Source organism: Sciurus vulgaris (assembly GCF_902686455.1).
Source record: "Sciurus vulgaris genome assembly, chromosome: 10".
Lineage (NCBI taxonomy): Eukaryota > Metazoa > Chordata > Mammalia > Rodentia > Sciuridae > Sciurus > Sciurus vulgaris.
The window spans coordinates 120,148,366-120,436,723 of NC_136470.1; the positions used below are offsets into that span (position 1 = coordinate 120,148,366).

Genomic DNA, 288,358 nt, shown 5'->3' on the forward strand with positions numbered 1-288,358 from the left:
CCTAGGATTGCAGGTTTCCTCAGACTGTGGTCTAAAGTTAACCTCATGCTCTTTTGATTCATGGTAGAGTGCTTGCCTTGCAAGCACAAGGCCCTGGGTTCAATCCCCAGCAAGGCAAAAAAAAAAAAAAAAAAAAAAGAGAGAGAGAAAAATGAAATAAGAAATTCATTTGTCATGATATCACCAGCAAAGATACCACTGAACACAGGAAGGAAATGTCTTCATCTCCTCGGCCTTCCAGCTTCACATCTGGCAAAAATGTTAAAGCCTTGGTGAATACTGTTTCTTCTCTTCTAGAAGTTGTCTCAAACTTAGATAAAGAGAACAAAGAAAATAATTGCCTTACCAAATAGAAGAAAAAGTAGGCTCGAATCTCCACCACGTTGGCTTAGGACCAGACTTTCTTAACAAGATGCCCAGAGCACAAGAAATAAAAGCAAGAATCAATAAATGGAATAGATTCAAACTAAAAAGTTTTTTTCTCAGCACAGGAAACGATCAATAATGTGAAAAGAGAGTATACAGAGTGGGAGAAAATCTTTTCCACACACACTTCAGACAGAGCACTCATCTCCAAAGTTTATAAAGAACTTAAAAAACTTTACACCCAAAATACAAAGAACCCAATCAATAAATGGGCTAAGGAACTGGGCAGACACTTCACAGAAGAAGATATACAGGTGATCAACAAATATATGAAAAAGTGCTCATCATACCTAGTAATTAGAGAAATGCAAATTAAAACCACACTAAGATTTCACCTAACTCCAATTAGAATGGCTATAATCAAGAACACAAGCAATAATAGATGTTGGCGTGGATGTGGGGAAAAAGGTACACTCATCTATTGCTGGAGGAGTTCCAAATTGGTGCAGCCACTCTGGAAAGCAGTATGGAGATTCCTCAGAAAACTTGGAATGGACGCACCATTTGACCTAGCTATCCCACTCCTTGGTTTATACCCAAAGGACTTAAAATCAGCAGACTACAGTGATGCAGCTACATTAATGTTTACAGCAGCTCAATTCACAATAGCCAGATTGTGGAACCAACTTAGATGCCCTTCAATTGATGAATGGATAAAGAAACTGTGATATATATATATATATATACGATGGAATATTACTCAACCATAAAGAAGAATAAAATTATGGTATTTCCTGGTAAATGGATGAAGCTGGAAAATATCATGCTAAGTGAAATAGGCCAAGCCCAAAAAAACCAAAGGCTGAATATTTTCTCTGATAAATGCATGACAATATATAGTGAGGGGGAGTGGCTGGGGCGGGGAAGAGAAGAATGAAGGAACTTTGGCTGGTGTAGAGGAAAAAGGGGTGGGAGGGGGTGGGGGACAGAAAGATGGTAGAATGAAACAGACAGTATTACCCTATGTATATGTATGATTACATGAATGGTGTGAATCTACATTGTGTACAACCATAGAAATGAAAAGTTGTACCCCATTTGTGTACAATGAATCAAAATGTAGTCTGTAAAAATAAAAAAGATTTTAATAAAAAAATAATTGCCCTAGTACACGAAGATCACAATATATCATGGACTCACCTGTCAAGTTACCTACTCCTTTGGAATTAGATTTCTTGTTGAAAAGTTTCAACTGTGTTACTGTCAGTCAAACTGGGGAAACAACCTGGATCCCCACCGGCTGTATTCAGTCACCTGCCCACACAAGAAATAAGCAAATGGTAAAATGAGGAAAAATGAACTTAATGTGGTTTGATCAAACTGGGGAGAAACAGGTAGACTGATTTTCCACAAGTCCAATAGTGGCTAAAATTTATAGAAAGAAAATTCAGGAAACAAACACATGGAGATTTAGCTAAGGTGTGCTAACCAGAGAATGTATCAGACAGTTTCAGGTTCCTTGGGCCAGCAGATAGGTTTTCAGTTTTCTTTCTCAGCATGAAGAAGTTTGGGAACTTTTAATTTCAAAGGGGCTCCGTTTCAACTGAATTTAGAATTTAAAATCTAACCTCCACCAAAGGAAGGTAAGATCACCAAGGAGGACAGAGCCATGTTGATCCGGCCTGAGAACAGGAAGCCATGCCAAGCATGAAGTTCTTGGTACTGGTTCGCACCCGGGTACAGGGAGCTTGCTCTTCTGCACAGGGACTGCCTACATGTGCGGGCGGGTCATCCCTCCAGTCTTATTTCATGGCTTAGTCCCCTTAATACCAGAAGGTTCGTTTAGCATCTTGGAGACCAAGATAGGAGTTGTAGTGATCCAGACTGAATGAAATGCAGCAAGAAAGCCTTTTGAGGATCATCTCCTCTGAAGCCAAAAACCTCATTAAAGGCAATTTTCCAGAAGGTGGATTCGGAAAGAATAATGATTACAGTTTTGACTTTTATAAATATGTTTTCTCCATTTCCATGACAAGATCATTATTAATTCCCACTGAGCCCGGAGGACTGTGGCTCCTAAGTCCAGTGGAATCTGAAGAGACTGAGTTCACATACTTCAGTTTCTAAGTGTTAGAGCCAACCTCTCGTTCTCTCCAGAAATTTTAATCACCACAAATGAATACTAGTTTTCCCTCAAATGATCTTGAGGGATGTCTGTACCACAGGATCTCTGGTAAACGAGATATGCTTAGTGATTCCTGTCCAGCTGAGTTTTGTTTTGTTTTCTTAAATGTAGGAGATGGACTGGAGTTTTATATATATATATATTTTTTTTTTTTTTTTTCCTCACCAGACAATAGCATAAAAGATAAAATTCATTCTTTTCCCTTAGTTACACTAGTGGACAATTTTTGCTACATTCACTAGATAATTTAATATTATTTTCTAACTGTAGTACTTACTTATTTCTGCTCAAATGTTTGTTATTTTTTTTCCTCCCACTAGTTTTGGATTTGACTTATTTTTGTTTCTTGAAGTCCTAGAGACGTATCTTTGGGATGTATATTTGAAAGATTTCTATTTTTCTAATGTAGGTACTCTTGGTATACACTTGCCTCTTGATCCTGTTTGCTGCATCCTATAGGTTTGGGTATGTTGTGTGCACATTTTCATCTGCTTCAAGACATTTTTAACTTTCCTTCTGATTGATTTCCTCAGTGACCCATTGTTCATTCAGAAGTGAGCTGTTCAAACTTTTTGTATTATTTGTATTATTTATTTATTTATCATTTATTATTATTTGTATTATTCCTAAAATTTCTTTTGCTGTTGACTTCCAGTTGTATTTCATCATAATCAGAAAATATACAAGGGATGATTTCAATTTTTAAAAATATATCCACCTAATAGATCTTTAAATTGTGCAGCTTATTATATGGTCCATTCTGGGGAAATGGTCCATGTTTTGATGAAAACATATTCAGCATCTTTGTTGGATGGAATACTCTCTAAACATATGCTAAGTCCATCTGGGCTATACAATAATTTAACTCTGATCTTTATCTATTGATTTTTTTGTCTGTATGATCTGTTCCCTGATGAAAGTAGGATGCTAGGGTCTACTGAAGCATTAAGAGTTCATCTCTCCCTTTAGGTCTAATATTGTGTGTTTAATAAAACATTAGCTGCTTATCAATTTTATAATTGTTATATCTTTTTGTTGAATTGATCCCTTGGACATTATATAGTTACCTTCTTTGTCTCTTCTTACAGTTTTTATCTTAAAGTTATTTTTTTCAGATATAAATCCTACTCACTCTAGGTTTTCCTTTGCTTAGAACATCATTTTCCATCCTTTTATTTTGAGTTTGTGTATGTATTTACTGGTGAAGTGAATTCATATAGGCAGCATGTCGTTGGGTATTTTTTTTTAATCCATTCGGTCAGTCAGGTGGAGAATTTAGTCTCTTTATGTCCAGGTTCTCATGGTAGGTGAAGACTCATTCTTATCATTTTGTTGAATTTCTCCTAGTTATTTTGAATATTCTTTGTTCTTCCTCTCTTGTTCATCTTTGTGGTTGGATGGTTTACCACAGTGATATTGGGTTGTTTTTATCTTTCTCTTTTGCAGATCTACTCCTCTAGTGGGATTTATACCCTCACAATGGTTGTTACCTTTTTTATAACTTCTGCATGTATAACTTCCTTCAATATCTTTGGTAAGGTTCCTGTATTTCTTCAGTTATGGCTTGTCTTGGAAAGCCTTTAATTTTTCTTCACTTCTGAAGGACAACCTTGCTGGGTGTAGAAACCTTGGTTGGTGATTATTCTCTTTCAGGATGTGGAATGTCATTCCTTTTCTCTCTGGCCCATGAGGTTGCTACTGAGAAGTCTGCATAGTCTAATGGGGATACCCTTAAATGTGACTTGGTAATTTTCTCTTGCAGATTTTTAAATTCTTTCTTTGTCTTACATTTTGAGAATTTGATTATAATATGCTGTGGTGAAGATGTTTTTGGGTATGTCTATTTGTGGTCCTATGAGATTCCTGTACATGATAGCCCTATCTTTCTCAAGGTTATAGAACTTTTCTGCTATTATTTATTCATATGGGTTTTCTATATTCTTAACTTTTTCCCCCTTAGCTTTTGGAATTCTGAAAGTATGGATGTTTGTTTAATTGATGGTGTCCCAAATGTCTTGAATGTTCTCTTCATTCTTTCTTCTTTTTCTCTGACTGATATTTAAAAAGGTCAGTCTTTAAGTTCAGATTGTTGTCAAAGCCTTCAAATATATTTTTTATTTTACTTATTGAGCTTGTTATTTCCCATATCTCTATTTGGTTCTTTTTCAGATCTCTCTGTTGAATTTCTCACTCATATGCTGCAATGTCTTCTGGTTTTATTTAACTGTTTATGTATTCTCTTGGATCTCATTGAATTTTGAAAATAATCATTCTTTTTGATTCTTTATCATGTATTTCACCCATTTCGATTTCATGGGTATCTGTTGCTAGAGAGTCATTGTTTTCCTCTGGAGATGTCATTTTACCTTGTCATTTTCATATTTCTTGCACTCCCACATTGAGATTTATACATCTGATAGATCAAGTATCTCTATCACTCTTACGGGGTGGCCTGCACAGTAGGCAGTTTCACCTGGAAGTGTCCTTGAGTTTTAGTTTGTTGTGCAACGTTGGCTTCCACTCTAGCTGGGCACCATAGTAGTTTCCCTGTAGCTTCTTTGGCTTGGATTCTTGACTTTGCACACAGCACGTACCGTGAAGTCAGAGAGCCCCCCTGTGTGGTCCAAGCCACAGTGGGCACACGATAGCAGTTCAGGCAGGTGGGGACATTAGCAGTGGGTATGAGGCGCTCACTGTGTGGCTACTCCTGCCATGGGACTGGTGGTCCCTGGGGTAGTGAGGGTGTCCGCAGGTGCTGGCTAGCCCAGTGGTGGCTGATTCTGGACCACTGGTCCTTGGACTAGCCAGTGATGTTGGCTCAGATGCTGCACAGAAGAGGCTGTGGCAGCACCTGTGTGGCACTCCCACCTAGTGCGGATGGCGGTGTGTGGTTAGACTAGGTGTGGGGGCAGGACTGTGGCAGAAACAGGGTAGGTGGGCAGCAGCAGGAGCCTCGGTGTTCATTTCTCTCCTGTTCCAGTGGCAGTGCCCACCTGAGAGTAAGACTTGGGCCAAAGCGGGGCAAAGATCCTCCTGGGGCCCTCTTTGGCTGGGCACCCAGAGGCAGGAAGATGGCTGGGCCCCCTTCACGATGCCCCCTTGAGGGGGCAGCCTTGGGACCCACCTTGTACCCTCCCTGCCCTGTCAGCAGCAGACCCCTAAGGTGGCACAGGAGGGAGGGTCATCAGCGACTGTGTGAGCACCTGTCTCCAGGCTTTGCAGTGGTGTGAGTACCAGCAGCTGGCTCAGCCTTGGTCTCAGAGCAAGTGCCTCCATCCTCCAGTTCTGAAGGAACTGAAGTTCTCCACCCTCCACTCTCTCCATCTGTCCCTGCAGTGCAGGGCACCCAGTGGGCTTCATCACTGTCACTCTGCTGTGCCAAGCTGGGGGGTAATGAAGCAGCTACCTTCTGAGCCTGTGCAGTGGATCATCTGTGGAGTCCCAGAGATTGGAATGTGTAGGGGTTTCTGAACCCTGGGCTTCTGGTCACAACCGTGTGGGTTCAGCAGGAGGCGAGGTGAAATCCTTCTGTGCAGATTTCAGGTAACCTATCTGGGTGGGCTTCTAGCCTGGTAGGCGATGAGCCTTTCTAGTAGCTAGGATTGCAGCCTCCTCACTGACAGTGTGCTGGGATTCTCTTTTTCACCCTGATCTTTGTGAACAGGAGAATCCTGTAGAGCCAGGGTAGTAGATACTGGGTATTTTGTTTCTCTTATTATGCTGCTGTCCAGGTCTCCAAATCTGCCAAGTTTCCATTTTTTGCCTCTTGCCAATTTCCAATGTTCTCCTATGACATTCACTGTGGGGGTTTCAGCCAAGTCCAGTGTGGATGAGGGAAGGGTTTACTGCCAGAAGACAGAGGTACTGGCAATAAATCAATTAATTACTCATAAACTTTTCTAATCAATAAACACACAAGAGCCAATACTCTTTTCGATTGAAAGGGGGTGCGGCAGATCGGGCCATACCAGATCTGGCCTCCAACAAGATGAAGAATCCCACCTTCACCTTTATCTATAGTCACATAGGTAAAGGGGCCCAGACCAGGAGGACCTTCTTCTCTAAGAAACAGGAAGGGGTGGAGTTAGGGAAGCCATTTGCTTAGGGAACTAGCATATCCCCAGACGCTAAGCCACTCCCATACAGAGCCACCTACTCCCCGGTGGTCTGGAACAGTCGCTCATGGCTGTCAGCTCCTTGGAGTCAAGCCTCTGTTCCCATGGCTCAGCCAAGTCTGATTCTGCTAGGCATGGATGGCTCCCCACAACTCACCTCAAAAGGCATCTATTAGCCTGTTGCTTTGGTTCTTTGTGGAGAAGCCAGTGAGTACTGGCCACCTCTATTCAGCCATCTTCGAGTCCCTTGTTTTCTCTGACCGCCATGGATCTTGTTCTCTCCTACTCTTAAATTACACTTGTGACTTGCATTATATTTCTATTCATAGTACTGGAAGAACTTTTGTCTTCTTGGACAACATGGGACAGGCCTGTAAACCCAGTTTGGCTAACCACACATTCCTCAGAGTTGAGCAAGTCAGGCAAGGAAGGAGAGAACTGGTGGGCAAGGTCAGACGGAGGTCACCGCTGCAGGATGGCTCTCCCATCAGCCTGCTCTGGCTGCTCCGGCCCAGCTGCAAAGACCTGTGTTCCTGTCTGATCTTGGTGAGATCCTTCAACTTCCTCCGTCTTCCCCTCTCCCAGTTTCACCCAGGAGATTAATTTTGCTCACATTAGCTAGGCTTTTTCTGGTGATTGCAGCCAAGCCCCTGAACTGATGATCAAGATTTGTCAGGCAGCAAGTCTCTATCCTTGGCCCCATTTCACTTTGAAACTTGTGATCCCTGAAGTCACCATTACTAAAGCTGGGCTGGAGCAGCTGAGGCTATATTGATTACGGTGCTGAGCCAGAACAAAAAGCTCTGCTTTAGGACCTAAGCATGTATGGCCAGCGAGTCAGCCGGAGGCTGTGGGGCCACACTTTGAATGCAGAGATTAATCAGACATCCTGGGATCCCTGTCCTCCTGCGCCTGGTGTGCATTCCTGTGTTCAAGAAATATGGAAGAACTATTGTTATGTTGCAGGCTTTGCTCCAGCTACTAGTGTTGTGACCAAAACAGGCAAAATCCCCTCTCTGCTAAAGTATAGCAGAGAAGGGAATAATAAGCAAAAGAAAAATACATAGTATATCACATGATGGAAAAATTTGAGGCGACAACCGAAGTAGAGAAGGAGGATTAAAAGTGCGTGGGGGTGCCCATGGGGGAAGGGTGTTGGGAAGGTTTTGAAACTTCCATGGGGGATGGTCACAGCAGGAATCCTTAGAGAGTTACATTGGCAGGAAAGGAGTAAGCCTTGAAGATATGAAGGTGTGTGTGTTGCGGGGGTCGGGTGGGGGGATTTCTAGGTGTACAAACACCTCTATAAAGACCCCCAGGTGAAAAATAGAAAGCGTGATGGTCCATTTGCAGAATACAGTTTTCAGCCTTAATTGGACTTAATTGAGCCCTTCCCCTTTGCCCGCCCTAATCCTAGAATTAGCCAATTGCATAGATCGCGACCCCAAGATCCTCCAATCAGAGGGAAGGGCGGCGGGAGGGGTTAGGGATGCAAGCCGTGCAGTGCGGCCTGGGAGCTTGCTAGCCAGGTTCTGGGGGCAGCCCCTCTGCAGGAAGTAAAGGTTCGCCCTTCACGTGCCCACCCACTTTCTTTCTGACCTTATTTGTTCATGGGGTGCTGAGGATCGTCCCCAGTGCCTGACACGTGCTGGACGAGCGCTCTACCCCTGAGCCGCGACCCCAGCCTTTGCCCACCCTCTTTCGAGCACGCGATCGATTTCTTGTGGCTCCCCCTGATTTCTAACCCGATAAACACCTGGGGCAATCGGAGGACGAGCCGGCAGGGCAGCTGGTGTGGAGGGAGGAAAAATCAGTAGAGACGAGTCGGAGGAAAAAGGCTGGCGGAGCGAGGGGTGTCTGCCATCTCCGCTTTCACCTTTAAAAACCGTGCAACTGAAAAGTCACCGTCCGGCGTGAGTCACCAACCCGGGGTGGAGGAGGCCAGCAGAGCTGCCCGCCTGAGTAGCGGTTTGGCCCCTGCTTACGTAGGGCGTCCCCGGAGTGAGGCACTTTCTCCGGGGTAAATCATCACCCTTTACTCGTGCTGGTATTTGTGGGGTAAAGGTAAAGCAGAGAAAAGCCCTTGTTTCACCAAGCTTAGCCCAGCCACGCACACAAACTAGGTTGTGTGTTTTCTTCAGGAGGAACACGGTGAGAAAGAGGTGCTGAAACAGAGGAACAACTACAAATATTATGGTAGGATCATAAATCCTAAATGTGTTTTGTCCACCCTGAATTAAGGGAGGACACTTCCCAGAATTCTGCTTATTTGGAAAGTTGGAAAATTCTAACAATCACCAGAAGTGGTTTTGTTTCTCTTAGGTGTCCTGACTTCCCTCTGTGCCTAGAGCTGATCACAGCCCTCTGGCTGATTAGTTCGATCAGGGGAAAATATTTAAATGCATATTCTCCTGGATTGTTAAATACTCATTAAACGTCTGTTTCAAACTTCTGGGCACTCCTACTGCTGGGCACGGATGCTCCTTCTCAGGCCTAGTTTTCTTTCCGTGGTGGTGATCATTCCAGGTCTGCTGGTCTGATCTGTGTTCATGGATCAAGCTTGAGCTCTTTGAGGATTTGTGAATGGATGCTTTACCTTCTCCCCATTGCTGTGCTGCAAACCAGGGAGCAGCAGAGCATGTGCAATCATTCATCCATGCCTTCCTTCATTCTCATTGGTAAATGCCTCAGCCAGTTCTGTGGAACAGACTTTGCTCTGCAGAATCTTCACCCACAAACAGGAGCAGGATTAAAGGGTGAAGATGTCAGACATGGTTCCAGGGATCAAGGAGACACATTTAAAAAAAGTGATATAAGTGAATCTGGAAGGAAAACATGAGCCTTACCGTCTGGTGAGAAGAGAGACCATGAATACATAGATATTCATACAAGGCAACACGTGCCGTGACAATAGAGAGGCAGTCAAAGGGCACTCTGAGGTGGCCTTCGAGCAGGCGTCTGGAAAACCTCAGGAAAGGAAAGAATCAGAACAAGGCTCCAGGCCTGGAAATGCTTGTGTGCTAGAACAACAGCCAGGAGACCATAATGGAGTGGGCCAGACTGGGGAGATCAGAGAGCGATCTCAGACAAACTCAGATGGAACCTCGTCAGCCAAAGCAGGAATTTTAATTTATCGTGAGACAAAAGCTGCTGAAACATGAGAGGCTTGTTACAGCTGGTAGTTCCACTGTGAAAACAGACTAGAAGTCCATCTGGGACTACTGCTGTACTCCAGGCACTCTGCCCCCCCAAAAAGGGGAGAAATATATGCCTCAGATGAACACCAGCTAGAATCGCTAATAGGAGACACAAGATTCATTGGCCTCCCCTGCCTCCCCTCTACTCTGCTCCTTGGCCAGGGGAGAGCGGTAGTGTTGGGGGCTGTGCCATGTTGGCGGCGCCGGGATGGTGCCTGATCACTTGGGCAGTGGGGAGGTTAATTGACATAAGCACACTCAGGTGATTTTCTCGTCCACGCACACAATGTATGCGCATGTGTTCTCGAGCACTAATTGCCTGCTTGGAGCGTCTCGCCTAATCTTTGCGTAAGAGGCGTGGCCCTGCTCTCCGCCTCCTGGAGGTGATATAAGCGTAGGTGGAGCGAGACATACATACAGCAGCCATTAGCAGAAAAGCAGTAGAAGAAGACACACGCACAGCAGCAGCCAGAGGGAAAAAACACGTGGCAGCAGCTAGTAGGGAAAAGCGGCACAGCAGCGAGTAGGGGCAGCGGCAGAAGGCAGATCGCGGAATGGAGAACTGAGACACATCACTAAAACACCTTGGGTGGACGTACCCTTAGTTCACAGGATGCAGGACTTTAAGGTGTAGCAAGTCTCTTCCTCTAAGCTCTAAGCAAAGCCTGTCTTTCTCTCAAAGTTTCTCTCTTAAGCAAAGTCTCTTTCTCTCTGATAAGCGGGGTCTCTCTCTCCTCTCAGAGCAAGTAAACCTCATTTCCTCTATCCTCTATGAACAAGCGAGAAAGCAGTGCACTAAGGAGAAAGATAGAAGTGCCTCAGTTTCCATTCCACCACCCATTAGACCCGTGCAAGTTGTTGCTGCAGGCGGTGACAAATATCCACGGATTTTGTACCACAAAGAGCCAGCGACAGGGTAGGAACATCTCATTCTTAATTTGAAATAGAGAAACCAGGTGAGGCTGCCAGTTGAAATAGGCTATTTTTTTTTCATAGTAGACATTTTCATGAATACATTTCATTTGATAATATTCTTTAAGAATTCCTTAGAAAGTCTGGGTAAAAAGTGCCTGCCCTCTGAACTTTCCAGAGACTGTGAAATCTTGATTCAAGAACAAGGAGAAAAGTGGGTTTGGGCGAGCCTTGTGCCACTTAGTGGGTTCCATCTGTGTGGAACATCATCTTCCGCTTTTTCCCTTTTAGTCTGCATGTGTCATTGCTGGTGAGGTGAATTTACGACTTCTCTGTTAAAAGACCTACCTGCCACATTGGACTTGGCCGCTTGTCACCTACCTTAGTTCTCTTCAACAAAATATGAGCATCCTTGTCGCATGTAAGGGGACCACGGTTGTGTGGAACAGCGGGGGTGATGGGGACCCCCTCCAGGAGGCCTTTATAAATAACATAGGTTGATGGGGACACCGGCTCCTCCATAGTTGTGTCTTCTCAAAGTTAAAAACTTCAAGTATCGGAGATCCCTTGCTGGCTGCTCCCCTGGACAAGCACACTCACCCTTTATGCATCCTAGTGTTTTGCTGAAGCAAAGACCATGACCTTCTTGTGTGGGACCTTGTGTGTCTTCCCTGTCTGGTTGCCTTCAGCTCCTCCTCTTCTGCTACTGGCCACCCAGGAAATCTTGGAGGGGTCTTGATGGGTGAAGCCCTGACTGGGGAGCTCACCCTCCTTCCTCCCTTCCTGCTGTGTTGTTTTATAAAGGGCAACTTCTCATTTTAAAACCATGTGGTTCCTAACACATGGCAAGGCCAGCACTGTCTCAGGTGGACTGTTGCTCAGTGACTCCTGGCAAGAGCCTGGGGAGACAGAGCCCCAGAAAGGACCTGAAGCTCACAAGCTTTTAGTCAGTGCACTCACCCACCATGCCTAGAGCCAAGGGACCCTGGTTCTCTTCATTTTTATAATTTTAAGACATTTTTTCTCTTTCAAAAAAATTCCTCTGTTCTTTTACCATAATTTTATCTAAATAACTAAAGGTAGGGAAAGAGGTAAGTATTGATGAACATGGAGTGATCTGCCTTACAGTTTGGTATGTACAGGACCGTAGATAACTGAAACAAATAACCAATTTAGCCAGCTTTCTTCAAAGATAAAAAAAAAATGACAAGATTTATCAGTATTGAGCATAACTCTTAATGTCAACAGTTAAAAAAAAAATCCTGATTTCTTCTAAAGTACAACTTTGAAAATAAGTAATAAGGTTACAGGATTTGACCCACATCAAATAAGGAGATCTGATAAAGTATGATGTTTCACAAGTCTCAAGGTGTTCTATATGGTTCAGTGATTCTCACAGCAGATCCTCGGTAGGTGAGGGTCCTCTGGGATTAAAAATTTGATCTCAACGTATAGAAAGAAAATGAGTTACGGAGGTTAAGGTGGCCAGTGTCATAGAGGACCTCACAACATGTAGGGGACCACAGCCTGGGGCTGGCCAAGTTCCTGCTCACCTCCATATTCACCCAGGGAGAAATTTAAATCATGACCAAAAGCATCTAAGGACATTGTTAAATTCATGGGATGTGTATGCATTGTGATAAAACAAGCCTAAAAGGTTTTAGGGGAAAAAAATCCTTCTATTTGAAAATTAAAAATTTTATCAGTTATTATTCCAATAACATTCACACTAAAAAGATAACAAGAAAGAGGTGAAATGATTTTTTAATAATATACTTTATTAACTCAATATTTCCAAGTTGTAATTTTGATATGTAATCAATATAAAAAGGTTCTGAGAATTTTTCATGCTAAGTTTTCAAAATCTGGTGTATATTTTACACTTACTTTGTTTTCTTATTTGAGTGCCAAATTTTGATTCAAAATACTTTCTCTCTATTAAGATTTCATAAAATTTACAGTTGAAAAGTATATTCACATAATCAAGTCATCCTAAGCATAAAGTGTTCCCCATAAGTTAATTTAAATTTTTTTAAATAAAAAATTCCGTTCCTCAGTTTCACTAGCCACATTGAGAATGCTCAGGAGTCACACGTAGCCAACAGCTATCCTGTGTGGGACAGCTGACATAACTGCCACAAGGATAGGCTGCTGTTTGTTGTCAGCCACTCAGAGCAGACTCTCTTTAACTTCTTAACAAAATGGAAGAACTTTCTTGCAGCTCAAACTGTCCACTGTTCTCATTAACATTTTATAAACAAGCAAAATGGTTCTTAGTTATGTTTTCTCAAAGTATGCCATGTTTTCTTATAAGTGTCAGCTGCATTCAGATTGAGGACGTAAGTGTTCCCCGCTGCATCACGAAGAGGTTAGAACTGCATGAATTCTGAACAACACACTCCACTCAGCCATGTGTTTTTCTGCAGTGCAAACATTACGACATGATGTCAAACTAACCCCCAAAAAAATAGTGTGAAAGAGATTCAACTATATATTTTTAAAAACAGGATGAAATATTACTGAAGTTATTTGAGTAATTCCTAAAATTCAAAACATCAAACCATTTCTAAGCCTATGTTTTAGAAATGGTTCTCCAATTTTCTTCATGATCTCATTACAAGTTACATTTAGAAAGCACATTCTAAACCACTTAGTTACTAGACTTAATTACAGCTGCAGTTTCTAACTTACATCTGTGTGACCCTTGACATTATAAAACCCACTGATCAAAACAGAAGCTAAAATCTTCCCCACAATCGAACACTAACCCTGTTCTCAACTGTTCAAGTGTGAGACTCGGAATGCCGGAGCTGACTGAGGAAGGTCTCTCCCCAGGGAGTGGGCGGTGCCACCCTCCTCACATCCTGGCTCTCATTGCCTTGGCCTGGTCCTGTAGCTCCATTTTGGCGATTGCTGAGAGGTGCACTTCATCGGGCCCATCTGCTAGGCGCAGAACTCGTGTTATTGCATACCTGATAAAACCAAAAGAGCAGGTATCAAAGAGGAACATGGTAAGTTAATGGAATGATAATTCTAAACCAAGATTAAGTCCAATGCAGTAGGAATAAGAAAAAGAATACAACTAAAATGAAGGGAGTACGCCCAGAGGACTTCCAAAATTTGGAGACCTGGGTCAACAGCAAAATATCCCAGTGTCTACCATCCTGGCTCTCCAGGGTCAGGGTGAAAGAGAATCCCAGCACTCTATCAGTGAGGAGGCTGCAATCCTGGCTACTAGAAAGGCTCATCACCTACCAGGCTAGAAACCCACCCAGATAGGTTACCTGAAATCTGCACAGTAGCCTTGCTGTGGAAAGGATTGCACCTCGTCTCCTGGTGAACCCACATGGCTATGGCCTGGAGCATCTTGAGATGGGAGCTATGGTCTGGATTTGGACTGACCTAGGGTTCAGAAACCCCTACACATTCCAGGTGGAGAGGTGGAGAGAATGGAGGGTGGTGCCCTTCAGAACTGGAGGATGGAGGCACTTGCTCTGAGACCAAGGCTGAGCCAGCTGCTGGTACTCACACCACTGCAAAGCCTGGAGACAAGTGCCTACGCAGTTGCTATGCATTTCACCTGAGCCACCTGCTACTGACAGAGCCAGGAGGGAAAACCACAGTTCCCGCTGTTGCCCTGACCACAGGGATGAGCTGAGGGGCCTTGAGCAACTGGCTCCAGCCATCGACTCACCCCCATGTGTGTGCTATAAAGAGTTTGGAAACCCAGGTGTGCATGGCCAAAGGGCACCAAGAGGAACTTTGCCTGACTTCAGTCTCCACTGCACCCCTGGGTGTGCACTGCCACTGGCATGGCAAAGAGGAACATCATGGCTCCTGTTGCCATGGTGCCATGCGACTACGCACTGCTGTCAGAACTGGATGTGAGGACCACAGAGAGGGTGCTGTGGCTCCTGCCACCTCCTCTCCCCATGCAGATTCTGGGCTTGAACCAGTGGGTTAATCTCATTCTTGGTTTGCTACATGTTACTGGAAGCTGAGAGAGCTAAGAGCTATCTTAAGTAAGGCTCAGATTGCAAATGGCATGACAGCATGTGTTTTTCTTTCTTTCTTAAGGCTAAAAATCCATGGGCTGTGAGACCCTCTCTCCAGTGCAATAGAGAAGGTAGCACTGTGGCCATGTGTGACGACAGGTGGTAAATGGAGAATGTTCCTTCTCGCCTCCCAGTAATGAGAATCTGGCTATCTCATGGTCACTGGCATTCACTGCTGCAAGTCCAGCTGCTGGTTCCCTCTGTGGGTGGTGACCTGTGCAGGACACACAGCGGGCTCTTGGCTGTGTTTGGCTCTCTGTGGCCCTCCCCTTCTTTGTATTTCTGGGTAGATCTCCATGCTACGTCTTTATGCCAGGAACTCTTTGTGGGTCCCCTCGGTGTGAAATTGAACATGTCAGCCTGAGCTGATGATTGTAATCATAAGAGTCATAAATTTCTTGGTGCTGAGCTGTATATTAATGTCTCAGATCACCTCATTAAGCCTTCAATTATACTTTAAAGTAAGTTAGTATTTTTATTTTCTTCTTGAACAATTAGTGTCAAGGCATCTGTATATTTCTAAATAGATATTCTACATTCACTCACATGTTAGCCAGAGGGAAATCCTGGGAAACACCTGCACCTCCACACACCTGGATGGCTCGGTCAATGATTTTGCAGACGGTCCGTGGGGCAGCCACTTTGATCATTGCAATCTATAGTAGCAAGATACGCAAGAATCCTTTTTAGACCATATACACTATGCCAGAATTTGATGTAATTCATGTTTTCCTCTGTGAATTGAAATAAGGAAACTTTCCCACACCAAATCACCCCTAAAACAGGATCTCTGGTGAAAGCCAACAATGAAATTTTCTATAATGCAGTTAACAGCCATATTTCAGTCAATGCAGACCTTCTGTAAAGACCTATCTCTTCCAAGTCATGTTTTATTCATTTATTTATAACTTGCCTTGTTTCCAAAAGGATTTCAGGCAGTGCATAAATTACACTTATCATGTTTGGGATCATAAAAAGAGTTCAAGGGTCATCGCTCCACTACTCAGTTTTCTCTTAGCAATTTTATGAGCTTTTAGAAATAGTATGTCCTTATTCCATATAAGCCAGAAGGAAGGCAGGGCACAAGAGGTGCCTTTTGTGAAGCACTTACTATGTGGCAGAATCATCCTATGCATTCTATATGTATCATCACAGTTACTCTCCTCAAGAACCCTAGACCAAAGCAGAAAAGTTACATACTTTGCCCATGGTTTAAGGCTACAAGAAAGTGGCCTAATATAGTAATTAGTACTATTAATTCCAGGCCTATATAAAGCCTGGAATTTCCCCATTCTTTGTCACTGTGTGTCAAGAAAGCTGATGATATTCTGCATCCCCCAAAGTCATTCCTTAAAGCAGCCCTATAAAAACTGCAAATAATAGATATTTATAATCTTTAAACCATAATTATTTGAGGGCTTCCAATATTCTGAGAGCCACTGAAGTGTCATGAAACCTGAAATGCACATGGAGGGGAGAAACTGGCAAAGACTCTGCAGTTAGTGGTCCAGGGGCCTCACCTCCTTTCTGGCACTAGCACTGCCCAGAGTATCTATGTTGTGGGCGGCTTTCAAGGTCAACAAGCGGATCTCCTCAATGGCAATGCGGCTCTCAGCAATCCAGTGAGCCACAACTTCCTGTAGGGGAGCAAAAGGAAGGAGAAGATAAGCTGGTGTCTGATAATCACATGTAACACACCCTTGTAGTTTGGCAAAAACAATTTCTAGGCCAATGGTCATTCTTTATCATTCTAAATGAAAGAGTTCACTTGGTCCATCTACACCACCTGGCCACATACCTGTGAAATACTAGTTAAAATCAAAAACTTAAAAATAAACTTTATTTGTTCAAAAAAATTCTTTATTTTGGATATCTCTATGCCTAAGGTCAAGATGGCTGAACTGGCAATTTATTGCCAAACTACTCCTGAATGTTCTTCCTGAATACAAACTGCATGTTCTTATTGAAACTTGACTAGATGTTTGGTGGTGGAGTTGGTTATGGTCAAAATACACAATTCCCAGCATGGGGATGATTCAACAGCATCCCTTTATTTTTTAATTTTTAATTTTTTTTTGCTTTTATAATATTATTATTGTTGTTGTTTGTACTATGGATTAAATCCAGGGGTACATAGCCACTGAGTCGCATCACCAGACCTTTTTTATTTTTATTTTTATTTTTATTGTAAGACAGAGTCTCACTAAGTTGATCAGGCCTCACTAAATTGCTGAGGCTGGCTTTAAACTTGAGAAGCATCCGTATATTGCACTGTTATTGTTATTTATTTATTTAAATGATCCTTTCCCTTGGTGGATAAGTATATGAATTTATCACATGTATAGACTGGTATAACCACAATCAGGATACAGACCAGCTCTGCCTGCCCTCAAAACTCTCAAGCAATCCACAAAAAATTTCTGGAACTTAAAAGTGAGTTTAACAAGATCATAGGATACAAGATAGACACACATAAATCAACTGTGTATATATAAATATGTATATGTAAAGAACACAGACACTGAAATTAAAAATACACCACCACTTGTAATTGCTCAAAACCCAAAATACTTATGTGTAAATAGAGTTATGCACAGCTCTGTATGTGAATTAAGTATAATTGTGGGATACATTCTGAGACTTGTGTACTTAGGTGATTTTGTTGTTGCATAAATGTCATAGAGTGTACCTACGAAAACTAAAACAGCTATGACATCACTAGGTGACATCATCTTATGAAACCACCATTGCATATGCAACTCATCATTGACTAAAACATTGTTATGTGCTGTAGGACTGTAAAAAGACATGTAGAGGACTCGTTTGCTGAAAGCTACACATAAATGATAGAAGAGACCAAAGCAAAGCTAAATAGACATGTTATGGAATAAAAATGTAACACAGTAAAGATATCAATTCTTCCTAAACTGATGTATAGATTTAACGTAATTCTCATCAAAATCGAAGCAAGATTCTTCATGCAGATAAGAACAAGATTATTCTAAAAATTGCGTGGAAAGGCAAATGAACCAGAATAGCTGAAACACTTTTGAAAGAGAAATCAGTCACTAACTTACTTTTGAGAGGAGTCAGTCTAGTTTATTTCAAGACAAGTTTTATAACTACAGTAAGCAAGACTGTGTGGTGTTGGCAGAGAGACAGACATAGATAATTAGGACATAAAAGAGGATCCAGAATAGGCCCACATAAATATATCTGATAGAATTTTGAAAAAGGCACAAAAGTAATTCAGTAGAGGAAAGATACCCTTTACCACAAATGTTGCTGGAGCAATTGGATATCCATGGGGAGGGGGGACCAACCAAACAAAAATAAAAATTAAATTTTATATGTTATACAAAAATTAACTCAAAATGTATTGCATATTCAAATGTAAAAGTTTAAGGAAAAAAATCATAAGGGAAAATCTTCAGGACATAGGGCAAAACAAAATGTTCTTAGACTTGACACCAAAAGCATGACTCACAAAAGCAAAAAATGACGTTAGAATTCATGAAAATTAAATACTTTTGCTCTGTGAAAGACCTTGTTAAGACGATGAAAATAGGAAGAAATATTTGCCAATTATACATCTGACAAAGGAGGTTTTCTAGAATATATACAGAACAGTAAAAAAAAGTAAACAATTAGAATATGGGTCATAATACATGAACCTAAGAGGATATAAATGGCAAATAAGCACGCAAAAGGCTCATTTACAATTAGCTATTGGGGTAATGTAATTAAAGCCACTTGAGATATCACTACAAATCTATCAGAATGACTAAAATAAAAAAAAAAAGTTTGACACCATCATATGCTGTTGGGGATGTGGACAAACTGGATCATTTATACACAGTGAGAATGAAAAACAGAAAACAGACTGACAGTTTCTTCAAAAATTAAACAAGCTAGGCTAGGGATGTAGCTCAGCAATAGAATGCTTGTCTAGCATGCATTAGGCCCTAGGTTTCATCCCCAGGACCCCAGAAAACAATAAAAAATTAAACATGCAACTGCCAGATGATCTGCTGTCAATAGTTAACTGTCGTACAACCATAGTAGGAAATGCTACAACAAGAAAAATGAACCAACTACTGATACCCACAACCTAGATGAATCTCTAAAGGATAAAGCACCAGTCCCCAAAGTTTACATCCTGTACAATTCCATTCCTGGAGTAACAAAAGTATAAAAATGAACACGTAGGTGGTTGCTAGGAGATAATGAGGAGGTGGGAGTGAGAGCAAAGTGGGTGTAGGCCATGAGAGGACCTTGTAGGGATGGAAATGTTCTGTAGCCTAACTGTATCGATATCAACATTGTGGTTCCGATACAAGAGGCAGTCACTGGGGGGAACTGGGTAAAAAGGTATAGGGGAATCTCTGTATTATTTCTTATATGTCTATTTATAATTATCTTACAACAAAAAGTTTAACAAAAATTAGTAGTTTCTTCTCACTTATCTTGGTGAACATTCTGAGAATTTTCCTTTTTGTCAAGCCTCACCATAATCCCAGGAGTAAATGGACATTTAGAATTCAGCACGGAAGCCCAGGCAACATACTGAATGCTTCCTGTTAGCTGAAATCAGCTTCTGTTTCCCAGTTTTAAACACAGCATTGTTTTTTCATTGGAGAACAATGTTTAAGGAAGTTAGCCCGGCAGACAATTACAGTGCTTTCTTGCAAGCCACCTTCACCTGCCACAGACATTTTTAGGCATAGTTATGTTTGCTCTGGGAAGTTTCTTCAGCCATAGGATGTCTGGTTAGAGCATCTCTGGAGCACTTATGTTCAGTATGACAGTCATTAATCAAATGTGGCTACTGAGCATTTAAAATATGCTCAGTCTGAATTGAAATGTTGTGAAAGTGTAATATACATGCCCACTTTAATTTATTTTTTAATTTACTTATTTATTTATACCAGAGATTGAACTCAGGGGCACTTAACTATTGAGCCACATCCCCAGCCATTTTTTGTATTTTATTTAGAGAAAGGGTCTCACTGAGTTGCTTAGGACCTTGCCAAGTTGCCGAGGCTGGCTTTGAACTCACGATCCTCCTGCCTCAGCCTTGTAAGCTGCTGGGATTCCAGGCATGTACCACCATGCCCGGCTATATGCCCAATTTTAAAGAATCAGTATTTTTAAAAAGAATTTAAAATATCTCATTAATAATATTTTTATACTGATTTCAAGTTGAAATGATCACTTATTGGTATCTTGGGCTAAATAAAATAAATTTTAATATTAATTTCATTTATTTGCTTTTACTGTTTAAAATGTTGCTACAGTATTAGGAGATTTAAAATTACATTTGTGCTGGGAATGGTGGCACACATCTGTAATGCTAGCTACTCAGGAGCCTGAGGCAGAAGGATCACAATTTCAAGGCCAGCCAGGGCAACTTAGTGAGACCCCGTCTCTAAATAAAAAAATAAAACATTAAAAGAACTGGGGGAATAGCTCAGTGATAGAGTGCTCTGGGTTTACTCTCCAGTACCATAAAAAATAAAATAAAATTTGGAACTCAGTATATTTCTATTGGATGGTATTGTCTTAGAGGTTGAAATATGGTTCTGAATTCATGATTTCAAACAAGCTGCTGGCAGTCAACAGAATTTTTTTTTTTTTTTTTTATGGTTGCAAAACCAAGTAATTGTAACTTCACAAACTGACTCAAAATGCATTTACATTTTTAGCTTCATAATAAAAGAATGTGTTCTCAATTGGGTCACTACAGACCCTAGATTTGCTAAAAAGCACTAGATGGATAGAACTGAGTGTTCTAGGAAACTGCCAAATTTTTTTTTACTAAGACTGACTTTTGCATTAGAGTCTGGCATTATTTGAAGAGAGCTGGAAGGAGTCTCAAAATTCAGGGAAATGGAATGTTACTTTCACAAATTGGGGGTGGTGGGTAAGCTGGCCTGAATTTTTGTTTATGACATACTCACACATTTCTCTTCCTGCTTCAGCTAGATCATCTTATTTATACCAGATGTGAGAAGTGTCAAATGAAGAGGCATATTTTTAAAAAGCAGAAATTTCTGTCCAGGGCAGTATTATAAAATCACTCAGTCAGGCATAGTGACACATGCCTGTGATCCTAACAACTCTGCAGCCTGAGGTAGGAAGACCTTAAGTTCAAGACCAGCCTTGGCAATTTAGCAAGACCCTGTCTCAGAATAAAAAATGCAAAGGGCTGGGATGTAGCATAGGGGTAAAGTGCCCAAGTCACATTTGAGCAAAGTGCTTTTGTGTGTTCAAGATGTCTGTCAATTTTACTATGTCCTCCCTTCACCCTGCTCAATGGCTTGTAGCAAAACCTGAAAAGAAAAAAGGGGAAGAGGCCATGGTTGGTGTCAGGAGCAACTCTTTAGTCCCTAAATAGCAGCAGCAGGGCTGTATTTGTGACCCCCAAAAGGTCATACACCTCACTCCTCCAGCAGCGCCCACCAATGGCTGAACATTTCCCCTGCTGGGTAGTAACGGGGTTCCCACAAACTGTTCCCGGTGGTTATGGTATCATAAAGCAAGCTGTATTTTCTTCATGGGAACAGTGTTGCAACTAAACCATGTATATGCTGAATGAGTATAAAGACTTTATAAAATATTGACCTTAGTAGCCATTGCTATTTTTTTTTTTTTGGTGTGGCTCCTTCCTTCGCACCCCTCCCCCTCACAGTACTAATGTTATTAATATTACCATTAGTAACTACTGCCATTATTACCAACATTGAGCGTGTTATACTTCATGGAAAGCAAACACAGTCTAAAAGAATTTGGGTAAAAAATATACTGCAAAAATTTAAAAGAGGGTCATAAATGTACTTTATAAGGGGATCAATGTACTTTAGTTAAAATATACTTGTCCAGTAAACACAAATACAATTCTACTAATACAAGTTTAACCTAATATTAGCTTGCTAGTAAGAGTACATATTAAATATTTAATAATACTTTTTCTTGATTTCTTAAAAATTAGAAGGGTTTTTTGGGGGATGATTTCACTCTCCCACTTTCTGTAGAGAGCTTTTCAAGGAAATCTGCCATGAGGTTTTCTATTCCCTCTCAATACCTATTTGCTAATTTTTATTATAATATTGTTCTCATGTAACTATGTTTATAGTGCTTTGTAAACAAAGGACTCAACAGACTCTGATTTGTAGATGAAAATTCAAAATATCATGAACATTCCACCAATTCTTGGTCCCATTTCTACCCCCTTTCTCTAAGTGACAGGGAACTCACTTCCTCCTGAGGCAGACCATTCTATGGTTCAATCTCTCTATCAGAATGTTCCTCCTTTCACTGAGTGTTGGGCTGTTTCCTATATCTTTACACTAATCTGTCCTGATTTCTTTCACAAAACCAAAGGACAAGGCAGGTCCTCTTCCTGTGACAGCCTCCTGATGTCCACAGCAAGCTCTGATGACCAGGTTCTCTAGAGAAGGAGTCTGAGAAAGCGGAAGCAGTTGTCCACACTGTGTGCCCAGGTGATGAAGCACTGTAGGAGCTAAACTTTCAAAAGGTAAGCATTTCTCATCAGACTATATTTAAATACAGACATAAATATGCTTTATAGGAAAGAATCACCTCATTCATACAGAGGAAATTTCGCTAGCCAAGTAATGTTGGTTTTGTTAATGATAAGTGTAGTGTCCTGGGGTGCCATAAATTCAGGAATGTAATCATCCTTACGTGTTCATATAGTTTCTTCTTAAAGGTTTTCCTTTGTGCTGCTCGTTCACACATGATTTGCAAAGCACGTTCTGCCAAACCTACTGTTCTCATACAGTGGTGGATTCTGCCAGGTCCAAGGCGGCCTTGAGAAATTTCAAATCCCCTACCTTCACCTACAAGTAAAAAAGGAAAATATGAAAATGGCCCAGCCTGTTCCTTTTGTTATTTATACAAATTCTGGAAAACTGATGAGCTGCCCTCAATAAAAATGACCTTTTGGTGAGGAAAAAGAAAAAGTAAAGGTTCATTATGCATTTATGGGAATTTTGAGTTCTGTTTTTTTTTTTTTTTTAACCACCGTCCTTAAACATTCAATCAGACTTAAGTTCTGTCTCTTGAGCACTTGCTATGCATAAGATACTTTAATAGTGTTGCAGTAGTTATAAAGGTGGATAAAACACAGTCCCTACCCTAGGAATTTAGAATCCAGAAGAACAGGCAAGGATAAGAGCTACAGAGAGGGCCAAAGAAAGGCAAAGGAGGGCTGGATTGTTACAGTAGTAACTTTAGGGCCTGGCAGGGATTTGTTGAGTAGATGGGGTGAGAAATACAAAAATACTCCAGAAAGAAGTAGCATTTGAGGTATCATTTGAAGGCTAAGTAGGATTCCAATAAGCAAGTGTCTTTCCAGGCATGCAGTGTATAAAATTGTTTATTCGTCTGGCTTGTGTGTAAGACTTGAATTCAGAAAATACTGAGGTCTTCTTAAAACAAGGAGACCTACAGATCATGTCTTAGGAAAAAGGGTGTTGCTCTAAATTGGATATTGGATGATTTTTGTATTAAGCTATGTTTTCAATTGATTTGATATACAAAAACACTTCTAACATTTTTAAAAAACTGTATCATTCCATGTAAGAAAATTCACAAAATGGAAAATTTATCCTTGATAAATGGAGTAAATAAAATGGAAAAGTACCTAGATTAAGGCTGACAACACTGGAGAATAATCCTTCCAAACTTATCTTACCTAGTAGTAAATTGGTGGCAGGAACTCGCACTTGGTTGAAATGGATCTCAAGATGCCCTCCATGCAAGTTATCTATAAAATGGAAAATACAATTTAAAGAGAAAAATGAAAAGCGAAAAAGAGAAAAATCAGTTGACTAAAATAAAGTTATATATAATGAATCTACTGAAGTACAATTACTCAAAAAAAAAGTAAAAGGGTTTAAAAGATGCATGTGTCACAGACATTCCTAGGTGGATCTCAGCCCTGAACCCCCAGCACCCAGCAGTTCAGACAACTCGTCACCTGTTCAAGTTAGAAGAGACTTTAGAAATCATTTGATCCAGAGATTTCTCTGAAATTGCAGAGCTATGGAAAAAGAAGATTGGGCTCCATAGCACTAGCAAGACTACCTTATTATTATTTTATTACTGATTTTTTTCTTTGACTTTCTGTAGATATAGAATCCCGAAGAAAATTTTGCCTGAGGAGAAAAAAAAAAGATTTGATGTTTGAAAAATCGAAAGTAAGTAATGTAACTCAAGTTGCTATTTTATCACTATGAAAATCAGTGCCTGAAAGATGTAAAGAGCCTGCTTGAGGGGACAGAGCAGGCTCAGCATTAGTGACAAAGCAGAGACCAGACCTTCGTTCAGGTAGGTCACTCCCAGTCTGCAATTGTTCCAGTATGTGTTTGCCTCCTGAAAATGCTGGCATTTGAGTCACTGAGACAGGCCACATAATCACTCCTCCTCCTCACCAAATTCTAGAACTAACCTCTAGCTAACTCCACACCCTTTCCTGTCAGAATGGACATTAAAAATCAACTTTCTCCTCATTGTGTCTTTTGGCCTTGGACAAAGGGAATTGGAGAAATGCTGGCGAATATTTCACAGTGAAAATCAAAAGCACAGCCCTGCAAAGGAGGGTCTTTGCACCTAACCTGTACTTAAAATTCATTTTTGGTGTCTCCATGCTATTGCTTTGCAGCCCAATAACTCCCTATGTGCAATTTGCTCCAGTGAACTTGTTTGCCCCATCTTGTCCCTATACTTAACTTGTGGGTACATCCGACAGAAGGTTCTGATGTCAAACATTCCGTAAAACCAAGCCTTGCATCTGCTACTCAAACATATTCATCTTCAATAATAGAAAGCCAGATTCCCAGAGAGCCTTCAATAAATACTTGCTCAGTGGTTGACCTGAGCAGCAAGGACACAATGAAGATGTGCCCAGGATGGGTGGCAGGAAACAAAAGCAGTCTTGCTTCTTAGAAATTCAGCCCAAGACACAAGGAAATAATTGGCCTTTGGTTAAGTCAAAACAGAACTCATTGCTTATTAGCAGCTGTTGTAGGTTGATTGCCTAAGAAAACTAAACTTGGAGACAAAAAAATTACTTTTATGCAGATTATCTCAACTTGTTTATCTACATCTACTTCATTAATCCATTCTCATGAATGACAGAGAGAAGACTGGTGGTTTAGAGTTGCTTTTCCTTGAAAACCATCTGCCTTTTCCTAAGCAGTAAATGAAATGCAGCCAAATCCTGCACTACCTCATATGCTGTACCCTGAATTCCACCAGGATCTTAACACGTTGCCAGGGCCAAAGGTATTTCTAAGAATACCTCTCATACATTAAGATGCTCTCTATTCCCACCAGCATCACTGCAGATTCAAATCTTCCTGCTTCCTAATGCTTGTCATTTAGGAATCAGTGACATGTTTGCTGAGTACTTACCCATGTACCCAAAAACTGACAAAGGCCTTATTATTTTTATTCCAGGTGTGTTGATAGGAACAAGAATCATGCTGTGCTGTTTGTACCTAGTCAAAAGAAAAACAGTGTTAGGAAAAGTTTAAGAGGAGAAATGAGACGGACATTATGCAGAGTTGAAATTGCCTTGTTATAATCACATAAGCAGTAATGATTGGAATGGGGACTGTGTAAAAGACACCCTGAGCACAGTCTAATGCAGGCTGTGATCTGGAACAAAAACAATGATTTGAAAATAGTGAAAGTTATTTGATTGAGGCTTGTTATGGTTTGGATCCTAAATATTCCTCAAAAGTTCATGAGCTGAAGGCTTGACGGGGCTATGGGAGCTGATAGAAAATTTCAGAAGCAGGGCCTAGTTGGAGGAAATAGGGGGGCATGTCCTTGAAAGGTATATTGGGACTCTGTACCTTCCTCTCTTTTTCTGCTTCCTGACTACTATAAGATGAACAGCTGTGCTCTACCATGCATACTCCCCACCATGATGTTCTGCCTCAGTGCAGGCCCAAAGTGTTGGGGCCAAGTGACCTTAGACTGAAGCCTCTGAAACTGAGCTAAAATAAGCCTTTCCTCCTTGAAATTGATTTATCTCAGGTATTTTGTTATAGCAGTGGTAATCCAACTAACACAAGGTTTCTTGTTGTTGTTCAACAATTGTAACTGGGAAACTGATATGAAAAATTAAACATTTCAAGACTCTGCCTTTGATTAAAACATCTAATCACTTCAATAATACAGACAGCTCTGAAAAATTCTGTTAATCATCTAATCATAACAGCTTTGATGACTAAGTAACATTTTCTAATGCCAGAAATTCCACAGTGAAGAATGTACAGCAACACTCCCGAAATGTTTTTCAAATGTATCTTTCAGTGAAATACTTGTGAAATGCAAACAATGAAATTTAATCTCAAAATATATTTTAAACTATTATGATTTGTAAGCCCAAGTGGTATATTTTAAGTAAATTAAATGAACAGCAAAATTTACTTTTATTCCTACATATATTTTTCAATCAGTATTATTTTATTACCTGGACTCAGAAGTAGTTTTAGTTCTTCCCAAAAGAATTAAAATTTTACACCTGGGATTCCCAGCTCCTAAAATCAAGGAGGAAATGATTAGAATGCTTTATAAAAGGAAATTTCTTATTTGACATTTTATCCTGAAGGTTCTAATCCTTCCAAAGTTTATCTCTGGAAAAAAAAAAAAAAATCTTTGATTCATTAAAATAGCAATGCTGGAAGGGAAAAAAATAACATAATGAATCAAACAACATTACCCTATGTAAATTTATGACTACACAAATGGTATGCCTTTACTCCATGTCAAACAGAGAAGCAACATGTATCCCATTTGTTTACAATAATAATAAAAAAAAGAAGGAAAAAAAATAGCAATGCTTTACACAACCCTGTATGTTACCCATGAAAAATGATTAAGCAAGTACAAGATTGGACTCCATCAATGAAAACTTTGCACAAAAATAACAAGAAGTCAAAAAAGCATGTGACAGCTGCAACCTTTAAGGCAGCTCTCCATTCACGTCATATGTCTGATATAATTATATGTCATATATAATACAAATTTTATATGCCTAATATAATATTTTATATGTCCTTATGTAAGAGATTCTGATCCCACTTTCAGAAAGCCTGGGTTCTCATTTATTGATTTATTAAGGGTCAAAATTTGGCAATTTAAAATTATTCCTATTTTTTAAAAATATTTTTTAGATGTTGCTATACCTTTATTTTATTTATTTATTTATATGTGGTGCCGAGAATCAAAGCCAGTGCCCTACACATGCTATGTAAGCACTCTATCACTGAGCCACAACCCAGCCCCAAATTATTCCTAATTTAATGTTAAATATAATTTTATCGCATATTTCAGGGTCTGAGCATTCCCCATTGGTCTTGCAAAAAGCACATTTCATGTTTACCAGTAAATCTAAGTACCTGGTCCCTCAGGGAAACTACTGAACTGGCCTTCCAGCTACACAGCTGCAAATAATTGTATCAGACTAAGTTAAACATGTGTATACGAAGTCTCAAACAAAGTAACAGATTCTCTTTTCCAATTTTTATAAAAAGAGGTTTCATGACATTTGAAATCATATAATGATTTGGTGAGAAATGTAAGGAATTATATCAAATAATTGAATAATACCATCAAATTCCAGAAGACATGGAGAGATAAAGGCATTATCAACCATATGCAATTTTTAGACTTTATGTGGATACTAATTCAATCAAACAAAATAAAAAGTATTAATGGCACTTATGAAACAATTAAAAATTTGAACACTAATGTAATGATAGCAAGAAATTTAGGTTGCTAACAGTATTGTTATAAAGGAGCTCTTATTGAGATACATACTAAAGTATTTGTGAAAGAAATGATGTGATAGGTGAGATTTATTTCAAAATAATATGGGGAGAGGACAGAATGTGAGTAGGAATAAAGCAAGATTGGCCATGAGTTGAAAATTATTGAATCTCAAAACTATTCAGAGACTTCCTAGGGAACTTCAGTGTGCAGCAGGGACATGAAGGAGAAACATGAGTGGTGTACCAAAATGTCTGGAAACAGCTCATGTATGAGCAGGAGCAGTAAGGAAGGCAGTGCCCAGAGGAAGATGCTGCTTTGCCTCTAAAGATCAAGCAGGGGTTGGGAGGAGGACACAGTGGAGCAAAGCAGTACTAGGAGAAAGGTAACGAGGCGAGAAACAGACACCAAGGCAAGCAGAGGGAAAGGAGGAGTATAAACTGAGGAGTAAAGTTAGAAGTAGTCCACTGTAGATTCTAGCACTTACAATTGACATTTTGAAACACCTGCAGTTCAGTCTGTGTATCTGTAGAAGACACAAATGAATCTAACTGAGGGATACTAAGTAAACAGAAAATGGGTAGAAAAGGAAGTAGAAGAGCCTGTAAAATCATACAATTGGGGGTGCTCTTGGCCACCAACAGATAAGGGATTTCAATGAATGTCTCAGAAATAGATAAAGGCAAGTTGAACAATGAAATGTGCAGAGAAGTTAGTGTCTAGAAAATAATATATGGAGCTGAAAATGGAGAGGGTTCTGGCCTCAGAGTCAGAAAGTGTGACTCAGAAGTGAGGCTACAAAAGAGGGATTAATGAGGGATTTATAAGTAGAGAAACACAGCAGCTGGTACCCTCATAGCTATCTGACACTTAGACTGAAGGGGAGAAGTATGTATCATGTTACAAGGAAGCTGAATGGAAAAATTCTAATACTGGGGGTTGCAACCCCAAAGCTGGCTTCCAATAGCTAACCCTAATGGGAATCATGGCTCTACTCCAACAGTGTCTTACAGAATTCTTACTCAGGAAAGACATATGGCTGGAAAAGAGTTCTCTGTTAGTAACAGAGGAAACTTTAACCAGTTACTTTTCCTTTCCTCTTGAGTATTAATGGAAAACCAAAAGCATTCAAGAAACCTGCAGCATTCAAGAGAATGACTGGCCAAAATAATCTGAAAAACTGACCACAAAGGAATGAAATAAAACAAGAATCAGAACCTAAGTAACAAACAAGAAACAACAAAACTGAACTAAACCAAATGACAAAATTTCTGATTACTGTAACAGGAGAGATTCAAATGTCTTATAGCCATAAAACCAGAAAAAAATGCTTCCTGAGAACAATAATACAAAAACTTTTAGAGATTAGTATATTATTGCTAAATGTAAAGTTTCACAGAAGCACTAAAAATAAATCAAGAAAATTTGCCAGAAGTAGAAGAAAAAGCAAGAGACTGAAAATAAGAGAACAAAGAGATAACCAAAACATGAAGTACAGCATCAGGGTAAAAATCGGAGGAAAGAGAAAACAAAAAAATTAAAAGAAAGAACTTTCTGGATGAAATTTTCTAAAACTAAAAAACAAAAGTGAAGAATCTTCAAACTGAAAGAGTCATTGATGGGTAAGAACAGTCTATCAGATATGTGCTTACGACATTTCAAAACATAAATGAACTAAAAGATTTCAAAGAGACTAAAACATGTCACCTGGTATCAGACTTCTCATCAGGCTCAGAGGATACTAGACAAAAGCAAACAATTCAACTTAGACTTCTATACCTAACCAAACTATCAATTTCTGTGAAGGCAGAAGAAATACACATTTAGTCATGTGAGATCTGAGAATTATTTTTCCCAAAGAGTTAAGAATGAACTCAAGCTAAATAAGGGAGTAAATCAAGAAAAAAGAAGCCCTTATTATCCTAATAGCCCAGGAAAGTAATTCATGGAAACCCCAAAATAATTGCTCTAAAGTATTAATAGTCAATCTAGGAAGGAAAAGACTAACCTCTACAAAAGTCTCCCAGAAAACAAAGTTTAAAGAATTAATGTGGTCCAAATATAAAAGAAACTGTACCATTCTTGCTCACATCTCATGCAGGCAAGGGAAAGGGTTCTGGTGGGAGGGATGGGCTGGCTGTGAAATAAAAGTTTTAAGAAATATATATATCCGAAATAAAGGCAAAGAATATTTTTGAAGCAGGGGTGTGACCGGTTGAGCCATCCAGAAGGGTCTGGCTTTAACAAAGAAGTAGCCTGTGCTTGCTTTATTTATAGCAATACGGATCAAAGGGGACCTGTTGGAGCTTCTTCTGGAAAAATAGGACAGGGAGTGGAGGTAAGCAGGCCATTTGGCGCTAGCGAGTCACTCCTGTGCTTGTATTTAAACCTGAACAGTGAGCTAATGCCTCATACCTCATGACTCAGGCATTACTGAACAGTGCATATCCGACTGTGAGCTCCTGAGGCTAGGTATTCCTGGTTAATGGCTCCAGCTACGCTCCGTTCTCATAGGGGTCATGGATGGCTCTCCGTGTAACATGTCAGGAATTTAAGTAATACCCAGAGTGTAAGAAAAGCTGTTTTAATTGACCTTGATGATAAAACCACTCCTTAGACTGGCCAGTGATTTACAATGTATCAGTTATGGAAGGACACAAAAATCTAACACAGTACTTAGACCAACAGTAAACAATACTTGCATAGCCTTATAAGTTAAGTGTTATATATTGGTTTTCAAAGTTTAGACTCATCCTGTGGTCAACTATGATTTCGGTTACAAGACAATATAAATATTAGTCATCTTAACAATGTAAAAGTGGAAACCGTAGCTAACATAACTTATAAGAAGAAAGGAAGGAATAATATGTAGAGAAAGGGGTGAAAGATTTCTTATAAGGTAGAGCTTTAAGAGATACTGTCAAATGCAGAAAGGGATTTAAAGATTAAAGTTAAAAAAAATTTAATGGAATAAATAGCTACATTAGGAAATGGCAGTTTCAATACAAATGACCTAAATTGTAACTATTCAAATTTGAGTGTCAATAATAATGTTTAAAATGAATGTATTAGGAGTGAGAAAAAAGCATTTTATCTAGAATTATAGTGTTAATGTTCTCCAGGGCATAATGTTGGTTTGTGGAATGATAGGAAACAGTATAGTCTTAGTCTCATTTGTTACCATTTCTAATTGAATAATAATAATGACTTAAAGTCATTATATTAAACAAAAAACTAGCCTTCTGTCTTGTAAACAAATCAGTAAATCCCAATTAGGAGAAGGAGAGGCTTGCTGAGTGAACTACAATGTTTTCTTTATTTTTCTTTCCTAATTTCCTTTTAATCTGAGCATTTCACCTACAGGCTAAGGAGGAGTAATTTTCTGCAAACAGTGGGCATTTCCCCACTTCTCTGTGATGAAACACAATTTCAGAAATCCTACATGCATATTGTGCTTGATAAAACATTTAAATTGATTAAAAAAAAAACCACTTAAAATAGATTTCACTTGGGAAAGAGGGAAGGGCAAAAAGGCAGTATACTTTAAATGGGTGACTCTTCTCACCCCCAGGCTGATGGTAGAATGAGACACCTAAACTGACTTTGAGTTTGAATGACAAGACTGCTTTCCTTACAGTTATAGTCATCAGAATTGTATGAACATGAAATCATATATACATATATGTGATTTTTATCTATGTCTAGAAAGGGAGAGGCCTTTTAATTTACTGAAACTGGAAATGCAAAAAATAGAATAAAATTAGTCAACAGATGTCACACTGTAATCAGATAACAAATACATTAGGCAAAATTGTCTTTTTTTTCCATAAATACTTATTATTCATAGTATATGTGAGAGAGAAAAATTTCTATCCTTGTGTGCATTGGCAATATTATTTTATTATTAAATCCAATGATTAGTAAATTAAGTGAAGTAAAATACAAAATTATCATAGTGAAAGGAATACTTTTCATTAAAAGAAACTTCCAAGCATTTTCATAAATATAAGTAAGAATATTATAATGGTCAAGTAGAAGACTTTGCCTCAAAAAGTCTGCAAGTAGGTGCGCTGACATTAGACAACAAAGGCCCTCAGGTTAAACATACTTTTTTATATTAACCTTTGCTGTAATTTGCATGTTGAATGTCCCTGGAAGGCCCATGTGTTACAGACTTTGTCCCTACTCAATAGTGATAGACCCTTTTGGAGATGAGACCTAGAAGGAGGTTCTTATCTCATTGGTAGTGTGTTCTCAAAGTGGACTGTGGGACCAAAGTCCCATTTTCTTCTTCTTTTGATCTCTGGCCCTGAGGTGAGCATTTGCTCCTTCACATACTTCCCACCATCACCATCCTGCACCTGGACTTAAAAGCAATAGGTCAACCCAGTCATGAACTAGAACTTCTAAAATCATGAGCAAAAATAAATCTTTCCTCTTTGTAAGTTAATCATCTCAGGTATTTTGTTATAGTGACAGAAAACTAACCTATGAGACAATAGGAAATAATAGTTTTAGAATTTCTAGAATTTGTTCTTCTTTTAAGTGGCAATCTGCCCCTCTCTTTCTTTGTAGATTTTAACTAAGACTCATTATCTGAAAATGCTCAACTGGGGGAAATTTATTTTACCCATGATTGGCTCTAGCTGCAAATGTAATAATGTATAATGATGCTTCAATTCTTTAATGAAAGAGGAAGAATCTTTTATAGAGTGTCTTACTTTTAATTCTGTAATGATTTTTTTTTTTTTTAACTTAGGGCTGCTTTTGAGGTTTTACTTGTAGGAACTCATGGCCAGTAGCTGAAGGGTTGAGTTCCATGCACTGCACTGTCTCTTTGCTGGACATACTTCTGAAAATCAGATTAGGACATGATGGTATGATTTGGAGTTAATTTTCATTTGAGATCTTTTCTTTTTCTATTTTCTATTCTGGCAATCAAGAACATTTTGGATAAATCTTTTAAGGTTTCATTAATTCTAGATAACCAGAAGCTGAAAACTTCAGAAGTAAAATCTCTATAATGCTTTCAAACTCTTGTCCAAAGCTGCCTTTTTCTAATACTCAGAATATATAATTTTCTCCAATACTTCCTAACGTTATTATTGCCTTGTTCTTTCTATTTTGAAAAAATTTGTTGGCACATCTTTGCATAAGCCAAATAGATTTCAAATAGTAGGTAAATTTTGAAGAAGCTAAAAAAAAAAACCAAGGCAAATAATTCTTTGATTTTTGACTTGCTCAAACATGGAAAATGATTCAGATTCTAAAAAACTGAACATCCAACCTGGTTCTTTTTACAAACATTAAGTAGAGGAAGTAAAGGTGAATGCATTGTTTGTAAAATTAAAAATATTTTTATTTAACCTTGATGTCTCAGAACATAAATATATCATCTCCTCTTAGCTACAAGCAGAATTTGGCAGGTGCAGCAATTGAAACATCCTTCTGTTGAAGATAATGATTGCTCTTTTATGCTACTTTAGTTAACAAGCAGGATTCAAAAAGTCAGAAACAAAATGTATTAGGGAAAATATGAATAATCCTGAGAACATTTCCACATATCTGCTGTTACAGGCCTTCATGAATGAAAACAGATGGCATAGATAAAATAATTTTGTTTTTAATCCAGACTTTCTGGTATTTTAAGACTGTTCAAGTGCCAGGATTAAGTCAGAATGAAAATTATATCTCCCTGATATTTACTGATTATTTTTTAATTTCTTAGGCTTTAAAGCCATCAAACAAAATCATTTTCTAACAAAAGGAAAGATGGAAAGTTTAGGAAAAAAACCCATGAGTGTCAGTATGATGTGGTCTGAAACAATTAATAAGTAATATAAAAATTATAAAGTAGAGTTAATCATTCACAGTCTCAGGGGTACTTCTTCTACCAACATTGAATTTTTGAGGTTAAAAAAATTGATTTGGTTTTAGCTCTAATTTTAACAATTCACAGTGGAATAAATAAAAATCATTTTTACAATAAAATCCCACTTGCAAAAAAATATATTTATCATACAATCCCAAGGTTAAGGGAAAAATAATCTAATTTGTTGGGGAAACACCCTTTGAAATTCATTGACTCCATCTAAATTTTAAGTATTCAATAAATGTTACATGCTGCTGCTCTTACTGCTACATAACAGAATATGGTTAGAGGAAAAAAATTCCTAATAGAGTTGAAATTTTTAAAAATTTTAAATAATTAAGCCATAAGAAATGGCATCAAAAATCTAATACTTCTTATATCTCTAGATGGGAAAGAATTTTAAGCTTTAAAAACTATGAATGAAAACAAAAGGAAAAGATCAATTGGTTTGCCTATATAAAATTGTTGTACATTAAAAAACAAAAGCAAGGAGATTCAAGATGATGAACCAGAGGAAGGCGACATTCCTAGTTGCTCTGTGGCTCAGGTTTCAAACAGCAGGAGTACTACTTCTCTGTAAGGTGGGTGGAAGAGATTCACTAAAAATCAATATTGGACAGTTGGAGTGTCTTAGAGACTCAGACATTTGAGTATGTTGAAGACTACATTGGAGGCAAGCTGGTTGTGGCAGTGTGGTAGAGGTGCTGGTTTGGTACAGAGGGAGAGGGAAAACAGAAAGAAACATAACAGACAGATTCATTATGGAAAACCTGAGATCACAAAAGCAGGCCGTCCTTAGCTGATCTGGAGGCTGCACTGTGCGCTGGTGCTTGGTAAGTGCCCTGTGTTTCCCAACCGGCTGTGGAGAGCTGGGGCAGGAGGGACCACACTGCAACTGCTGCTGTGGGAGCCTGGACAGATGAGCAAACACAGTTGCACTGTCTAGCAAGCGTCTGCTGCTTAGCCTAGGGTGAACCTACCAGAACAGGAGTGAAACAGGCACAGAGTATTTTACCCAGGGGCATTCAAGTCAGAAAAGCAAAGGGGAGCTGGTATGCTTTGGATGTGAGGTGTGAACCCAGGGCCTTGTGCTTACAAGGCAAACACTCTACCGACTGAGCTATTTCCCTAGCCCTGCTCTTGATCTAAGTACATAGCCCAAGAAGAAATGGAAAGACAGGTATAGACAGTGTCTACATATTCTCGTTGACTATTTTGACTACCTCAGTGGAAATGATTCCTTAATTATTGATTAAGAATCTTTTTCTTGGGCTGGGGAGATAGCTCAGTTGGTAGACCCTTGGTTTGATCCCCAGCACCACAAAAAAAAAAAAAAAAAAAAAAAAAAAAAGAATCTTTTTCTTGTGTTTTTTGATGTGCTGATTGGTTCATGGATATATATACATATTTGTTGCTTTTTTTCTCATTTTTAGCATTTTTTAAAAGTAGTTATTTTTTCCTTGCCTTGTCTCTTGAGGGCTAGGGTTTTTGGTTACTACTTTTAGATTTTGTTTTTTATTATTTTTCATTTGTCTGTTTCTCTTTCTCTTTTGCTAACAGCCAAATTCTATTGTTCTCTCTTTTACTCTCCCTATTATTTCTACATTATTTACTCTGTTATTTTCATTTTTTTCTCCTTTTTTGTAACTATCATAGGCTACATCTCTTTGTTCCATTTTGAAATTATGAATTCTTTTCTACCTTCCTATCACATTTTCTTTTTCATTAACTGAAGTCTTACCATCTTTTAGCACTAATTAGTTATGAAATAACTCCTGCCCCTACCATTAATACTGTTGCAATCATTACTGCTATTGATGACATAGTTGATACCCGTTGTTTGCTTTAAGGTCAGATATAGTTCAGTTACTTACTGTTTCTGCTGTTGGCAATTGCTGACTCTACCATTTCTGATTGTATGTGTGTATGGGTAATCAACATTGTAGATGTCATATTAGGAACCAAATATTTAGTTTAAAGCTCTATGTTCTTTGCACTGATTGTTATTGTTCGTTTCCCCCTATTCTGTGAGGTGCTGAGAATGTACAAGGACACTACAAGTTCACAGGGTAGAAACTCTGCTGAACTCAACCAAAAGACAGCTTACTCCATATACCTTACTCCATATACAAATTAATGACACTCAATCTTCAGCTACACTTCAATGCAAAGAATAGAAGGTACAAAAGCCCAAACTAATTACCAGACCCCACTAAGAAACAGGGATAGACCCCATGTCCCACAAATGGACATCTAGTACCACAGCAAAAATAGAGAATTAACACAAAGGCTGAAGCTACCACATCTATGGGGGAGGGTCTCAATCTAATCACTCTAGGACATTTTTGAAAGTGAAGATTGTGCCCTAAAAAGGCCTACACATAAGGGCATAAGAGAAATACCACCAAAGAGATGCATAAAACCCAACATACAAATACAAGAAATATGAACAAACAAGGTAATGTGACACTTCCTAAAGTTCATAATTCGCCAGCAACCCTACTACTGAAATGGATGACACATTTTATAAAGAATTCAAAAGAATCATAATAAAAGTGACCAAAAAATAAATTCCAAGAGAAAACAGGAAAAAAAAAAAAAAAAGACTGAATGAATTAAGGAAGTCAGTACAGGATATGAATGAGAAATTCAATAAAGAGATAGAAATGTTGAAAAAGAACCAGATAAATCTTGGAAATGAAAGACATAATAAATCAAATAAAATGTTCTACTGAAAGTCTGAGTAGACCATGCTAAAGACAAAGTGGCCAGCCTTGAACATTTAGACAGCATTACAGAAAAATAAATAACCATGATCAGAATATGCAAGAATTCTGCAACCAATTTAACATTAAGAGACCAAATTTAAGAATCACTGGAATTGAGGATGGCTGTGAGATGCAGGCCAAGAGAACTGATAACATTTTCAAGGAAAAAATAGCAGAATATTTTCCAAACTTGAGAATGACAAGGACATCCAGATACAAAATGCATTGAGAACCCTGTATAGACAAGATTTAAAATGAACCTCTCCATGATGCATTATAATTAAAATGCCTAACATACAGAACAAGGATAGAAATTTAAAAGCCTCAAGAGAAAAATAACAGGTCACATTTAGAGGTAAGTCTATCAGAATCACTGTTGATTTCTCAGCATAAACTCTACAAGCTAGGAGGGCGTAGAATGATGTGCTCCAAGTGCTGAAAGAACTTGGTTAACCAAGACCACTATATCTAGAAAAGCTATCATTCAAAATCAAAGAAGAGATAAAAACTTTCCAAGATAAAAATAAACTAAAATAATTCATGATAACTAATCTGGCACCATCGAACTTACTTAACAAACAACTCCACACAGAAGAAATAAAAAATAAACCCCAGAGTTTACAAATGAAGAAATCTCATTTGAAGAATAGTTAAGCAAATGAGAAACAGGACCAAATTAAACATTATAAATAAATAAAAATGGCAGGAATAAACAGCTCTCTGTAATAACATTGAATGTAAATTATTACAAACCTCAAATTAAAAGACATAGACTGACAGAATTAATTAAAAAACAAGACCCAACTATATGTTGTATACAGGAGATGCACCTTACAGGTAAAGACAGTCATTGGCTGGAAGTAAAAGGACAGAAATTTAATAAACAATGCAATTGGAACCCAAAACAAGCAGGAGTAGTTACTCCTATAACTGACAAAACAGTCTTCATATCAAAATCAGTCAGAAGATGGGCTGGGATTATAGCTCAGTGGTAGAGCACTGGCCTCGCATGTGTGAGACACTGGGTTCAATACTCAGCACCACATATATAAATAAAATAAAGATACTGAGTTCATCTATAACTGAAAACAAAATTTTTTTAAAAATAAAAATAAATTTTAAAAAATCAATCAGAAGAGACAAAGTGGTCACTTCATACTAAAGGGAAAATCCAACAAGAAGATATAAATATTTATGCCCCAAAGGTGGGTACAACTAATTACATGAAAAAGATACTATTCAAATAGAAGACTTAGATAGACCCAGTATAATAATACAGGGTGAACTGAACACCCCTCTCTCACCATTAGAAACATCATCCAAATATAAACTCTAAATACTCTTTGGATCTGAAAAATATTATAAATAAAATGGACTTAACAGACATCTATAGAATATTTAATTCAACAACAGCTGGACACATTTTCTTCTCATGGAACTTTCTCCAAAATAGACCATATTTAGGCCACAAAGCAACCTTTAGTAAATAAAAAAATTGATATAATTCCTTGCATCTTATCAGATTATAATGGTATGATAGTAGAAATCAATATAACCAAACCCTATAGAAACTATATAAGCACATGGAGATTGAATAATACTCTTTTGAATGATGGATGGTGATAGAAAAAGTCAAGGAAGAAATTAAAAAATTCTTAAACTCAAGTAAGAATAGTGATACAAGTTTATAGCTATGAGTGCCTACATAACAAAATCAGAAAGATCCCATATAAACAACCCAATTATGTATCTCAAGGTCCTTGAAAAAAAAAAAAATTCCAAAGCCAGTGGAAGAAAGGAAATAATTAAGATCAGAGCTGAAATCAATGAATTTGAGAATGAAAAACAAAACAATACAATATAAAGGATTGTTGAAACAGAGTTGTCTTTTGAAAAGATAAACAACATTGATAAGCCCTTAGCCAAACTAACCAAAAGAAAAAGGGAGAAAAACCAAGTTAATAAAATTATAGGTGAAAAAGAAGAAATCACTGCAGACATCTCAGAAATCAAGCACATCAACAGGAACTATTTTGAAAACTTACACTCCAATTAATTGGAAAACCTAGAAGAAATGGATACATTTCTAGACAAATACAATCTGCCAAAACGGAATCAGACCAATGACTTGTAATGCAATATAGTAATAAAAGCCTTCCAACAAAGCAAATCCCAGGACCAGATGGATTCTCAACTGAATTCTACCAAACTTTTAAAAAAGAACTAGTGCAAATTCTCCTCAAATTATTCCATGAAGTAAAAAAGGATGGAACACTTCCAAATTCATTCTGTGAAGCCCGTATCACACTCATACCAAAGCCAGATAAGTATGCACCAAGGAGAGAAACCACAGACCAATATCCTTGATGAATTTAGATGTAAAAATATTAGTAAATCATATTCAACAACAAACTAAGAAGATTGGTTTTATTTCAGAGATGAAATGATGATTTATTATATAAAAATCAATCAATATAACTTATCACATTCACAAAATTATGGGCAAAAATCACTTAATAATCTCAATAGATGTATAGGAGGCCTTTGACAAAATTTAGCACCCATTCATGATAAAAATACTGAAGAAACTAGGGATAGAAGGAACCTCTCTCAACATCATTGTAAAGGCTATATATGAAAAATCTAAAGCCAACGTCATAGTAAAGGGGGAAAAACTGAAAGCACTTCCTTTAAACTCTGGAACAAGTTAAGGATGTCCACTTTAACCACTCCTACTTTATACAGTGCTAGAAATTCTAGCCAGAGCTACTAGGCAAGAGAAGGAAATAAAAGGGGTGAAAATGGAAAGGAAGAAATAAATTATCACTGTTTGCAGATGATACAGTCCTATCTCTAGAATATCCAAAAAACTCCACCAAAAGACTGCTAGAGCTAATAAACAAATTTGGCAAAGTAGCAGATTACAAAAATCAACATATAAAAGTCCGTAGCTTTTTTATATACCAACAATGAATTTGCTGAGAATCAGAAAAGAAAAATTCCATTCCCAATAGTCTCAAAAAAAAAAAAAAAAAAAAAAAAAAAAAAAAAAAAAAAAAGAAAAGAAAAGAAAAAAAGAACAAACAAACAAAAAACCAACCTAGGAATAAATTTAATCAAGGAGGTAAAAGGGTTCTAAAATGAAAACTATTTGATCATTGAAGAAAAAAATTGAAGAAGACTGCAGAAGATGGAATGACCCCCTGTGTTCCTGGATAGGCAGAATTAATATTGTTAAAGTGGCCATACTATCAAAAGCAATATACAGAGTCATTGCAATCCCCATCCAAATACAAATGACATTCTTCACAGAACTAGAAAAAACAGTATTAAAATTCATTTGGAAGTATAAAAGACCAAGAATAATCAAAATTTTAAGCCAAAAAAGCAATGCTGAAGGCATTAACAATACCTGACTTCAAATTACACTACAGAGCTACAGTAACTAAAACTGCAGGGTACTAGCATAAAAACAGATACATAGACCAATGGTACAGAATAGAAGACACAGAGACAAACCCACATAGATTCAGTCACCTGATCCTTAACTAAGGTGCCAAAAACATACACTGGAGAAAAGACAGACTTTTTGACAAATGATGCTGGGACAACTAGTTATCCATATGTAGAAGAATTAAAGTAGACTATTATCTCTCACCTTGCACAAAAATCAACTCAAAATGGATCGAAGACCTCAGAATTAGAATATAAACTATACAACTTCTAGAAGAAAACATAGGGCCAACACTTCACCTTTTTGGCACAGGTAACAATGTTCTCAATAGGACCCTTAAAGCTCAGGAAATAATGCCAAGAGTTAATAAATGGGAGCATCCAGTCCAAAAACTTTTGCACAGCAAAGGAAACAATTAGGAATGTGAAGAAAGAATCCACAGAATAGGAGAAAATCTTTGCCCAGCTACTCTTTTGACAGGGGACTATCATCTAGAATACATAAAGAACTCAAAAAGCTTTCCACCAAACAAATAAAATAACCCAATTAATAAATGGGAAAATTAATTAAACAGACACTTCTCAAAAGAAGAAATACAAATGGCCAAAAAATACAAGAAAAAAATGTTCAACATCATTAGCAATTAGGGAAATGAAAATCAAAACAGTCAGAATGGCAGTCATCAAGAATACAAATAATAATAAATGCTGGAGAGGATGTGAGGAAAAAGGAATACTTTCCCATGTTGGTGGGACTAAATTAGTACAACCACTATGGAAATCAGAATGACTGCTCCTCAAAAGACTAGGCATGGAGCCATCACATGACTCAATTATATCACTTCTCAGTATTTACCCCGAAGAATTAGAGTAATCTTACTATAGTGAACATGCATACCCATGTTTATAGCAGCACAATTCACAATAGTCGAACTATGGAACCAACCTAAGTGTCCATGAACGGATAAATGGATAAAGAAAACATGATATGTATACACAATGGAGTTTTATTCAGTCATAAATAAAAATGAAATTATGTCATTTGGAGGAAAATGGATGGAACTAGAGACTGTCATGTTAAGTGAAATAAGTCAAACTCAGAAGATTAAGGGTCATATGTTTTCTCTCACATGTAGAAGCTAGAGAAGAAAAAGGAAAACAAAGGTAGGGTGAATCTCTTAAAAATCAAAGAGAGATCAGTAAAGGAAAGGGACCAAGGGATGGAAGATGGGAGGGAGGGGGAAGTGCTAGGGAGTGATATTAGTCTGAATATGTAACAACAAGTCCATCAATATGTAAAATTACAATGCACCAATAAAAATGTGGAAAATAAATAAACAAATAAATAAAATTACCTTTGGTTATAAAAAAAAGCAAAAAAGGAAAAATATTTCACATTTATGATAAAATATTTATAATGCTTAATACTATGATATCTTTGGAATATAAAGAACACCTGAAAAATCAGTGTAAAGATGAACAAAGAACAAATCTGCAAAAGGAAGAAATAAAATTTAAAGAGTTTTTTTTTTTTTTGTTTTTTTTTGGTGGTGGTGCTGGGGATTGAACCCAGGGCCTCATGTACGTTAGGCAAGCTACTCTACTAACTGAGCTATATCCCCAGCCCTTAAAGAGATTTTTGAAGTGACTAATTTTACTACTAATCAAATAAATGTAGAATAATGCACTAATGGAATACTACTTTACCTATTAACTGGTATAGATAATATTCAACAGTAGTCCAATACTACTGTCCAGTATTTCACACATGACTGGTAAGGAATGGTAAAGTGTACTGAATATGTTATAAGTTATTTAGAAAGCAGAGGGCAAAGTATCTTCTGTTGGCAACATTTTAGGGAAATCACTGCTAGGAGAAAAAAGTAATACATTCCTATGGAGTACAATTTGGGAATGTTCATCAAAATTTCAGACTAAATCAGACTTTGGCCTGACATTCCAACTTATAGGATTTACCCTAAAAGCATTGGAAATGGCAGATGCAGATTATCTATTGCAGTAGTATTGTTTATATTTGCACAGAAGTAGGCATTAGCCAATGTCTGCTAGTACGAGACTATTGAAATACACTGTGGTATGTCCACATAATGGAACTCTTCTAGGAATAATAAAGAAACTTTCTTTAACACAAATATGAAAGAATTTCAGGATTATTATTCAGCATGAATAGTATGAACACTACCTTTGGTATAAGGGGAAAAAAAAGAGGATAATCATATGTACTTATCACATTCTTTAAAATTCCAGAGTAAGATTAGATTTAATTTCTTTCCACATGATATCCACAAAGATGCTTTCCATAACATTATTTATAGTAATAAAACACTGGAAATAATCTAGAAGTCTTATATAGGAGAATGATAAAGCAAATTATGATAATCTACACAATAAATTATTAAGCTACTGAAATGTCATCTGTAGTGAATTTGCAATAACATACATTTTGCTCAAGCAAAAATATGTTGTAAGAAACTCATATAAATGAGTTCAATACATAATAGGATACTACAGAGAAATCATAAGGTTATGCTTAACATAGCTCTCAGTATCAGTGACATTCTCAGTGATAATGTAGTATATAGTTTAGCCAAATGTCTATCACTGAGCAAAATAACACCACAAAAGGAGAGAGAGGAAATAGATGTGGGGAGAGATTCTTCAGGGACAAGGGACATTGCTGTGTTAAGGCAGGAGATTATTTTGATATTCCATTCATAGAAAATTGAAATCATAATGATTCAGTGCTTAGAAATATGATAAGAAATGGAAGAAAGCTACAGAAAAAAAAAAAAACAATAAAGAAACTTAAGTAGATACTTTGAAAACGTGTCTAAGGTGAATGATGCCTTTCCTTATCTTCAAAGCTACAAGATTACCCTTTACATTCTGTCAAATCTCTCCTCACCAACACTCCTAATTCTCTCTTGAGAAGAGGAAAATACAAGAAGTCAGTGAGTTGATTTTACCACAATTCACGAGGAGATGGAACTCACTGTATGATAACAGAAGCAGCAGCTCAGTCCTGACATCCTTTATGCTCTTAGGACTGTGTTTGCAAATTCAATAAATGTAAAGATAATAACATTATAACTAACTTAAAAGATGGGAGTCTAATTTATAAGAAAACATGGTTGTCTGGGGTGGGGAAAACAAGAAGGGAGAGACACTTTCAAATATCTATAAAATAGTATTGAGAGTTTATAGTAGCATAATGGAATATATAGCATGATACAGGGGATAAAACTGAAGATGTGAAATCAAATTTTCAGCTCAAGAGTTAAACTTATATGTATGTGCAGGATGTTACTTAAACATTGTTTGATTGATATATATATATATATTTATTATTCAGTTAGCACATGACGTAAGTAAGACACCAAGATAAATGTTGAGAATGCAGCAGGGCACAGAACAACTATAAAAGACAGGACATTTTAATAAGTACTAACAACAGAGTGGGACGGTACTACAGGCATAAGAGTAGCTGTATCCAACCTAATCTGGAAGGGTTATGGAAGGTTTCTTGGACTGCCTAATGTGGACAGACCGGAATCTGAATTCTAAGTATGAGTTTGGGATCTAAAATGGAGTGGGAGGGGTATTCTAGCAGGAGCAAAGGCCCACAATTCATGATTGCAAACTTTATAGATGGATTGAAGAGATTATATAATTGATACTCAGGGAGGCTGCGGTTATCCATTAGTGATTACAGAAGTACAGCATCAAGGACAAGTAAAATGGGAAAATAATCAAAAGGAACAGTAGGACTGCCATTAATCCAAAATATTTTTTGAATACCTATTATGTGTCTAGAAGACCTCAGTGAACAAAACAAACACTTCACTTCAACACCAACACTTATTATTGCTTGTGTTGTTAATATTAGCCATTCTAATTGGAGTTAGACGAACCCTTAGGGTGGTTTTAATTTGCATTTCTCTAATTACTAGGGATGATGAGCACTTTTTTATGTATTTGTTGATCACCTGTATATCTTCTTTCTGTTCTGATGAAACCTATAATCTAACACAAGGTGAGAGATAACAGGAAGCAAACAATACAAATGAAATGGTTCACTAGTACATGATAAATGCTACAGGGAAGCAGACTGGAGAAGTGGAGGGGGAAGGGTGTTTTAAATAGAGCAGTCAGGGACTGCTTCAGTGAGTGGGTGGTGAGTGGGCAAAGACTTGCAAGGAATGGGGGAGTGAGCCTGTAAATATTAAGATAAAGTGCATTCCAAACTGAGGGCAGAGCCAGCACAAAAGCCCTGAGGAGGATGCACCTAGAATATTCTAATCAGCGGGGAAATTGATGTGGCAGGCAGAGGGGCCAGTGGCATGAAATGAGGTCAAAGAGGCAATGAGGAGTGGGAAAGGCAGACATTGGGGATCTTGTAGGCCGCTGTAAGAATTTAGTGGAAGGTTGTTTGTTCACTTCCTCCAACCCAGGTAAGAAAGGGCAAAGACCAGATAGTCTAGCCAAGGCAGGGGTAACACTAGGAGCAATGTCCTTTAGAAGGAAGCGAGAATTAGAAGAATGATCAACATGGGAAGAAGTGATGCTGCTTTTAGAAAAACTGCTAGAGTCTGCTCATTATGCCCATCCCTTAATGACTTGGCATTTAGTGACTTTGTAGCTTGAAATTGGCCAAGGAGGGAATATGGACAGCAGGGAAAGTGGCAAATGCCACAAATTCAGGTAGTGAGCTGGTTTGGCTGCATGCAGATACTTCTTCAGGGTGGTGTGAAATAGGAGAAGCTGGCTATACCCTTTTATGTGTACTATGGGAAGATAGGGGAGATGAAGGCAGGCCCTGGTGAGCTGCTTTTGTGTGAATCAACAAGAAGGCTAGACTGATGTCTTGAAGAAAAAAAAAATGGCTGTGGTCTAAAATAACTTCAGTAGGTGGGGACTGAGGCTGGCCTTGCATGAGAAAATAAATAAGGCAACTGCCATGCAAATGTGAGGAGAGTCAAGTTGAAATAGACCAGAGAGGGCCAAGTCTGCATATATTTCTCTTCTTTCTCTAATTTTCATTTGTTTGAAAGTATGGGAAAAAATAGACAGTCTCCCCAGACAGAAGGATTTTGAAGGTTTGTATTGTGGTCTTAGGAAAATGTTATAAGCAGGCAGGAGAGTATAAAGTCCATGGGAAGGTATACTTTGGGGCATGGAGAAAGAGTATGGGGAAGCCAGGAGTCTTACAGATTAAATAAAATACTCAATGATATGGCAAAAAAGTATTAAATTCTATAATAAGTATGTAATGATTACTCATTATTTAAAAGTTCTTGATAATTTAGTCTTTTTTTAATGTGTACATATACACAATGGAATATTAGATAATTTACTCTTCAAAAAGATAATTTTCTGGGGTAAAGTCATTTTTTTTTTTTTGGTTTTCTTTCCTAAGCAAAATAACTTCACAGAGTATTTCTCCAGATGCCTCCAACCAGAGAAGGTTGCTGCCTGTGGTGAATCTCCTGCTTTAGCTGTTATTTGCTAAGCTGCAGGCACTTTCTTGTTCCCTTCAGCTAAGTGGAAACTTTGAGAGGTCTGTAGTTTTGCAAACAAGATGGAATTCTTCCAAATTTGCATCCTGGGACACTTAAGAACTTGGATTTGACTTTATAGAATGGTTTTACATAAAAGAAAAGATCAAGTCCACATGAGGTTAAAACTTCAGGAAAGCTTTCTTAGATCCAAGATAAAGGCGGGGTATAAAAACGAAAACAAAAGTAGCCCGAGTTAGAGAAGCCCTGTGATTTCATCCTCTGCACTCAAGACTGCTCCTCTCTGCCGGGTGAAACAGGTTGGTTCATTCTTTCTTTTTTCATTCTAACTTGGATTTATTTTTTTTTAAGCCCAAAGATTCTGTATTTTTACCTATTTAGAGGGAGGCTATATGCATAAAAGTGTAAATTTTTAAATTAAAAAACTACTTAAAACCAACTGTATACTTCAACCTTAGAGTGAGAATCTTAATATAGCAAGAAGAAAATATTTTCAGTACCATTACTTGTGTGTAAAACCTTATTAATGAGAAAATAGGTTTTGCTGTGCTATCTTCTTCTGCTTTCTTTTACAAGCACTATTTTGTGTTCTTATAATAGTCATAAAAACATTTAAAGTCTTTCTATATGTCTGCCAGAAGGCTCATTTCTATAAATAATTTCCATTCCTATTGCTCACCTTTTTAATAAGATAAATCATTACTTTAAAATAACCTTTCTTAATATCTTATATTATTTGGCCATATTATTCTTTATCGTCAGGCTCAAGATCTTTGGGATAAAAGAGAACAAAGTTCACATTGTTAATAATTAATTCATAAATAAAGAAGAGTACAGTAGTCTGCCAGATTGAAGCTTCTCAAATAATAATAATAAAAATAATAATTTTAAATTTTGGTACTTTTTAAAAAAAAATTCTTTTTAGTGGTCAATGGACCTTTTTTTTTTTTTTTTAATGCGGTACTTAGAATCGAACCCAGTGCCTCACACGTGCTAGGCAAGGGCTCCACCACTGAGCCATAACCCCAGCCCAGTACTTGGTTTTTGCATAATGAAAGCAATTCTTCCATGTGGTATCTTTCCTCAGGGGACCAGCTTCACTTCACTTTACTCATTCAAAAAGGGTTAGCCAGTTTCAGACTGTTCTTTTGAAAATGTACCATAGTTGGCACACTGCTTTGAAAATATGATCTTCATTACTGTTTCTATGCAATTACTTGAGATTCTTCAAAGGATAAAAATAACCAAAGGAAGATAGAAAGGCTAAAGACAAAACAAAAGAATGCTTAGCATCATAATAAAAACATTCAAAGTCATAAAATGCATTTTAAAATTTGTGAATACTGTGTGAGATTATCTTAGTACTATCAATAGAGTACAACAGCTTCATGTTGAAACAGGAGATTCCTGGCACATCCTCTAACCATTCTAGAGTAACGGCTTTCTTACCTGCTTGCAAAGAAAGCTTCAGTTTGACAAATATTTACTGAGTAGCTAGTGTGTGCCAGGCACACTAATAAGGCTTCAATTACGATCACAAACCAAACAGGTCACTCTTAGAGCCTAGAGGGGCAAGGCAGTCCAGGAAACATGTTTTCCATGGGATGGGATCGATTCCTTGGGAGGTATGTATTGGATCAGGAAAGTCTCCTGGGGAAGTGACATGTGGTTTAATTGAGTAGGAACTGGCAGGGAAGGGCAGGAAATAATGTTGGATAAAGGATTAGAATGAGCAATGATGCTGTAGCGTGTTGTGTGCCAACCAAATGCTGGCAAAACAGCATATTCCTATCCAAGTGTGAGGCATGGAGCTGGGAGTGGCACCACATTATGGAGGGAGCTTATCACGCTAGGAAGTTTGGACTGTATCTTTCAAGGGAAGCAATGTGCCTTCCAGGTGAGAAGCTAGACAGGTGGGTGGCAGACTGGCAATTGAGAAACAGTACTCAGACAACAATATGAAAAATGTTTTTGACAAGGTGATGAGGAGGAATCCAGCAGGATCCCAGCTAGGATGATACTGTAGTAGACCAGGTGAGAGTCATGATGCTCAGATTATGTAGATGTGTGGAAGAGTATGAACTAGAAGGAAGAGACAGATTCAAGACCTATTGGGAAGGTAAAACCAGAACATATGGACTGCCTGGAAATCAGGGATGAAGAGAGAAATCAAGGATGGTTGAGGCTTAGAGTCTAAAGCCTAGGGGATATAGGGATGCTACCAAATAATAGTACACCCTGAGCAAGTAGTGACTGGTTTGGGAGGGAACAGATTCTTGTTTTATAAAAGCCAACTATGAATCTTCAGTACGGATGCTGAAGTTATTTATTTAGCTTCAATTTATAAATGATATAAAAATAAGAAATGAATTAATTTATTTTTAAAAATTCATCATATACTCCACAAGACTAAGTCATACATGTAAAAATCATAACTTTCTTATTCTCTTAAGTTGAAATCTGACTAAATTTTCATGTTTTAAAAATTGTATTTACATAAAAGTCTTCCATTTTAAGATTTAATGATTAAGAAAATTTCCCAGGGTATTATTTATCATCCCGGTGTGTCAATCCCAGTTCCTGCACATAGACTTGTAAAGTGAAAGGATGGGTAACTAATTTGGGGAATATACTCCAATGTGGCTCCCTTTAGAGCTTTTCAAAGGGTGGCAGATTCAGGCTCACTCATTATAGCAGCAATCTACTCTGTAGGAAAGAACAGAACTCATGCTGGGCAAAAGCTGTTTCCTTTTAAACAATATTAAAATTAGTATCTTGTGTTCTTTTTGCCATCTAGATGCAGTCATGGCTTTGGAGCAGAACCAGTCAACAGATTACTACTATGAGGAAAATGAGATGAATGGCACTCATGACTACAGTCAGTATGAAGTGATCTGTATAAAAGAAGAGGTCAGAAATTTTGCAAAAATTTTCCTCCCTGCCTTTTTTGCAATAGCTTTCATCATTGGACTTGCAGGCAATTCCATAGTTGTGGCAATTTATGCCTATTACAAGAAACAGAGAACCAAAACAGATGTGTACATCCTGAATTTGGCTGTAGCAGATCTACTCCTCCTATTCACTCTGCCTTTTTGGGCAGTTAATGCAGTTCATGGGTGGGTTTTAGGGAAAACGATGTGCAAAGCAACGTCAGCCTTATACACAGTAAACTTTGTCTCAGGAATGCAGTTTCTGGCTTGTATCAGCATAGATAGATACTGGGCAGTAACTAAGGCTCCCAGCCAATCAGGAGTGAGGAAACCTTGCTGGATCATTTGTTTCTGTGTCTGGATGGCTGCCATCTTGCTGAGTATACCCCACCTGGTTTTTTATACAGTAAATGACAACATGAGGTGCATTCCCATCTTTCCCCACCATCTAGGAACATCTATGAAAGCATCGATTCAAATGCTGGAAATCTGCATTGGATTTGTAATTCCCTTTCTTATTATGGGAGTATGCTACTCTCTGACAGCAAGGACTCTCATCAAGATGCCAAACATTAAAAAAGCTCGACCCCTCAAAGTTCTGCTCACAGTTGTCATAGTTTTCATTGTAACTCAGCTGCCCTATAACATTGTCAAGTTCTGCCAAGCCATAGACACCATCTACTTTCTGATCACTGACTGTGACATGAGCAAACGCATGGATGTTGCCATCCAAATCACAGAGAGCATCGCACTCTTCCACAGCTGCCTCAACCCAATCCTGTATGTTTTTATGGGAGCCTCTTTTAAAAACTATATAATGAAAGTGGCCAAGAAATATGGATCCTGGAGAAGACAGAGACAAAATGTAGAGGAGATTCCTTTTGATTCTGAGGCTCCTACGGAGCCAACCAGCTCTTTTACCATTTAAATGAAAAACTATTCTACCTTTTGCTTTGATACATAAGAATGATGCTTCTCCCTCTGATAAAAAATTTGCAGGGAATCTGAAACTCATATCTCAAATACTGTTGTTACAACTTATAACAAAGAAGGAGTTGGGGTGTTGGTGAAGGTAAAAGCCAAAAAGAAGAGGAAATAATAAAAAAAAACATGAAGATTAAAATTAGTGATATAGGAAAAAAAGTAATGACAGGCATACATCAAAGCATTAAGATGATCCTTATGAGATGGAATGGTTTTTATATCTTGATTACTCTATTGGTTACACAAATCTACAATGTTATATAATGACACAGACTTCTATACACATTGTAACAATTTCAACTTCCTGATTTTGATTTTATACTATAATTATGAAAAATAAACTATTGGGTTCATCTATGGGTGAAGGGTACCCAAGATCACTCTGTACTATCTTTGTAACTGCTTGTGGATTTCTAATAATTTCAAAATACATGAGGTTTAAAAAGAAAAACACTATATTAGAAGTTAGGATCTCTAAAACTGATTGATAAAGAGGTTTATGTTAAAGAGGCATTTATAATGATTTTTAAGTATCTAAATTTTAATGTAAGAACAATTTGCTTGCAAAACTTTAGTACCTGAATAACTATGCAGCAAAACTATCTTTTTTGTTGTTGTTTTTTAACTTAAAAGTAATTTTATAAAATTCTAGAAAGTAGAATAACTGAAACAACCAAAACAACTAAAAAAAAAACCTCATAAGCTTGTCTAACTCTTTTATATATTCCTGCTAAGTTTTTTTTTTTTTTTTTTTTTTTTTTTTATGGTGCTGGGCCTTGTGCTTGCAAGGCAAGCACTTTACCAACTGAGCTATATATCCAGCCCTCCTGGTAAGTTCTTAAACACATATTTTGCTTCCATAATGTCTACTTTCTTTAGTAATACCTGGTTATTCTGATAAATGTTGGTTTATCACGTATGTTTTAGAAGCAATTCTCAAATTATAGTTTTCCATTTTCCAATTTTTATAACTTCCTAAAGAACTCATTTCTTTATGTAAGTCTGAGAGCTGAGTAACTCTATGTAAAAAAGATTCTTTATAATGTATAGTTTTCATTTTTAATTTAAACACTTGTAATTTTAAGCAATAAAAATATGTACCATAATAAATTATTATTAGTATTATTATTTTTGGTGCTGGGGATTGAGCCCAGGGCCTTGTGTAATACCACACATGAATTCTACTGCTGAGTTATACCTTATAATAAATTATTTTTTAATAACATGCACGACTTACCTTCTTTAAATTATTTTTTCTCTTATCTACTATTTCTAAATTTGAAAATGCTTTCAAAGGCAGAATTTAAAGAACTGTGAGCACTATCTGTGAATCACAGCATTATTGTAACACGAAGGATCAATCTTTTGAGTAAAAAAATTATGCTGAACACTCACCACTGCTCCACCATTTCTTGCCATTAATTATATAGCTGTCTCCATCTCGCTCGATGCTACAAGCAATATTTGTGGCATCGCTTGAAGCTACATCAGGCTCTATAAACAAACAAAACTTGAATTTACAGGTAGGCAGATATCAGTTTGCAAAAGAGGCTTAAATAAGGGAATATAAACTGTGGGCATCCTTGTCTCTATCATTTTCCATCCTTCCCCCATTCCACCCTGGTCCTTCCCTCACCTACACATTGTAGGTACTCAATAAATATGCATTGGAAAACTGAATGAATTAAGTATATGGAACACAGGGGATCAGTATTCTGAACTGTGTTCTTGGTTTCTTCACTGATATATATTACTTAGGATATAACTCGTTTAGTCCTTTCGGCAATCACCAAAAGTAGATAAAAATGTTGTTTTTTACTTCCCTTGGTAGAAATCTACTAAATTCTGGCAAGCCAGTTTTCCCCACCATATTACTTACTTTCTTACTTTCTAACTGTGCCTTGCAAGTTCCATTGGAAATACTTTCACCAACTTACATATCTTGCATTTTATTATTGAGACCTTGCTGAATATAGCCAACAGAAATTCAGTTTAACTCAATCATGAAATAATGATTTTGTCCTTTAAAGTGATCTTAATTATTGTTTCCTATATACAAACAGTATAAAAAGCATTTTTATTAACATTTTTCTAGTTTTATTTTCTCATATGCTTATAATTTGAGCCATATGTTCAGGACTGGTTAAAGTTCCATTTTTCCAGATTTATGGGAGAGTTGAGTACTTTGTATCAATATAAAATTATCAAAAAGATAAATATTTCACACATAAGGATAAAACAATCTTAAATATCCACAGATAGCAATTTTAGAAATGCAAGTTAAAAGATTATGAGACTAGATTTACTCTTCTGCTAATGCTAAAGCAGGTTGCTGAAAAATATCATCTGGTGTCCTCCCAAAGGTTAGGATAATTTTATTCTGCATATAAAAAACTGCAAAATTTAAAACCAAGCCCCAAACATACATATTCACATTTCTGACCATTGGTAACCACATCCCATGCTTCTTCAGCTCATCCATAACAACTCCAGGATGACTGAGGACTGGGGGAGAGTGGAGATTTGCCTTTACCTGTCATACAGAAGGCAGAGGTAATGTCCCCTTGAAGAAGAGGCTCCAGCCACTGCTGCTTCTGTTCCTCACTTCCATAGAGGTACAGCACCTCCATGTTCCCTGTGTCTACAAATAGGAATAAAAAGCATTTGTTTTACATTTAAAATTTTACCAATATGAATTCATAACTTTATGTAGACAATATAGGCATGCATCTTTTAAAAGCAAATATTTGCTAACAAAAACATTCTGAAACACACAGTAAGTACAATTTGCAATGATGGCATGCACAGTTGTAAGTATGTGGCATTTAGTACATATTATTTGACTTGTTCTGAATCAGACTCTTCCCCAGTTCATCCCAGCAATGCATAGCTCTAATAGTCTAAATCAATTAAGACTGAAGAACATGCCCTGTGCTTTCTAACTTCCACCATTTGCTTGGACCAGCTCTTTTCTCTGAAAGTCTATGAATCATCTGTAAATAAATTCTTGTTTATGATCTCCCTTCTCTGCAAGAACCTCCAATTACCCATTTGAAATATCTCCTTCCTCTGAACTCACATAGCAATTATTGTCTTTATCTCTAACATAACTCTTACTTTCGTGTATTCCATACTACATAGAAAAGTACTAAGTCCTCTCTCAAGCATGTGAAAGACAGAATCCCTGCCCTGGTTAGAAAGCAGCAGTAGATAACTTTCCCAATCCTTGGATGGTAGTATTTGGTACATGCTACACTGTGGTATCTCCTCAGCCAAAAAAGCAATGCTTCCTGTTTTCCATGAGCAGAATGCTCTAAGATACCTTTGTGAATATCCACTTCCATCAGATTTCTAAACGTACTACCTAAAACATCTCCTTGTGTGCAGATTCTTCTTCAAGATTTTGAAGAATTTTTCAGCATCAACTCTTACAACAAGTTTAAGGATAGTTACTCAAATGCCTATGAAAACTAAGTTAAATCTAAGTTCTTCCAGATATGTTTGTATTCTGTTCAGATATTCCTCACAGAGCCAAGATGCACAAAATTCCTAGTGATTAGTTGACATTCTTTCTAAATGAGAGAGAAAAGAAGTCCTGAGTTAAATTAGATGAAACTCATTGTTTGCATTCTTTGCTTGTTTTAAATTCAGTGTTACTTGTTACAATTAGACTAAGATAAATACTGAATTAAAAATTCCAAAATTATCAGTTATTCTAAGAATCTGGCAAAATTATCATGTATAGATTGGGAAAGTAAGCCCAGTTATTTCTATGAAAATTTTTTTCCCGTTTAAAAAATCATCCCAACAGTTCCCCACTGTTCCAGTAGATTTGGGATTAAAATTGCTGTGAAAACAACATCCCAGTATAAAATATTGTATGACTTATTGAAGGGTAAATATACAAATTGGAAGAACACGTTTCCCATAAACTTTCATAGTTTTGGTATCTGGGAAATGATTTAGGTAACATGGGTAGAAATTGATCTTATTAAGAACACTTACATTTCCTTCTTTATCTGCTTTGGAAATGCTCTAAAACACAATGTTCAAGGCCTTCATGAAGACATCTCCACCACAAAAAGAAAACACCTTGTTTTCTACTTCTAATTTCTATATTTTACTTGCTTAGTAGAGTTGCTAATTATTTCTTGATCAAAGCACATGTATTTCCCTGCCCAATTAGAAAATTTCAACATCATTTAAATAATACAAGTGATAGACTTATGAAATTCTAATATTAGGAAAAAAATCCATGACCATCTAGTAACAAGTGAGTTCATAGGCTAAATTGAAAATAGTAGAAGACAGTTGAATCTGCAAGAACGTCTTTCAGAGTCGTATTTGTCGTATTATGGCCATTACTGTATCAGAGAATTAATCTGATAAAATGTGGCTATCATTCCTTTAGAAATAAAATAGAAAACATTAGATTAGACTTACTGGGAAATATCTGAATGTATTACATGAAGTAAGCAAAAGTACTGTTTCATGAAACTTTTGTTCCTGTACCATGTAGGAATATTTATCCATCCATCCATGAACCCACATGTACACTCATATGTTATATATTGCATCACAATATAATATATATTTCTTACCATGAATAGCAATAAAATCATTTTAAATTAGAAGATTACCAGTTAATTTCCCTTTCTACGAAATCATGCTACCTATGTAGTATGTTGTAATAGCTTTACCCAATTAGGATAACTCTTTACAAACTTTGTGGAAAGATTTCTTTTCATTTATAATAGTGTCATTATTGGAATACATGCAGTAGAGTGATTTTTGGATCAGTGTTTAGAAAAGAGAAATCATGTCAGGGCCAAGCTCTGTTATCATCAGAAGTCTATGAACTGTCTTAATAGTGCCAAAAAAAAAAAAAAAAAAGAGAGACAAAGACTAGAATGAAGCCACTTTGCTAAATTCAGAATATGTTTTCTCACAGAAGTCCAAGATAGCTGCATATACCTCTTTTTTGGCAGCTTAACACTGCTTTAACTCTTGGGGAAAATCTTAGCTTCAAGGCCATACAATGAGTACAAAAGGCAATACTGCCACCTAACTTGTGTGGGGACACTGTCAACCTATTACAAACCAAGTGCTAGTCCTGGACTGATAGCATCAGAATAACCAGAGTAACTTGGGGCAGGCAGGGGGAGACATTCCATTCCTACTCTAGATATACTGAATCTGAATCTGTAGGGATAGAGCTTGGGAATATGAATTTTCCCAGAGCTTCTTAAGCAGTTTTATAAATTCAGGTCTGAAAATACCTTCTACAGACTACATTTACCTCTCCTTCCTTCATCTGATTTTTCACAAATATCCTTGGAGGAATCATTGACTCCTCCATTGATAATCCAAAGCTAATCAGTAAATCCTCCTGGTTCTTCTTTCAAAATACACTTAGAGGGCTGGGATATAGCTCAGTTGATAGAGTGTGTGCCTTACATGCACAAGGCCCTGGGTTCAATCCCCAGCATCACACACACACACACACACACACACACACACACACACACACAAAATATATATTATGTGTATATATATTTATTTAGAATATATTCACATATACATTTAGAATCTTTCCACTTACCACTCCCTCTACTACTACCCCAATCTAAACCATCATCCTCTTTCATCAGGATTACTGAAACAGACTTCCTGTTTCCCATCTTTCCTTCTTTTGTCGATTCTCAACATAGCAACCAAAGTGATTCTTTTTGATTTGAAATTACATCTTGTCAATGCTCTGCTCCAAATCCCCAAAGGTTCCTCTTCTTCCTGAAGGTACAACCCCTTACCTGCCCAATAAAGCCCAACAAATGAGGCCCTTTCCTCTTGGATCCCTTCTCCTGTTATTCTTCCTCTAGCCACACTGGCCTCCTTAGTTATTCCTGGAATATCCTAATCACACTTTTGCCTTAGGGTCTTTGAATTTTTTGTTTCTTCTGCTATGAAAACTTTCCCCCCGATATCAGGATAGCTAAGTCATCAATCACCTTCTACTTGTCTTTATCAAATGTCATTTTCTCAATGAGGTCTATCCTGCTGTAACCTCCCTGTCCTTCAGCATTTCAAAATTCCCTTATCCTGCCATTTGCTTTTGTTTTAAAGTACTTTTCATCCTCAGATTTTCTGCTTAATTTATTTATTATCATTATTATTTATTTTTATCTCTATTAGAATTAGACCCTTAAAGACAAGGTTCATTGTATATTTTATTCCCTATCATAAGGGCTTAGAACAGTGCTTGGCACATAGTAGGTAATCAATAATTGGTGAATGAGTGAAGAGATAGTGAGGTTAATCAAAAGATTTGGAACTTTATTCAGTCTAAAGAGCCACAGAAATACCAAATCTCCAGTCAGGAAATTAGGATCCTCAAATAATCAGTCCCCTTTTGTAGCTACCTTTCTTCACCAATACCCTTACTGTAAAGATGTTTAACATAAAAATAGTCCGATGAGAACCTCAAATCCATTTTTTATATTTAAATCAAAGCATATGAAAAATAAAAGTTATAGTGAAATTTATAAATCAATGACTCTAGAAAAACTTTATCATGAAAGTTAGAAATTTTAAATAATGCTCAGAGTATCAGAGAAAATTCTGTTTTGAATTAATTAGTAACCTGGTGCTTGGCAGTTAAAGACATCTGGAGCAAAAAAGCATTTTCCTGTTTCTTCAGCAACTAAGGCATAGTCCACCTGGCTCAGACCGCTCACAGCTGGCAAAAACAAGTTCCAGAGGCCCTGTGCTTTGGCCATTTCCTGTCAAGGTGAAGAACATGCCAAAGTGAACAGAATCCACCAGGACATAAATGATCTTATTTTAAAAAGATAATGGTATTTATGCTTTCTGAGATTTAAAACACTTAACAGAGTTTTTCATTGTATTCTATAGTATATAAAACCAAGCAGTTAGTAATTCATTATAAATCAAGAGTTTCTTAACAATTAATGAAATGTCTTCTCCTCCAGTCTTCCTTAGACTTCACAAAACAAAAACAAAAACACTAAATTTGTTTAGAGCTTATTAAATCAAAACTATTATAAAATCTCCCATATTTGAGCATAATTATGCCAAAATTTTGTGTGTTTGGATTTCTTACATGTGTTGTTGATAAGACTTTAAAATGAGAAAGGTGAATTAAGCCCATGTGAGAAAACGCCCTACTTTAAAAAAAAAAAAAAATTCAGTTCTGGGGATTGAACTCACAGTTTTATTCATGCTGGGCAAGCTCTCTACCACCACACTACACCCTATACCCTGAGCCCCCAAGTGCCCTGTTCTGACTTTGACCTTAGTTTAGTGATAGCTGATAATAGTTTTAATCTCATTTTTATTTGAATAGCTAAAAAAGTGACCTTCATCATATACCATATAAGATATACAGCCCAATTTATTGTATCAGAGATTCTACTTTCTAGCTTTCTTTTAAAAACTACGGATATGATTATCTTCTAAGGACATAACAACAAAAACTAACATCTCCAAAAACACTTGCATTTTCTAATATTAAAGATTCTCTTATTTATCTTACCTTGAGTTTCTCAATCACTAAGGGTTGTTTCCACTTCTCTACTGAATTTTCATTTTGAGCATAGTATTCGAATACCTCCTTAAGATAATAAAAGAAAAAAATTATAGGCTTAAGTTAACCAAATTAAATAATGTCACAAATGAAGAATATCAAAAGTAAACATTTTTGGGTGAAGAAACTTTTGCAGCTGCTATTAAATCAGTCATCTTTTTAAAACCAGATACAGAATAACAAAAATTCTAAAGGTTTGCTGCTCACAAAATTATGCTGCCCCAATATTAGATAGTAAAAATCTTATAACCAAGATTTGAGTGTTTAATTTCCAGAAATATGGTACACTAGATGGGTATAGAACCCAACTAAAAAGGTTAGGTAAAATATTAAAAGTAATTTTGAAATATATTTAGTAATGCATGGCTGGGCTGGAAGGAAAATAAGAAATCCCTCAAGGCCAGGAAAAAACAGGTCTGACTCTTCAGATGTGAGAGAGGACTGGAGCATGTTTGTCTGGGCCATGGAGGCTGATCTATGCTAGCCTAGGCCCTGGGTGTTAAGGGGTCACATAGGCAGGTATCCAGAGAAAAAGTCAAGTGCCTGCACACAGCAAGAGGGAGTATCAGAGATTCCCTCTTTCCTCCACTGAAGCCAGGGTGCTTGAGTGAGTGAAACTTAAAAAAATATATATTTAAAAATACATCTAAAAAACCATACACACAAAAATCCCCATCCCTAGACTGGTGTGGTAGTATACCTGTAATCTCAGCAACTCTGGAGGTGGAGGCAGGAGTATTGCAAGTTTGAAGTCAACCTCAGCAACTTAGCAAGATCCTATCTCAAGATAAAAAATAAATAAATAAAAAGGGGTAGGGGTATAGCTCAGTTGTAGAGCACCCCTGGGTTTAATCCTCAGTACTAAAAAAAATATCCCACCCCCCTGAGGTAGTCCATAGAAATAGAGACCCACATAAAGGTCTTAGTTCTGAGTGGAATAGAAAGAAGAGATTCTTCTAACTTAGTCTGCCTTCACCCAAGTTTGGAATCTGAATTCAAGTCCTGTGTGGTTTTAGGAAAAACCTCAAACCAAAAAGTAAGTTTACAACATTCCTGGTGATAGTGTCCATGAGCACTTGGCAAAAACAAAAGTAAATCTTTTCTGAAGGAAAGTGTTTTAAAACAAAAGCTTTAATAATTCCTTCATATAAAATTACATTCCAAGGAACATGAGTACACTATGAAAAATTACTAATCACTCAAGCACACAAGCCACCACAAACAAGAACTAGCAAAAACAATAATTCAACAAAACAAGCTCATACTTCTCATAGACTACAGATAGAGTAATGATGAGACACAGGATATGAAATATTTGTATTCAAAAGCAAAAGCATTAAAAGTATGACAAATGATTATCAGAATCAACGAGGCAAATTTGAAAAAAATGAAAGCAACTTGAGAAAAACAAAACCTCAGTGATTAAGCTTAAAAACTCTGTGGCAGGGTTGGGTACAGTGGTGCACGCCTGTAATCCCTCAGGAGGATTCCAAGGTCAAAGCCAGACTTAGTAAGGCCCTCCTCAACTTGGTGAGACCCTGTCTCAAAATAAAAAAATTAAAAATGCTGGGGATGTGGCTCAGTGGTTAAGTGTACCAATCCCTGGTACAAAAAAAAAAAAAGAAAGAAAGAAAGAAAACAAAAAACCTCTGTGTCAGGGATTCTCAAACTTTGGTGGTGTCAGTATCACTTGGTGAAAAAACAGGGGCATAAGATAGGCCTTACCATACTTCAAGAAGCCTGGGCTTCTGTGTTCTTTAGAGCTCCCTGAGCAGTTCTGACACTCCAAAATTAGAGAACAGTTATTATATGGATGGTTAAAAAATAGGCTACATACAACTTAAAAAAAAAAAAAAAAAAATGGAAGAGAGACCTGAAGAAATTACTCAGGATGAAGAACAGAAATTCAAGAGAAGGAAAATATGAGTGGTTAAGGGATATAATGAATTTAGAGAGAAGTTCTAACATAAGTCTTCCTGAAGCCTCAGATGAAAAGAATGAGAGAGGCAACATTTGGGAAAAATTATTCTAAGAAGTTTTTAGAACTGATAAATCAATTCAGAAAATAAGACAAAGATAAAGCACAATACAACTACAGAACATCAAAGAAAAAGAAAAATCTCTTAAAAGGAAAAAGAGGAAGGGGAAAAGAGATTACTGATATTAAAAAAAAATCAAGATTGAAAGCTGACTTCCACAGTGACACAATGAAACAAAAAATCAGTGGAAAAATATCTTTAATTGCTGACAGAAAATAACTATCAACCTATAATTCTATATAAAATAAAACTATCTTTCAACAATTAGGGCAAAATAAATGTATTACCGATAAAAAAAAAAAAAAAAAAAAATCATTACCCACTCACTCCAAAAAAAGATTAGAGAAAGATAAACAAAAGTTTAGCAAGCAGATTTTCCCTAAGGAACTTGATTCTAGAAGAAACACTTGAGTTGCAGAAAGAATAATAAATCAATAAGGTAACAAATATGTGAGTAACCTATAAAAAACTAGTGAAATAAAACATTAAAACCTCTAGTGTGTGCAACTGAAAGAAGTTAAAACAATGAAAATATTGGACTATACAGGCATTCTGCAATGTACTGCTATTAATGTATCTCTGTACCTATTATTTTTATCTACGCTTAGGCTAGTAGGGTACTGGGTTAAAGTCTATAAGCATTGTCAAAACTCTTTATCCTTATTATCAAATTATTTTCCAAAGTTGTTCAGACAAAAGATATTCATATAAGCTATGTACTGAAATGTTCTTTGCATTGAAGAATGGCTACTCTAGAGCCCTGCTTTATTTGGTGATAACCTCAACAAGGCAAAGGTCTGTCCTCTCAAAGGCACCAGGATGAATAGCTATTGTCATTTCTGTCAGGAAGTCAGTTAAATTGGAAGATTTCCTGTTTAGGGTTGTTTAGTATTTCCAATCCTTATATAGCTATAGAAATAATCAGTGCTATTGTGTTTGGTAATAAATATATTATAATTTCCTTATCTCTGACTACCTCTCTATGATGTAAAATTCTAAGAAATTAAATTACACCAATATTAAAGTTCTAAAAAATTGAATTATCCAGTGTTTATGTAATTATTTAATAACTTACATTATTTAATACTTCATATTCTAAAATCTATCCATTTAGGGAACTCAAAATCTATTTGTGACTCAGAATTAAATAAAATACCTCATTACAAAAAAAGAGTCCTCAGTTTTTAAAGTGTGAAAAATAATTTAATAAGCCAGGAGCTGTAATGTACCTCTGTAGCCCCAGCTACTTGGGACTGATGCAGGAGAATCTCTTGACCTCAAGAGTTTGAGGGTTGTGGCTCAGTGGTAGAGCACTTGCCTGGCACGTGTGAGGCCCTGGGTTTGATTCTCAGCACCACATATAAATAAATAAATAAAAATAAAGGTCTATCGACAACTAGAAAAACATTTAAAAAAAAAAAAAAAAAAAGAGTTTTGAGACCAGCATCTCACTAAAGCAAGACCCCAACTCAAAAAAAAAAAAAAAAAAAAAAAAAAATGTTGGTGAAAGACAACAGCAGAAAATATGCTTGGTGTGCAATCTTCCCAACTTTAATTTGGTACTTCTTCATCTACTAACTGAGGAGTATGTTAGTTCAGAATCTTAAATCTTAGCCTACAAATAATTTCATAATATACGATTTTTACTTTAAACTTAAGTCTACTAGAAAGAATTGACAGTTTCATGGTTTCTGTTTTACATGCTATTTTTAGGATTCCTTATTAATTTTAAATGGGAAGAGCTGATTTTTACTCTTTTCATAGATGATAAGTTATGTTTTCAGTTTATGCTATTCAAGGAATTTCAAAAGGTCATTAGCATAGTTGTGAAACTTATTTTTTCTTATTATAAAAAACTTGAAAACTAGGTAAGAAGATAAAGTCGAGGGTCTTAGTAGCTAAAGATACTGCTAAAATGTTGGTGTTTTATGATACAAACTTATTTTATAAACATGATTGTTTGGAATTTTGTAAAACTCAGTTATAATAATATTGGATAGAATTTTACATAGGATTTCCCCCCTTTCGTTTTGAAAAAACTATCTACTTTTCTCCAACATCATTTCAAATGCATATGCCCCATACTCAGGGATTAGTAGCATTTAGAATAATTCTACCAACTAAAATATTTTTACAGAACCTGTGTGGGGTTGGGGGGGAATCGGATTTAATTACACAAGTCCAAATCACCAGAGAATAACTAGATTAAAATTAAAATAGTAATAGGATTACAAGTTGTGTCCCCCCCCCCACCTCGCGCGGTACTAGGGATTGAACTCAGGGCCTTGCAAGGCAAGCACTCTACCTATAGTTGTTGATGGACTTTATTTTACTCATTTATTTATATACGATGCTGAGAATCAAACCCAGTGCCTCATACATGCTAGGCAAACGCTCTAGTCACTGAGCAACAACCCCAGCCCAATAATACATTTTATTTTCTTGTAAATTCTTTGCATATATTTTAATTGCTTCATGATAATAATGTCAGTGGAGTATCACTGCATGACTACCTGAACTGCAGCTCTTTAGTGCTGCAGTTTCAGGTGAATGCCTAGATGCATTTATGAATGAAAGAGCCAACTCACAGACTGCATTTTAGAGTGAGCAGATAGGAATTAGGGAGGCTGAAAGGCACACTGGAGCCTCCACCCAATCCCCCAACCCCCCACCAAAAACAAAAACAAAAGTAAAATAGAAAAATCAATACATGGAGAGCCCTGCTTAAGCCCACTAATCCTCAAGTTAAAAACCTGACTTCTTCTTTTTTAAAGAATACTGTTGCAGTCTGCTGTTTGGGGCAAATACCATAACTATGTAGGGTTATGAGAGTTCAATCAACCCAAGCAACCCATCTGCTAATTTCTTCAATCAACCATTGGGATTTCTCTTCCTCTTGGCATTCTTACTCTCCTTCTCAGCCAATCACAGAGGACTCCCTTTTGGATAAATGGTAACCACCTGTGCTATAGCCATCTCTTATTTCAAAATTCTTTTGAGATGTGGCTTCCACTGTAATGGTTTATTCTTGACTGTGATCTACTCTGCTTTCCAAATCTAATGTTCACTCTCTTTTCAAAACCTTTAGTTGTCTGGTGTGTCTCCTTCCTGCATTCATGCTTTTATCGATTTATTCCATTTTCTAGAAAAAATTTTTTTTGTTACTGGGAATTGAATCCAGAGGTGTTTACCACTGAGCTACATCCCCAGCCCTTTTTTATTTTAGTTTGAGAGGGTCTCACTTAGTTGTTTAAAGTCTAAGGCTGGTTTCAAACTTGCCAACTTCCTGCCTCAGCCTCCCAAATTGTTGGGATTACAGGTGTGCACCACCATGTATGGCTTCCAAAAACTTCTTATTATTGTTAATTCAACAGTCTTCCATTTGTGGGAAGGGAAGAAAATGTTAAATTCAGACCACCATCTGAAAGAAAAGTGTTGCATTCTCTTTTTAAAACCAAAAGTTCAGAGTTTTAAAACTCAAAATTGAACAAATACTAACTAAAGCAGAATATATTCAGGGATAACCTTAATCGCTGGACATGAGTAGTGATTATTTTAGAAAGAAATTTCCTCATATTAAGTATTATTAAAGAAACTATATCCCACTCTATGAGAAATGTTCATCTCAAGCCAGATATTTACTTTAAAATATGATATTCATATAATTAAAACACCATCATGACTGCCCTACAAGCACATATCAGTTCTGAACATTTTTGTTGAAAGAATGTTGGTCTTTTTGTCCCTATCTGATTTGTCAGTCTAGCTCTAGACCTCTCAGAATCACAGGCAAGTAGAATAGGAATTGACTGTATGTCTGGTCAGATGGATTCACATAGTAGATGAGGAGACTGAGGCCACACAAGGCCAATTAACACAACCCCACCTAACTGGTGGAAGGGAGGGCCTAGAATGGAGCCCTTACATTCCTCTACCAGGGTTCTACCCACACACGTCCCCACTCCCTTCCATTGTTTCATAAGAGGTTTTATCTTTTCTTCACAGTTTTTGTCAACTTATTTAATGTCTTTATTTGTTGCAAAAGTATTTAAGTGCATAGGAGCATAAATCCTGTCTATCTTGTTCTTTCTGACTTATCGTTATGTACCCAACAATTATTTGTTAACTGAATGAGTGACTATATTGTGTTGCCTCCCTATTTACTCTCCATGAACTTACTGTAACTTAACACCTTAAAATAGTAGCTTTTGGGGGAGAGAATGGGTAATATCTGTGAGCAGCTTGAAATGATAAGTGAAATTTTCTGAGTATAACCCTCTTGTGAAGTTCTCATTAAATTCTTAAAGGGATCCATAATAATAATTTTTTAAAAAGCTGAATGTTACTGCTATAGGAAAAGGTGTGCAAAGGAGTGTTTTACTTCAATATATTAAGGCTCCCAACTGCTAATTCTGTTATCACTTTCTATTGTGCAGAGTTACCTACCTGTACATTCCTCTCTAGCATGCGCGCGCACGTGTGTGTGTGTGTGTGTGTGTGTGTGTGTGTGTTTGTGTAGGTGGGGGAGACAGTGAGTGTGAGAGATACTGGGAACTGAACCTAGAGAATCTCTATGACTGAGTCACACTCCTGGTCCTTTTTATTTTATTTTGAACAGGGTCTGCTAAATTGCCCAGGCTGGCCTTGAACTTGCCATCCTCCTGCCTCAAACAACAGAGTCCCTGGGATTACAGACATGCATTGCCACACCCTGCTTCTCCCCCAGTCATATTTAAGGAGCTTGGAATTTCTCAGATGAGGAGGGGAATCTGGGTAAGAATTGATGGCAAAGAAAACGACACCATGGAACCCTATAAGCAAAGATAACAGAAGTATTCAGTAGTCCTTTAGCACATGACTTTGTTTATAAAATACCTTTTCAGCTGGAAGAATATGGTGCTTCATGAAATGTTTCACCTTCGTAAGAACTTCCTGGCCTTTTCGAGTTTGTACAAACAACTGTCTGGTAGTATCAACCTGTGGCAATGAGGTACTGAATGTTCTTGACCAAAGAAGAGAAAAAGAAAAAAAAAATGTTACCAAGATGTTCAAAATCAAAGTTATATATTTCTGAAGAAGATAATGTGAAGTCTGCCTTCCAGTTCCCCCAAAATATCCCTCAGAAAGAGCTGCCATACTTTGGCTTTTTGTCTTTCATATTATGGGGTAAATATAGAATCACCTTATTTTGAGCATTAAACTTTAATGCTTAAAGCACTATTTGGGAAAAAATATAGGCCTAGTATGACCTCAATCAATGCTAGTTTTGAATCTTTATTGAAGTCATCTGTCAGTCCCTAAAAAGAAGGAAACTGAATGCAAATTTAATCCTTATTCTTTACAAAAACACAAATACGACTGCAAGGTATTATAAAGAAGACCTTTAAAGGTTAACATAAAACACAACAGAGTTGGTTATCACGGTGTACAGATCACAAGTACCTCTCCATAAGATGAATTGTGAAAAACCAACTATTCTAATGCTATTCTGCAGGTATTTGTGGCTTAGGCAAAAACTTCCAGGGACAGCATTATACATGTATTCAGTAACAGGAGTGTAACTGGCAAAGTGTGTGAGATGCTTCAAAAAGTGCTTTACTGATGGAGATATGGGTTTCAAAGACACTTATGAAGTGTATGAATAAAAATTCATGATATCTGACTGTGGGAGAAGTTCATGACCTCACATAACTAATTATTCGTTAATGAATGAATACTCCATGTTGCCTCCCTACTCTCTACAAACTAACTGAAACGGACTTAATTAAGTCTCTAATTTGAGTTAATGAAGGAATCTGTTTTCCTTACCTTTTTGAGAGTTGTAATCCAGTTTCTGCCAGAGGTTGCACAATATTGGCAAACAGAAAGCTATCCTCAGATGAATTATTTCCCAAAAGGTATCTACTATATACTCCCTATAAATAAATTAACACAGGGCAATTAAGATTCATTGAAAACTGTCCTTCAACTATCCAATCAGTCTTTCCAAAGTTTCTCAGATATGTGGGAAATTAAATTCAGAGTAAGAAGATGTAAATTAGTCTATCAATGCCATAAATTTTACAAGTAGGAGTAGTAATCATACTCCACTAAGTTAAAAGGTCATACTGGTATCATGCAGTTAAAATTCACTCTCATCCAGGGGAAATTGTAGCTGATAATCAAACCAAACTTGAAAATGATCCCAGCAGTTACCAAAGACATCAAACCAGCAATTAACATCTCTAATGATCACTGCTTTCTCTTTATAGTGAGGATAAATCTAAAGAAATCAAAATCAGTAAAAGCAAAGAGAAGGCAATGAGATGACCTCTAATATTTAATCTCATTTGTGGACCCCTAATTTAGGAAAAACTGCTTCCTTTGAACTGTGATAGTTGAATGTTAATTACTTTTTAAAAATAATTCTCCATTTCTGTATCTCCTTAATAAACACCCCCTCCCTCCAAACACAAGTGATTAGATTTCATTACTATTTTCTTTATGTAATTCTTTGTACAATAAAACAATCATTACATTGTTAATGATTTTTCTATCTTTCCAGTTTCATATTTCCAGTTAGAATGGAATGTCTGTGACCACTTCTAAGGCTATGACTATGCGGTTTACATTGGACATTTTAAATTCAATTATAACCCATGTCGACTTTTTATTTGAAATGAAAATTATTTTAAATTTAAAGTCTGTTTGATATCTGATTTATAGAAACTGACAGATACTGACCACATTTTGAGAAATCCATTCATTCAATATGATCAACTGTTAGACTATAAGATGAGATGTAATGTGCTATTTCTTGGAAGAGATTTCATGGATAGCATGAACTCTGAGGAAAAGGAAAATTAACTATAATTTTTTCTTGTTCCTTAATTTCTCATTTAAAAAGTTTCTAGGGCCTGGGGAGATAGCTCAGTTGGTAGAGTGCTTGTCTTGCAAGCACAAGGCCCTGGGTTCGATCCCCAGCACCACAAAAAAAAAAAAAAAAGTTTCTGAAATCTCTTATTTACTCTAAATCCTACTTTGATGAAGCATTTCAATTTCTTAAAACCCTTAAGGTTCCAGGTAGCTGGAAACTGAATAAGTATAAAGAAGGCATTTGTTTAGACTAAAATTGCAGAAAACCTGAATTTATGCTTAATTTACTCTCAAATATGACCGTTGTTAGAAAATGCAAAATTTTACTCATTTATTCACTCAAAAACACAGTAAGTGGCTACCATATGCAAGGTACTGGGATTCTTCCCTTGTCATCAGTCCTGGTTAGTTAATGCCTTTTTAGTCTAAAGCAAAGAACCTCAAAAGGGGTTAGCTTGTTTTCACTTTGGATATTCAGGAAATGGCCAGTTTCTACCTACTTTTCTGTGACATTACGTCTCTCTCTCTCTCTCTCTCTCACCCTCCTTCGTTTAAGTTTATTATACAAAAAAGTGACAAAACATTATTCTACTCAAAATTTTCCCTCACTAAAGCGCTATTCTGTAAGTTCTACATCTACATTTTATCCATAACTGATAGCTGGTCATTGTGAAAAGCAAAATAGTCTAAGGATAAAAAAATCAAATCCTGAAGACCATAAAATACTGTTAACAGTACATTAGTAAATAATGATGAAACATACTTAAAATAATTAATTACCTGTGCTATTCCAGCCAATTTAAAATATGAAAGTGCAAGGAAGAAATTCCAATTAGGAAGAACAGAATTAATTCCCCTGCAGCGGCAATATATTGAAATTAGTTCTTCCATTGATGGTATTCCTATACAAATAGCACACAATATAAACTTTAATAAAAAAATAATGGTGAATATTTCAAAATGTTACAATATGACATATACATGTAAGACAATACAATAACCATTAATACACACATCAAAACATGCTCTAAATATTGATTTCCAAAAGAACATACATAAAGGATTATATTTTATCATAAACTACTAAAAATGAAATACTAAATTAATAAAAAATTAATAAAATGAATTAGAAACATTTAGAAGAAAAAAACCCCTAAAATTACAAGATAATTTAGTTATGATGACAATAAAGATAATTTTATATTAACAGCAAGTTAGACAACATTATGTTTTGTACCTATGCTTTCGTGAATATGAGAACCTCGATTTACCATTGGAACTGTCCTTGGCCAAAAGTAGAACAGGGAAAGATAAGCTAAATCTGACAAAGGATGACCAGTGGTTGAAAGTTCCCAATCCAGAACTGCTAAAACTCGAGACTGTAATTTGTAAAAAAAAAAAAAAAAAAAAAAAAAAAAAGGAAATAGATGAAATAGAATATACTTAAAATCATATTTTCCATCAAAAGCCAATATGAAGCTATAGTTTACAGTTTTTACCCCCAGTGGCACATCTATCTCATTTATGAAGTAATGAAATGAATTAGCCTTGATCAGGTAGAGCCAAGTCCTCTGGTTGCACCCTGGCCAGCAGTCCTGCATTATACTTTACACAGCCTTGATATCTACTGATAAGAAAAGACAGATGAAACTTCTCAACCAGGAAGAGTTGTGGTAAAGAAGAAATTCTAATAATTAACTGTATTCAAGAATTCATGTATAATTAGGCATTTGCTCTGGTGATAAATCTAACTATGAAACTAATCTTACACCACTACGGCAATAATACTTTTTAAAGAGAATCATTTTATGCTGTAGATATAAAACCATAATATCTACAAAAGACACTTTTTATGAATACAAAATCTACTATTATACAACAACATAATAAAAAGATTATTATGTAATTGGAACCTATAAAACAAAGCTTTTCATTCTATTATATAACAGCATGTATGAAGGGAAAATGTCTTTAAGAACAAGAACAATATAAACACAAGGCAATAAAGCAATTTACACATTAATATGTATAGTATGATTCTACTTTTATTGAAAGAAAAAAGTTACAATGAATACTCAAAGTTCGAAATGATATGCATCAACTGACAGCAAGGGACTTAGGGAAAGGAAGAGGTACAGGGAGGGACAGCAATGTCTAGACAGTGTGAATTACTGGGCTTCATGCCTTTATATAATTTAGTGTGTGCCTGCACCCCCATGCTTCTCAGGCAAACTTAAACATATCATTGTGGCTCTGGGGAAAACTGCGGGCTTTGCATCAGATCTATTTTCAAATTCTAGTTCCACCATTTACTAGCTGAACAAGTTAACATCTCAGATCCTCAATTGTCCCTCAGCTATAAAATACACCTCTTAGGGCTGGGGAGATAGCTCAGTTGATAGAGTGCTTGCCTTGCAAGCACAAGGCCCTGGGTTCAATCCCCAGCACCACACATACACACACAAAAAATATACCTCTTACATGAGGTTAGTATAAAAAGATGCACTAGATGAGGGCAGGTAGCATGTCTGTTCTGTTTCCCAGTTCCTAACAAAGTACATTTGTACATGGCACTTAGTAGGTGGCCAACATGTATTTATTCAATGAATAAGTAGAGTTTGACATAAAGCAGGCAATCAAAAATTTGTAGTTACTACTACAGGAAACATTAATTATTCCCTCTGCGTGACTTGACTTTATAATACCTTTTTATTGTTGTGATTATATTGTATTATAAATTACTGTGCTAGCTAGTAATTTATAAGCAACTATAACTGTACTGCAATGATGTATTTTTCTCTTACAGAAGTCTATTTGTCATGATCTTAACATCCAGAGAAAAGATGAGACACTTCCTTATGCTACAAATGTTTATTTTTTTTCAAATGAAAATTGGGAGACTTCTCTGGAGTTAACTTTCAAAATATCTGAAAGATTTTTTGAGTAATTACACAAAGCTATAAAACAAGTCAGAAAAGTTGATGGCTCAGCAAATTGTATCAGTGTAAATCAATTAGCAGTAGTTTATTAGAATCCTGTCTACACTTGTTTGTGTTCAGATGTAGACAGCTTGGCATAATTCACAGCAGGTGAGAAAAACATTCTCTAGTCCTTCTTGCTGCTGAAGAAGAACTAATTATTTCTGACAGTTTTCTGAAACTTTAGCACAATGGGAAGCTTTTACTTTTGTTGATTAACTACTATAGAGAGATTTACTTCTCTATGTATGTTTCTTATAGTATAGAATTTTATTACCTTTCAAAGCAAAAGAAACACATGCAATTCTACAGTACAAATGGTAGGTTAAAAAGGTAAGGCAGAAAATAATAGAATTTTTAATAAAAATTGACACTAGAGAAATAAGGTGATTACATAAAATTGAATGTCATAAATCAGATATAGTTAATGCAGGCAGTAAAATTTGTTCTGAGTTTTCCCTTTGACAAAATAAAATGGTTGATCTACAGATTATGTAGATTATAAGTAAACCAGTTCCTTAAGAGGACAACTTTTCTTGACAATGAGGCTTAAGAAAAGTGTTACCCATCAGTCTGCATGAAGGGGATACTGTGTAGTAGGCTGAAAGTCTTCAACAATATCAAGAGCATGTCAAGGGACAAGTGTCCCTAGAAAGAAAACTGTGCTGAAAACAGACTGGAGGGACAACAATAAGTACAGTAGAAGGCCAAACCACATACTGAGAGTGGGAGACTAGGTGGGATTAGCAAGGTGAGGACTGCAAAAGATTGGAAAAGTCATAGTTTAGAAAGTCACATATTTTTTTGAGAGATCAAGTTACAGCCTAGATGAAAATTAAGCAGTAAAAATATGATGACCAAGCTCAGAGTTAGAGGTTGTGGAGAGTCAAGATTCTGGAATAATAAGTAACTTAAGGTCAGGAAACTTTGTAATTCTTATATTTCCTGCATACATCCATAGTTCAAAAATTATTAATTAAATTAATAATAAAGAAAATTGGTTTTTAAATAATTGCACAGTGCTCATGCAGGATAAGAAGTCAAATAAATCTACTTGTGAGGCTGAAGCAAGAGGACCACAAGTTCAAGGCCAGCCTCAGCAACTGAGCAAGACCCTGTCTCAAAATTAAAAACATAAAGGGCTGGGACTGTGGTTCAGTGTAGAGTGTCCCTGGGTTCAACCTTCATCCAGTACCACAAAAAGGAAAGAAAAGGAAAAAAAAAAAAAAAGTCTGGTGAAGTCATGGAAGGCCTGCTTATAAATTCTAAAGTAAGAGCAATCAAATTTGCAGCTTCTCAAAGGAGGTGTAAAGAAATAAGAGTAGAAGGAAAGAGAACATAATCAAAGACAAGGGTTTTAAGTTTTAGATCACTGAAGCTGGCCAGTTCCAGTGGATGAGAAATGGGACAGTGCAGAGGGAATTACGCAGCACTGGAAGTCTGTGGGTTTGAGTTTAAAACCTTGCCTTTCTAGTGTTATGGACTGCATGTTTTTGAACTCCCAAAATTCATATGCTGAAACTCTAATCCCCAGAGGATGGCATTAGGAGGTGGGGCCACTGGGAGGTAATTAGGGTGGAACATTCATAATGGGATTAGTGACCTTATTAGAAAGGGACAGAACTTGCTTCCTCTCTCTGTCTCTCTTTGTCTTTCCCATGTGGGGACTTAAGACCAAGGTTACTGGCGAACCTGGAGGAGTGCCCTCACCAGCTACTGGATCCATCAGCACCTTGATCTTAGACTCCCCAGCCTACAGAACTACGAGAAATACATGTTTGTGATTTAAGCCATCCAGTCTACAGTACTTACTGAACAACTACTAAGACAACTACTAAAGAACACTTCCTAAGCAGCATTTGAAATATACCTGTAAAGTGAAAAGGTTAAAAAACAAATCCCAATATCTTTTCTAGCTAGAAAATTAAGCTTTATAGCTATGCTTTTCTCCAACTAACACTAACATTTTAGAGACAATGAGGAAGTTAAAAAATTCATTAAAAGTTTTGTTTTGCATATTAAATCATTTTTCTTTATAAGTTAATATATAAGTCTGCAAGGCATATGATTTCAGAAGAACTAGGTTCAAAAGAACCATCTGTTATCTTGAATATATTTGAGCACTAATTAATGAATGCAGGTGAAATAGCTTTCAATTTATCTGTTTTTATTTAAATATATTTGTTTTTCAAGTTGAAATGACAACATTTAGATTTTATATTAAACTCCAAACTAAACATTTATCTATCAGTTCTTATCTAAAAAAGTAAAAAAAAATTGTTTTTCAAACATTATGGTGCTACCACAACATTGTTGTACTACTAAATACTTGCTTGAACATGCTCCCAATATTTTACAAATAATTAACTGGAAGTTACTGGTGATTGAAAAACTGAGTAACACACTTTTGTTTTGTTGTGCCCTTTAGCAACTCTTTACTGGCTTACATCAGACATTTCTGGAAGATTTGTCATCTGAACTTGTTTTTATTTCTTTTTGTATTTTCTAATGATAAAAATAAAATGAGCTGATGCTTTAAAAAACAAAAAATCTTAAATCTTATAAAAATGTACAATTTTAAGTTTCCTACAGTTCTATCCCCTACAACTACTTTTTTTGGTATGTACTATGAAAGATTTACATATACTTAATATTTTTCCAAAGAATAGAAGTTGACAGGCTTCTTAGAAAAGTAGGATAGGAAAACAAAGGGGGAAAATGGGAAAGAGAGGATAATTGAAATAAATTGAGCATTAGCTATGTGCCAGGTGTCAGCTAATTGCTCCATATTTATTACTTCATTTTAGCTGCTTAGCAGCCCTGGATTTCTTTCCAACTGAGAAGGCATGCAGTGCCAATTTCCTGGCTTTGATAATACACTACACTTATGTAAGATCCATTCTGGGAACTCAACTAGCTTTACAATTTCTTGTGAGTTTATAATTATTTCAAAATGGAAAGTTAAAATAACAGCTGCAGTAAAGAGTTTACATAATTTGCTTTAAGGTCACACTGCCAGGGAATGAAAATTAAGTGTAAATATATGAGATAGGAATAGTTAACTAGTGACTAACGAAAACTGATTTTTTTTTGTAATAAATATGTAATATGTTTCATTATATCTGTACAATTTCACTATGAACCAAACCAACTCTTTCAATATAGATTCATTCAGAATCTCGTGTAAGTACCTACTCTATAAATATAAAACACAGTCACTGCTTTAAGAGAGCTCATAGACCAGTGGGTGTTCTCTCTTGTTCTCGCTTACAAGCATGCACTCTGGCTGGTGCTCTCTCTCTCTCTCTCATCTATTATGTAGATTCCAGAGAAAAAAGACAAAATCCTTAACCTGAGTAGAAAAAAAGTTTTTGATCATATCCCTGTACATATATACATATATACATATATATATTTGACCTGCCATGTAATCCAAAGGCTGATCTAGCAATTTGTGTAGTGGCCTCATGGAAAAAGTCTAATTCCCTACTGTGAAAATTTTAAAAAGGAGAAAGACAAATTACTAACTGAAATTGCATTTTAAAGTTTAGAAGCTCTTAGTGTTAGTCCACAGTGATTATCTTTCCTTCTTCAATTACTCTTACAGTTCACTTTGTGTGATAGCACATGGGTAACACTGTTCTCTTGCTAATTCCTGGGTATCTTTTCTCTTCATCTCTAGTTTGAGCTCATTAAGAGCTGCATTTCCTCTTCATCCCACATTTCAGAGCACATAGTAATGAATAAATGCAAGTTGTCTTGGATTTTGCCAACCAAAGATTATATCTATGAAGAGTTAGCTACAATAGTTATGGAGGCAGAAGTTGGTTAAATTTGATTTAACTAATAATCATGAGATTGCTGAGTATAAAGTAGAAGACATTTTTCTGACTACTAAAAAATTAAAAGATGATGATATATATTAACAAATTAGTACTGCAGCTAAATAACAAATATCAGTTGTTTCCTTTTAAAAACAAATGTCTCTCCCAAATAATTGAATTCCTTGCTTATCTGAAGATAGATGATACCTATTCAGCCTATAAGAGATGGGTTTAAAATGTGAGGTTAAATATAAAAGGGGAAAACAATTTAATATTTATAATGGTTTACCATTAGTTCAGCATATTAAGATCAATCTTTAAACATCTTAGTAAATAATATATAATCTTTTGGGAGACCTAGATTTGGATTTTTCCTTACTTGCTTAAGAATAGAAAACAACTATTGTTACAGATCATATTAAGGGTTCTAAGTAGTCAAAGATAGGCTCTAAAACATTAATGAATCAAATAATATTGGTCAAAGACAGGCAGCTCCTGATGTTTAAAGGTATAAGCTTTTGTAAGTTTCCAGGTACTAAACTGGCACTATTTAATTTTCCTAATCTTAGGGTAGACAGCTAACAAAATAAGAATCTCAAATTCATCTGCCATTAACAAAAGGTTATGCGCACACACACACACATACACACGCACACACTGAAATGGTCCCCTACTTATGATTGTTAGACTTAGAATTTTCTGACTTTATGAAATGGTTCAATGACTACATAAATTTTGATCTTTTCCTGGGTTAATGACATGAAGTATAGTACCCTCTTATGGTCCTATACAGTGGCAGTGGACCACAGCTCTCCATCAGCCATGCCATCATGAAGGTAAACAACCAATACGCCACAGCATACTGTGTTGCTAAGTTATGATGTTCAGTAGAGTAGGTGTAGTAATGAATTTTCAATTTATGATATTTCCAAATTACAATGGGTTTATCAGAATCTAATCCCATTACAAGTTGAGGAGCATCTGCATATAATTATATATACATAATTCTAATATCCAAACTAAGTTTCCTATGAAAAATTTACCATCTTGCTGGTAAATGTGCTCACATATCCTTATAAGATCATTTTTAAAAGGATACTTTGAATTATGAAAACGATGCAGTGCAACTTATAATGCTATTTTTTCCCTGTACTCTTCCTGCAAGGAAGGAATATGAAACCCAGAAGCATAGCATATAAGTTTACAGTAGCTCTTACTGTTCCAAAAACAATTTAGCATTGTGAGAAAATTAATGGACCCAGAAAATCCTCCTCTAAGAAGCAGGATTCGGGGAACTATAAATCTTTGATTTGTTAGTACTCTTTCTAAAGAGTACACTGTGTACATTTACACAGGGCAAGGTTACATTAATCTCATGCAATTCCTCTAAGGCCTTGAAAGACTCTTCTGGAATTCTGTCTTCTCTGAGCTTATAATAAACAACTAAAAATTCTTAATGCCATAAGACAAAAAGAATCCAAAGAGGGGTGGGGAGATAGCTCAGTTGGTAGAGTGCTCGCCTCTTCATGTAAATGAAACAGAAGAAAGAGCAAGAACATGGATAAATCAAATATTTTAAATTGTAAATGAAAAATATCTTTGAAAACAGTGACATACATAAAAAATTCCAAGTCCTTTTTAAGTAGTAAATCAGATACCATTTAAGATTAGAACTCATCTTAAAAGTAGGTATCTATCTGTGCTAGAAATAGTTTTTTAAAGTTTTGAGTGTGCATACATCCTGAGCTGTTGGGAAGAGGGGGAGGGCTGGGTTCCATGAGGATGCCCTAGGAGGCAGCTATTTAGTACTTGTGTTTCAACTGAGACTACTCAACTTATTGTAAACATAGCTTACAGTACCTCCTTGGGGTGGAAAATGATGTTATCTAGCTTGAAATCTCCATGAATCAAATTGTTCTCATTGTCATTATCTGGCAAGTTTTTCATTAGCCACTCAGACAGCTGCTTCATAGCAGGGATGTCCTGATGAGCTGCAGCTTGATACTGCTTCGACCAGATGGATACCTAAAGATATAAATAAAAATGATAGGGCTGAAAGATGAATGGAAGATTGAGTAATTCTAAAATTAAAACAAATTCATTTATCTCAAATTTCATTACTCTGAAATGCTTGAGATAAATGCCTATAAGTGAAAAATCAAGTCAGTTAAAATATTCATATAAGCCCCAAACCTTAAACACTCAAGTCTTTCTTATCTCTCTTCATTTTACTTACCTAGCTTTATGTCAGACAATGACAAACAACAACAACAACAACAACAACAACAACAACAAAACTGGCCTAGGAATCAAGAGATGTGGCATAGTCTTTAACCTGTGTGTGTGGGTGGGGGAAGAATGTACACAAATACACACATACAAATAAATAGTCATAGACCATTTCTGGAAAGGGCACAAGAAACAAATAGCCCCTGAAAAAGGAAATACAGAGGCTAGAAGAAGAAAGGAGATTTTGACTTTCAATTTTAATAACCTTTCTTAAACTCAGAGTCATCTAAATATACCACAGGTATGAGTAGTGCAAATACTTCCTATTTTTAGGATTGAAAACAAACAAATCCATTATTTGTCCTCCAACAAGTGGGACTATATTATGTATCTGCTTTTATCTATTTCCCAGTGTATCTCTGTACAATTTAATACAATAGAGCAAAGATCTTCATCTTTAGAGTCTTACTAATCTAGGTTTAAATTATGTCCATGGCACTTACTTGGGTATTATCTGGTTAGTGTAAGCCTCCATTTCCTCCTTTGCAAAATGGGAGTAATAACACTTCTGTCTTACAGTTATTGCAAAGATTAAAAAAAGAGGTCAACAGCACATCTGGCACAGGACCGGGCATAGAGTAAGTACTAACACTTAGTTCCCCTTCTCCTCAGCTTTCCCACACCCAAATTGGTATACAAAGGGAAACAGCCTCCTACACACCTGTCTTGCTTTCCCTTGGTTGAAAGTTTCACCTGTCACTCCAAATTTTGTCTTTCCTTAAATACCGCAAGATATGTCTTTCCCAAAGACATATCAGAAAGTTTTTCCCACCTAACCAATCTCCAGGCTCTGAATTGGCACGGCTCTTGTGGTAAGCACCAAACAATTTACTACTAGATTATATACTCTTTTATATCATTTTCTAGTTTCATGTGTATGAGATGCACAGGTTCATGTATAGGTCTCTCAAAAATGACAGGTTTTTTTAGAAGAAACTATTCCTCTTGTTTTACACAATACTCAGCAAGAATTAAACACACAGTAAAGCTTAATAAATGTCTGCTGGCACAACTTAGAAAGGGAAAACTGATAGCTGGGTGTGGTGGTGCACACCTGTATTCCTGGAATGGGTAACTAACCCAAGCCTGGATGCAAAATAAACTAACAACACTGTCCTGAGAATTAGTGCCTGGGAAAGGGAGAGTTCTCCTCCCCTTTCTAATCAGCTCTTCTTCAGGGAACTTGATTAGCACTGTCCCCTCCTTTTGGATTGTAAATGACTTCCCCTGGAATCTAACTACTTTCCTTTGAAGTGTAAACACCCCTGTGTAGGCTCTGGCCCAAGGTCTTGTAAAAGAGCCAGTTCTTCCCCTTACTGAACTCTGCTTCTGAAAACATGCTTCCCACTTGAAATCCTGTGCACAACTATGTATGGTATGAACTAGAAAATTTATTAACACTATATAGCATATGAATGTTGTGAAAAGCTAGTGAGGCGCACTGAGAATTAGAAGTCTGATCTCCTCCGGCCTGCTGGCATAAAATAAAGTGAGTTCTCCCACTCTGCCTTCAGTTGCTTCTTGCCTGATTCCCACAACAATCCCACTGATTCAGGAGACAGACAGGATTGCAAGTTCAAGGTCTGCCTGAGAAACTAAGCGAGACTCTGTCTCAAAATTTAAAAAATGTTGAAAAGTGGGCTGGAAATTAGCTCAGTGGTAGAGTGCCTGCATAGCATGAGTTTGCACATGGGTACAATCCCCAGCACGAAAAGTTGTGGGGGCGGGGGTGCAGAGAGGGAGACAGGGAGAGTGGGGGAGAGAAGGAAAGAAAACAAACTGGGCAGAAAATATACTGGCAAATTAAGTGAAGAGTCTGAAAACAGTAGCCTAAAAAAAGTCGATCCGAAGAATGATATAAAAATAGCAAACAAAAAAGTTTCAGAAAACTATATAATGATAGGTTTTTATTTTAACAAATAATGAACACTCTATTATTTCCAGGAAGTTTAAAAAGTAGTCTACTACTTTCTGCTGATACAGTACCTGTCTTTTGCAGTACCCAGCACCTGGACCATACCCCTCCAGCTGCAAGGACTGTAAATTCAAAGAATGCAATCGAGCCAATGTTTCTATCATAGCCACATATATGGCTGAGCGTTCTGCTGGGCTAACTCCAGGAAGTGTAAAGTCACGAAAGATTCGGCCCTGTGGAAGTAATTACAATGGGTAATTTAAATGCTTGAAACCAAAACTAATACTTTGTAGAATATGTCAGAAATACATTCATTTCTGAATCATATTTAATATAAGAGTATACATTCAGAGGGAAATATAAGGATGTGCCAAGATGAATGTAAAGGTCAAAACTACTCTTCACTTTAATTTTACAAAAAACAAAATAAAAAATAATTTGAATTTATTGTTCTTATTGGTTTGATCTTTTCTATGGGGAATCACACTCCTCCATTCCAGGACAATTTGCTATTTATATATAGGTCTTTACTGACACCTAGAGGAAGATCTAAGAATAAGTCAATATTCCCTAATTATTAAATTTGTTCTTGGTCTAATCCAACCCTCCCTCATTATGTGTGCTCAAATTAAAACAAAAATTTAAGCCTTTACAAAGCAAACTGATTAACCAATTAACAGTTGAATAGGCTGTCATTTATGAATACTATAATAAAATTTCATCTAATAAATCATAATTGGCTTCATAATTAAAAATAAAAACAATGAAATAAGATTGTTAATTTACCTGTACATGTTCCATCACGTAAAATTCTGTTCCAATGACAGAAGCTTCATTGCAGTAAAGTAAAGGCTTGGGAACAGGGAAGCCAATGGAAAACAAGGCTTTCTGGACTTTAAATTCTCTATCAATCTAAACAGCATGATGAATTGTTAAAAATCAGAAACACAGAAATTTAAAAACTACTTGTAAGCTAACCTTCAGGTAAGAAATCAATTAATTATAAAACATGTCAACAAATAACACAGAGGGTAACAGTAATAATTTCCTTAACAGTAGTCTGTATATATATGTGTGTATGTGTATATATATATATATACACCTATATATAATTTAGTTGTAGATGGACACCATACCTTTATTTTATTTATTTATTTTTTTGTGGTGTTGAGGACTGAACCCAGGGTTTCACATATGCTAGGAAAGTGCTCAACCACTGGGTTACAGCCCCAGCCCCTTAACAGTAGTCTTAATGCTATCAGTACAATTATAAACTAAATCAGATCTAAAAAATTATAATTTAATTAGGAAAAAAAGGATGGGCACATGGTTTGATCCTGGGTCTGGTACTGTGACAGAAATAGTTTTTCACAGGTCTTATCATCAAATATTCTTTTGTTCTCAGCAGTTCCCTGATCACTGCTATCTTATTCTTTCATATCTCCCAAGGGAGCTCAGGCAAATGTCCCTTCTAGTGTTCAACCACAGTCTTCTAGTATGATGAGACCAAGAAAGTTAGAATCTGCAGTTTTTCATTACTGTGATATTAAGCCCAGTCCACAGTGGTCCTTTCCCATTGAGCTAAGCCTGGGAAGCACCTGTTAGACAAGATCACAGTAACACCCTAAATATGCATAGTGTTTTTATCGTTCTTCAGTACTGTGATTTCTGTTCTTATTCTCTAAATATCCATAGACAATATCTCTTAATACAAACAGGAAAACTTAGTTTCTTAAAAAAATTATTGATTGAATATAATATCTATATGTTTCCAAGATATAATGAGATGCCTTGATTCACATATACATTGAAGTGCTCAACTAAGGGTAAGTAGAAAAACTTAGTTTTTAATAAAAATCTTTTATAATTCTTGCTTCTAAGTCTAACATTTAGAGAATACATTAAGATGCTTATTCAAGTCTTATCACCAAAAGATTAAGATTAAAGCCTTGCAGCAAGTGTGCTAAAGTAATTCAGCAAATAGATACTATTCTTAGATATAGCATTTATGTAACAAAAACATCTAGAAATGAGCAACACTGATAATATTAATGGGCTCATTGTATTCCTTGCCAAGTACACATGGAGGAATCAAATCCCACAAGATGATTGCTTATCAAGATGAATGGCCTAAGATAGCCTTTGATTTCAACCCCAGATTCTCTTCTAAAATAAAAAGGGATACAACTCAAGTGAAATTTTAATTAGAAATAAAGTGCATTTCCTATTATTCAGTAGCCAGAAGATGACTTTAAAAAAGCAATTTAGATTATTGTTGTGTATATAAAAGGCATTTACTTGTCACCAAAAAATATACCATTACATTTATGTGTCATACCTTATGTGCTTTAGGAAGGAGTGAACCTGGTGGTTTTTTCCTGAGTACATATGCTTGAAAACCCTTCTGGAGATGAAAAGTTGGATTGGACTTCCCTGACCTAGATAAAAGCAAAGAAAAGGTGAGTTATAAGGATATGTTTTCTTTTCCTGCAGAAATGTCAGAAAAGATAGGAAATGAAAAGAAATCCACCTGAATGTTAGAAACCCAACAGGGATGCTATTAGCACCCCCAGCATGCAATATACTAGTAGCTGAGAATCTATGACCCATACAGGTAGAAGAGAGGGCCTCATCTCCAGTTGCAAATCATGTTTTATTAGAAGTAACCCATGACAATGCATAGATCTAAGTAAATAAAAGCTGGGAGATAAATTGCAGGTAATCAGTCAGAAAAGCATTAAAGGATCCTGGAATATCTGGGTTAGTACCCTCTTACCTGCTCTTGGAGAGAGAACCCCCCCTATGTCACCAAGGCTAGCAACTAAATGCAGCTTTCTACAAAAGGAGAGATAAGTGAGATTCCTGAGTGAGCATCTGGGTCAGGAAAGTGTAAAAGTGCCCCTGGTAACTCATGGGCAATAATGCACTGGTTTTCTTCTCCAGGTGTACAGAAATTCTCACATGGACTAAGGATATGCACTACAATTAACAAAACTATTCAATCCACACCTTCATTGATAACATGGGCAGTTACGCATCATCCAACTTTTGAAGAATTCAATAGTATGAAAGAGAAACCCTAACTAAACAAGCAAAGGAATCAATCCCAGAAGCATTAGGTAATAGGGGAAAGTCGGAGGGGAAATCTCTGAAGTTCTCCCTAGGACTCCACCCCCTATCAGGAAAGGACAAGAGTGAGGCCAGACTGAATGCAGTAGCAGTGTCCTCTTTCTCCCATACTCCAGAAACATCGTTCCCAGGATTCATATCAAAGAACAATGATCTTAGCACCACCTAATCCTATGATTAGCATAGTGGCTGCTAATGGCAGGGGGAGGAGGGAATTGGGAAGCATGAGGTTTCTTCTTGGGGTGACACAAAATGCTCTCGATTAGATAATGGTGATGGTTATACAACATTGTGAATATACTGAAAACAACTGAATTATACACTTCAAAATCATTAAAATTGTGAATTTTATATTATATGGATTTTATCTCCCAAACAGCAATTAAAAAACTAAAAGTTTTTCTTCTGAGGAAATATCTACCACGGTTTGAACAAAGACAAAAAAAGAAAAATGCAGATGCTCATCTGCATTGAAGGTTTATCACTGACTGTCAACATAGCATTGGTTAAGTTTAACCACTCAACTCATCAGGCCTCCAGATAATTTGGACCAGTGGTGGACTCAACATCAGGATGATACTCATTAAGCCAACTCGTAACTATTGTTTAGGACTTGGATGAGACATTTGGTGCTAAAAGAAATATGTTGATCTACAATCTGAAAGGGAGAACTTTTGGCTTGTCCAGTTTCTTTTAACAAAAATGCAATCATTACATTTAGGTGTGCATCTAGAGACCTCACATGGTTGGAGAAGACTTCGACTAGATATCAATCTCACCAGATCCTAAAAGAATACCTTTAGCATCAGTTCACTTAGAGGCTAATCAAGACAAGAAATATTGTATGCCAACAGGACAACATCAGAGTTTCTTCACTGGAATCCTCATGGTAACCCACATGACAGTCTGGGGGCTCTTCTACATCCCTGTGTCCCCTTAGTGATAGCTCAAGTGTAAGGAAATGAGAGCAGGCAATGGGTAAGTGTGGGTGCTACCCTGCTTGAGAAGTTTGTCTTGATCCATTAAAGGCTGCATAAAATATCACAGATCAGGCATCTTCTCAAAGTTCTGAAGTCTGTGAAGTCCAAGATCAAGGCACCAGTAGATGTGGTGTCTGGTGAGGACCTGCTTTCTTTTAAATGGTTCCTTCTCACCATTTCCTCACATAGCAGAAGGAACAAGAAAGGTCTCTGGGCCTCTTTTATAACACTAATCCCTTCATGAGGGCTCTGGTCTCCTCCAATCATCTCCCAAAGGCCCTCTTAATACCATAACATTAGGGGGAAGAATTTCAACATACAAATTTGAAGATGACACATGTGTTCAGACCACAGCAAAGCCTCATGCTCCATAGGAACCATCATCTCCAGTAGTAGTCCTTTGTACACAGCTTTAGGGCCTAACAAGGGACAAGACCAGCAAACACTTGCTATAAGCAGGGAGGTCCAAAGCTATGACTTCCTAACAGATAAAGTTTATTTACAGACCTTCCAGTTCAGATAGTTCCTCAATTAGATTTTATTTTTACCATAAATAATGCCTAGAAACACAGTAGATAAGCCACCTTTATCAAGTCTCCAGAGTAATACAGCTAGAAAATTAACTTAATTTGTCCATAAAGAAAGAGAAATGTTTTGTTTTTTTTTACTCATGTCATGGTGGACAAGTCTCAGAACCATGGATTTACCTTGGTGGTGGCTCTACCTGCATCTCCAAACTTCAAAAACTCAGAAATTACTGTAGGACTTCTTCAACAGAAGAACTGGAAAAAATGAGAAGGGGGGAGGGGGGAGGGGTAGGAAAGATGGTGGAATGAGACAGACATCATTACCCTATGTACATGTATGGTTACACTAATGGTGTGAATCTACATTATGTACACCCATAGAAATGAAAAGTTGTACCCCATTTGTGACAGTGAATCAAAATGCAGTCCATAAAAATAAAATAAATAAAAAAATTCAAAACAAAACAAAACAAAACAAAACCAAGAACTGGGAAAAAAAAAAAAAAGCATCAACCCTATAAGGGCCACTTATGTTTGTGGCTACCTAGTCAGCATCTTGTTCCATTAAATCTTATCCCTTGTCCAGAGAAAATTTGAAAATATTCAGGATTTGCAGTTCCTCCATGTCTCACCATGTCTCAGTGAACAGAGAGCAGGCACCATGCTGGGTGCTTTACTAGCAATTTCCCTGGGAGTGGTTGCTTATCATTCCAGAGGTGCTTCTTTCGGAATCATGATTGCAGATATAAATTAAGCCAACGAAATCACAACATGAAGTTTGAACACATTCATGAAATTTGAAGGACACCAATTTGTAAGTAGTTATTTTGATGGCATTTAAAAAATCATATTTCAGGTACTATGTAACATTTTCTTAGACATTTTGAATACCTGAATATATACAATGAAAGAGTTTATGGTTGCATTTTATCCTTGTGGTAAATAAATGGAAAGTGCAATTCATGTCTGAGAACAAAATATTTTTTAAATTGGCATCATAAAAACAAAAAAGTAAACTCAGAGCACTTAGCTTTCGACTGCCATTCCCCAGTTCCAACTACCTACTGAGATAGTCGGGGACCTCTGTGAAAAACAGGATGTCTTAGTGTTCAGGGATAAACATCTCTTGAGGGAAATAAGAGCCAAGCTAGCGCTCTATCTTATGGGGTTAACAGTCATACCAAAAAATTAGGAGTTTAAAAGTGCACCAGTCTTCAAGGCTATGGGAGTGAGATAACACTGATAGGAGATGGGAGGCTGAGAAGTTAGCTCAGCCTTCTGAGATTATGTGGTCAGCAGAAATGCCAAGAAACTGGAGTCAAAGCAAAATAACTGGAAACGGGACAATAGTTGACCTCATTCTGAAAATGCTATCGGACTTTCCCAGATGATAAGGGAAAAACCAAAATGCATGCATATGCAGGTAACAGTCACTAAAGTAACCCACGGTAGTAAACCTTCAATTCGCTAGCATAGTGAAACACCCCACCTCAGGTGGTGACCTAAGATGGTAAGGAGACACGTGATGTATGAAGAAGAATGCAGGTGTAGCGAAAATCCCAACACTACATGTGGTGATGTCAAGAGATCAGGTTCCTGCCTACCCTGTAGATGCCATAAATACTGTACGTACACCTTTGTCCTTTGCTGGAGCTAGCTTGACACTCTTGATCAGTGCTCTCTCCCTTCTGTCTTGAGCAGAAACCCCCAATAAAACCTTGCTTGTGCTTAAATACTTCTGGGTCCAGTTTTCATTTCAATCAACTCTGAATAAAAGAACCTGAGTTTAGTAATACTACACCATCCCAGTTCTTAACACTACTCATAGCACCACTGCATTGAGACCACCATGGTGGTCTTCATCCCTGTTGATGTCATCAACAAAGATTCCCACATCCCCACCACTTGTCTACTGCATTATAATTACCATAAGGCTCTTCGCATTCCTTATTGTGTGTTCTCCTACCCCTCATCCATATCTCAAGCTTCTGATGCCTTTTCACTGTGCCCCAGGACTCACAGTCCTTCACAATCCCATACATCTTCAGTTTATTCTCTTAATAAGCTTTTCATCTTCTTGTTCTAAAACAGGAATATCCCAGAAAGACCCTATTTATCTTGCAGGCTTCCCAAGGGGTAGATTTTCCCCCACATGGGTCTGGAGATGTAGTTTGTGTCCTTCATTCTCATTCCAGACTCTTTGCTCTGTATAACCCCACCCTCCAGTCTCACATCATGAGACTCTGCCCCCACATTGGGTGCCAGGGTCTCCATGTTCTCTTCCAGGGTCTGAGATGAGGAAGGATCTCCCTATTTCACCCCCTCAGCAGGAAACAGCCAGACTTGATGTCTATGCCCCAATTCATTGTCCCTTTTCAGAGTCTGGAATGAAGGATACAGAAAATAACAACTCCCAGGGGAAAAGGGGAACAAAAACCCCCAGGAAGAACGGAGGACAACGAATCCCAGGGAGAGAAGACAAACAGTGGGCTCTGGGCTCTGGACTTTCACCCTTTCCCAGCAACGATGGGTTTTGAACTTTTGCAACTATTTCCTTGATTTAGGCTTTGAACTTACCAACTGCTCTCCCGGATTGCCCAACTGATGCACTTGGCAAATGATTCAAATCTCACTTGTTAGATCCAAATCTCACTGCAACCCTATCAGAATCAGACCCCTCCTGTATTCAATTGCCATTTACTCTCCTGAAAATGTGCCATTCCACTGCTTAATAAAGAAACCTTGCTGATCCATTGAGGTTCTGTTCCATTTCGGTTATTTTGCTTTCACCATCTAGCCTTATTTTACTGTAGCCACTTACTGACTCCCAAATCATTCCCCTTCATTTCTGGAGAATTTTAGCTTGATTGACAATTACTCTCATAAATAATACTTGATTAATGATTTCAAAATCCACACAGATATCCTATCTAATACTCAAAATCTATCAGTCCCTTGAATTTTTCTCTTCCATTGATATTTTCTTTGACACTATATCAGTCACATGTTATTAGATCCTACAACTAATAAACACCAACCATTGAAGCACAGCATAGTCCTACTTTGTAAGCATTTCTCTGATCTCCTATTTTTTCACTCACTTTGGCTAGTACCTCAACTTCCACAATCCTTTAGTTCTAAGATCTTACCATTCATTGATCATACTTCCTTCCACTCACATCTCCCCACCACACCCTTCCTTAACTAGCTTAAATTTAATGGTAAATTACATAACCTTTACCTTGAATGTACCTTCAATGCACTTGCACTTCTCTCACTTTATGGTATTTGCTTATAAAAATCCCCATCCTGGTTAAATCCAATTCTCTGCTTATACTTACATAACTGAATGTAGCCAGAGAAAGAAATGTATGGTCATAATTATTGATTTAGGTTAAGTTTTTGAGAAGCAGACCCTGAGGGGAAAAAAAAATGTTTGAACAAGCAACTTAAAGAAGTGCTTGAGAAACTAATAAAGCATTGGTGGTCAGGGAAAGGAAAAAAGACAAGCAAGGGTATGCTCTAAGACAAAGCTCCTAAAAGGGTAACTTCAGCCTTAACTCATGGGAGTGTAGGCAGGGATTTGGGGCATGGGGACAACTCTGCAGTTTCTATTACCCTAAGAGCTGCCTTATCTTTGAAGCAAAGATGATGGAGATTTCAAGACTCTTGAATCACTTGAGGTTAAGGGCATCTCAGGCATTACAACATTCAGGACAAAGGGGGCTCCAATAGCAGAAGGGCAGTTCTCCAAAAAAACCCAAAAAAACAAAACCCCCAAAAAAGAGCCACAGATGCTGGCTATTAAAAATTCAACAAAGCTGGATGTATACAGAAACAATAAAAAGAGTACCTGGGCAAAAAAAAATCTACTAAAATAACTACTCATCCTTCAAATTCATCACCATGAACCTCAAAGTGACCCCACTTGGCAATCATTTTTCCTTAGCCCATTTATTCTTCCAAGCTCTTGAATGACTACTTCATAATTTCATTCTCCTCAAACATCTAGCTCCTTCTCCTCCATCTTAATTCTCAGCTAATTATCTAGGTTCCCAATTCAGTGGGAAACAATTGGATCAGAATCTCCACAAATTTATGCTAGAATACCCACTGCACACAATTATCCATATCCATATATTATTGTCTTCTCTCCAGAGTCTACAGAAGAATGTTCACATCCATGTCTAAGGACAACCTCCATCTCTTGTGAACTGAACCATTCTGGCCTTCAAGGTCTTTGTTATAGATATCCCTCTTGCACAAATTACAGATCTCTGCCATCAGCACCCAGCATGCCATATATGCCATATATATTCTTTTTTTTTTTTTGAGCTTTTTCTTAAACCCCACTTCTCCTTCCACTTAAAACATTTCTATTCCCCTTTGTGGAAATGCTCCCTGCTCCAATTTTCCTCTCTGTTCTTTCTTAAACCCATTTCAATCAAACTTTCATTCCCATATTTCCACTAAAACTACTTTTTCAAGGTCACTGATACAAACCATGGTTCTCACCTCTGCTCTGGTCACTCCTTCTCAGACTCCTTTGTAGGTTACTTTTAATTCTCCAACTTCTTCATATTGGGGTGCTGTGGACTCAATTTTTAAACCTCAGCTTTATGACTCATTTTCTCTGTAATTCTTTGATCTCATGGCTCTAAATACCTTCTCTATGTTAATAACTCCCAAAATTATGTCTATTCGGACCCATGATCTGACCTCTAGGCTCACATCCAGCTGCTGTACATACATATTCACTTGAATGTGTAAAAGCCATCTTGAAACTTAACATTCCTAAACTGAGTTCCTGATAGTCTTTCTCTGCTTTTTTTTTTTTTTTTTTTTTTTTTTTTTTTTACAGTCACCTCTATTTCAGTTCATGATAATCCCATACTTCCAGGTACCCTGGCAAAAATGGAGTAATTCCTGTCTCTTTCTTTTCTTTCCCATGCTATATCTCATCAGTAAATTCTTCAAGATAAACCTTCACCATGACCACTTTCGCACATTCTACACTACCATGCTAGTCCACGTCCACTAATTTCTCTCTACTGGAACGTTGTGATTCACTTGTCTTGTGTTTACCCTTGACCTCATCAGTCAACGATGCTATGTGGAAAACTGAGGAGCACTGCATATTGTGCAGTTTGAAGCCATGGAGGACAACTGAAAAAGAACACTGATGAAAATGACAAAGGATGGGTCAACTGGAAGGATAGCCACATCAAACCAGAGCCCTATAATGAACTCATAAAAAAAAAAAAAAAAAAAAGAAGACCTGTCTATCTTACATCAGATTCACCTAATACCAAAGGAAATAGATGAATCAAAGGCATATGTTGGGGCTGGGGAGATAGCTCAGTTGGTAGAGTGCTTGCCTTGTAAGCACAAGGCCCTGGGTTCGATTCCCAGCACCCAAAAAAAAAAAAAAAGGCATATGTGATCAGAAGCTTAGTGGATCACAATCATCGTAAGGGATTCATATATAAACAAGCATCAGACTTTGGAATTGATTATGCACAGGTCCCCCTCGGAAATTTTGTGAAGATGAATAGTCGAAAAGTTTTGGCATTTAATCACGAATTTGAGATATTCTGGGATACCTGGAAACAAGGAGTTGGCAAGAAGTATTTTTCACTATCTTACCCCAAAAGACAGGAGCAGTTCCCACAAAGCCTGTGAAAGTTCTTCCAAGACAAGCAGTCTTCAGTGGTTGAAGGTGGATCAGACAGTGATTCCAGTGAAGGGGGATATAGCAAAATTAAACCAGAGTCACCACATAAAGAACAATAGCAGGATAAGGAAAATAGTGCTGAATCTGCACCACACTAGCATTACCTGTTTTTCTTTTAGTATGGAATAATTAGGAGAAAGTGGGGTGCTTCATCGAATATTCAAATTGGAAAAAAAATTTACCTTATTTCTTTCATAAATTTAAAGAACTCTGTAGAGCTAAATGATAATGAAAAGTCTCTTACAGAATTTTTTGTTTATGCAGAAGACAACTATGTATTGCTTTTTAAGCCTCAAATAAGAGTTTCTGAGAATTTTACTTTATTAGTATACCCTATTTCTCTTTCATTTGCTGGAATGTATTCTTCAGAATGTGCCTTTCGACCTTTCTGTTCATATCAGTGATCTTTATGTTTAAAAAAAAATACTTTCCTCCTTTGCTCAAAAATCTCTAATCTTTCCCCATCTCAACATGTCAAAGCCCAGTGCTAACAACTGACAGGGCTCCTGTTGCCTTTACATACACTCTTCAGCCACACCAGCCTGTCCTCCTCCACATAGTAGGCATATGCCCTCTTCAGGGCGTTTGCATTAGTGGTCCCCTATGTCTTGAACATTTTTTTCCCCAGATATTTACATGGCTCACATTCTTATCTCCTTCAAGTCCCTGGGGAGTGCCACCTTCTAAATGAAGTCTTCCTGCCTTGCCCTTAAACATTTCCTTTTCTCTCCCACCCGTGTATAACAACTTCTAGTACATTATCGTATTTAGAAATTGTGTTTATTTAGAAATTGTCTTCTTTAAATAGAATGGAAGTTCCAAATGGCAAGATTGCTATATCCCAGAGGACGGGAGAGTGTCAGATATATATTAGGCACTCAGCTGCAAGTCACAAGTTTTGTTGTATCATGCTATATAATGCTTTCATTACTGTGTAGTTCTAAATTATTTATATTTCCAGTGACTTAATTTCTGCAAATTAAAAAATTCAGAAACAAAACTGAAAAAGCATAAAGAATAACACCACAAACACCAATGTTCTCACTACCTTGAGAAAATTATCACATCTTTGAAGCCCTCTGTATGTCCTTCTTCTTCAGAGTGACTACAGCCCTAAGTTTTACATTTACCCTTCTTTTGAAGTTTAATTAAACAATATGCTAAATGTGCTTTTTATTTGTCCATGCTTTTTATTCTGTGCTGTGTACAGCTGCAGGGGACCCACATTCACTGCTGGATGGCATTCCTTTACATCATTACAGTACATGTATCCATCTATTTTACTACCAATAAACTTGTTGGGTCCTGGATTTTTGTACTACAAAGTGAATGCTTTTGTACATTACCTCCTGATACCCTAGCATAAAAATTTCTCCAGTACACTTAGGAAACAGTATTTCTGGATTATGAGGATCTTTATAAGATCAAGCCAAGTTGTTTTCCATTGGCTGCTATACTAACTCACCGCTATGAATTCTTGTTGCCTTGTATCCTAACCAATGCTGTATACTGTCAGATTTTAAAGTCAATCTGGTGGTAAAATGGTATCTCATTTTCAAAAACATTGACATTTCTCTTATTACTACAGCATAATTAAGTTGAGCATTTTCAAGTCTTTTGCCCATTTTCTCTGTGGGGCCACTATGTTTCTTTATATTCTAGGTAGGAATCTATTACACATGATATGTGCTGAAAATGTTTTATCTTTTCATGTTCCTTAAGGACTTTTTAAAAAAAATTTTTTTTAGTTGTTGATGGACCTTTATTTTATTTATTTATATGTGGTGCTGAGAACTGAACCCAGTGCCTCACATGTGCCAGGAAATGGCTCTACCACTGAGCCACAATCCCAGCTGAAGGACTTAAAAAAAAAAAAAAAAAAGAAATGTATAAATTATTCTCTTATGGTCAAATTTCAACTTTTTCATATGGATAATAATTGTCCTAGTATAATTTATTTAAGAAGTCTGCCTCCACACTGATTCTTAATGCCAGCCCTGTCATATATCAAAGTTCTATGAATATTGAATCTTTTTGTGAAATCTCAAATTCATTGGTCTACTTATCCATTTCTATGCTAATACCATGCTATCTTATTCAAATTTCCATTTTGTTGTTCCTTAGAAGTGTTTCTGCTGCTCTTAACCTTATGCTCCTGCACACAAAATCTAGGATCAATCTTAAAGAAAAAAAAATAGAATTTTAAAAAAGAAAAATTTACAATATTGTATTTTTCTACTCATGTACATGGAATTTCTTAATTTTAAAATTTTCTTTTTAAAGTCCTAATAAAGTTTTGCCATTTTCTCTACAGAGAATAAAGTTTTGTCACTTTCTCTATATTTTTATAAAATGAATATTAATATACTTAATATATAAACCAATATTAAATTCATACATTAACACACATACTCAAGATTGAATCCAGGTGTGCTTTGCCACTTAGTTATATCCCCAGTCTTTTTAAAATTTTTATTCTTGAGACAGGGCCTAAATTGTTGAGGCTAGCCTTGAACTTATGATCCTCCTGCCTCAGCCTCCCAAATAGCTGGGATTACAGGCATGTGCCATAGTGCCTTGTTGGTAATTTTTATTTTTGATGCTCTTATTAATTATAGTTTTTTGAAAATTCCTTTTTAACTGTTGGTAAAGTATAGAAACACAGTGCATCTGTTTATTGAACTTTTATAAACTATTATCTGTGTAGATTGCCTCTTTAATACATGAATTTTCTAAATGTGTATTTGTTAGCTGTTTCTTCTGCTCAAGTTTTGGCACTTATAATCTGAAAATGTGGGTTTTTCAAAAAAGATACTTTGAGGGCTGGGGAGATAGCTCAGTTGGTAGAGTGCTTGCCTTGCAAGCACAAGGCCCTGGGTTCAATCCCCAGCACTGCCAAAAAAAAAAAAAAAAAAAAAAAAAAAAAAAAAACAAGATACTTCGGAATTATTGAGGCTTCCATTGTGGTTTAATGTGTCTTCTGCTGTCATAAATTTTTTCATTTGTTCATTCATTGTAGGATCCAGTTCCATTTGTATGTATTACATCAAGTTCTGGAACATTTCTCCAAGTAATTTCTATAGCACAACTAATTTCATTTATTAAGCATTATTATAGTTTAAAATTCAATTTAATTCAGAATTAAGTATCTTTCAATTATTGACTCCACAGCAATTCTAGAATGTGAATATTATTCCTTTTTGCCAAAGCAGGACTTGATGTTCAAAGGGCAATGATTCAAATTCCAGCGTGACAACTGACCATTGAACTTTGATCTATTTTAGTTTGTATACATTATAAGTCTTCTAGGCCAGAAATTTCAGCTATTCTTTATTCCACTTCTCCTGTATTCTAAAATATCTCCTGGGACATGGGGCTTTTTAATTTTTATACCCCCAGACTCTCTTATTCATCTCCTTTATTTCCATTTTCACTGAAATCAACAGTCAAAGAATATAAACACCAATGATAAAATGCCAGTGTTATTTCAAAGTTTATACCCTTTTACCCATATTACTTTATTTCATTATGAAGACTAATCAGAACACGCAAATATCACAAAAGGAAACTTGTTCTCAAAGTTTATGTATATATTTAAAATTCCCACGTAGTAAGTGGAAGATCAAGTTAGGAGTCTTTCTATAGTTCTGTGTTTATAAAAATACAATCTTAAAATAAAGTTTTAAAACTTTAAAAAGGGGATTCTCCGGATCATCTCATCCAGTTTCATTTCCTGCTTTCAAAAACTGAGGCCCAAAGTGGTGCTGTAACTTGCCAAGTGAAGGGATTAGGATCTATTTCATCCTCCAGGTGGTACTACTAACTCTTGTCTCCAAAAAATATGGTCAATCAAACGTGATTACACGGGCTTCTCAGAAAAAGGTCTTAAGCGTGTGGCACAAAAGGTCAGAGAAACTATTTCTCACTGTACTTTCAGCCTCAACTACTCAGTGAATCCTTGCGTCACATAATATAAATCTTTAACAAAATTTTCAGTGTGTAGTGTCATGGCAAATGTTATTGTGTTTCCAGTACTGCCCTCGAACTGGGACCAGCCGGAAATGGAGTTCTGGTACAGACAACAGCAGTCCCTGCCCACAGGATGAGTCGCTGCAGAAAAAGAAATCGGAATGGGGAAAATAGGAACCCACCCAGGGCCAAAGGAAAGAGAGCATAATGCACAGATCTGTTTCTGCTGCATCGATACCTGTACTGAGTAATGGTCAGCGTAGCCTCGGGCTCCGCCCCAAAGCCAGGCAAATGACGGTTTAGGTAAGCCTCCAGGGACTTGTAGTCTAACTTGTGCTGGGGCAGCACTTCCGCGGTCTCGGGCTCGCGGGCAGCATCCGCTTCCATGACTGTCGCTGGGCTGCAAGCCACGGACTGGAACCCGGCAGGTTCCGAGCACCAAGGTTCCCCACAGGTTGCGGCAACTACGCACCAGAACTTGGGGGCGAGGCCGGGGTGGGGACTGGCTCTAGCCAATCACGCACCCTAGGGCTCCATTACCGAGTGACTCCGGCCAGCTGAATCTGGTGACTTAGGAAATACGGAAAGCCCCCAGTGTGTGCTCGAATTTGGAAATTTCTGTCAGTGTCAGCATCGGAGGGCTGTAGTGGTAACTGCGGGCGAATAAGGATGCAGGGGGCGCTTCCCCCTGATTTAATGCACCACGGTGCGGAAGACCTAGCCGGTCCGCTTCGGAAAAGAGACCGTCAGGTCTTCGAGCTCAGGCATGAAAGATCCGGGTGTTTCTCCTGGCCTCGTAGTTATAAGGCAACATCGCCGTCCGCGTGCTCTGGGTCCTTATAACCCCAGTCGTACGGCGGCTTCTTCTAGCAGATGCAGCGAAGCAAGAAGTCAGAAGAGGCAAATTTTTGCTGAGGGGAGCGATGACAGCGACGCACCGGAAACGGTACCTTGGAAGGTCTCGGGGAGTAGCAGCGACGTGTCTGTCTTGGAAGCGCCGGGGGCCCTTCGCTAGGTCCCTGGGCGTGGAAGACGACGGCTAGGTGCCCAGTCCAGCAGCGTGGGGCGGCGGCGGCGGCGAAGGCCCGGGCTGGGAGCGTTGGCCGCGGGGGTCCCAGCCATGGCCGAGTCGGTGGAGCGGCTGCAGCAGCGGGTGCAGGAGCTGGAGAGGGAACTTGCCCAGGAGAGAAGTCGGCGGGCCCTCGGTGGCGGCGACGGAGCGGGCGGTCGGACCCGCATCGAGAAGATGAGCCCGGAGGTGGTGGATTCCAATCCGTACAGGTACCCAGTGTCGCCAGTCGCAGGCCAGCGAGGGGGCGAGGTTCCCGTCTCGGTGTGGTCAGGCGGGAGGCGCTGCCCCCATCCGGCTAGCTCGGCCTCCCGCCACCCTGTTCCTGGTCCGGGGGTCCCGTTCCCTGACTCGCAAGGCCACTTCTTAGTGCTGGTCGGAAGACGTTCTTTCTCTGATTTTAAAAACCCAAGTGAGCCTTCCATATGGTGCTGCTCCTGCGCCGGCGGCCGACGTGTGTTCAGCTTCCTGTGGCTCTTGCCTCTAATTAGTCCTCACGCTGCCTAAGATTAAGAACTTTCAGAAGACTTCAGACGTAAAGCCCGCTAACCTAAACTTGGAGATTCATAAAGGCTTTTCAGTGTAATTGAGATGGAGCAGGGCGAAGGAGCACCCTAATACCTGATCTGAGGTATCTCAGACCTTTCTACTTTACAAGACCTGCCTCTCCTCTCCTTTCCTAGGGAGGCTTGTCAGATTCAGTGCGGTGATTAAAATAAGAACTATACAGCCGGGCTAATGGGTTTTACCCCCATTTTATAGGTGAGGCTTAGAGAGATGCCTCAGTTTTTATATATAAAGTCTGAACTGGGGCTGGGGATGTGCCTTGGTGGTATAGCACATTCTTGAGGCCCTGCGTTCAATCCCCAGAAAAAAAAATAATAATAATGCCAAAAGCCTGAACTGGCATTAGGTTTGACTTAATCAAAAATTCACATGACACTGTCTCCTCTGTGAAAGTAAATAAGCCATTAAGTAGTGTGGCTAAAAACTGGGTCATCTTAACGTGTGAAATAGGGAAGAGCTGTTGTTTTTTCCCTTTAAAGAACATGAGGATTTTTGATGTTTTTAAAAAAGGTTTTAGTTGTTTGTGACATACAAAGCCTCAGTGGCATTGTTAAGGGAGAATGTTTTAACTGGATTGCCAAATATTAAGGGTTAATGATCAAAAAATCTTTAGAGACTGAATAAGCATAAAGTATTATCTCTAATCAGAATGAGTGCAAACTATTCCATTTGTCATATTTCAGTATGTTTGAATTTTGCAAATGAGACTTGGAAATTTTCCATCCAAGATAAAATGCAAAGGAATCTGGGTTATACATTTAAAGTCATCTTTCAGACATTATTTTTATGAAAGATGATCCCTTGACATTGTAATAATCACAAACAAAACTTTCAGAACTCAGGTCTAAACATTTAGTATTCTCTATCTCATATATACCATTTGACTTTATTAAAATTGCTACAGAGGAGATATCTTTTGATACCCAGGTTGTTTATTGAAATGAAATTGTACATGAAAGTTTGGTCAGTCTTAACATTTTGAATTGTTTATTCAGCTCAAACACTGAGCCCCCCCCCCCCCTTTTTTTAATCTCTAGCCATCTTTGGTACCTTTTTATGAGTAGCTCTTATGCACAGACACTATGGATGTAAAGTAGATATGGTTTTTTTCCGTCCAGAATTTGCTACATCAGTGTGAGATAGAAAAGTAAACATGCAGATGTAGTACAAGTTAAAAAATTATGAAAGTATAGAGAAATCGGAAAATAGAGGAAATGACTTTGTATGTGTTCAACACCATTTTAATTATATCAAATTATACAAAAGAAATACAAAGTCCTTTTGCTTTAGTTTGGGAGACTAAATGGATGTGGAATAATGGTCATACAACACAAGTAACTGAAATATGTGGTAAAGAGTATGATTAAAGCACTTGGAGAAACGGGAGACGCAAGCAAGATTAGAACACCCAGGCTCAGAAACCCAGCTCTAAAATTGCCAGTTAGCTGATTGTGGGCAGTAAGTTACTCTGATTTTTTTTTGTCTTAATTATCCTGATTTTTTCCCCCACATCTGTAAAGGGAGGTTGCAATACAATCTTCTCAGTGGTTATTTATAAAATTAAAGAGAGCATGAAGATAAAGATGGCAGACCACAGGAGCTTACTCTCACTTCTATGCATCCCCACTAACAGTAAAGAAATTTTTGAAAAAGGGTAGTCCTGCATTGAGAAAATAGAGGGTTTTCATTAACATATTGGGGGAGAGGAGTGGGTTCCTGTACTTGAAGATTATAGTGACACTATTTTGGAAACTTGGATGGATGAAGCATGACTGATTTAAGATTCTAAGTTGAATTTTAAGCCTGCATCCAAACTTATACCACAGAATCCCCCCAAGAGGCTCAGGAATAGGTAGGTACAGGTACTTCTAGAAAGTCTTTTGACAAAAACAACCCAAAGACACTCTACTGTGGGTAGCTGAGCAAATGACCCTTCCCCACCAGGAGAGAAGATTGGAGATTTATTTATTGAAGAGAGCAAAAGAGAGGATTTCTGTTAATGACCGGGCAGGTTTTGATCTCCGCTACACCTTAGAACATACAAGGAGCTTTTAAATAATGTATGTATTATTTCACAGTTTATACCAGGAAGGATACACAAGCATCTGTGTGTTTAAAGCTGCTGAGTAATTTAGTTCCATCTGGAAAAAGTCAACTGAAAGATTCCTCTTATTTTAAAAGAGGAGTAATGATTAAGTTTTGGTGTTTATGTATGATGTATGCTTGTTTATATCATTATTAACTAACAATTGTAGGCTTTAAAATATTTTTTCTTTGTTTTAAGCCGCCTGATGGCCTTGAAGCGAATGGGAATTGTAAGCGACTATGAGGTATGATAACCCTTTCCAAGTTTTTGAAAACAAGTTCAATAAGTGGAAATAATTTCTGGTGACAAATTAAATGAAGAATTAACCAGCACACACGTAATTTTGCATTTCACAGAAAATCCGTACCTTTGCTGTAGCAATAGTAGGTGTTGGTGGAGTTGGTAGTGTGACGGCTGAAATGCTGACAAGATGTGGCATTGGTAAGGTAAAAATATTTCTCTTTGCCTGTCATATAGGGAACTACTCACTCCTGGAACAAATCAGGTACAGGTTAGGACTTCTTTCTTTACTACTAATGGTCTGTTGATTTGTTGTGAATTTATTCAGATTGTTCTTTCCACCCAAAAGTTTGAGACATATCCCTATCCAAACAAAAGCTGATATATAATTAAACAAGGACTGTGTCCAGGAACTTTTTTATTTGAACTTACGTATTTTAGGTTATAGAAATTAAGAAAGAAGACTGTTAAATTGATAAAGTATGAGTGAAACACTGAACCATATGTAAATTATTTTATTAAACATAGAATTAAATGACAAATAGGCTAGGGACCATGTGTCTTTCTTACTCTTGAATTTGTACTAGAAAATGTTCCAGATTTTTTAAATCCATAGTTTTTAAAATTAAAAAAAAAAAAAAAAAAAAAAAACGATTTGAATTGTGGGTAGGAGGGAAAAGTAAATTTATAACAGAATTCAGTCCATCAGTTTTACTTATAACAGAATTCAGTCCATCAGTTTTACTTATAACAGAATTCAGTCCATCAGTTTTAGAGTTATAAAGCCAAGTTCTATGATGTTAGATACATAGTAGCTGAATAGATAAGCTTTCCAAAATTATATTCCTTTTGGTTTTCATTTTGATAAGGCAAACATTTTCCCATATAGTTTATCAATACTTCGTAATATGTTGGCCCACCTCAAATTCTTAAAGTGGTTTCAGAATTGGTATGCATTCATTCATACGAAAACACCATGAAAATATTAGAAATATTCATTAAAATTTTGATGTCTTTCAAGAGGTTTACAAAGGCAGGCCAAAAATTGCTTATAGCTGACTTAGGTACATGTTTGGTGAAGATATTAGAGATCATTAGGGAAGATTAGTGGTTCACAAGTTTGAGTATATTATCAAAAGCACTTGGAGAGCTTATGAAAACATAGACTGCCAGACCCTACATCAGTGGTTCTGATTCTGTAGGTGTCAGGTAGACCTAACAATTGTCATTTTAGCAAGTTCCCAGGTGATCCTGATGATGTTCAAGGGACTAATTAAACTTCGAGAACTGCAGGAGTCTTGCTACTCTAAGTCTGGTCCTAAGTAGTATCCTTGGCAGCACCTGGGAGCTTGTTAGAAATGAAGATCTTCAGCCTTTGGGCAAGTGCCCTAGTTTCCTCATCTTTAAGATGAGGTAAGAGTAACTGTGTTTTTAGCTCACATAATATGGCACCTAGTGTCTTAGTTAGCTAATATATCATCAAACTCTTAAACCCATCAAATGTAAGGTCCACTAGTTTGCTGTTAATTTTAGTTTTGTGGAATGTTTTTCATTGCAATATATTTTCATTTTAGTTGCTCCTCTTTGACTATGACAAAGTAGAACTGGCCAATATGAACAGACTTTTCTTCCAGCCTCATCAAGCAGGACTGAGTAAAGTTCAAGCAGCGGAACATACTTTGAGGTAAATGGAATTACATTTAAGGACTACATTCAGTGAAATCTTATTTTGTATATTTGGTGTGAGTTAAAACCTAATATATAGTCTTAAATTTTTCCCTATAAAAATGCAGATTGCACTTACACAAAGAAATCCTTTACTTCTTGGCAAACTTTTTCTGTATAGGGCTAGATGGTACATAATTTAGTCTTTGAGGCTCCTATGGTCTCTGCAACCGCTCAACTAGGAGATATAGTGTGATGATACCTGTAGACAACATAAAAGTGAATAAGCTTGTCTATGCTCCAAAAAAACTATTTTTGGACTCTGAAATTTGAATTTCATAATTTTCATGCCATTAGATATTATTCTTTTGACTTTTTTCTCAGATGTTTAAAAAATTGTTCTTAGTTTGAAGGTTGTATCTGATGGCGGGCCAGATTTGGCCAATGGGCCATAGTTTGTCACCCGCTATACTGAACTGAATATGGGACAAAGAAGCTGTTTTGTTAGGCTACCAGAAGTAATAAAAGATGAAACTCCCAGCACATAGATTGATCCAGGTCTTGCAATCCTTATGACAATCTACGCATTTACTTAAACATAGTTCTTGAAGTGGGGAAAAAAGAGGTAGAAGAGGACTTTGAATTTTCTTTGAATAGCCTTAATTCCACTTTTCTAACTTACATTAAATGCTCTTTAGCTCTTTCTGCTTTTTCTTACTATACCTACTAGTAGTCTTTTTAATCATTCCCTTTTTTCCTCTTAGGAACATTAATCCTGATGTTCTTTTTGAAGTACATAACTATAATATAACCACAATGGAAAACTTTCAACATTTCATGGATAGAATAAGGTAAAATTTTTAGTTATGGATATTTTGTAAAATGCCTAGCTCAATTAAGCAAGTATTAGACAAATCCACTGATTAATTTAGTAAATTGGTAGATTAATATATGTTTTTGTGTTTATTAAAATAGCAATTTTTATGTATTAGAGAGCAGGAGGATTGCAAGTTTGAGGCCAGCCTCAGCAAGGTAGTGAGACCCTTAGTAACTTAGTGATACCCTGTCTTAAAATAAAAAGTGCTGGAGATGTGACTCCATGATTAAGTGCCCCTGGGTTCAATCCCTGGTACTAAAAAAAAAAAAAAGGAAATAAATAAATAAACAAAAAAGCCCCTGATATTTATAATAGTTTTTAACAAGGGGCCCTCATTTTAAATTCTGTGTTCTAGATTATACTACTCTCTGAAGATAGTTTTCTTCAGAGACTGTCAGACCTCCAAAATCATGAATTATATTAAATTAGCTTTTGTTACACTTGTATTTGTAGTAAAGCATGAATAGGGTAGAAATGATAGTGGAGTGAAACAGACATTACCTCATTGTATATATATGACTACATGACCAGTGTGATCCTACAGTGTGTATAATCAGAAAAAAGAGAGATTACACTCCATTTATGTATGATCTATCAAAATGTATAAATGCATTCTACTGTCATGTACAACAAATTAGGACAAAAAAAAAATTTTAAAAGCTAATAGGGCAAGTGTTGTGAATAGACTTCATATTTCCTTCACCCTTTTACCATGATGGTATAATTGATTTTATATTCAAATAGTTACTTAATATTTGATATATACAAGATATTTAATGTTAAATACTTATGCTCAAAAATTTAATGAAAGAATAAAGCTGACTGAACAATAAAGTCTAATTAGAACGTATTTTCTATCCTGATACTTTTTCAAATAAAATTTGTTTTCTTTGACTAGTCATGGTGGGTTAGAAGAAGGAAATTCTGTTGATCTAGTTCTTAGCTGTGTGGACAATTTTGAAGCTCGGATGGCAATAAATACAGTGAGTTTTTCTGTTATATAAGCTGTAATACTCATGGATTAATCTAGATTCTTGTATGACCCCCAGTATACAATCAATATACAATCCCCATCCTAAAAATAGTTGTGAATTTGAGCCCTTTTTTGTGCTTATTTATAATGTTCTCTTAGCCTACTTTTAAAATTTATAATAGTTGTGGGACCTGTCTAGCTTTGTTGGCATGACAGACATTTCAATTGTCCCACTCTCTGATGCTTATCAGAAGCAAGGACTTGTGACTTTATTGGTTTGTTTCTTGAGATGCTGGGATCTCACATACATCAGGCAAACACCTTAGTACTAAGATACTATCCCAGTCCTGATGTGCGATTTTTAAAATAAATGAATATTTTGTATTTATTCTGTCACCGTTGATTTTAACATTTTTGACCTATTATGTAAATTGTTAAGCATGTATAAATCGACTAAAATCATTTCTCCAAAAATAATTCTTTTGAATTGTTTTTAACTTTTCAATTACTATTTTAGATTCATTTTTGAAATTTTAGAAAAATAAATTTTATATTAATCTAGTAATAAATCTAATAAACTATGGTTTCAGTTAATAAATATGGATTTACCAGTTTTTAAATACTGATAGTTTATTCTTTAAGTAGAGTATGATAATTGCCAAGAAATTCAATTATTTGTAACTTTACTCCTTTTTTTCCTGAAAATTAATTTTTAGAAACCCATGGTGATTCATTTTGAGTAAGCCCTAACATTTCACAGCAAGAATTTATAGTAAATTACTTTGTGCTTTTGTTTTCTTCCTTGTGTTTTCACTTATTTCTATTAAGGCCTGTAACGAACTTGGACAAACATGGATGGAATCTGGGGTCAGTGAAAATGCAGTCTCAGGGCACATACAGCTTATAATTCCTGGAGAATCTGCTTGTTTTGCGGTATGCATTATTTATCTTAGATCATTTTTCATTGTTAGGCACTAGAATTCTTGGGGGAATTGAAATTGTATTACAATTCAAAGAAAAAACAATCTTGAATGTGATGGAATGCTATTTGAAACAACTCATGTTTTTCCTTCTTTCTTTTAAAATTGTTTCCCTTTATTCTTTTTCACCATACCTAGTGTGCACCACCACTTGTAGTTGCTGCAAATATTGATGAAAAGACTCTTAAACGAGAAGGTGTTTGTGCAGCCAGTCTTCCTACCACTATGGGAGTGGTGGCAGGGATCTTGGTACAAAATGTGTTAAAGTAAGTGAGGGCTAATTATGTTGAATAGTTTTATATGCTTTTGATAAAACTATTTTGTGAACTAAGAATTTAATTTTTTAAAATTTAGTTTTAAATATATTTTTATTTTATATATGTATGTGTACTTTCAATCCTTATGTTTACATTAATTTGAATACATTAAAAACACATACTCATGTGTGTGTATGAATGTCCATTACTCTGATAAGCAAAACATCCATATTTCATTTTAATTTTCATTTCTTTAAAAAAGGTTTAGAGTACATATATTTCTGTGAATTGTCTTTAATATCCTTTCCTTTCTTTTTTCTTTTCTTGTATGTTAAGAACATGCATTTGCAAGTATTTTTCCTTTTGTCACTTAAGTTTACACATGATTTTTCTTCTATACAGAAGCTTTTAAAGGGAATCACATTTGTTGGGGAAAGAAACACAAAAGAACTTTATGGGATCTTGGAATGCTCTGTATCTTGATCTGGTAGTATTTACATGGAAGACTTATGTAATATTTTATTGTACTATACATTCGTAATTGTGTACTTCATAGTAAACAATAAAATTTTAATTAGATTTAATATCTCAGTATTTTAAAAACTTCTTTCACATTTTGATCTCTGAAATCAGTATGCTTCTTGAAGTTTAAAAACTTTATAAAATGCCAGCATTTTATATTTATTAGAGATTCAAAACTGAATAGTGCATTCTATAGTTGATGAAATGGAGTAATCTTTTCTTTCATTAATTCGGCAAATAGTCAAGCATGTACTTATGAAACGGGCTCTGTCAATAAGATAGAAAATTTCTCTTTCTGAGTTGCATGTTAGAAAAATCATTACATATTCCAAAGTCATTTGTAAAAAAATCACTTTCTTTTAGTACTTTTTATGGTTTTTTTTTTTTTTTTTTTTTTGTCTTTTGTTTTTCTAGGTTTCTATTAAATTTTGGTACTGTTAGTTTTTACCTTGGATACAATGCAATGCAAGATTTTTTTCCTACTATGTCCATGAAGCCAAATCCTCAATGTGATGACAGAAATTGTAGGAAGCAGCAGGAAGAATACAAGGTATATGTCAAATCTGTCAGAATGTTTGAGGGATTTTATTGACTAGGATAGTAACTTAAATAATCAAACAAAAGAAACAGATTTGGATTATAAGATAAATGGATTCTGGAGTTTTATAGTTTTAATTGTACAATTTTAATTTATCCATCATACTTTAAAAATAAAAATCCTTTCTTGTTTGTGATAACATAAAAAACCCTGTCTGAATTCTTTATTAATGCTTCAGAGAACTGATAATGATTGAAAACACTGGTATTATTTGATTTCTACAGAAAAAGGTAGCATTACTGCCCAAACCAGAGGCTGTTCAAGAAGAGGAAGAGATAATACATGAGGATAATGAGTGGGGTAGGAATTCTTTTATAAATTGAAGACATTACATCCAACAAAATTTTCTGTGGGAGAGAATATAAGATTACACAAATTTTGAATAATTATTACTTATGAAGTTTCTTCAGAACTGTTATAGAATCTGTTTTAATTCAACAGGTATTGAGCTGGTATCTGAGGTTTCAGAAGAGGAATTGAAAAATTCTTCAGGTCCAATTCCTGACTTACCAGAAGGAATTACAGTGGCATACACAATTCCAAAAAAGGTACTTTTAAAATCTGATTTATCCAAAGAGAATATCAGATAAAATGTGTACTTAATTCTTTTATCTTTACCCTATTTGGTAATGCCAATACAATAATTGCTGTTTCAGGTATTTTACACCATAGGCATTAAGATGTGAGAAAGAAGTGTTTGGTGTTAACATGGAGTTGCATACAGCTCATGTTAAACTTTGAAAATACCAACTTGAAGTAGTTTTGTTTACTCATTGATAGGTCATATATAATAGATTTTGATTAAATGAAAATATGAGATTTATATATTTATAACTTTAACCACAATACCATTTAAAAATACTACAGTAGACAACCTATAGTACCTTTCTCTAAAGAAGACATACAAATGGCCAACAGAAATATGAAAAATTGCTCAACATCATTAATCATCAGGGTAATGCAAATCAAAACCATGAGGTTATCCCCTCACTCCAGTTAGAATGGCTGTTATCAAAAAGATAACAACTGACAAGGATATGCAGAAAATGGAACCCTTACAGCGGGGATATAAATTAGTAGATGCATTATGGAAAATGGCATGAAGTTCCTCAAAAATTAAAAATAGAACTGTTCTAAAAATAGAATGTATGTGGAAATAGCAGTTCAACTACTGGGTATATATCTAAAAAAATGAAATGTTGAACAGACATCCACACTTCCAAGTTTATTGTAGCACTATTCACAATAGCCAAGAAATGAACTCCAGTTAAGTGTCTATTGACTGATAAACGGATAAGGAAAATATGGTGTATATATATACTGTGGAACACTGGTTCAGCCATATAAAAAGGATATCCTGTTATTTGTGACAACATGGATGGAACTAGGGGTCATTGTGTTAAGTGAAATAAACCAAGCACAGAATGACAGATATTTCACTCATGATCTCGTAGATATTGAGGTGCTGAATAATGTTTACCAGAGGCTGGGGGAGAAATAGGGAAAGTTGGTCAATAGCTACTGAGTTACTGTTAAGAGAGTAGAAATAAGTTCTGGTATCCCATTTCACAGTAGCATCACTTAGATAATGTGCTGTACTTCATATTTCAGAAAGCTAAAATAAATGATTTTTAAATGTTTTTACCACAAAGAAATGATAAATGTTTGAAGAGATAGATATGCTAATACTAATCAAAACATCACATAGTACCCCATAAATACATATGATTTTTAGGTCAATTAAAATATTAAGTAGAGATGTCAAGAATATGAAAATTACTGCCTTGTAAATCAAATGCTTGTGGGGAAAGTAATGGACTTTGTCTCTCCTAAAAAGTTACAAGGCATGGACTGGGGCTGTAGCTCAATGGCAGAGCACTTGCCTAGCATGTGAGAGGCACAGGGTTCTATCCTTAGGACCACATAAAAATAAACAAAGGCATTCTGTCCATCTACAACTACAAAAAAAAAAAAAAAAATTACTAGGTGTATTTATTGGAGGAAATTAATAAACTTGTAGAGCGTGGTTAAAGCTTACTGATTCCTAAGCATAAAGAATTCTGTAAGGATATTTTTTTCACTGTATTTTCCTCATTTGTTGACAGCAAGAAGACTGTGTACCTGAAGTAACTGTAGAAGACTCTGGAGAAAGCTTGGAAGACCTCATGGCCAAGATGAAGAATATATAGATTATGGACTGACATATATTTTACTTTTTCTGTGTTTAAGCCTATTCCCTTGAAATTTAAAAAAAATTCAAAACTGATAAAACTTAGGGCAACATTAATGTATGTATCTTCACTAAATTGTTATACTTTATGAAAATACTGTAGTTCTTCCTTTTTGCTCTCCTTTGCAACTAAATCAATAGCTGTCCTAAAAGGTTTGCCTCCAGAGGACTATTGTAGGCAGTTATTAATCTTAATGAAGACATAGCCACCAAGATGTCTTGGCCTTTTGAAGGTTGGGGAAGGACCAATCTTACTCTGTATTCTTTTTCTTTCTAGTAATCCCTGTGGTCTGTGGGTAAGACCACAATGGACAATAAAGTAGTACAAACAAGGAGGACAGGGGGAGCCTATTGATGAGAGCTGGCAAGTGTCTATCACTGTTTGGAATTGTTTCCTAGAAAAAAAATTGCCCACTACTAGTAACTTGACCAACAGTGATTTAAGATAGTTAACCCATAAAATGAAATCATCCTCTCCAGTGTTTCCAGATGAAATACAAACTGAAATGTAATCATTTTAGAAGTTTGAATTATATACTTAAGACAAAGGCAAATAAGTGGAACCTGTCTTCATGGGTAAAGAGATGAAGGCACTTTAAGGAAAGTCAAATTTTATTTTATTCTGCACTGACCATGGAAAAGAAGTCTTTACTCTCTGTGGCATATACATTTGGAGTTTCTCCACTTTATTGGAAAACAATGCATAAATTTAGACTAACATTCACATTATCTACCATATAGATTTCTTCCAAATATTGGACAGTGCACATGAAAGAAGAGTTTTAAGTTACCTCTGCAATGACTGATGTATAGTCATTCCCTGGAAGTCTCATTTCCTGATTGACTAAATTGTAAATTGATATAAACTGGTTTTCTCTGGAGTTGCTTACAAATAGCAAAGGTTTAGCCTTGGTTGGAGTAAATTCTTACTGATTTGGAGACCAGTAAACAACATGCATGTGTTACCATTGCCAGGAGGCTGTTTCTATGTAAATCTTATTTTGATGATTTTTCCTTTGAATATATAAATGTCCAGATTGTATCTTCAGGGGGAAAATGTTAGTAAAGTTAAAAGTACATTCCCTACTTGTAAAATAAAGTTGTAAAAACTGATTTCAGAAATATATTCAGTTTATTACTTTTGAGATTCTAGAATTATACTGTGATTTTTATGTTTATAGTAAAATGAGGAAATAGGATGGTTTTTCTAGCTTTAAAACTTTCTCTTGCCTTGAGTCTTTTACCATTAAAAAAAAAAGTGCATTGAGTTATAGAATAGCTCTTTTAGTTACTAAAGATGTTTTGGATTTTAAAAATGAAATGCAGTCTTTCTACAATAATTCTGCTTTGGAAACAGGTACACAAATTTGGCAAGGCTTTACTTATAAATTACTAAATTTGATAAAATATAATATATAGAATTCACCATCTGAAGACCTTTTATCTGCTCCTATATTGGCAAGCACCCTGCTGATGTCTTAACTACACCAAATTTTATTTATCTCATTTTAATTTGGGGGGTTCTAATATCTTTCATAAACTATTGGATTATTTTATCAGAAAAATATATGGAAACCTATCTGTTGCAACTTGGAATGAATGTTCTCTTGACAGTCTGTGGGCCATGAAAACGTGTAAGTAGGCAGCCAATTATGAGGAATTGATCATGACAGACTTTGCATTACTAAATAAACCCATAGTGTTTGGCTAGACTTGTAGACATTAGGGATTCTAATGTGAAGGATGGAAAAGCTGTCCTAATATTGCCTTGGCAGACTATAAGTAACAAATCACTCCACTTTAATTTCTTTTTTGTCATCATTAATGGAAAATTAATTTATGGTCTGCTCAGATTTTTTATGTATACAGAAGGTATGTATTATGGTTTTCTTTTCATAAAAATACTCAACTCACAATAGCTAAACTATGGAACCAACCTAGGTGTCTTTCAACAGATTAATGGATAAAGAAAATGCAGTGTGTGTGTGTGATGGAGTATTACTCACCTTTAAAGAATGAAATTATGACATTTGCTGGTAAATGGATGGAGTTGGAGAATCTCATGCTAAGTGAAATAGGCCACACCCCTAAAACCAAAGGCAGGATGTTTTCTCTCATATGCGGATGCTAATTCACAATGGGGGTGGGGGGCCGGCACCAGGGAAGAATAGAGTTGTTTTATATTAGGTAGAGGAGAGTGAAGGGAGAGGAAAGGGTATGGGGGTAGGAAGAATAGTAGAGTGAAACAGATATTATCACCTCATGTACAACATGACTGATGTGAACCTACAACATGTACAATTGTAAAAATGAGAAATTATACTCCATTTATGTATGATTTATCAAAATGCATAAGTACACTCTAAATGTGTAACTAATTAGAACAAATAAAAAAATTAAAAATAATTAAAAAATACTCCCTGGATATTTAGCCCATTCAACACAGAAAGGTTAGAACCATTTAAGAATATTTATTAAGCTTTGACTCCCTCAGATTACTTTTTTTTGTTTTTCATATTTCATTTTCATTGATGAATGAAAATTATGAACAAAATTTGGTTCCTACCAATTCAGATTTATGATTGTTTGAAAGCTATCTTTTCTATTATGAAAGTATATATTATTGTGAACATAATATTCCTATTGGAGAACCTCAAATACACATATACCACACAAGAGATGTCTGTTATAGTTAACATTTATCTTTAGGAAGACATTTTCATGAAAATATATACTTGTTGGTAATACAATAAATAGCAAGATCAAAATATAGTTTTTGCATTTAATTATTTTGAAATACATAATTAAAGTGGATATTCCCAGCTATAATTAATTTTTTACCATCAAGTCACTTTGAACTCAGGGGCACCTGACCACTGAGCCACATCCCCAATCCTATTTTTGTTTTTATTTAGAAACAGGGTCTCACTGAGTTGCTTAGTGCCTCACTTTTGCGAAGGCTAGCTTTGTACTCTCCATCCTCCTGCCTCAGCCTCCAGAGCCACTGGGATTATAGGCATGTGACACTGTCCAGCATCATCAAGTCACTTTAAATAATAGTAGACATTTCTAATATTTTTTGTAAGTTTTTCAAGCTCAAATTTTAGAGAAGCAAAGAATAAATATATATTATTTTTAAGGTTTTTCAAGGTTTTTCCAGAGTAGTGGTCTTATTATTTCCGAAAGTAATTTTTTTAGACTGGTAATATAATACTTATAATGCATTACTTATATTACTAAATCAGATTTTAAGCTCCAGTAGCTTAATTCTAAAATTAATGTCTAACATATTTGTGAATTCAATTATTTGTGCCTTTCACAGCAAGGTGAAAGGTATGTTATAGTCATATTTTATCTTTTTTTCCCTCAGAACCTCTCCCAAAAGGGGAAAGAAGGTTGCTCATTTATAAGATTCTACTTAATTTATTTTAAATGACTACTATAGGGCATTGGAGTTTTACCAATGCTTCTCACACTTATGTGCATATAAATTACCTGGAGATCAGGCTGAAATGCAGATTAGGACTTGGTAGGGGTCTGGGAAGAGGCTGCAGAGTCTGAATATTTAATAGGCTTCCAGGTAGTGATACTCTTTCTTGTACCATCCTGTGAGCAGCAAGGACTTACAGAACATTAACCAAGTCCCTGTAGAGTCACTGACGTTCTTCAAGTTGAGCAAACTACTAAATATCGACAACATTCAAGTCTTTTTATTAATAAATGTTCAATACATTTCTTAAACAATTACCCCAAATGTAGCCATCTTCTATTAACTTGAGTGGGAAAAACACTTGAAATTGCACTTTTATTTTAAACAGTAAAGTATGGTTTTTACACTTCACCTTACAACTACTACATCTCACAAATGTTAACGTTGATGAAGATTTTACTAAATATAAATACATAAATGGTATAAATAATACCCAAATGTGGCAATATTCATAAAATCTATAAAAATATTTAATTTTTGATATAAAAATAGACTAATTTTAATGTGAGGTAACTGAGGAGACAGATTTAGCCCACTCAAGAAAGATGATAGAAAGCTATGTCCACTTTAGGGCAAGGTCAAAGAATGCTAAAGATTTGGCTTGTTTCCGCACAGAGGACTTCAGACACTATAGGTACATACAGCACAGTCATAAAAAATACACGATGTGGCAAACACAGAAAGCAGGGTGCTTGGCCCAATCTGTCAAGGGAAAAGGCAGACTAAAAAAGAAAAAACAAAAAAACAAAAAAACACAGCAATCAGGAATTCCTATGATTAATTTGAAGAGAATTCGAACCTTTCATAAACATCATCCCTTTAATCCTTGAAACTTTTGAGGTAGAGAAGGGGTCAGACCACTGCTGAACACAAGACAAGGAAGGAACGGGAGGTTAAAGGGGCTCTCGAGAGATGAAAAGAATCACGGAGTTGCTGGCTGCTCTGCCACCTCTCGGTGAACAGAGACGAGCCAACTCACATCCACTCCTCATGTCGTCACAGAATGGTCATGTGCCTATGCCCTTGGATCCCATACATGAGGAAAATTATTTATTATTTTATTTTATTTTTTTACAGTGCTGGGGATTGAACCCAGGGCCTTGTGCTTGCGAGGCAGGCACTCTACCAACTGAGCTATCTCCCCAGCCCGAAAATTAATTATTTTAATCAACTTCAACAGATATAATCACAACTCAAATGTAGTTCAATATAATTCCAGACAAATACCAGTTAAATCACAGAATAGTAAAATTTTCTTACAAACATCACTTTAAAAAAGTTTTGAATTTTAATGTTCCGAATGGTTATTATTTTATCAATGGGTACACCTGCAAAGAACTGTGATTGCCACTGTTACCTTTGTCCTTGAGGAAGGAAAACATTAGGAGAGTGCGTGGTTTTTAAGCTGATAGTGTCCCCACTTGATGAATGTCTTGAAGGAGCTTTTCCCCCCAAGAGTGATGTTTCTGCTTCTTTTATCTCCATGGCCCTTTTGTATAGTTCAGCAGCTTTTTCAAAATCCCCTTCTTCATAGCTTTGAGAGAAAAATGGAGAACATAAGCTCCGAACAATTCTGAATGACCTTATGGGACAGAGAAGAACCAGCTGTGAATGCTTGCTCATTTTCCCCCCTTTTGCAGTGTTCCTGCAGGTAAACCAGTATTCTCTCTGTTCTGTAGGCCATTTGCTTCCGCGTCTCATGCACACCATTAAGACTATGTTACAGTGCGTGCCTTGAAAGTGCTCGAGGAAGTTACTGGCTGCATCTGAGACAACACAAATGAGCAAGCGATACTCAGTGTGCTTAATGGTGAATGAGCTCTGAGCACAGCAAATTGCTTGCCTTCTCCCCAGAGTCAGTCAGTAGCAAAGGTAAACCATCCTTCACTATTTGCCATGATACACTCCTCTGCAAAATAAATCATGCAGCCTTCATTTCATTTCTGGATATGACTTTAGTTATCTCTGAAAGTACGTCAGCAAAAATCAACCCCTCTTGTTTCCAAGAAAGAGCATTCAGCAATTAGTATTTTGTGCTGTTCTGTGATGGGTCAAAGCTATTCCAAAAGAATCAGGATACCTAAGGAAAGTGAAGAAGATTCTTACCTAAGCACAGCTAAGTTTTTTAACGTTTCTCCAACTCGAGGATGCATCCGACCCAGGCTATCTTCATAGATCTTTAATGCTCTTTCATATAATGGCAAGGCTTCAATGTGCTTTTTCTTATTAAAAAAAAGTAATAATGTGCACGTGAACTCTGGGTTTCTGAAGGTACTATTAATGCTGTTTACACTAAGTTGACCTGCTTTGGTAAGCACTTTAAAAATGTTAATATCCTTCAAAATGATGTGAGTAAAAAGATTTAATTTATTAATAATCATATGGGAGAAGCATTATAATAGTCAAAAAAGTTTTTGACCTGGTCTGGTAACCATTTGACCTTAACCTAACAATAGAAACAAAAATCTGTTTCTTTATTACCTAATGGGTAGATGATAAAAGCTTAAAGAAAATATTCTACAGACAGATGTAGGAGTCTCCAGAATTTAAAAAATAAGCCTCTACTCTGAACTTAACATTCAGTGTTCTAACTCAGAAAGGGACGATCTTACAACTCCAACTTCAATAATTTCTCAAATATTAAAAATGGAAGCATTAGGTAGAAAAATATTATCTTACATTTACTTTATTTTACTGTGCCATAAGCTCATGCTTATCTATATTCTATACCTTAGGGGCATTCATTATAAAGAGTTAAAATGAGGGAACTTACCATTTGGCTATAAAGAACTGCTAAGTTCACCAAAGCTGTTGCCACACTAGGGTGCTTTGGGCCAAAGGATTTCTGCCGAATTTCAACAGCCAACTCGTATAAAGGCACAGCTTTGTCAAGTTTCCCCTAAAAAACAAAAGTGTAATCTAACAAAAATATTAAGGCAATATTACTATCGGATCAGAACTTTCCCCACAAATACAACTGTGTTTTAAATAATAATGTTGAGGAAAAAAGTCCCAGAAGCATTTTACTTGAGTTTAAAGGTTAGGTTCATAGATAAGTGAAAATATAATAGGATATATAAGTAAAACTATACTAAATCTAAAACCACTGATAATTTTGAAAGCCCTTTAAGCTCATTCATTATTACTGACTGTTTACAGTCAAAGAATATATTCTAAAGTAGATCTTCTTACTATACTTAGAGATGGTATCAGAATAAAAACTCACTTCTTACTAAAATCCCTTCCAGATTTTTCTAATTATTTCCTTCTACTGGCAAGTTGGGCAGATACAGCACAATGGACCCTTCTTACTAAAACGTCAATTCAGTGCCAGGAGCACCACAGTCTAAAGACAGTGTAGGCAACTCTACCTGCTCTTATCAGGAGCAGATTTCTCTGATGGTGTTTGGAGAACAGATATAAAAATTTCAAACTTTGCTCCTATGGCAAAAAATGGCTAAGACTTTAGGCAAAGTCAAAAGAGAATGAAATAAAAATGTTTATATATGCAACTAGCAAGATACTTCCTGCATCCTGATAGCTGGGTGATTTGCTATGTTTATGGCTGTTTTATACAACCAAGATAATAATGGTGGGTTTTCAGAACTTCCAAAATGTAATCTAAGTTTCATTTAGAATGACGACGGATCTATATTCGTAATGTTCTCACAAAATCAAATCAGTCCCTTAATTAAGTATGAAATAATATTTTTAAATGTTCTATATAGCTATTATAGTTTAAAAATTGTGATTTTTTTTTCAAAGCTCATATAAAATAGCCTTCCACCAGAAGACAAATTGATTTGCTAATAGTAATTGTGGCTTCATCGGTGGATTATAAAACATGTAAGTATGGCAAGGATTACTTACCATTTTCTTATACAAGATTGCAAGGTGCTTCACCGTATATGCCAAAGAAGGGTGATCAGGAGCTAAAGCGCGTCTCCGAATATCTAAAGCTCTTTCGTAAAGCTCTTCTGCTTTCTCATACTGTTTCTTTTCATTGCACAAAGCCGCCAGATTATTCAGAGACTGGGCACAGTCCGGGTGATCTGGTCCTAGAACACGCTCCCTCATTTCTAAGGAACGCTTCAGAAACTGGTCGGCTGTTCTGTGAACAAAATCCCAAAATGGTTTAAAGCACCTTATTCTCTAGAAGTCAGTCCTGAGCCCTAGTGAGGTGGAGAACTGAATCATTTTTAAAAAATTAGACCCAAATAAGGTGAAGGATTCAGCTCAAAATCCTTCCTCCCCACTTTTGCTCCCCATCCTCTCCAATCCTTTGCTTCCTGATAGTTTTAAGTGCATAAAATATCTGAATGTTGGTTGCCACTTTGCATCTTATAAAAGAAAAACTCACAAATATTTTCCAAAACAAACTTCTTACATCTTTACAGTTATTAGACCTACATCAAATTAAATATTTTGGCATTTATTCTTTCTCTTTGGAGTTAGTCCTAAATAACTGTTAATAAAAGAACCGCCTATGAGATGAGCTAAGTATTTGTTGCATTTTTCTGACATCCAAAGTTTTAAGTTTGTTAGATGTTTCTAACATTTAAAGAAAAAAATCCTTTAAATAAAAGCATACATATAAATGCCATTTGGGACTTTTATGTCCAAATAAGCTAGCAGCTATATATATTCATTGCTATGTTCTCCATTAACTAATGAACCAAGTTTCTTCTGTAAGTTCTCATGAACAATAACTATATAAACTTGCTTTTCATAAATGTATAAAACACACTAGGGAAGCTACAGAATCTTTCTTTAGTTTGGAAGCAATGTGACATAGTAAAGAAAATCCAACTTTAAGTGTGGGTATTTTCATAACCTAACATCATAAATGAAATCTGGCAAAATTTTACCAATTTTGCCTAGCTTTGGATTTGACAGACATACAAAATGGCTTTGAATAGAAGAGACAAATAGACACTTATTTTTAATATTAACAGCATGGTACTTACTCCAGGTTATTTTGAAGATAGTAAAGAACACCCAGTTCGTTGAGGGTACGGGCATTATCAGGTGTGTCCTTACCTAAGGTAAGCTCTTCTAATTGTAAGGCCCGTCTGCGTAGAAGGGCAAATCCATACTGGAGCAAACACAAAAAATCACACAATCATGAAGTGCCATCCTTGACCCTGAAACCACACATTGGGGTCCTAGAAAGTCCTTTCTCCTTTTCTCTTTAATCTATATGGCAATTATTTTAAATAGCACTCAGAAGTAGTCTAGTGGTTATGAAGAATACATATATTTCCACATGGATCACGGTCTCAAATTCATTAAAAACTACTTTGTGAAAATGATGATGAGATATTTTGGTAAAGTGTATCTCAAAATGCTCCAGAAAAGATCAGGAAACAGAGCTGATATGCAGATTTCACCAACCCCACTGCTAAACACTTGAATATCAGGTTCTTAAAAAGGCACATAGCATTTTAAAACAAATATGCCATATTTAGATTTTATCAGCAACTCAAAAAATAAAAACTGTGTGTGCTCAAGGAGAATTCCTTTGCATCTGAATTTAACACAAGATGCTAATTAAATTTCTTTTACTCCCTTTTCTAACCTACCATGCAAAAGAATCAAAGTAGCTTAAAATTTCATCTTCCAAAGTCTAGCCTTCAATTGAAGCTTCCACTTTAAAATTCCACTAAGTCATAATATGTGAACATATTATAAATAAAAAATAAAATGTTAAGAGCTTTTCTGGAAGTCACTTTAAAATCTAAAGCTCTTAAAATGTGAGGAGAATGTACTTAGGATATTCACAGATCTTTCCCTCTGGTTCAAGATACAACGCAAAAGAAATCTCTCATTACCAAGTTGCCTTTTCTCCTTGTAGCTTTCTGACGAATCTTAAAGGATTTTTTCCTAAAATGTTCAGCTTGTTCATATCTTAAAATAGAAAAAAGTACAGTAAGTCCAAAGAAGCATACACTCAAAGTATTCCATTTCAATGAAATGCAAGCACTCTTTAGATAGTGTGAGACCTTTTTGGGAGATTAAATACCACAATATTCTAGAGATAGTCACATGTAGTTCAAAATCTTTAACAACACCTTCATAAAAAGAGCAAGGTAAATCTAATCCTCAGAGTAGTTGATATTTAATTGTTTTTAACTGATTTAACTCATTCTGAATGTTCAAAGGGCAACCTAACTAAATAAAGAGTAAAAATAGCATCTTTCTCTGCACAGGCTAATTTTTGGTTAAATAGAAATGTGAAATTCACATGGATTTATGTGACCAATACTTGTGGAAGTTAAAAGAAAAACTTCCAGTACATCTCATGTAAAGATTTCTGACAGCGGAAGAGATGTCACTCTGGGTGCCTAATAGATATGAAAGCTTTTTTTTCTTTTTGTCAGTGCTGGGGATTGCACCCTGTTGTGCCCTACCACTGAACTACATCCCAGCCCTTTTTATTTATTATTTAAATTTTGAGACAGGGTCTTGCTAAGTTGCTGAGGCAGGCCTTGAACTTGTCATCTTCCTGCCTCCAACCTCTGGAGTTGCTGAAATAATAAGCTTATACCACTGCATCTGGCTGAAAGCTTTTTAAAATATATCTTTGCTTTGTTTTCCCAGTGCTGGGGAGTGAATGATGGTGTTCGCTAGCCTAGGCAAGTTCTACCACTGAGCTACAGCCCAGCCCCCGAAACCTTTTTATTATACCAGGGATTGTCAAACTTTTTCTATAAAGAACTTGGTAGTGTTTTAGGCTTTGTGGACCCCATGGGCTCTGTTGCAACTAAGGAACTCTGCCATTGAGGCATGAAAAAAAAACAGGGATAATCTGAAAATGAAAAATGTGGCTGCATTGCAACAAACCTTATTCACAAAAATGGACTTGGGCTGTGGGCAACAGTTTTTGCCTCTGAGTTAGTAATGCACTCGATATGACAAAGCTAGCCTGAGAAAGAGCCAGGATTTGAACCCAAGATCACGTGACTCCAAAGTCCACACTCTATCCTTCAAACATCTTCAATTAGAGATAAACCAGTAGTTCTAAGCTTCTCTGTCTACCCCATGAAGACCCAGACCAAAAAATATTATTTGACATGATGCACAGGGTAAGGAAATGCACACAGCTGCAAAGTGAGCCCCAACACGTAAGTACATTAAAACACTGTAGTTCCCTTTATGAAATCAGAGTGGTACTCATCTAAATATTACTTGTTTTGCTTCTGGTACAAAGTTGCAAGTGCCTCCAGTTCGCGAGCAGTGTGAGGATGGTCCGCACCATAAGCATTTTCTGAGATTTCCAAAGCCTGTTTATACAGTTGCTCTGCGTTGCCGAACTTCTTCCATTGCACATACACACTTGCCAGCTGGTGGAGGGACTGGGCTACTCTTGGGTGATCTGGATCTAAGGCTGTCTCTCGAATTTCCAGAGACCTCTGCAAAGGCACCACAGCCTGGGGAGAAAGGCGAGAGCTCAGCACAGTGAAAACCGCTCCACCTCCTGGGAAGAAGGAGAAGAGTGAACATGAAAACCACCCACGTCCAACTTCCTGTGGAGGTTACCTGACTGAGGAGGCCAAGATCCTTGAGAAATCGTCCCAGGGTTTCATAGAGATCAGCTAAGCAAATCATGTTCTCCTCTCCTTCGCAGTTTTTCTCATACTGCTTCAAAGAGTCAAAATATTCGGTCGCCATTGCGCTTTTGTCTTTGCCAACAAACTGCCAGTAACTCAGCAACTCAGCGAAGTGTCCTCTGTTCCAACAAATAACAGGGATTTAGTGGAAAGCGACCTTAAAATCCCCTCTAGAGTGAAAATACCAGAACTCATGCCACACTTTTGACAGTTCATGAGCACGGTGTAGCGAGGTCAGAGCTGTCCCAGTTGTGTGCTCTTGGGCTGGCTGGCTGGCCTCTCACACCTCATTTCCTCACTACCTGCCCTGGGTGTGGCTCTGAGGAGGTGACTGGCACTCCATGGTGTTGGCTGTTGTCATTAATGTCGTCATGGTTACTCACCAATGGAAATTTATCTGAATCTCTTTTAGACATTTCATGTTATGCAGCCAACTGAGTCCAAAAATTACTTTAAATGATGGAAATCAAGGAGAAGAAACTAATAAAAAAATCAGGTAAACTGCCATAGAGTATCCATTTTGTATCTTTGTCAAGAAACGGAGTGATAAACGTCATCTTATTCATTTGCAGATATTCACAGAAGGATGGGAGAGCTGGTGAGCTAAGGAATGAATCTGATTTCAAGGCAATTGTCAAAAGTAGGAATGCAGATCAGAAATCACTTAAGAGGTTCAACAAAGCAATTTAAGAGAGTTCACTCAGGAGCAAAACAAATTATTTTATGAAAAATGTTTACATTTCCAAGTGAAGTAGGGGAACCTTCCTGAGGCTTATAAGTCAGAGGTTTGGTTCATAAAAAGGAAGTTATACCCCTGACCAACTCAAACGTATCAAAAGGGACAAGCAAGATACATTTATGAATAAGGGTAATTCTTTCTTTAAAGTCAATATAAGTCAGATGCCACCTGGGGCTGGGTCTGGTTTGAAGGCCACAGTTTTGAGATACCTGAAGGACCTGAGAAGCATACACCTTGAATGACTTCTCTGGGTGGTTCAGATTTAGATCTGCTTCAAGATAAGAGTAAGATACAAAGTTGTCCCATGGTCATTCCAGATCTGATTTTCCAAAGCAGCAATACTTAGTGTTTCCCTCCTGAAGAAAACAGATCTCACCTGCAAACTTCTTAAAATTTTTCTCATATTATTTGTTTTTCAGCTACTACTGAAACTGGACTGATTTTTATTGACTGATTTATTGATTAATTTGTAGTGCTAGGAATGAACCCAGAACTTTGTGCGTGCCAGGCAAGCACTCTACTGCTGAACCCCCTCCCCAGCCCATGGACTGATTTTTTAATTAAAAATGCCACTTTTTTCACTGTTAAATGGAAGGACTATTCAAATTTATCCTTCTGGGGAGAGATGTTCCAGAAGCTTCTCACCTTTTGTAAAGGTTCTGAGACACGAAGAGGTTGAGGAGGCAATCGTGCAGCTTCTGTTTACTTCCCTGCTGCTGCAAAAGCCAAGGGAGCTCATCTGCGCTCCTCCAGGTCACTCTGTCCTGGCTGTCGGGAGAGAGGAGACAAGGCTGGACAATAGCTTCCTACATGGACAGTGCTTCAAAAGGCTTCAGGCAAATGTTGAAGGAAGAAAAACATATTTAACATATATCTCTAAGTACAGTCTAATCCCGAGACCGGTCAAACTCAGAAACTTCACCAATCTATGCAAACAAACACGAAGGTATTCTGGACCATCAATCAAACTCCTTCTCAGACCTCTAGGGGAAGAAGATAAAACATTGAAAGGCATTAGGAGAAGTCAAAACCCCAGGTCTTTAAAACCCTATATTCTAAAGGTATTTTTCCTAAAATTTGAACTATTTTTAAAAACCTTCAATAGACCCAAATATACATACAGAGACAAATACACATGTAATTTAAACAACTGAAGGAGAACGAAATTAAATAAAATGACCCTGCACTGATTTTACTTAAGTTGAAACCTTTAGCATAATATTAAAAGATCTCCTTACAAGATCATCTTTTATTCTTTTTTGTAATAACTACATTTTTATACTTGAAGTTATATGCTAAGAAAGAGAAATAAGGACAGAAGGAAAGAGGGTGTCACCAAAGTTACCAAAGAATGATGTGGACACTCATAGTACCTTAGTTGCAAGGTGAAATAGCCAATTAGCTTTTGCCTGTATGAAGAAATGGTGGCAGGACCTTCCATGTACTCCAGTCTCACTGTCTCCCAGGCCTAGGCAGAAAATGCTGCATTTTATTTTAAATTCAGTCATTATATATCTGATCATTAATTTGTAAATGGGAATATACTTTTATCATGGTACAAAAGAAATGGCATTAGAATATTTTAAAATTCAGGATACATCTATGTGATAAATATAGAGTAAAAATTCCTGTACTAATATTTAAGAACTCAAAACAATTTAGTTCAAACTTTTAGTTGATATATTAAAAATTCCAGAAAAGCGGACTGAAAAAGTACTAAAAAAAGTTAAATTATGTTCAAGGGATACATGATAAAGAATAAGAGCTCTGAAATGACAAACATTTCATATCTAGAAATATAATATAGTGCACTCAGAAGAAAGACTTCATTTGCATTTGCACACATATACCAATGAGCATGGCACTGCACATTGATGGGACTATGAGTCAATAGTTCCTAAATATTTACTATTATGTGTAGACATCAAATCCACTACCTCTCAAGGACCAAGGACCATCTAACTTCTCTCAAAACCCTGTAGTAAGCTGGAAAAGCCCCCTAGGGCTTCGGACTTGCCCAAAGTCAGACAGCTACTAAGCCTTGAAGAGTTGGGTTAGGAAAGGCGGCTGGCTCAGAGTCTCACTCATGACACACATATATATAATCATACCAGCAATTCAATAAAACACAAAATTGAAAAAACCTTTTTCCAGAAAGAAACCTCTCTTTTTTTTTTTTTTGTTTTGATTTTTGATCTTTTATGACTCACTCATTCACTCACTCCTTCCTTCCTTCCTTCCTGCTTTTTTAATTCAAAAATTTTTATTTTTATCATGGAAAAACACTTAACATGAGATCAATCCTCTTAATAAATTTTTAAGTGTACAATACAGCATCATTAACTTTATGGACAATGTTGTACAGCAAATTAAAGCAGCTTGAGATATAACCTTTCAAAATAAGAGTCACCTCATAATGGGACTACATAAACATAATATTAGACAATTTTTAGCCTAAAGTCAGTGCAAAAAAATTGTAATGCCAAATTTCAGATAATTTTATTTTTTAACTGAAACATCAAACTAACCTAGTATAATATAAAATAGTGAAATATTGACATTTATGAGTAAAAAATTCTTATTAAAAGATGTTGAAATAACACTTACTTGGAGATGTTGAAACCTGAGCAAGCCACAACCATATGTCAACAAACACATTTTATGTAAACTGTGAATGAGGGAGGTCAAGACAGCCCAGGACATCTCAGGATAGAGTTCCATCAATTCTGATTCACTCACACCATTGTGACTAACATTGACAAGGCAGAGAATCTGGGCAGAAAAATAAACAATAATCACAAAGCACCTTTCTAAGTAACTAACAGTCATTACATTTTCTAGAATTCATGTAAGCTTATTAACATTTTATCCATACTTACAAATGATTTAATAAATCAAGAAGCAGAGTTCTTACAATAAAACATGCTGCCAAAAAGGCATTAATTAAGGACAAGGTAGTATATGTATAAAAACTAGCATCCAAAGATCACACACATAGAGAAAAAAGTCAGTGAAAATTGGAAGTGCATGAAATATATTATAAAAACTAATGACAGGATTCCAATTTGAGAAGACAACAGGAAAAACAGAACTCCTACTACAAATGCCTATGAATATCAGACAACATGTAATAGGAAACCAAATCAGAGGGACAGGTGCTGAGCTACTGTCCCTGGAGAAAGTGGAAACAGAGGCAGCAGTCCCACTGACTTAAAGCTTTGAGGTCACACCACACTGGAGTGTGACAAGAAGTGGGAACTAGAATCCCTGTCAATACCAGGATCTACTTTCTGAGTGAAAGGGTTCAAAAGGAAAATGTCAGACATGGAAAGAATCCAAGGAAGCCTGGTAGTAAGATGAGAAGTCAAAACACCAGGAACCACCAGGTTGAGAAATTCACATAAAAATGGATCCAGCAGGCTGGGGATATAGCTCAGTTCATAGAGTGCTTGCCTGTTAAGCACAAGGCCCTGAGTTCAGACCCCAGTGCACAAAAAAAAAAAAAAAAAAAAAAGGATCTAGTTTTGAATTATAAGGAGCAAGGTGGCTAGATATAAGATAAATGTCCAAAAATCAAAAACTGAATGTATTAACAAACAATAAAATACTATTTTAATTATAAAATACTTATAAACAAATCTTTATAGATGTGTAGGATCTTTATGGGGAAGAAGATAAAACATTGAAAGGCATTTAAGAAGATGACTAAATAATGGAGAGTCATCTTTCCATGCAGGGGAAGACTTTTATGATCATTCTCCCCAGGTTAGTCTTTACATTCAATTCTATTCTAGTTAACATCCCTATGAGCTTCCATGGCACTCATGGAGTCAACTCCAAAATTTATATAGCAAATTAGCTAAGACCATTGTAAAGAAGAATAACAAAAGAGGATTTACCCAACTAAATATCAGAGTTTAAAGTTCTAATAACTAAGACAGTGTGGTACTGGCAAAGAATAGGCAAATTTGGCATAGAAGAGCCTGGAAACAGACTGACATTCATACATGAGCTTGATTTTTGTTAGTATTCCAAATCAGCAGAAGAGATGTACTATTTAGCAAAAAGAACAATGTCTATCCATATGACTAAAGATTAAATAATAACTTCCCTCCTCACACAATAAATAAAAATACATCCACATGAGATAAGGACTTGTACAGGAAGAACTGTAATACCTTTTGAAGGAAATTACACACACACACACACACACACACCCACACCTACACACACATACAATTTAATGGCAATAAAAGACTTTTTTAAAAGATACAATAGGCCTAGACCATAAAGGAAACCGTTGATAAATTTGATTTTATCAAAATAAAACTTTCAATGAATGACATCCTAAAGCTGAAAGATAAGCCACAAACAGGAAAAAGGCATTTATTTAGAACTCCTACACCAATAAGAGAACAACAACAACAACAACAAAACCCAACTAAAATATGGGTAAAGCATGTGAACCACAATACATATAAGAAGAAAGAAGGATAATCAATAAATGTGAAAAGATAAGAAGCCCCAAAGATAATCAGGAAAATGCAAATTCTGGCAAGCATGCATGGCTGCCAGCATTCCTGTATAAGCTTGAAACATATTTAAGCACAAATTAAAAAAAGAAGTATTTACTTCAATTCACATGGGTACAAACAAGGCCAGGTAGCCTTCCTTTTATAAGCTGACCACACTTTACCTGTCTCATTAGCTCTTTGTCCACGTCGTTTGCCATGGACTCCTGGATGGAGCGCAGAACAAGCCTGTACAGTGAGACAGTGTCTTGGCACTGGAGACACTCCTGAAGGACCTTATCTACACCGCCTGCTCTTCCAGCACTGCTGGAACGGAGAACAGATTTTATTCCCTTATAGACAGCCAACATCTGTGAAACATCTGGGGTAAAGACAAAGTAATCTCTATTTTTTTGTACTGCAGCTAATAATAGGAACTGAATAACATATGACACAGGAAACATGTAATTTTGTGAAGCTACTAGAATCATCAAGTTTATTTTAGTAAACTACTTAATTCAGTCCAGTGGGCCTATGCTGAGACTCCTTACCTTTCAAGAAATTTCTATGCACTGTGGAACTTAAAACTGAGTAAGACACTGAGAAGCCACCTACACACAGGACGCGGGGAAGGAATGGTAAGTACTGTTAGTAAGTTAGCCATGCAAATGAAATTTGTGTAGAACCAGAACTTTTCAAACGTTAGGCTAATAAACTGAGGGCAATCAATAGAGGGGTTTGTTTTAAAATACCAATAGTTATTTTTTTGAATATAAAAATGTATGAAGAAGAGAAAAATAACCACAAATGGTCCCTAGTTCCTGTTAAAATAGATACTCTGATAAATATTATGAGGTCTGTGTGAGAAGCCTTCCACTCTGAACCGCACTCACTGTACTGCTGACATTCATGGAAGCAGATTTCCTGCTGCAACTTAACTGTGAGAAGGATGGTGGAAATGTCATGCACCCTTTAAGGTTTTAGGAGATTTTTTTTTCATTCAAATTTTGTACTCAAGATGAGAATTGGAATTAACAGACAAGAGTACTAGATTTAGTGTTTGGAAATAAGAGTTGTGCTAGAACTATTATACATTGTGATGAATGCCAAAAAAGTTATTTTAAAAAATGAACCTCTGGCTGAGGACAAAGTAGAAGCTATCCTGAAGAAGAAATGAAAGTAGTAAAAAGTTCTAATGCTTACCTAAAGGCAGATTCCTAATGGATACTAAAACAGAAGAACTGCTGTATGACAAAATGTTTATCAGGATTTGAGAACACAGACAGTTGGAGATTCCTGCCTGCACACTGACCTGATATTCAAGGACACTTGAAGCAATATTCTGAGCATACCTCAGATGTCTGCTCCACTTTCCAAAGCTAGGGGCCTCTGCAGGTTTGGCACCGAGCACTGACGGGTGGCCCTAAATGAGGGTGAAGGCGGCCTTCCTTTTGAAACCCAGTGGGGAAAGGGTTAGGGTGATGAAAATGAGATAAATCTATCACTGAGTTCTGATAATTCACAGGCTAGTCAGCCTTCAGCAGTCAGCCACTGTCATGGAGTGTTAGTGTCATCATTAGAATAAGCAGGAGTCTGAGCGGCCCAGGCAACTGTTGTAAGGAGCAGCCATCGGTGCACAGGGCGAGGAAGTGCTCTGTAGCAGACACAAAACACGCAGACTGGGGACACGGCCACCACTCACCGTGCCATCATTTTGCCGAAAAGGGTGACATAAAGGGCATTGCAGGTTGTAGCAGAACGACAGTGTCGTTCTAGTTTCTTCTCCTGCATGGGTTTCCCCCAAAACAAAACAAAAATACAATAACCACTCTGGAATTCAGCGGTCATCACTACCGAGCCATCCACAAACATCCCAGCAGAAACAGTGCTTTCTGCCATCTCATGGGGACATCATTCCGAGCGGCAGAGGATCACTGGCTGTGTCAGAATGCAGCCAATGTGAAAACGTGCTTTTGCTTTTCAAATACCTGCTTAATATTATACAGCATTCCTTAAGCCCATAATCTTTTCATCACTTCTCTGTTGTTAAAGAGGCAACACATTTACCAAAGTAATTACTAGATTCCAGTTCTCTTTATAACCATGAGCCCCAATATTGAATTTTTAAGTCTCACATAAGATATTTTATAAGGAAGGTTGACACAGAGTGAAAACAGTATCAAAATTAAAAATACTTACCTGCTCTTTATTCAATTTAATGTCTACAAAATGGCATTCTGCAATTATAATAGATTTTGCATCTTTTGGATTTAAAGGATCGAGATGAAGTGTAGGCCACAACCTTTGGTTTAAAGAAAGTAAAACTCAAATCATTCAACAAGAACAGTAATCTATCCACAGCAAAAGTTAAAAACTATTATGGAAATTAGTTTTTTATTCTGCTTTTATAAAGTAAGTGAAGTTAATCTCTGTAAATCACATGAAGTAAAACAATTACTCTGATTTATTCCAACATGTATATCATTACAGCAATTAATCACGACAGTGTTATAAATAGCATATGCATTAGACAACTAAGTGGTAAAACATTTCTAGTTCTGTGTTCTGTACCTTTGGTAAAACTAAACAGAGGTATCAATACTTACAGGAGTAGTACAAGACCCAGTCTTTGCTCACGAGGACTTATAAAGCAATTGAATTTAACTACTACAATATTCACTTTCAATATGATAGCAAAAAATATTTTTTGGGGGATGGGGAAAATCTTACTTTTTTATATAAAGCACAAATACATGTACGTATCTGCTTATATATGAAAACAGATAGTGTACGTGTAGCACACTATAGTATTTTCTTAGGGAGCAGAAATTAGAAAAAAAATTCTATCAGGCTTCTTGGGGGGAAAATAGGCTAAGAAACACTACTCTACAAAATTCAACCTCTGTGTCACTTTTTTGAGTGCTACTAAAGTAAGCTTTAGTATTTCAAGATAACAGGAATCTAGACTATTATTTCTGGTCTGCTGTCCAGTGTTCCTTGCCCATAAATTAAACCACCTATTAGGCATCGTTACTTGGATCTACAGTTGGCAACTCAAGCCAGCAGTGTCTAATAACTGAATTCAACACCTTTCCCCCACAAACTTGCCTGTAACTTGTGTTTCCTGTTTCAGTTCATAAAATCACCATCAGTTTCATTTCTTTGTGCATGGGAGTGTGTGTGTATGTGAGTATGTGCTGTATTGGGGATTAAACCCACGTGCACTGTACAACTGAGCTACATCCTCAGCCTTTTTTAATTTGTGAGACAGGGTCTCTAAATTGCTGACGTTGGCCTTGAACATGTCATTCTCCTGCCTCAGCCGCCTGAGTCACTGGGATGACAGTTGTGAGGTACCAGGCCCAGCTGTTTGATTTCTTGAATTTAGAGTTATCTGAGCTTTCTCCTTTCCCCTTATATCCCAGATCTAACCTCTCACCAAAATCTATAGATTGGATCTTTTTCTTTTTCCTGCATTTATATGAAAATCATGAAAAACACAAATACATATCAAAAACCATTCCTTGTTTGTTTGCCCTTAAAACATTCCATGTCATCTAAAAGAACTATAGGTAGCGTCGTACCTCCATGCTGCAGGGCAAGTTTCCACGTTCACAGAAACTATTACTCTTACGTTCACTGGCAGTGGGTCTATTAGCCATTTCATGTGCTTCTCAACTTGCTTAAAAATATAAAAGCGAAATTCAGTCTATTAATCAAGATATTGAAAACAATCCAATAGTAACTCCCTCAATATAGTTAAATTCTCATTAAATTTCTCTTGTTATTAAGGATAAAAATCGGGGCTGGGGAGATAGCTCAGTCAGTAGAGTGCTTGCCTTATAAGCACAAGACCCTGGGTTCGATCCCCAGCACCCAAAAAAAAAAAAAAAAAAAAAAAAAAGGTTAAAAATCCTATTCTGGGATGATTTAGGAATTCAAAAGAACAAGTGGCAGAACACTATTATCACTGATCTGAATTTTGGACACTTGGGGAAATGTCCAGACTCTGAATATATGTGAAAATGGTTTTTGCTAATTATGTAAATTCAGTTGGTCCTTCCCAATAAGATACTGGCACACGACACTTTTTTTTTTTTTTTTTAAATCCAAGTGCTTTCTTCCTAGAAATTAAGAAGGAAGAAAAGAAATAGCACTGACATTTTCTTATCACAAACATGGAATTTAAACACCTGCTCTGGTCATCACTGATATTTTTGCCTTTCAGAGTATAGCAAAGGTAACAAAGTGCAAAGAGTACCTGAACTTGATCTATAGAATCGATAATGATGATGATGCTGCCTTGGTGACGTGCAGAGAGTTTCTCTAGCCAACGTGGAAATTCTTCCAGGAGCTTAGCAGGATCCAGAGTCAGTGCTGACACAGACCAAGAGTGCTGCATCAACTACAGGATGAGGACAGGCACAAATGAAGGGGCGCCCCCATCACAGCTGCTGGAAATGCTCCCGAGCCTACTTTTTACTTCACAACTGAGTTACCAAGAGGACCTGATTACATGCTATTTTTAACCTTATACAAAACCAAAACTGCCTCCAGGCTGACTGTCCTTTATCTGAAATGCTTGGCATCAGAAGTGCGTCAGATTTCAGGTTGTTTTTTTTTTTTTTTTCAGATTTTGGAACATTTGCATATGCACAGTGACATTTACTTATCTTGGAAATGGGACCCAAATCTAAAGATGAATTTGCTCTGTTTCATATACATCTTCTACACACAGCCTGAAGAGGGGGTGTGTGCAGTATTTTTAGTGTGCCTGCATTGTGATTGTGACCCTGGGCACATGAGGTCGGGTCTGGAATTTTCCACTGGTGGTGTCATGTTAGTGCTCAAAAAGTCTCTAATTCTGTTGTTTCAGATTAACCTGTAATGCTACAAATTTATTTATTACCATCTCCTTAGTCCTGACAATTTCTGAATCTAAACAAAATTCTGAGAGTTCCAAAGATGGCATGCTATACCTTTAAGGTCAGCCGTTTAATAATCAAGGAGGACTCTGAACTGGTTGACATTGGCCTCCCCACAAAATGAGAAAGGATCAGCGTGTTCGGGGAATTCTTCTGTTGCAACTGAATCCTGAAAGACAAACAGGACTGTTACAAAACTGACCAGCGCCTGCACTTCAACAAAAGAAGAATTCACAGCAAACTAGACATTAAATGCTGCCTGTCAGCATGGTTAGTCACTTGTAAATAAATATGGAGCGTTCTGATTTTCCCCATTTTTACAAACTTTTAAATATACTTTAAAAAAATTATAGATTCACTTTAGTCACAAATTGATACTTACATTAGAGGTTGTTAGTAAAGTAAGCATTAAAATAGTTTACATTGGAGGCTAGTAAAGTAACAATTAACTTTTCATTAAAAAATGCTATTTGAGGAAAATTTATTAGGTACAAAAAACACTGTTTTTCAAACATAACTTTAAATAATAGAGCAATAAACAATAATCAATAATATAACTCTTCAATATAAATAATAATTATGAATAAAATACTCTTAATACTTGCTTTAAAATAATACAATGAAATTTATAAGTTTATTAGTTTATATGAGCCTTAGGCTATAAATTGAAGACTAAACTACATTCACAGTAAAGGTTATCCTTAGTTTTGATGCCTTTTAGAATTTATCTTGCTTTAAACAGTCTGTCTTGAAAAGACTAGATTTAACCCAGGAGCACTTTACCACTAAGCTACATTTCCAGTCCTATTTATTTATTTATTTATTTATTTATTTATTTTATTTTGAGACAGGGTCTCACTATTTAGGGCCTTGCTAAGTTGCTGAGGCTGGTCTTGAACTTGAGATCCTCCTGAGCCACTAGAATTATAGGTATGCATCACTGCACCTGGCTATAGTCTTTGTCATTTTTAAAATATTTTAAAATTCTATGGAACTTTTAAGATGGAGTCAATAACTGAAAATAAACAGGCATCCCTCTTTAATTTACCTAGTTTCTACCACACTGACATGGCTTACACCTGTGTTCCTTTATCTCTTACCAATGTAATTTATGTACACAAGCATGAATGCTCACATTCCCTGCTTCTTTTTTATTCTGTATTTTATCTCTGACATCCAAATTCTAGACACTCCATGAAGCTGTCATTTTACTTCTCTTTGTTAGTGGTTAGTAAGGGCTGTGTGGCAGGGCAGACATGCAGTGCGTTCTGTTGAAGGACCTCAGTAATTCAAATGATGAGGATAAGAATGATTTAATTGCACTTTATCATACCACTTTGATAAAAGAAGGGACTTTCCAGAACCTGGTCCTCCAGACACCAGAAGGGGTGGAATCGGCGCTGGTGCTGCCACCAGGTCATTGAGGCGTTGGTAATACTAGAAACAATAATGAATTTAAATTGTGAGGAAGTGTGTGCCTCTGAGAATACCAGTCAACTTCTGATTATCAATGAAAATACTGGAAAAAGCTACATCGGAAAACTCTACTGTTAGGGGACAGCAACTTCATGATGGCTTATCATTGTGCCTGAAATACACCCGAAATAATAAACTAAGAATGGGCCCCACTTTCTTCTCCCACAGTGGTGCTGCCAATTGATGAGTGAAGGACACCACTTCAGATCCAAGCAGGTTTTGCAATTCAGATGTTTTGTAGAACGCTGCAGTTCAGTCACTCTGTCACACTGGAGCCCTGAACCAAAGTGCCACAGAAGGCCTTGAGGGCCCTGGCAGGCATGGTGGATCTCTTCATCACAAAACCAACACCTGCTTTATCGGTTGACTATCCCTTATCTGAAATACTTGGCACCAGAAGTGTCCCGGAGACCTTCCCATTTTCCAGGGACTGGTGAGAATCGTTCCAAACAACAGCAGGTTTCTTCTGGGGCCTGTGAGTCTGCCAATCTGCCCCAGGAAATCAGGTTAGCACAGGATGTTGGAGATCTTTCTGAAATTGAGTTCTATGCAAAATCCAAGAACCTACATTTCCCACGCTCTTTCTCAGACACTCAAAACTGGTTCAGAGCTTAAAGGACACACTCAGCAAACCAAAATATCACAGTACTTGTCACAGTTCTTAGGGAATTTCCAAAGCTATCTTGGGGTTCAGATGTTCATTAAGTAGCCTAAATGACAGCTGATGAAAATTTTTTAAAAAATCTGTAATAAGTAGTTTATGGCTTTAGGTTAGAAAATTTCTCTAGGGACTATAAGAAAGGATTACTTGGTATAGTTTTACAATTAATTTTTCTGCTTGTCTACCTAGATATAGAATCCCTAAGAACCAAATAATTCTGCTAGTAATGATGCATCTGAGGGAAGAAAAGAAGGACTTCATAGATTAACTACCTTAGACGTTCTAACCACTTAGCATATGGTTCTGTAGAAAGTTCATTTATAGATCCATCGTTTTCAAGTTAAGATCCCTTGTTATTGAAGAAAAAACAAAGGATATGGAGCTAGAAGATGCAGGTTCAAATTCCAGATCTGCAATCTACTCCCTGTGTTGTGCTCTTGGTTAAACCATAATCAGAACTTCAGTTTCTTTGTGTATAAATAACAACAGTAGTACCTCTCTTATAAAATACTAATTTAACATTTTTCTTACAAGTGATACTGCGCGAAGTGCTTTATGTACATCATCTGGCTTGAGTACCTACCTATAAGGTAGGTACTAGTAGTTATTATTATTGTACAGACAAGGAAACCAAGTCTAGATTTGGTCAAAATCAAGTGATCTGACCAAATTCCAGTTAGGAAATGATGGAACAGGACATAAATACATAACACAAATTATAAAGGTTCTATAAAAAATACAAATGTTAATGTTAGTTTTCATAATATTCTTTAACATATTATCCTTACATTAATTTTTTAATATTAAGTATTTTTTGAACTTAGACACCTTTGTTTGTACACATCAAGTTACTTTAATTTGTTTAGATATTTAGGATGCTGAATAGACCACTAAAGGATTGATCTGCCTGTTGCATGAACGGTTGCACTCTGCTTTCTAAGTGTTTGATATGCTGATTCTTTTAAATTGGAAAAAGAGCTTTACTATTCTAATCAAGTTTCCTAGCTATGCTACACCCAGCCCAGGTGAGCCGTATGGTGGTATTACGAATTGATAAGTTCTAATATATAACCAGAATTGCTTGGTGCTCGTAAGTTTATCTGAATCTCACGTGTCTTTCATATCTCAATATAGATAACCAAGCTATGATGGCAGACAGCTAACCAGTCATAAACCCTGATTATAACACAGCCTTTTAGTGATGACTGCTCTTTGATGTAAGAATACTCCAAATGCTTACCTTCTCGAATCCTAACTCATGAGCTGAATTAGAAGCCTGCTGAAAGGTTTCCATTTGCTCTTGTTCATCATGTATGTCCCACAGAACATCCCCAAAATCATCTTCTTCTGGAGGGGAATCATCACTTCCCAAATCCTTAGACTCCAGGTCTGTGTTCTCAAAGCCCAGTATGTCCTGAACACAAAGAACAAGCACACAGAAAGGAAGGAGAAAATGAATGAGAAGCAAAGACCTTGCATCAGGGGTGAGCAAATAGTCCAAACTGGGCTTGGGCCCAAGTGTACTCTGTAGGTACAGAGGAGGGCATGTCCAAATACATGGCCTTAATATAATACCTGTGAGAATAAAGTTATAACCATAAATGCTGATTTAAAAATAAGGAAGACAGAAATACTAAAGTAACAAAAACAAAGACCTCTTCTTACTAAAATAAAGCTAGAGGGATATTGGACTCTGATGAGATGTGCTTTCTGAAAAATCCTTCGTAGGATCTGTGATTATATCTGCTAGTGAACGATTTTAAAGGCTGTGGTTATATCTGCTAGTGAACAATTTTAAAGAAAGTGGGGCCCTAAGAAATATGCCATAAAAATGCAATTACTAAGATGGAGTTTCTTGATATCAAATATCTGTGCTGTCATATCTCATCTTTATACTAGATCACTGAAAATATGTTATCCTTCAAGCATTAAAGATGGTCAATACAGCCAGTTTCATTTTGCTGAATTCATTTTTTTATCTTATCCTAAAATTTGCAAGATTGCTGAAAATATAAAAATTTATAATGACAATCTTTATATTAGATAACATCATACAAAATTGTTTTGGGCTCACTTTTTTTCTCTGATAATAAATTTCCATATCTATAATGCTAATTAATAAGAAAAGGTATTCTAACCCCTAACTTCTCAAGTAGGGTCTCTGGTTCTCTACAGGTGTCTGGAGGGATGGGCAATTACACACTAAAAATGGTACATCTTCCTCTTGTGCTCATTTTACTTGAAGATGGTGGGGTCTTTGATTATAGTTATTGGTATCTTATTGATAAATAATTTTGACGATAATTTTAATATTAAAAATAAGCAGGGCTGGGGTTGTAGCTCAGTGGTAGTGCTCAGCCAGCACATGTGAGGTGCTAGGTTCAATCCTCAGCACCACATAAAAATAAATAAATAAAATAAAGGTATTGTGTCCATCTGCAACTGAAGAAAATATTTAAAAAATTAAAAAGGTATACTCTCAGACTAAATAAGGCAAATATATAAGATAATACATGAAATTTAATAAGAACCTTAAGCTCCAGACACCTTGCTGGTTCATGTTCTCATCCCCCTTGTGGTATACTTGAACATCTCTCTGCTGTTAGGGATAACCATGGTGGGAAAATCTGAAGACTTTTCTAATCTATAAAAATCTAAAGTGCACACAGAATCTAAGGAACTCTTTATTGAGTAAAATGCACATTATACATCAAACATCTATTTTTTCTGGGGGGGTACTAGGGATCTAACTGAGGGATGCTTTACCACTAAGCTGCATCTCTAGCCCTTTTATTTATTTATTTTTTTTATTTTGAGACAGGGTCTCACTAAGTTGCTGAAGCTGACATCGAACTTGCAATCCTCTTGTTTCAGCCTCCCAAATTACTGGGATTACAGGTGTGTGCCACTGTGCCTGTCTCAAATATCTGCTGGTTAACTTGCACTTTTGTAATACATTTTACACTTATTAGGTATGAACTGTCATTCATCTCTGTGAGACAAATGAGTGGTAAAGGCACATGGTCCTAAGTAATACCATGACCACACCACAGGATGGACTCCCAACAAAATTAGAGTGCTTTCCTCGGGTACTGTTCTCAGAAGAACAAACAGGTGTTTTTTCCTGAGAAACTCTACAGAAAATAGTCTTAAAACATTTTAGATGAACTCTTATAGGAAATTCATATTTACCTGTTTAATAATCTTTTCCACACAAATATAAGTTTTATATACTCCTTCTGCAGGATCTCCTGAGTGATCAATGAACTGCGGAAAATAAAAATGTTAAAGGTAACAACAAAGTAACAGCAGGAAGAGGTGCCTACCTAGGGTGATTGTGTGTCAGGAAATATTCAAGGCTTAAAGTATCTGCTCTCGTTTATCCTCAATAACATTATAAGGGAGAAACTATTGTTACCCTCATTTTACAGAAGAGGAAACTAAGGCATTTAAAACAGAAAAAAAACTCATCTAAAGTAACACAAGGAGTTTAGTGTGAACAGTGGTGCAATAAAACCAAAAGTACACAGGTTTTTGACCCTTATCACCTCTCCTACCACCAGCCTGGTCTGAGCCACTAGTATCTCTCACCTGGATAGTGCCACAGCTCTCAGACTCTGCCCACTATCCTCCAAACTACTCTCTTCTCCACAAAGTGGCCAGAGATTACTCTAGCCAAGTTGGCTTCCTCTCCCTCCTCAAACACTCCAGGCTCACACCCACCTCAAATCGCTTCTCTGCCAAGCATTTTCTTAAAGACGAATCCTGTGAATTTTACCTTGGCTTTGTTGGCCTTGTTGAGGTTAGAAACTTGATCAATCAATTGCTGGACAGAGTCGGAACTAACTTTCCCGTCCTCCAGACGATGATAAATTAACCGTGGTTTTCCTTCAGGGTTTTTCAGAAAGGCTTCTTCACAGTCTTCCAATAAAAGGCTAGATTGGAAATGGGCATTTCTGGTGCTGCACTGCACTGTGGCAGCAAATGGTTAGTAAAACAACCTATGCAGTGACAAGTGGCCAGAGAAGGACCAGCTGCAGCCCAGCAAAGGCTTCTGAAAGCGGCTTCAAGTCCTTAATTCTATAATGAAACTCTGTTCTAGCTTCGTCTTAAAATACAATGTGTTCCTTAGCCAAAAATTAGAGTCAGTATGATAAATTAAGCATTAAATTCTAAAGTTTATACAACTATATTTTTTAAACCTCACAAAATTCTCAAAAATTCTGTTAAACATGGTTCAAAACAGTGGAACCAGAATTATGAGACTTTGCAAATACATGGAAAACAAAATTCCATTGACAAATATACATTTTCTAAGTTTAAACACAAATACTATCAGCCCCAAAGGCTCAAGATTCTCTTCTTCTCCAGTCTTTTAGCCTTTTGTCATCTAATAATTGGCCTGAAGATGTCCAATATCTACTATGAGAAAACCTAGGGGTAGATGGGTGAGGTCAAATGACTAGCAAAAACCTTAACTGTGGTAAAGTTTTGTTTTGTTTGTGTTTTTTTTTTTTTTTTAAATAAACTTTGCTGCAGGGAACTGTAATTATATTGTTTACAAAAGTTACTGAAAAATTCCAGTACTAAAAAACAACTAGTGTTTTCTACACCACGGGAACATTGCAGCCAATTCCCCTTCCTAGGAAATGTTAAAGTTGTCTAGAGAGGCAATGGTGTGTAGGTGTGCGTGCATGTGTGTGTAAGGTAGGGGAGCTAGTAAAAGATTCAGAATTTGCAAATGCAGAAACTAGACCCAAATATAAAACAGAAGAAAATAATATTCTACTAGATATTTCTATGCCAACCAATCTTCCAATCCACAGAAATTTTCAATGTTGAAATCATTCTGGACATGTTCTATAGAAGTTTGGAATTTAAATTCCCATTTCTTTTTGCTGTAGTTAAAAAAAAAAAAAAAATCTGTGGCTCAAATGAATGCCAAAGAGTGGGCCCTCTGTTCAGATGCATGTTTGTATTTGAAAACCAGGCCCTGCAAAACTGACACAGGGGCTTAGGTAAAATGCTATGGTCTCTGTGATTTGGTGGCATCTAGTGGAAGAAAGGAGATGGTACAGATGAATGAAGTAAACAGGTCAAGAATTAATAACTGCTGAAGTCAGAGAGTAAGGCAGGCCAGCTGACATGATGATAATCTGCACTGCAGAATCCAGTCAGAAGGTGGGTTGAGTGGACAAATGCAGAGGGCAGGAGCTGACAGAGGAGATGCCATCATGTGAGGCCACAGGAGTTGAAAGTGAGGAAGATGAGGAATGAAGAAAGCTCAACTGCAGGAGTGGAACTTCCACATAACTAAATTCTGTAAGGAAACTCTACAGGCAAGTTGTTACTAAGAACTGAATGAAACCAAGAGCAGGGCCTAAGAAGTCTTGAGAGGTGATGTAATTACCCTTTGGTCCCTGAAGGCTGCCCAAAAGGGAGCTCTTCTCCTTTGAGAAAGATGAACAATTCACTGAAGAAAACCAGTCCCTGTCGTCCCTCTGTGCCAGGAGGACCAGAGGCTGCCTCCAAAGGGAAAAGCAGCCTTCCCTTCTACTTAAGATCAAGAATTCTTCATTAGCCTGGCTGCCCAACAAGGGTCTTGCTACAATGAAGGAGAGCAAAGAGTCAAGAGCAAATCATCAAGAGCAAAGATTTCAGACCTTCATCTGAAATATTCCTATGTGGCCACTCTCTTGGAGTCTCCATATTTCAGTTCCATCCTTCACTTGAAGAGATTCCACCTCTGATTCTGCCAGGAAGGGAAGCAGGTCAAATTAAGTACAATGAAGGCAGAAACACATGGACAAGCAGTGTCAGAAGTCTGGCCATTTCCCTTCTCTGGTGAGTGACAATGAAGAGGTATGGCTTCTGGGTTCCTCACCAGATAGAACCTTTTTTTTTTTTTTTTTTTTAATGAAGACTGAATGTTGTGAGAAGCTACTGAATAGTATCTTTAAGTAACTCTGTGGGTACAAGTATAATCATTGGTCAGAAAAGCACTTCCCCATCAAGCTTTCAGGAGTGGTATTTCTAGACTCATCTTTCAGGAAGGATGAAGGAGCCATTAGGAGAGGTGAATGGGCAATCTGAAAGAAATGAAGGCCCCAAGAGCCCCTGCTTATGGTGTGAATCTCGTCCCTACTGCCACACTCCTTGACAGCCAGGAAAGAAACAAATAATTAAATAAAATAATAAATGAAGTAAGAAAATTTTAAGTAAAACAAAGGCAAAGAAGAAGCTGAGAAAAGACAAGTTTAAAAAAATTAAAATTCTGGGCTGGGGTTGTAGCTCAGTGGTAGAGCGCTTGCCTGGCGTGTGTGAGGCACTGGGTTTGATCCTCAGCACCACATATAAATAAATAAATAAAAGAAAGGCATTAAAAATTAAAATTAAAATTCTTATTCTTCAATAAGAATAACCTTTTAAAACCTAAAATAAGTGTAATTTTAGTTAAAGGAGATAAATGAATCTGCCAAGCAGAAGTAATAAAATATAAAAGGAATGGGGGGGTGGTGACATTAAGAAGAGTTTAAGATTAGAAAGATAAAGTTAAAAGTATCAAAATAATGTAGAATATTCTATAACAAGTTTCTTTAGGAAAGAAAAAACAAGATGGCTTCAAGGATTAGAGAGAGGAATTAAAGAAAAATAATATAAAACAAATGATAACAAGTAAGATAAAATGTTACCAATATTAAGTAAGAGCCTTAGCAAATATAAAAACAAGGAAGAAAAGGGAAAGGGGTAGATAGTAATAAAACTCACTGAAGGCAATCAAATGGAAGGACTCCTTAAACACACTCCAGGTGAAGGCTCATTGATCAGCTAGTTCCCACCTGCCTGGCCACTAGGCAGTCTTCTTGGTTTTGGTACCAGGGATTCAATCCAGAGGTGCTCAGCCACTGAGCCACATCCCCTGCCTTTTTTTTTTTTTTTTTTTTTTTTTTAACTTTTTATTTTGAGACAGGGTCTTACTAAGTTGCTTAGGGCCTCACTAAAATGCTGAGTCTGGTCTTGAACTTGTGATACTCCTGCTTCAGTCTCCCAAGTTACTGAGATTGTGCCACCACACCTGGCCCATTAGGCAGAGTCTTTAGGACCAATGATGAGTTATACAGCAGGGAAACTCTTGTCAAACTTTAGGTCTCACATTCTTCTATACACAGTAAAAGTCAGTTTGTCCTCAATCAAAAAAGAAAAATACTTTGGAAGGGTTAACTCTAATCAGATAACAAATGTAGAAAAAAAAATTATTAACCTCTCCGTAAGCCTGTTTGTCTTTTATTTATGTATCTAATTGATTTTAAAAATCTGTATTTGCAGACAAGATTTATTAGCATGCTTATATTGAGATTATTAAAAAACTGTCTGCTGGGTTTATTCAAATAGTAAAGCTCCTCAACACACTTCAGTTATGATTCAACACATATACAGTGTTTAAGTGTGTATGTATCATATAAAATTGATAAGCCTCTGAAATTGTATCCAAAGAAATAAAATAATGAAGGTTAATGATTACTGAAATCAGGGTCACCAACTTTTTCTGTAACAGGTCAGAAAGTCAACATTTCATACTTTGCAGGACTTACATTTTCTATTCCAACTACTGAACTTTTCCGTTACAGTAGGAAAACAGCTATGGAAAGTACATAAATGAAAGAACATAGTTGTGTTCTGATAAAACTTTATTTACAAAGGCAGGCACCTGTCTGGATTTGGTCCCTAGGATATAGCTTGCCAAGTCCTGATTAAAATAATCTTTGTATTAATGATGTTGTTCATACAACCTATTAGACAAGTCTAATAGTCTAAAACTTTAAATTCTTTATTTTAGGTAAGTGTGTAACAATTATAGAACTTATTAAATTTCATATATTGTTTTTGATTTTAAGTATGCACTTACAACCTATCTTTCAAGTTCATTTGCAATTTCAATTCAATTTATAGCTAATGCCTATAGTAAAATTTTCCATCTTACCTTGGTAAAGTTGAGTGAACAAATAAAATAACTAAAGAACTCTTCTCAATTTCCCATTTTCTTATAGTGAGGTACTGATTTTCAACATCTATTGGAAAATAAACAGCATGGAAAAAACATCCCATTGTCTCGCACATTCTTTTAAGTTTAGGTGAATAATCCTAAAAACAAATTATGATATATAAAAGAAAAATATGTTTAACTTAAGATGTAATAAGAGTCATATGACTTTAAAAAAAATCAAGCTTTAGAACAGGTTATGGTAGGTATTTTCTAATACAAAAGTTTAGAAGTAATAATGAATCACATTTTTAAAGAAATCCTAAAGAAAAAAAGCAAATTTCTCTCTAAAACATAATTATAGCTTAACCACCAAGCTATTTTCTAGCTCAGAAAATGATTTATTTTACTATCAAAACAGGAGAAAGCATTAGGATATTTTGTTTTGGTGTTTGTTTCTTTTTGTTATTATTATCTTGAACAATTTTGGTTTTATTATTCTAAAGAATATAAAATATTGATCTACAGATCTATATAATACAAAGACTCCAGTTTGATATATTAGACATCAAAGCAAATATGCTAGAAACATGTCGGCCTTTAATAAATTAGGTTACTAACTTAAGTTACTAAGTAAAGATGATTATTATGGAAAAATCAGTAATGATCTCAAAATAGCCTTGGGAATAACCCATAGGCAATTACTGAATGAAAACTTTGAGTTTTAAAATATTTTATTTTTTTTACCAAAATTGAGTAATACCATAAAGGAAAGCTAAATGTATTTATTAGTCAACAATCTGGAGGATATTAATACAGGAGGTTTGGTTCATGGGTTTACTTAAAATTCATTGGAAGAGTGGCAGGCAAACTTTTTCTATAAAGAGTTAGGATGGCAAACAGTTTTACAAGAATAATAAAAGCTTAACAACTTGGCCTTTTAGCAGGGATCTTTAAAGTCTATTTGGCTCCTGTCACAATTTGCTCTGCCATTGAAATGTCCTTGTAATGCAGTTAGAGTTGATATATATCTATATACGAATGAGTCTGGTAATGTACAATAAAACTTTATTTATAGACACTAAAATTGGGATTTCATATAACTTTCACATGTCATGAAATATTATTCTTCCTGTGATTTTTTTTTTTTTAGCAATTAAAAAATGTGAAAACCAGTCTCAGCTCTGGGCTATGTAAAAACAGGCAGAAGGCCAGATTTGACCTACAGGATACAGTTTGATGATCCCTATCTTAGAAAAACTTCAAAGGTTGCTTTGAAGAATGAAAAACTATAACAAGGATTACATTTGTTACTACCTGCAACAGATTCAAAGGATAGAGCTGGCAGATGTCACTGAAATAGGTGTGATCAATTAAGCAAATAAAATGTAAAACAACATAAAGCTCCAACATCCTAACATGGTATTCAATACTAACTACAATTAGTTAGAATTCTGTCTGTCTCACTTCTGAGAGTGAGAAAGTCACTCTCAGAAAGCTAAAAATCAAAACCCTTAATTCAACAGTTATTTTTCTTTGCATCTAATACTGAACAAGGTTTTCTCTGAAGAAAAGTTCACGATGCATCCTGTTCCTTAAGACATATAATCTAGTAGCCAGCAAGCCATGTGGTTTAGAGACAACAGTATCCTGAATAGGGAATAAGGTCAACTTGTGTTTTAAAGCAGGGAATACAGAATTTATAGATCTCCTCACCTTCAGGAAAAGATCCATTTCAGGCTGGGTTTCCTCTGTGTAAATGAGGTAACATCTGACAGTGTTACTCCATAGAGAATGTGACAACAAGGGAGTAACCTGTAATAAACTAGCTACAGCCATATCCCAATCATCTGAAAAGAGAATTTCCAGAAGTTCATGGAAAAATTACCAGAAGGCATAACAGGCACATTAGAATGGAATCTTATCTCACAAGTTAAGACTGAGATGTCTTGTAGAATGGCATAAAAGGCACTTAGTTCTTGAACCTCAAATTCCTTCCTGGGACTTGAAGCAATAAAGGTCTCTAGTGGTCTTCCGGAGTGTACTGTGATTCTAGTCAAACGTCCCAGAACTATTTTACATGAGCTGTTCAATTACTCTGCTATTTGAACTGTTCAATTACTCCTGTATCCCAGGATGACCTATCATTTTACTTTCTTATTCTCATTGTATTAAGTCATAAAGAACATTTAAGAAAAATGTAAAATGAAAAGTAGTCTTTATGCTACTTAGAATGAAAACTGAAATATATTTGGCTAATTTGAAAAGTACAATTTAAAAAAATTTTTCATTTTGCAAATAGAGAAAAAACTTTACAGTTTTAAGGAAAAAAGAATAGAGCTATTTACAAACCTTCTTAGGTCTGCACTGATATGAAATTGTAAACAGACCTTATAGACTTTTTGGACATTAGATTATATGAAAACAATTCTTTTGACTAAGAATACTATATGACCTAATAGGCTTTGTGTACTTTGTTTCATAATATGCTCTAACCTCCTACATCATCAAAGAAACAATAGAGGGCAAGACTAAACCCTATTGTTTCTCAGATAATAAGCATCAGACTCTTGCTGCTTAAACAAATCACCTGAGCATTCGGACCAGAAGCATAGTAACTAGAAGCTGGTTGGCCCAGCTGGCTGCAGCATCATCTGATTTCAATATGAATTATGTAACCTCATCAACTATGTATACCTAGTCAGGTACTGAGTCAATGGAAGGTATTCAGAACAAATTTCATGCTCTGCTGGTAGCAGATGTCTTAGCACGAGATATATGAAATCAAAGACACTAGGCAAGTAATTGGCAAGCAGCGTGTGTTACCTCTGTTGACGTTTGCAAAGGGTCCCTCCACATCTATAGAACTGTGGGCAAACTCTGGACCTCTGAAGGACTGCTGAAGCTGGATCAAACTCCCTATGGAGGGCTCACTTCCCAAGGCTCCACCACTCCAATATTCACACTGGGTTCCAGCAGCTGTTTTAGCAAGAGAGTTTTATGTTGTGCAGACCAAGTTACCAAATGTTCAAAAACTCAGCTCATATATTGAACAGGATTTATAACTTTAAAAACACTACGAAGTTACATATATAATAAATATTTACATGATTTTGAAAGTACTTTGCCACCAACTTTTGGCACATTTCTAAGGTTCTGGTTATCATCTCAAATTCAAGGAGGAGATTAAAAAGGAAGGAAGAAAAGAAATAGGAATACAATAAACAAAAGAATTTTAATAAAAGGACAGTTTACCCCATGCAAAATTTTATTGTTTTTAATTATACCTTGTAGATATCAACTAAAATCTAAAAGAAAGAACTTCAAAGGCAGGCTGCTATTCATGCACTAATAACTAATCTCTGTAATTTGTTAGGATATGAATTCTAACCTCCAAGAACAACACAATTTATGTCTGAATCAACAGTTACTTGTGAACGTGTGGATGATTTCCTAACAAACCACATGGCCCAGAATACCTAGATGTCATCCTTGACTAACTGTAAGTAAACTGATGTTTGGATTAAATCTCTGGCAAAACTGGAGTTTACTATTTACAAATGGTAAGAGTAATTTACAATTGGTAATTTTTGAATATCAAATGGGTAACATTCCCTCAAGGATTCCTTCTTCAAGTTTAAATCAAAACATGAAAAAACACCTAGTTGGGTGTGGTGGCACACACCATAATCACAGTAACTGCTGAGGTTGAGGCCAGCCTCAGCAATTTAGCAGGACTCTTGTCTAAAAATAAAAAGGGCTGGGGATGTAGCTCAGTGGTAGAGTGCCCCTGGGTTCAATCCTCAGTATCTACTCCCCCCACCAAAAAAAGACCTAAAAATAAATATTACATTGTTTTTGTTAACGTCCCAAGACAATTACAACAGATTTGAAGCACTGTATATTTGAACACGCCAGTACTGAAACAACCACTCAGGCTAACGCGACAGCTAATAGGTATTTTCTTAGTTGTTCTTGGCCAGTCAGAATCACTCCAATTTTTTTTCAAAAGTTAGTAATAAAAGTCCCAGGATGCTGCTCAGATTCCATGGGACCGTAACAAAAATTAAAAAGGAACTGTCAGTTACTATATTTTACTCCAAAGTGCACCAGTTTGTAAGAATATAATTTTATAGTTCCTTATAAGTGGGAGAGTGACTGTATTTTCCCTCTGCATTTAAAACAATCTTTCCTTTTTTCAATATTAGTCACAATTTGTTCATATTTTGTTATAACATGGTGAACTCTTTCATTCTGTGATTTCAGGCCTTTTTGCTAGAAATATATATTTTATATGTTTCATCATGAAACAAAAACTTTTTAATAGCTTGCAAAACTACACTGGGAACATCTAGGGAAATATAATGCAGGTATTTCTAAAGGATAATTGCAAAGAATACATCATTATATGGGAAAATAATGTTTTAGAGAATACTAGTTCCAATAGCTCTCACACTTGAGTGAGGTTGTCTGCCTGGCTATCAATTATACTTTCCAATCCTCCTAGGTGAAGTTCTGGCCAATGAGATTTGAGCAGAAGTGATCTGAGCATCTTTCAGGTTGTGTCTTCAGAGACAGCAATGTGTTCATCTCCTTGGCTAAAACACAGGTGTGATGGAGGACCTGCAGCAGCTATCTCAGGCCAGAGAGAAAACAGCTATGGGGTAGAGTTGGTAAAGCGGCATGGCAGAAGGAACTTCAGCCCCTGATTTCATGTATTTCACGAAGAGGAGAGACACACTGACACAGGAAAAAGTGAAACCTATCTGTAACAGCAATCTAAGTAGTCACCTAGCTAATATAGACAAATAAAAGGAATACGGCAGGATTCAAAGTTGGCTCTATAATATCACTATAGCTATGTTGAAAGCTCAACATATTATAAATAGGAATTGAATTTACCAGTAACATCTGTACAGTTGTCATCTGAATCAGATTCCCCAGGATCAAATACTTGGATCCCCTGAGCCTGTAGCCTCTGAAGTTTGCTCTCCAGTTCTCGCTTGGCCCTCAATAAGTCCTGAATTTCATTTTCTTTGGTCTCCCTAAAAATCTTTAAAAAGGAGAATTTAATTTTGAAATCTTTTTCATAATCAAAAGGTTGTACCATCAACTTTTAAGGGGAAAAAAGTTTTCATTCATAAAATTAGTATTCACTTGGTTCCCCATCTCCTCTTTTTTAGGATAAAGTCCCAGGAGTTTTTCCTTACTGTTTCACACCTGGAACCCACTGGAATTGGCAGGATGGATGTGTGTGGCGTGGGACTTTCATGGTCGCTGCATGATGTTCAGTAAATCTGTCTTTTTCTCACTAAAATCTCAAAATTTAATCCCCCCAAATTTCTCTTCTCCAAGTAGAAACATTTTCCTTTTTTAAAAATCTCTATTAAAATTTTCACTTTTATATCTTCTAATTGTTATATCATGTTCAACTCAAAAATGAAAAAGTGCTCTACACTAGTTCTTATTAAAATTCTACATAATTTATTTCTATTTATTCACTGCAGTATTCCAGGAACTTTTAAAATATATTGATTTTATTCTGTGTCATTCTGAGGAAAAAATGTAAGGAATTTACCTTGAATTGCCTTTTAACTTTATCTCTGTCATGTTCAAATGTAGCTGCTCTCTCCATTGCTTGGTATTTTGCTTCTAAAGCACTTTCTTTTTCCCGAAGTATCTTCTGATAAGTTTTCTGAAGTGCCTGGAATAATTTACCTTGTTATCTCTTATCAAAAATAATCTTTCTACCAAATTTTATATTTATACCTTTATATTACATAGTTCAGGATTTTAATAATCCACTATTTTGTCAGTTATCAAGAATTCCAAGGGGCTGGGGAGATAGCTCAGTCAGTAGAGTGCTTGCCTTGTAAGCACAAGGCCCTGGATTGGATCCCCAGCAACCAAAAAAAAAAAAAAAAAAAAAAAGAATTCCAGGGGGCTAGGATTGTGGCTCAGTGGTAGAGTGCTTGTCTAGCATGTGTGAGGCACTGCATTCGAGCCTCATCACCACATATAAATAAATAAAAATAAAGGTATTATGTCCATCTACAACTAAAAATATTAAAAAAAAAAGAATTCCATGTTGCCATTTTATTCAAATACATAATGAAAAAATGCAGACATGCTGGGCGTGTTGGCGCACACCTGTAATCCCAGTGGCTTGGGAGGCTGAAATAGGAGGATTGCCAAGTTCAAAGCCAGCCTCAGCAAAAGCAAGGTGCTAAACAACTTGGTGAGACCCTGTCTCTAAATAAAATACAAAATAGGACTGGGGATGTGGCTCAGTGGTCGAGTGCCCCTGAGTTCAATCCCAGTACCCAAAACCAAAACAAAAAAGTGCAGACATGCCCGAACTAAAGAGACACTTCAACATTAAGCCTTCCATGGAAATTAATACTTTTTTTTTTTTAAATACTTTATTGGCTCATTGGCTCTTAACTTCCCTACATCTCAGTTTTTCTGATTTGAAGATAATAAAAAAGACAACTTAACCTGAAGGACAATTAATTCTGGGAGACTGCTCCCTAGCATCATGTCTTAGTCACATTATTATCCCCTAAGCCCTTCACAGTGCCTGATATACTGCAGGGCCCAGTAAATGTCTAACTGACTGACTGCAATAAATATAGAAGAGTTTTTCAAGCCTACATAGGTGAGAAAGGAACCAAATGCATTACACAAGGAATTGGGATTCGTAACAAGTAATCTGGAACTGTGATATTTGTCCAACCCTCCTTACACTCTGCCCTATTTGGTTTGGCCTTCTTTTCTACCTGTCAACGCACAGTGATTTTTCAACAAGCAGCATCCACTGGGAGTGGCTTGGACACATGAAATCAGATATCTGAAAAGGGGGAGAACACAAGTCCACTTTATGTACCCAAGTGCATTAAGTCCACCCAGTAAGAAATGGATAACGGACTAATGCCAAGTATGTCTTTGCAGATAAGGTGCAAATTATATAACATAACAGCTAATGAAGGGGTGAAATAAGAAAACCTGACTGAAGAATGCCTAGATTAGAAGGAAAGGGGCTTCCTTCTTTTACATAAATGAATCTTAGGTATTTATTTAACTTCTACTGTGGTAAGCCCAGGAAGTCTTGAGCTGCCTACAAGCCTCAACCACAGTAGAGAGTAAATAACCATCAGAGAAATTCGAAACCAATGGCATAAAGTCTCAGAATTTTGCTCACTGAAAACGTCGTTTGCTTTTTATACTATCAATGAATTAAAATATATCTATTCCAAAGAAGGCTGCGAAAACTGCTCTGAGCAAATTAATCATATGGACTAAAGGGCTCTGACTGCATTCAGGTAAGATTTTCAACCACAGCAGTTAGAGGGTGAAAACCAGGTTTCCAGAAAAATTCATGTCAAGATCATTAGAACCCAACAGCTGTGGAACTTCACAACTGAGCCATGAGTCCACCTTGGCAGTGTGTAAAACTGGCGGTGGGGTAGCACTCCTTGGAGGAATCTGTGGAGTTGCTTCAACAGACGCCTCCAGTCTTGGTGTGCGCGCTTCAGAGCCTATTTTCCTGGGGGCTGGCATTTGAGACACCCCCTAGCTAATTACTTTAAGTTGTCTAAATGAATGAACCACAAATCGAAAAGGGGGAGAACAGCTGAAAAGGAATCAGTTTGGACTCAACAAAAATTATGGCCCCTCAAAATGAGGGGAAGTTTCTGTTCAACTTTTTAAATTATTTGATTTGGAGAAGGGACACGGTGGGACGGGTCAGGCGTCCAGGGTGCAGCCCAGCAGTGCCACCAAGCGGCTGCGCAGCGTGAGCAGGCCGCCCTGGGCCTCAGTTTCCCCAGCGTCACGACTGCCCGGGTGCGCGCCCGCGTTACCTGCAGCTCGGCCCGCAGCCGCTTGTTCTCAGTGTCCAGCTTGGCCTCGCGGCGGCCCATGGACAACAACTCTTGGTTCTTGCTGACCCGGAAGATCTCGTACTCCTTCTTGAGCCGCTCGTACTCGGCCGCTGCGTACTCCAGCTCCGGCACCGACGACCCGGTGGACTTGAAGCTGGCGCCCAGGAGCCCGCCGCTGCCCGCAGCGCGGGGCAGCGACCCGGGCCCGGCCGCCGCCGCCACCCCCGCGCCCCGGCGGAACGAGTTGCGCAGCAGGCGGGCCTTGGGCTTCACCTCCACCGGGATCTCGCAGGCCTCGCCGCCGCCCGCCCCGTAAGTGTCCTCGATCACCTCCCCGCCGGCGGGGCTCACGAGCGACGAGGCTGTCCCCATGGCGCCGGGGTCCACCGCAGCGCGTCCGCTGGGTACCAAGAGGGGGCGGGACAGGAGGAGCGGCACGGGGCGGGGCGGCCGAAGGGGCGGGGCGGGGCTGGACAGCAGGACGGGGCGGGGCTGGACAGCAGGACGGGGCGGGGCGACCGAAAGGGCGGGACAGGCACTAAAGAGTGGGACGGGGCGGGGCGGGGCGGGGCTGGACAGCAGGGCGGGGCGGGGCAGCCGGAAACCAAGCGGTTCCGCAAGAGACCAGGCGGTTCCGCAAGAGACCAGCGGGGCTAACGCAGCCTGGCAGCGCAGCCGGATCGCGAGGACAAGAGCTAGCGGGACTGGGAGGGATCGCAAGAAGTGAAGGGTGTTTGGAGAGGGGCAGCAGGATACGGCGGCACGGCAAGAAGGGCTAGCTTCTTGGCCAAATCAGACCAGTACAGTAGTTACAAGGCCCAGCTGGACCGGCCATAGGCATGTAGGGGCTGCTCTCCGCGTCCTCTGCCCAAATTGAGGTTCCTGGAAGGCGGACCGCACAGCGAGCACCGACGTGGATCTAGCTGCTTACCTCCGATGTTACTATTTCTGTCGCTGCCATTGTCCCTGACCGGGACATTGACATTTGGGAAATCTGAGAAATGTATTGAGTACCTATTATGTGCCCCTCGTGATGCCCCCTTCTCCCCTCCCCCCACTTTTTTGTTTTTTGGTACTAGGGATTGAACCAAGAAGTGCTTTACCCCTGAGCCACATCACCATGTGTCTGTCAGTATGCATGTAGATAGAATGCCCGGGAAGACAGTACCAGTCAAGAAAAGAACTTTCAGGTTTTAGAACAGGAGACCATCAGGGACAAGCCTTAGAGAAGACCAGGTTTTATAACTTGTGGCAATAAGAGACATTGGGGACCGTACACCAGAGGAACTGTGAGGCAACTCACCAAATAAAGGGATAAGAAGTATTATAGTATTTGTAGGAAGGGTGGGATTTAAGTAATACAAAAAAGTGAAGAGAAACTGGGTAGGACTGCTCAGGGAGAGAGTAGTTGCTATCTTCTTCGTTATTCTCTTTTGTGCTCTTGCCTCTTGCCCCTAGCCCCTCGGCCAGCTAAACTCTGCAGATTGGAACCTAAGGTAGAAGGGAAAGGACGAGATGTGGGTCAGGAAAGGTGGTATTTGTCACTTGTGGGCTGGATGTTGGTGCTTTTTGAACTGGGTAAAAAAAAGCTGGCTCTTTCCTTCTTAGGCAATTTTGTGAATCCTTTAAAATACCGCCCACCCTGCCACCTCTCTCCCGTTGCTTGAAGTTTTTAATCTTCAAATCTGTTGACCAGGGCTGATGCAGTTTCATTCCAGCTATAAGGAATAAGTTCTCTGGCACTTTAGATTTTCTTCAGGCCATTGGTCCTCCAATATCCAAGGAAAACATGTGTTATGGTTTGGATGTGAGGTGTCCTCCAAAACTCACATGTAAGAAGGTTTGGAGGAGAAATGATTGTGTTATCGCCTTAACCTGGTCAGTTAATTAATCCTGATGGGATTAACTGGTGACTGGAGGAGGTGGGATGTGGCTGGAGGAAGTGGTTCATTGGGGATGTGGCTATGGGGTATGTGTTTTGTATCGGGAGAGTGGAATCTCTCTCTTTGCTTCCGGATCACCGTGTGAGCTGCTTCTCTCTGCCACACTCTTCCGCCATGAGGTTCTGCCTCACCTGGAGCCCCAAGGAATGGAGCCATCCTTCTATAGACTAAGACCTCTGAAACTGTAAGCTCTCAAATTAACTTTTCCTCTACAGTTGTTCTGGTCGAGTCTGTTTAGTCACAGCAATGAAAAAGCTGACTATAACAACATAGTAAATTCTTCGGGTAGTCTCCTGAGAGAAAGGGAAATTTTCCACCATCATAGAACCTTAAGAATCTCCTGTCTTTTCAAATTCTCTCTGATCTCTAACTTCCAATTTCGGTACCTCACTGTGAATCAGGGGTTTAAGGATCATTCTGTAGGTTTCTGATCAATTCTTTAAAATTTCCTGCATCTTATTACCACAACTCCTTTGGAATGGGCCTCAGCTGAAGATTTCTATAATTACTCTTGCATAATAGAAGCTTCACCTGTTTCCCCTAACAAATAAAAGATAAAACTACACTAACTACTCACAGTTTGTGGAGTAAATTCAGATTCTGCATTGTGGGACTGAGTGCCCTGAAGCAATGCATCTCTTCTTTCCTCACCTCTTATAAATCTAATAACATCTCTCTACACGTTTCTCCACCTCTGCCAGGCTAATTTTCTAATTTCTCATACCAATGTGATTTCTATTTCCTTTCAGTACTCTCTGCTAACCCTCAATTCTTTCTCTTAGGAAATTTCCTTGATAATCATACTGTTTGAAAATTTATCATCACATCAGCAATTGGAATTCAATAATCATTGCATACTATATACATAGCACTGTGCTTACTGGTTTCCTGACTCTGTTTTCCATTAATTGCATCTACATTCTATTGATTTGGGGTTTGGGGTAGCTGCTGTTATTGTTATTATGCCATTTGTTGCTTTTGAATATTTCCTGAGTACAAATTGTAGTTCAAATGACTGATGTATCTAAAGAGAGTAGTTTGGTTCCAGCTCTCAAAAAGCATATGGACTGGTTGTCACAGATGTCCTTAACTTTTAAGTGGCTTGGCAGATGCCCTCAAACACAAATCTAGGTTTACTGAGAGCCTAGATAGTGTTCCCCTATATAGTGATCACTGGTTGTCTTTCTGATCAGGTACACTATGTATGATCCTGAATAACCATTGGTCAATGCTGAAGTGACCAAACCAGTGACTGAGCTCAAAAGTGATTAGCAGAGGATACTAGCTGAAATTGCTAGCTAGTAAACTGTTCAATAGCGTGGTTGGTTTTCAACGTATTTTTCTAATCCTAAAACATGACAGAGTTTAGTCTAATTTCCAATCTCATTATCTGTTTTCCTTCTTTATGCTGAATTTAACCTACCTACCTCACTTAGCATTTTGAAAAGGTAACTTTAAACACAGAGATACAGTGAGGAATAAAATCTCTGGCAGGTGGTTTGTGACTGATTAAAAGTGGCCACACATATTTTTTAACATTCCTCCCATTGAAAGGTGACGCTTATGTCTAGGACAGGCTACAATTTGTGGTGAATGGTGCCAAATGAAAATGTGATGTCCCTGTCAAAAATTACAAAGAATTTCAAGATGCTATAGCAGATCGTTAAACCAAGTGTAGGACCCTGTGAGGTGGCATGTGGGGTTCTTCCTAGGGTTGCATGCCCACAAAACCAGCCTGTTTATGACTCCTCCTTGAATCTGAGCTTGTAGAGCCTTTGACCCAATAAACTATAGCAGAAGTGACACTGTGACAGTTTCTGAGGCCAGATCATGAGACAACGGCAACTTCACTTCTAGCCTCTTGGAACACTGGGAGCTTTGAGCCACTGTGTAAAGAAACCTACAATCCTCAGCCTGCCAGACTGGAGGGGTTATGTATAGGCATCCCCAGCGACAGTCTCAGCTGAGCTCAACCTTCAGCCACACTTACCAAGACACATGAAAGAAAGTCATCTTGGGTTCTTTAGGCTGGTCCATTCACTAGCTGGATGATGAGTGACTTCAATATACACCACAGGGAGCAGAACCATTTAGCCAACCTCTGCCTGAACACCTGATCCACAACATCTTGAGATATTATAAAACTGCCATTAGTTTAAGCCACTGAATTTTGGAGTAATATTTTCTTGTACCTGGAATAAGAAAAAATTTCCCTGCATTTAACCTGTGTAAATTGATGAATGAACAGTGCTGCTACCTTTTTTTTTTAAAATGTAACTTGTAGAATAAGTATCACTGTGTGTTTCGTCCTCAGGCTATGAATATCAGAATTATTTGGGATACTCATTAAAAATTGAAATACTGTGAATTTTAATTTCTGAGACTGGAGCTTTCAAATTTGCTCTCAAGCGATACTTATGTACTTTAAGATCTCAGAACCATTGGGCTTGCATCAAAATTGTGGTCAGAAATGATCTAATTCTTTGCTACTCAAAGTGTGGTCCACAAACTGCACCATCAACATCACCTTGATGCTTGTTAGGAATCAGTTTCTCAGATGCCATCACAGACCTACTGAATTACAACTGGCAGAGTAAAATGGTGCCTCCCCATCCCAGTGATCTGAAGAGATTGGAGAATGATTCTTAACCTTGGTTGCACATGACAATCACCTGGAGAACTTAAGAAAATGATCCTCACCCCAGATCATTTACATCAGAATCTCCAGGGGCTGGGGTCTGGTCATTATTATTTTTTAAATCAGTAATCAAGGTTGCAAGCCAAAGGTCTCATCTCTGCCATTTGTCTCCTTACCAAACATGTGTGCAGTCCCCTTGGTAAGCATCTTGGAGGTGTTTTTGTGCATCCAGATTTCTGTTTAACTGTCTTTTCATTTTATTATGGTTCACCTTAGGAAAGGTACCATGTGATTTTGACCTTATCAATAGCATTACATTTCAACTTTAGAGACAGACATGGCATCACAAATGGTCATAATGTCCCCTAGAAAATCTAACACCTTGAAATGACCTAATTGGAAATGCTATGTTGAGTTATAGTCTTCAAAGATCTAGGAGCTCTCCAGAGGATGGGCCCCTAGACCCCATTAAAATTGCCGACCTTCTCACAGGTCATTTAGTCCTTCTTGTACAAAGTGAATTCTCACTTCTTGAGTCCTTACTACAAAACCCATAAGCATGACTCTAATTTCAACAACAGAGGACAGCAGATTAGTTGTTTAGGACAAATGATTAGTTTAAGCACCTGTGATTTAATACTTCTACCAATAGGTGTCAGTATAACTCAGGAAAAATTAATGTGACTGGTAATTTGTATAAAATGAGGGCAGTAAAGAGTTCAGCACAGGTGTTATTTTCATTAATGATTACATATGTTGTCTTAGTTCCCATCACAAATAGTAACATGACTCTAAAACAGTCAGGAAACAGGCAAGAGCAGGGTTCTGCAAGTTTTCAATAAGAAACAGATAATAAATATTTCAGTCTTTGTGAGCCATATGGTCTCTGTCACAATTATTCAACTCTGCCATTAGAGTACCAAGTCAGCCCTACACGGTACACAATTACATGTCTGCATTCCAGTAAAACTTTATTTACAAAAATAGGTGGTGGGCCAGATTTGGCTTGGGGGCATAGTTTCTTGACGCCTGAACTAGAGGGGTAGTCCTTAAACCTGGACCTTTTTCGGAATTACCTGTGAAGCCTATTAAAAATTCGGAGTTTTATAACCCGCATCAAATCTACTAAATCGAAATATTTGTGAGTGAGTTTCATGCATCTGGATCTTTAAAAAATCCCCATCTGATTCTGAAGTGATTGCTAATTTAAGAATCATTAGGTCAAAATAATATTTACTGTCCCCTTCAGGGAACCATTAAAAAAGGTCCACCTTGGCATATTACAGTATTTTTAGTATTTGAATAACTATTCATGGCGTAAAAAATATAAATGTAAGGCACAGGCTCAGATTATCTCTATAGATAATCTCAAAGTTTGTCAACAAAGGGTTTATTCCTCTATAAATATTTGGGTTAAGTCGTGTTGTTGGGACTGTTTTGTATTGCAGCATAGCCTACCCCATCCTGACTGACAGAGGGGCGTATTGAATTAGTTTGATTAGAGAAGGGGAAGACATCAAAGAAAGCAGTAAAGGAGAAGGAAAAGGTACTGCTTTACAGTACCTCCCCCAAAGCTCCAATAAATTTACAAACATCCAAAAGCTTGCTGTGATTGGATATATGTTTGTGTAAAATGGAGGAGAGCAGTTTAGTTTCCAGGTGGGTTTGAGGATAAAACAAAGATGCAGTCAGCAGGGAAATGGAGTGAGAATGTTTTTTTAAAATTGTTTCTTTTTACTCATACATAACAATAGGATTCATTTTGACATACTTATACAAGCATTGAATATAATTTGCTCTAATTCAGTACCCAGTGCTTCCTCTTCCTCTCCCTCCTCTTTCTCCCTGTTCCCTTCCCTCTACTCTACTGATCTTTCCACTATTTACTTGTGTTTCTTTTTTTAATTTAGTGTCTTTTTTTAATTTAGTGGATTTACATGATGGTGAGATTCACTGTATATTTAGATATGTACATAGGAAAGTTGGGTCAGATTCATTTCACTGTCTTCCTTATCCCGTACCTCTTCCCTTCCCTGCATCCCCCTTTGATCACTCACTGATCTTTCTTCTATTCTTTATCCTCTCTCACTTATTTTGGATTAGCTTCCATATATTAGGGAAACATTCAACCTTGGACTTTTTGGGTCTGGCTCATTTCACTTAGCCTGACTGTCCAGATCCATCCATTTACAGACAAATGCCATAAAGTCATTTGTCTTTATGACTAATACTCCATTGTGTATATATACCATATTTCTTTATCCATTCATCTGTTGAAGGGCACCTAGGTTGGCTCCACAGCTTTGTCAATTGAGCTGCTTATAAATGTTGATGTGACTGTATCACCTGTAGCATGCTGATTTTAAATCTTTTGGATATATACTGAGAAGTGGGGTAGTTGGGCCTAATGGTGTTTCTATTCCTAGTTTTTTCATGAATCTCCACACTGCTTTCCAGAGTGGTTGCACCAGTTTGCATTCCCACCAGCAATGTATGAATGTACATTTTCCCCCACATCCTCGCCAACACTTATTGTTTTCTGTATTCTTGATAATTGTCATTCTGACTGGAATGAGATAGAATCTCAGTGTAGTTTTAATTTGCATTTCTCTAATTGCTAGAGATGTTGAACATTTTTTTCATATATTTGTTCACCTTTCGTATTTCTTCTGTGAAGTGTCTGTTTAGTTCCTTTGCCCATTTACTGTTTGGGTTTGCTTTTGGTGTTAAATTTTTTCAGTTCTTTATATATCCTGGAGATTAATGCGCTATCTGAGGTGCAGGTGGTAAAGATTTTCTCCCATTCTGTAGGCTTTCTCTTCGCAATCTTAATTGTTTTCTTTGCTGTGAAGAAGCTTTTAAATTTGATGCCATCCCATTTATTGATTTTTAAATTGTACTTCTTGTGCTTTAATAGTCTTGTTAAAGAAGTCAGTTCCTGAGCCAACATGTTGGAGCGTTGGACCTACATTTTCTTCTAGCTCTTGCAGGAGTTCTGGTCTAATTCCTAGGTATTTAATCCATTCTGAGTTGACTTTCTGCAGGGTTAGAGATAGAGGTTAAATTTCCTTCTACATATGAATTTCTAGTGTTCTCACCACCATTAGTCAAAAAGGCTATCTTTTCTCTAACATATTTTTGGCACCTTTGTCTAATATCAGATAACTCTATGTGGGTCTGTCTCCGTGACTTCAAAGGAATATTTTAATTATGGAGTGTCTGTGCCTCTTGAAGCATGTTCTCTAAACCTAGGGTTGTCCTGGGGTGTTCCACCTTAGGTTAACTAAATGTGTAGATTTACGGAAGACTAAGCTTTAAAAAGAGCTGCAATGGGTTTTGTTAAGAATATGACAGCAATATTGTGTGGTCCCACACAAAGCATATTGCATAGATAGGATATTTGACAAATGCAGCAATTCTGTCTTTCTGGAGCAGAAGCAGCCCTGAGCTGCAAGAAACTATTTATTTCTTACGTGTTGAGGAGTATTCCTTTGTTTTTTAAATTCAGAACTTTTATCTTGCCTCCCTCCACCTTTACCCCATGTTTGGTGTAAAGTTGAATATAAGTTTAATTTCTACTGTAGAGTCACCCATCCTAAATCTGGTAATTAGCGCCCTCTTCAGGATGCCATGACTGACTGTCATTCTTCTTATCCACACTGAATGCCCAGGAAGCAGGTGAGGAGCTGGACTTAGTTCCTACACAGGATAATGAAGTTCTCTTTGCTACTGTATAAATCTAAGGAAGAATGAGCCTTTTCCTGATTAAATCAGTCAGAGAAGAGAGTCAGTTGACATCTACAGTTGGAAAAAAAAAGCATACTTCCTCACAAGTCATGCATAGGCTAATGTGGCCAGATTTAACTTTAAAAACAGGACAGTTTCTCTTTTAGATTAGATTTATTCAGAGTTACAAAATTTAATGATTCTTTTAACATTGATAGGACTTTTTAAAAGACGAGTTTTAGCCCTAATTTATGAATGAGTTATGTTCCAGCAGTCAATTTAAGAAACTTTAATTTAGTATTTGAAGCATATTTTCCCAAGGAACAGGTTCAACCAACTTTGGCTATTGATCCAAATCAGCACACAGCTGAGTACTATTTACCATAAGTGTTGAATAAAAACAATGAAAACACCATTTTATCGTGTATTCTAGGGGGACACACTTTCAGCATATTAATTCAGATCATCCAGCAACACATCCATCCTTGGGTTATGGGAGCTAAGCTGACACTCCTGCCCAGGTATGTGTGTGCTAGGTAGGTCAAAGTGGGTGCATCTCATTGGTCTGGTACGGCAGAGTGGGGATATAGAGGAAGGAACAGGGATCAAATTGTCATATACTTTCAGTTGCTTGGATTCTAGCAAGATCTTTGTAAGTTCTTTGACTTCTTGAATGTGAGTTTCCTTATCTGAAAAGGGAGATAATAGTAGTTCATTTCATAGCAGTTGTGGACAACAAAATCAGTAAACTGGAATTGATTATGGTTTATTCCTTGGGGATTCAAAAAACACACTATTTCAGTTAGCTAAAATCTCTTCTTTAAGTAACCTGACAGGGTGACTTCAAAGAAAATTTGTCAAACCTCAGAAGTCTGAAAGGTGGTTTGAGTGACAATCCAGCAAGACTGACCCTTCTCACCCTCTCTGTGACACAGAAATCACTGGGATATCTGCATCCTTAAGGACCACCATTGTCCTAAAAATAGTGTCTCTTCACTGGTTTTTTTGGCTATTCCATTTTAAACCAGAGCCAAGTCACTTCACAATGATGGTAGATGATTTGTTAGATTCTAAGGTAAGAAGGCAGGAAACGCCAAACTTTTTTTTATATAAAAAATTATTTAGTTGACCAACATTGTGTATCTTTGTGTGCAACATGATGGTTTGATAAATGTATGCATTGTAGAACAGCTAAGTCAATATAATTAACATATATATATTACTTTGTATACTTATTTGTGTGTGTGTGTGTGTGTGTGTGTGTGTGTGTGTGTGGTGTGAACACTTGAACACTTAAAAACCCTTAGCAATTTTCTAGAATGTAATACATTGTTATTAACTACAGGTACCATGTTGTGCAATGGATCTCTTGGATTTATTCCTCCTGTTTAACTGAAACGTTGTGTTCTTTGACCAGCATCTCTCCAATTCTCCCATCCTTGCCTCTAGCCCTATAACCACGATTCTACTCTCTGCTTCTGTGACTTCTTTTTTAGATCCCACATTTAAGTGAGATGACGTATTTATCTTTCTGCACTTGCCTTATTTCACTTAGCATTATGTCCTCTAGCTCCATTTTGTCACAAATGACAGAAGTTCCCTCTTTTTAAAAGTTGAGCAGCATTCTGTGGTGTGTGTGTGTGTGTGTGTGTGTGTGTGTATACACACACACACTTGGTATCCATTCATCCTTGATGGACATTCAGATTGATTCTGTTTCTTAGCTTTGGCGAATAATGCTGAAGATGTCTTGAGATACTGGTTTTCATTTCCTTTGGATATATATACCCTGTAGTGGGATTGCTGGGTCATAGGGTAGTTCTGTTTTTAACTTTCTGGGGAGGCTCCACACTGTTTCTATAACGGCTGTACTAATTTACATCCCCATCAATAGTATGCGAGGATACCCTTTTCTCCACATCCTCGCCAACCCCTACCTTTCCTCTCTTTGATAATAGCAGTCTAACAAATATGGTATCTCATTGTGATTTTGACTTGCATTTTCCTGATGAACGGTGACATTGAACCTTTTTTTCATATACACGTTGGCCATTTGTGTGTCTTCTTTTGAGTAATATCTATCCGGGTGGCCTGCCCATTTTGCAGATGAGGTTCTTCATTATCTTGCTATTGGGATGTTTGAGTTTCTTATATATTTTGGACATTAACTCCTTTCAGATACACATTTGCAAATGTCTTCTCTGTTGAGTGTTTCCTTCTCTATGCAGAAGCTTTATAATCTAATGTAATCCCATTTGTCTATTTCTGCTTTTATTGCTTGCGCTTCCCACCCCCAGCCCCCCAAACCATTGCCCAGACCAATGTTCTGGAGCTCTCCCCCTGTGTTTCCTTCCAGTGGTTTTATATTTGAGTTGATTTTTGTATATGGGGTGAGATCAGATCCCATTTCAATCTTTCCACATGTGAATATTTAGTTTTCCCAGCACCATTTATTCCTTATCTGTTCTTGGCATCTCTGTGAAAAGCCAGTTGGCTGTAAACTTGTGGGTTTATTTCTGGCCTCTCCATTCTTTTCAATTGGTCTATGCTCCTGTTTTTACACCAGTGCCATTCTGTCTTGATTACTATAGCTTTGTAACAGATTTTAAAATGGGTCAGTGTGATGCCTCCAGTTTTGTCCTTTTTAAGCTGGTCCTAGCTATTCAGGGTCTTTGGGTTTCTGTACACATCTTAAGGTTATCTTCTATTTCTGTGAGAAATGTCATTGGAATTTTGATAGGGGTTGCATCGTTTGTATGGCTATTTTGACAATATCAATTCTCTCAAACACAGTCTTCTTCAGTTTATTTTTAGCAGCATCTGATTGTTTCCTACACATCAGTTTATTAGATGATAACAGACTCACAGACCAAATTAAGTCAAAACAAAACTCACAACCCTGAAAGTGAAAGGAAGGGTTATTTTTCATGGAGGAGGAAACATAACCACAATAGGATACTATTGTGGTCTTGACAAACATTAACTGGTAGCACACAGTAACAGGGTGTAGCACAAATCACTTTTTATTCCCTATAATTAATGTTTTCTCTACTCCCGTGGGACTCAGGAGTTGCCCCCAAACTATGTCCTCTGCTTTTCTTCCAGTGTGTCCAGGTTTTGAGTGACTATCCTTAGCCCTGAGGACTGTGCACAAGTGATATTTGAATCCATCCTTGCACCCTTGGACTACACCCCCTGCCCATTTTGACGTTGTTCCTTGTCAAGTGCACTTCTGCCACTGGACATTCTTTACAGCTCAAATGATACCTGGTGCAAATCCTTCTTCTAATCTTTCCCAGAGAAGGTTAACTGCGTCTTTTCCCTTATACCTTTTTGTTCTCCAAGTCAGTTAATTAAGTCACACTGTGACTTACCAATAGGGTCATACCAGCGCCACCAAGTCAGCTTGTGCAAATTACCCGATTCCCAGTCAGTAGAAAGTTTCCAGAGACTGAAGTCCACGGCCTTTGCCTCACGCTGTTTCACACAGGCTAATTTTGATCCTTGACAGTTACCCACCTTTTCCCTCCAGGGCAGTTTAAAAATATCACCTAGGTAGAAACTTGAGATCCATCTGAAAATATATTATGGCTCTTTCTCCTATATATGCAATTCATCACTTAGGATCGTTCACTTTTCCTTTAGAGGATTTTAAGTTACGATGCCCCTGTTTCTCTCTGGGCAGTTTAACAGCCCCGGCAGTTTTACTGGAATGTTGGAGCTGCCTCCACCCTAGTACGTTCCCCAGCACTGGTCCTTTCCAGTCAATTCCCGGGACTTTCCAAAGCTTTGACACAGAGGGAGGAAATAAGGAGACACCCCAGGGCTTGCCTGCTATTTTTCTAGTGTGACTTTTGACAAGTTTCTTTGCTTCTCTGCTTTCTCTGCTTTCTTCTGTCACTCTTTTCCTCCTTCGCTGCAAAATGGAGCGGACATTGCGCCACACGGACCAGTTGTGAGGGTTAAGTGAGGCGACACAGTCTCAGCTCTATCCAGCAGGACCCCCGCAGTGGCTCAGCCAGCGGTCGCTCCTTTCTGCCTCGATCCCCACCCATCCCGATTGCATCTGAGAACAAAATCAGACTGATTTCCTGATGGAGCAAAAGAGTCAGTTCAGACAGAGGTCGGTTCTGACATCACCTGCATCGTGACTAAAAAACCAACAGACAAGGTTCCATTTCCACGTAGTTCACGTAGGGAAACCCCAGCTGGGTTAAGTGCCACCCGAAACCTGTGGGCGGACAAGGAGAAAGGTGATTTCATTAATAGTCCAAGCGCTTTGAGTGGCTGACATTCACCGAAGGGTCTAAGGTCCCCCTGAAGGTCCCAGGCACTGTGTGTTGCATGTCGGCTTCTGAATTCACACAAATGAGAAAAACCTGGACCAGGTGGAGAGCTGGCAGTAGTGACAGCAGCCGCGGTGGCCTGCACCCGAGGTAGTGAAACTATAAAAATTAGGAGAATTTTAAAATAATAATAATAATAATAATTAATAATAAAAGGAATAGTCCAGCCCCTTCTGTGGACCTGTTGTCCCAGAGAACAATGCAGGATAGTGGAACAATCCATGCTCACAATAATGATTCCTTAGTTGTCAGTAAATGTAGAAATCATTTTGTTCGTACTTGGTTTAAATATATGGAGAGGTATAATGGTTTTTAAAAATTTCCATCCAAAGTGTTAATATGTTTTCTTAAAAAATATCAGTGGCTCTTCATCAGAGACATTTCAGTTACCTTGAAATTTCAATAGGTGAAGCATCTGATTAATTAGTTACTCCCACTCATGTCAGTGAGAGAGAGAGTGTGTGTATGTGCGCGCGCGTGTGTGTCCATACAGACAGAAAAACCTCTTTAAGACATTTTGCTGCAGTTATATTCAAGTACAAACCTCCTCTTTGAACTTCACGTGGGCAATTTGGTTAATACAGGTATCAAAATTCTTAATTCCAGTATGGTTTTACAGAACATTGCTTTGGTGAGGTCTCAGAGGATAAAAACCACATCTATCAAATACAATTTCCCTGGAGTAGGAACAAACATCTTTTGAGTACATTAGCTCCTTCTTCACCTGAAGACATAAAACTTCAGGCTTCCCATCATCTCCTAAAAAGTAATTTTGTCATTCTCCCTCTGCTTTAAATTATCCTAAATGTTTCAGCTTCTTAAAGCCAATTGGCTTCCCCAGCACTGGCTATGTTTTCGAAATTACTTTTCTTTCCTTAGAAAGAATTCCTATATATTATTTTTCCTCTGTGACTTCATGAATTTAAATACAATAGTTATATAAACCATATATATGTTTTGTTACGCACACATATATACAATTGTATATATGTACAACATATTACATATTATCAATACTTTTTGACTTACGGCAAAAGTAGACCTCTAACCAACAGATGTTGGGGTTCTGCTTCCATTTAAAAGGAAGAAAGAAAAAAAATATGAATCTTACCTTCATTTAGATTAATCAAGAATTTAAAAATAGTATTTCACCTCTCCATGTTAGCTTGTTACACATTAATGTTTTAATCCTTTACTGGTTACTCTAAGTAGTTCCACCTGTATCCTTGGGTTTATTAGTTTGTCATGAATTAAAACTTTTAGCATTTCTCAGATAATGTAAGAATTTAAAAACTTAAACTTTGTTTACCTTCAACTTTTGTTAGACATTTTAATAGTATACTTGTTTCTAACCCTTTCAGATAAGATTATTTTAATATAGTCAATAGTCACTCATATTTATGCCCATTTCACCCTTTCTGTAGCTGTTCCTGCCTTGCTGCATTTCCCTGGTCCCACTGGGGTCATTCTTATTTACTTGAAAATTTCCTATAGCATTTTCTTTCAGTAAAAGTCCACTTGCCCTGGGCTGGGGATATAGCTCAGTTGATATAGTGCTTGCCTTGGAAGCACAAAGGCCCTAGGTTCAATTCCTAACACCTCAAAAAAAAAAAAGTCACCTATTTAAAAAAAATATTGTCCTAACCTCTTTATTTCTTCATATATATAATTTTTTTCCTGGAGGGTATTTTTGCTGACTGTGGGATTCTGGGCTGCAGTTTCTTCTTTTAACATTTTAAACATGAAAGAATTCCATCCTTTCATTGCTTCTGTTTAATAGTTAACTATCAGTCCCACTGTCCAGTGCTTGAAGATAATGTTGCACTTTTTCTTCCGGCTGTTGTTTGATTTCCTCTTTATCTTTCACTTTAAGCAGTTTGACTAGACTATTTTACATCCTGCTTGAGATTTTAGAGTTTCTTTAGCCTAAGGCTTGATGTCTTAGGTGAATCATTTTTGCAAATTCTTAGCCATTCCCTCTGCAAATATTGCTTTTGCCCGATTTTTAAAATATCTTCCTGACCTGGTTCTTTGATTAAAAGTATGTTTGCCATTTTCACTTTATTATTATGTCTCATCTGTTTTCTGCATTTTCTGTTCTCACTGTACTTTGGCATGCATATTTTATTATGAAATATCTTCACTTTCACTAATACGTATTTGAGTTTGTCTTTAGAATCGTCCATTGACTTCTCATATTGAATTTGTTCATTTGGTAATATTTGCTTATTTATACTGGAATTTTAATTTAGCTCCTTGAAATAGAACCCTTTCCTTTCATAAAATTTTCCATATTGTCATCTATTTTCTTAAACATGTTAATCTTTCAGAAATCTTAGTAGTCAAAAGACTTTAGTAGAAAATAAACCTGCCAAAAGATGACATTGCCGTGGCCCCATTGAACCTTTTCTCTACAAGTAGGGACAGTAAGCCCCAAATATAAAGGTAAGAAGTCATGACCATTATATATAGGAAAAGAGAGGGTGACCTGTGTTTAATGACCTAGAACTGATTGCAGAGTTTACAGGTGAAATAGGACTTTGGTGATCATGTAGACTAAACCCACTATGGTGCCTAGCATCTTGTACCTGAAGAGCACTTAATATGTATGTCTACATAAAGAACACATTCCCTAGATGAGTCTGTCAGCTTTCCATCACTATGACCAAATACCTGAGAAAAACAACTTAAAGAAGGAAAGATCTACTTTGGCTTATGATTTCAGAGGTTTCAGTGCATAACTGAAATGGCTCCATCACTGTAGGTTTGTGGTGAGGCAGAGTATCATGGTGGGCAGCATATGGTTGAGCAAAACTTCTCACCTCATGGTGACCTGGAAGCAGAAAGAGGAAAGGGGAGAGGGAGAGGGCATGACCTTAGTGATCTATTTCCTTCCACTAGGCTTTACCTCCTACAGTTTTTACCAGTTCTTAGTAGTACCACAGGTTGGTGACCAGATCTTTAGCACAATGCCTTTAAGGGACATTTCAGATCCAGATCATAACAATGAATAAATTAAGCCCAGAAAGTGACCCACCTAAGACACACAATACAAATAGTGCTGAGATAGAGTTCAATTCTGGAGAATGTCACATGGACTTATTATATCTGCAAAGTATTGTTCACTGATGCATGCCATTTTTATTTTTATTTTTGCTTATCAGACATTTCACTATAAAATTTTTCAACATATACAAAGTAAATGGAATGACTTACAAAGTAGTTAGAAAAATGGATCTGCATGTACATATCAGCCAAGTTCAAAATCATTCACTACTCTAAGGATTATTTCAACTAATTACTATTTATTCCTCTACCATTTTCTAATCCTCAACTCATTATCTTTTAACAGAAATTTCAAGGTAAAATTTACAAGCTTTGAAAAGACAAATCTTAACTACGCAATGTCAGCAAATGGATTTATTTATATAACCATGCTATTATGGACTAAATTGTGTCACCTCCCAAATTCACATACTGAAGCCTTAGCTCCCAGCATGTCTTTGGAGACAGAGCCTACAGGGAGGTAATTAAGTCTAAGTGAGGTCATAAGGACAGAGCCTTAATCTGATATTAAGTAAGAATAGTTAGTAAAATGGTCAGGCAGTCAGGGTAATGGACCCCAATTAAGGTTTTTTTTCCCCCCTGAATGTAAAGACTGCTCAATTAGGTTAACCTGTAGAAACATTCCAACATTTCAGTCAACTCCTTTGTCCCAGAGCATTGAGAAAAATGGGAGTTGACCAGCAATGTATGAGTGTACCTTTCTCCCCACATCCTTGCCAACACCTGTTGTTGCTTGTATTCTTGATAATCGCCATTCTTATTGGGGTGAGATGGAATCTTAGGGTGGTTTTGATTTGCATTTCTCTTATTACTAGAGATGTTGAATATGTTTTCATATATCTGTTGATTGCTTGTAGATCTTCTTCTGTGAAGTGTCTGTTCTTTTCCTTAGCCCATTTGTTGATTGGATTATTTGTATTCTTGGTGTAGAGTTTTTTGAGTTCTTTATATATTCTGGAAATTAGTGCTCTATCTGAAGTATAAGTGGCAAAGATTTTCTCCCACTCTGTAGGTTCTCTTTTCACAATGCTGATAGTTTCCTTTGCTAAGAGAAAGCTTTTTAGTTTGAATCTATCCCAGTTATTGATTCTTGCTTTTATTTCTATTGCTATGGGAGTCCTGTTAAGGAAGTCTGGTCCTAAGCCGACATGTTGAAGATCTGGACCTACTTTTTCTTCTATAATCTGCAGGGTCTCTGGTCTGATTCCGAGGTCCTTAATCCATTTGAGTTTAGTTTCGTGCATGGTGAGAGATATGAGTTTAGTTTCATTCTGTTGCATATGGATTTCCAATTCTCCCAGCACCATTTGTTGAAGAGGCTATCTTTTCTCCATTGCATATTTTTGGCACCTTTGTCTAGTATGAGAAAATTGTACTTATTTGGGTTTGTGTCCGTGTCCTCTATTCTGTACCATTGATCTACCTTTCTATTTTGGTACCAATACCATGCCGTTTTTGTTACTATTGCTTTGTAGTAGAGTTGAAGATCTGGTATTGCAATACCCCCTGTTTCACTCTTCCTGCTAAGGATTGCTTTAGCTATTCTGGGTTTCTTATTCTTCCAGATGAATTTCATAATTGCTTGCTCTATTTCTGTAAGGTACATCATTGGGATTTTAATTGGAATTGCATTGAATTTGTATAGCACTTTAGGTAGTATGGCCATTTTGACAATATTAATTCTTCCTATCCAAGAACATGGGAGATCTTTCCATCTTCTAAGGTTTTCTTCAATTTCTTTCTTTAGTGTTGTATAGTTCTCATTGTAGAGGTCTTTCACCTCTTTTGTGAGATTGATGCCCAAGTATTTTTTTTTTTTTCAAGGCTATTGTGAATGGGGTAGTTTTCCTAATTTCTCTTTCTGAAGATTCATCACTTATGTATAAAAATGCGTTGGATTTATGAGCATTGATCTTGTAACCTGCTACTTTACTGAATTCACTTATGAGTCCTAAGAGTTTTCTGGTGGAATTTCTTGTTCATTCTTATGTTGATGGACATTTGAATTTATTCCAGTTTTTAGCTATTGTGACTTGTAGTGCTGTGAACATTCTTAAACAATGTTTTTGGTAGACATAGTCTGATTTCTCTTGGGCAAATGCCTAGGAGTAAAGTTACTGGGTCAAAGGGTATATTTAGCCATTCTGTGACTGTGTCATATCTCATTGGAATTTTAGCTGACATTTCTCTGACTAATGATATGGAACATTTTAAAAATGTACTTATTGGTCATTTATATATTTTCCTCTGTGAATTGTCTGCTGTGTCTTTTCCTATTTTCAGTTTATTATTATTGTTGTTAGGTGGTAGCAATTCATTATGTGTTCTGGATATAAGTTCTTTGTCAGACTTATGGTTTATGACATTTTCCATATGTCTATGGCTTGCCTAGTTTTTTCATAATGCTATCTCTTGATGAGCACAAGTTTTAAATCTGACAATGTCTAATTTATCAAAATTTTCTTCTATGATAATCATTTTCTGTGTTCTGCCTATGCAATCTTTGACCATGCCACTTTGTGAATACAGTCTCCTGTATCTTCTTTGAGAAGATCTATGGTTTTAGCTTTTATGTTTAGGTCTGTGATCTCTCTTAATACTGAAGATCGGATTGTGTAGAAGGCTTTGCAATAACTTGCTCCCATCTCTAGTGCTATTGCATTGAACTTTTCATGTGTCTTTGAAAACACTTCTTAAATCATATGGGAGACTGCGTGACTTTCTGTATATTTAATGATTCTTTTGTTCTCAGACATTTAAACTCCCCCCCTCTGCTATTATAAATAATATTTGTAATGAAAACTTCTGCATATATATGTGCATTTTGGATGCATTCTTAGAAAGGGAATTACTGGGCCAAAGTATATGAAACATCTTTAAGACACTTCATACACATCATATCCCCAAATGCTTTCCAGAAAAGAATTTAATCACTTTAATTTCCTCCAGCTTGGTCTGGGGGTGCAGCCCAGTGTAAGAGTGTGTGCTTAGCATATATAAGGCACTGGGTTCAATCCCTGGTAACAGGAAGAAAGAAAGAAAGTTAGTTCCCTCCAGCAGAATATGATAATGACTATCTCATCATGTCCTCTCATTGAGTACTATCCTTCTTTAAAGTCTTTTCTTCTTTGACATGTTAAAGAAGGTGTCTCTTCCAGTGTCAGTTTGTATTTCTTTTATTATTCATGGTTCTGAGCTATTAAAATGGATTTATGAGACTTGTTTTCCTCATCTTTGAACAGCCTGTTAATAAGCTATGATTACTTATCCTTTACTTATCTGTAGGGGTCCTCCCTGTATTTCCTTTGAATTTGTTCCAGAAATGTTATATGAAGGACATTATAATATGCCACTTGTCTTATTTTATACCCATGTTATTCTCAGGTTTTGCTTGCAATTTTGCTTATTTTTTTTTATGTTAGTGGTTCTAGTCAAGATTTTTGTTACTATTATTAAGGTAGGGTAGAAAGAACAACAAATGGAAAGGAGACGTATGGGAAGGATAGGGAAAAAAGGATTTTCATTTAAAAAAAAATCTGCATTGTTTTCCGGATCTCTTACTCCCTAATCCTGTTTCCTTCCAAGGCCTATTAGTCCCAAATCTCTGAGAAATCTGGAAATCTACCTGTGCACTGTTATTCCCCCCAAAAATATAGATTAAGAGAGATGCGTATCTTGAGGAACCTATGATTTAGGGGTCTTTCCTGTACTAGCTACTGATCAGATAATGAAGATGTCAGCCTGAGGATCCTAAGTTTGATGAGACCACCGGAAACCATCTTGAGAGCACAGGACTGATATTCCTACACAGCTTTCCATTCGCCCATAACCAAATTTCCTTTAAAAGAAAAGCTGGGAGCTGCCAAAATGGCATCTCTCACACCCACGTTCTCCCCTGAAGGGCTGTTCCTCGCTTTACCTGCAAAGGTGTCTTTGTCTTGAGTTCGCCCCTATTCTCCCTTGATACACCTCTTGTGTATGCCTGTCTGGCATGTGCCAGAATTCTGTCACACAAGCCAAGAACCCCACTGGTCCTGAGTTAAGTTCCCCCTTCTCTCTGGGAACTCCTTGGACTCTTCTTCTGAGACATCTCTTCTCCTGTGACACTCTAAAGGTGTTTAGAAATATATCATAGTAAAATGTCAAGAGATAGGGAAGGTAGTAGTGGTGCGCTCTCCCTGGAAAGGTAGTAAGGAATTCCATCTCTGATCTGCTCAGCCATGACTGTGTACTTATAAGTTGATCCTATCATTATCCTAGGCCTGTTTCCCTATGTATAGATACATATAAATATTAAAATTTTTGAGACTACTCGATGATAGTGTAACTGAACACAAAGTATTATGCCTATAAGTAATTTTAGCATACATATTGTGTGGTAGGTAGATACCCACATTTTTTTCTCTTCATAAAATTTTTAGGAGATAAAAATATAATACAAATGTAAGTATCATTTCACTTTTTTTTTTTTTAGTAAAATTAACCTTATCATATTTAAGAAAAAACAATTCCCAAAGAGAAAGGATATATCATTGAAAATAAATTCAATTGCCATTGTATGTAATACCCTGGGGAAATTAAGGAAGAAAGATAAGTATTAATTAATGAATATGTATTCTAAAGATGCCCTTTACTATCAGGTACAGCTATGCTTTCTGAGACCTTACCATGAGCCGTTATTCCTCCTGGTAGTTAATAGTAATTCATGAGTGTTTCTTCTGAATTGAAACCATCTCAGCATATTGGGTTACTTCCTTTGAATTATGAGATCATAGATTTGTTGTAGACTTAGAAGATTTGAAGGCTGTCTTATCTAGTTTTATAGCTGTGAGAATTGGGGGCAAAAGAGTTTAAATATTTTCTATATTTTCTCAAAAACTAGTTATTTCCTTAAAAATTAATGATAGAGTCTAGACCAGAAACTAGAGTCTTTTGCTGTTACAGGGCTGGGGTCTTCCAGAAAACTGAGGCAGCATGAAGGACCCCGCTACACACACACCAAAAAAAAAAAAAAAAAAAAAAAAAAAAAAAAAAATCCCCTGATCCTTGTGATCAAATCAGATAGATTTCAGACATGTTGCTCAGAGTAACAGGCATGAGTTTTTAGAAGGGATAGGACAGGGGAAAGGGGACACTCTCAGAGGAGAGAGGGGGTCCTCTCAGAGAGGAAAGGGACTACGTAATTTTCCTGCCCTCTAGTTTTATTAGGGGTCCCAGGGAAGTTTCCAGAGAGTCCCATCCAGGTCCACCTCTTGATTTTTGATTGACAGTAGGATGACATCACTTTTGAATCCCCACTGCTATGGCAACTCTAGGTCACCTTGGCCCATGCTGATGGGTTCTAAGGGAAACTTGTTCTTACAGATTTTGAATGGAGAATTATCCTTATCTCCTGAGTTTTGGGATCTGGTCTGTGTAGGGTCACAAAAGTTGTCTCCCAGGGTAACTTGTGTTCTTATCAGCATTTCGAGGCCTGCATTTCTCCTTCAGATAACAGGTAGTTTGCAGAGAAATGGAACATGTCCTGTGAACTTAAGCCAGGCAGGGCTGCAGGTAAATTGCTCTTCAAAAGAAAAGTCTTTGGGCGTCAGCACAGTGGACCCAGTTTAGAATTATTCCCTTAACCTTGTGTTCCCACCACTCATGTCTGTCTGTCCCTTATCACTGCCATCTATCCTGTAGCCCTTCCATAGTTGGTAAGTAAATTCCAAACAGTTAACTCAAAATTAAAAGTAGGCTACTTGAAAGGGCTGGGGATATAGCTCAGTTGGTAGAGTGCCTTCCTCGCAAGCACAAGGCCCTGGGTTCAATCCCCAGCACCGCAAAAAAAAAAAAAAAAAAAAGAAAGTAGGTCACTTCAAAATTAGTACTTTTAAGCATAAAATTCATTAGTTCAAAAGCTAACATACTTTCTAGTTCTAAAACAATGACTTGTGTTCTTTCAATGTGATAGGAAAGAAGTCCCCAAAATCTAACATCTGAAAAATTATACATTCAGAAAAGGATACAAATTATGACTTTCAGGAGTTGTCATTTGCTTATGGAATGGATCTGATCTTTCTACTAGATGTCAGAAGGCAAAACTTTGGGGGATATTTTCCTTTTGCTACTTAAGAAATATCCCACCAGTTGTAGAGGCTGAGGCGGGAGGATTGCAAGTTCAAAGCCAGTGTCAGCAACTTAGTGAGGCTCTAAGCAAATTAACAAGACCTTGTTTCAAAAATAAAAAAAATGGGAAAGGACTGGGGATGTGGCTCAGTGGTTAAGTGCCCCTGGGTGCAATCCCTGGTACCCCCAAAAACTTATAAATACATCTCAAAACATCTTTTAAATTTATTTCAAAGAAAAAAATATTTGCTGCAAAGTCTCCTCTGCCTATTTATGAAAAATGAATTGTTGTTTCATTTTAGAACAAGGTAAACAAAGCCATAAAAAGTATTGCTCAAAACTGTCAGAAATGCATACAGCTTTTAAATCAGAAGGGAAACTCGGTGCTACATTTTAAGCCAGTGCTTTGTTATGCCAAACTAAGCAAGCAGTTGAAATGATGAATGAAAAAAGCAACATTCTAGCATTTACAGTGATAAACATGCTCTTGTTAACTACCACAAGGCATGACTGATGGAACCGATCCACTGACCTTTGTGGAATAAAGTACGTTCTGTAAACTGCGTTAAAAACTTGTTATTATCTAGATTTATTTTAAGTTAGATGAACTGTTATTTGGGTAACATAGTTCTAGTAGCTATTCGTAAAAAAAGGACACAACTAAATGCTATTAATTTAATGACAACTTGTTTCTTCTACATGGAAGTACTTGTATAGACATATCAGAAGATGAGGGAGTCTAAAGACTTTTGAGAGTCTTTCTGAAAATGAACCAGGAAGTAAGATATTGAATGAAAGATTTAAAAAGTACAGTCATTATATTTAACTCAGAGAACCCAGTTTTGCAAAGTTGCCCATTTTTTTCTGCTATGTCCTCTTATTGAACGTTAAAGTATTCCAACTAGATTCTCATAGAATGAACTATAGTGCCAGCACTAGAAGCTGCTTTTTCCATTTTATTAAATTAAGTGTATATTTGTTTTTAAACTTGGACCAGTGACTATTTGTGCAGATGATATAAATGAGTTGGTGTAGGCTTTCTACTCTCAGCCCATTTGAAAGGTAAATAAGCTCAGAATGAGCTCCATCTACAGAAGCACTAGGCAAGGTAAAAGTTGGCATTTTCATTTTAACATATTTTTCTCAATGAAAATAGTAATACAGATGTTGTTAAATAATTATATTTACCAAACAGTTCTTTTTGGGGGAAGTTAATTTGTCAGGAAATCTATTATAGTTTCCTCTTTCTAGGTCAAGAGGAAAATATGCCAATAGCACTCAGGGGATTTTGAAGTACTCCCAGAGAGAATTATAAAAGCAGGAATGTGAATGCTTAAGTGATGATTAAAGAACTGCAGACTGCAATCTAACTTCTAGCACATTGCCAGTCTAACCTTGACTTCAGCTTGTTTTCAGTTGAAGTTGATCCTGTTGCTCAGTATACTGCCTGTGTGCCAAGCTGAATTTCTACTGGGCCCTAATCCTTGTCCTGCTTATCCTTAAGGACAGGATGCTGGAAGGCCAGAAGATCCTCTCCAGGTTAATTAACCCAAACTGGCTGGATCTAGGATGGCTGCAGCCAGAGTGACCTCCAGACTACCTCTAACCACATAGTAACCTAAATTCCAGACTAATTGACACACCTACCAGCCACCATGATGGAAAGCACCAAAATGATTATATCTGAGTTGGGGAGGCATCTCCAACTATTCCAGAAAAAGATATGAATATTCCTCACCTTTGTTAGCCTATCCCTCCCCCTCATTTTCTTTACCCTATGTCTACAACCTCCCAACCCGCAACAGGATGAGAAGCTAACTAGAAACCTGGGCTTCCACTTCTCCATTCTCTGACTATTGAATAAACTTGGGCCATTGGCACTCAGAGTTTGGTCCAGGTTTTTGACTGTTGCAACACCAAATAGAAAAAAGTCCCACTTTAGCGGGGGGGGGGTGTCTCCCCTTTTTTGGAGGAACCAAGAAATTGTTGGTAACAATCCCACCAGAATTACTTTTTGGCAATATGCTTTGTGATGCTTAGAGGAAAGAGTCGGCGTCAAGAACAGTGTCACAGGTCTTGCTGGCACAGAACAGTAGAGTGGAGTGAGGACACATAGGGATCCAGATGGTCCCTGAAAAAAATGAAACCATGCAACCACTCTATGGTAATTACCTTGCAAACTCTGACCCCAAATGGAGAGGCTTGTTAAATTAGGAAAGATAGAAATACCTAAACGTGAGACCCTTTAAGAGTTTAACTAAAACTCCAGCAGTGAATAGAAATAACATAGGGGATAACTGGTCATCCAGAGTGGAGACTAACACCCAGTGGTCTGATGATTCCATCTATTGGCGTTGAACTTGGAATTTGCATACTTTGAAATTCAGCATCTGGGAAAAACCACTCCACTGGAATTAATTCTAGTGTTTCCATAATATTAATCAGGGACCAAGTCAGAATTTATTCATAGAAAATTATTAATTACTATTTTCTCTTTTGAGATTTCAAATTATATGAGTGATATAAATCATTATGGTTTAGATCTGGAGTGTCCCCGAAAGCTCATGTGTTGAAAGTATGGTACCCAATACAGCATGGTTCAGAGGCGAGGTTTTTAGGCAATGATTAGATCTTGAGGGCCTCTGACCCCATCCATTCATTAATCCAAATCCATGTGGATTAATCCATTGATAGCTGAATGGGCTACTGGGAGGTGGGACCCAGCTGAAAGAGGGACAGCACTGAGGAAAATGCCCTTGAAGGGGTCATCTTCACCCTGGCCCCTTCCCTCTCTCTGCTTCTCACCCGCCATGAGTTGGGCAGCTTTCTCACCCATGTCCTTCCACCATGATGTTCTTCTCATGGAGCTAAGCTGACCACAGACTAAATCCTCTGAAACCATGAGCCAAAATAGATCTTTCCTTCTTTAAGTTGTTCTTGTCAGGTATTTTGGTCACAGCGACAAAAAGCTGACTAACACATAAATGGAAATCTTTATTTGGGATGGAAAGGATGATGTGTTAATCAGCATCTTGTTTGTTCTGTGGTTATTTCCTTCTCTCAGTCCTTGGTATTTTAGGTCACCATACATTTGTGTGGATGGTAAAGCCAAGCCCTTAGCAACTTGCTAAAATCAATTGACAATCAACGATTTAGTTTGTTCACATATTAATTGTTCCATTTCAGGCTATGTTTTATTTAACCAAGGCTATTACCCTTACTGGATATGACCTTGAATAATTTAACACTTTTAAGCCTTAGTATTTTGTTAGAATTACAAAAAGGATGATAAAATGGGAACGGAAATAGGCTCTGCTTCACAAATTTGTAGTTGGTAGTAGAATATTCATGAAGTAAGTGCCCAACACAGGATGGCACATAGTAAGCACTCAATAAATGAGTTCTCTTAGGGTGATTAACGACATATTAGAGCTGTGAGGATGAATGTTTGTGTGTTTTCTCTATAAAAGCTTGTCTTTTTGTGCTTTTTTGGAATTTCTAAAAACACCTAGCAAGAGCAGATTGCATTATAGCAAACATTGACTTTAGAAGCAAAGTCGTGTGAATGGATATTATAGATATGTTTTGTGGATTATTTGAAAATTATGCATTAGATCTAAAAAGTTTGATAGAAAAGAGGGTTTCAGTCTGAAACATTGGAAGAGAGGTGAGTTAAAGCAACCAGACAAGATTCCTCACTTTATTTTTTATGAGTTGTTAATATGGAAACTTTAAAAAGAGAGTTTCTACTCCAGCAGAAGATTTAAAAATTTCTTTTTCTAACAGTGATTCTTCTAGATTATCTCATTAAGGTCTTTATATTTATTAAATATTTAAAAAAAATTTTTTGGTAGTTGTGTATAGACAGCATGCCTTTATTTTGTTTATTTTCATGTGGTGCTAAGGATCAAACCCAGTGCCTCACACATGCTAAGTAAGCCCTCTGCCACTGAGCTGCAGCCCCAGCCCATCATTAAGGTCTTTAAAATAACTTTAAAATTTCCATTTCTAGCCTAAAATGAAAAAAAAAAAAATCACAAGACATTTTCTCCATTATTTTAGATTTCCAAATGTTTGTGTTTGCTCGATCTCAAAATGATCTTTCATTAAAATTGCACTTGTATTACAAAGAGGAAAAAAAATCCTCATTTCATTTATGAGACCTAAAGTTCCTGGACATCCAGTACCCAAATCCTTATCTACTGATTGGCTGGTAACCAGGAACCTCACCCATATCTTAGGTTGTTCACTAAGCAGCTCAAAGGCTAGGTAAACAGTTTATGACAAAATAAGCCATGCTTTTTTGAGTCCTATAGAAGAGGGACCAGAAGCAGGAAGAAGGGGTCTCCCTAACTGTCTTCTTGGCTTCCATCTCATTCAGTTAGTTTCTAACAGCGCCTGATCTGTTTTCTATCTGCTAAGAACTGGGGGTTCAGTGATGGTGGAGATGGACTCTCACTCTATATTCATGGAATTTAGAGAATCTAAAAGGAATACCATTAATAATAGAGGCAAATGATGAGTACCATTGTAAAATTGCAATTGTGAGGTTTCTAGTACCCAATCAGGGGCTCCAGGAAAGGTTCTCCTGGGGAGAAACTGTCTGCGCTAAAGTCTGAAAGGAGGAGACAAAATTCCTTAATGAAATTTAGGCAAATTGGAATTTGGTTGAGTGCAAAAGACTTAGAAGACCATAATGCACAGAACAGATTGCTGAAGGGCAGAGTGGAACTAGCAGAGTCTGGAGAAGTGGGCAGGAACCAGGGCAGCCTGGACTTGGCATGCTATGTTAAGGAGTTTCTTTTCTTCCTGAAGGAAGTGGGAGACCATTAAAGGGTTTTAGCCAGTGGTATGACATGGCCGGACCTACATTTTGGGAAGATGCCCTCTCTGGCTGCAAGGTAGAAAACAGATCGTAGCTTTTGAGAGTGGCTAGGGAGAGATTAGTTAGGAGGCTACTTCTGAATCCACACAAAAAAGGAGAATGGCATGAAGTAGCATGTGGCAGAGATATCAAGAAATGATTGGATTTAAAAGAAAAATTTTATTTGGAGGGTTGGGGAGAGGGCAACAGGGATTATGAGACTGAAGAATTGGGGATTTGCTGACTTAGGGAGTAATGACAGGGGGAGGATCTGTTCTTGGGAAAGAATAATGAGTTTTTGTTTCAAACATGGTGAATTTGGAGTTCCTATGAGGCCCCTGAGAGGAGCTGTTATATCATCGGATATTGGTGGTACATCTAGTGCTGTTTTCCACTCTGGGCCACCAATGTGTCTGGTCTTCTGGAGGACATTTTAATTCCCTTCACAAACTTGTAGTAGGAACCCTTTCTGAGTTTAGATCTTAGAGCTGAATTCTTTGACCTCAACCTATGCCAAACTTCCTCCTGGTAATTCCACTGACCCTGACGAGTCCTGTTGGAAGAAAACGTTTTACCCCTCTCCACACATAGCTACCTTGAGTCTCAGCCTAGTGGTGTAGTGTCTCCTTTACTCTTCTTGGAGTTCCAGGTAGAGACAACTCCTGGAAGCCCTGACCTCACCTTCTGGTGTCTATGTTTTCCCATGCTATCCAGCATCTCTGAACCATGTTCACCCATAGGCTGTTATGTCTTATTCTACATCTCACCTGTGGTCTGTGCCCAGCTGTTTGATGAGGAGCCCTTACTGGCGACCCCTTCCTTCTTCCAATGGGCCTGTCAGTTCTCTGCCACTCCTCAGGAGCTTCTAGCCCAGACTTCTCATCTCATCCTATTTTAGCTGGAGTTACTTAATAGACTTCGTAGTAAATTCCAGCTACTTGTTAGAAATTTTTGTAGCTCTTAGGCTTATGGCTAAAACTGAGAATATAGACAACATCTTAAGCTCACTTACATTCCCAAGTTCAGGTTGATGGCTTGTGATTCAGGTCACTACCTCAAAGAGAATATCTAGAATCCTGGACCTTGAATTTTATAACAGAAAAATAGTTGATAACTATAATAACAATTATAAGTCATTCACTCCCCAAAATAGAGGATCATTTTCATTATATGGATACCTATTTTTTCTTTTTTCTGGGTACCAGGGATTGAACTCAGGAGCACTCAACCACTGAGCCACATCCCCAGCCCTACTTCATATTTTATTTAGAGCCAGGGTCTTACTGAGTTGCTTAGCACCTTGATTTTTCCAAGGCTGGCTTTGAACTTGTGATACTCCTGCCTTAGCCTCCTGAGATGCTGGGATTACCATGCCCAGCTAGAGGTCTATTTTTAACCACTCATTGATTGATTCTTTTACTTACTTTTTCATTTATTTGGCATTTTCTAGACCCTTTCTTCCTGGTTGACTTAGATGGAAGGATTCCTTCTGTCTTTCACTTAAGAATCAAATAGTCTCCACTATCAAATTACTATAGGAAAAAATAGGTTGTTCAGATGATCTTGGGAGCAATAGGGTTAATTAGTTTTTATCCAGCATTTCAAACACTTAATTCTTAGGAAAAAGAGGAGGAGGAGGAGGAGGAGGAGGTAGTAGAGGAAGAGGAGAAGAAGAAAAGGCAAGCCCTTATTTGATTGCTGGAAACACTTGACTGATTTATTTCTCAACATCCCACATGGTACATTCAAAATGCTGCCTGAAATGTTTAAAAACCTGTAAGCTTCACTGGCAATTCTGTGTGAATCTACCTTGTCATAAGATTTTTATTTTGGTCTGCCTTAAGTTTAGGCTGCAGAGATAAGTTGGTTTACTATGCTATCTCTTAGGATGTCAGTGTCTATGATGGATAACTTAATGCAAAAATCCTCAAATCGATCTGCAAAAATGAGATATTTCTCACTGGTTTCCAGCTATCACCCCATGAATTACATAAGAAATAAGTTGTTTTATTTCCCACTAGATATATGAGGAAACTGAGTCATGGAGCAGTGAAATGTATATCAAAGATCATCCTAGTGGCAATAGCTATGGAGACTAATTCTTAGGGAGGAATTAAATTAGGAATTTAGGAATTCCTAAATTCTTAGCAAGGGAATAAAAGATTGCAAATGAATGCATCTGCCTCCAATAAAGGCAATTCTATCATTCTTTTTTGTCCTTTTGAGTTTCCTATACACAAAAGCATAGTCATTCTCATATTGCTTATTTTTTTTTTTTTTTTTTTTTTTTTTGCAGTACTGGGGATTGAACCTAGGGATGTTCTACCATGGAGTTACCTCCCCAGCCCTCGCCTTTTTTTTTTTTTTTTTTTTAATTTTGATACAGGGTCTTGCTAAATTGCTGAGGCTGGCCTTGAATTTGTGATCCTCCTGCCTCAGCCTCCTAAGTAGCTAAGATTACAGGCTTGAATCACTACAACTGGCATATTGTATGATTTATGTAAATCCTAAAAAATGCAAATTAATAGTGATAGGAAGCACTGTGAGTGGGTGCCTGGGGTCCAGGGTGAAGGGAGTGATAGAGATGTTCTGTACCTTGTGTGTGTCAGTGGCTTCTCAGGTGTATACATATGTCAGAATGCATCAGACTGTACCCTTTGGAGGGATTTGGTTTGTTTTCAATAAATTATATCTTTGTAAAGTTGATGAGAATTTATATCAAATTAAGAATACTCAAGGTCTTGGACTTGACCAAAAAAGCCTAGAGAGCTCTAGTTAGATAAACTTCCAGTTCTTTCCTAGGACTCCACACCTGGTCTTGGAGGACATGCAGGGGGTCAAATGGGTGGTAGAGGGAGGGTATATGAGACAAGGTCTGAGGACAGACACTATACCATGTTATTTGTTATTTTTAGTCATATATGACAGTAGAGTGTATTTGACATATTATACATACATGGAATATTTATTCTAATTAGGATCCCCTTCTTGTGGTTGTACATGATGCGGAGTTTCACTTCACTGGTTATGTATTCATATATGAACATAAGGAAGTTACATCCAATTCATTCTACTGTCTTCTATTCCTGTCTCCCTTCCCTTCCCTTCATTCCCCTTTGTCTATATTTCCCTGTGCATCCCCTTCCTTATTGTGTGTTAGCGTCCACATATCGGAGAGAACTTTCGGCCTTTGTACGCCAGTTAATTGAACTGAGGGAATTCAGTGTGAAAAATTGTTAACTGTGTTCTTGAAAAAACTGAAAAGAGAACACTGAGTATCAGGGAGGTAGCAATTGCTGATGCAGCTATCATCCTCAGAGTAGCGGGGACAGGTGGAAGAGGTTAGAAGGATTAAAATTTAATCACTTGAGTCTGATCCTGGGGGCTGGGACCTAGAGCTGGGGAGAGGAGGCCCAGGTTGGTTGGAGCTGGATCTCTGAGGGTGCATGAGGCTAGTTTTATAAATGTTGGAGAAACGGCATGCTAATTCCCCAGTGCTGGGATGAAGAGGCTTGCTCTTAAGCTTACAGAAAGAGGAAGCAAACAGGAAAAAGCACATCCTGTCTCCCTCCATCAGCCCCATGGTCTTCCTCTAATGGCCCTGATGGAGCCCAACAGCTTGAAGAAACAAGGTATTTTGTAGAGTCTCACTGCAGCATCATAAAGCATAATATTGAAAGATGGGAGGGGCAGTATGAAGTCAAGATTGGCCTCAAGTTGTTTTTGTGTTTAAATCTGGACTTGGCTTCATACTGATTGTAAGATCTCAGGTAAACTTCTTAACCTCCCTGAGCCTCAGATCCACCACAGAAAAATGAAGGTTATAGTCCCTTTTCAGCGTGTGTTCATGAGCCTTCAATAAAAGGACTCTAATATTCATTGCTTTGCCTAGGTAGCACTTCTTTTCCTCTCACTTGTTTCTCTAAATCTCTCCCAGCATCAGGGACCTGGGGACGGCTCTGCTTGGAGGTGCTTTTCAGTCCCCTCATGAAAAGCCCCCTGTGGCTGGATATTCAGAGAAGTGGCCCACAGTGTGTCCTTGGGTTTCAGTCCTGGGGAGGCGAGGATAAGCAGCAGAAGAGTGATCCATTTCTCCCCTTTCACTGGGAGGACACTCCTGGGGAAAAAAAAGAAAATAAATGATTTACCGTAATTTCCTTATAAACTTGTGATAATGAATCTCCTGGTAAACAAACTAATGAGATTTCCTAGAGGAGAATCCTCACCTACGGAAAGCTTTTAGCAGGAATGACCCTGAATTAGGATTGCTTTTGCAAAATTAACTGCCAGAATCTATGGAATTGTGAGGCAGAGTTCCCTAGAGAATGCTTTTTTCCCCTAGAGAATTTTAAGTCATATAATGATCTGGATAGAACATGGAGATGAATCATGATGTAAAATCAGAATTCTCTAACTGATCCTAATACTACAATTCCCCAATTCATTCCTTTTTAAAATACACTTTTATTAAAAAATCCACTCTATTTTATAAAGCCATAGTGTAAACTCTTTTGACATATGCATGCACCTGTATAACCCACAGGTGTGTCAGTATTATCTAGATGAGGAACACCTCCATCACCCCAGAAGGATCCCATGTGCCACCCTCTAGTCCATCATACCCTTCAGAAGTAACCATGTCTTCTGATTAGTTTGGCTGCATATTAGTTTGGCCTGTTCTAGAACTTCATACTCTTGTGTGTTTGGCTTCATTCATTTACTAAAACATTTTTGAAATTTAACCCTATTGCTGTGGATGTAAGTAGCAACTTTTTAAACATTTGTTTAAAATGTTTTGATGCGTTATAATTTTACATAACTGTAGGGCTCTGTAATAGCACTTTTAGCATTTTTCCTCTAGAATTTCATCATGTGAATGCACCACCATACTTGTATGTATACACATACATGTATACTTCTGACAGTGACCATTTGGCTTTCTTTGAGTTTTTAGCTGTCAAGAAAATGGCTAAGGTAATCTTCTATAAGTCTTTGTATAAACATAGTTTTTATTCTTTTGCATAAATGCCTAGGAGTGAAATTAGTGGGTCATAGTATAGATGATATATGTTTAACTTTTTAAGAAACTAAGCAGCTTCTTAGAGTATATAAAAGTGCCAGTTTCTTCATATCCTTGCCAGCATTTGGTATTGTCAGATTTTCTTCATTTTAGCCATGGTGTGTCCTGATATATCTGGCCCTTTAAAAAAGTTTTCTTGAATTCTTAACCTGGTATCTATACAACCCCACTGGGATACGATCATGAAGTTGTATGCAAGAACTATTTTCTACTTACATTTTTATGAGGATAGAGTCTATAAATTTTAGCTTCTTGAAGCAGTCCCTCATCCACTCAGATATTAAAATTATGCAAATAACAGTCTCTAAAGATGTGATTTTCTGGTCAGTCTCATAGGGTAGGCCATAACAAACTAGCAGGAATCAGCTATTTATGTTCTCACTTCTTAAAGATTTTATTTTACTGTAACATGCAGTTAAATATAATACAAATTCTTACTAGCTCTTGATGTCTTAAAATACTATTTGGCCTAGATTTATGGAATGTTCTCATGCATCCAGACTTTTTCTATAATGAAAATCATATCCTCTGGCCTTATGCTATTAGGAAAGGAAATTTGCATTTCTGATTTGATTAAGGAGAAATTAGTCATGGAACCTTTCACAATAAATGTCTTTGGTCTACCTGAAGCTGGATCAAATAAAACAGGTAGGAATAATTATTGCAGACATCCGACATGCTCTTTAAGGCCCAATTTATAATTGCAATTAGCCTCATCATTGTAGTCTTTTAGAAATTTGCTTCTAGATTATTGTTTATTTTCATGTGCATCGTTTAGCAAAAAATTTGAAAGTATTGTGTGTGTGTGTGTCTGAAAGAGAGAGAGAGAGAGAGAGAGAGAGAGAGAGAGAGAGAGAGAGAGAGAGAGAGATTTAAAGAAACCAAAGCTTCAGAAGGGACAATGGTTTTTTTGGTTTTTCTTTCTTTTTTTTTGTAAACCTTCACATTCACTTTTAGAATTCACACTGAATGAATTCAAGGATTAAAGAAAGAATTGAAAAATATTTGCTTATTCTGTGGATGTACTATTTATGCTTAATTCATAGTGGGCTATTAAATGGAAATGGTCATTTTTAGCTACTAAATGGAAATGGTCATTTTTAGCATAAGTTTTTTTTTTTTTTTTAAAACCGGGGATTGAACTCAGGGGTACTTGACCACTGAGCCACATCCCCAGCCCTATTTTGTATTTTATTTAGAGACAGGGTCTCACTGAGCTGCTTAGCGCCTTGCCAAGTTGCCGAGGCTGGCTTTGAACTTGCAATCCTCCTGCCTCAGTCTCCTGAGCCACTGCAACCCGCTTAACATAAGCTTTTTTAAAAAAAGCCAACTTCTGAAGTCCATCTTAGTAATTGTTCTTTGCTAGGAGTTTGGGTTTGAATTTAAAAAATCATAGAATTTTGTGTGTTGGCCCATCTACACAGCATCCAAATTGCTTGAGTAATATAATAAGCGAATGAGATGCCGGAGGATAACAGTATCATCCTAGACCAGCATTGTCACAATGCAGTAGTTCAGAATTTCACTGATGGTCCTTGAATATAGCTGGGGAAGAAGTAGAATAGGAGAACAAAATCTGATACACTCTTTTTCCCCCTGTGAGACCTTTATTGAGATATAATACATATACCATACAGTTCATCCATTTCAAGTATATGATTCAATGGATGTCAGTATATTCACAGAATTGCAACTAACATCATAACCAATTTCAAAACATTTCATCATCCCAAAAGAAACCTCATACCCTAAACCTCCCCGCATTGTGCAGCTTTGCCACCCTAGGTAACCATGAATCTATTTTCTGTCTCTATGAATTTTTTATGGATTTACATATTCTGAACATTTTGTATACATGGAATCATGTACTACACAGTCTTTTCAGATGTATAAGACTACATATTAAAGTTAGAATAATAGTTTGGAAGTTCATTCATATATCATGTATCTGTATTTCATTCTTTTATATTGTTCATGCCTTTTTATTCTTCAATATTCCAATTTTCAAAATATTCCATATACCACATTTTGATTATCAAATTATTGATGAATATTTGAATTGTTTCACTTTTTGGCTATTGTGAGTAATGCTGCTATGAACATTTATATAGAACCTTTTGTGACATGTTTTCAATTTCCTTGGGTAAATTCTAGGAGAATTGTTCAAATGGAAGGTCTATGTTTAATTGTTCAAGTATCTGCCAAACTGTTTTCCAAGGAACTGAACCATTTCACATTTCTACCAGTTACATATCAGTGTTCTAATTTCTGTACATCCTTGTCAGCCCTTATTATTGTCCAGATTTTTATTTTAGTCATTCAAATGGGTATGAAGTAGTATTGTAGTTTTGGCTGTTGAATATGTTTTATAGGCTTACTGGTCACTAGTTAAAAATTAAAAATAAAATTTGTTCTAATTAGTTGTACATGAAAGTAGAATGCATTTATACATTAGAGTGTAATCTCATTTTTCTGATTTTACATATTGTAGGATCACATTGGTCATGCAGTCATGTATATACATGCAGTGATAATATCTGTTCCTCTCTACTATCATTCCTTCCCCTATTCCCCTTCCTTCCCTTCACTCCCCTCTACCTAATATAAAGTAACTCTATTCTTCCCTATTCCCCCCTTATTGTGAATTAGCATCTGTATATCAGAGAAAACATTCAGCCTTTGGTTTTTGGGTTGGCTTATTTTGCTTAGGATTATATTCTCTAACTCCATTCATTTAGCAGCAAATGCCATAATTCTTTTTTAAAACTGAGTAATATTCCATCTTGTTTCATTTTCTTTATCCATTCATCTGTTGAAGGGCACCTAGGTTGGTTCCAAAATTTATCTATGATGAATCGAGCTGCATAAACACTGATGTGGCTGCATCACTGTAGTATGCTGATTTTTAAGTCCTTTGGGTATAAACCAAGGAGTGGGATAGCTGGGTCAAATGGTGGTTCCATTCCAAGTTTTCAAGGAATCTCCATATTGCTTTCCAGAATGGTCCTAACTCATCAATCAAAAGACATAGACTTGCAGATTGGATTAAAAAACAAGACCTAACAATATGCTGTCTCCAAGAGACTCCCCTCATAGGCAAAGACATCCACAGACTGAAGGTGAAAGGCTGGGAAAAAACATATCACTCATATGGATTATGTAAACAAGCAGGGGTTTCCATCCTCATATCAGATAAGGTGGACTTCAAGCTAGAATAAATCAGAAGGGATAAAGAAGGTCATTTCATCCTACTGAAGGGAATTATACATCAGCAAAACTTAATGATTGTAAATATTTATGCCCCAAACAATGGAGCATCTATGTATGTCAAATAAACCCTTCTCAATTTCAAGAATCAGATAGACCACAACACAATACTACTGGGTGACTTTAACACACCTCTCTCACTACTGGATAGATCTTCTAAACAAAAACTAAATAAAGAAACTCTAGAACTAAAGAACACAATCAATAATTTAGACTTAACAGACATATATAGAATACTTCATCCATCAATGAGCAAATACACCTTTTTCTTCACAGCACATGGATCCTTCTCTAAAATAGACCATATCTTATACCACAAATTAGCTTTAGGTAAATACCAAAAAATGGAGATAAAATCCTGCATTCTATCAGATCATAATGGACTGAAATTAGAAATCAATGCTAAAATAAAAAATAGAAACTATTCTAACACATGGAGACTAAATAATACACTATTGAATGATGAATGAATAGTAGAAGAAATCAAGGATGAAATGAAAAAATACTTAGAGGTAAATGAGAATACCAATACAACATGCCAAAATCTCTGGGACACTATGAAGGCAGTACTAAGAGGAAAGTTCATTACATTGAACTCATTAATTAAAAGAATAAAATGTCAATAAATGACCTAAAATGTCTACTCAGATCCTTTGCTCAATTTTTAATTACATTGTCTTATTGAGTTAAAAGAGATTCTTATTATGCTTTTGAATAATAGGGCAGAATAAAAAAGAAATGTTGTCATGAGCACCTCAAAATGATAATACATGTTAATTGACATGCTTGGAGTCATAGAACTTAAGAGCTAGAAGTCATCATAGAAATCCCCAAGGCAAAGCCCTCCTTTCACAGGAAACAAATGCTCATGAAGATTAAGTGACTGTAAGAAGCTGCAGCTGCAAGGTCAAAGAGCAGGACTCAAAGCCGTATGTTCTTTATGCAGAATTTGCTACTCTGGTTGCGGTGCTTTATTGCCTGAAAATGCAGCAAGATACTCTATGTTGCCAAGAATTCTTAGATTTTTGACTCTTGTTTTTAAAGGTAAGTATGATATTTCTATTTATTGCTCTGAATTAGACCAGATTTCTGTTTTGAAGTAGGACTAATGCAAAATGAGTTAGAGCGATGCTTCTGAAACCTGAGAGTGCTTCAAAATCACCTAATGAGCTTGTGAAAACACAATTTCGCCCATCATACATATTATGTTATATCATGCAAGTATATTCTTTTAAATGATTATATACGATGCACAAATGCCATTGACAAAGTTTGAATAATATGTAGCAGTTTTATCACATGACTCCAAGTAAATATTGACTGAATGGAAATTGAAAAACATAGTTTAGTATGTAATCATGGTGCTGAAACTTGATCATGCATCAGAATTACCTGAAGGGCTTGTTAACACATATCTTGCTGTGCCCCAACCCCTGGTTTTCTTAGTAAATCTAGAAAGAGATCCAATAATTTGCATTTGTACAAGTTCCCAGATGATGTTGATGCCTGCTAGTCTGGGGACCACACCATGAGAACCACAGAACTAGTAAAAAGAAAACATTTTAGTGCCTGGGGTAAGAATAATGTAGTGGAGGGCAGACAGGAATAATATATTGCCATAAACAGTGATAAAATTTTCCAGATGTCCTTAAATAATTTCATTGCTTTTTAGCATATACTTTGGAATCAATGACTTGCCTTTGCTTATGATAACTTGGAAAAGGTAACAAAAAATAGGAGTATTTTTGATTTCTCTAAACATAACTGCAGAATATTATATCATCACAAACTTAGATATTAATTTTATATATGCATAAAAGTATTTGACTAGAATACTTGGCAGAAGTATTGCAGAATAGTTGCTTGCTCTAAAATAAGGCAGCCGAAGGATGCCATTATGATGCAACTGGAAAGTCCACCCAATTTCTCTGCAAGAGCTAAGTCGTGGCTGAAGTGGAATTTCCAATACTTAACACTGGGCCTTGCATCCCTCAGGTCCTCTGTAAATATTTGATGACTAGATAAATAGTTTGTCTGCCATAGGTCTTACTTTGGCTTATGTCACAACAACTTTCTAGTTGAATTACATGGCTGATAGATTTTAGCTCCACTTTTCGGACTTCCATGTTAAGATGAGGGGCATATATATTTCACTAAGGCTTTCTGGTTCAGTTCCTTCACTTCTTTTTCTCCTGGGAACTCCACAACAATGTCTATCCTTAACCAGTAGTCTCCAGGTGATCAGCAATATTTAAACATGAATACATGACAAAAGTTATGTTACGCAGTTATTCCTGACTTCTAAAATGAAGCGTCTGGAAGCTAGCTAATGAAGCCTAAATAGAATATGTTTTAAGTCTTAGGATACTAATTTTTCTGGTTGAGTCTAGTTTAAGAAATAAGAATACTTTTGTGGGCAACCTGATAAAAAGTGTACATTATGTTTTAAAAAATGGATAAGAAATTCAAAGTTGAATTAGTTACATGAAATTAGAAAAGTCTCATGATGTCAAGATGCCAGGTTATAGTTCCAGAACCAGTATGCAAACTATTTTTCCTTTTTACCACTGCCTAAAATTGTAAAATGTATAGTCACCCAATTTCCTGATTACTCCAGGAGCAAGTGAGTAGAAGAGTGCCTGGGTTTTAGTGTCAGGACTGTGTTCATAATTCAGCTTCGCTATTCCCAAGTTGGTGACTGTGTCTAAGTCACAGTGCATTGCTCTGATCTCTGTTCAGGACTGAGCAGCTTATTTTGTCCGGTTGCTGCAGACTGCATCCAGCTCATTGACATGGAATAAAATCCTGGCCCCCTCACCCAACTCAGGACAACCTTGAATGTCCATCACAGCTCTGGAGCTCCCTGTCAGAGAAGCTGAGGACTTACTGAGACTACAGTGAAGACCAGCCTCTCCCTTTGCCCATCCCACTTCCTGACCTTCCCTTCCAGATATTGATCCTTAAACTACTTCCTAACAAATTTTCTGAACACAGAAGCCTGGAGTCTGCTTCTAAGAAACTCAATGTGCAGCAGTGATCTTTTATAATTAATTTCACTTCTTTGACCCTAAAAAAGTTTCTGTAACAATGTTTACCTTGCTTAAGGTTATTATCAAAACTAAATTAGAGAATATGTTTGAACCTAGCACAATATCAGACATAGAATAGATACCCAACAATGTCAAATTCCTTCATAGTCCCCAGCTAGGGTCTCTTCCTGTTTCTAGGTAACCCTGTTTTCCCCAGGCTACTCATCATGCAGGCACAAATAACATGCAGAATTTGGAATTTGAGAGACTATGAATCTTTTCAGTTGGTTTTTCCAATCTCAGGCAAAAACAGATCGATTCTGGGACAAGTTATAAAGAAAGATAGATTATAAAATATTACTGCATATCTAGGTAGGCTCAACTATGGCTTCCCAATGACTGCTTTTGCATAAGATTTCCTCTGGCTGTCAAGGAAATGGATGATAAATATTTTTTTAGTTAATGGCCTCATGTTTGATTTAAATTTTCAGCTTGAGAGAACATTACCCTGATTTGAGAGCTAATTTTTGAAAAATATTACTCTTTTTTCTTAAAAAAAAACACATGAAGAACATGTGGACTTCATTATGTAACCCACTGGAACTTATGATAGGAATAGCCATATATATGACAAAGTACAGTTCATTAAAATATGACAAATCTATAATCCACATGTTCCTAAAGGAGTTTAACCCAGTCAAGGGCTCTAGGAGTGACCATAATTGTTCACTTTGACCAACATTTACTAAAAATAGTTTTGTTTTAGCTTCTGGGAATTTACGGATGGATAAGATACGGATGGATAAGATACGGATGGATAAGTCCTCTCTCTTCAAAAATTTCATCTTCTAGTCCCTGAAGTTGCTGGCTACATGACTTCTTGGCCTATAGGAAAAGGGATCAAAAATGAAAGGTCTTTTTTTTTTTTTTCATAATGGAAATTTATGTAATAGTGAGAGAGTAGCTAACATAAATTGCTCATTATTCCCCAATAGTAATTTTCTCTTTCTTTTAGTAATAGACCACTTCTCTTAAAATTTTATCTGGTCATTTGGCCATCCAGATAAAGACTACATTTCCCAGTCAGCCTTGCTGCTAGATGTGGTCATAAGACCACATTCTGGCCAATGGGACATAAGCAAGAGTGAGTATGGTTTCTGGATCCTATGTTAAAAAGGAAGGTCTTTACCACCACTGTTGCCTTCTTCCATGCTGCTGGTTCAGACACAACCCATCCACAAATGAAAGCTGCAGTTTAGGAATGCACAGGCACCTATGATTCCACAATTGCTGACTGTTTCTAGAATATTATGCAAGTAATAGACTTTAATCTTACTTTAGCCATTTTCTTTGTTATAGCCACTTCTTTTTTGGTATTGCCATTTATTTATGAAGAAATTGATTCAGAGATTAATTTGCCCAATTTCATTTAGCTAGCAAGTGAGAAGCTAGAATTCAAATGCAGATAATCTGTATTCAAGTCTAATTGTTTTCTCCAAATGGATTTTTTTTTTTTTTTCAGGAGAAAACTAAAACATTTCCTAGTCTATACAGACATGACCAAAAGTTTATAAAATCAAATAAGGATAATTTGAACATTTAAAAAAACAAATCTTGTTTATTAGAACTGGGGGATCTTCTATGAAAGTGAAAAATGGAATAATAGAAATAGAGAAATTGTTCTATTTTGTATAGAAAGTCAATTAAGAGAAATTGCTACCTTAAGAAGTGAAGATGAAGTATAAATTGGCTAGAGATAATTAGCCAATGACTGCTCATTCATGGTAGACCCAGGGAAGTTTTGTGGGTGTTTGGGTACATCCTTCATTTAATTTTAAGGTTTAAAGAACTCTGCCGTCTCCACAAAGTTCCCCTTGAGACCTCTCCCAGCCAGAAATTTCAGATGGACTGACTGGCACCACATAACATTCCTTAAATTCTCCTGCTCTTGCTAACACAGCACCAAGCTGTGAGCAGCTATGTTGCCAACAACTTCAATGAAGAAGAAACAGACCATATGCTAACATGTGACCTCTATAAATGTCCTTAAATTCACAGTGAGGAACAGGCAGGTGTTTAATAATCTTATTTTTCAATTATGTCACAGTTTGGGTTTTGGAAGAGCCTCAATTCATCCTGTAGCCATCACAAGAAGGCTACAGATTGTGTTTGAGCTTGTCATTCTTGAAAGTTGCTTTTAGATCCTAAGAATGAAAGGTGACACAAGTCTTTGAGAGGGGCTGCCTTCCTTTGTGGGTGGTCTCAAGTCTCCTGGCTGGTTGTCTTTTCTTGCCATAAGTGTGTTTGGTACAGTTTACGTCATGCACCTCCAACTCCCGACCTGCCCTCCTTTTCTTTCTTTCCTTGCTACTTTCCATTTGTGCCAGAGAAAGGAATGGTTTATTAAACTAGTGGTTTCTAAACGTTAATGTATGATACAATCACATGCAGAGTGATTGAGTAGACTCCAGTCACAGTGTCTGACTCGGTTTCTGACTAAGTATGTGTTGGGTAAGGACTGAGTATTTGCATTTCAAACATGTTTCCAGCTGATGCTATTGGTTTAGGGATCACAACTTTGAGAACATGCATACACACAAACTGCCTTTTGCTCACTGTAGGAGTTATTATATAAAGTCTTCTCTCCTCTTCTTAGACTACCAATTCCCTTACATACCCAGAGTTTGGCAATGTGCCTGACCAAGTAGACAGCTTGTGAGTATTTGTGGATTCCATGCTGTTATTGACTAAAGTTACGTCCCCCTAAAGTTCATATATTGAAATCTAACCCTTGATTTAATGGTTTTTGGAGGTGGGAACTTTGGGAGGTAATTAGTTCATGAGGGTGGAGTCCTTATAAGTAGAGATTAGTGTTTTTATATGAAAAGCCAGGGAGCTGGCTTGCCCTCTTTTTGCCATGTGGTGATACAAGGAGAAGTTGGCAGTCTGCAACCTGGAGAAAGGCCCTTACCAGATACCCTGATTTCAGACTTCCAGCTTCTAGAACTGCGAGAAGTAAATGTTTGTTGCATAAGCCATCCAGTCCATGGTATGGATTATAAAATCCCAAACTGATGAAGACACCTGTGTAGTCCTGCCCCACTTCCATTTCCTTACGGGACTCATCTCCTTTCAGCAAAAACTTCTATTGCACAAAGCTTTCTTTAAGACGTAGAATCGTTCATAACCCTAGCAAATTTCATTGGCATAGGAGCAGTTGGATACTACTTCCAATGAATTGTACATAGTACACTCTCTCATGTTTTTGGAAGACTAAGCTAATTATGTTTTGGTTGCTGGCAACTTTCCAGTAAGAGATCTGTCAAGTGTAATATCACAAGACATTTGGCAACATAAACTATGTAAGGAGAATAAACATTTTCCCCCAGTAGGGTAAGGAAGGGATGCGAAGAGAAGAATATCATGTTGATAGTTTAAAGTGCTCTTTCCTCGTGAGAACATTCCGGAACCACAATATTGGTTTATACTAGTTAACATTCAGTTCCTAGAGACGGAGCAATTCTGTATCCACGCAGCCTTTCCCAGACAGCTCAAAGCTTGGCTTAGGCTCAGAACCAATTTCTAGCCCAATGAGATTCCCAGTTGAGCTCTGAAGGGAAGCGCCTCTCAAAGAAGGTTTTTAATCTTTCATGATGTTTTCAGAACTTTTGTGTTAAGGTATCTAGAGGCTCTCATGTACCAGATTCTTTAAATAATATTCCTTCTAGTTAATTGGTCTGAAAAATATAGCAGGTCATTAGAATGTGAATATGATATCTTAGTCTGTTTGGGTTTCTGTAATGAAGTACCACAGACTGAGTGGGCTTATAAGCAAAAATGAGTTTCACACGGTTCTGGACATGACTCCAATGAGGGTATTAGTCCAAAAGACCTCTTCGAATCCTAATTACCTCCCAAAGGCCCTACATCTTAATGCTGTCACATCATGGGCAGGGTTCCACTTGTGAATTTTGGGGACACACATACACATTTAGCCCATAAAAATATCCTATAAAATTATAAAGCACAATTATGAATTTCTTTTTTTCTAAATTGGATGCAATCCATAGCAACTTCTCATTTAAAATAAGGCAACAGAATTACAAGGCACTCACTTTACAATAAGGCAGCTAGGCAAGAGGCTTAATCCTACACCTATTGTCATTTAAACAGGATCTATATATTTTGGGAACATTCGCTACTGCACAGAGGTGGCAAGTATGACTTGCCAGACTGCACCCCTCTGACTTTGCCCAGAGGCCAAGTGCATCTTTAGAATGAATGATTTCTAAGCTTTAGTAAAGAGGGGTGATAACTGTACCTACCTCACAGAGCTCTAATAAGCTTAAACAAGAACACACACATATTCCTTAGCACAGGGCCTGATCCAGGTGCTCCCTTGTGTTTGCTGTTCTTCTTCTTTTTAATAATGGATAAGAATGGGCAAAGGATGTCATTATTTGAGCACCACCTCTTTTCCCTAGTTCTTGGACCAGGACTAGGGAAGCCCTAATTTGTTAGGTTTTCAAGTTGCTTAACTCATCATTCTGGCATGATGACTCTCAGTCTCTGGCATGAAAGTGCCTTGGGGTGAGCAGTCACTTATCCATTTGGGATATGTTTTAGTCACCTTTTGCATCACTGTGACCAAAATACCCAACAGGAGCAACACAGAGGAGGACAAGTTTATTTGGGGCTCACAGTTTCAGAGGTTTCAGTCCAGAGACTACTGATTCCACTGCTCTGGTTCCGAGATGAGCACATCACGGGGGAATAGCCCAGTGGAGGAGAGCTGCTCAGCTTATGCCAAGGTCAGAAAGCAGAGCTGGTGTAAAAGAGAGAAAGAGGGAGGGAAGAAGGGAGAGAGGGAAAGAAGGAAGGGGTGTGTCCAGGCCACACCCCCCGTGACCCACCCCTTCTATCATACCCCAACCTGCCTATAGTTACCGCCCAATCCTAGTCTGGATGGACTAATTAGGTTTCAGCTGTCACAATCCAATCACTTTATCTCTGAATATTCCTGCCCTAACAGGAACTTTTGGGGGACCCCTCATATCCAAACCATAAGTCCAGCTTTCCCTGCAACCTCAAATCTTCTCCAAACCTCTCTGTTCAAACGGTGGTGCTTGTGACCTAAGCATAGGTGCTGTTGCTATTGTGTGCCACACCCTTTCAATCCTTAGAGACCCCCGCCCTGTCTAGAACAGAGTCCCATATAACTTATCACTTGCTCCCATCTCAGTAGAATTTAAAGATGTTGGACATGAGAGCTGCTATTCCATTTGACTCCTCAAGCTATCTTAAACCCATTGATTCCTCTCTGTGTATGCTGTTACCACACCCTGAATTCAACACACCATATCTCTTGCCTAGATTTTTTTTTTTTTTCTACAATGCTGGGGATTGAACCAAGAGGGCTTCCATCACTGAGCTACAACCTCAGTTCTTTTTATTTTTTATATTGAGACAGGGTCTTGCTAAGTTGCTGAGGCTGGCATCAAATTGTGATCCTATTGCCTCAGCCTCTGGAGGAGCGGCATTACAAGCATGTGCCAACACACCTGGCTCGTGCCTGGGATTTTTTTTCAGTGCATTATAGTGGAGTTCATGTTGACATTTTCATAAATGCATATAACATAGTTTTCTCTATTTCAATCCCCAGTATTACCTACTTCCCTCCCCTCCTCTCTCCCCTTGATCCCCTTCCTTTCTCCTGTTGGTATTACTTCTATTTAGTTATTTTATTGATACATTATAGTTTTATATAAAATCAGACTGTATTGTGGTATACATGCACCTAGTATAATGTGGTCAAATTCATTACCAGTTATTTTCCTTTCTCTCCCTTTATCCTCCCTCCCACTTTGTCCTTCACTTCTATACTGATAATCCTTCTATTTTCATGAAGTCCCTCCTCTTATTCATTTTTTCTCTCTAGTTTCCATGTATGAAAGAAAACATTCAGCCCCTGACTTTCCAGATCTGGGCTCATTTCACTAAGCATGATCTTCTCCAGTTCCATTCATTTATAAGCAAATAACAATTTCATTATTCTTTGTGGTGGAATTAGAACTCCATTGGGCATATATATCACATTCCTTTAATCCTTTCTTCTGTTGATGGGCATCTAAGCTGGTTCCATAATTTGACTATTGTGGATTGTGCTTCTTTAAATATTGGTATTCATGTATCTATGTTTTAGTCAGCTTTTCTACTGCTATGACCAAAAGACTGAACAAGAATGGTTTTAGAGGAGGAAGAGTTTATTTGGCTCTCACAATTTCTTGGTCCATAGATGCCAACTCCATTGTTCTGGGCCCAAGGTGAGGCAGAACGTTGTGACTGAATAGTATGGTATAGGAAAGCAGCTAGGACATGGCCACCAGGAAAGAGGGAGAAGATGGAGAGAGAGAGGGGACAGGGGGAGAGAGAGAGAGAGAGAGAGAGAGAGAGAGAGAGAGAGAGAGAGAGAGAGAGAGAGAAAGAACGAGCTCAAGTGCACACCAGGGACAAAATATATAATGTGCAAAGGCACACTCCCAGTGACCACCTCCCCCAACCACACTGTACCTGCCTATAGTTACTACACAGTTAAACTCTATTAAGGGATTAATGCACTGATTAGGTTAAGATTCTCACAACTTAATCACTTCACCTCTAAATTTTCTTACATTGAACTCTTGGGGGATACCTCATGTCTAAACTGTAACATTCTATACCCTTGGCCCCTAAAAGCTCATGCTCATATTGTAATGCAAAATACATTTAGTCCATATTTAAGAGTCTCCATAGTCTTAATATTTCAGCATTATGCAAAAGTCCAAGTTCAAAATCTCATCTGAGACTAAAGGCAAATTCTTAGTGTGAGTTCCTATAAAAATCAAAAGCAAGTTACATACATTCAATATATAAAGGCACAGAATATACATTTTCATTCCAAAAGGAATAGGGGCATATGAAGAAGGGATCGTACCAAAGCAAGACCAAAATATAGTTGGGCAACCAAGCCTATAGCTCTATGAACAGCATCTGGGGCACATGTCACTGTAATGTTCTCTCCAAAGGGTTCATGTAACTCTGCTCCTATGACACTGCTGGTTGTAGCTCACATGTCCTCTCTCTTGGTTTGTTTGTGCTCAATTCCTGAAGCTTTCTTTGACAGATGTTCCATGGTATTGGCATTTCTTAATTTCTGGGGTCTCCACTGCAGATTCAGATTCCTTTTCACATTTCCATGCATTTCTCTCTCAGGGGCAGCCTTCAGGAACTCCAACCCTGCTCTGGTCTCCAAGGTCTTCCTTTGAAATCTCAGTGGAAGCCTCCATGACCTCCTAACTCCAGCATCCTGCAGTCCTGCCCAACCAGCACTAGGTGGTTGATTCCAGGTCTGCTGCCTTCTTGAGCAGTAACCAAGCCTTCTGGGACCCTGCTTATAGCAGCTACTGAGTGCCTAGGTGACTGAACAGGGTGAAACAAATTCTTAGGCCCCCATTTGCAAATAGGGTACTCCACTATTCTCTGCTCAAAGGAATTTTTACTTTTACACCATTGAGCCTGAGATGGGAGTGGTCTCTGATTCCTGATTTGCCTTCAAGCCATCTTTCTTATTGTTTCTGGGTAACATATTTAGCATTTCTTTAGTGATCATTATCCCTTTAACAACCACATCTTCCCAAGCCCAAGCTGTACTCAGTTTTCTGGCCAACTGCAAGTTATTCAAATCTTTCCAGTTTGCTTCTGCTCCTGACTATCATAGTAAACTTCGCTAAAGGCTGCCAGCAATATATATGCTACTGCATGAATGCTATACTGCCTTGGATTTTTTCTACCAGATTAATTAGTTCCTCACCCTTAAATTCAGTCTCACAAAAAGCCTCAGGACATGGACAAAGTGTAGACAACTTCTTAGCCAGAAGGCAACCTGAATGGTCTCTAGTTCAGTTTCCAATAGTGTCCTCCTTTTCCTCTGAAACCTCATGAGCCCAGTCTTTGCTGTCTGCAGTCCTATTAGAATTTTGATCTTCTGAGCTCCTACCAGAATTTCCCATTAAGCTCTGTTTATAACAATCTAAAGCTTTTCAAGCTTGCATCTCTAAACATCTAAAAATTTCTCCCACAAATTCCAAAAAAAAGCTCCAAAAGCTTCTGAAACACATGGTCAGTTTAGCATAGCAATGACCCCACTCCTGGTACCAATTTCTATTTCAGTCCACTTTTTTCCTGTTGTGACCAAAAGACCTGACAAGAACAATGTTAAAGAATGAAAAGTTATTTGACACTTATGATTTCAGAGGTCTCAGTTCATAGATAACCAGTTTCATTTCTCTGGGCATGAGGTGTGGCAGAACATCATGGTGGAAGAATGTGGTGCAGGAAAGCATCTCAGGACATGGCCAAGAAGAAACAGAGAGAGAGCCACTCACTGGGGACAAAATACATACTCCAAAGGCAAACCCTCAATGACCTTCCTTTAGCTATACCTTACCTATGTGCAGTTGCCATCCAGTTAATCCCTATCGGAGAATTAATGTACTGATTATGTTAAGGCTTTCATAATCCAATCATTTTATCTCTAAACTTTCTTGCATTGTCTCACATATGAGCTTTTGGGGGAGACCTCGTATCTTATCCATATGACTACAGTAAACTGATTTTATTCTTTTGAATGAACACCAAGGAGTTGGGTACCTGGATAATATGGTGGTTCCATTCCTATTTTTTTTTTTTTTTTTTTTTTTTGAGGAAGCTCCATGCTGTTTTCCAAAGTGGTTGTACTAATTTGCAGTCCCATAAGCAATGTATAAGTATACCTTTTCCCCCCAAATCCTCACCAGCAATTATCATTATTTTTTTCTCAGTGATTGGTGTTCTAAATGGGTTGAGGTAAAATTTCTGTGTAGTTTTGATTTGCATCTCCTGATTTCTAAGAATGTTGAACATTTTTTTATGTTCATTGGCAATTGGTATTTCTTCTTTTGAGAAATGTCCCTTGATCTTTTCCCATTTATTGAGTGGGTATTTGTTTTTTGGTGTTAAGTTTTTTTCAGTTCTATATATAGAATATTAATTCTCTGTTGGAAGAACAGTTGACAAATATTTTATCCCATTCTGTAGGTTATCTTTTTACACTCTTGTTTCCTTTGTTGCGTAGAATCTTTTACTTTAATGTTACACTGCCTATTGATTCTTGGTTTTATTCCTTGAAGTTTAGAAATCTTATCAAGGAATTTGTTGCCTGTGCCAGCATGTTGTAGCATTGCCCCTATGTTTTCTTCTAACAGTTTCACTCCTTCTGGTCTAATTCGTAGGTCTGTGATCCACTTTGAGTTGATTTTTGTGCAAGATGAGAGGTAAGGATCCAGTTTAATTCCTTGACATATGTATATCCAGTTTATCACAACATTTGTCAAAAAGGCTATCTTATCTCCAACATATACTTCGGGCACCTTTATCAAGGATCAGATGACTCTATTCATGTGGATTTGTCATTGCATCATTTAGTCTATTCCACTGGTATTTTTTTCTTTTTTTATGCCAATACTATGCTATTTTTATTATGTAATTCTATAGTATATATAATTTGAAATTAGGAATTGTGATACCTCCAGCCTTGCTTTTATTGCTAAGGATTAGTTTGGTTATTCTGGATCTTTTATTCCTCCACATATATTTCAGGACTCTTTTTATAGTTCTAAAAGAATGCTATTGGTATATTAATGGTGATTGCGTTGAATCTGTATATTGCTTTTGGTAATATGGTCATTTTGATGATATTAATTCTACCTATTCATGAACATGGTCTTTCCGTATCCTAAGGTCTTCTTTAATTTCTTTCTTTAATGTTTTATAATTTTCATTTTAGAGGTCTTTTACCTCCTTAATATTATTTATTCTTAGGGGTATTTTTAAAAAGGTTGTTGTGAATGAAATAGTTTTCTTGATTTCTTTCTTGGTAGATTCATTAGTGGAATATAAGAAAGGTATTGATTTCATATGTTGATCTTATATCCTATTACTTTGCTGAAAATTTTAATCAGATCTCAAAGTTTTCTGATGGAGTTTCTTGGGTGTTCTAGGTATAGAATAATGTCATCAGTAAACAGAAATAGTTTGACTTCATTTTTTCTTATTTGTATCCTTTTAAGTTCCTTCTCTTTCCTAATTACTCTGCCTAGAGTTTCAAGAACTAAATTGAATAGGAATGGTAAGAGTGGACATTCTTGTCTATTTTCTGATTTTAGAGGAAATGCCTTCAGCTGTTCTCAGTTCAGTATGACATTGACTTTGAGTTTGTTATATATAACTTTTATAAGTAAGTTCCTTGTAGCCACAGTTTCTCCTCTATTTTTATGAATAGTTGTTGAATTTTATCAAGGGCTTTTTCTGCATATATGGAGATGATCATGTGATTTTTGTCCTTGATTTTATTTATGTGATGAATTATATTTATTGATTTACATATATTCAACTAACCTTGCATCCCTGGGATGAATTCAACTTGATCAGGGCATGCAACCTTCCTAATGTGTTTTGGGGTATGAATTGTTCATATCTTACTAAGAATTTTTGTATCTGTATCTATCAGGGTTATTGATATTCCATTTTCTTTCCTTGATATGTCTTTATCATTTGTTTGTTTGTTTGTTTGTTTGTGGTCAGGGTGATGTTGGCTTCAGGGAAACACTGGAAAGAGTTTGGGAGTACTTCCTTCCTTTCAATTTCATGGAATAATTTGAGGACTGGTGTTAGTTCTTTAAAGGTATGATTGAACTCAGCTGAGAATCTATCTGGTCCCAGGCTTTTCTTTTTTGGGAAGCTTTTTATTACTGCATCAATCTCATTTCTTGATATTGATCTGTTTAAGTTTTCTATATCCTCTTGATTCAACTTGGATAGATTATATATTTCCACACATTTGTCAATATCTTCTAGATTTTCTGACTTACTGGAATATGTCTTCAAAATAGTCCCTAAAGTTCCTCTGAATTTAAGATATGTCTGTGGTAATATCCTTTTCATCCCTAATTTTGTTATTTTAGGGCTTCTGTCTCATTCTTTTGCTTATTTTGGCTAGGAATTTATTAATCTTGTTTATCTTTTCAAAACCAACATTTTGTTGCACTGATCCTTTCTATTGTTTTAATTCTCTATTAATTTTAGCTCTAGTCTTAAATATTTTCTGTCTTCTACAGGTTTTGGAATTATTTTGTTCTTGCTTTATGAGGGCTTTGAGGTGTAGATTAGATTGTTTATTTGGTACATTTCTGTTCTTTTTTGTTTGTTTTTAATGTGAGAACTTAATGCTATAAACTTTCCTCTTATTACCACTTTAATAATGTCACAAAGATTTTGACATATTCTCATTTAATTTCTCTCATTTCTTTAATGATCCATTCCTTGTTTAAAAAATATTGTTCAGTTTTCATATGATTATGTGACTTCTATAAGTTTTCTTGTTATAGATTTCTAATTTCAATTCATTATGATCTGATAAGATGCCAGGATAATATAAATTTTTTTGTAGTTTTAAGACTTACTTTATGTCATATAATATGGTCTATTTTGGAAAAGATTCCATGAGCTACTGAGAAGAAAGTGTATTAAGTTGTTTTTCTGTGAAATATACTCTTAGTACGGGTTAGGTTCATTTGACTTATAGTATCATTTAGGTCAAAAGTGCCTCTGTTGATTTTATGTCTGGTTGACCTATCTCTTACTGAAAGGGGTGTGTTTAAATTACAAACTATTTTTTTTTATTGTGGTCTATGTGGAACTTAAAGTCAAGAAGTGTTTGTTTTTCTTAGTGAGGTGCACCAATATTTGGGTCATAAAAATTTATTATATCTTTGTGTTAGATTGTTCCCTTTAACAGTACATAGTAGCTTTCCTTGTCTCTTCTGATTATTTTTTCCTTGAAATTTGCTTTTTTTGGATATGAGAGTATCTAGTCTTGCTTGTTTTTAGAATATTTTTTCCATCCTTTTACTTTCAGTCTGTGTATAGCTTTGCCTATAATATTATTCTCTTGCAAATTGTATATGGTTGGGTCATTTTTGAAAAATCCATTCTGCTAGTCTGGGTCTTTTAATTGAAGAGTTGAGACCATTTATATTCAGAATTATTATGAAGAGATGTTTATTATTCCCATTTTGGTTTCTTTCATAGATTTAATTCATTTATCATTTTAATTTGCTTAATTTCTCTTCTGGGAGTTTCATCCATTTGAGAGCTCTGGAGTTTGTTTTGACCTCTTCTTTGTGTAAATGTTTTCTGAAATGTATGTTTAGTGGTTGGGAGTTCTTTTAGTTTATACTTATCATGGAAAGTTTGTTTCTTATTCAGTTCTGAATGATAGTTTTGCTGGATATAGCAACCTTGACTGGCAATTGTTTTCTTTCAGAGCTTGGATTATTTCATTCCAAGTCCTCCTGGCCTTTAGAGTCAGAGTTGAGAATTGCCTTTTATTGGTTTATATTTAAATGTGACCTGATATGTTTCTCTTGTGACTTTTAATATCCTATACTTTTTCTCTGTGCATGAGGCATTTTGATTAGGATGTGTCTGGAGAAGTTCTTTTATGATTTTTTCTTTTTGATCTTCTATATGCCTCCAGTATGTAGATGTCCATCTCGTTCCTAAGAGTTGGAAAATTTTCCACTCCTATTTTACTGAAAAGTTTTTTAATGTCATTGGCCTATATTTGTATGTCCTTTACTATCTTGATGACTGTTAAGTTTGTTCTCTTCATGTTATCACAGAGTTCTTGTATATTCTGATCATGGTCTGTTGTTTATTTTTCCTTTAAGTCTACTGGTGTTCCAGTTCATTTATCCCGTCTTTGTTTTCTACATAATCTGTTTTGTTGATGATACTCCGAAGTGATTTTTTTAATTTGATGTATTGTGTCTTTAATTTTTTTGGAGTTCTAATAGGTTTCTTTTCAGAATCTCTATTTCTTTATTGAAATGGTCTTTCACATCCTATAATTGTACTCTTAGTTCATTCCTTAATTAGTTTCTCAGATCTTCTTTTAGTTCATTAATAATTTTATCAATCAATATTTAAAAATCATTCTCTAGAATTTCTTCCCCTTCCATGTCTATGTGTTCTTTTGTTGGGGAATTATAACTTTTGGGGGGAGACCTATTTGCCTATTTCCTCATTTTCAGAGGTCCTGGACTTTTGCATCTGTTAAGATGCATTCCTCTTCCTCTTTTGTGAAAATGTCCTTTGATATATAGTCGCCTCTTTTGTAATAAGTCCTGGGTGGTTGGTATCTCTTAGCTTCAATGTAGGATCAGTGTAATCCAAGTATTAGTTCCAATCACCAGTGCCTCCCAGTTTGCCACTGCAGAGCTCTAAATCAATTCACTTGGAGAGCTGCTGTAACACTGTGGATTTTCCTGAGCCTTCTTTTGGGAATTGTTCTCTGATTTTACTGTAGGAGTAGATGTCCAAGAGTGAACCTGATACCTCCCTCTAGTCATTCTTACTTGGGGCCTAGTTGTTGGTTGGGGACTTTTGTTTTCTGTATTCTAAATGTTAAAATATTATTGAATTATTAAGCAGGATTGGTTTGGGTGGAGGTAGGTTTGCTGTCAGTTTGCTGAGTTGTGGCTGTAGCTCAGCCTTGGAACTCTACCCCGTGAATTTGTGATGTACTGGTCACTTCCCAGCCCCTCTGAGAAAAGGGGGAAACACCAAACAGCAGCAATCATAGTGGTCAGTATACAGCATCGGAATGACTGTCTGGCGCCTTCAATGGCATTTTACACCCTTAATTGCCACAAAAAGATGGATGATATACCATGATAGTAACAAGAGTTTACAGCTATGAACTAGATCTAGCATCATAGTAAACAGCATGTGTCAACTATGTCCTTCCCGGTACTGATAACCACAATGGCATGAATGGTGGGGGAAGTAATTGTATAAACTAAAATTTTCTCTAAGATAGTAAAATTGCCACTCATTAAGAGGAAAGAAAATGGGATAGAAAGGCAAAAGAAAGTTTAACATTTTCAAAAGTCAAACAGATACGGGAGGAGAGAGGTAACAAGTGATGGCTATGTAAAAGGAGGAATAAAAATTAAAATAAATAAAATAAAAAAATGAGAGTGAACATGTGGTCTTCGCTCAAGACAGAAAACCTTGCCCTCCTAAGGTCAAAACAAGGTGAAATTACAAATGGTGGAGGAAAAAAAAGAAAAAAAGAAAGTGATAAAAGTGAAGAGAAAAAGTGAATGTATAATAAATGTCTTCATGAGTCAACCAATACACCTGAACACCCACACCCACATTTTCACACCAATGTTCCATGAAAAAAGGAGAAAAGAAGAAAAGTAACCTTAATGAGAGCTGAAGGGTCATCTTAACTTTTTTTTTTTTTTTTTTTTTTTTGTCTCTGCACCCCTTAGATACGGCAAGGATTAGGGGTTGCTAAGCCTGTTGTTTGAATTACTCACATAGGCTGTCAGCTGCAGGGGACTGGAACTGAAGTTAGTTGTATTGACTCTCCGCTTCTGTTCTCATCTATTTAATTTAGAACAGGAATGGGAAGTAAGTGACCATTGGAGTTTTCTCCATTCAATCTAGGCAGATGGCCCTTCCAGGGCTGGGCAGATGCCGAGTTATATAAATGTGAGGTTAGTAGCCTGTGTTTAGTGCTGACTGTCCTTCAAGCTTGGTGGTGAGGGTCTCTCTAGAGAGAGCTGGGGAAGATGTTGATCTCAGCTGGACATTGGGTCTGGGAGAGGCTCCTGAGAGCTCTACTCTTGGTTCAAAGTGACCTCCATTAAACATTCCACTGCTCACAGATAGTCTTCCCAAGATCAGAGTCCAAATGCACATGAGCCTGCCTGTCCAGCTTCCTGAATACCTCCAGCTAATCCTGCAAGCCCGCAAACTTAAAGGAGAGCAAGAAGCATTCAGCTCCCTATCCCTGGCCTGAGATCCCCTGGGGAAATCCCCTCTGTATCCCTTCAGTCGCACCCCCCAAGAAGATCTCACGGCAAGTACACGCAGGGACAGTCGGCTACTACTTGTTACGAACTCCCTGGCTCCCACAGTAGAGATCCACTGTGATTCTCCCCCTGATGGAGTCCACCACCAGCTCTCCACTCTCTAGCCAAGGAAGGCTTACACCTCTCATACACTGGCTCACCACACTCCCTCTGAGCCACTCGAGTTGAGATCACTCTCTGTTCCATGGTTGCGCCATGCCAAATTTACTTCACAAATCCAGTCGTTCCTTCTGCTTGGAGCACCCTGCCCCCCCACCCCCAACACATACAGGGACCAGCGCTGTGGCTTTATTGCCAGGATTCCAGCAGTCTTCTTTTCTGTTCTGTGTTCAAAGAGCCCCAATTTCAGTCTCTGTGATTCTGATACTGAGATCCCGTGTGTTCCTTCTGTCACCCACCTCAGTGGGGAGCTGTGTCCCCACAGCTGGACCCCCAAGTCCTACAGCAGCTGGACCTCACACCCTTGCTCTACTCCTACCTCCTTGTACCTATGTCTTGCCTGGATGTTTGACATAGCGTCCTAAATGGGCTTTCTTCTCTCACTTCTGCGTCTCTCCAAACCAATCTCCTTCTTGCCTGTTTTTGATCTTTTAAAATGCAATCCTGATCAAAATGCCTGCTTAAAAACCTTCAATGATATCCCAAGCTTTTGTAATAAATATAAAATCAAGAACAAGGCCTAGTGGCCTTGAATGAGTGTGCCTCTATCAATGTCTCCAGGCCCCTCTCATATCCCATCCTCTCCTTTTCTACATCATAATTACACTGGCATCTTCATCCTCAGATGAGCCAACTCTTTGCTTTCTCAGGGCCTTTGCAACATGACTGTTTCTATTTTCTTGAATGCCCCTTTCCCATCTCTTAACCTCGTTTGACTCTGATTTCCCTTTTAGGTCAACAGTTGCTCCCTCAGAAAAATTTTTCACTCACTCCCACCCACCCACTAATATGAATTGTATCCCTCCTGTTTTCTCTGCAGACTGCCTTTATAAAGCTTAGCACAACTGGTATTCTATACATAAGTCTACTTTTATTTGTTTAATGTTCTTTCCCCTTCTACACTGTGTGATGCTAGCATGTTTAATCACTCACATCAGCCTGGAAAAAATGCAAACCGGTTTGTTTAGTTTCACAAGCCTAAGAGCAGAACCTTTCTCTTCCTACTCATCACAACACCATGGTGATTGTGAGACCCCATGTAATGGTTAATTTGAAGGGTCCCAACTTGATTGGATTAAGAGATGCCAAAGATTAAGAGGCTTCTGGGTGTGTCAGTGAGGTGTGTCTAGAAATGATTGGCATGTGGGGATAGCGAAGTAAAGTGGAGACCTTCCCTAAGTGTGTGGCAGCCCCATCCAATCGGTTGGAGGAGTGGATGGAATAAAGGTTGGAAGGACAAGGAAGCCGCAGCAGACACATGCTGGATTCTTCTTAAATAGGGTTATTTGCTGAAATCGCCTGAGGATATCAGACTCTTGCTCCTTCATTTCCAAAGCGGTCTCTGCTAGTGATTCTGCAGGGGAATTTCCAAAAGCCTTCAGTCTTATACATGAGCAGCACCACTGATCCCCCTTGTTCGGAGGCATTAGCCTCTTGGGCTGCCCAGCTCCTGGTTCCTCCAGCTCTCCAGGCTGGCAGACAGCCATTGTGGATTCTCCAGCTTTTGGTCGTATAAGCCAATCTAAATTCCCTTTCTATAATCATACTTTCTGTTGATTGTGTTCCTCTAGAGAACTGACTAATACACCTATTTGCCTTTTTGTGGGGGAGTGCTTACTGTGACCTCATACTTTGCAAATTAGCTTCCTGTCCTCATGGGGTTAACGTTGCATAAGGCATGAATATGTGTAGAGACCAGAAGTGTTGAGCTTGGGTGGTTGCTGAGAATATTTGTCAGGATAGGCCCAAAAGTTCTGTAACAGAATCAACATTATAGTGGATTGACATAATACATTTTTTTTTCCTTCTCACGTTAGTGTCCAATGCAGAAGTTTATGGTCAGAGTAGCTACCTTGGGCCACTTTCTTTCAAGCAGGGATTCAGGGATACAGTCTCCTTCCACCTCTTTGGTTCCGTCATCCCCTAGAGCCTTCGAGCCCATCATTGATACCTGGAAAAACAGAAAAGAGGGAGCACAGAGGACTGCATAGGGGTTATTACGAGAGGCCAGGGAGAAGTGTTCTCACTTTCCCCCACATTCCAGTGGCCAAAACTCACCGTGATATTACTTCATCTAATGGCAAAGGAGATACAGTCTGACTGTGCACCCAGGAAGAAGAGGCAAGCCTGGATTTCAGATGCTCAAGGGAAGCATGATTGGCACATGCCCCAGTGAGGGTGGTGAATGCCACTCGCGACATGTTGGCAAGTCTACTCTTGGCGCCTCTTAGGTTTCTGGGTGCTTACCAGTTCTCACTGTGGCCCTCGGCGGATATTGTCTCATACTCATCCTCTGACCTACTCAGACCTGCATGGCCTCCCCACTCTCACTGGTTGGTCTCTCTGAGGCAATTGCCCTCTGTCTGCCTCTGAGAGTAAAGCCCTGTTCATGCTGACTTTTTTTCTTTTTTTTTCCCTATGCCCTAATGTCCATTTCTATTCCCCTAAAATATCCTGCTTTCTCCTTATGACACCCTTCACCCTTCAGGCAATATGCCACAGACCTAGCTGTGTAAGTGCGAGCCAGGGGCGGGGGATTAGGAGAAATAACCTAACTGCAGAAACATGGTCTCACAACCATGCCCACTGCAGGCATAGGCTACGTCTGTAGGTTCACTTGCATTGTCCCTGGGATATAACAAGTGTGCTCAGTAAATATTCATTTAAATAATAAAGCATGAATGTGGTAAAAAGGCAGCACTCCTCACAGATAGCCCTCACATCCTGCTCACTCGGTACCGTTTGCAGACATTTCATTTCACAGGTTGTGAGCTAGGTGTGAGCTAGGGGGAAGGCTGGTGCAGGGTTGTAGTTAGGATGCCCTTGACTGCACGCATTCTCCTATGCCTTCACACACAACACACACACACACACACACACACACACACACATTTTCAGATGCATTTGGAGAAAGAAGTAATCAAGAAAATGACAGGGAACAATAACAGAGGAAAGAAAAATGCTTCCACTCTGTGCCTGCACATAGGAACCTTAACAGTGCTAACCGAATTAGAAAAGTGTCCCATCCCGGGACTGGAGGGCAATTCACAGCCTTGCATCGAATCCTAACATTCGGTCCATTGGAAACCCATTAAAGGAGAGATACCATATCCCGATCATGACATCACTCTCATCCTCTGAATAGACTAGGTTTATTTTCTAGTTTCATCAACTGTCTCTTGAAGGCTGTGTAAGTGCTGCAGAAAGCTGCAGAAGAATTAAGTCTCCCAGAATGGAAGAGGCTGAATCAGGAGGCACCGCGATGGTTTCTTCCCATGTGGAGACAGAAAGTGGTGTGGCTTAAGAAGGCTTCTTTATCCCCGGTCCCTCTGCTGAATTTGTTTTAGGGGAGGCAAAATTCAATGAAAGTTTTTTTCCTCCCTGTAACCTCTCATAAATCTTTGTGGCAGATGCTTACAGGTTGGCACTTCCTAACAGTCACATCAACCCTCCTTTCTGGCTTAAGTCTGTAATACAGGCTGAAGAACAGACTCTTACTTTTCCAGCCTCTCTTGCAGCCCAGCAAGGTCATTTGACAACAGTTCTTGGTACAGAGACAGGTTACCCATCCCCTAATTTCTCTTTTTTGTACCTTGACTGGATAAGATGGCAGCAGCTGTACACTTTCATTCTGTGACCATGAGGGAGAGGCCAAAAGAGTCACAGAAAAACTAGCCCCTGATGTCATTGAACCACTGAAACAGTGGTAGCAAAACCCATCTGCAGATCTCTTAAGTGAGGAAACACAAACCCCTCTTTGTTGAAAGCACCCTGAACTTCAGAGTTCTATAACTTGTAGCCCAAAGTTTCTCTTATTGTATGACTCTTATTTTTCTTCCAGATAAAAGTAAATGAACCAGCTGTTCTAGTTTAGATATGGGTGTCCCCCAAAAGCTCATGTGTGATACAATGCAAGCACGTTTAGAGGTGAAACGGTGTTATGAGAGTTTTAACAAGTGCCTTAATCTCTGGAAAGGGATTAACTGGGTGGTAACTATTGGCAGGTTGGATGTGGCTGGAGGAACTGGGTGGGGGGGTGTGCCACTTGGGGGTTTATATTGGTCTGTCTACTCTCTTTTCTTCCTGGTTGCATGTTCTGAGGGTGCTTTCCTCCACCCACAGTCTTCTGCCAAGATGTTCTGCCACACCTTGGGTCTAGAGTAATGGAGCCAGCGCTTATGGACTGACCTCTGCAACTGTGAGCACCAATAAACTTTCCCTTCTCTAAAATTGTTCGTATCAGGCCTTTTCGTCAGCAGAGGGGGTCATTGCTGTGAGACCTAAACCTGACCATGTGGTTTTAGAAGCTTTTGGAGCTTTTTGGAATTTGTGGAAGGAATTTTGAAAAAGTTTTAGAGATGTAAGCTGGAAAAGTTTTAGACTGTTGTAAATGGAGCTTAATGGGTGATACCGTTGGGAGCTCAGAAGACCAAAATGCCAATAGGACCGTGGGCAGTAAAATCTAGGCTCATGAAGTTTCAGAGGAAAAGGACTCTGTTGGAACTTGGACTACAGGCCATATGTTACATTCTGGCTAAGAGGTTGTCTACATTTTGCCTCTGTCCTGAGACTTTATGTGAGGATGAATTTAAGGGTGCTGAACTTCTTAGTCTGGAGGAAGAAATACGTAAGCAGCATAATATTCAGGCAGTGTATGAGTTTTGCTGGAGGCTTTTAATCAAGTATCCTGTGATAATCAGGAGCCAGAAAGTAAAGCAGGAAGATCTGAAAAATTTGTTAGTTTGACCAGAGAAGTTCAAGTAAAAATGGGGCTAAGGAAGGTTGGTTGTTTAAAACATTACAGCCACCGAAGAGAGGAAGAGCCGCTGTTAAGTGCTTCACCCAGAAACAGCAGGGAAGATGGCTTGAAGGCAAATCAGGAATCAGACAGACCACTCCCATCTCAGGCTCAATGGTGTAAAAGTAAAAAATTCCTTTGAGCAGAGAACAGTGGAGCACCCTATTTGCAAATGGGAGCCTAAGAATTTGTTTCACCCTGTTCAGTCACCTAGGCACCCAGCAGCTGCTACAAGCAGGGTCCCAGAAGGCTTGGTTACTGCTCAAGAGGCAGCAGACCTGCAATCAACCACCTGGTGCTGGTGGGCAGTACTGCAGGATGCTGGAGTTAGGAGGTCATGGAGGCTTCCACTGAGATTTCAAAGGAAGACCTTGGAGACCAGAGCAGGGTTGGAGTTCCTGAAGGCTGCCCCCTGAGAGAGAAATGCATGGAAATGTGAAAGGAATCTGAATCTGCAGTGGAGACCCCAGAAATTAAGAAATGCCAGTAACATGGGATATCTGCTGAGGAAGGGGAGAAATCAAGCAGAGACAAGTCAAGAGAGACCGTGTGGGCTGCAACCAGCAAATCCACAGGGACAAAGCTACACGACCTTCGGAAGAACATCAAGATGCCAGTGCTCCAGACGTTGGACATGGAACCACAGGACTTGTTTGCCCAGCTGGATTTTTGGTCCTGCTTTGTTCCCATACCTTCTTTTTATGCTCATATTTCTTCACACAGAATGTTTGCCTATTTCTTTGATTTTTTGCAGTGGCTCACACTGAGACTTTGCCCTGAGTCTCAGAGGTGACTTTGGACTTGGACTTTTGGCATGCTATTACTGTTAAGACTATGGGGACTCTTGGAAATGGACTAAATGCATTTTGCATTGTGAGATGGGCTATGAACTTTTGGGGGCCAAGGGTGAAATGTTATGGTTGAGATATTAAGTGTCCTCCAAAAGCTTATGTGTGAGACAATACAAGAAATTTAGAGGAGAAATGATTGGGTTATGAGACTCTCAAACTAATTAGTGCATTAATTTCATAGGATTAATTGGGTGATAAACTGGGCAGGTAGTTAATGACTGGTGAGCTGGGTCAGCGGGGGGCATGGCCTTAGGCTTATATTTGTCCTTGGTGAGGAGAGTCTCTATCTCTCTGCTTCCTGGTTGCATGTCCTGAGTCATTTTTTCCCCACAACTCTTCTACCTTGATGTTCTGCCTTGCCTTTGGCCTGAGAATGGAACTGGCCATATATGTTTTGAGACTTCTGAAAACATGAGCTCTAAATAAACTTTTCCTCCTCTAAATTGTTCTTGTCTGGTCTCTTGGTTACATTGACAAAAAAGACTGACTAGCAATAAGTATTTTTAAAAATTTCACAAAATACTAAAATAAGATTTATAGGATAGAGATTTATAAAATTTATAAGATTTGTAGTGTGGAGAAAACAATTTTGAAAAAGAACAAAGTTGGAAGATGCATGCGGCCTGATTTTAAGACTTATTTTAAAACCAAGTATTTATAAAATCTTTATAAGTCAAGAGAGCATTATTGGCAAAAGAATAAACATGTAGATGAATGGAACACGATATGGAGCCTAGAAGAGATGAACCTGCAAAGCAGGCTTTACTCTGGAGCATTTCTGCAAGGAGGAAATCTCCAACTGAAATTACCTCTTCCACTAACAGCATTAAGTCAGCTCCCTTCCTCGTGAGCTTTACTGGGCAAAAGATAAGTTTTAATCATAATGACTGTATTTAAAAGTAAATTCTACAGTAGCTTTTCCTTGACTAGACTACATTTCTCTAATTTCAGGTCTTCTCGTTACTTCCCTTTGATCTCCCTGGCTCATGTGAGTGGGTTCTGACCTTCACTGTCCACTCTTGGTTCCACCTTTGCCATCTCACCCTGGAGCAAGTACAAGGATTGTTCTTTCCAGTGTGTCCACTTCCCTCTTCCTGCCTTTATTAATTTTGTTCCCTCCAGGGCAGATCATTCCTTAATTGTCTTTGGCTCCATAGTCTCCTTATTTCTGATTCCTCCTCTTAAGCTGCAAATCAGATCATATCATCCCTTTGCTGAAAATCTCCAGTGGATTTGCCTTTTCTTGGAGTCTGTTTCTTCAATACAGCAAAGGCCCATGGGCTTTTCCCTTCTTGATCCTCTGTCAGGAACGTTGCGTTTCCATAGCTTGGTGTGCCTGCAGACACTGAGGTCTCCAGCTGAATGTCGTCCCCTCAAGCCAGCCTTCAGGACTGCTCTTCCCAGACATCCTGTATCATTTCACCCAGTTTTAACATTTTCCTCAAAACTTCTCGGACTTAATTTCATGTCCATTAATTTGTTTACTTTCTTACTTTCCATCTCTAATTGTCTAAAAGTTCTATGAGAACAATGACATCATCTGCTAAAAGAGAACATTTGTCTTTGGCCTATGAGAAAACGAGTTTACTTGAGGTGAATGATCCATAAGTAGGATATGTTTGTTTTCCAAGAATAGTCCAGGTTGTTTTGTGTCATTATTAACAGTGTTGCTTTTCATTCTCAAAGGTGTGCCAGGTGACTGATGAGCAACATGGTCACCCCACCTATGAGGCAGAGGAGCCTGTGCATGACCTAAGACCTGGCCAGGTGAGAGAGTGGTACCAGTCAAGGGGTGGTGAAGAGTTTGTTTTGGTAAAACAGTGGGTGCATTGGGGTGGTGAAGTTAGAAAGGGAGACATGGGCTAAATTATTAAAGGTCTTGTGTGTGCTGCCAAGCAAGATTATGACTTTGATTAAATGTCCTCCTTGCATGCTTATGAAAGCACTGTTCATCGTGCTTTGCTTTTAAAGAGATTTTGGGATGAGAATTTCTCAGCTGGAAATATTTGCTTTTTGCCCGTTAAAACAGTAAGACTGGGCTGGGGAGATAGCTCAGCTGGTAGAGTGCTTGCCTCACAAGCACAAGGCCCTGAGTTAGAGCCCCATTACTGCAAAAAAAAAAAAAAAAAAAAAAAAACAGTAAGACTATTTAAGTTTACATGAACTAAAATGAACAACAATTTGGAATTTCAGTTTCACTGTTGCACCAACCACGTCTAAAGTTGTACCGTCCACTTTCCTGTTCAGCTAGAGCAGTGGGATAGGTTGTTGAGAGACCAAAGAAGACACTTGGCAGATGGAATGTGAGACTTAAGATTTATAGAAAAATGCTATGGGGAAGGTCTGGTGGCAACAGGCTGGACTAGTAGTACCTCTGTTTCTTATGCACCTCCCGTGCTGTATCAGAAAGTCCAGTGGTGACAGGCGGCATGAGAAGCATCTGTGTCGACAGCACCTCTGGTGCTTCACCAGAAAGTGGCACCTCCATTCCTCACGCTCGTCCAGCGGATTGGCTGGATGAGCGCTTATCCTCTCCATGATGCTGCTGTACACTGGTTACCAGTGTGTGCTGGGGATTGAACTCAGGGCCTTAGGGCTCGCGAGGCGAGCACTCTACCAACTGAGCTTTCTCCCCAGCCCACAGGGAGGGATGTTTAACAGGACCGGACTGCTCTGTTCCATTGTATGACCAGTATTCCAAGGAACCTGTGTACGTGCGGCAAAGCAATTTCTCAGATAACACTAGTTTCCAGTGTGTGTGTGAGGGGTTTGGTGTTCTTCAAGATCCTTACACCTCTGGTTGCTCTGGTCCAGGCCTGGTTTCATTGTTCCCTCTACTTGGGTAAGCTCTTGGGAATGGAAAGGGGCACTTCAGGGACACAGTGTTTTACTGTCCTTTTTTTTTCCAGTGATGACACACAAGGCTTCAATATCCAAGACGTTTGTTTTGTTTAACTCTGACCTGTTCATTTCCCTTGAAACTTGGTCTAGGGAAAATATTGATGAGCATTTATAGGTACCCATTAGACCTCTTGGCCATACTGCTCCTCTGGGACTACTTTAAATTATCAGCCTCTGTGTTTTGGGGAATTTGATTTCAAACTCCTGTCAGGTTTGATTCTTGATGATGAATTCTCATGTCAGATGTCTTTTCCTTCCTCTCAACCTCAAGGTTTGAGACTGAGTAATTTTCCTTAACGTCTCTTTAGAAAAGAACTGAGGGTGGGCTTATTCCTAGTTTACCCTTGTATTGAGAGCAAAGCCCTTCAGAGACCAGGTCCTTGTAGGTGGGGGGGGGTGTTGGTTAAAGAGGGTTTTGTTAGACTTCCTTCCCTGGGAATGCCTAGGCTTTGCCATCTCTATTTGGAGCCCTGAGGGGTGTGATGTTGAAGCTCATCCGGTCTAGCCATTACCTTCAGGGTGATGTCACCCTGATGTCACCTTTTAGTACTCACATTACTCTCTCTCTGTTCATTTATTTAAATTTTTGCCCACGTAAGCTCATGGATTAATCAAATATAATGGTTTTACCCTTATCAATCAGATTTTCAAAATCTATTCTTTTGGGCCCAATCTTTGACTTTTGGCTTTCCAAGCTAGGCTTAAAGATGAAGAGTGGCTTGATTTTGGTGTCTTCCTGTGATTTTTTTGGGTCTGAAACGTCCCCCAAGGGCTCATGTGTTGAAGGCTTGGTACTCAGTGCTGTAGTGCTCAGAGGCAGGCCTTCCGGGAAGTAATTGGATCACGAGGGCTCTGACCTCATTAGTGGATTGAGAAATGAGGACCTGTATGGACTACTGGAAGGCAGTGGAAATTTTAGGAGGTTGAAACTTAGTTGAAGGTAGTGAGTCCTGGGGAGTGTGCTTTGGGGACTCAATCTTGTCCCTAAACACACACACTCTCTCTGCTCTTGTCCTCTCTGCTTCCTGGCCACCATGAGGTGAGCATACCCTCTCTGCCATGATGCTCTGCTTTACCACAGTCCCATATACCAACAGAGTCACCACCCATGAACTGAAACCTCAAACTGTGAGTCAAAAATCTTTCCTCAGTTGTTTTTCTCAGTTACTTTGTTACAGTGACAAAATCTGACTAACACACCTAATCTTAATGCAAAGCACTAACCATTTATTTTAAGAATCCAGATCATTTTTTAAACTGGGGATTGAAGCCAGGTGCACCTTACACTGAGCTATATCCCGTACCCTTTTTTTGTTTATTTGTTTTTTATGGAGCTGAGGATTGAACCTAGGGCCTTGTGCTTGCAAGGCAAGCACTCTACCAACTGAGCTATCTCCCCAGCCCCCAACTATTTATTTAAAACCAGTGCTTTTTGGAAAAAAAAGAAAAAAAGAAAAAAACAAAAAACAGCCACCTTGCTGAAACAAGGAAGGCCTCATCCTCAATATAGAGTTGACTCAAGGCAGGGAGTGGGTATGAAGTAAGCAACAAACAAATTGTAAATGACAGCCATGTCACTTAACATGCAACTCATTCTTAGCTATGAAGATATATTTGTTTTTAGTAGTCGTCTGGATGGCTGATAATTTATTTAATCCCTTATCAATGAGTATTTCAATTGTTTCCAATTTTTCCTGCTATCCATGTTATAATGATGAACATTCTTATACATTTGCTTTTGTATAGAACTAAAATTCGTACAAACTTTGTATGTGCAAAATTTCAGCAGAATAAATTTCCACATATAAATTTGGCTGGTGGAGTAGTAGGCTGAAGGTTGTTGTCTAGGACAATTTTAAAATTAATATAATGATCCTCTGTCACAAAAGCAAGTGTGTAGTTTCAATTTCAGAGTACTTGAATTTTACAATATGTGTACAAATATGCCTTCCATAAGGAAGGCTTTTGAGATATCCAAATTATACAGTCATCTTTTGCATTCCCAGTTTTTGCTTTAATGATCGCTTATGAATGCATCTGAAATGAATCTATGGATCTTCAGGAGTGGTATGCTTTCTGTATTAATTTTAAGTAATTTATTTAATGGTCTCAGATGGATCCTTATTTTACATATTCCTCTCCTGGTCCTTTCTTTCCTTAGACAGGAGTCCCAGGATCTGTAAACTTAAGGATAGAATTTTGTGGTCAACTCTGAACCAACACCAGTCTTTGTGTTTTGTTTTGAATGAATACACTCAAATCTTGTGATCTGAGTTAGAACTCTAAAGGATCTTATAGACCTGCTGTTGAGAACCCCAGTTTATAGTTTGGGTGCAAATGGAGACCAAAGTTGAACATACGAGCATTCCCATACTTGTGAATAGGAATGATGTCCTTTTCCAGGAGCCTCTTCCCCTAATGTGCCCAGGGCCAGTCCTGGGCACTTCCAACTCCTGCAGTCTTAATTCAAATGTGTTCCCTCAAGACCAGGAGACTCTGCTGCTGTCCCACAGAAGGATGGGAGCTCCAGAAACTGCTAGTACAGACCCCAGCTTGGGCTTCTGCTCTTGTAGGAGGGGCCAGAGGGCAGCTCTCCAGGCCTCAGGGGTAAGTTCAAGGTGAACTCTGGGCAACCTGGCCTGGATTCCCATCATCGTGGCTCCTCACGTTCGCTCATACAGCCCCTTCTCTGGAACTCAGATCCGCTACCCAGCTGATGGGTTGGGTCTAATCCTGGTGTGCACTGCCTTTCAGCACCCCCCACCCCCAACACATTCCATTTGGACTGTGCAGAGGCTGGGCTGGTGGTTCTACCTTTTTTGCTTGGTGTTGGGTTTATGTGAGTGTCTCATCGTCCTTTTGACTCCAGGCCTTGTTCAGGTCTGCCCTCAGTTCACCCTGCCTAGGTTTAATTTTTGTGACCAAGTGTGAGAGTCTTGATGTCTTACCCTAGGAGTGTCTTGGGCTCCAGATGAAAATTTGGATATCCAAATTTGGCCAGGCTCCATATATCAATATTTTCTCTTTTCTTCCCATAAAGATATCATGTTTCATTTTATCCAGCCATTCTATTGCAAATCATTCAAGTCTACTTCCCTCATTTTAAAAGTGAGGAAATTGAAGCAGAGACAAGTTACATCACAGGGTGACACACTTGGTCTTGAAAGATCAGAGGCAAGATTTCTTGCCTGGGCACCTTTTTATTTATATTATAGTGACTTCCAGAATCAAACCTAAAACTAGTGATTCAATCAGCAGCTATTTGAGAAAAACCACTTCATTGCTCCATTTCATTAAAAAGATCATCAAGGTGAATGGATAAAGAAACTGTGGTATATATATACACAATGGAATATTACTCAGCTATAAAGAATAATAAAATTATGGCATTTGCAGGCAAATGGATGAAATTGGAGAATATCATGTTAAGTGAGATAAGCCAATCTCAAAAATCCAAAAGACAAATGATCTCACTGATAAGCGGATGATGACATATAATGGGGGGTGGGAGGGGGGCAAGAATGGAGGAAGGAGGGACTGTATAGAGGGAAAAGGGAGGTGGGAGGGGTGGGGGAAGGAAAAAATAACAATGAATCAAACATCATTACCCTATGTAAATGTATGACTACGCAAATGGTATGCTGTTACTCCATGTGCAAACAGAAACAACATGTATCCCATTTGTTTACAATAAAATAAATTAAAAAAAAAGATCATCAAGGGCCAACAATGGGCACATGGGTTGTCCTACAATGTGCTTTGCTGCCTCTCTGAGACCCAGTGAATCTACAATATACACTGCAGCCCAGAGTTTGCTGCATGCTTCCTTTTCAACACTTCCTCTGGGCTCTCCATTGGGTTAAATCTTTTCTAGGTCTTTTGATTCTATTTCATCCTAAATATTTGTCATTGAATCATCCACATTTCACCATCTGTGAGTGGTATAGGACGATCTCTTTCTAGAATTCCAAAAGGAAGTGAGTAGAATCCTTTCCTTCAGGGGCGGGCACACCTGTCCGAGCCCTGCCTTCCCCCTCTCTTCCTTCTTCCTCCCACATTTCAGAGGGCCAGCAGTGGAAAGCTTCAGGTGCTTCATCTCCTTGGTTACCAGTGTTCTTTCTCTCCCCGCTGGAATTAAAGTAATGTTCTGTGATCTCATCTTCCAGGCCAGCTTCTTGATATGTTAAAGGAGATCGAAAAGAATTTAGAAAACGCTTTTCTTAAAAAAAAAAAAAAACCCAAAACTTATTTTTAAAATCTAGTCCCTGTGTGTGCTTAAAAATATTCTACTTTGGCTGCCAGAATCTAAATATTAATGTTTATGGTTTAGGTATAAGGTGTCCCCCAAAAGCTCATGAGTAAGACAATGCAAGAATGTTCAGATGTGAAATGATTAGATTGTGAGCTATGACCTAACAGCTGTGTCATTGTTGGATGACCTCTCTTGAATGGGTTATCTGGGTGGTAACTGTAGGCAGGTAGGATGTCACTAGAGGAAGTCGGTCACCAGGGGCATGGCTTTGGGGTTTATATCTCGGCTTCCTGGTTGCCATGACCTGAGTTGCTTCCCTCCAACACATACGTCTACCATGATGTTCTGCCTCACCTCAGGCACAAAGCTATGGAGCTGGCTGACTATGAACCGAGACTTTGAAACCTTAAGCCAAAATAAACTTTTCTTCTCCCAAGTTGTTCTTTTCAGGTCTTTTGATCACAGCAATGAAAAAGCTGACTAAAACAGTATTTCTTTATGTTCCTACAACAGTGCTCTTAATTGTCTTCCCTTTCTACTACATCTCTCTCTGTCCACCCTCACCCAGATTAATGCTCTATATTGGCTGAGATACTTCATAGGAAAATGCAAAGAAATGTACATTTATGTGATTTAATGTATTATCCTGGGGGTAATGGGAGGTGGGAGGGGGGCAAGAATGGGGGAAGGAGGGACTGTATAGAGGGAAAAGAGAGGTGGGAGGGGTGGGGGGAAAGGAAAAAAAATAACGGAATGAATCAAACCTCATTACTCTATGTAAACGTATGAATATGCACATGGTATGCTGTTACTCCATGTACAAACAGAAACAACATGTATCCCATTTGTTTACAATAAAAATAAATAAAAAAAAAAGGTTGGAGATGTGGCTCAGTGATTAAGTACCCCCCTAGATTTAACCCCTGGGAAAAAAATCATTCTTAGAATCAGGATTTGAACCCAGGGATGCCAAATATCTCAGTCCCCACTCCAACCCTTACCCTTTTTCCTTGTAAGATCATCATATGGAAGTTTCCCTTTATAAAGTTCAAAAATTCCTGGGTGCTACCCTGTGTGTTTGAAGTCCATTTGCTACTCTAAGAGGTATATACTAAGTGCAAAGTCCAGGGATACAACTTAAAGAGAAGGCAGGGAAAACAAGAACAGAAACCACATGAGAAATAATGTGGCAAGAGTGGACCAGTTTGAACTATATTTTGACTCTCTCACTTCATGTTGGGCACATAAGCAAGGGTGTGTATACACATATTATTATTTTTACTGTGGGTGGGGCATGTCATAGTTACAGTAAATTTCTCTTGGCATATAGCATCCCAGTTAAACTCCCAAAACAGGGTTTCCTAGTTCTAAATTCAATATCATTAAACAGACGATTTTTCACAGCTGATATTATTTGTTCTTAATCCTTAAATTGTTAATAGTTTTAATTTATTCTTTAAGGTTCTTTTCTACTTTATAATTATCTAGAAGAAGATTTGAGTGATTAAAAATAACCACATTTTTTCCTTACACTATGCTGTTAAAAAATAAAGATAAACGAATTCTATTCCTTGGACCAGCAGCATGGACATCACCTGAGAAACTTTCTCAAAATTTAAATTCTTGGTTCCAATCTCAGACCAGATGTGGTCTCCCAGAAGTGGTTCCATTTGGGTTTATAATTCACCTCATGTCAATATTTGTCCACATACTTATTCAGTTGTACCACATCAAATTACCTTGGCTTCTTGGTCTAAAACCAACTGAATGTAAATATGTGGTCTATTTCTGAATTCTCTGTTCCATTAATCTGTTTCTCTATCCACCAATACCACATTGTCTGGATTACCCTCATAAGCTTTGAAATTAGGTGGGATAAGTTTCCAACATTGGTTTTTTAAAATCCATTTATTTAGGTCTTTTAATTTCAGCAAAATTATATAGCTTTTGATATATATGTCTCTGTTACATTTATTCCTAAAATTTAGATATATATTATCTATGCATATGTATATGTGTGTGTGTATATATTATATGTATCTAAAATATACATATTTTAGTGCTACTATAAATGGCATGTTTTCTTTGTGGTAAAATGTATATAGCATAAAATTTACCATATGAACCATTTTTAAGGGTACAGTTCAATGAGCTGAGTACATGCATACTGTTGTTCAGCTCTTGCCCTTGGATAAGGCCCTTACTCAAGCACGTGGCCCTGCCCCCTAAATCATCAGGGATTTTGATTAGCTGCTCGTGGTGCTCCATGAAGTTCCTCCATTCCAGCTGAGCTGCAACTCTGACAACATTGCAGAACCTTAACTATCTGCCTTCCATCACAGCTCTGCACAGCCCTCTTGGGTCTCAGGGGCTCTTTTTCCTGAGCATGAGTAAGGTGGCTTTCCAGTTAACACCCCAGGGGGGACCTACACAGACTTTTGCCCACCGTCCTTACAACCAGGCCATTTTATCCTCTCTGATGGCCTGCTCTGCAAGTTTTAGCTCCCTCATCAACCCTAAAATCTGGTCTCGTCTCCCCAGCATACGAATACACTGCTCTCTGTTCACATTTCATCTCTTTGCCTTGTGGTCAGGAAAATGCTACCAAGCAAAGAACCACAACTAACATGGGTCAAAGCCATGTGTTCCCTTTCTCTGGAGGATTATGATCTTGTGCTGTGTGTGGCAAATATCTGAAAACTGTTGTTTCATATGTGTTTTCTAGTTTGGTACCTGTTTATTGTAGGAAGATAAGTCCAATAACTCTTATTACAGAATGGTTTGAGTCTTTTTCTCTGTGTATAAATACATACATATACATATACTCATATAGATATACATATACACTATATACACATGCACACACACTTATTCCAGAGAATACACATGTGTATATGTCACATTTCACTTAGAATGCCTCGAACATTGCAACATCACTGTAACATTGCGATAACATGGCAACAGCTTAATCTTTACATTTAATCATGTCATATAATAGTAACCCCTCAATGATGTTGTTAAGGAGATATTTTATACTAGGGATTGAACCCAGTGGTGCTCTACCACTGAGCTACATCCCCAGCCTTTTCAATTTCTTATTTTGAGACAGGATCTTGCTAAATTGCTGAGGGCCTCACTAAGTTGCTGAGGCTGGCCTTGAACTTGAGATCCCCCTGCCTTGGACTCCTGAGTTGCTGCTGGGATTATAGGGGTGTGCCACTGCACCCTGACAAGGACCTATATTTATACTATCCTCTACCATTTTCTAATGTTTTTGTTTTTTTCCGATCTTATTTTGTTGTCTTATGTTTGCAAAGTGGTTGCCTCTGCTCCAGGCATACCACCCTCACATGGCCATTTTCTGGGTAATAATATATATGCCATATAATTTTTTTCTCCCTCAGTGCTGGGGATCAGTTATGTTTTTATTTGGAAGAAAAACATTTATAATACCCCAAATCTTCCCAACAGACTTTATATTACTTTGGCCATAACCGGGACATACCCAAATAAATTGTAGCAAAAGGCAACGAATTTTATGGGCAAATAATGAATCAACTTGTGAGGTAAAAGGCTGAATGTTTTCTCTGATATGCAGATGCTAATTCACAATAAGAAGGGAGTGGCTAGGGAAGAATAGAGGTATTTTGGATTAGACAGAGGGAAATGAAGGGAGGGGAGGGGGTTCAGGGGTAAGAAGGACAGTAGAGTGAATCAGACTTTAATACCCTTTGTGCATATATGATTACAGGACTGATATAACTCTTGTACAACCAGAAGAATGAGAAGTTATACTCCATTTATGTATGATGTGTCAAAACAAGTTTTTAAAACAAACTCACGAAGTAAGGTAAACGGCCCAACTTCCTTGTTTATTTTGCTGCCTACACAATATCAATATTTAAAAAACTAATGAAGAGAAAATGGTTGTTGGGATAGCAACCAAAGCAATGGTAATAAGTCCTCCCATTCAATTTTGGAAACTGTAAAATTCACATTACAAATACTAGAACAACTTGTTACATTTGACATCTTGTTTCACTTCCTCATCCTGCTCACAGGTAATCAAAATTATCTTCCAGAAATACAGATCTCACTTTGTTACAACTTTGCTCAAAAAAATTTGCTGGCTACCTATCGCCACAAAACAGATTCCAAAACGTGGTACCCAGTGCCTTTTTAAATTCCCTCCCATGTCTTTCCCTGTCCTTCCTTCTGCCTTGGTCATTGTAACATTGGTGATAAAGCCTCTGCCCTTCTTGTTTATTCTCCAGTTCACTCATCTTTTTAAAAAGATTTATTTGTTCTAATTAGTTATACATGACAGTAGAATGCATTCATGCATTTTGATAAATCATACATAGATGGAGTATAATTTCTCATTTTTCTGATTGTACATGTTGTAGGATCACATGAGTCATGCTGTCATATATGTACATGAGGTAATGTCTGTTTTACTCTACTAGACCTGCTCAAACACCACCTCTTCCATGGTGCCAGCCACAGTATTTACAGTTGCAATTGATTCTATTATCTCTAGGCTCCTATTGTAGCTATAGTGCTTCCTTGTAGGATATTTAGGTGCGAATATGTTTGTATTGTGTTTTACTCAGTTGTTTATCCTTGTTTTTTTTTTTTTTTTTTTTTTTTTTGCAGTGCTGAGGATTGAACCCAGGGCCTTATGCTTGCAAGGCAAGCACTCTACCCACTGAGCTATATCCCCAGCCCCTGTTTATCCTCGTGTGGCCTCCTGTAGCAGTGCACATACACTGCACTGAAGCCACAAATCCCCATGCGTGAGCTCTTGGAGGACATTACTAAATTATTATGACATGGTTTTCCACTAAGCCTAAATGTACTCCAGGGCATCTCAGGGCATTATTAATTTACTATTAGTAACTGCTTCAGGCAGTTATCACCAGTCAATTAAATGAAATCTGCATTCCTTTTCTAGGTAAATTTATGACCTTATTCATAACCCAAGCTCAATGCTTTGATCGACTGAAGTGAGAGTCATTGTATAGATTCAAAGGTGGTTTCCACCCATGACTAAATTTATTCAGGGGAGGGTAGACAGGTAGAGGATTATAGAGGATTATGAAGCTCTGACACTTTAGCATGTGGAGAGGCTGCCCACATTGGAGAAATCTGTTAGTAAGAGCAGCAAGCTCTTGCCAAAGGGAGGCCAGCCTGTCAAACCTATTTTATTTTGTACTCAAGAAACCCACCAGGAAACCTTGTTATTTCTGTGGTTTAGAATCTAAGAATCAGATAAAGGTCTATATCAACTATGTGTAAGGCCATGCTCTGGGGATCTCCTGGGTCAGGGGAAGGAGTGAGAGTGTTTTCAAATGTCACAATTCATTTCATTACTGTGGAACAAATCTCATCTGACATGGCTCTAAGTTCCCCCCCGGGAACAGCAGGTGTCTATAAGAAACAGGAATCTTTAAACTATATAGACATAAGTCTAATGTTCAAAAGTCCATTTGGGAAATGACAGAGACATCAAGGGTTTCTTTAAAGATAGGCTCAGTTTTGAATGTTTATTTCTTTGAAACCATTCTGAGGCTATACTGTCTGATACGATAGCCATTAGTCCCATGTAGTTATTTAAATTAAAATGAATTAAAATTAAATAAAGTTTAAAATTCAGTTCTTTAATCACACTAACCCCATTCCAAGTGCTCAGTTACACGGTTGGTTTGTGGCTACTATATTGGGCAGAGCAGATATAGAACACTCCCATCATCTCAGAAAGTTCTGGTGGACAGCCCTGTGCTAAGGCCTCCTATAAGACTCGAGTACCTCTGCATTGTAGCTAAGGGTTTTTGCAGAAGATTTGGTTTCTGTGCACCAATTATGTTCTTTGGCATTATCATTATTTATATCATACAACTTTTATTTATGTTTCTTTTGCCCAAATAAATGCTTTTCTCTTTAGAAGTCTTTCGGCTTAATGTCCCATTTGAGAAAAATACCAAGGCAGTGTTTATCTGTTATAGTTAGAGGCCTGAATGGTAAGCAAGATTCTATTATTTATTTCCTATTGTTTCTTTGTAGCAGTTAATATCTTGCCTGATCCATATGAGCTCCATTTCGCACCCCACTGCATGCAAGTCTGCCAGGTTCCGCATGGTTGTGTGAATTCAAATCGCCTCGCTTTTTGCCTCACTAAGGAAGATGTAGAGAATTCAATCATCAAAGCCAGGGACTATCGGGAAATAATGCACCATAAGGTTCCTTACCATTCTGTGACATTTTTATTCTCGCCTCTTCTTCCACCATAAATAAAAACGGTGTATAGAGAGGATCATTACAATCAGTCCAAACCATACAATGTGATGAAATCTCCCACAGTAGTTTTAAATGGGGTTCATTCAAAACATCTTAATCCAGGTTATGTCTGCTACTCAATGTGGAGTTACCCTTTGTAACAATTCAAAACCAGTGGGTACTTCATTTATTCCAGTGAAGATGAGATTATTTTTAAAACCGGGGATTGAACTCAGGGGTACTTGACCACTGAGCCACATCCCCAGCCCTATTTTGTATTTTATTTAGAGACAGGGTCTCACTGAGCTGCTTAGCGCCTTGCCAAGTTGCCGAGGCTGGCTTTGAACTTGCAATCCTCCTGCCTCAGTCTCCTGAGCCACTGCAACCCGCTTAACATAAGCTTTTTAAAAAAAGCCAACTTCTGAAGTCCATCTTAGTAATTGTTCTTTGCTAGGAGTTTGGGTTTGAATTTAAAAAATCATAGAATTTTGTGTGTTGGCCCATCTACACAGCATCCAAATTGCTTGAGTAATATAATAAGCGAATGAGATGCCGGAGGATAACAGTATCATCCTAGACCAGCATTGTCACAATGCAGTAGTTCAGAATTTCACTGATGGTCCTTGAATATAGCTGGGGAAGAAGTAGAATAGGAGAACAAAATCTGATACACTCTTTTTCCCCCTGTGAGACCTTTATTGAGATATAATACATATACCATACAGTTCATCCATTTCAAGTATATGATTCAATGGATGTCAGTATATTCACAGAATTGCAACTAACATCATAACCAATTTCAAAACATTTCATCATCCCAAAAGAAACCTCATACCCTAAACCTCCCCGCATTGTGCAGCTTTGCCACCCTAGGTAACCATGAATCTATTTTCTGTCTCTATGAATTTTTTATGGATTTACATATTCTGAACATTTTGTATACATGGAATCATGTACTACACAGTCTTTTCAGATGTATAAGACTACATATTAAAGTTAGAATAATAGTTTGGAAGTTCATCATATATCATGTATCTGTATTTCATTCTTTTATATTGTTCATGCCTTTTTATTCTTCAATATTCCAATTTTCAAAATATTCCATATACCACATTTTGATTATCAAATTATTGATGAATATTTGAATTGTTTCACTTTTTGGCTATTGTGAGTAATGCTGCTATGAACATTTATATAGAACCTTTTGTGACATGTTTTCAATTTCTTGGGTAAATTCTAGGAGAATTGTTCAAATGGAAGGTCTATGTTTAATTGTTCAAGTATCTGCCAAACTGTTTTCCAAGGAACTGAACCATTTCACATTTCTACCAGTTACATATCAGTGTTCTAATTTCTGTACATCCTTGTCAGCCCTTATTATTGTCCAGATTTTTATTTTAGTCATTCAAATGGGTATGAAGTAGTATTGTAGTTTTGGCTGTTGAATATGTTTTATAGGCTTACTGGTCACTAGTTAAAAATTAAAAATAAAATTTGTTCTAATTAGTTGTACATGAAAGTAGAATGCATTTATACATTAGAGTGTAATCTCATTTTTCTGATTTTACATATTGTAGGATCACATTGGTCATGCAGTCATGTATATACATGCAGTGATAATATCTGTTCCTCTCTATTATCATTCCTTCCCCTATTCCCCTTCCTTCCCTTCACTCCCCTCTACCTAATATAAAGTAACTCTATTCTTCCCTATTCCCCCTTATTGTGAATTAGCATCTGTATATCAGAGAAAACATTCAGCCTTTGGTTTTTGGGTTGGCTTATTTTGCTTAGGATTATATTCTCTAACTCCATTCATTTAGCAGCAAATGCCATAATTCTTTTTTAAAACTGAGTAATATTCCATCTTGTTTCATTTTCTTTATCCATTCATCTGTTGAAGGGCACCTAGGTTGGTTCCAAAATTTATCTATGATGAATCGAGCTGCATAAACACTGATGTGGCTGCATCACTGTAGTATGCTGATTTTTAAGTCCTTTGGGTATAAACCAAGGAGTGGGATAGCTGGGTCAAATGGTGGTTCCATTCCAAGTTTTCAAGGAATCTCCATATTGCTTTCCAGAATGGTCCTAACTCATCAATCAAAAGACATAGACTTGCAGATTGGATTAAAAAACAAGACCTAACAATATGCTGTCTCCAAGAGACTCCCTCATAGGCAAAGACATCCACAGACTGAAGGTGAAAGGCTGGGAAAAAACATATCACTCATATGGATTATGTAAACAAGCAGGGGTTTCCATCCTCATATCAGATAAGGTGGACTTCAAGCTAGATAAATCAGAAGGGATAAAGAAGGTCATTTCATCCTACTGAAGGGAATTATACATCAGCAAAACTTAATGATTGTAAATATTTATGCCCCAAACAATGGAGCATCTATGTATGTCAAATAAACCCTTCTCAATTTCAAGAATCAGATAGACCACAACACAATACTACTGGGTGACTTTAACACACCTCTCTCACTACTGGATAGATCTTCTAAACAAAAACTAAATAAAGAAACTCTAGAACTAAAGAACACAATAATAATTTAGACTTAACAGACATATATAGAATACTTCATCCATCAATGAGCAAATACACTTTTTCTTCACAGCACATGGATCCTTCTCTAAAATAGACCATATCTTATACCACAAATTAGCTTAGGTAAATACCAAACAATGGAGATAAATCCTGCATTCTATCAGATCATAATGGACTGAAATTAGAAATCAATGCTAAAATAAAAAATAGAAACTATTCTAACACTGGAGACTAAATAATACACTATTGACTGATGAATGAATAGTAGAAGAAATCCAAGGATGAAATGAAAAAAATACTTAGAGGTAAATGAGAATACCAATTACAACATGCCAAAATCTCTGGGACACTATGAAGGCAGTACTAAGAGGAAAGTTCATTACATTGAACTCATTAATTAAAAGAATAAATGTCAATAAATGACCTAAAATGTCTACTCAGATCCTTTGCTCAATTTTTAATTACATTGTCTTATTGAGTTAAAAGAGATTCTTATTATGCTTTTGAATAATAGGGCAGAATAAAAAAGAAATGTTGTCATGAGCACCTCAAAATGATAATACATGTTAATTGACATGCTTGGAGTCATAGAACTTAAGAGCTAGAAGTCATCATAGAAATCCCCAAGGCAAAGCCCTCCTTTCACAGGAAACAAATGCTCATGAAGATTAAGTGACTGTAAGAAGCTGCAGCTGCAAGGTCAAAGAGCAGGACTCAAAGCCGTATGTTCTTTATGCAGAATTTGCTACTCTGGTTGCGGTGCTTTATTGCCTGAAAATGCAGCAAGATACTCTATGTTGGCCAAGAATTCTTAGATTTTGACTCTTGTTTTTAAAGGTAAGTATGATATTTCTATTTATTGCTCTGAATAGACCAGATTTCTGTTTTGAAGTAGGACTAATGCAAAATGAGTTAGAGCGATGCTTCTGAAAACCTGAGAGTGCTTCAAAAATCACCTAATGAGCCTTGTGAAAACACAATTTCGCCCATCTACATATTATGTTATATCATGCAAGTATATTCTTTTAAATGATTATATACGATGCACAAATGCCATTGACAAAGTTTGAATAATATGTAGCAGTTTTATCACATGACTCCAAGTAAATATTGACTGAATGGAAATTGAAAACACATAGTTTAGTATGTAATCATGGTGCTGAAACTTGATCATGCATCAGAATTACCTGAAGGGCTTGTTAACACATATCTTGCTGTGCCCCAACCCCTGGTTTTCTTAGTAAATCTAGAAGAGATCCAATAATTTGCATTTGTACAAGTTCCCAGATGATGTTGATGCCTGCTAGTCTGGGGACCACACCATGAGAACCACAGAACTAGTAAAAAGAAAACATTTTAGTGCCTGGGGTAAGAATAATGTAGTGGAGGGCAGACAGGAATAATATATTGCCATAAACAGTGATAAAATTTTCCAGATGTCCTTAAATAATTTCATTGCTTTTTAGCATATACTTTGGAATCAATGACTTGCCTTTGCTTATGATAACTTGGAAAAGGTAACAAAAAATAGGAGTAGTTTTTGATTTCTCTAAACATAACTGCAGAATATTATATCATCACAAACTTAGATATTAATTTTATATATGCATAAAGTATTTGACTAGAATACTTCGGCAGAAGTATTGCAGAATAGTTGCTTGCTCTAAAATAAGGCAGCCGAAGGATGCCATTATGATTGCAACTGGAAAGTCCACCCAATTTCTCTGCAAGAGCTAAGTCGTGGCTGAAGTGGAATTTCCAATACTTAACACTGGGCCTTGCATCCCTCAGGTCCCTGTAAATATTTGATGACTAGATAAATAGTTTGTCTGCCATAGGTCTTACTTTGGCTTATGTCACAAACAACTTTCTAGTTGAAATTACATGGCTGATAGATTTTAGCTCCACTTTTCGGACTTCCATGTTAGATGAGGGGCATATATATTTCACTAAGGCTTTCTGGTTCAGTTCCTTCACTTCTTTTTCTCCTGGGAACTCCACAACAATGTCTATCCTTAACCAGTAGTCTCCAGGTGATCAGCAATATTTAAACATGAATACATGACAAAAGTTATGTTACGCAGTTATTCCTGACTTCTAAATGAAGCGTCTGGAAGCTAGCTAATGAAGCCTAAATAGAATTATGTTTTAAGTCTTAGGATACTAATTTTTCTGGTTGAGTCTAGTTTAAGAAATAAGAATACTTTTGTGGGCAACCTGATAAAAAGTGTACATTATGTTTTTAAAAAATGGATAAGAAATTCAAGTTGAATTAGTTACATGAAATTAGAAAAGTCTCATGATGTCAAGATGCCAGGTTATAGTTCCAGAACCAGTATGCAAACTATTTTTCCTTTTACCCACTGCCTAAAATTGTAAAATGTATAGTCACCCCAATTTCCTGATTACTCCAGGAGCAAGTGAGTAGAAGAGTGCCTGGGTTTTAGTGTCAGGACTGTGTTCATAATTCAGCTTCGCTATTCCCAAGTTGGTGACTGTGTCTAAGTCACAGTGCATTGCTCTGATCTCTGTTCAGGACTGAGCAGCTTATTTTTGTCCGGTTGCTGCAGACTGCATCCAGCTCATTGACATGGAATAAAATCCTGGCCCCCTCACCCAACTCAGGACAACCTTGAATGTCCATCACAGCTCTGGAGCTCCCTGTCAGAGAAGCTGAGGACTTACTGAGACTACAGTGAAGACCAGCCTCTCCCTTTGCCCATCCCCACTTCCTGACCTTCCCTTCCAGATATTGATCCTTAAACTACTTCCTAACAAATTTTCTGAACACAGAAGCCTGGAGTCTGCTTCTAAGAAACTCAATGTGCAGCAGTGATCTTTTATAATTAATTTCACTTCTTTGACCCTAAAAAAGTTTCTGTAACAATGTTTACCTTGCTTAAGGTATTATCAAAACTAAATTAGAGAATATGTTTGAACCTAGCACAATATCAGACATAGAATAGATACCCAACAATGTCAAATTCCTTCATAGTCCCCAGCTAGGGTCTCTTCCTGTTTCTAGGTAACCCTGTTTTCCCCAGGCTACTCATCATGCAGGCACAAATTAACATGCAGAATTTGGAATTTGAGAGACTATGAATCTTTTCAGTTGGTTTTTCCAATCTCAGGCAAAAACAGATCGATTCTGGGACAAGTTATAAAGAAAGATAGATTATAAAATATTACTGCATATCTAGGTAGGCTCAACTATGGCTTCCCAATGACTGCTTTTGCATAAGATTTCCTCTGGCTGTCAAGGAAATGGATGATAAATATTTTTTTAGTTAATGGCCTCATGTTTGATTTAAATTTTTCAGCTTGAGAGAACATTACCCTGATTTGAGAGCTAATTTTTTGAAAAATATTACTCTTTTTTCTTAAAAAAAAACACATGAAGAACATGTGGACTTCATTATGTAACCCACTGGAACTTATGATAGGAATAGCCATATATATGACAAAGTACAGTTCATTAAAATATGACAAATCTATAATCCACATGTTCCTAAAGGAGTTTAACCCAGTCAAGGGCTCTAGGAGTGACCATAATTGTTCACTTTGACCAACATTTACTAAAAATAGTTTTGTTTTAGCTTCTGGGAATTTACGGATGGATAAGATACGGATGGATAAGATACGGATGGATAAGTCCTCTCTCTTCAAAAATTTCATCTTCTAGTCCCTGAAGTTGCTGGCTACATGACTTCTTGGCCTATAGGAAAAGGGATCAAAAATGAAAGGTCTTTTTTTTTTTTTTCATAATGGAAATTTATGTAATAGTGAGAGAGTAGCTAACATAAATTGCTCATTATTCCCCAATAGTAATTTTCTCTTTCTTTTAGTAATAGACCACTTCTCTTAAAATTTTATCTGGTCATTTGGCCATCCAGATAAAGACTACATTTCCCAGTCAGCCTTGCTGCTAGATGTGGTCATAAGACCACATTCTGGCCAATGGGACATAAGCAAGAGTGAGTATGGTTTCTGGATCCTATGTTAAAAAGGAAGGTCTTTACCACCACTGTTGCCTTCTTCCATGCTGCTGGTTCAGACACAACCCATCCACAAATGAAAGCTGCAGTTTAGGAATGCACAGGCACCTATGATTCCACAATTGCTGACTGTTTCTAGAATATTATGCAAGTAATAGACTTTTAATCTTACTTTAGCCATTTTCTTTGTTATAGCCACTTCTTTTTTGGTATTGCCATTTATTTATGAAGAAATTGATTCAGAGATTAATTTGCCCAATTTCATTTAGCTAGCAAGTGAGAAGCTAGAATTCAAATGCAGATAATCTGTATTCAAGTCTAATTGTTTTCTCCAAATGGATTTTTTTTTTTTTTTTCAGGAGAAAACTAAAACATTTCCTAGTCTATACAGACATGACCAAAAGTTTATAAATCAAATAAGGATAATTTGAACATTTAAAAAACAAATCTTGTTTATTAGAACTGGGGATCTTCTATGAAAGTGAAAAATGGAATAATAGAAATAGAGAAATTGTTCTATTTTGTATAGAAAGTCAATTAAGAGAAATTGCTACCTTAAGAAGTGAAGATGAAGTATAAATTGGCTAGAGATAATTAGCCAATGACTGCTCATTCATGGTAGACCCAGGGAAGTTTTGTGGGTGTTTGGGTACATCCTTCATTTAATTTTAAGGTTTAAAGAACTCTGCCGTCTCCACAAAGTTCCCCTTGAGACCTCTCCCAGCCAGAAATTTCAGATGGACTGACTGGCACCACATAACATTCCTTAAATTCTCCTGCTCTTGCTAACACAGCACCAAGCTGTGAGCAGCTATGTTGCCAACAACTTCAATGAAGAAGAAACAGACCATATGCTAACATGTGACCTCTATAAATGTCCTTAAATTCACAGTGAGGAACAGGCAGGTGTTTAATAATCTTATTTTTCAATTATGTCACAGTTTGGGTTTTGGAAGAGCCTCAATTCATCCTGTAGCCATCACAAGAAGGCTACAGATTGTGTTTGAGCTTGTCATTCTTGAAAGTTGCTTTTAGATCCTAAGAATGAAAGGTGACACAAGTCTTTGAGAGGGGCTGCCTTCCTTTGTGGGTGGTCTCAAGTCTCCTGGCTGGTTGTCTTTTCTTGCCATAAGTGTGTTTGGTACAGTTTACGTCATGCACCTCCAACTCCCGACCTGCCCTCCTTTTCTTTCTTTCCTTGCTACTTTCCATTTGTGCCAGAGAAAGGAATGGTTTATTAAACTAGTGGTTTCTAAACGTTAATGTATGATACAATCACATGCAGAGTGATTGAGTAGACTCCAGTCACAGTGTCTGACTCGGTTTCTGACTAAGTATGTGTTGGGTAAGGACTGAGTATTTGCATTTCAAACATGTTTCCAGCTGATGCTATTGGTTTAGGGATCACAACTTTGAGAACATGCATACACACAAACTGCCTTTTGCTCACTGTAGGAGTTATTATATAAAGTCTTCTCTCCTCTTCTTAGACTACCAATTCCCTTACATACCCAGAGTTTGGCAATGTGCCTGACCAAGTAGACAGCTTGTGAGTATTTGTGGATTCCATGCTGTTATTGACTAAAGTTACGTCCCCCTAAAGTTCATATATTGAAATCTAACCCTTGATTTAATGGTTTTTGGAGGTGGGAACTTTGGGAGGTAATTAGTTCATGAGGGTGGAGTCCTTATAAGTAGAGATTAGTGTTTTTATATGAAAAGCCAGGGAGCTGGCTTGCCCTCTTTTTGCCATGTGGTGATACAAGGAGAAGTTGGCAGTCTGCAACCTGGAGAAAGGCCCTTACCAGATACCCTGATTTCAGACTTCCAGCTTCTAGAACTGCGAGAAGTAAATGTTTGTTGCATAAGCCATCCAGTCCATGGTATGGATTATAAAATCCCAAACTGATGAAGACACCTGTGTAGTCCTGCCCCACTTCCATTTCCTTACGGGACTCATCTCCTTTCAGCAAAAACTTCTATTGCACAAAGCTTTCTTTAAGACGTAGAATCGTTCATAACCCTAGCAAATTTCATTGGCATAGGAGCAGTTGGATACTACTTCCAATGAATTGTACATAGTACACTCTCTCATGTTTTTGGAAGACTAAGCTAATTATGTTTTGGTTGCTGGCAACTTTCCAGTAAGAGATCTGTCAAGTGTAATATCACAAGACATTTGGCAACATAAACTATGTAAGGAGAATAAACATTTTCCCCCAGTAGGGTAAGGAAGGGATGCGAAGAGAAGAATATCATGTTGATAGTTTAAAGTGCTCTTTCCTCGTGAGAACATTCCGGAACCACAATATTGGTTTATACTAGTTAACATTCAGTTCCTAGAGACGGAGCAATTCTGTATCCACGCAGCCTTTCCCAGACAGCTCAAAGCTTGGCTTAGGCTCAGAACCAATTTCTAGCCCAATGAGATTCCCAGTTGAGCTCTGAAGGGAAGCGCCTCTCAAAGAAGGTTTTTAATCTTTCATGATGTTTTCAGAACTTTTGTGTTAAGGTATCTAGAGGCTCTCATGTACCAGATTCTTTAAATAATATTCCTTCTAGTTAATTGGTCTGAAAAATATAGCAGGTCATTAGAATGTGAATATGATATCTTAGTCTGTTTGGGTTTCTGTAATGAAGTACCACAGACTGAGTGGGCTTATAAGCAAAAATGAGTTTCACACGGTTCTGGACATGACTCCAATGAGGGTATTAGTCCAAAAGACCTCTTCGAATCCTAATTACCTCCCAAAGGCCCTACATCTTAATGCTGTCACATCATGGGCAGGGTTCCACTTGTGAATTTTGGGGACACACATACACATTTAGCCCATAAAAATATCCTATAAAATTATAAAGCACAATTATGAATTTCTTTTTTTCTAAATTGGATGCAATCCATAGCAACTTCTCATTTAAAATAAGGCAACAGAATTACAAGGCACTCACTTTACAATAAGGCAGCTAGGCAAGAGGCTTAATCCTACACCTATTGTCATTTAAACAGGATCTATATATTTTGGGAACATTCGCTACTGCACAGAGGTGGCAAGTATGACTTGCCAGACTGCACCCCTCTGACTTTGCCCAGAGGCCAAGTGCATCTTTAGAATGAATGATTTCTAAGCTTTAGTAAAGAGGGGTGATAACTGTACCTACCTCACAGAGCTCTAATAAGCTTAAACAAGAACACACACATATTCCTTAGCACAGGGCCTGATCCAGGTGCTCCCTTGTGTTTGCTGTTCTTCTTCTTTTTAATAATGGATAAGAATGGGCAAAGGATGTCATTATTTGAGCACCACCTCTTTTCCCTAGTTCTTGGACCAGGACTAGGGAAGCCCTAATTTGTTAGGTTTTCAAGTTGCTTAACTCATCATTCTGGCATGATGACTCTCAGTCTCTGGCATGAAAGTGCCTTGGGGTGAGCAGTCACTTATCCATTTGGGATATGTTTTAGTCACCTTTTGCATCACTGTGACCAAAATACCCAACAGGAGCAACACAGAGGAGGACAAGTTTATTTGGGGCTCACAGTTTCAGAGGTTTCAGTCCAGAGACTACTGATTCCACTGCTCTGGTTCCGAGATGAGCACATCACGGGGGAATAGCCCAGTGGAGGAGAGCTGCTCAGCTTATGCCAAGGTCAGAAAGCAGAGCTGGTGTAAAAGAGAGAAAGAGGGAGGGAAGAAGGGAGAGAGGGAAAGAAGGAAGGGGTGTGTCCAGGCCACACCCCCCGTGACCCACCCCTTCTATCATACCCCAACCTGCCTATAGTTACCGCCCAATCCTAGTCTGGATGGACTAATTAGGTTTCAGCTGTCACAATCCAATCACTTTATCTCTGAATATTCCTGCCCTAACAGGAACTTTTGGGGGACCCCTCATATCCAAACCATAAGTCCAGCTTTCCCTGCAACCTCAAATCTTCTCCAAACCTCTCTGTTCAAACGGTGGTGCTTGTGACCTAAGCATAGGTGCTGTTGCTATTGTGTGCCACACCCTTTCAATCCTTAGAGACCCCCGCCCTGTCTAGAACAGAGTCCCATATAACTTATCACTTGCTCCCATCTCAGTAGAATTTAAAGATGTTGGACATGAGAGCTGCTATTCCATTTGACTCCTCAAGCTATCTTAAACCCATTGATTCCTCTCTGTGTATGCTGTACCACACCCTGAATTCAACACACCATATCTCTTGCCTAGATTTTTTTTTTTTTTCTACAATGCTGGGGATTGAACCAAGAGGGCTTCCATCACTGAGCTACAACCTCAGTTCTTTTTATTTTTATATTGAGACAGGGTCTTGCTAAGTTGCTGAGGCTGGCATCAAATTGTGATCCTATTGCCTCAGCCTCTGGAGGAGCGGCATTACAAGCATGTGCCAACACACCTGGCTCGTGCCTGGGATTTTTTTCAGTGCATTATAGTGGAGTTCATGTTGACATTTTCATAAATGCATATAACATAGTTTTCTCTATTTCAATCCCCAGTATTACCTACTTCCCTCCCCTCCTCTCTCCCCTTGATCCCCTTCCTTTCTCCTGTTGGTATTACTTCTATTTAGTTATTTTATTGATACATTATAGTTTTATATAAAATCAGACTGTATTGTGGTATACATGCACCTAGTATAATGTGGTCAAATTCATTACCAGTTATTTTCCTTTCTCTCCCTTTATCCTCCCTCCCACTTTGTCCTTCACTTCTATACTGATAATCCTTCTATTTTCATGAAGTCCCTCCTCTTATTCATTTTTTCTCTCTAGTTTCCATGTATGAAAGAAAACATTCAGCCCCTGACTTTCCAGATCTGGCTCATTTCACTAAGCATGATCTTCTCCAGTTCCATTCATTTATAAGCAAATAACAATTTCATTATTCTTTGTGGTGGAATTAGAACTCCATTGGGCATATATATCACATTCCTTTAATCCTTTCTTCTGTTGATGGGCATCTAAGCTGGTTCCATAATTTGACTATTGTGGATTGTGCTTCTTTAAATATTGGTATTCATGTATCTATGTTTTAGTCAGCTTTTCTACTGCTATGACCAAAAGACCTGAACAAGAATGGTTTTAGAGGAGGAAGAGTTATTTGGCTCTCACAATTTCTTGGTCCATAGATGCCAACTCCATTGTTCTGGGCCCAAGGTGAGGCAGAACGTTGTGACTGAATAGTATGGTATAGGAAAGCAGCTAGGACATGGCCACCAGGAAAGAGGGAGAAGATGGAGAGAGAGAGGGGACAGGGGGAGAGAGAGAGAGAGAGAGAGAGAGAGAGAGAGAGAGAGAGAGAGAGAGAGAGAGAGAGAAAGAACGAGCTCAAGTGCACACCAGGGACAAAATATATAATGTGCAAAGGCACACTCCCAGTGACCACCTCCCCCAACCACACTGTACCTGCCTATAGTTACTACACAGTTAAACTCTATTAAGGGATTAATGCACTGATTAGGTTAAGATTCTCACAACTTAATCACTTCACCTCTAAATTTTCTTACATTGAACTCTTGGGGGATACCTCATGTCTAAACTGTAACATTCTATACCCTTGGCCCCTAAAAGCTCATGCTCATATTGTAATGCAAAATACATTTAGTCCATATTTAAGAGTCTCCATAGTCTTAATATTCAGCATTATGCAAAGTCCAAGTTCAAAATCTCATCTGAGACTAAAGGCAAATTCTTAGTGTGAGTTCCTATAAAATCAAAAGCAAGTTACATACATTCAATATATAAAGGCACAGAATATACATTTTCATTCCAAAAGGAATAGGGGCATATGAAGAAGGGATCGTACCAAAGCAAGACCAAAATATAGTTGGGCAACCAAGCCTATAGCTCTATGAACAGCATCTGGGGCACATGTCACTGTAATGTTCTCTCCAAAGGGTTCATGTAACTCTGCTCCTATGACACTGCTGGTTGTAGCTCACATGTCCTCTCTCTTGGTTTGTTTGTGCTCAATTCCTGAAGCTTTCTTTGACAGATGTTCCATGGTATTGGCATTTCTTAATTTCTGGGGTCTCCACTGCAGATTCAGATTCCTTTTCACATTTCCATGCATTTCTCTCTCAGGGGCAGCCTTCAGGAACTCCAACCCTGCTCTGGTCTCCAAGGTCTTCCTTTGAAATCTCAGTGGAAGCCTCCATGACCTCCTAACTCCAGCATCCTGCAGTCCTGCCCAACCAGCACTAGGTGGTTGATTCCAGGTCTGCTGCCTTCTTGAGCAGTAACCAAGCCTTCTGGGACCCTGCTTATAGCAGCTACTGAGTGCCTAGGTGACTGAACAGGGTGAAACAAATTCTTAGGCCCCCATTTGCAAATAGGGTACTCCACTATTCTCTGCTCAAAGGAATTTTTACTTTTACACCATTGAGCCTGAGATGGGAGTGGTCTCTGATTCCTGATTTGCCTTCAAGCCATCTTTCTTATTGTTTCTGGGTAACATATTTAGCATTTCTTTAGTGATCATTATCCCTTTAACAACCACATCTTCCCAAGCCCAAGCTGTACTCAGTTTTCTGGCCAACTGCAAGTTATTCAAATCTTTCCAGTTTGCTTCTGCTCCTGACTATCATAGTAAACTTCGCTAAAGGCTGCCAGCAATATATATGCTACTGCATGAATGCTATACTGCCTTGGATTTTTTCTACCAGATTAATTAGTTCCTCACCCTTAAATTCAGTCTCACAAAAAGCCTCAGGACATGGACAAAGTGTAGACAACTTCTTAGCCAGAAGGCAACCTGAATGGTCTCTAGTTCAGTTTCCAATAGTGTCCTCCTTTTCCTCTGAAACCTCATGAGCCCAGTCTTTGCTGTCTGCAGTCCTATTAGAATTTTGATCTTCTGAGCTCCTACCAGAATTTTCCCATTAAGCTCTGTTTATAACAATCTAAAGCTTTTCAAGCTTGCATCTCTAAACATCTAAAAATTTCTCCCACAAATTCCAAAAAAAAAGCTCCAAAAGCTTCTGAAACACATGGTCAGTTTAGCATAGCAATGACCCCACTCCTGGTACCAATTTCTATTTCAGTCCACTTTTTTCCTGTTGTGACCAAAAGACCTGACAAGAACAATGTTAAAGAATGAAAAGTTATTTGACACTTATGATTTCAGAGGTCTCAGTTCATAGATAACCAGTTTCATTTCTCTGGGCATGAGGTGTGGCAGAACATCATGGTGGAAGAATGTGGTGCAGGAAAGCATCTCAGGACATGGCCAAGAAGAAACAGAGAGAGAGCCACTCACTGGGGACAAAATACATACTCCAAAGGCAAACCCTCAATGACCTCCTTTAGCTATACCTTACCTATGTGCAGTTGCCATCCAGTTAATCCCTATCGGAGAATTAATGTACTGATTATGTTAAGGCTTTCATAATCCAATCATTTTATCTCTAAACTTTCTTGCATTGTCTCACATATGAGCTTTTGGGGGAGACCTCGTATCTTATCCATATGACTACAGTAACTGATTTTATTCTTTTGAATGAACACCAAGGAGTTGGGTACCTGGATAATATGGTGGTTCCATTCCTATTTTTTTTTTTTTTTTTTTTTTTTTTGAGGAAGCTCCATGCGTTTTCCAAAGTGGTTGTACTAATTTGCAGTCCCATAAGCAATGTATAAGTATACCCTTTTCCCCCCAAATCCTCACCAGCAATTATCATTATTTTTTTCTCAGTGATTGGTGTTCTAAATGGGTTGAGGTAAAATTTCTGTGTAGTTTTGATTTGCATCTCCTGATTTCTAAGAATGTTGAACATTTTTTTATGTTCATTGGCAATTGGTATTTCTTCTTTTGAGAAATGTCCCTTGATCTTTTCCCATTTATTGAGTGGGTATTTGTTTTTTGGTGTTAAGTTTTTTTTCAGTTCTATATATAGAATATTAATTCTCTGTTGGAAGAACAGTTGACAAATATTTTATCCCATTCTGTAGGTTATCTTTTTACACTCTTGTTCCTTTGTTGCGTAGAATCTTTTACTTTAATGTTACACTGCCTATTGATTCTTGGTTTTATTCCTTGAAGTTTAGAAATCTTATCAAGGAATTTGTTGCCTGTGCCAGCATGTTGTAGCATTGCCCCTATGTTTTCTTCTAACAGTTTCACTCCTTCTGGTCTAATTCGTAGGTCTGTGATCCACTTTGAGTTGATTTTTGTGCAAGATGAGAGGTAAGGATCCAGTTTAATTCCTTGACATATGTATATCCAGTTTATCACAACATTTGTCAAAAAGGCTATCTTATCTCCAACATATACTTCGGGCACCTTTATCAAGGATCAGATGACTCTATTCATGTGGATTTGTCATTGCATCATTTAGTCTATTCCACTGGTATTTTTTTCTTTTTTTATGCCAATACTATGCTATTTTTATTATGTAATTCTATAGTATATATAATTTGAAATTAGGAATTGTGATACCTCCAGCCTTGCTTTTATTGCTAAGATTAGTTTGGTTATTCTGGATCTTTTATTCCTCCACATATATTTCAGGACTCTTTTTATAGTTCTAAAGAATGCTATTGGTATATTAATGGTGATTGCGTTGAATCTGTATATTGCTTTGGTAATATGGTCATTTTGATGATATTAATTCTACCTATTCATGAACATGGTCTTTCCGTATCCTAAGGTCTTCTTTAATTTTCTTTCTTTAATGTTTTATAATTTTCATTTTAGAGGTCTTTTACCTCCTTAATATTATTTATTCTTAGGGGTATTTTTAAAAAGGTTGTTGTGAATGAAATAGTTTTCTGATTTCTTTCTGGTAGATTCATTAGTGGAATATAAGAAAGGTATTGATTTCATATGTGATCTTATATCCTATTACTTTGCTGAAAATTTTAATCAGATCTCAAAGTTTTCTGATGGAGTTTCTTGGGTGTTCTAGGTATAGAATAATGTCATCAGTAACAGAAATAGTTTGACTTCATTTTTTCTTATTTGTATCCTTTTAAGTTCCTTCTCTTTCCTAATTACTCTGCCTAGAGTTTCAAGAACTAAATTGAATAGGAATGGTAAGAGTGGACATTCTTGTCTATTTTCTGATTTTAGAGGAAATGCCTTCAGCTGTTCTCAGTTCAGTATGACATTGACTTTGAGTTTGTTATATATAACTTTTATAAGTAAGTTCCTTGTAGCCACAGTTTCTCCTCTATTTTTATGAATAGTTGTTGAATTTTATCAAGGGCTTTTTCTGCATATATGGAGATGATCATGTGATTTTTGTCCTTGATTTATTATGTGATGAATTATATTTATTGAATTTACATATATTCAACTACCCTTGCATCCCTGGGATGAATTCAACTTGATCAGGGCATCAACCTTCCTAATGTGTTTTGGGGTATGAATTTGTTCATATCTTACTAAGAATTTTGTATCTGTATCTATCAGGGTTATTGATATTCCATTTTCTTTCCTTGATATGTCTTATCATTTGTTTGTTTGTTTGTTTGTTTGTGGTCAGGGTGATGTTGGCTTTCAGGGAAACACTGGAAAGAGTTTGGGAGTACTTTCCTTCCTTTCAATTTCATGGAATAATTTGAGGACTGGTGTTAGTTCTTTAAAGGTATGATTGAACTCAGCTGAGAATCTATCTGGTCCCAGGCTTTTCTTTTTTGGGAAGCTTTTATTACTGCATCAATCTCATTTCTTGATATTGATCTGTTTAAGTTTCTATATCCTCTTGATTCAACTTGGATAGATTATATAGTTCCACACATTGTCAATATCTTCTAGATTTTCTGACTTACTGGAATATGTCTTCAAAATAGTCCCTAAAGTTCCTCTGAATTTAAGATATGTCTGTGGTAATATCCTTTTCATCCCTAATTTTGTTATTTTAGGGCTTCTGTCTCATTCTTTTGCTTATTTTGGCTAGGAATTTATTAATCTTGTTTATCTTTTCAAAACCAACATTTTGTTGCACTGATCCTTTCTATTGTTTTAATTCTCTATTAATTTTAGCTCTAGTCTTAAATATTTTCTGTCTTCTACAGTTTTGGAATTATTTGTTCTTGCTTTATGAGGGCTTTGAGGTGATAGATTAGATTGTTTATTTGGTACATTTCTGTTCTTTTTTGTTTGTTTTTAATGTGAGAACTTAATGCTATAAACTTTCCTCTTATTACCACTTAATAATGTCACAAAGATTTTGACATATTCTCATTTAATTTCTCTCATTTCTTTAATGATCCATTCCTTGTTTAAAAATATTGTTCAGTTTTCATATGATATGTGACTTCTATAAGTTTTCTTGTTATAGATTTCTAATTTCAATTCATTATGATCTGATAAGATGCCAGGATAATATAATTTTTTGTAGTTTTAAGACTTACTTTATGTCATATAATATGGTCTATTTTGGAAAAGATTCCATGAGCTACTGAGAAGAAAGTGTATTAAGTTGTTTTCTGTGAAATATACTCTTAGTACGGGTTAGGTTCATTTGACTTATAGTATCATTTAGGTCAAAAGTGCCTCTGTTGATTTATGTCTGGTTGACCTATCTCTTACTGAAAGGGTGTGTGTTTAACTTACAAACTATTTTTTTTATTGTGGTCTATGTGGAACTTAAAGTCAGAAGTGTTTGTTTTTCTTAGTGAGGTGCACCAATATTGGGTCATAAAAATTATTATATCTTTGTGTTAGATTGTTCCCTTTAACAGTACATAGTAGCTTTCCTTGTCTCTTCTGATTATTTTTCCTTGAAATTTGCTTTTTTGGATATGAGAGTATCTAGTCTTGCTTGTTTTTAGAATATTTTTCCATCCTTTTACTTTCAGTCTGTGTATAGCTTTGCCTATAATATTATTCTCTTGCAAATTGTATATGGTTGGGTCATTTTTGAAAAATCCATTCTGCTAGTCTGGGTCTTTTAATTGAAGAGTTGAGACCATTTATATTCAGAATTATTATGAAGAGATGTTTATTATTCCCATTTTGGTTTCTTTCATAGATTTAATTCATTTATCATTTTAATTTGCTTAATTTCTCTTCTGGAGTTTCATCCATTGAGAGCTCTGGAGTTTGTTTTGACCTCTTCCTTTGTGTAAATGTTTTCTGAAATGTATGTTTAGTGGTTGGGGATTCTTTTAGTTTATACTTATCATGGAAGTTTGTTTCTTATTCAGTTCTGAATGATAGTTTTGCTGGATATAGCAACCTTGACTGGCAATTGTTTTCTTTCAGAGCTTGGATTATTTCATTGCCAAGTCCTCCTGGCCTTTAGAGTCAGAGTTGAGAAGTGCCTGTTATTGGTTTATATTTAAATGTGACCTGATATGTTTCTCTTGTGACTTTTAATATCCTATACTTTTTCTCTGTGCATGAGCATTTGATTAGGATGTGTCTGGAGAAGTTCTTTTATGATTTTTTCTTTTGATCTCTATATGCCTCCAGTATGTAGATGTCCATCTCGTTCCTAAGAGTTGGAAAATTTTCCAACTCCTATTTTACTGAAAAGTTTTTTAATGTCATTGGCCTATATTTGTATGTCCTTTACTATCTTGATGACTGTTAAGTTTGTTCTCTTCATGTTATCACAGAGTTCTTGTATATTCTGATCATGGTCTGTTGTTTATTTTTCCTTTAAGTCTACTGGTGTTCCAGTTCATTTATCCCGTCTTTGTTTTCTACATAATCTGTTTTGTTGATGATACTCCGAAGTGATTTTTTTAATTTGATGTATTGTGTCTTTAATTTTTTGGAGTTCTAATAGGTTCTTTTCAGAATCTCTATTTCTTTATTGAAATGGTCTTTCACATCCTATAATTGTACTCTTAGTTCATTCCTTAATTAGTTTCTCAGATCTTCTTTAGTTCATTAATAATTTTATCAATCAATATTTAAAAATCATTCTCTAGAATTTCTTCCCCTTCCATGTCTATGTGTTCTTTGTTGGGGAATTATAACTTTTGGGGGGAGACCTATTTGCCTATTTCCTCATTTTCAGAGGTCTCGGACTTTTGCATCTGTTAAGATGCATTCCTCTTCCTCTTTTGTGAAAATGTCCTTTGATATATAGTCGCCTCTTTTGTAATAAGTCCTGGGTGGTTGGTATCTCTTAGCTTCAATGTAGGATCAGTGTAATCCAAGTATTAGTTCCAATCACCAGTGCCTCCCAGTTTGCCACTGCAGAGCTCTAAATCAATTCACTTGGAGAGCTGCTGTAACACTGTGGATTTCCTGAGCCTTCTTTTGGGAATTGTTCTCTGATTTTACTGTAGGAGTAGATGTCCAAGAGTGAACCTGATACCTCCCTTAGTCATTCTTACTTGGGGCCTAGTTGTTGGTTGGGGACTTTTGTTTTCTGTATTCTAAATGTTAAAATATTATTGAATTATTAAGCAGGATTGGTTTGGGGTGGAGGTAGGTTTTGCTGTCAGTTTGCTGAGTTGTGGCTGTAGCTCAGCTTGGAACTCTACCCCGTGAATTTGTGATGTACTGGTCACTTCCCAGCCCCTCTGAGAAAAGGGGGAAACACCAAACAGCAGCAATCATAGTGGTCAGTATACAGCATCGGAATGACTGTCTGGCGCCTTCAATGGCATTTACACCCTTAATTGCCACAAAAAGATGGATGATATACCATGATAGTAACAAGAGTTTACAGCTATGAACTAGATCTAGCATCATAGTAAACAGCATGTGTCAACTATGTCCTTCCCGGTACTGATAACCACAATGGCATGAATGGTGGGGGAAGTAATTGTATAAACTAAAATTTTCTCTAAGATAGTAAAATTGCCACTCATTAAGAGGAAAGAAAATGGGGTATAGAAAGGCAAAAAGAAAGTTTAACATTTTCAAAAGTCAAACAGATACGGGAGGAGAGAGGTAACAAGGATGGCTATGTAAAAGGAGGAATAAAAATAAAATAAATAAAATAAAAAAATGAAGGAGTGAACATGTGGTCTTCGCTCAAGACAGAAAACCTTGCCCTCCTAAGGTCAAAACAAGGTGAAAATTACAAATGGTGGAGGGAAAAAAAAGAAAAAAAGAAGTGATAAAAGTGAAGAGAAAAAGTGAATGTATAATAAATGTCTTCATGAGTCAACCAATACACCTGAACACCCACACCCACATTTTCACACCAATGTTCCATGAAAAAAGGAGAGGAAAAGAAGAAAAGTAACCTTAATGAGAGCTGAAGGGTCATCTTAACTTTTTTTTTTTTTTTTTTTTTTTTTTGTCTCTGCCACCCCTTAGATACGGCAAGGATTAGGGGTGCTAAGCCTGTTGTTTGAATTACTCACTAGGCTGTCAGCTGCAGGGGACTGGAACTGAAGTTAGTTGTATTGACTCTCCGCTTCTGTTCTCATCTATTTAATTTAGAACAGAATGGGAAGTAGTGACCATTGGAGTTTTCTCCATTCAATCTAGGCAGATGGCCCTTCCAGGGCTGGGCAGATGCAGAGTTATATAAATGTGAGGTTAGGTAGCCTGTGTTTAGTGCTGACTGTCCTTTCAAGCTTTGTGGTGAGGTGTCTCTCTAGAGAGAGCTGGGGAGATGTTGATCTCAGCTGGACATTGGGTCTGGGAGAGGCTCCTGAGAGCTCTACTCTTGGTTCAAAGTGACCTCCATTAAACATTCCACTGCTCACAGATAGTCTTCCCAAGATCAGAGTCCAAATGCACATGAGCCTGCCTGTCCAGCTTCCTGAATACCTCCAGCTAATCCTGCAAGCCCGCAAACTTAAAGGAGAGCAAGAAGCATTCAGCTCCCTATCCCTGGCCTGAGATCCCCTGGGGAAATCCCCTCTGTATCCCTTCAGTCGCACCCCCCCAAGAAGATCTCACGGCAAGTACACGCAGGGACAGTCGGCTACTACTTGTTACGAACTCCCTGGCTCCCACAGTAGAGATCCACTGTGATTCTCCCCCCTGATGGAGTCCACCACCAGCTCTCCACTCTCTAGCCAAGGAAGGCTTACACTCTCATACACTGGCTCACCACACTCCCTCTGAGCCACTCGAGTTGAGATCACTCTCTGTTCCATGGTTGCGCCCATGCCAAATTTAATTCACAAATCCAGTCGTTCCTTCTGCTTGGAGCACCCTGCCCCCCCCCCCAACACATACAGGGACCAGCGCTGTGGCTTTATTGCCAGGATTCCAGCAGGTCTTCTTTTCTGGTTCTGTGTTCAAAGAGCCCCAATTTCAGTCTCTGTGATTCTGATACTGAGATCCCGTGTGTTTCCTTCTGTCACCCACCTCAGTGGGGAGCTGTGTCCCCACAGCTGGACCCCCAAGTCCTACAGCAGCTGGACCTCACACCCTTGCTCTACTCCTACCTCCTTGTACCTATGTCTTGCCTGGATGTTTGACATAGCGTCCTAATGGGCTTTCTTCTCTCACTTCTGCGTCTCTCCAAACCCAATCTCCTTCTTGCCTGTTTTTGATCTTTTTAAAAATGCAATCCTGATCAAATGCCTGCTTAAAAACCTTCAATGATATCCCAAGCTTTTGTAATAAAATATAAATCAAGAACAAGGCCTAGTGGCCTTGAATGAGTGTGCCTCTATCAATGTCTCCAGGCCCCTCTCATATTCCCATCCTCTCCTTTTCTACATCATAATTACACTGGCATCTTTCATCCTCAGATGAGCCAACTCTTTGCTTTCTCAGGGCCTTTGCACATGCTGTTTCTATTTTCTTGAATGCCCTTTCCCATCTCTAACTCGTTTTGACTCTGATTTCCCTTTTAGGTCAACAGTTGCTCCCTCAGAAATTTTTCACTTCACTCCCACCCACCCACTAATATGAATTGTATTCCTCCTGTTTTCTCTGCAGACTGCCTTTATAAAGCTTAGCACAACTGGTAATTCTATACATAAGTCTACTTTTATTTGTTTAATGTTTCTTTCCCCTTCTACACTGTGTGATGCTAGCATGTTTAATCACTCACTCAGCCTGGAAAAAATGCAAACCGGTTTGTTTAGTTTCACAAGCCTAAGAGCAGAACCTTTCTCTTCCTACTCATCACAACACCATGGTGATTGTGAGACCCCATGTAATGGTTAATTTGAAGTGTCAACTTGATTGGATTAAGAGATGCCAAAGATTAAGAGGCTTCTGGGTGTGTCAGTGAGGTGTGTCTAGAAATGATTGGCATGTGGGATAGCGAAGTAAAGTGGAGACCTTCCCTAAGTGTGGGCAGCCCCATCCAATCGGTTGGAGGAGTGGATGGAATAAAGGTTGGAAGGACAAGGAAGCCGCAGCAGACACATGCTGGATTCTTCTTAAATAGGGTTCTTTGCTGAAATCGCCTGAGGATATCAGACTCTTGCTCCTTCATTTCCAAAGCGGTCTCTGCTAGTGATTCTGCAGGGAATTTCCAAAAGCCTTCAGTCTTATACATGAGCAGCACCACTGATCCCCCTTGTTCGGAGGCATTAGCCTCTTGGGCTGCCCAGCTCCTGGTTCCTCCAGCTCTCCAGGCTGCAGACAGCCATTGTGGATTCTCCAGCTTTTGGTCGTATAAGCCAATCTAAATTCCCTTTCTATAATCATACTTTCTGTTGATTGTGTTCCTCTAGAGAACCTGACTAATACACCTATTTGCCTTTTTTGTGGGGGAGTGCTTACTGTGACCTCATACTTTGCAAATTAGCTTCCTGTCCTCATGGGGTAAGTTGCATAAGGCATGAAATATGTGTAGAGACCAGGAAGTGTTGAGCTTGGTGGTTGCTGAGAATATTTGTCAGGATAGGCCAAAAATTCTGTAACAGAATTCAACATTATAGTGGATTGACATAATACATTTTTTTTTCCTTCTCACGTTAGTGTCCAATGCAGAAGTTTATGGTCAGAGTAGCTACCTTGGGCCACTTTCTTTCAAGCAGGGATTCAGGGATACAGTCTCCTTCCACCTCTTGGTTCCGTCATCCCCTAGAGCCTTCGAGCCCATCATTGATACCTGGAAAAACAGAAAAGAGGGAGCACAGAGGACTGCATGGGGTTATTACCGAGGAGGCCAGGGAGAATGTGTATCTCACTTTCCCCCACATTCCAGTGGCCAAAACTCACCGTTGATATTACTTCATCTAATGGCAAAGGAGATTACAGTCTTGACTGTGCACCCAGGAAGAAGAGGCAAGCCTGGATTTCAGATGCTCAAGGGAAGCATGATTGGCACATGCCCCAGTGAGGGTGGTGAATGCCACTCGCGACATGTTGGCAAGTCTACTCTTGGCGCCTCTTAGGTTTCTGGGTGCTTACAAGTTCTCACTGTGGCCCTCGGCGGATATGTCTCATACTCATCCTCTGACCTACTCAGACCTGCATGGCCTCCCCACCTCACTGGTTGGTCTCTCTGAGGCAATTGCCCTCTGTCTGCCTCTGAGGTAAAGCCCTGTTCATGCTGACTTTTTTTTTTTTTTTTTCCCTATGCCTAATGTCATTTCTATTCCCCTAAAATATCCTGCTTTCTCCTTATGACACCTCACCCTTCAGGCAATATGCACAGCCTAGCTGTGTAAGTGCAAGCCAGGGGCGGGGGGATTAGGAGAAAATAACATAACTTCAGAAACATTGTCTCACAACCAATGCCCACTGCAGGCATAGGCTACGTCTGTAGGTTCACTGCATTTCCCTGGGATATAACAAGTGTGCTCAGTAAATATTCATTAAATAAATAAATGCATGAATGTGGTAAAAAGCAGCACTCCTCACAGATAGCCCTCACATCCTGCTCACTCGGTACCTTTGCAGACCTTCATTTTCACAGGGTTGTGAGCTAGGTTGTGAGCTAGGGGGAAGGCTGTGCAGGGTTGTAGTTAGGATGCCCTTGACTGCACGCATTCTCCTATGCCTTCACACACACACACACACACACACACACACACACACACACATTTTCAGATGCATTTGGAGAAAGAAGTAATCCAAGAAAATAGGACAGGGAACAATAACAGAGGAAAGAAAAATGCTTCCACTCTGTGCCTGGCACATAGGAACCTTAACAGTGCTAACCGAATTAGAAAAGTGTTCCCATCCAGGGACTGGAGGGCAATTCACAGCCTTGCATCGAATCCTAACATTCGTCCATTGGAAACCCATTAAAGAGAGATACCATATCCCGATCATGACATCACTCTCATCCTCTAGAAATAGACTAGGTTTATTTTTCTAGTTTCATCAACTGTCTCTTGAAGGCTGTGTAAGTGCTGCAGAAAGCTGCAGAAGAATTAAGTCTCCCAGAAGGAAGAGGCTGAATCAGGAGGCACCGCGATGGTTTCTTTCCCATGTGGAGACAGAAAGTGGTGTGGCTTAAGAAGGCTTCTTTATCCCCGGTCCCTCTGCTGAATTTGTTTTAGGGGAGGCAAAATTCAATGAAAGTTTTTTTCCTCCCTGTAACCTCTCATAAATCTTTGTGGCAGATGCTTACAGGTTGGCACTCCTAACAGTCACATCAACCCTCCTTTCTGGCTTAAGTCTGTAATACAGGCTGAAGAACAGACTCTTACTTTTCCAGCCTCTCTTGCAGCCCAGCAAGGTCATTTGACACAGTTCTTGGTACAGAGACAGGTTACCCATCCCCTAATTTCTCTTTTTTGTACCTTGACTGGATAAGATGGCAGCAGCTGTAACTTTCATTCTGTGACCATGAGGGAGAGGCCAAAAGAGTCACAGAAAAACTAGCCCTGATGTCATTGAACCACTGAAACAGTGGTAGCAGAAACCCATCTGCAGATCTCTTAAGTGAGGAAACACAAACCCCTCTTTGTTGAAAGCACCCTGAACTTCAGAGTTCTTAACTTGTAGCCCAAAGTTTCTCTTATGTATGACTCTTATTTTTCTTCCAGATAAAAGTAAATGAACCAGCTGTTCTAGTTTAGATATGAGGTGTCCCCCAAAAGCTCATGTGTGATACAATGCAAGAACGTTTAGAGGTGAAACGGTGTTATGAGAGTTTTAACAAGTGCATTAATCTCTGGAAAGGGATTAACTGGGTGGTAACTATGGGCAGGTTGGATGTGGCTGGAGGAACTGGGTGGGGGGGGTGTGCCCTTGGGGGTTTATATTTGGTCTGTCTACTCTCTTTTCTTCCTGGTTGCATGTTCTGAGGTGCTTTCCTCCACCACAGTCTTCTGCCAAGATGTTCTGCCACACCTTGGGTCTAGAGTAATGGAGCCAGTCGCTTATGGACTGACCTCTGAAACTGTGAGCACCAAATAAACTTTCCCTTCTCTAAAATTGTTCGTATCAGGCCTTTTCGTCAGCAGAGTGGGGTCATTGCTGTGAGGACTAACCTGACCATGTGGTTTAGAAGCTTTTGGAGCTTTTTGGAATTTGTGGAAGGAATTTTGAAAAGTTTAGAGATGTAAGCTGGAAAAGTTTTAGACTGTTGTAAATGGAGCTTAATGGGTGATACCGTTGGGAGCTCAGAAGACCAAAATGCCAATAGGACCGTGGGCAGTAAAATCTAGGCTCATGAAGTTTCAGAGGAAAAGGACTCTGTTGGAACTTGGACTACAGGCCATATGTTACATTCTGGCTAAGAGGTTGTCTACATTTTGCCTCTGTCCTGAGACTTTATGTGAGATGAATTTAAGGGTGCTGAACTTCTTAGTCTGGAGGAAAGAAATACGTAAGCAGCATAATATTCAGGGCAGTGGTATGAGTTTTGCTGGAGGCTTTTAATCAAGTATCCTGTGATAATCAGGAGCAGAAAGGTAAAGCAGGAAGATCTGAAAAATTTGTAGTTTGACCAGAGAAGTTCAAGTAAAAAATGGGGCTAAGGAAGGTTGGTTGTTTAAAACATTACAGCCACCGAAGAGAGGAAGAGCCGCTGTTAAGTGCTTCACCCAGAAACAGCAGGGAAGATGGCTTGAAGGCAAATCAGGAATCAGACAGACCACTCCCATCTCAGGCTCAATGGTGTAAAAGTAAAAATTCCTTTGAGCAGAGAACAGTGGAGCACCCTATTTGCAAATGGGAGCCTAAGAATTTGTTTCACCCTGTTCAGTCACCTAGGCACCCAGCAGCTGCTACAAGCAGGGTCCCAGAAGGCTTGGTTACTGCTCAAGAAGGCAGCAGACCTGCAATCAACCACCTGGTGCTGGTTGGGCAGTACTGCAGGATGCTGGAGTTAGGAGGTCATGGAGGCTTCCACTGAGATTTCAAAGGAAGACCTTGGAGACCAGAGCAGGGTTGGAGTTCCTGAAGGCTGCCCCTGAGAGAGAAATGCATGGAAATGTGAAAAGGAATCTGAATCTGCAGTGGAGACCCCAGAAATTAAGAAATGCCAGTAACATGGGATATCTGCTGAGGAAGGGGAGAAATCAAGCAGAGACAAGTCAAGAGAGACCGTGTGGGCTGCAACCAGCAAATCCACAGGGACAAAGCTACACGACCTTCGGAAAGAACATCAAGATGCCAGTGCTCCAGACGTTGGACATGGAACCACAGGACTTGTTTGCCCAGCTGGATTTTGGTCCTGCTTTGTTCCCATACCTTCTTTTTATGCTCATATTTCTTCACACAGAAATGTTTGCTCTATTTCTTTGATTTTTGCAGTGGCTCACACTGAGACTTTGCCCTGAGTCTCAGAGGTGACTTTGGACTTGGACTTTTGGCATGCTATTACTGTTAAGACTATGGGGACTCTTGGAAATGGACTAAATGCATTTTGCATTGTGAGATGGGCATGAACTTTTGGGGGCCAAGGGTGAAATGTTATGGTTGAGATATTAAGTGTCCTCCAAAAGCTTATGTGTGAGACAATACAAGAAATTTTAGAGGAGAAATGATTGGGTTATGAGACTCTCAAACTAATTAGTGCATTAATTCTCATAGGGATTAATTGGGTGATAACTGGGCAGGTAGGTAATGACTGGTGGAGCTGGGTCAGCGGGGGGCATGGCCTTAGGCTTATATTTTGTCCTTGGTGAGGAGAGTCTCTATCTCTCTGCTTCCTGGTTGCATGTCCTGAGTCATTTTTTCCCCACACTCTTCTACCTTGATGTTCTGCCTTGCCTTTGGCCCTGAGAATGGAACTGGCCATATATGTTTTGAGACTTCTGAAAACATGAGCTCTAAATAAACTTTTCCTCCTCTAAAATTGTTCTTGTCTGGTCTCTTGGTTACATTGACAAAAAAGACTGACTAGCAATAAGTATTTTTAAAAATTTCACAAAATACTAAAATAAGATTTATAGGATAGAGATTTATAAAATTTATAAGATTTGTAGTGTGGAGAAAACAATTTTGAAAAAGAACAAAGTTGGAAGATGCATGCGGCCTGATTTTAAGACTTATTTTAAACCAAGTATTTATAAAATCTTTATAAGTCAAGAGAGCATTATTGGCAAAAGAATAAACATGTAGATGAATGGAACACGATATGGAGCCTAGAAGAGATGAACCTGCAAAGCAGGCTTTACTCTGGAGCATTTCTGCAAGGAGGAAATCTCCAACTGAAATTACCTCTTCCACTAACAGCATTAAGTCAGCTCCCTTCCTCGTGAGCTTTACTGGGCAAAAGATAAGTTTTAATCATAATGACTGTATTTAAAAGTAAATTCTACAGTAGCTTTTCCTTGACTAGACTACATTTCTCTAATTTCAGGTCTTCTCGTTACTTCCCTTTGATCTCCCTGGCTCATGTGAGTGGGTTCTGACCTTCACTGTCCACTCTTGGTTCCACCTTTGCCATCTCACCCTGGAGCAAGTACAAGGATTGTTCTTTCCAGTGTGTCCACTTCCCTCTTCCTGCCTTTATTAATTTTGTTCCCTCCAGGGCAGATCATTCCTTAATTGTCTTTGGCTCCATAGTCTCCTTATTTCTGATTCCTCCTCTTAAGCTGCAAATCAGATCATATCATCCCTTTGCTGAAAATCTCCAGTGGATTTGCCTTTTCTTGGAGTCTGTTTCTTCAATACAGCAAAGGCCCATGGGCTTTTCCCTTCTTGATCCTCTGTCAGGAACGTTGCGTTTCCATAGCTTGGTGTGCCTGCAGACACTGAGGTCTCCAGCTGAATGTCGTCCCCTCAAGCCAGCCTTCAGGACTGCTCTTCCCAGACATCCTGTATCATTTCACCCAGTTTTAACATTTTCCTCAAAACTTCTCGGACTTTAATTTCATGTCCATTAATTTGTTTACTTTCTTACTTTCCATCTCTAATTGTCTAAAAGTTCTATGAGAACAATGACATCATCTGCTAAAAGAGAACATTTGTCTTTGGCCTATGAGAAAACGAGTTTACTTGAGGTGAATGATCCATAAGTAGGATATGTTTGTTTTCCAAGAATAGTCCAGGTTGTTTGTGTCATTATTAACAGTGTTGCTTTCATTCTCAAAGGTGTGCCAGGTGACTGATGAGCAACATGGTCACCCCACCTATGAGGCAGAGGAGCCTGTGCATGACCTAAGACCTGGCCAGGTGAGAGAGTGGTACCAGTCAAGGGGTGGTGAAGAGTTTGTTTTGGTAAAACAGTGGGTGCATTGGGGTGGTGAAGTTAGAAAGGGAGACATGGGCTAAATTATTAAAGGTCTTGTGTGTGCTGCCAAGCAAGATTATGACTTTGATTAAATGTCCTCCTTGCATGCTTATGAAAGCACTGTTCATCGTGCTTTGCTTTTAAAGAGATTTGGGATGAGAATTTCTCAGCTGGAAATATTTGCTTTTTGCCCGTTAAAACAGTAAGACTGGGCTGGGGAGATAGCTCAGCTGGTAGAGTGCTTGCCTCACAAGCACAAGGCCCTGAGTTAGAGCCCCATTACTGCAAAAAAAAAAAAAAAAAAAAAAAAAAAAAAAAAACAGTAAGACTATTTAAGTTTACATGAACTAAAATGAACAACAATTTGGAATTTCAGTTTCACTGTTGCACCAACCACGTCTAAGTTGTACCGTCCACTTTCCTGTTCAGCTAGAGCAGTGGGATAGGTTGTTGAGAGACCAAAGAAGACACTTGGCAGATGGAATGTGAGACTTAAGATTTATAGAAAAATGCTATGGGGAAGGTCTGGTGGCAACAGGCTGGACTAGTAGTACCTCTGTTTCTTATGCACCTCCCGTGCTGTATCAGAAAGTCCAGTGGTGACAGGCGGCATGAGAAGCACGTCTGTGTCGACAGCACCTCTGGTGCTTCACCAGAAAGTGGCACCTCCATTCCTCACGCTCGTCCAGCGGATTGGCTGGATGAGCGCTTATCCTCTCCATGATGCTCTGCTGTACACTGGTTACCAGTGTGTGCTGGGGATTGAACTCAGGGCCTTAGGGCTCGCGAGGCGAGCACTCTACCAACTGAGCTTTCTCCCCAGCCCACAGGGAGGGATGTTTAACAGGACCGGACTGCTCTGTTCCATTGTATGACCAGTATTCCAAGGAACCTGTGTACGTGCGGCAAAGCAATTTCTCAGATAACACTAGTTTCCAGTGTGTGTGTGAGGGGTTTGGTGTTCTTCAAGATCCTTACACCTCTGGTTGCTCTGGTCCAGGCCTGGTTTCATTGTTCCCTCTACTTGGGTAAGCTCTTGGGAATGGAAAGGGGCACTTCAGGGACACAGTGTTTTACTGTCCTTTTTTTTTCCAGTGATGACACACAAGGCTTCAATATCCAAGACGTTTGTTTTGTTTAACTCTGACCTGTTCATTTCCCTTGAAACTTGGTCTAGGGAAAATATTGATGAGCATTTATAGGTACCCATTAGACCTCTTGGCCATACTGCTCCTCTGGGACTACTTTAAATTATCAGCCTCTGTGTTTTGGGGAATTTGATTTCAAACTCCTGTCAGGTTTGATTCTTGATGATGAATTCTCATGTCAGATGTCTTTTCCTTCCTCTCAACCTCAAGGTTTGAGACTGAGTAATTTTCCTTAACGTCTCTTTAGAAAAGAACTGAGGGTGGGCTTATTCCTAGTTTACCCTTGTATTGAGAGCAAAGCCCTTCAGAGACCAGGTCCTTGTAGGTGGGGGTGGGGTGTTGGTTAAAGAGGGTTTTGTTAGACTTCCTTCCCTGGGAACGCCTAGGCTTTGCCATCTCTATTTGGAGCCCTGAGGGGTGTGATGTTGAAGCTCATCCGGTCTAGCCATTACCTTCAGGGTGATGTCACCCTGATGTCACCTTTTAGTACTCACATTACTCTCTCTCTGTTCATTTATTTAAATTTTTGCCCACGTAAGCTCATGGATTAATCAAATATAATGGTTTTACCCTTATCAATCAGATTTTCAAAATCTATTCTTTTGGGCCCAATCTTTGACTTTTGGCTTTCCAAGCTAGGCTTAAAGATGAAGAGTGGCTTGATTTTGGTGTCTTCCTGTGATTTTTTTGGGTCTGAAACATCCCCCAAGGGCTCATGTGTTGAAGGCTTGGTACTCAGTGCTGTAGTGCTCAGAGGCAGGCCTTCCGGGAAGTAATTGGATCACGAGGGCTCTGACCTCATTAGTGGATTGAGAAATGAGGACCTGTATGGACTACTGGAAGGCAGTGGAAATTTTAGGAGGTTGAAACTTAGTTGAAGGTAGTGAGTCCTGGGGAGTGTGCTTTGGGGACTCAATCTTGTCCCTAAACACACACACTCTCTCTGCTCTTGTCCTCTCTGCTTCCTGGCCACCATGAGGTGAGCATACCCTCTCTGCCATGATGCTCTGCTTTACCACAGTCCCATATACCAACAGAGTCACCACCCATGAACTGAAACCTCAAACTGTGAGTCAAAAATCTTTCCTCAGTTGTTTTTCTCAGTTACTTTGTTACAGTGACAAAATCTGACTAACACACCTAATCTTAATGCAAAGCACTAACCATTTATTTTAAGAATCCAGATCATTTTTTAAACTGGGGATTGAAGCCAGGTGCACCTTACACTGAGCTATATCCCGTACCCTTTTTTTGTTTATTTGTTTTTTATGGAGCTGAGGATTGAACCTAGGGCCTTGTGCTTGCAAGGCAAGCACTCTACCAACTGAGCTATCTCCCCAGCCCCCAACTATTTATTTAAAACCAGTGCTTTTTGGAAAAAAAAGAAAAAAAAGAAAAAAACAAAAAACAGCCACCTTGCTGAAACAAGGAAGGCCTCATCCTCAATATAGAGTTGACTCAAGGCAGGGAGTGGGTATGAAGTAAGCAACAAACAAATTGTAAATGACAGCCATGTCACTTAACATGCAACTCATTCTTAGCTATGAAGATATATTTGTTTTTAGTAGTCGTCTGGATGGCTGATAATTTATTTAATCCCTTATCAATGAGTATTTCAATTGTTTCCAATTTTTCCTGCTATCCATGTTATAATGATGAACATTCTTATACATTTGCTTTTGTATAGAACTAAATTCGTACAAACTTTGTATGTGCAAAATTTTCAGCAGAATAAATTTCCACATATAAATTTGGCTGGTGGAGTAGTAGGCTGAAGGTTGTTGTCTAGGACAATTTTAAAATTAATATAATGATCCTCTGTCACAAAAGCAAGTGTGTAGTTTCAATTTCAGAGTACTTGAATTTTACAATATGTGTACAAATATGCCTTCCATAAGGAAGGCTTTTGAGATATCCAAATTATACAGTCATCTTTTGCATTCCCAGTTTTTGCTTTAATGATCGCTTATGAATGCATCTGAAATGAATCTATGGATCTTCAGGAGTGGTATGCTTTCTGTATTAATTTTAAGTAATTTATTTAATGGTCTCAGATGGATCCTTATTTTACATATTCCTCTCCTGGTCCTTTCTTTCCTTAGACAGGAGTCCCAGGATCTGTAAACTTAAGGATAGAATTTTGTGGTCAACTCTGAACCAACACCAGTCTTTGTGTTTTGTTTTGAATGAATACACTCAAATCTTGTGATCTGAGTTAGAACTCTAAAGGATCTTATAGACCTGCTGTTGAGAACCCCAGTTTATAGTTTGGGTGCAAATGGAGACCAAAGTTGAACATACGAGCATTCCCATACTTGTGAATAGGAATGATGTCCTTTTCCAGGAGCCTCTTCCCCTAATGTGCCCAGGGCCAGTCCTGGGCACTTCCAACTCCTGCAGTCTTAATTCAAATGTGTTCCCTCAAGACCAGGAGACTCTGCTGCTGTCCCACAGAAGGATGGGAGCTCCAGAAACTGCTAGTACAGACCCCAGCTTGGGCTTCTGCTCTTGTAGGAGGGGCCAGAGGGCAGCTCTCCAGGCCTCAGGGGTAAGTTCAAGGTGAACTCTGGGCAACCTGGCCTGGATTCCCATCATCGTGGCTCCTCACGTTCGCTCATACAGCCCCTTCTCTGGAACTCAGATCCGCTACCCAGCTGATGGGTTGGGTCTAATCCTGGTGTGCACTGCCTTTCAGCACCCCCCACCCCCAACACATTCCATTTGGACTGTGCAGAGGCTGGGCTGGTGGTTCTACCTTTTTTGCTTGGTGTTGGGTTTATGTGAGTGTCTCATCGTCCTTTTGACTCCAGGCCTTGTTCAGGTCTGCCCTCAGTTCACCCTGCCTAGGTTTAATTTTTGTGACCAAGTGTGAGAGTCTTGATGTCTTACCCTAGGAGTGTCTTGGGCTCCAGATGAAAATTTGGATATCCAAATTTGGCCAGGCTCCATATATCAATATTTTCTCTTTTCTTCCCATAAAGATATCATGTTTCATTTTATCCAGCCATTCTATTGCAAATCATTCAAGTCTACTTCCCTCATTTTAAAAGTGAGGAAATTGAAGCAGAGACAAGTTACATCACAGGGTGACACACTTGGTCTTGAAAGATCAGAGGCAAGATTTCTTGCCTGGGCACCTTTATTATTTATATTATAGTGACTTCCAGAATCAAACCTAAAACTAGTGATTCAATCAGCAGCTATTTGAGAAAAACCACTTCATTGCTCCATTTCATTAAAAAGATCATCAAGGTGAATGGATAAAGAAACTGTGGTATATATATATACACAATGGAATATTACTCAGCTATAAAGAATAATAAAATTATGGCATTTGCAGGCAAATGGATGAAATTGGAGAATATCATGTTAAGTGAGATAAGCCAATCTCAAAAATCCAAAAGACAAATGATCTCACTGATAAGCGGATGATGACATATAATGGGGGGTGGGAGGGGGGCAAGAATGGAGGAAGGAGGGACTGTATAGAGGGAAAAGGGAGGTGGGAGGGGTGGGGGAAGGAAAAAATAACAATGAATCAAACATCATTACCCTATGTAAATGTATGACTACGCAAATGGTATGCTGTTACTCCATGTGCAAACAGAAACAACATGTATCCCATTTGTTTACAATAAAAATAAATTTAAAAAAAAAGATCATCAAGGGCCAACAATGGGCACATGGGTTGTCCTACAATGTGCTTTGCTGCCTCTCTGAGACCCAGTGAATCTACAATATACACTGCAGCCCAGAGTTTGCTGCATGCTTCCTTTTCAACACTTCCTCTGGGCTCTCCATTGGGTTAAATCTTTTCTAGGTCTTTTGATTCTATTTCATCCTAAATATTTGTCATTGAATCATCCACATTTCACCATCTGTGAGTGGTATAGGACGATCTCTTTCTAGAATTCCAAAAGGAAGTGAGTAGAATCCTTTCCTTCAGGGGCGGGTACACCTGTCCGAGCCCTGCCTTCCCCTCTCTCTTCCTTCTTCCTCCCACATTTCAGAGGGCCAGCAGTGGAAAGCTTCAGGTGCTTCATCTCCTTGGTTACCAGTGTTCTTTCTCTCCCCGCTGGAATTAAAGTAATGTTCTGTGATCTCATCTTCCAGGCCAGCTTCTTGATATGTTAAAGGAGATCGAAAAGAATTTAGAAAACGCTTTTCTTCAAAAAAAAAAAAAAACCCAAAACTTATTTTAAAATCTAGTCCCTGTGTGTGCTTAAAAATATTCTACTTTGGCTGCCAGAATCTAAATATTAATGTTTATGGTTTAGGTATAAGGTGTCCCCCAAAAGCTCATGAGTAAGACAATGCAAGAATGTTCAGATGTGAAATGATTAGATTGTGAGCTATGACCTAACAGCTGTGTCATTGTTGGATGACCTCTCTTGAATGGGTTATCTGGGTGGTAACTGTAGGCAGGTAGGATGTCACTAGAGGAAGTCGGTCACCAGGGGCATGGCTTTGGGGTTTATATCTCGGCTTCCTGGTTGCCATGACCTGAGTTGCTTCCCTCCAACACATACGTCTACCATGATGTTCTGCCTCACCTCAGGCACAAAGCTATGGAGCTGGCTGACTGTGAACCGAGACTTTGAAACCTTAAGCCAAAATAAACTTTTCTTCTCCCAAGTTGTTCTTTTCAGGTCTTTTGATCACAGCAATGAAAAAGCTGACTAAAACAGTATTTCTTTATGTTCCTACAACAGTGCTCTTAATTGTCTTCCCTTTCTACTACATCTCTCTCTGTCCACCCTCACCCAGATTAATGCTCTATATTGGCTGAGATACTTCATAGGAAAATGCAAAGAAATGTACATTTATGTGATTTAATGTATTATCCTGGGGGTAATGGGAGGTGGGAGGGGGGCAAGAATGGGGGAAGGAGGGACTGTATAGAGGGAAAAGAGAGGTGGGAGGGGTGGGGGGAAAGGAAAAAAAAATAACGGAATGAATCAAACCTCATTACTCTATGTAAACGTATGAATATGCACATGGTATGCTGTTACTCCATGTACAAACAGAAACAACATGTATCCCATTTGTTTACAATAAAAATAAATAAAAAAAAAAAGGTTGGAGATGTGGCTCAGTGATTAAGTACCCCCTAGATTTAACCCCTGGGAAAAAAATCATTCTTAGAATCAGGATTTGAACCCAGGGATGCCAAATATCTCAGTCCCCACTCCAACCCTTACCCTTTTTCCTTGTAAGATCATCATATGGAAGTTTCCCTTTATAAAGTTCAAAAATTCCTGGGTGCTACCCTGTGTGTTTGAAGTCCATTTGCTACTCTAAGAGGTATATACTAAGTGCAAAGTCCAGGGATACAACTTAAAGAGAAGGCAGGGAAAACAAGAACAGAAACCACATGAGAAATAATGTGGCAAGAGTGGACCAGTTTGAACTATATTTTGACTCTCTCACTTCATGTTGGGCACATAAGCAAGGGTGTGTATACACATATTATTATTTTTACTGTGGGTGGGGCATGTCATAGTTACAGTAAATTTCTCTTGGCATATAGCATCCCAGTTAAACTCCCAAAACAGGGTTTCCTAGTTCTAAATTCAATATCATTAAACAGACGATTTTTCACAGCTGATATTATTTGTTCTTAATCCTTAAATTGTTAATAGTTTTAATTTATTCTTTAAGGTTCTTTTCTACTTTATAATTATCTAGAAGAAGATTTGAGTGATTAAAAATAACCACATTTTTTTCCTTACACTATGCTGTTAAAAAATAAAGATAAACGAATTCTATTCCTTGGACCAGCAGCATGGACATCACCTGAGAAACTTTCTCAAAATTTAAATTCTTGGTTCCAATCTCAGACCAGATGTGGTCTCCCAGAAGTGGTTCCATTTGGGTTTATAATTCACCTCATGTCAATATTGTCCACATACTTATTCAGTTGTACCACATCAAATTACCTTGGCTTCTTGGTCTAAAACCAACTGAATGTAAATATGTGGTCTATTTCTGAATTCTCTGTTCCATTAATCTGTTTCTCTATCCACCAATACCACATTGTCTGGATTACCCTCATAAGCTTTGAAATTAGGTGGGATAAGTTTCCAACATTGGTTTTTTAAAATCCATTTATTTAGGTCTTTTAATTTCAGCAAAATTATATAGCTTTTGATATATATGTCTCTGTTACATTTATTCCTAAAATTTAGATATATATTATCTATGCATATGTATATGTGTGTGTGTATATATTATATGTATCTAAAATATACATATTTTAGTGCTACTATAAATGGCATGTTTTTCTTTGTGGTAAAATGTATATAGCATAAAATTTACCATATGAACCATTTTTAAGGGTACAGTTCAATGAGCTGAGTACATGCATACTGTTGTTCAGCTCTTGCCCTTGGATAAGGCCCTTACTCAAGCACGTGGCCCTGCCCCCTAAATCATCAGGGATTTTGATTAGCTGCTCGTGGTGCTCCATGAAGTTCCTCCATTCCAGCTGAGCTGCAACTCTGACAACATTGCAGAACCTTAACTATCTGCCTTCCATCACAGCTCTGCACAGCCCTCTGCTGGGTCTCAGGGGCTCTTTTTCCTGAGCATGAGTAAGGTGGCTTTCCAGTTAACACCCCAGGGGGGACCTACACAGACTTTTGCCCACCGTCCTTACAACCAGGCCATTTTATCCTCTCTGATGGCCTGCTCTGCAAGTTTTAGCTCCCTCATCAACCCTAAAATCTGGTCTCGTCTCCCCAGCATACGAATACACTGCTCTCTGTTCACATTTCATCTCTTTGCCTTGTGGTCAGGAAAATGCTACCAAGCAAAGAACCACAACTAACGTGGGTCAAAGCCATGTGTTCCCTTTCTCTGGAGGATTATGATCTTGTGCTGTGTGTGGCAAATATCTGAAAACTGTTGTTTCATATGTGTTTTCTAGTTTGGTACCTGTTTATTGTAGGAAGATAAGTCCAATAACTCTTATTACAGAATGGTTTGAGTCTTTTTCTCTGTGTATAAATACATACATATACATATACTCATATAGATATACATATACACTATATATACACATGCACACACACTTATTCCAGAGAATACACATGTGTATATGTCACATTTCACTTAGAATGCCTCGAACATTGCAACATCACTGTAACATTGCGATAACATGGCAACAGCTTAATCTTTACATTTAATCATGTCATATAATAGTAACCCCTCAATGATGTTGTTAAGGAGATATTTTATACTAGGGATTGAACCCAGTGGTGCTCTACCACTGAGCTACATCCCCAGCCTTTTCAATTTCTTATTTTGAGACAGGATCTTGCTAAATTGCTGAGGGCCTCACTAAGTTGCTGAGGCTGGCCTTGAACTTGAGATCCCCCTGCCTTGGACTCCTGAGTTGCTGCTGGGATTATAGGGGTGTGCCACTGCACCCTGACAAGGACCTATATTTATACTATCCTCTACCATTTTCTAATGTTTTTTGTTTTTTTCCGATCTTATTTTGTTGTCTTATGTTTGCAAAGTGGTTGCCTCTGCTCCAGGCATACCACCCTCACATGGCCATTTTCTGGGTAATAATATATATGCCATATAATTTTTTTCTCCCTCAGTGCTGGGGATCAGTTATGTTTTTATTTGGAAGAAAAACATTTATAATACCCCAAATCTTCCCAACAGACTTTATATTACTTTGGCCATAACCGGGACATACCCAAATAAATTGTAGCAAAAGGCAACGAATTTTATGGGCAAATAATGAATCAACTTGTGAGGTAAAAGGCTGAATGTTTTCTCTGATATGCAGATGCTAATTCACAATAAGAAGGGAGTGGCTAGGGAAGAATAGAGGTATTTTGGATTAGACAGAGGGAAATGAAGGGAGGGGAGGGGGTTCAGGGGTAAGAAGGACAGTAGAGTGAATCAGACTTTAATACCCTTTGTGCATATATGATTACAGGACTGATATAACTCTTGTACAACCAGAAGAATGAGAAGTTATACTCCATTTATGTATGATGTGTCAAAACAAGTTTTTAAAACAAACTCACGAAGTAAGGTAAACGGCCCAACTTCCTTGTTTATTTTGCTGCCTACACAATATCAATATTTAAAAAACTAATGAAGAGAAAATGGTTGTTGGGATAGCAACCAAAGCAATGGTAATAAGTCCTTCCCATTCAATTTTGGAAACTGTAAAATTCACATTACAAATACTAGAACAACTTGTTACATTTGACATCTTGTTTCACTTCCTCATCCTGCTCACAGGTAATCAAAATTATCTTCCAGAAATACAGATCTCACTTTGTTACAACTTTGCTCAAAAAAATTTGCTGGCTACCTATCGCCACAAAACAGATTCCAAAACGTGGTACCCAGTGCCTTTTTAAATTCCCTCCCATGTCTTTCCCTGTCCTTCCTTCTGCCTTGGTCATTGTAACATTGGTGATAAAGCCTCTGCCCTTCTTGTTTATTCTCCAGTTCACTCATCTTTTTAAAAAGATTTATTTGTTCTAATTAGTTATACATGACAGTAGAATGCATTCATGCATTTTGATAAATCATACATAGATGGAGTATAATTTCTCATTTTTCTGATTGTACATGTTGTAGGATCACATGAGTCATGCTGTCATATATGTACATGAGGTAATGTCTGTTTTACTCTACTAGACCTGCTCAAACACCACCTCTTCCATGGTGCCAGCCACAGTATTTACAGTTGCAATTGATTCTATTATCTCTAGGCTCCTATTGTAGCTATAGTGCTTCCTTGTAGGATATTTAGGTGCGAATATGTTTGTATTGTGTTTTACTCAGTTGTTTATCCTTGTTTTTTTTTTTTTTTTTTTTTTTTTGCAGTGCCAGGATTGAACCCAGGGTCTTCTGTTTGCAAGGCAAGCACTCTACCGACTGAGCTATCTCCCCAGCCCCTGTTTATCCTCGTGTGGCCTCCTGTAGCAGTGCACATACACTGCACTGAAGCCACAAATCCCCATGCGTGAGCTCTTGGAGGACATTACTAAATTATTATGACATGGTTTTCCACTAAGCCTAAATGTACTCCAGGGCATCTCAGGGCATTATTAATTTACTATTAGTAACTGCTTCAGGCAGTTATCACCAGTCAATTAAATGAAATCTGCATTCCTTTTCTAGGTAAATTTATGACCTTATTCATAACCCAAGCTCAATGCTTTGATCGACTGAAGTGAGAGTCATTGTATAGATTCTAAAGGTGGTTTCCACCCATGACTAAATTTATTCAGGGGAGGGTAGACAGGTAGAGGATTATAGAGGATTATGAAGCTCTGACACTTTAGCATGTGGAGAGGCTGCCCACATTGGAGAAATCTGTTAGTAAGAGCAGCAAGCTCTTGCCAAAGGGAGGCCAGCCTGTCAAACCTATTTTATTTTGTACTCAAGAAACCCACCAGGAAACCTTGTTATTTCTGTGGTTTAGAATCTAAGAATCAGATAAAGGTCTATATCAACTATGTGTAAGGCCATGCTCTGGGGATCTCCTGGGTCAGGGGAAGGAGTGAGAGTGTTTTCAAATGTCACAATTCATTTCATTACTGTGGAACAAATCTCATCTGACATGGCTCTAAGTTCCCCCCCGGGAACAGCAGGTGTCTATAAGAAACAGGAATCTTTAAACTATATAGACATAAGTCTAATGTTCAAAAGTCCATTTGGGAAATGACAGAGACATCAAGGGTTTCTTTAAAGATAGGCTCAGTTTTGAATGTTTATTTCTTTGAAACCATTCTGAGGCTATACTGTCTGATACGATAGCCATTAGTCCCATGTAGTTATTTAAATTAAAATGAATTAAAATTAAATAAAGTTTAAAATTCAGTTCTTTAATCACACTAACCCCATTCCAAGTGCTCAGTTACACGGTTGGTTTGTGGCTACTATATTGGGCAGAGCAGATATAGAACACTCCCATCATCTCAGAAAGTTCTGGTGGACAGCCCTGTGCTAAGGCCTCCTATAAGACTCGAGTACCTCTGCATTGTAGCTAAGGGTTTTTGCAGAAGATTTGGTTTCTGTGCACCAATTATGTTCTTTGGCATTATCATTATTTATATCATACAACTTTTATTTATGTTTCTTTTGCCCAAATAAATGCTTTTCTCTTTAGAAGTCTTTCGGCTTAATGTCCCATTTGAGAAAAATACCAAGGCAGTGTTTATCTGTTATAGTTAGAGGCCTGAATGGTAAGCAAGATTCTATTATTTATTTCCTATTGTTTCTTTGTAGCAGTTAATATCTTGCCTGATCCATATGAGCTCCATTTCGCACCCCACTGCATGCAAGTCTGCCAGGTTCCGCATGGTTGTGTGAATTCAAATCGCCTCGCTTTTTGCCTCACTAAGGAAGATGTAGAGAATTCAATCATCAAAGCCAGGGACTATCGGGAAATAATGCACCATAAGGTTCCTTACCATTCTGTGACATTTTTATTCTCGCCTCTTCTTCCACCATAAATAAAAACTATGGTGTATAGAGAGGATCATTACAATCAGTCCAAACCATACAATGTGATGAAATCTCCCACAGTAGTTTTAAATGGGGTTCATTCAAAACATCTTAATCCAGGTTATGTCTGCTACTCAATGTGGAGTTACCCTTTGTAACAATTCAAAACCAGTGGGTACTTCATTTATTCCAGTGAAGATGAGATTAAATGTTTTTAAAAATATTAAGTAATGCAAAATATGAATAAACAGAGTAAAGCATAAGAGCAAGACCTCATCTTTATTTCTATCCCCATGATTCCATAGATTATTTTCTGTCCTGTAATTTCCTTCTAAAGTACCCCTTTGAGTAAAGTCTGGACTGAGTACTTAGCATTCATATTATCTCTTTATCCACATGACCATAGGCTAAAAACCTGTTATATATTTGGAATAAATGATCCCAAATCTTCCCTTTCCTCCTTGTCACCACCGCAAACCCTCTTCAGAGACAGCTGCAGAGGGACGGTTACTTGCAGGGCTGGGCTTCAAACCCAGGTTGCGGGGACCCCATGCTTACTTAGCATTGTATCCTACAGCTTTTTCATCCCAGAGAGGAGTCTGACTTCCAAACCAACACCACTGGATTTTTATGAGGTTTAATAAAAGCCCTTGAAATAGGGCTTTTATATTTCAAGTAAGATTTGAGACTAAAATTCACTTTTCCCTGTGACTTTAAACATTTTTATGGTGTGTGGTACTAAAATTCACTTTTCCCTGTGACTTTAAACATTTTTATGGTGTGTGGTACTGGGGATTGAACCCAGGGGTAGTCTACCACTGAGTCACATCCACAGACATTTTTTATTTTAAATTTTGAGACAGAATCTTGCTAAATTGCCAACTGGCCTCCAACTTGCTATCCTCCTGCTTCAGCCTCCCAAGTGGCTGGGATTACAGGCCTATAGGCCTTACAAATTATGACTTTAAACATTTAAAATGGAAATGTTCATATTATAAACTCTCTGACCCTGACTCATCACTTTAAAATGAATGACTAGTTGTAGTATTTACTTCACAAGATTTTTGTTATAGGACAAAAAAAAAAAAAAAAAAAAAAAAAGTAATGCATAGAAAGTAACCACTAATGTAGTATGAAATGCAGATTTTCAGTATATAGTTAGATGAATTTTGACAAATGCATACAACATGTCACCCACCCTCAAGCTATAGGAGATTTCTATGTCTTTAGTAAGTTTTCTTTGCCCCTTCTCAACCCACCCTTGCTCCCCAAAACAAGGCTAACACTATTTTGATTTTATCACTATAGCATTTTTTTTTGCCTGCACAAGAATTTCATATAAATGTAATAACATCATATGTGTTCTTTAGAATCAGGCTTTTGTCATGTTTCTACAAATTTTAATGTAATGTTTCATTTTCTACTGCAATGTCCCTTCCATCTACATTTTATAAGGAGAACCTGCCTTTCAAACATTGAATCATGTGTAGAGATGTTAATTTAAAAAGTCTAAGATAACGGCTTGGTGGTTTGGAAATGGTTTTATAATTCCTAATCACAAGACCTCGTGTGTTTTGGCACATTATTTAAACTCTCTGACCCTCACTCATTACTTTAAAATGAGTGTTGCAGTATTTACCTCACAGAAAGTTGTATTAGGATAAAATAAAATACTGTATGTAAAGTAGTCATCCCTTATGGATACTAAAAAATGTTTTCAATGCCTCTCCTTTTAGGTCCATACGTTTTGCAATAGTTACCATTTTTATATATGTACTATATATATGTGTGTGTGTGTGTGTGTGTGTGTGTACCATTTATATATATTTATATATGCCATAAATGCCATTTTGGCATTTTTGTGACTAATCACATATCTCTCAATTGTAATGAATACTTGACCGTCAATTGCTAAGAAGGCTCAAGCAAAGGGTTGTTCTCCTTAAAAATCACAACTTAAACTTATTTATCTCGTTTTTGTATGTTAGCACAGTTTGTTTTTATTGTATCTCCTATGAAAAATAGCTGACATTATTTTATAGATAAGGAAATTGATACTTGGGTGGACTTGAAAGTAAGACTTCTGGCACGAACGTTTGCACCTTTACTAGTCAATGCTGTGTCTCCTGAGGTGGAGATAAGGGTGATCCAAGGACCTCAGGTCTTGCTGCCATTGCTTTGAACCCAGGAGTTTTCAGGTCATCCTGGGGACCTTGCCTAACAGATGTGTCTATTCACCAAGGCTCTCTGTATGTCTGCCTCCTGCTCAGGTCATACTTGGCTGTCAACTGACCATGGTCTAATGGTTCCTTTGTCTGTTCATTCCATTCATGAACAGGTGTATGCTATTCTGGCCATTTATGTAACTACTCTATGCCAGAAGCTATTCTGGGCACTGGAAATTCAGCAGTATGCAAAACAGAACAAAAATAATCCCTGCCGAAATGGAACTTATATTCCAGATGGGCAAAATGGGCAGTAAGTTCATTTACTTACTTATTTCATGGTGGGGACAATAAGTACTTTGGAGAAAAATAAAATGAAGAAGAGTTACCTCGGAATACCAGAGCTTATTTTTCTAAATAAGGGTGAAGGAAGGCCTTACCACCATTATCAATTTGGGGAATTGATAAGATAAAGGAGGTGAGGAAGGAAACACAGATGGGGGGCAGATTGGGGAAGTGATTCAAGGCAGAGAGAAGAGCAAGTCCAAAAGCATCAGGGCAGGAGGGTGCTTAATATCTTCCACGAACAGTGAGTGGGATAGAGAGGAGTCATAGTGAGCAAATCAGGAAGGACCTTATTTATCATTTTAGGAATCTGGGCTTTTACTGCGTGTGTGATGCAAAGCCATCACAGGGGATACTAGGCAGAGGAAGCACATGTTCTATCTCATGTTCTTTTTTTTTTTTTTTTTTTAAGTTTCATAAACTGATTTATTTAGGTAAATATTTAGGATGATGGTCTTATGTTCTTAAAGAATTATTCTGACTTCAGGATGAACACAGATCACAGCAAGGATGGAAACAGGTCAGAAGGAGGCTGTTGCAGCAATCCAGGAAAGGGGTGATGTTGGCTCAGATGGGGTCAACAGTGGTGGAGGTCACGAGAAACAGTTGGATTTTGCATATGATTTGGGGCTAAATCATAATATTTGCTGGTGGATGGTTTGTGTTTTGTGAAAGAGCGGTCAAGAAGATGTCAGGGGTTTTCTCCTGAGCCACTAGAAGATGGAATCACCATCCAGTGATACAGAGAAGGCAGGGAGAAGACTAGGTTTGGGAAAGCAACTTTAGGAGTTCAATTTTGGGCAAGCTGAGTTTGAGATGTCTGTAGGACATCAAGTGGAGATGTTGGGTAGACAGATGGATATATGAGTCTGCAGTTTAGGGACAAGTCTGGGCGAAAGATGCAAATTCAGGAGTTGTCAGATAAGAGGTCAGGTTCAAAACAAAGGCTAGAAGATTAGACCTGGTTGTGTAGACAGAAGAGGGGAGTCCAAGGGGAGACCCTAGAACTGATGAAACGGAAGTTAAATTTCATTTTCATACTGCCTTGCAATCCCAGAAAGGATATGGGGCTTTTATTCTCATTACCATTTAACATTTCCATGACACTTCTAGCTCACTCTTCACCCACCTTTTTCCTTGCTAAAGAAGCTCTTGCTGGTTTTATCTTAGGATGAAAACCAACCCTGCAGGTCACTTGTTCTGGACCCCTCACAGATTAGTGGGCACTGAAGTTACAACTGGCCTCTTTTTGAAACTGTTCTCCTTCCTTTCAACCCTTTAGAAGTTAAGAGGAAGCCAAGGAGACATGAGAACAAATGCACCTTTTGTGAGTTCTAGGACTTCATCAATATGAGGAACAAAGTTTTAACTCAAAGGAGTTCTGCTCTCCTGTGAGAAGTAAAGATAAGAAACATCCCCACTGCTTTGTTTTAATTGTGACCTTGAGAACTGCCTTCATTTTACAATTAGAGACAAAATCCTACTTTGTGGAACGTGAGCAGACAGGAAATGATCCCCCCGTTGCCTTAGATGCAATCATGTAATCTTCAGGTTGTTTGAAACACTCACATTTATGAGAAATATAAATATAAAATGAGCGATAACATACCTGGAACTATTTTATACCCATATTATGGGTGCCTAACAAATCACCCTAAAATTTAGTGGAATAAAATGGACACTCATTATGCTCTCAAATCCTGTGGCTAATGAATTGGGTTGGGCACAGCAGGAATGGCTTTTTTTTTTTTTTTTTTCTTTTTTTTCCCCCTCCATGATGTTTGGATCATCAGCTAGAAGATAAGAATGCTGGGAGTAGGAATCATCTGAATGATTGGTCACTCACTCACTCAAGTAGTGGGTGCTTCTAGGCACCAACTGGGACCACAGTTACTCTCCACACAAGCTTCTCTATGTGGTCTCTCTGCATGGGCTACCTTGGGCTCGCTTGCAGTATGGTGGCTGAGTTCCAAGGATAAAAGAGAAAGAGGAAGCCAGGTGGATGCTGTATCCTTGTATGATCTGACCTCAGGAGTCACAGTGCATCCCTTTGGTCATGCTACATTGGCAGGGGCAGTCTCAAACTCACCCGAGTTCAGTGGGGGAAATATAGGTGCCATAGTTCAGTGACAGGAGTATCAACCACATTGTCAGGACAGTATGTGGGATGGCATATATAAACTGGAGTGGCCATCTTTGGAGAAATACAGTCTGCTAAAATTTAGTGACTATCAGGAGCATCAGTTTTGCAGAGTCTTTGGCCTAGGGAGTAGAAAGGAGATAAACATCTGGGAAGAGCCTGAGAGCCATCATCTCTGATTTTAGAAATGCCGCCCCTGCCGTTTTTTTTTTTTTGCTTCCTACTCTGCAGACCATGGAAATATTATTCTGGTGAAAGATCTATCTGTATCTTAGGATCACTGTCTCATTAGGACATCACATGTACAGAGTGCTGTTGGTTGACAAGCTTCTCGGAAAAGCTCAGGGAAGTAACATATGGTGGAGTTTTAAATAACTGCCGAAGGTAATTACAGAAAGTTTGCGGCACCACCCTTAGGAGCTTTCTAGAGGAGCTTTCCTGTGAAGCTGTCCCCAAACCTGACCAGAGACCTGTGAATTCCCTACTCCACTGTATGCTTAGCTTCTACCAGTTTCCTTTCAGACATGTACACAGAGACACAGGCGAAGCAATGCCCTTTCCCCTCTGTGGGTTTGGATATGGGGAATCAAATGCACATATAGAATTAGTACTGTGGACTCGTTTTTAAAAGTGATTGGTGGCAAGATCCAGTTTAGAGGATGAACTAAAAAGACTTAGAACCTCTAGACAAAGACTGAGAAGGCAATGATTGAAATCTTGCTGTTATGATGGCTTGGGACAAAGTGAACTCAAACATATGGACCAAATTTGACATGATTTCAAATTCCTTATGGGAATACTATGGGATGTTTTAGTCACCTTTTTTTTTTTTTTGCTGCTGGGACTAAAAGACCTGACAAAGACAATTTTGGAGGAGGAAAAGTTTATTTGGTGGCTCATGGTTTCAGAGGTCTCGGTTCTTAGGCAGTGGGTTCCATTCTTTGGGGCCTGAGATGAGGCTGAACACCACGGCAGAAGAGTGTGGTAGAAGGATGAGGGGGCTCACGTGATGATCAGGAAGCAGAGAGAGAGACTTCACTGGCCAGATACAAAATACATACCCCAAAGGAATGCCCCCAGGGACCCACTCCTTCCAGCCACACCCTACCTGCCTTCAGTTACCACTCAGTTAAACCCATCAGGAAATTAATTCACTAATTGTGATAAGGCTCTCATGTCCCAATCATTTCACCTCTAAGCCTTCTTGCATTGTCTCACACTGAGCTTTGGGGTTCACCTCACATCCACATAACAGGGTAGTAGACATTAGGGTGATGTTTCTTGACTTTGTTTCATCAGAAGTTCTAGGTTCCTTGTCAACCCTCTTGAGCAACAAAGCAGGCCCTTACAATAAGTTAATCTCTCTCTCTCTCTCTCTCTCTCTCTCTCTCTCTCTCTCTCTCTCTCTCTCTCTCTCTCTCTCTCTCCCCCCCCCCCCTCCCCCCTCTCCCTCTCCCTCTCCCTCTCCCTCTGTCTCTCCCTCTCTCTCCCTTTCTCCCTCTCTCTCCCTCTTTGCTGTTTCTCTGGAGAACCCATACTCATATAAACCCCACAGGAGTGAGTTGTGATTAGAATTCTAGTTAATGGGGAAGATATCATTGAATAAATAGGTCTCTAAGGTGCTTTCAATCACACTACCTAACTAAAGGGTTGATTTTGTCAATCAAAAACAACCTGACTGATTAAATCAAAGATGCCTCCGATACTTAGTGCGTCTCCTAGAAAATGCATACTACAGAGATAATTTCTCAATTTACAGCACAGAATCCATTTCCTTTCAAGTTTTCATTTAATGTATTGGATGACCACTTACAGAAAAATAGTTATACAACCAACTGGAATCAATACTAGAAGGAGAATAAGCTAATACAATCATTGAATATAATTTTGGTTTTAGTAATAACTGTGAATAAAGCAAAATGTCTGTCTACTTAATCTTTTTTTTTTTCTTTTTATCTTATTCTAATTAGGATCCCAGTCTTGTGGTTGTACGCGATGTGGAGACTCACTGTGGTGAATTCATATATGTGATGTCAGATTCATTGCACTATCTATTTAATCTGAGTGGTGGGAAAAAGATGTCATGTTATTTTTGGTACTTTTTCTAGTTTGAATAGTTTATAATTCAAAATTAAATAAGAAATAGTTATGTTTCCCCTTAAAAAAATAAAATAAAGAGTGCTGGGTCATAAAATAGTAGTATTTGTCTCACCTCTTAATGGAATTTGAATGGACCAGAGTTTTTCAATTTTCAAAATATCATACAACTAAGTTTAAACTTTATTAATCAACTTTATTTTAATCAACCTTTGAATATTGGAACCTTAGAATGTTAGACTACCAAGTTCCCACAAGTGCTGGGGTTTGGCTATATGGATGGCTGCAGAAGCAGAGGCAACCAAAGGGAATGGTGGGTGCTTTGAGCATTGTGGGTCCAGGGGACTTGGTAAACACTAGGGAGTAGTTTGGGGTCAAGGGAAAAGAGGGAGAGCCAAGGCTAGAGAAGTTAGTTTTCCCAGGAATGAAAAATCTTATGGAGGAAAGGATATGGATGTTAGATGGCAGTGGGAGGTTGGGCTGGGTTAGGGATGAGGTTTCTTTTTTTAAAATTTATTTTTATTGTACACAAATGGGATACATATTGTTTCTCTGTACATGAAGTAAAGGCATACCATTTGCATAATCATACATTTACATAGGGTAATAGTGTTTGATTCATTGTTATTTTTTTCCTTCCGCCCACCCCTCTCACCCCTCCCACCCCTCTTTTCCTCTATACAGTCCCTCCTTCCTCCATTCTTGCCCCCCTCCCACCGCCCACTATGTGTCATTATCCGCTTATCAGCAAGATCATTCGTCCTTTGTTTTTTTTGAGATTGGCTCATCTCACTTAGCATAATATTCTCCAATTTCATCCATTTGCCTGCAAATGCCATAATTTTATTATTCTTTATGGTTGAGTAATATTTCATTGTACATATATATATTTATATATATGTATATATATATCACAGTTTCTTTATCCATTCATCAATTGAAGGGCATCTAGGTTGGTTCCGCAATCCAGCTATTGTGAATTGAGCAGCTATGAACATTGATGTGGCTGTATCTCTGTAGTATGCTGATTTTAAGTCCTTTGGGTATAGGCCAAGGAGTGGGATAGCTGGGTCAAATGGTGGTTCCATTCCAAGTTTTCTGAGGAATCTCCACAAGGCTTTCCAGAGTGGCTGCACTAATTTGCAGCCCCACCAGCAATGTATGAGTGTACCTTTTCCCCCACATCCTCGCCAACACCTGTTGTTGCTTGTGTTCTTGATAATCGCCATTCTAATTGGGGTGAGATGGAATCTTAGGGTAGTTTTGATTTGCATTTCTCTTATTACTAGAGGGGATGAGGTTTCTGATAGAAGTTTAGGAAAGAAACAATGACCTGTGTATGCAAGGGACTTACATTTTGTGTTCCGACTGATGATGCAAAATTTCAGTAATGTCAAGCTGTCAAACAGAATGATGATGGTTTATGTAGTTGAGTAAGTACATGCCTCATGGCGTAGGGAGTTCTAATGTTCACTCTCTCCTGTTAACCCCTCTTCCTGGCTCTTACAAGGTTACTGTCATCTTTACGTCTTCTGTCTGGGTAGGACCATGTGACTAATCTGGAACATGGGCTGTGGGCAGAACTGACATGTGGACCAAAGTATTTAATGGCTTGTGTGTAATTCTCTGATCCTTTTTCCTCTACGATCAGGGCCTGAGATGTTTTGACAGCAGAGAAACCTGCTTAGGGGAACCTCCATTAGTCTAGGTGCTGGAGTGAGGACTACGTGGAGCAGAGTCCCCACCCACACTCCTGCTAATGTGAAAAGGACATGTTTCATGAGCAGGGAATAACTGATTTATTAAGCTACTGAGATTTTAGGTAGTTAGTTACCTCAGCATAGCTTAATACTCTGAATGACACTGCTCAGATGTGCAGATACTGCACTATGTTTTTCTAAAACGTATGTCATTTTGCTGTCAAGTCTGCACTTTGTTGGAGGCTGACGAGGGAAATTTCAAATGTGCCAATCAATGGTAACAGTCTCTCTCCCCCCCACACCCCCCTCTCTACATACACACACACACATGTAGCTCCTGGGTTTCTTTACCAGTCAACGTCGTGTCTAGGTGTAGAGGGTAGCTCATTTGTCCTTGTGCCAGAAGGGAGAAGAGGACTTCTTGTCCTTCCTGAGCCCTGCATGCCCTGTTGGTGTTAGATGCAGTACTCGATGGAGAAGACTGCTGCTAATTCTACCCTCTCTAGGGTCCTCTGGGTCTCAGGTCACGTCTAAGTCCCATGCAGCACCCTTGCCTGGCATGCCCACCCTGCGGTCCCCACTCTGCTGTGGAGTTACCTGTCCACGGCAGCATCACACAGGCTTGCTAGTCTTGACCCTCAGCCATCATCTTTGTCCCCACCCCCACTGACCCATATCATGCCACCTTTTCATTGCCCCCTCTCGTTTCCATCTTTTTACTGCCTATTCCCACAGCTTGACCTGAGGATCAGAGAAATGGAAGTGCTAGGCTCCTATCCACTGAACCAACCCTTTCTCTTACATTTTTTTCCTCCTCAGTCCCTCCCCACTCCATTATGGCATGGCCTTCGTTTCCGCTGGTGGGGACCTCCTCTAACTCACTCCCTTCCTGACCATCGGTAGACACCTTTGTTCTGGGTGGCCCTGCTTCCTTCTCCCAGGCATTAAGCCTCATGGCTTAGACTGAATGAATGGTGGACACGATTCATGGAGTGAATGAATTTTTTAAAAACTCAGGTTAACATTCTCAAGATAATACAGTAGCATGTATAAAGTACTTTCTCCCTGGAAATTCTGTCTACTAGCCTGACATTATTGACATTCTCTGGCCCTCTTAGGGGATCTAGTGACCTCTCGTGTGTGGTAAGCCCATTGGGGAGTGAGGACACCCTGGCATACACCCTCTTACTTCAAGTTGATGGGTCAACTGGGAGAGCTTCTCATCTGTGGATCACTATTTATAAAGTATTCATCTGTAGCCAAATAAACTCAGTATTTGACTTCAAATTCCCAGGGAAACCCTAGTGGAAATACAATTCTTTCTTTTAGGTCTGCCAGCTGCCTTATTTCCCCAATACCATAGCCTAATATCTTCTGGGATCTCACTTACATAGTCATATTAAGACTAGCAAGTATCAAATGAATACATTCTAGAACTTTACTTTCTTTTTCATTTTCTTTTTGTCACCTCTTTGGTCTATACATTGAGGCCTTGGGTGGATTTTGTCTTATTAAGAGAGATTCTCTGTTTGCCAGTACATTTTCTGATTCTTTACCTCTCTTATGAGCTATCCATATAAATGTGATGTCCATGGATCATTTTAAGCCAAATCCCAGGAAGTCTTTCTGTTTTTAAGCCTTGAGAATGGTTTGCTCTGAAGATTCTTAGTTGCTCTTTAAGAGTAATAAATGATGATTTCAAATCTTTTAAATTCTTTTTAAAGTTTGCTGCTATTTTTAGCCACGTGTGATCTTGTATTTGTTGAACCCACGATACTGTCTTTAATCCCCCCACTAAACAATCAAATCATACTTCAGGAATATGCCATCTGTCTTCTCTACTCTCAGATACTGAAAGTCTGTGCTACAAGAGAACTGCTACAATTGTCTCTGGTGGCAGAAACAAGGAAGAGGAAGCTTTCCATTCCTGTTTATAAAGTTAGCACAGGGATGATAGAAGCGTATTTGTGAGCACATGTATAGCATCTTTAGCAAAAGAGGTGTTTCTGAAAGTGGCTTTGAAAACAAATCTCTTTATTGATATTAGACAATTTTGTGTATTACTTCAAAAGTTTTTCAGACTTATCTCTTATTCAAGGTACTCTTGAATGGCTACTAGTTCTTCCAGTAGCCATGTAAGCTTCACTGCAGGTGCAATTAGACTGACACTTGCTATGGGCTCAGGCCATGGACATGTACCTCAAGTTTTGTACCTTATGGCCTCTGTGATATCACAACCTGGGATTTAATTCTATACTTACAGATATGCAATTTCTGGAAATTCAGGGGCATAAACCTCCACATGAGCTATCCTTGACCAATGAAAGAAGCAGATGGACAAATGCTTCCCTAGTTTGTTCCCAGGCAGGCACTTCTGAAGTGCAGTTTATAAGACTCCTTGGGATAGCCGGATAGGTCAAGCACTGGTTGCCCATAGGAGTGGTCAACTCAGTAACACCTTTATATTGGCTTTGCCTTCTCCCTGTCCTGTACTCTTGCTCCCTGGGAACCATATTTTAAAATAAATGCAAAAAAAGAAGTTTCTGCCTCAGGTTTTGCTTTGGAGAAAACACAGGCTAAGATACAATTTCTCCTTTATAGAATGGAAGCCTCTTATCCTTTCTCACTGAAGTGTATCAGACATAAAGACAAGCATGTATGAGGTTGATGTGAGTGTGCATGTATATGTCTGAGGGTATAAATAAGCACATGAGAAAAGCAGAGTTATGGTTTGGCCAGAGGCTTGTATGGTGAAGGCTCAGTCTCCAACGCTGCGGTGTTCAGAGGTGGGGCTCTGGGGAAATGTTGGAGCGTGAGGGCACTAACCTCATCAAAGGGCTGATCCATCATGGCTGAATGAACGACGGGGAGGTAGTGGAAAGCGTAGGAGGGGGTGCCTGGCTGGAGGAAGTAGATCACTGGGGCGTGCCCTGGGAGGGCTTATCTTGTTTCTGGTCACTGTGTCTCCTCTCCTTTCCTTTTTCTCTCTTCAATCTTCGCCTGCCTCCTCTGCCTCCTGGCTGCCGTAAGTTGAGCAGCTTTCCTCTGCCACTCCCTCCCAAGATGATATACTGTCTCATCTCTGGCCCAAAACAATGGAGTGGACAATGGACTGAAACTTGGGAAATTATGAGCAAACATAAACCCTTCCTCCTTTAAGTTGTAAATGTCAGATATTTTGGTCACAGTGATGAAAAGCTGACTAACACAACTAGTTGTAGTAATTATTTGGTTATCCACAAAGACAAATTAATTATAAAAGTCACTTGTGTTTGATAGTAAGATGTACCAATTCCCACATTACTGACAGTTAAAACTCATCTTTCCTTTTCTAATCCTTGTTCAAGTTCCTTCTGACTTGACACTCCTTTTATAACCTAGGCTCCTGTGTCTGAGGGTAGGGAAGAGAACTTGCTGAATCTACAAGGCAAATAAACTGGTTTAACTGTAAAAGTTAAGTTGGAATTATGTACTTCTTGGGATAATTTATATTTTATTCCCATTAATACAAATAATTAAGGATCAATTGAATTAATAATGATTTAATATGATTTTTTAAAATTTAAAACTGGAAAACTGTCCACTTAGCAATTCCTTATATAAACATTGTCAAAATGGCCATCAGGATAGTGGTTTTCTCAACTTAGGGGATTAAAAGGGAAGGGGTTTTGAAGACCACTTTCTTAGGTAACGCTGGTCCCCCTCCAAACCTAGAGCCTCACAGTTGTGAAGATAGAATCCTGTTGAACATTTCCATAATCAATTCTTGAGAAGGAACTTACTATCCTGCCCAGGAAGAAGAATTCTGTCAAAATCTCAAAGGTTACAGAAAGCTTTGGAGAAGGGGTTCCTAAAATTTTGCCATCTACCAGGGTGGCTAAGATTGGGTTTCTACTCATTCAATAGCATGCTTCAAATGATTTTTACTCTATTATTGCTCATTTCTGAGTAACCAGCAGCTACCATATGGATGCTGATTTCTTTATGCTTTTGCCAGTACAGGCAAAAACTAAAGAAAACCCTGAATTACCCCTTTTCTTGTGGTTGTATTATGTGGGTGACAATCCATCATGGAATTCCTTCAACCTTCTGTTCAATTTTGATCACCTAATTTCCTTTGGTGAGTCATAAGAGCCACGGTTGCACACATGATACACCATTTGGATAAAGAATTTTACAAGTTGGTTGTATTAATTAGGAAGATTTTGGTTGCCGGCTAGAAAGCCAATCAATGAATGAAACAAAAATGCTAAGTTGTCTCCCAGATCTCAAGGGCAGGAGTGGGGGTAGGCAATTTCTTGTAGGCTTGTCCCTTTACCCTTTCCCTCTCTGTGTTTTTATTTTTCTACTTCATTTCTCTCTTATTCTCTGGGCTTGCTCTGCTTATATGAGATGAAAATATGGGTATTATAAAGTCCTATATGAATATTTCATTTACAGTTTCAGTCACCTGGAAAAAGATAGACCCACCCTGCTTTCAGATACCCAGTCCCCGCTGAAAGATCCTAAGCAGCCATCTTGGATCAGATGCTCATTCTGAAATTAATCTTTGGTCAGGACAAACTGCAAGAGGTGACTGGCCCGCATACCTTCTCCTGAACCAATTGACTGAACTCAGGCACATTTTGTGCAAGATGACTAACTGCTCCCGAGGTTGCCATGTTAGGAGTGGGGCAGAGGATGGGAAGAGGCGATTTCCAAGAGAGTAGGGGAGGGTTGGAGGTGATACTATGTAATTAGAACAATAATTGTTCATTTCATTGATCTGATAGGACCAGATTCCTATTGTAAATATGGTAAATTTCACATAAAATAACCAAATACACTTGGAGTTGGGAATATTAAATAGTTCTTTTAGGAAAAATTGGGCAATCTTCCTATACCTCAGATTACTTATCTGGAAAGCAGGAACAATAACTGTGGCTTCTTCTTGTGATTACAAAGTTGGTTAATACAAGTAAAGTACTTAGAATACTCTCTGACGTGTAGTCACAATTTAATAAATGTTAGCTATTATTATCACTATTCTTTGGCCATTATGACTTTCTTAAAGATTATGAATAAATGGTAATTTTTTTTTTTGCCTAACTTTTCACTTAATTTTATTGCAATGATAAGTTAAAATTTGCTCCTTGCAAAAAGTTCATGAGCAGTAAAAGATGGCTGAGTAGAGGAAGGGTATGATTTCTAGATGCTTCGTGACTGGGGATTCCAGCAGTGGGAATATTGCTAGGGAGGTGGGTGATTCACCAAATCTCAGGATCAGATTCAGAGACAGAAATGTGTGACTTTGAACATAGGACAGGAAAGACTGCCTTGGAAATCCAGCTGATAACACTGTAGTGCTGGTCTGCCTCAGAGGGCAGGGACTGCCTAAACAGAGAGAAAGACTGGATTTGAGAAGAAAATGTGGCACAGGGCACTGGAGGAACAAAGGCCATCTGAACTCGAGTGACCCAGAGGCACCATGGCCAGCTGGTGTTTGAGGGGTACTTCATTCTTCTCTGTTGGAGAGTGGACAGCTGACGATGGTCACCATCTTGGGGCAACTGAATGGTGGCTTTCTGATGGCAGAGGCAGGGAAGCCATAATAAGTATCAGCCAACTGTCCCTGCATGCACCTGCCATGAAATCTAGAATCCTCCTGGGGAAAGGACACAACTGCAGTGGACGCAGAGGGGATCGAGAGGGGATTGCATGCCCGGGACTCAGGCTGGGGGTAGAACATAGTGTTCTTTCTTGCCCTTTGGATTTGGCAGCTTGCAGGATTAGCCAGAGAAACCCCAGGAAATGGAAAAGCAGGCTCATTTGTGCTCAGGTCTGATCCTGAGAAGACCACATCTGTCAACAGTGGAGTGTATGGATTGGAAAGTTGGTCTCTTTGCCCCAAGTGTGGAGCTGTCAAGACCCCGACGAGCTCCAGATGCCCTCCACAGATCAGCATCTTCCTGCCAATACAGTGGGCGGAGCTGTTGTCTCTAGAGCAGACATCTTACCACAGAGCTTTATCACAAGTCGCTAGAACTTCATGTTTGGAACTCCAGATCAGTCCTGCCCTGGGAGCACATCTGCCTCGTTTGAAAAAACAAAACTCCAATTGTCACTACTTTCCCTTCTGTCCTAACTTACATTGGTGAGAAGAGAAGCCGAGAGTCCGTACAACCAGGTGGGTTCCAGGCCACTCCAGTTGACAGCTTAGTTAACTGGAGTCAATTCAAACAGGACGAGTTTAACAACCCCACACCTTGTCCTGTCTAAGAGACGCAACCCATGGAAAATAGAAAGAACAAAGACAACCCTCCATTTCTCATTGAAGTTATTTTTCTTCTTTTTTCATTTTTCCATTGAATGTGAGTGTGGATGCATGTGTGTATGTATGTGTGAGGGTGTGGGGTAGTGAAGGGTGTTCTAGCTGTATTGATTGGCTCATGGAGATATGTATCTCTATGACATTTTCTTTTAACTCTTGTTTTTGTTTATTTCATTACTCCTTCCCATCCTTTCCCCTTCAATAGCCAAACTCACTTGCTCACTTTCTCATTATTTATTTTTTAGTTAATTTTTACTCCTCCTCTATGGCTTCCTACTTCTGTCTGGCTGTATCTGTTTGCTTTTTGAATATTTAAATTTTCTTTTGCCTTCCCACCCCATTTTCTTTCCTCTTAATGAATGACAATTTTATGTATTTTGAAGAATAACTAAGTTAATACAATTACTCCCCCATCATCCACGTTGTTGTGGTTATTAGTCCTGGGAAGGTATAGCTGACACTTGCTGTTTTCTTTGATGCTAGGTCTAGTTCATGGCTATGTATTATTGTTGCTGCATTAAATACTGACCATGCCTTTCATGTTTTTCTGGTATTCCAGTGTGTACACGCCACAGTAGGCACCAGACATTTATTCTAATGTTGTATAATGATCACTATGATTGCTGCTGTTGCTTGTTTCCCCTTTTTCTGAGAGGGATTGGAAAGTGACTGGTACACCACAAATTCATGAGGTTCCAAGGCTGACCTACACCCACATCTCCTCAACAGACAGCAAACCTACCTCCACACACAAACCAAGCCTGCTCAAGCTTCAACAATACTTTAACACTTAGAATATGGGTGACAAAACCCCCAAACCAACAATGAGGCTCCAAGTATGAATGACTAGAGGGAGACTAAAGGATGATCTGAGAAACTAATTAAGGAATGAACTGAGAGTGCAATTACAGGATGTGAAAGACCATTTCAATAAAGAAATAGAGATTCTGAAAAGAAACCTATTAGAACTCCTGGAAATGAAAGACACAGTAAATCAAATAAAAACATCACTATAGAGTATCTTCAACAAACTAGATTATATAGAAAACAGAACTCAGGCTTCAAAGACAGGATAAATGAACTGGAACACCAGTAGACTTAAAGGGAAAATAAACAGACCATGATCAGCATATACAAGAACCCTATGACAACATGAAGAGAACAAACTTAACAGTCATCGAGATAGTAAGGGACATCAATATACAGGCTAATGGCATTAAGAAGCTTTTCAGTAAAATAATAGCAGAAAAATTTCTAAACCTTGGCAACAAGATGGACATACACATACAGGAGGCATAATCCAAATGCCTAACAGAGAATAAGGGTAGGATATTAAAAATCACAAGAGAAAAATGTCAGGTCACACTTAAAGGTAAACCAATAAAATGCATTTCCCAATTCTCAACTCAGACTGAAAGGATAGGAGGGCTTGGAATGAGATAATCTAAGCTCTGAAAGAAAGCAATTTTCAGTCAAGTTTGCAACTGGTTACCAAAGCTCTCATTCAGAATTGATTAAGAAATAAAAACTTTCTATGATAAGGATAAAGTAAAAGAATTCATTATTACTGAGCCTACACTACAGAAAATGCTTAAAGAAGCACTGTACAAGGAAGAACTCAAAAACAAACCCCTGAGCACTCAAATGGATGAAGCTGTCCAGAAGAATAAGAAAGCAAATAATAATTATGAATGAAGTAAATCTATGAAACAAACCAAAATGTGTTACTGTCTAGGGATAATGGGTTCATGGTCTCTGTTCAGCAAAGAATTGAAGAACAGGACACAGGGACAGCAAGCAAGAAGTAGGTTTATTGCAAAAGTGACAGAGATAAAATTCTCCAGAGAGAAGGGGGCCCAGAGCTGGGAATCCAGTAGGAGAGTTTTGGCCTGTTCTTTTTATGGTCTCTGGAATTACCTCCTTCCCTCATCTCCTCCCCTGCCCACACACTCCCCACTATTATTGATTGGTGTCCCCTCTGTCCATGCATCTGTTTTAGTGTTTCTGTTGGATCCCTCACTTAGGAGCACAAGTACGGAAGTATGTGTCTGGTTGGGTTCCCCACTCATGTACACGAGCACTTTGGTCAAGCAGGAGACTGACCTCATCAGAAGACTGTCTCCATGCTCCTTTGTTCTGAACCCCCTGCCCCTGACCTCCTCACTTGCCATCTTGCCCTGGCTGCCTAAGCCCTTCTACATCTCCCTCAACTGGGAATAATAAGCATCTCTCCATAATAAGTCTGAATGTAAATGGTGTCAACTCTTCAATTAAAAGACACTGACTGGCAGAATCAGGTTTTAAAAAGACCCAACCATAGGCTACTTGCAAAAATAGTCTAAGATACACACAGACTAAAAGTAAAATGATAGAAAGTGATATTTCATGCAAATGAAGTCTGTAAATGATCAGGAGTAGCTACTCTCATATCTGACAAAGCAGATTTCAAGCAAAAATTAGAAGAGGCAAGGAAGACCACTATATGTACTGTTGGAGGGAACAACCTAACAGAAAGATAAAACAATTTTTATGTCTCGAATGTTGGTAAACTTAATTACATAAAACAAACCCCTTTTGACTCTAAGTCCCAGATAGAACCCAATACAATAATACTTGGTGATTTAACACACCCCTTTCAAAAACAGATCATCCAGAAGTAAAATCAATAAAGACATTTCTGACCTAAGTGATACTATGAATCAAATGACCTAACAGACATCTATAGAATATTTCACCCCCAAATAACTGAGTGCACTTTCTTCTCAGTAGTTCATGGAACATTTTCCAAAATAGATTATTTTTTAGGACACAAAGCATATCTTAGCAAATACAAAAAATATTGATATTTTCCTGGACCTTATCAGATCATAATGGATTGAAATTAGAAATCAACAGCAAGCAAACTTAGACAAATCACATAAACACATGGAGATTGAACGAGACTCTTTTAAATGAAGAATGAATCATGGAAGAAATGAGAGGAGAAATTAAAAAGTTCCTTGAATCAATTGAGAACATTGATACAACATACCCAAATCTTTAGGACATAATGAAGACAGTACTAAGAGGAAATTTTATAGCTTTTAGTGCCCACATTGAAAAATACCCAGAAAAATCCCAAATAATAAATAATAATAAATAAATAAATAATAAATAATAAATAATAAATAAATCCCAAATAATAATAAAAAATCCCAAATAATAAATAATAAATCCCATATAATGCTACATCTCAAAGCCTTAGAAAAGAAGGAACAAATTAATTCCCAAACCAGTAGAAGACAGACTTAAGATCACAGCTAAAATTAATGAAATAGAGAATTAAAAAAACATTTTAAAAGGATCAATGCAACAAAGTGTTGGGTTTTGAAACGATAAACAAAATTGATAAATTCCTAACCAAAATAAGCAAAAGAAAGAGAAGCCCTAAAACAACAAAATTAGGGATGAAAAGGCTATCACCACAGACATTTATGAAATCCAGAGGACCTTCAGGGACTATTTTGAAGATGTTCCAGTAAATCAGAAAGCCTAAATGATATTGACAAATGTATAGCAACATATGACCTATCCAAATTGAACCATGAGGATATAGAAAACAAAAACAGACCAATATCAAACACTGAGATTGAAACAGCAATTAAAAGATATCCAACAAAGAACAGGACCATGAAATCTGAGTTCTACTAGATCTTTAAAGAAAAGCTAACACCAATCCTCCTCAAATTGTTCCATGAAATAGAAAGAGGCGAGAACCCTCTCAAACTCAATCTGTGACCTAGTATCACTCCAATATCAAAGCCAGATAAGACACATCAAGAAAAGATGCAAAAGTCCTTAATAACGTATCGGCAAACTACATTCAAAAACACTTTAAGAACGTTGAAACTCTATCCAGAGCAATTAGACAGATGAAAGAAATTAAAGGCATACAAATAGGAAAAGAAGAACTCAAACTATCACTATTTGCTGACGACATGATTCTATACTTAGAGGATCCAAAAAGTTCCACCATAAAACTTCTAGAACTCATAAATGAATTCAGCAAAGTAGCAGGATATAAAATCAACACCTGTAAATCAAATGCATTTCTGTACATCAGTGATGAATCCTCTGAAAGAGAAACTAGGAAAACTACCTCATTCACAATAGCTTCAAAAAAAATTACTTGGGAATCAACCTAACAAAAGAGGTGAAAGACCTCTACAATGAAAACTACAGAACACTAAAGAAAGAAATTAAAGAAAACCTTAGAAGAAGGAAAGATCTCCCTTGTTCTTGGATAGGCAGAATTAATATTATCAAAATGGCCATACTACCAAAAGTGTTATGCAGATTTAATGCAATTCCAATTAAAATCCCAACAACATTCCTCATAGAAATAGAAAAAGCAATCTTGAAATTCATCTGGAAGAATAAGAGATCCAGAATAGCCAAAGCAATCCTTAGCAGGAAGAGTGAAACTATACTATAGAGCAATAGTAAGAAAAACAGCATGGTATTGGCACTAAAATAGGCAGATAGAGCAAAGGTACAGAATAGAAGACACAAAGACAAACCCACATAAGTACAGTTATCTCATACTAGACAAAGTTGCCCAAAACATTCATTGGAGAAGAGCTAGCCTCTTCAACAAATGGGGAAACTGGAAATCCATATGCAACAAAATGAAATTAAATCCCTCTCTCTGCACAAAACTCAAAACGAATCAAGGACCTAGAAATTAGACCATGGACCCCATGCCTAATAGAAGAAAAAGTAGGCCTAAATCTTCATCAGTCGGTTTAGGACCTGACTTCCTTGATAAGACTCCCAAGAAATAAAATCAAGAATCAATAAAATAGAGTGGATTCAAACTAACAAGCTTCTGCTCGGCAAAGGAAACAATCAGTAATGTGATGAGAGAGCCTACAGAGTGAGTGGGAGAAAATCTTTACCACACACACCTCAGATAGAGCACTAATCTCCAGGATATATAAAGAACTCAAAATTTAACACACACACAAAAAAAAAAAACCCAAACAAACAAACACATCAATAAATGGGCTAAGGAACTGAACAGATACTTCACTGAAGAAGGATATACAATCGATCAACAAATATATGAAAAAACGTTCAACATCTCTAGGAATTAAAGAAATGCAAATCAAAACTACTCTTTCATCTCACTCCAGTCAGAATGGCAATTAATCAAGAATACAAACAACAATAAGTGTTGGTGAGGATGTGGGGGAAAATGGGTACTCATACATTACTGGTGGGACTGCAAATTAGTGCAACCATTCTGGAAAGCAGTATGGAGATTCCTTAGAAAACTTGGAATGGAACCACTATTTGACTCAGCTATCCCATTTCTCAGTCTATACCCAAAGGACTTAAAATCAGCATACTACAGTGATGCAGCCACATCAGTGTTTATAGCAGCTCAATTCACAATAGCTAAACTGTGGGATCAACCTACATGCCCTTCAATAGATGAATGGATAAAGAAACTGTGGTATATATATATAATAGAATATTACTCAGTCTTAAAGAAGAATAAAATTATGGCATTAGCTGGTAGATGGATGGAGTTGGAGAATATCATGCTAAGCAAAGTAAGTCGATCCCTAAAAACCAATGACCAGATGTTTTCTCTGATAAGTGGATGCTGACCCATAATGGAGGGGTGGGGAAAATGGAGGAATTTTGGACTTGGCAGAGGGGAATGAGGGTAGGGGAGGGAGTATGGGGGAGAAGATGGTAGAATGAGGCGGACATTATTACCCTATGTATGTGTGTAATTGCACAAATGGTGTGACTCTGCATCGTGTACAACCAGAGAAATGAAAAGTTGCCTCCATTTGTGTACAATGAGTCAAAATGCATTCTGCTGTCATGTGTAACTGATTAGAACAAATAAAAAAGAATAAAGCTACCCAAGTTTAAGGTCAGAAAAACAAACGCCTCTTCTAGCCCAGCCCCAAGCTACCAGAAGAACTGGGGTTCGCGACAGCCTGGTGCCATCCCCAAGGTGGCGTGCCATCCCCAAGGTGGCATGCCATCAGAGGGACTCAGCGAGTGAATCTTGGAGCATGGGATGGTTCTAGATGCACCTCGCCCTCCGGAAACGAGGTCCTATGAAGTGCCACTCCTGTGTGGGGTTGTGTGACATCCTGGGGACACACAGGCAGCAAGACAGGCATACGGGCCTGGGCTTCTCACTGACGCATCAGACCTGCGCACTCAGGCGGTCCTCAGAGCTGCCACCGCGTTGCAGGATGTGAGGAGGCTGGGGCGGCCGGGGTCTCCCTGAGGAAGGGACGTGGAAGGTGAGCACCGACGAGGAGAAGCCGGCCTTTGGGTGGTGGGAGAAGTGCGTCCCAACGTGCCACGGGTTGTGAGATCGCAAAGATGGGGTCCTCTGTCCCTGGCCCGTGGATAAGCCCAGAAGCACCACGTGTGGCCTCTGTACACTATCAGAACGGTGCACCAAGCTAGTGCTCATAGGTTTTGAATGGATGAAAGAACGAGCCACCTGTCACTCTGATTTCTCCAGTCACGCTAGGGGTGGCAGAGGTGGATGACTGCAGGCTACGCACAGCCTGTGAGTCCCACCTAGGTGGGGGAGTCACCTCAAAAGGATGTCCCAGGAGCAGTTGTGACGTCCAGCCCACATCCCTCTTGGCCTTGAGACTGGGCCCCGTGCGGGCTGGGCCCTGCTCCAGCAGGTCCCCCAGTGTACATGGACGACCAGCCTGGGTACTGAGGCTGTTAAGCAGGGAGCACTTGGCAACCCCCAGAGCAAGTGGGCTTTATTTGAAGGCATGAACCGGTAACACCAATTTAGTCATCCGAAAATCATTCTAAAATTATCTCTGGAGTTTTATTTCCTCAAATCCTGACCAGATCACATTTTATTGTTGAACGCTGAGATCTTATTACTTTAGGAAGTGCTATTACTGGAAAGGAATTCCTCTCTCTTATTCTGATAAAAACCTCCTGTTCATATTAAACACACACACATGAAGAAAATTATATACCATAATCAAGTTGGATTTATCACAGGGAGGAAAGGTTGGTTCCATGTATATAAATCAGTAAGTGTCATTCATCACATAAATAGAATCAAGGACAAAAATCACATGATTATCTCCATAGATTAGAAAAAGTCTTTGACAAAATTCAGCAACCATTCATACTGAAAATAGTGAAGAAATTGGGGCTAGAAAATGAACTTACCTCAACATCATAAAAGCTATATATGACAAACCAAAAGTCAACATCATACTGAGCAGAGAAAAACTGAAAGCATTTCCTCTAAAATTGGGAACTAGAAAAGGATGTCAACTCTCACCACTCCTATTTAATATAGTTCTTGAAACTCTAGCCAGAGCAATCAGGCAAGATAAGGAAATTAAGGAGATATGAATAGGAAAAGAAAAAGTCAAAATATTCTGCTTATTGATGACATGATTCTATACCTAGAGGACCCAAGAAACTCCACCAGAAAACTTCTAAATATGATTAAAAATTTCAGCAAAGCAGCAGGATACTAGATCAACATACAAAATCAGTACCTTTCTTATATTACAATAATAAATCTACCAAGAGCAAAATCAAGAAAACTACTTTATTCACAACAACCTAAAAAAATAAAATAAAAAAAGACCCCTTAGGAATGAATGTTACTAAAGAGGTGAAAGACCTCTACGATGAAAATTATAAAACATTGAAGAAAGAAATTGAAGAAGACCGTAGAAGACTGAAAGACTTGCCATATTCATGGATAGACAGAATTAATATCATAAAAATGGCCATGTTACCAAAAGCAATTTATAGCTTGGATGCAATCCTATCTAAATACCAATGAAATGCTTCACAGAAGAAAAAAAGTCCTAAAATTTATTTATTTATTTATGTTAAAATTCTATTTATTTTTATTTTTACAGGTTGCATTTTGATTCATTGTACACACATCGGGTATAATTTTTCATTTCTATGGTTGTTCATGATATAGATTCACACCATTCTTGTACTCATACATATACATAGGGTAATGATGTCTGTCTCATTCCACCATCTTTCCTTCCCCTGCCCCTCTCCCCCTCATTTCCCGCTACACAATCCAAAGTTCCTCCATTCTTCTCTTACCCCTACCCCACTTCCACCCCCATTATGTATCATCATCCACTTATCAGAGAAAACATCTGGCCTTTGGTTTTTTGGGTTTGGCTTATTTCACTTAGCATGATATTCTCCAACTCCATCCAAATGCCATAATTTTATCCTTCTTTATGATTGAATAATATTCCATTGTGTATATAGACCACAGTTTCTTTATCCATTCATCTATTGAAGGGCATCTAGATTGGTTCCAAAATCTAGCTATTGTGAATTGAGCTGCTATAAACATTGATGTGACTGCATTACTGTAGTGTGCTGATTTTAGTCCATTGGCTATAAACTAAGGAATGGAATAACTGGGTCAAATGGTGGTTCCATTCCAAGTTTTCTGAGGAATCACCATACTGCTTTCCAGAGTGGCTACACTGATTTGCAACTCCACCAGCAAGGTACAAGTGTGTCTTTTTCCCCATATCCATGCCAACACTTACTTGCTTGTGTCCTTGATAATTGCCATTCTAATTGGAGTGAGATGAAATCTTAGGGTGGTTTTGATTTGCATTTCTCTAATTACTAGAGACAATGAACACTTTTTCATATATTTCTTGAACACCTGTGTATCTTCTTCTGTGAAGTGTCTGCCCAGTTCCTTAGCCCATTTATTGATTGGGTTTTTTGCATTTTTGGTATAAAGTTTTTTAAGTTCATTATAAATTTTGGAGATTAGTGCTCTATCTGAAATGAGTGGCAAGGATTTTCTCCCACTCTGTGGGCTCTCTTCACAATTTTGATTGTTTCCTTTGCTGAGAAAAAGCTTGTTAGTTTGGATCTATCCCATTTATTGATTCTTGCTTTCATTTCTTGTGCTCTGGGCATCTTGTTAAGAAAGTCTGGTCCTAAGCCAACATGGTGACGATTCAGGCCTACTTTTTATTTGTGCAGGGTCTTAGGTCTAATTCATAGGTCCTTGATCCATTTTGAGTTGAGTTTTGTGCAAGATGAGAGATAGGGGTTTAATTTCATTTTACTGCATATAGATTTCCAGTTTTCCCAGCACCATTTGTTGAAGAGGCTGTCTTTTCTCCATTGCATGTTTTTGGCAACTTTGTCTAGTATGAGATAATTGTATTTATGTGGGTTTATCTCTGTGTCTTCTATTCTGTACCATTGGTCTACCTGCCTATTTTGGTGCCAATACCATGCTGTTTTTCTTCCTATTGCTCTGTAGTATAGTTTGAGGTCTGGTATTGTGATACTTCCTGCTTCACTCTTCCTGCTAAGGATTCCTTTGGCAATTCTGGGTCTCTTATTCTTCCAGATGAATTTCATAATTGCTTTCTCCATTTTTATAAGGAACTTCACTGGGATTTTAGTTGGAATCGCATTAAATCTGTATAGCACCTTTGGTAGTACGGCCATTTTGACAATATTAATTCTGCCTATTCAAGAACAAGGGAGATCTTTCCATCTTCTAAAATTTATATAAAATAATAAAAGATCCAGAATAACCAAAACAACTGGGCAATGAGATCAAGGCTGGAGATATCATGTTACCTAATCTGAAATTGTACTACAAAGCAATAGTAACAAAAACAGCCTGATTTTGGTTTAAAAACAGAAACAAAGACCAGTGGAATAGATTAGAAGACAGAGGTAAATCCACAAAATACAGTCATCTGATCCTTGATAAGGGTGTCAGAAGCATATGTTGAAGAAAAGATAGCCTGTTTAACAAATGGTGCTGGGAAAACACATCTATATTTAGAGGAAGGAGACTAGATCTGTACCTCTCATTCTGCACAAAAATTAGCTCAAGGTGGATCAAAACCCTGAAAATTAGACCTGAAACTGCTAAAAAAAAAAAGCATGGGGTCAACCCTTCAACACATTGGCACAGGCACCGACTTCTTTTGTAAGACTCCTAAACCTCCAGAAATAAGACCAAGAATTAAGAGGCCATATAGTATTAAAGTAAAAGCTTCTACACAGGAAAGGAAACAAGTATGAGTATGAAGAAAGAGTGTACAGAATGGGAAAAAAATCTTTGCCAGCTATTCTTTGAATGGGAGATTAATATCCATAATGTATAAAAATCCTTCCAAACACCAAAAAAAAAAAAAAAAAAAAATTTACATCCCACTTGATACATGCACGAAAGATCTAAGAAATCTTTTCTTAAATGAAGAAATACATATAGCCAACAAGTATATGAACATCCTTAGCAATCAGGGAGATGCAAATCAAAAGGAAGATGAAATTTTATCTCACCCCATATAAAATGGCAATCATCAAGAATACAAATAGCAATAATTGCTGGTGAGGATGTGGGGGGAATGGTACACTAATAAATTGTTGGTGCAATTGCAGATTAGTAGAACCACTTTGGGCAGTATGGAGATTCCTCAAAAGACAAGGAATGGGGCTGGGGTTATGGCTTAGTGGTGAGCGCTTGCCTAGAACATATGAGGCACAGCGTTTTATCCTCGGCATCATATTAAAATAAATAAATAAAGGTAAAGATATTGCGTCCATCTACAACTAAATATAAGTATAGCCTACAGAATGGGAAAAAATCTTTGCCAGCTATAATCTATATGTACATAGACTCGAAATGAACCCACCATATGACCCATCTATCCCAGTTCTTGGTATTTATTCAAAAGAACTAAAATCAGTATACTCTAGTGATGCATAGTACCAAAGTTTTTAGCAGCACAATCTACAATAGCCAAGATATGGAACCTATGTAGGTATTCATCAATAGATGAATAGATAAAGGAAATGTGGTATATATATATATATATATATATATATATATATATATATATATACAGTAATGTTCTACTCAACCATAAAGAAAAATGAAATTTTATCATTTGCTGGCGAATGGATGAAAATGGAGAATATCATGCTAAGCAAAATAAGCCAGACTCAGAAAGTCAAGGGTTGAATATTTTCTCTCATATGTAGAAACTAGAGTGAAAAAAGGAATAAAAAAGGGTATCTTATGAAAATGGAAAGGAGATCAAGAGAGTAGAAGATGGGGGTTCAACGGGGAGGGAAGAGAAGAGGGAGAGAGGAAATACTGGGGAAGGAAGTTGACCAAATTAGGCTAGGTGCATGTGTTAATATACCACCATACATTACATTTTTTTATATAACAATAATGTACCCCCCCCCAAAAAAAAAATAGAAGGAAGACCAGTCAAGTAGAGGAAGGGGAGTAGGAGAAGGGAGGAGGAGAAGGAAGGTGGTTGTACTAGGGATCGAAATGGAGAAGACTATGTTGTCTACATAGTTTTATATGCATAACATGTAACATAGTTTATATGTCAAAATGAACCCCACTATTGTCTATAAGTAGAATGCACTAAAAAAAGTTTATGAGCTGCATGTCATGTACAGAAAGTAGAGATGACTGATGAGGCACCGAAAACAGATCAATGATGTCTTATCTTCCTGGGTAAAAACTTCAAGCATCAGGACAGATTTTAACACATTCGTTTTTTTCTCCATCACAACAACTGGCAACTTGATGTCGTCTCCAGTGGCCTAGATCCCCGAGGACAGCTCAGGGTGGAGATGTAGCACGAACCACAAAGAAGTCTGTGTCATCTTAACTCCTGAGATCTTGCTTTTTAATTCCAGGAGAAGTTCTTTAAATCCGGCCTCTGAAAAGGAGGGCCTTTATCTTCAGGCCCGGGGTGGGGCTGAATTGGCACTTCTTTGGCTACAATTGGTCCAGAAGGGAACGTCCGCATCGTGAGGATATCGCCTTCAGAGCACATCACATTATCAAGAGCAGGTGTACTCTGGCATCAGCTGAAGATTCATATTCATACATTCGATGACTTTCTATTGCAGCCTCACAAAAGCAGAGAGCTCGTTTTCAAGGTTGTCAGCTCTGTTTCTTGGTAAGGCCCATCTGCTCATCCTCCCAACACTTCTAAACACTGATGTTGACAAACTGTCCTTCACTGTTCTGTCTAGTGCTTACCATCCGTCCCTTTCTTCACTCCAGTTCATGAGTGCTTCCGGGGTGCTTCGCCATGGAGCGAAACCCCAGCCCTCTGACTTTTTCATTTTGTGACGGAGTCTCACTAAGTTGCTTCACTGGGCCTCAGACTTGCTGTCATCCTGCCTCAGCCTCCCAAGTCTCAGACGACAGTGATATGCCAACATGCCCAGCTTGTTTGGTATAGTTTAAATACGTCTTGAAACTTCACAGTTTATTAGGCCTTTAAAATGGCATTTCCATAACTTCTGGGCAAGGGATAGGTATACAGTTGGGTCAGGGAGTGTATTCAAACCCAGGGATTGGGTTTTACTGCAGACAGAGTTTGGCTCTACCATTTCCTCCACATCCACATGGTCAATAAAATCCTTTTGATTTTTTCTCTCAGAAGTGTCTCTTAAATTCATTCACCCTTTTGCACCCCTTTGGCAGTACCGTCACACGGTCCTGGTTCTCCTGTCTCTTACTCCTGATCCTCTTAGCACTGTTCTCTTACCTATCACTAGACTCACCATTCAAGAAACCAAATTCTAAGAGTTCTTTCTCTGCCCAGGGAATAAAACGAATGTTTTAGTATTTATAGTCCCCCTCCCATATCTTCCCACTCTCCAGTGACACATCTTCACCATTTACTAGAAAAGCAAGAACTTTTCATGTCCCTTGAGGCTCTGGCCATGTTGATTTCCCTGATCCAAAAACATCTTCCTATTCTAGTATTAGTCTACCAGGGCCGCAATAACAAATCCACAGACGAAAGAAACTTAAACAATGGAAATTTATTTTCTCACAGGTCTGAAGGCTGAAAGTTTAATATCAAGCTGTCAGCAGGGTTGGTTTCCTTTGATTCTGTCCTTGACTCACAGATGACCACCTTCTTGCTGCCTGTTCACATGTTTGTCCCTGTGAGCTTGTACATCCTTGGTGTCTCTCTGTATGTCCCACTCTCCTCTTATAATGACACCGTATTAGCCTTACTTAACTTAATCACCTCCCTACTGGTCCTATCTCCAAATACAGTCATTTTGAAGTACTAGGGATTAGGGCTTCAACATAGAAATTTGGCAAGGACGTGCAATCCTGCTATAACCTACCTTTATCTCCCACGGTTTATTCTTCGATATCTACTTTTCTGAGGTTCCCTCAGTTTCTAGTTACTAACTCTGTGATGCTGGAGTCCTTAGTTCTTACCTCAGTTATCTGTTGTAATGATTGATGTCACAGATTATGCACTTTGAGGGCCAAGTAGTAAATATTTTAGGCTCTGTAAGCCAAATGGTCACTGTCAATACACTAAACTCTTCCACTGTAGCAAAGGGAATGTAGAAAGCTCTGTGCCCAGGTGCCTGTCAATGGAGCATTACAAGCTTCCAGTAGGAAATTTTTTTCTTCAAATTTTACTCTGAGCAAACTGTATGGGAACATCTTTTCTGTTCATTCACTTCTTAGAAAAATCTAGTGTTTAAAGAGCAAATGCAATGTATGAGTGTACCTTTTCCCCCACATCCTCACCAACATCTATTGTTGCTTTTATTCTAGATAATAGCCATTCTAATTGGAGTGAGATAAAATCTTAGAGTAGTTTTGATTTGCATTTCTCTGATTACTAGAGATGTTGAGCATTTTTTCATATATCCGTTGATTGCTTGTAGATCTTCTGTGAAGTGTCTGCTCATTTACTTAACCCATCTATTGATTTAGTTACTTGTATTCTTGGTGTAAAGTTTTTTGAGTTCTTTATAAATTCTAGAGGTTAGTGCTGTATCTGAAGTGTGTATGGTAAAGATTTTCTCCTGTTCTGAAGGCTCTCTTTTCACATTGTTGATTGTTTCCTTTGCTGAGAAAAAGCTTGTTAGTTTGAATCTATCCCAATTATAGATCCTGCTTTTATTTCCTGTGCTTTGGGAGTCTTGTTAAGGACGTCTGGTCCTAAGCCAATATGATGAAGATTTGGGCCTACTTTTTTTTTCTATTTGGTGCAGGGTCTCTGGTCTAATTCTCAGGTTCTTGATTCATTTTGAGTTGAGTGTTGTGCAGGGTGAGAGAGAGAGGTTTAATTTCATTTTACTGTGTATGGATTTCCAGTTTTCCCAGTACCATTTGGTGAAGAGGCTATCTTTTCTTCATTGCATGTTTTTGGCAACTTTGTCTGGTATGAGATTACTGTATTTATGTGTATTTATCTCTGTGTCTTCTGTTCTGTACCACTGGTCTACCTACTTTGGTGCCAATACCATGATTGCTGGTGGGGTTGCAAATTGGTGCAGCCACTCTGGAAAACAGTATCGGGATTCCTTAGAGAACTTGGAATGGACCCACCTTTTGACCCAGTTGTCCCGCTCCTTGGCCTATACCCAAAGGGCTTAAACTTAGCATACTACACAGTGACACAGCCACATCAATGTTCATAGCGGCTCAATTCACCATAGCCAGACTGTGGAACCTGTAGGTCGTGTCCCACAGGCATACTCGGCAGCAGTCACTGAGCCAATGGTGTGAGCAAAGGCCCACACTCAGGCTGGATTGGATCGCCATCCAGTGCACTTGTGATACTTGCCTGCAGCCATGGGAACATCTGCGATAAGCGGAGTTAATGACCTTTTCATTGGTTGATGCAGAAGGAGCCTCCCCTCACGTAAGCAGCTGCATAGTCTATGTACCCAGAAACCTGGTGCACAATAAATGGATTTGGCTTCACCACCTCCTCGAGCGAGTCTCCAGTCTCTGTGTGTAGGTGACACCATTGACCTCACCCCTCCAAGGCAGAAACCCCGTTCAACAGAAACCAACCTAGATGACTTTCTATAGATGAATGGATAAAGAAACTGTGGTATGTTAGACAATGGAATATTATGCAGTCATAAAGAAGAATAAAATTATGGCATTTGCAGGTAAATGTATGCAGTTGGAGAATATCATGCCAAGTGAAATAAGCCAATCCCCAAAATCCAAAGGGTGAATGATTTCTCTGATAAGTGGATGATGATACATAATGGGGGGGAGGGGTAAGGGAAGAATGGAGAAAGGATGGATTGTGCAGAGGAAAATGAGGGGTGGGGAGGAGGTGGGGGAAAGGAAAGATAATAGAATAAGACAAATATCTTTAGCCTATGTACATGTATGATTACACAAATGGTGTGACTACTTCGTGTGCAAAGAAGTGAAAGCTGTATCCCATTTGTGTACAATGAATTTAAAAAAATGAAAAAAAAAAAAAAAAGAGCAAATGTATTTGACTTCCAATGCCTTGGTCCAGGGAATTGGGTTTTTAGTAGTAATTCACTAGCTATTGGATCCAGCATGGGTCTAATAATCTTCTGGAAAGATTCCTAAGTTTTAGAATAAATAGTTGAACAAATGTATTATCTATAGAGGAACAATTTGCATGGAGGTAAAAAAAATTCCTTCATGTATGGGATAGTCCTGCACAATGCAGGACATTTAAAATGTCTGGCCTCTGACCAATAGTGCCTCCTGGCCTTTATGACAACCTAAAATATCCCCAGATATTTCTGAGTAATCTGAGTTTTGTACACCCTGCATAACCTCTACAGTCTCTTCTAATTCTAGAATTCTATGACTCATGTAGTTTGTTTGAACATTAAGTATATGGAAAATTCCTTTTTATCTGAAGTTTAAGGTAATCAGGAAGCTCAGATAACTAATTTTGTCTTGTATATGTTGGAGACATGGATATTATATAATCTGACTTCATTTTTCTATTTTGATAAGACAACCGATAAATTATTTAAGTGTTAATTCTAAAATGTTGCATGCAAGGCACTATTGGGTCACCTCATATTTAAGCCAATTTTTGATCCTTCAGCAACTTACCAGATGGTAACCACTAACCACATATGACTATTAAATTTAAATTCAAATTAAATGAACTTCAGTAAAATTTTTGAATTGAGCATCTCAGTTATACTAGCCATATTTTACTATACCTATGGCTGGTGGCTACCATATTGAATGGAGCAGATATGGGATAGCACCTTCAACACAGGAAGTTCTAACCCTCCTAGTTTAAATTGTGGTTTTTTTTTTTTTTTGGTGGTGCTGGGGCTTGAACCCAGGGTCTTGTGCATGTGAGGCAAGCACTCTACCAAATGAGCTATATCCCCAGCCCCCAAGTTTAAGCAGGTTTAACTGATTCAAGCTATGTCAAGCAACATTTTGTTTTTCTTGGTTCATTTTTTCTGGGAATGTCATTACATTCTAATTGTCTAACAACCCAGTCTCTCTGTCTTGTTTTTCCCTCCTAGATCCTCACCTGTCTGCATCTTTCCCGGGAGGCAGTACTAGAGCTTGCAGTCTCAGAGTGGATGAGGCAAGTGTGAGATCACAGTTGGGTTCATCAGTCCCTCATGACCACACGTGCTATGTTTTAATTAGTGGGGTTCTTTTCTTATCTCCGTGGCTGCATTTTAATTGCTCATGGGGAAGCCTCACTTCCTAGATGAAGCCTCACACAGCCCACCAGAGGCCCCACAATGATTTATTGCTGTTTATCCAACATTCCAGGTGGTTTCCTGTTACTCCAGTTTCAACTCAGCTCACGGTTATAGGGAAGAGGCCTAAGGAAAGAGCCTATATGATTGTCAGGCCCTTTTCCCAGCCTTTGTGCAAATCCATTTCTCCCTAGAGAACACTTTCCGTGGTAAAATGATCTCTTGAAATTGTGCAGTCACGATAGCTAGCACTGACCAAATTTTTACATTGCATCAGGCACTGGGCTTACATTTTTACAAATACATTTCACTTCCTCCTCCCAACTTGAGGAGATTCTATCATTATAGTCTTGGACTCAGAGATATTAAGTAACCTACTAAAAACCACACAGCAAGTAAATCACAGAGCTGAGATTTGAAACCAGACAGTCTGGCTCCACAGCCAGTGTGAGTTTTTGTGAGTGACATGACATACTTTTCTACTTTATCTTCTTTACAGTCTATGGTGTAGGAAAGGCCCCACCATAATGCTAACGAGGCAATGACCTCCAACATCAGACAAGTTAAATTTCAAAACTCCTCAACAAATTGACTTTCTTGTCCGCAGAAAAGATCACGCCCATGACATAACATGGCAGCTCCACAAATTTAAGAGAAGATGGAACTGGAAGGAAATCAAGAGTCAGAATGACCGACTCCTGCCAATTAGCCGACTCTTTTGGTCAACTGGGTAACTCAGAAGAGGGATGCTTATTCTAAAGCAAAGAAAGCAAAGAAGGATGAAGATTTTCATGGAAGTACAACCAGTGGGTTTGGGCCTTCCAAACCCAGAAGGTAGAGACCAGCAGGGATGGGAGAAATTCAAGATGTTTCAGGAATCCACCTTCTGAGTTCCTACATGGTGAGGACCAGATTATCCTGCATCCAAACCACCGATTGCCTATTCTTCCCCAATTTCCTGTTCCAATAATGAAAGAAGAGATCTGATTGGCTCACCAGCAGCCATCATCTCTAGGCCTGATCCCCAGCCCAAACCTCCTCCTTACCACAGGCAGATGACAGCCTTGTGTGGGTGCCCGTCCCAGGCCCCATCACCTGGGACTGGAGGGTCAGATAAGGGTAAGGATGGATGGAGCACATTAAATAAAAATTCTTGACCTTGTAGATGAAACCATCTGCAGAGCTATTTCCCAGAGAATGGGTCAGGCGTTATAGGTTATATCATTTCCAGAGGGAAACTGTGATTTTACAGAAATAAGATTGCAGTTCACTGCTATCTAGTGGCTGTTTACATATTGGAAGGTGATTTCTCATTTTTCTCCATATTATGCAATTCTACAGTGAATCAGCCCACGGTACTATTAAGTAATATTTTGTGGGAGGTTGTGGATTTGGATTGGTTATGTGTGGTGGGCCCAACAGACTAACTCACTATAAAGTTTAATCACAGTAACTGAGCTTGGGTTGGTTGCAGGAGGCCCTGTAGCCAAGCAACTAATTAAACTGTGAATGATTTAAGCTGTAACAAATTGACTAGTTGACTGGGGTACAGCCAGTTAAAATATTTCCTGGGCTTACCTTCAATTTTCTATAAATACTGTCAGATCACCATTGTTGGTTGTAATCCTCAGAAGCTTCCCTGACTCTGGGAGCTTTCCAATTCTCAAGTCAGTTTTTATTTTTGTTTTGCTTTACTAAAACTTTATTTTTAACAGTACTCTCTCCTTTCTCTTGAAAATCAGATTTAGGTAAAATTCTTTTCCTGTTCTACATGTTGAAAATGTTTTCTTGGAACCTTCTGAGACTCAGTTACCTCAGAATATGACACCCATTTTGGAAAGTCCTATTTGGGATTTTAATTGAGGCTGTTTGGAAGAACTTGGTCCTAGTGAATGGGGACCTGCCCGTGAGACTGACTAAAGAGAGGCAGACAGGTCTTGGATTGTGTAGAGTGCAATTTATTGGGGGACTTAGAGAAGCATGGTTCAGGAGAGCAATCAGACCAGCTAGAACCCCACAATTTGGGTCAGAAAGAGGGGTGTATATATGGGTTAGGACAAAGGTGACTTCATCTTGGCTGGAAAGTACCTGGTTTATCTTCAGATAATATCAGAGTCCAGTCATAAAGCTCCACATGCCACTCTAATGGTTTTGTCCACTTACTGGAAACTGCAGAAACTATGCCAGGGTTATTCTAGGGCAATCCTGGTGATTATGACTCAAGATGGCGGCAGTCATGTCAAACTGAATCTGTACAAGTCTTACAGGCCTTAAATTCTATTCTTCTTTTAAATTAAATTCCACTCCTTATTATTGTCTCTATCATGTGATCAGTTTTACATGAATTCTGAGAGTTACCGGTGTTTCTGCTGGCATACGCTCTATCTAGTGGTTCCAGTTCTAATAACCCAGTAGAATCATCCAGAGAGTGTTTAGAAAACACTGCCATCTAAGGCACAGCTCTGGAAATTCTGATTTAATTGTTCTAGGGAGGGTCTGAGTATTTTTAAAAAAGCTCCTCAGATGAGATTCATGTAAATCCAAGGTCCACAACCACAGTTCAGTTCTCAAAGTATGGTTCCTGACCAGCAGCATCAGAATCCTATGGAACTTACTAGAAATATAAATTGGGGGCCTCACCTGCTGATTTAGAAGCTTTGTGGGTGGATCCTGCAATCTGTGTGATTCTGATTCTCA

General features: G+C 38.0%; 4 protein-coding genes across 13 annotated transcripts; 2 read left to right on the forward strand and 2 right to left on the reverse strand.

The window, feature by feature from the left end:
* Positions 1–12,532: 12,532 nt before the first annotated feature.
* Positions 12,533–91,416, reverse strand: ACAD11 (acyl-CoA dehydrogenase family member 11). 2 transcript variants are annotated; one of them, XM_079101282.1, is made up of 21 exons: positions 91,262–91,416; positions 79,023–79,122; positions 77,471–77,596; positions 76,756–76,917; positions 74,341–74,505; positions 66,916–67,057; positions 66,459–66,580; positions 64,632–64,738; positions 63,699–63,825; positions 56,734–56,811; positions 55,822–55,960; positions 51,715–51,822; positions 50,577–50,675; positions 26,340–26,406; positions 25,271–25,356; positions 23,550–23,621; positions 22,538–22,692; positions 16,351–16,467; positions 15,377–15,486; positions 13,619–13,747; positions 12,533–13,572 (listed from the first exon to the last, which is right to left on the reverse strand). In XM_079101282.1, the coding sequence occupies exons 1-20, from the start codon at positions 91,408–91,410 to the stop codon at positions 13,633–13,635; spliced, it is 2,346 nt and encodes a 781-aa protein (XP_078957408.1). In that variant the 5' UTR covers positions 91,411–91,416; the 3' UTR covers positions 12,533–13,572; positions 13,619–13,632. The 2 variants fall into 2 exon arrangements, with proteins under 2 accessions (XP_078957408.1, XP_078957409.1); XM_079101283.1 differs by lacking the exon at positions 16,351–16,467.
* ACKR4 (atypical chemokine receptor 4) lies at positions 41,296–50,527 on the forward strand. Its single transcript, XM_079101326.1, has 2 exons — positions 41,296–45,566; positions 48,065–50,527. Exon 2 carries the CDS (start codon positions 48,073–48,075, stop codon positions 49,123–49,125), a length of 1,053 nt encoding a protein of 350 aa, XP_078957452.1. The 5' UTR covers positions 41,296–45,566; positions 48,065–48,072; the 3' UTR covers positions 49,126–50,527.
* Positions 91,417–92,141: 725 nt separating the features above from the next.
* Positions 92,142–103,932, forward strand: UBA5 (ubiquitin like modifier activating enzyme 5). 2 transcript variants are annotated; one of them, XM_079101323.1, is made up of 12 exons: positions 92,142–92,304; positions 94,944–94,989; positions 95,102–95,191; positions 96,560–96,669; positions 97,415–97,501; positions 98,426–98,510; positions 99,329–99,433; positions 99,619–99,746; positions 100,674–100,809; positions 101,082–101,157; positions 101,299–101,405; positions 102,963–103,932. In XM_079101323.1, exons 1-12 carry the CDS (start codon positions 92,144–92,146, stop codon positions 103,044–103,046), a joined length of 1,215 nt encoding a protein of 404 aa, XP_078957449.1. In that variant the 5' UTR covers positions 92,142–92,143; the 3' UTR covers positions 103,047–103,932. The 2 variants fall into 2 exon arrangements, 1 of the variants encoding a protein (XP_078957449.1); XR_013757395.1 differs by lacking the exon at positions 101,082–101,157 and having other exon boundaries at positions 102,963–103,105.
* Positions 103,933–105,143: 1,211 nt separating this feature from the next.
* NPHP3 (nephrocystin 3) lies at positions 105,144–142,786 on the reverse strand. 8 transcript variants are annotated; one of them, XM_079101275.1, is made up of 28 exons: positions 142,343–142,759; positions 140,059–140,184; positions 139,383–139,533; positions 137,307–137,459; positions 136,197–136,330; positions 134,481–134,641; positions 130,278–130,434; positions 129,692–129,766; positions 127,740–127,913; positions 125,696–125,799; positions 124,417–124,531; positions 123,699–123,842; positions 123,022–123,119; positions 121,637–121,739; positions 121,140–121,222; positions 119,623–119,761; positions 117,534–117,698; positions 116,300–116,394; positions 115,572–115,694; positions 114,117–114,306; positions 113,766–114,007; positions 112,409–112,484; positions 111,545–111,672; positions 110,448–110,688; positions 109,351–109,476; positions 108,684–108,799; positions 107,935–108,111; positions 105,144–107,299 (listed from the first exon to the last, which is right to left on the reverse strand). In XM_079101275.1, the coding sequence occupies exons 1-28, from the start codon at positions 142,733–142,735 to the stop codon at positions 107,227–107,229; spliced, it is 4,062 nt and encodes a 1,353-aa protein (XP_078957401.1). In that variant the 5' UTR covers positions 142,736–142,759; the 3' UTR covers positions 105,144–107,226. The 8 variants fall into 8 exon arrangements, 6 of the variants coding, with proteins under 6 accessions (XP_078957401.1, XP_078957400.1, XP_078957402.1 ...); XM_079101274.1 differs by having other exon boundaries at positions 119,623–119,764; XM_079101276.1 differs by lacking the exons at positions 105,144–107,299; positions 107,935–108,111; positions 108,684–108,799 and having other exon boundaries at positions 109,351–109,496; positions 119,623–119,764; positions 142,343–142,786.
* Between the last annotated feature and the right edge of the window lie 145,572 nt (positions 142,787–288,358).

Excerpts from the sequence above, each read along its gene's own strand:
- NPHP3 (XM_079101274.1), bottom strand. The coding sequence starts at position 142,735 with ATGGGGACAGCCTCGTCGCTCGTGAGCCCCGCCGGCGGGGAGGTGATC. Across the intron at positions 139,534-140,058 it reads AAGTTAAAAGGCAATTCAAG|ATTTTTAGGGAGACCAAAGA; the intron begins GTAAATTCCTTA and ends TCCTTTTTAAAG. Across the intron at positions 116,395-117,533 it reads TCAGGTTTCAACATCTCCAA|GCCTGGGAGACAGTGAGACT; the intron begins GTAAGTGTTATT and ends TTTTCTGCCTAG.
- UBA5 (XM_079101323.1), top strand. The coding sequence starts at position 92,144 with ATGGCCGAGTCGGTGGAGCGGCTGCAGCAGCGGGTGCAGGAGCTGGAG. Across the intron at positions 99,747-100,673 it reads TTGGTACAAAATGTGTTAAA|GTTTCTATTAAATTTTGGTA; the intron begins GTAAGTGAGGGC and ends TTGTTTTTCTAG. Across the intron at positions 100,810-101,081 it reads AGCAGCAGGAAGAATACAAG|AAAAAGGTAGCATTACTGCC; the intron begins GTATATGTCAAA and ends TGATTTCTACAG.
- ACAD11 (XM_079101282.1), bottom strand. The coding sequence starts at position 91,410 with ATGGAAGCGGATGCTGCCCGCGAGCCCGAGACCGCGGAAGTGCTGCCC. Across the intron at positions 77,597-79,022 it reads TCCTTCCTAAAGCACATAAG|ATTGATAGAGAATTTAAAGT; the intron begins GTATGACACATA and ends CATGCTGTTTAG. Across the intron at positions 64,739-66,458 it reads AATTGGCTGGAATAGCACAG|GGAGTATATAGTAGATACCT; the intron begins GTAATTAATTAT and ends ATTTATTTATAG.
- ACKR4 (XM_079101326.1), top strand. The coding sequence starts at position 48,073 with ATGGCTTTGGAGCAGAACCAGTCAACAGATTACTACTATGAGGAAAAT.